At 48.8% G+C, this 271244-nt stretch overlaps 3 protein-coding genes across 10 annotated transcripts; 2 read left to right on the top strand and 1 right to left on the bottom strand.

Annotated features, from left to right (window-relative positions):
* Positions 1–8810: 8810 nt before the first annotated feature.
* On the bottom strand, positions 8811–134667 carry CFAP77 (cilia and flagella associated protein 77). The gene is made up of 6 exons (XM_045770963.2): positions 134479–134667; positions 63699–63798; positions 62933–63161; positions 37369–37474; positions 34328–34429; positions 8811–9623 (listed from the first exon to the last, which is right to left on the bottom strand). The coding sequence occupies exons 1-6, from the start codon at positions 134665–134667 to the stop codon at positions 9501–9503; spliced, it is 849 nt and encodes a 282-aa protein (XP_045626919.1). The 3' UTR covers positions 8811–9500.
* Positions 134668–138262: 3595 nt separating this feature from the next.
* Positions 138263–162003, top strand: TTF1 (transcription termination factor 1). Of its 2 annotated transcripts, XM_045771079.2 has the most exons (11): positions 138263–138322; positions 141609–142639; positions 143947–144173; positions 145444–145629; positions 146769–146847; positions 150112–150242; positions 152300–152534; positions 154485–154574; positions 155698–155763; positions 159006–159091; positions 160003–162003. In XM_045771079.2, exons 2-11 carry the CDS (start codon positions 141627–141629, stop codon positions 160182–160184), a joined length of 2295 nt encoding a protein of 764 aa, XP_045627035.2. In that variant the 5' UTR covers positions 138263–138322; positions 141609–141626; the 3' UTR covers positions 160185–162003. The 2 variants fall into 2 exon arrangements, 1 of the variants encoding a protein (XP_045627035.2); XR_006775133.2 differs by lacking the exons at positions 159006–159091; positions 160003–162003 and having other exon boundaries at positions 152300–152527.
* A 16502-nt stretch (positions 162004–178505) lies between these two features.
* On the top strand, positions 178506–257678 carry SETX (senataxin). 7 transcript variants are annotated; one of them, XM_087869234.1, is made up of 27 exons: positions 178506–178684; positions 178803–178913; positions 180202–180317; positions 185322–185505; positions 186941–187151; positions 189070–189179; positions 197084–197303; positions 198054–198173; positions 200905–201076; positions 201208–201295; positions 201778–205998; positions 224961–225060; positions 228891–229064; positions 231093–231325; positions 232323–232490; positions 233041–233197; positions 236687–236788; positions 236992–237107; positions 238896–238967; positions 240833–240982; positions 242047–242154; positions 245173–245360; positions 246401–246493; positions 248043–248207; positions 252227–252325; positions 252777–252864; positions 256486–257678. In XM_087869234.1, exons 4-27 carry the CDS (start codon positions 185329–185331, stop codon positions 257230–257232), a joined length of 8079 nt encoding a protein of 2692 aa, XP_087725360.1. In that variant the 5' UTR covers positions 178506–178684; positions 178803–178913; positions 180202–180317; positions 185322–185328; the 3' UTR covers positions 257233–257678. The 7 variants fall into 7 exon arrangements, with proteins under 7 accessions (XP_087725360.1, XP_087725361.1, XP_045626897.2 ...); XM_087869235.1 differs by lacking the exon at positions 178506–178684 and having other exon boundaries at positions 178788–178913; XM_045770941.2 differs by lacking the exons at positions 178506–178684; positions 178803–178913 and adding an exon at positions 179197–179353.
* Positions 257679–271244: the final 13566 nt, after the last annotated feature.

Consider the following 271244-nt stretch of genomic DNA (forward strand, 5'->3'; position numbering starts at 1 on the left):
GTGTCCCCGGAGTGATGACGCTGATTGGCTCCGGCCGATTTTGGGGGTGATGTCACGGCTCCGCAAGCCGCTGCCCGATTCCCTTTCAGTTTGATTAAAAGAGACACTGAATTAATTACAGCACAGACCCAACTGTTTACCGGCGATTTCCACACGGTTTGCTTTCATTAGGCTGGTGATGAGGCTCCTAATGAGGGTGATTAGCCGAGGGGGGCACGGGCTAGCAGGGAGGGGTCCGGAGCCGGCTGCCACTGCTGGTGGGTCGGGCTGGGAGGTTTTTAAAGTTTTCCCTAACCTCTTCCACGGTTATTCAAATTATTCGTCCACGGGTCTGTCAGAGATCCTTTCTGCACCTCCCCTGCCCCCCAGCTCCACCGCGTTTTTCTTCCTCCAGCGAGAGAAAGGGACTCAACCCAGCAGCGAAGGAAGTGTGTGTGTCTATGAAGAAGCCCTGACCTGGTGTGGGGAAGAGATGTTAGTTTAAGCGACATTGTTTTGGGGCGTTTTCGTTGGGCTTTAGTTGTTTCCCACGTAGGACATTTGCAGCCCACTCTCTCTGCCCTCTTTGGACCCTGCAGGCCTGGCAGGGCTTTGGGAAAGCCTGGTCGGCCCTGAAACGGGGCCGGAATGATGGCTTCACTGTGGGGCGAGGGTGGAGAATGTGGGAAGATCGTGTCTGGGACATTGAGGACCCGGGAAATCGGTGTGGCCCCAGGGAGGCAGCGCACCGGACAAAGACGGCGGGGACCCCTATCCAGCCGGCAGCCCCTCCTGTGGCGCATGTCCTGGGCACCGGGTGTCTTTGTACCTCCAAACAGGGACGCGAAAGAGCTTCCGTGTGCGAGTATAGACGTCTGCAAAGGGCTTGGCTTCTTACTCCGCGAGGAGCTGGAGCTCGCCCAGGGATGTATTTTCAAGGCAGCGCTGGAAACATGGTCTTTTCATTGTGAATAACACGGCCCCTCACCCTCCTGACTCCCAGAACCACGGTGTTCTAGTTCCGCGCCTTTCAGGGGTTGGCCTCCAGTGTCAGGCCCAGAGCGGCAGACAGATCTGAAGCGTCCCAGGCCGGGATCCTCCTGGCACAGCCCCAGGGATTGCGTCCAGGGTCCGTGGTTAAGGGCGGAGAGAGCCCAGCCGGCGTGCCTGCAGGCGGGCCCCTTGGGCCCGAGGCGCCCTTTGCCAGCTCCACGCCAGGAGCCCAGGCCTTCCCAGGCGGGCCCGCATGCTGCTGTGCCCTTCCCCACGGGCCCCCAGGAAACTACCCGGGCCCCGCGTCAGGCTCAGCGTCCGAGACCACAGTGGAACCGTGAGGCCCCGCATCCCTCCAAACCCGAGATCCAGCCAGTGGAAGGCCCTCGAGGCCCGGCGAGCAGAAACTTTCTTCTTCCTCCAGCAAGGTTGGCGGTGGCTCACGCCTGGCTCCCTGCGCTCTCCCTCTGCGCCCGCCAGCAGATTGGAAGCGGTCTCGCCGCCGGCCGGGCTGGGAGCGAGGACGGGCGGCTCCCCGGGGACTGCGGGCCCCGCTCGGCTGCAAGCTGTCGGGGAGGCGGGAGGGCGGGCGCCGAGGGGCCGCGAGCAGACAGGCCCCCGCCCCGGCTCGGCCGTGGTTGCAGTGGGCGCCTCCCGCGGCGGGGCCGGCTCCGCCGGCGGGTCGTTAAATTTTCGTTGGGTGGATGGGGAGGGAAACATAAATCACAAGGGCGGCAGGCTGCGCTGGCCCTTCCCGGCCAGCCCCCAGCTTGGGCCTGGTTCCTCCTGCTCTGGGCGCCTCTGGAGGCTTTTTCTACTTTCTCCGCTCAGTTGCCCCACCGCTGCGCCTTCCGGCCTGGTGCTGCCTCCCTGGAGAACCCGATCTCCACCCGAGCACCCAAGGTCCCAACTCAGTCAACAAGATCCCCCATCCTGGGCCTCCCAGCAGTCATGGGGCCCCCGGGGCCAGGATCCATGGACACGGCCAGGTCATGAGAAAGTCATTGTCCTGCTCTTGCCCACAGGTGGGTCTTGAGCAGCCCCTTTTCCGGATCCCGGACCTAGCGAAAGCGAAACCTCCACGAGCGCTGAGCCCGGGGTGGGGGGTGGGGCGGATCAGAGCAGCAGCAGGGCGCATGGAGTGTGTGTGTAAGAGTGAACCTTTTACAGTTGAACAGCGTGAACCCCAACTTCCTGCCGCTCTGGCTGGCTTCTCAGCACTCAGCCCTCGTTAGACCCCAAGAATATTTAACAAGTTGTCGGTGTACTATCATTAGTATTAAATGATCCTGGTCTATTCTAATACAGAGCATCCTATGCAATTTATTTCATTTGGAAATTTCTCTGAGATTCAGCGTCTCATTAACTTCGTATTATTCCTGTTTGGGTGTTTCCAGCTTTGCCACCAGGCCTCCTCCTTTCTCTTTTCTCCATTGTCTGGGTGCTTCTTGTATACTCAGCCTGTCCACAGCCTGAGAGATTTGTGTGTGTGCTCACCTGGGCTCCTGTTTAGCCGGGAAGGCGCCAGGAGGAATTGGCATTTGACTAAGCATCCGGGAGTTCCTGGGTGGGTGATCCATCTGACCCTTTGAGAAAGGAGTCTTGTCGGTCCTGGAAGGATATAAGGACTTCGAGGTCTAGCAAAGTTGGGTGTGGACTGTAGCAAGTGACTTAACCTCTGAGAGCTCCGTTTACATAGCAGGAGGCAGACCTCTCTCCCCACCCCAAGGAGGAAGTGGGCCTGGTGGAGGGGCTTGGGGGCCTCAAGGGAAGCAAAGTGAATGAGTGTCAGGCTCCCAGGAGCCAGACCAGGCTCCTGGGACTACTCAGTCTTAACCAAGGGCTGGAGTCCAGCGCCCAGGCTCCCTCTTCTGGACCCCAAACCCTCCTCCCCAGCCTCCCCCTTCCTCTTGGAACTTCTGGCTTCAAATTCCAGTCCATAGGCACCCCCAGCCCTTTGAGGTTGCTTTTTAAAAAAAAAAAACCTTCAGCCTCTCCATGGGTCCAGAGCCCTAGAAGTTCCCAAACCACTCACCCACAGACAAAGAGACACCCACAGAGAAGGAGCTGTCACTCTTCTCCAGGGACAGGAAAGGCCCCATGGACAAGTCTTCAGAAGACCTGGGCTCTGGCCCTGACCTTACTCTGGACAGACCATGTCTCTGGCCTCGACCGCAGCTCTCCTTTTGGTACAAATGTGTTAAACATCAGGGGTTTATAGTGGGGGGCGTGGGTGGCAGGGGCCCATGGATGGTGATGGAGATGGTGATGAAAGAGAACCCACATCCTTCTGCCCCACCTGAGGCTCATGGGTCCCATTCGGCTCAGGAATGGGCCTGGCGGTGTCTGGGCCTCTGGCTGGGCCATGGTGCTTACCAGCTTCCTTCTTCCCAGCTTCACCTCCCTCCCCACTGAATGCCACCAGGCCCCACGCATGCAGGAGAGGCTGTTCCAGCCCTGGTTTTGTTTGCCTGCTAAGCAAGCAGAGCCACACAGGGGGAATGTGCCCAGAGCTTTCTGAGAATGAACCTCGGGTCTTCTCTGCTCACAAAGAATCGTTAACTTGAACGCCATTCAAGGTTCTGAGTAACTGGGACCAGGAGCAGTACAGGATGGCCCGGGTGGGTGGTTGAGGATGTGCACTGCAGAACTGGTTAGACTTGAAGAAGCAGAATCCTGGCTCTGGAGTCCAAGCTGGGACTAGGGGGAGGCCGGTGAGGTGAATCACAAACCTTTTTACTGAAACTATTGCTATTTTGCCCATCAGGGATTTTAAATTTTTTTATTAAAAAAATATTGCATTAAAGTATTGTTTGTCTCGGTTACCGAGTTTGGGGGCAGGCCTGGAAATGTGCCTTATCTGCCTCACCATAGTCCCAGCCCTGCTCTGTGACCTTGGGCAAACACTTCCTGAGCCCTGGCGTGTTCAGCTCTAAGATGAGGATGATGTTGCCCACTTTACGTGGTCTTTGTGAAGACTTTGTGAAGACTCCGGGCTCAGATCCCGGAGAGGAGTGATTATGTAATTCATGGTACAACTACCACGAAGAACAGCCAAAGCTTTTTCTCTGGCCGGATATCTTGTCTCACCAGCCCCCGCTGCAGAGGTCAGCTCCCCCCTTGGCCCAGGGCTTTCCAACTAAAACCTGTTTTTAATATGGAGTGAGCAGGGGACTTGGATGATACAGGCCAGGCCTGGACGCTAATATCTCTCTTCTCTGCAAACAGATGGGTTGGACAAGGATTTGGACACTTTGTGGGCCTCAAGGTCATGCTGTTCTCAACCATTTGTGTTGGTTTAGCTCAAAACCCCATGGAGCTCCAGAAACCAGAAAGAGAGTATATTCTTTATTTTCCTCCCCTCCTTCCCACCCTCTTACCTCCTCCCCTTTTTCCTGCTGAGCAGGCACTCTGGCCCATACACCATGCTCGATGCTGGTGATGCCATTGGGATATGACGGAAAGGACCCGCCTCAGGAATCCATGGAGGACAGTGGTGCCCGTCCATCTAAACTCCCTTTCATAGACAATTTCTCATGTGTGGATTCAAATTCAAAGTGTCCCTGCATTCAGTTCTGGGAACCTGGGTAAAAAGCCAACCTAGTTTTAATTTTTTTTCTTTGAATGATGATTCCAAGCATCAAAGCCTTTCCCAAGTAAAAAGAAATGCAGCAGAAAGACTGTTTGGGTCCAAAAAGCCAAATACAAGAGAAGGTACTTGACTGGAAACAGACCTGTCTGGCTTCCCTGAGGCCCACCTGGGCATCGGAGCCGCTGGTCTGTTTGCTGCCCTGGAGATGCACCTTCTCTGGCCCCTAAATCTGTGATTTCTAAGCCACACTACTCGAGGCCCTGGGATCGGTGAACCAAAAAGCCAAACCGCCCCTTTCTGGATCCCAGGCCGAACCCGGGGGACTGGATTTAGAATCCGGGGACTACCAGCAGGCTTCCCCTTCAGACTTCTAGCAAGCAAGGCCCTGCCAGGCAGAAGCAGAAATCTCCATTGGCTCCCTGCTGCCAACCCTGATAAAAATGCTAAACAACCAGCAGACTCCAGAGTCCAGTCTCTATTCTTCTGGCCTAGAAAACAATCATCTGGTTATGTCAGTGGGGGAGACAGAGAAAGAGAGGCTGAGAGGCAGAGAGGGAGAAGGGAAGAAAGGAGAGGTGAGGTGAGATGAGGAGAGGAGAGGAGGGGAGGGGAGGGGAGAGGAGAGAGGAAAGAATGAATGAGGAGGTGGCTTGGACTCTGGTTTAAAAACCTGGAAGTAGACCCAAGTCAGTGGGGGTTGAGCATGAGCAGAAAGGCAGACCGACCACCCAGTGGTCTGTCCCAGTCCTCGTTGGGCGGCTAAGTCACTCTGCAACCCTCTGTCTTGTCTGGCAGGACTTGATGTTTTCTCAAGCCCCTCCCTGTTCCCCAGTCCTACTTCCAGAGGCCCCGTCTCCCCACTCTCGCACCCCACGCCTGCACTCGCTCCCCCTCCGGCCAAGGGCTCAGCAGCACGGACAGGCCCCCCTCCCACCTCAGAGGGCACTTCAAGGAATTTCAGGCGGACTGGGTGAGGGTCGTGCACATGGGCTTCTTTGTTTGGTGAACTCTCTGATGGGATGTTGCCAGGACACTCATCCAAGACGTAGAATGCCAACCACCAGGGAGATGAACAAAACCAGGGGCATAAGGCCTTCGTACCTCTGGTGACGGCTGTCCTCACATGGCATTTACTGGTGGTTGATTAGGAGGACTTGGGATGCAAAGCTAAGCTCTCCCCGTTTCTGCCCCCCTTGGAGAAGTAGTTTTGACAGCAGGCCCTGGAATGCGTGGGGCTTGCTTATTTTCCAGCTGTGAAGTGTGGAGGGTGGTGGTAGAGGGAGGCTGACCAGCGATTCCCAAGGCCCCTCCTGTCTGGAGCCTTCAGGGACTCTACCCTGGGTCATGAAGTTAGAGCAACCCCAGCTGTGTCAGGGGGACCCCCAGTCAGGGTCGATGCAAGCGGGCACAAGTGTTTGGTCTGATGCAACTGGACACCGAGGAAAGTGGAATCAGACCGGAATCTGACCCGGGGCTTTGTGCGGGCACGAATTATTAATGAGGAGGGAAGAACCAAGCTGGGGGAGGGGGTCCGGGAGGGAAGGGTTTGGAACTTCCGCGGCCCCTGACTTGGACTTGCCAGAGGGTGGCACTGTAGGACAAGGAGCTGAGGGACTCTTGGAGGAGCGCGGCTCAGGCGTGGGCCAAGGGCACCCAGAAGCTGGGATCTTCAGGACAGGACAGAGGGTGCCGCTCCCCGGGCATCTGCCACAGCCCCAGCAGGTCTCACGGCACGCTGGGGCACGACGTGCTTGCGTAAGACAAAGAGATACCCCGTAGCTTTTCCTGTCCGGCTCCGGACCTTCCCCATGGCCCAGGTCCTTGGAAAAGCAGACCTGGAGGGGCCACTGATGGGCCACTCCCTCGTTGTCTCAGCAGAGATTGCCCCACCCTTTGGTGGACAGAGCATAACTTCCGGTCCCTCCGGAAGTCCTGTGTCCTGATGTGCCCCCTTCCACTTTCTGTAGGGGACTTCAGAGCAAAAAAGTGGGTTAAGTTCAAAATATCTTTACTTTCTTGAGGTATCTGGACACAAAGGCTTTTGTTCCTTTATTATTTTTTATTTATTTATTTTTATTTTATTTTATTTATTTATAAAGATTTTATTTATTTGAGAGAGAGAGAGAGAGAATGAGCTGGGGGGAGGGGCAGAGGGAGAGGGAGAAGCAGGGAGCCCGATGCGGGGACCCGGTCCCACTACCCCAGGATTATGACCTGAGCCGGGGGCAGATGCTTAGCTGACTGAGCCACCCACGCGCCCCAGCTTTTGCTCCTTTAAAAGCACACTCTTGTCCCTCAATTGTTCACAGGATTCTGGTTGTCCCTTTTCAGTGTGCTTTATTAATGAGAAGACAATAATTCACATGAATCTATTGCTTCAAAGTGCCAGCCCCTGTGCTAATCACATTCTCAACTGTAATCATGATCTAATTTAGCTTGAGGAGATGTCCTATGCTGTGCCAGGGTCCTGTCTCACAGGTGAGGCACAGAGAGGTTAAGACACTTGCTCAAGGTCACACAGAAATTACTTGATGAGGCTGGGCTTCATGCTTTTTTTTTTTTTTTAGCTTTTATTTACTTATTCGACAGGGAGAGAGACAGCAAGAGAGGGAACACAAGCAGGGGGAGTGTGAGAGGGAGAAGCAGGCTTCCCGCTGAGCAGGGAGCCCAATGTGGGGCTCTATCCCAGGACCCTGGGATCATGACCTGAGCCGAAGGCAGACGCTTAACGACTGAGCCACCCAGGGGCCCCTGGGCTTCATGCTCTTGACCACACAGAATGGTCACCAGCTCAGTGGCCAGGTCCCTTGGGCTCTCCTGTGCTCCCACAACCAGGCTCCCTGCTCCCTGCCGGTCAAAAGGCTTCAGGGTAGCTTTAGCCAAAATCAGTGCGGGTGCTCGTTTCCCTCTGGCTCGTGTGGTGGAAGGAGAATCTCCAGCCCTTGGAGGAGGTTGGGGTCTGTCAAGGCCCTGGCTGGGCTAGGTTCCTGAAGGGTGTTAGCATGTGTGGCATTTGTATGGCGGTGGAAGGCATACGTGTGTGGGGGTGGGTGTGGGGTTGAGAGGGCCGATTGAGAAATCCAACCAAGCTGTAACCACTGGACTTGGGTGTGTCTCCCCACCCAGCACTCGGGCTGTAGGGGGGGAGAGCCGTAGCAGCCGTTGGAGCAGTGGGGTCCTTCCACAGTTATCACTGGTACCTACCATATGCCTGGCCCTTGGGATCTCAGGCCGCCGATCCCATGCAACATCCCTGCTAGAGGAGAGACAGACAGTAAAGCAGGCATCGCTGTTTTGTCGAGAATAAAACAAGTGGATGTGAATTTCACAGGGGGCTATTTCAGGGCCCGCCTTTTGAGTAGGGGCCTTTATTTTTTAGCTAAGATCTGAATGACAAGAAGGGTTGGGCAGGTGACAGTCGGGGGCCCAGGTGTTCCAGGCAGAGGGAAGAGCAAGTGGGAAGCCTAAGGCAGGAGTGAGGGCTGTGGCTATGGACGTACAGCATCCTGAGGTGGGAGATGAAGCCAGGAGGACGGCCTTTGGCTGCCTCACCGAGAGCGCCGTGGGCTGGGTGAGGAGTGTGGCGTTTTCTTTGAGAGCAGCAGAAGCTGCTGGAATACTATGGGGCTGCTCTGTGGAGAACGTGGTTGGGAGGGTAGTGGAGAGAGGGTGAGTTCTCCAGAGGTATGGCACTTGGAGAGGAGGGGACGGGTGGGGGTCTTTTGGAAGCGAGGCTGGCAGGCTTGTCTCTGGATTCCAGGCGAGAGAAGAGGGAAACAGAGTAATGAAGACTTTTGCTTCAGTCGCAGGGTTGATGGCAGTGTCATATACGAGGTGGGAAAAACTGAGGGAGAAACAGATTTGGCGGGAAAAAAATCAAGTGCTCTGTCTTGGCGGTGTTGGTTAGAGAGCACTACCAGATGCTGGAGTGGAGATGGCAGGCGGGCAGTTGGACAAGTGATCTGAAGTCCCGGGGAGGGCTCTGGGTCAAAGATCAGCATTGGAATCTTCAGACCAGAAGTGGGATCTGTAGAAGCTGGGGAATGTGCCTGACTTCATACGGGCACCGCTGGGATGTCAGAGGTCATCTACCTCGAAGGGTGCCCGTATCAGAGCACCGTCTGACCAGCGTGAGGCTGGCTCGCACACCGAGTGTAGGTTTAAATAAAGATACAGCAGGAGGAGGACAAATGGCATTTTTAATTGAAAATAGACCAGTTTATAATTTGTGGGGAGAAGGCAAGAACATAAAGAATGATTGAGGTAAGGAGCGCCCAGGAGTTTGGCTGATACGTTCCTCGGCTTGTGTCCCATCCGCCCCCCTACTCGCCCGCAAGCCTCTCTCCTTTGGGCGGGGTTAGCCTTCCCAAGGTCTGGCTGGGTGGAGAAGCCCGTGTTGGCCTGCCTGCCTGACAGGCCCCGGGCGTGGAGGAGGTGGGGGCAGGCGCTGAGTCCCAAGCATGGGCTCTTCCCATTCATTGCAGGGGTCCCCGAGAGAGTACTGTCCAGGTGAGGCATCAGGCATCCCCTAAGCACAGTTAAACTCATGTTCGGAATATAAAATGAGGGCTTTCTGTAGGAAATACCCAGGTCGCTCTTCACACTCGATGGGCAGAGCCTTGGCATCGACCCTTCGCCTGGAGTCTAACAGCTGCCTAGTGATTTAGGTTTGTCTTCCCACTTGAGGGCTGGAGAACCGAAGGTGGGTGGGCTCCTGCGGGAGGGGGAATCCCTAGCTAGGGGGTCGCTGGGGCTAGGGTAAGTTAGTATTGGCTAACCTAAAAAGGGGGGGACTCTTACCAAAAAGAATCAAGCTAAGACCTGAATCTGAGGTCCTTGCCAAAGCAGAACCCTCATAAAAGTGGCGGAGCGTCTAACACAAGCTGGGGCAAGAAGGGTGAGTCCTTCGGGAATTTTCTACTGTGCCAAGAAGGCTTTAGGGGTGGGTGTAGTTGCCCATCCGCAGGGTCCCCTGGCGCACGGCATGCTCCTCCTGGTGGGCTCTGAATGCTCTCTGGCGATCAGCCTCAGTGGGGAAGGTATCGAGATGGGGACGCACCTACGGATGGGGGAGAGCAGGTCAGTGGGCACACAGCTGCTTCCCATGCTCCCCTTCTCTCCTGGCCCGCCCCCACTTCCATCTTCGAGCCGTAATACAAATCACTGTGAGAGGGAAGAAAGTGAAGAATAAGTGTGGGGAGCATCCTAGCGCCGAGGGGTGACGAGCTGCAGGTGGAAGCCAGCGAGGGCAGGGCTGCTCAGTGCTGGCAGTGTTCCTTCTGTCCAGCTCATTGCTGGGGAAGATGCGTGTGTGATAAATATCACCTAACGATGACCGGAGTCACCGTGCGGTGGGACCCAATAGCCAGCATCACCCTTCACATGCTGGCTGTCCACCATTAAAACCCCCAAACGAGCTGCCCTCTCCAGGGGGGATATCCTGGCCCAGTCAGTGCTCCTCGCTGGGAATGAGCTCCAAGTCCCTCCTGTCAACTGAAGCCGCCCAGGGAGGCAACGGGACCAGAACCAGAGTTCAAGAATGCCACCCTTCCAGAGGAAGCATGAGGGACAGGTCCAATGAGTGTCTCTTTGGTTAAAATGTTATGCAATCAGTATTTCAGTCTGCCCTTCCTTCTCAAGACATGGGGGTGGGCAAAAACCCCTTTTGTCTCGTGGGTCTGTTCCATCACCTCCAAGAGCAAGAAAATCTCCCTGAAATGGCATTTCTCCTATAGGATATCCTATGGGAGGCCCAGGTGGAAAGGTTTTGTACTTGCTTATTTATTTACTCATTCATTCATTCATGCATGCATTCATGCATTCATGCAACGCATATTTATTGAGTAAAACTCTGTGCCAGGCACTGGGGATATGGCAGCAAACAAGAGGGATTTTCTGTCCACTCAGGGAGCTTTTAACCTAGAGGAGAAGCAGACGTCAACAATCATTACGCAGCTGTTTCACTAGAACTGATAAAGGGGGGGGGGTGTGCGGCAAGTGCAGACAGCACGAGCTCAGCCCTCACAGGAGTCAGGGGTGCCCCTCTGGGGAGGAGACGTGAAGGGGAGGCTGGAAGGGTGAGCAGGGCTTTCACAGGCTAAGGGGGCAGCGTGCGTGCTGGCCCCAGAGCCCACCGGAGCTCCCTTTCATGAGGGGAGGAGGTGGCCGAGGTGGAGGGGTGGCAGGGGTTCCCTCTGGGTTTGTAGGAGCAGCTGAAGGCCTGCTATGTCTTCAGGGTGATAAAGCAGGACCCATTCTGGTCAAGAATCCAAGCCAGGGCCGCCCTCTGGTTGCAGGTAACAAAGCCCCAGTGCTTCGAGCAGCGATGTGGAAAGAGGGGAAGGGAAAGACAGACGGGGCGGGGGGGAAGAAGAGGGGTGGGGAGGTTACCATAGTAAAAGGCAGTAGAAGACAAGGAGGAATTTGTAAAGTTCCTCCGTGCTGGGGGGGGGGGGCATACTCTGGCTCCCATCTGGGAACACAGAGGCCTGGGACCTCCCCACCCCTGGGGAAAGTCATGACCCTTCACAGGAGCTCATGGCCCAACTGGTTTCCTGATGGCAGAGAACTGGGTAATGTCTCTACTGAGACCAGGTGCAGAGCTGATGTGACCTCCTGGCTCCTTGAAGCGTGCATCCGTGGGACACTGACAGGCCCCTCCCAGTCCAAGGTCTGGGCCACTGCTTTAGGGTCCGCCAGACCCTTATTGTGGGCTGTCTGGCCTCAGGTCCTGGGAGCATGTGCTCACCATCAGTGTACCTGAGGGCCCAATGGAACCCAAGCTGACTGTGTTCATCATTTTACAGATGAGGAAACTGAGGCCCAGAGCAGAGTCTGTCCAGGGTTGGCTGCACAGGGAATCCATGTCAGAGAAACTCTGTTTTAGCCCCCACTCCCCACTTCTCGGCACTAAATTGTGGATTCTTTCTAGAAAATTCTGCACCCACAGCTCACACTGTGTCTGGATGCCTCCTGCCCCCACAACTCGTTCATGAGGCGAAAGGGTAGGGGCTGCAGAAGCTCATTAGGAACTCGTAGAAGTCAGATGGTGGTGGGTTGATTTAGGTGTTACTGCAGGACATAAACCATGTTCTTCATTCTCAGGCAGGTAGACCCTTTGGAGACTCTGCAGAAAGCCATGGACCCTCTCCTCTGGGGGGAAAAATACCCCAAGTCCTAACATACAAAACGGTGTGCGTCACCACTTAAGACCTGTGGACCCTTTGCAAGGCCCCCAGGGACTGTCTGTGTGTGGCAGCACTTCCGGGAGCCATAGCAGCCCCAGCCTCAGGTTTTAAATTTCTTGGATGTATGTCAATTTCATCTGGGGCTCTTGCAACCCAGGCAGGGCTGGAGCCCAATCCCAAAGCTCCTGAGTCCTCTTAGGGCAGGGCCCTTTCCACAGTCACCTAATGCCTATCTGAGCCCAGGGCTCAACACCTGTGCTCAACTCATTTTGGTCGATCAAACCACAATCTTGTTCTCAGCTGCATGTCCAGTTTCAGGAAAGTCCCCAGTGGCCACACAAAAGTTGTTGGGAAGAGAGAAGACCCAACAGTTTGTGCAGGAATAAAATAGCCAACAAAGAAAAGGCTTCCAACGTGCACCTTTGTGTCCCTTCTGGCAAAGGATGGCTCGATTTTTACACTATGACATGATTTTCCTGACACCCATGCTTCCCAGAAGGCAGCTAGAGACGCTCAGGAAGGCTGGCACTTTGAATCTCCAGAGACCTCGTGGGCACCCTGGCTGATTCAGATGTCCAGCCAGCTGGAACTCCTATGTGTCCGGGGTCTCCTGTAGCATTCAGAGTGGCAAGGCCCCTGGTGGCCAGGCTCTTACCAGCGAAGCGTAGCTCTGCAGCCCATATCTCTGCTATTTCCATGTATCCCCTGGCCTTTGTAGCAGGCTGAATGGTGACCCCCCCCCCCAAAAGATATATCCACATCCTAACCACCGGAACCTGTGGATGTGACCTTATTTGTAAAAAGGGTCTTTTCAGATATCATTAATTTAAGGATCCCAAGATGAGAACATCCTGAATTATTCAAGAAGGTTCTGATTCCAATGACAAGGATGCTTGAGACAGAAGACATAGACACAGAGGAGAAGGCCACATGAAGCCACAGTTCAGGAATGCCAGGAGTCACCAGTAGCTGGAAGAGGCAAAGAAGCATTCTTCCCTAGGGCCTTTGGTGGGAGTGCAGCCCTGCTGAAATCTTGATTCTGGATTTCTGGCCTCTAGAACTGCCAGAGAATGAATTTCTATTGTTTAAACCACCAAGTTTATGATAATTTGTTACGGTCGTCTCAGGAAATGAATACAACCTCCAAGCCGTTCCCTAGGCAGTTAGTATGCAAGAATGGCACATGGTGCTAATGGTATTCAGTGGGTGATGTTGATTTGGTGTTGATGGTGGTGGTATTGATGGTGGGTAGTGTTGATGGTGGGCGGTGTTGATCTGGTGTTGATGGTGGATAGTGTTGATGGTGGGTGCTGTTGATTTGGTGCTGCTGGTGGGTAGTGTTGATGGTGGGTGGTGTTGATTTGGTGTTGATGGTGGGTAGTGTTGATGGTGTATGGTGCTGCTGGTGGGTAGTGTTGATGGTGTATGGTGCTGCTGGTGGGTAGCGTTGATGGTGGTGGTGTTGATTTGGTGTTGCTGGTGGGTAGTGTTGATGGTGGTGGTGTTGATTTGGTGTTGCTGGTGGGTAGTGTTGATGGTGGTGGTGTTGATTTGGTGTTGATGGTGGATAGTGTTGATGGTGGGTGCTGTTGATTTGGTGCTGCTGGTGGGTAGTGTTGATGGTGGGTGGTGTTGATTTGGTGTTGATGGTGGGTAGTGTTGATGGTGTATGGTGCTGCTGGTGGGTAGTGTTGATGGTGTATGGTGCTGCTGGTGGGTAGCGTTGATGGTGGTGGTGTTGATTTGGTGTTGCTGGTGGGTAGTGTTGATGGTGGGTGGTGTTGATTTGGTGTTGATGGTGGATAGTGTTGATGGTGGTGGTGTTGATTTGGTGCTGCTGGTGGGTAGTGTTGATGGTGGGTGGTGTTGATTTGGTGTTGATGGTGGATAGTGTTGATGGTGGTGGTGTTGATTTGGTGCTGCTGGTGGGTAGTGTTGATGGTGGGTGGTGTTGATTTGGTGTTGATGGTGGATAGTGTTGATGGTGGGTGCTGTTGATTTGGTGTTGATGGTGGGTAGTGTTGATGGTGGGTGCTGTTGATTTGGTGTTGGTGGGTAGTGTTGATGGTGTATGGTGCTGCTGGTGGGTAGTGTTGATGGTGGTGGTGTTGATTTGGTGCTGCTGGTGGGTAGTGTTGATGGTGGTGGTGTTGATTTGGTGCTGCTGGTGGGTAGTGTTGATGGTGGGTGGTGTTGATGGTGGGTGCTGTTGATTTGGTGTTGGTGGTGGGTAGTGTTGATGGTGGGTGGTGTTCATTTGGTGTTGATGGTGGGTAGTGTTGATGGTGTATGGTGCTGCTGGTGGGTAGTGTTGATGGTGTATGGTGCTGCTGGTGGGTAGCGTTGATGGTGGTGGTGTTGATTTGGTGTTGCTGGTGGGTAGTGTTGATGGTGGTGGTGTTGATTTGGTGTTGCTGGTGGGTAGCGTTGATGGTGGTGGTGTTGATTTGGTGCTGCTGGTGGGTAGTGTTGATGGTGGGTGGTGTTGATTTGGTGTTGATGGTGGATAGTGTTGATGGTGGTGGTGTTGATTTGGCGCTGCTGGTGGGTAGTGTTGATGGTGGGTGGTGTTGATTTGGTGTTGATGGTGGGTAGTGTTGATGGTGGGTGCTGTTGATTTGGTGTTGGTGGGTAGTGTTGATGGTGTATGGTGCTGCTGGTGGGTAGTGTTGATGGTGGTGGTGTTGATGTGGTGTTGCTGGTGGGTAGTGTTGATGGTGGTGGTGTTGATGTGGTGTTGCTGGTGGGTAGTGTTGATGGTGGTGGTGTTGATGTGGTGTTGCTGGTGGGTAGTGTTGATGGTGGGTGGTGTTGATTTGGTGTTGGTGGGTAGTGTTGATGGTGTATGGTGCTGCTGGTGGGTAGTGTTGATGGTGGGTGGTGTTGATTTGGTGTTGCTGGTGGGTGGTGTTGCTGGTGGGTGGTGCTGGTGGGTGGTAGGTGATACTGATTTGGTGTTGGTGGCAGGAGGCTCAGCACTCACTCTCATCTCCTGAGGAGCTGGCAGAGGGATCCAGCCCGAAGGAGCTGCTCAGCTTAGAGATAATCAGGTGAAAACCAGCACACAGACAAAAGAGAACCCTGGAAGAAATCTTCTTTTTTTGCCGTCCCCTTTTACTTAGAAACTTCAGTGGGAAAGAAATATTCGTTCATCCATTCATCTAAAAAATGTGCATTAAGCACTACTATGGGCCAGGGCTGACACATACCTTTTGTACTTCAGTTCCATCTTCCCTTTGGCTTTCTAAAGGGGCATTCTGGGCACAGGAGGCTCACGGCAGTGACTGACCACTCACATTCTGGTGCCCCCTGTTCCCAGCCACACTGGGGGCAGCAGGAGAGGCAGAAGGCATGCTGCATGAATGATGTCAGTGAATTCCCATTCTAGCTGGAACCTTGTGGGGTTAAGTCATCCAAGACAGGGGAGCTCAAGCCAGTAGCCCTGGAGCCCTGTAAAGCAGGGTATGCACCCAGTGCCTGGCACGGAGCCATGTTTGAACAAAGCTGGAAAGGGGTGCGAATGAACCAGTGAGAGAACGAAGGCAGTGGGCAGGGTTCACCTGGCCTCAGCAGTCAGGGAAGGCTCCTCAGGCCAGGTGGACCTTGAATGTGGCCTGGAGGGGTTGGTATGAGGGAGGTGGCAAGGAAGGTGTAGGGGAAATGGTGTCAGCAGGGGTGGAAGGGGGTGCGAGTATCCTGGGCTTGGTGTGCATGTCCTAGGTGAAAACCAAAGGAGATTTGTGTGACTGGGTCTGACAGGCTCTCCTAAAGCCTAACTCAAGTGAAGCCTTGCCCCCAACGTGGGATGGTCTTTAGAAAGAGAAGGGAAACTGGATCCCTTGAAATCCCCAAATTCCCCAGCGGAAGCCAGGAGTCCATGGAGAGGGGAGGTCCGGCTCTCTGAATGCCCAGTAGCAGGAACCCCTATGAAGAATCTGTCCTGTTCTGCATCACTGGACCCTTCGGCAGTGCCAGGCGCAGCGCACGGATCTCACGCGAGCCCCAGAACATCCACACATTGTCTCCATTTTACAGATGGGGAAATAGAGGCCCAGAAAGGTTGAGTCACTCGTCCCGGGCGCACAGAATAAACCCAGAGCTGTGGGACTGGCCCAGGTCTTCACTGAGAGACTCCACTCTCTCTTCATAAATGCTCACGGAATGAGTCAAGTGAGTCACTGCTGGGACTGTTGTAGCCCCTGCCCCACAGGCACACTCTCCCCCCTAAAATACAACTCAGCAGAGATGAGGATCCTAATTGCAAGTCACGCCTCAAGCCGTGTATGGTCACGACCCCACGGACCCCTGGAGTCGAAGGATGAAGAGCTGTGGAGCAAGGAATTCCTACGGAGATGCTTCTAAATTAAGCCATCTGTGGTCCGCCTCCGCCTGGAGCTAAGACACTGTAACGGCCCTGGCAGGAGACAGCTTGGCTCAATGGAGCTCAGTCGCTGTAGAGTCCATGCAGGTAAATAAGAGGCGGGCATCCCGGCCTGCCAGCAGCCCTGGGAGCGGAGCGGGTGGGGGCAGCTCTACCCCCGTTGGCCAAGGCTCTGGACCTGCTTGAATGGGCCGCATCTAAATAGCTTTGCCCAAATAGGGACCGGACGCCCCCGCCGTGCAGTGCACGTGGGGATACGCCAGTGAGCGGTGAGTGAGACAGGTGGCGGCTGTCACCCATGGGCCCCGCAAGACGGTGGGGGAGGCGGCCGCGGAAAACACTACACATGTTTAGTGGCAATTAATTAGGACTGTGGATGGGGATTTTAACTCCATCTGGGGGGCAGGAAGGCCTTCCTAGAGAGGATAAGGGGGCCGGGCAGGGGACGATGAAGGGAGGATGTCCTAGATGGTGGGGACCTGCCGAAGCCCTGCGGCGGGAGGAATTTGGGCAAATGAGACGAAATGAAAGCGAATCTGTGTAGCTGGGAGAGAAGATGAGGCAGGGAGCAGAGCAGCTGTCAGGTCTCAAAATAGATGAGTGTTCACCGCTGGTTCCAGGATTCCTGACCCCCCCTCAGATGATATTTTTCGACTCTCTGCAGTCGAACTGGAATAAAACATTCCCAGAAACCCAGGGTTGGAAGAGAACCTGGACACCATGGAATCCAAATCTACGGATGCAAATCCAGGCCCCCAGGTGGGAAGCCACACCCGGTTCTGGATTCAGCCGCAGGCAGAGTGTGCCAGCAGCCAGCCCACCACCCCTGCCGTCTGTGGCCCCGCCTGGCCCCGGCGGATCTAGATTCCTGGATTCCACTTCCCACTGAGGGCGAACACATCTGTGCTCTTCCAATCCACTTTCAACGGATCAGCTTTTCATTTGATCCACACCCTCACTTGTATCTTCGCCTCTTCGTTAATTTTGCGCATGACTTCATGATTCCTTCTTTGAGGCCACTCCATCTGTCCTTCTCTTCCTGGCATCTCGAGTCATCTGTGAGCTAATTACCCTTCACTCCTTCTTTCTCTAATATCACCGTTTATATAACAGCATGAGCAACTCCTTTGCCCTCTACATTTTCTTTGATCTCCTCTCAGGTTCGAGTTTTGAGGCTATTTTTGTTCCGTTCTCTTTTCATCTAATTTCTATCAAATTTCTGTTTGGATTCCTTCTTTCGTCTTTTAGTGATTTATAAACGTGCTTTTAAATTTCCAGGCAATTGTATTAGTTACATCTGTGACTGATTTCTAAATTAATTTCTTTGGTGTCGAAGTAATTTGCATGAATCAGACCCTCTGTATTTGCTCAGCTTTTACTTTTTATGCTTCCTTGAAAAGTGTGATCTATTTTCAACAGAAAATCCCTCGGTGGAATGCCGTGGGGCCATTATGGAGCTGGTGCCCACATGACCTGGGTTCGGGGGTGAGATGTGGCTGTTGTCCTTTCGCTTCTGTACCAGTTATTTGAGCATCGATGATACACAAGACTCCGTGTAGACACCAGGAGACTGGGAGAATTTAGAAAGCTCTGCTATCATGGACCCAGAAAACACTGATAAAAATATAATCACACAACTAATTATTCAGTTACAGTTGTGCTGAGTACTAAAAGAAGTACCAGATTTGTTTGTTTGTTTGAAAAAGATTTTTTTTTTAAGTAATCTCTACACCCAACATGGAGCTTGAACCCACGACTCCGAGATCAAGAGTCGCATGCTCCACCGACCGACCGACCGACCAGCCAGGCGCAGAATACCAGATTTGTAAGAGGTTGTAATACAGAGAATCAGACTCATACTTTGGGGCCAGAGAAGGCTTCCTAAGGGGATAACATACAGCCAGAGACTCAAAGAATAAGGCAGAGATGCCGCTGGCGGTTGAGGGTGAACGTGGTCTTGCCATCCCAATGCAATCAAAGAAGAGGAAGAAGAAGAAATGAACGGGCCGTTCACGAAGGGCAGATCGGAAGGCCAACAAACACAGGAAACATGCTCATCCTAACGTATGGAACCAGGGAGTAAAGAAAGAAAATGCCATCTTATGCCCATCACGCTGGTGGCAGTAATGGTAATGAGCCTGACGTGGGAAGTGGGAACTTCAGATACCGCTAGCAAGGGTGGTAATTTGGCATTACCTGGAAAGGCTGGGCATGTGCATACCCTCTGAACCAATGAGTCCGTGTTTAGATATATACCCTAGAGGAAATTTCAAAAATGTCCACTAAGAGATGTATACGAGAATCCTCATGGTAACAGGATAATAGGTATTAGAAATGACGGCACGTCCATCAGTGGGGACTGGATAAACCAAGGTGCTAAGTTCACACCGTGGACGCTGCTTCAGTTAATACGGACACCTGGAGAGGTCCCGTCCAACACAGTGGCCGTGAGCCACATGTGGCTCTTTACATTTGAAGTAACTAAAATTAAGTGAAATAAAAAATGCGGTCCCTTTGGCATACTAAGCACATTCCAAGTGCTCAATGACCCCATGTGGCCAGTGGCCACTGATGGACATTCCCATCGTCACGGAAAGTTCTATGGGACGAGCCTGCTCTAGGTCTGTCTGAATCAACTCGTAGAAATCTCAAAAACAATGTTGCAGGGAAAGAAAGTGGAATTTACAGACTAGAACATAAGGATGATGCCATTTGTATGAAAGATTTAAAACCTACAAAAGAGTCCCCTGTGTTGTTCAAGCGTGTGTCTGAATCTAGTTAAGTAGAGCTGGAAGGAGAGAATGTGCCGGCAAGACCTGCACAGCCCTGCCTTGGGGAGGGTGGGGAGTGGGAACAGGGAGGGAAGCAGAGAGGGCGTTGGTTTTATCTGTAAGGAATTACTGCCTTTTCCTCTTTTTAATGTGACAAAAACAAGGCGGGGTTTCGGAGCTGCATTTTAGAGAAGTAACTTGGGCAAGGGACGGAGGCGTGCGGGGCCTCCCTGCTCCATGCACAACTTAGAAAGAGTTACTCTGTTTTAGAAGATTTATTTGCTGGAGATTTGTGTATGATTCCGTTTGAACCACGAGTCTTGGGGTCAAACGAAGGCTCACAACCAGTGGTTTGTGACTTAGGCTTGTGCCGACTTGCCCTGTGTTGGACGTCTCCTGCTTCACTGGGCACAGTCATCTCAGTGCCGAAGAAAATGTCCGAGACCCAAGGAGTAAAGACGTGGTCGTTTTTGCCTGGTGACACCAGCCTTCCGTGGGTGGACCCGCTGGGTCCACATGCTGGAGAGTGAGCAGCATTTTGCCTTCTCTGTGTCCCTGTGTCCTTCCTGTCTTCTCCCTTCCGCATGAGGCCTCTGCATAGGTGGGACAGGGAGGCAGATGCAGTGTGGGGCTCTTTACAGCGGAAGGGCAGGCCCTGCGGTGCTTCGTCTCCAGAAGCGCGTGGAGGGTGTGTGCCCGCGCCCGCCGGGAGGAACTAGCCCACCGCTGGGCAGGTGCGAAGGTGGAGCAGCTTCCCCACGTGCCTGTTGAGCCCAGGCCCCTGACACGGTCCTATGAAAAGGGGCAGCTGGGCCGCTGACCCTCCAGTCCCCTCTCATTAGCCACACAGTCGTCCCCCAACCGGACACCAAGCCTTCCAGTGCCAAGTCTGGAGGCCAAGAAGGCAAAAGGGAGGCTTTGAGAAAAAAACAGCCAGATTAAAAAAAAAAAATCTGCCAAAGAGCTAAAAAAAAAAAAAAAAGAAAGAAAAAAAACAAATCAGCTATAGATAGCTTACTTTAGTTTTGGGGATTTCTTGTTTGTTTAGTTTTTTGTTTTTTAAGTGACAACCACTCAGGGGACTGGGAGAGAGGTTTTGCTTTAAAAGATTGAGGGGCTGTCTCCTCTAATGAGAGGTACTTGAAAATTATGGATCAGTCCCAGGTCAGTAATTTCTGTCAAGTTCAGGGCAGCCGGAGGTCAGAGGCCCCGGCAGAACACAAATCCGTGCAAGCCATCCTTGGCGAACGAGCTGAGCCCTAAGCTCTGATGTGGAAGGTTCGTAGTTTAAGTCATTAACGAGGGTGACAGTCTCTCCTGAGACACCTGGTCCACTACGTTGTTATTCTGCTACTGGCTCTAATTTCTCTGTGGTCCAAAAATGGATGGAGCGAGGACACAGGGCCTGACCCTCCCTGCTGACACATGCTGCGTTTTCAAAGAACATCCAAGCTCGGGCTTAGGAAACACACTTCCTGCCTCCCTGGGAGGTCTGAGGTGGCACGAAGAGGAATGACCATGTCGGGTGAGCGGCGGTGGGGGCGGGGATCGACTGCTCTCCCAGGGGCTGGAGGATGCCATCCTCCTCGGACAAGGAGGACTCAGGATGGTTAAGACACTGGCCCAACGAGTCCCAGCTACCTCACACACAAAACCAGACCTGGGATCCTCGTCTCGGTCCACTGACTCTTGGGCTCTTTGAGACTTACCGGGGCCGAAGGAAAGACCATCATGCAAGCCTTTGGAAAATGAGAGTCAGGGCTGCTGGGAGGCTCAGTCCATTGAGCGTCTGCCTTTGGCTCAGGTCATGATCCCAGGGTCCTGGGATCGAGTCCTGCATCAGGCTCCTTGCTCAGCGGGGAGCCTGCTTCTCCCTCTCCCTCTGCTTGCTGCTCCCCCTGCTTGTGCTCTCTCTCTCTCTGTCAAATAAATACATAAATAAAATCTTAAAAAAATACAGGAAGGAGCTGTGAACATTCATGCACAAGTTGTCATGAGGACACGTGTTTTCCTTTCTCTTGGTGAGATTCTGGGGAGTGGAATCGCTGGGGCTTATGGGAACTCTATGTTTAGCCTTTTGAGGGAACTGCCATGAGGTTTTCCAACGTGGCCGCACCGTTTTGTGTTCTCATAGCAACGTAGGAGGGTTCTAGTTTCTCCGCATCCTCGCCAACACTTGTTACTGTCTGGTGTTTTGGTCGTAGCCGTCCCAGCTAGTGGAAGGAAGTGGCGTCTCGCCGAGGTCTGATTTGTGTTTCCCTGGTGGCTCCTGCTGTCGGGCTCCCTTCATGGGCGTATCGGCCGTTTGCGGATCTTCTTCGGAGAACATCGATTCAATCCTTGGCCCATTTAAAAATCGATTATTTATCTTTTCATGACTGAGTTGTAAGGGCAATATTTATATTCATAGAGACAAGTCCCTTATCAGAGATATGATTTGCAAATATTTGTTCCTATTCTGTGGGTTGTCTTTCCACTTTCTTAGTATCATTTGAAGCATCAGGGTTTTTCATTTTGATGAAATCCAACCTACCTGTTTTCCTGTAGTGGGTTATATTTTATTTCCTCTTACACACATATCATATGAACGCACCACAAGAAGAAGGACTTCCTTCGCAATTTGCTTACACAGCCCCTCCAAGGCAGGGACGGGGAGCAGGCTCCATTTCCCATTTCATATCAGCTCGAATAGACTGATGGTGGCTGTCCTGTTATAAAATATTCCCAGGCTGCATTGAAGCTCGTGCGAAAGAGTGCAGGGATCAGGTGGCAAGGTCTGCCAGGGGCATGGGGGGGAGAGGGTGCCATGTTTTTACTCTAACAGATGACAAGAAAGTCTCTTCTATTGGAGATGAATAAAGACTCAGAATCCCCAGGAAAAGACATCCATGTGCTCATCTGCCCTTAACTCCGTCTCCTTCTTCAGGTCCCCTTGGGTCACCCTCACCTGGGACGGCCAGGGGGTCCAGGAGTCCCCTGGGGTCACCCTCACCTGGGACGGCCAGGGGGTCTGTGAGCGAGGGGAGGGCACAGTGACAGAAAGGGATGAGGTGGCGAGGCCAGCAGGAGGCTGGCAAAGGAGCCAGCATGGACTCCCTGGAGTCTTGTGAATACAGAGCGGCCCCAGTGCAGCACTGGGCGCGGACATAGAGTGAGGACTGACCAGCGCCGCTGTTGTCCCATGGGGGGGGGGCGGATAATACATGCCACTTTTTTTTGAGTGGTTCTGCTTTTAAAAACCATTAAATCTTTATGTGGAATGCAAAGCAGGGGGAGGAAGCTTGAGGGCAACGGCCTTAAAGGGGCCTGTAAGAGAGGCACAAGTTCCTCCCGACGAAACCTGAAGTACATGGGGTGCCCAGCTGGCTCAGTCAGTAGCGCGTACGGCTCTTGATCATGGGGTCGTGAGTTCAAGCCCCACGTTGGGTGTGGAGTTTGCTTAAATAAACTTTAAAAAAAAATTAAAATAAAACAATAAAGTGTGGCCCGAAGACTGTCCCTAGCAGCAAGTCTGGCTCCCATCCTCCTTTTGCCCAGCACATCCGGGCTGCTGGGGTCAGCCAGTCTCGGGGAGGCTCCACGGAGGCTCCATCCGGGAGGCCTGGAAGCCTTCGCTCGCATCATCTGTCATCTCGGCTCTGCCTCTCGGCGTCTCTTTGAAACAGCTCAGCCCAAGAAGAATGTCACGCTGGAAGCTGTCGTGCGGGAACCAGATGCGGGGCAGGGAGAGAAGGACCCCTTCCTGTTCCCCGTCTCCACCGCGGAGCCCCCACCCAGCGCGTGTACGCACACACACACACGCACACACAGACACACGCACGTGCACACACACGCACACACCCCAGGATGCAAATGATAACCGCAGAGCCATCACTTGTGAAGCTTGACAGAAAATAACGAGAAGCACTAAATCTTTTATAAGGTCACCACTCGCCTTAGCCGAGCAGCTGTCAAACAAGAAAAGAATTTAGCGCCAGAGCCATGAAACTTCCATCGGCTCATTAAGCCCAACAGGGCCCGGCCTGGCGTGGCGGAGGAGACGCGGGCCTTCCGTTTTGTGTCAGTAATTTGCGGCGGAGGAGGCAAGAAGAAACACCAGCGCCAAAGGGGCCTGGGGGGCGGCTGGGGAATCGTTAGCGCGCCAGGAGCGGCCTCGGCTCCTAATTGGAAGCATTGGGCATTATCAACCGAGGATTTGCCTCCGCTCCCTGACAGCTAGTGGGCCCAAAATGATCGCCCACTTGTCAGTGTAAAAGACCATTAAAAACAAGCCATTTTGATTTAATTGGAGGCGGTGCACCGTGGGGCCAGGTGAGGAGGCTCGTCAGCCCCGCTCACCCAGGCTGACGCCTCTCTCCCTCCGAGACGGGGCCGGGGGGAGGCGAGTCTGTGTGCCTTCCAGACTCTTCGCCTTTCAAAAACTGTCTGAGCCAGGCGTGAATGGGAGACAGAACGGGCCTTCACAGCAGCGGTGGGGGCTGTTTTCAATGGGGTTGTCAACAAATGTGGTGACAGGCGGAGCTGCGGGGGGGGGGGGGGCTGTTCTTTTCAGAGCCCAGACGATGGGAGTCTGCTCGGCGCTATTCTTTGGGGAGGTGGCCGTCAGGCGTCCAGCTGCCAATGGGAGATGGGATATTCCGTCGGGGTGCTAAGCCCGCTCTCCCCACTCAGAAACATCTAAGGATAGGATCCGGACGGTCATGGTAGACCGAGCTTCAGTGGACAGCAGGACCCTGTCTTTTATTTTAAGCTCAAGTAAGAGCCAAGGAGGGAGTTGGTGAAGGAGGTGTGTGGCCGAGGCCCTTCGAGGAGCCTGTGAATGGACGCCCCCCAGCCCCTCGGGCTGGCGTCCCAGTCACGCTCCCCCAACGGAGGCCATGGTGCCTTGCCTGGCTGACAATTCCACATCATCTCCGTCAGAAGAGGCCACTTGCTATAAATATTAACGCAGGTGCACAGTGGGCTCTCCCACCAGCGTGGGGGCCTCCAAGCACGTGGAGCAGCTATCTGTGTGTAGCTTTTGAATCCGAGTGTAGACTCCCTGATGCCAGGGACTGTATGTTCTGCATGTAAGTGCTGGTATCGTGAACGCCGTGGGTACTTGATAAATATTAATTGGGGCTCACAGATCTCAGAGAGGTCTACAGATTTGTATATTAATCTCACCCCCGTCCCACAAGCAGTGACCTCATTTGCTGCCTACTGCTCATCCGACGAGACAAGGCTTGCGGGAGCACAAGGTGCTGGAGGGGCGTCTCTGGGAGCGCGAGGGGGAGACACACCAGCCGATCCCCTCCTAAACCTCCGCTGTTCGTTTTGTTGAAGGATCAGGCTGGGAGGAGACACCGGATCCCCAGCGAGCATCAAATTCCAGAGCTCCAAATTTTGCTGCTGGTTTAAGACAATGGGGATTCCTTAATTACTTTCTCTGGAAATTTACCTGACAGTGCTTTCTCAGGTAGTGCAAGGTGGTTATCTGGGCGCTCGGTTCCTTGGTTGACAGAGTCTTTGATTTTGTGCTTGGTTGCAAATGAAGTCCTTTGCTGAGCCGTCTGCACCGTGCCCGGCGGTGCCTTATCGCTTATTCATACCGGCTGTTGAACGACTCCTGTGCCTCCACTGGGAAGCTGGAGACACACTCAGATATTTGGTGTCCATGGCCCATTGGGTTGGGGTGTTCATGGTGAGGTTTGGTGTCTTTCCCCTTTTTCCTTATTGAAATAATGAGCAGGAAGAATTGGGGGGGGCGGGTAACTCTTAAGAAGAAATGGAACCTTTCTGTGGTTGACGGGGCTGACCCTGTCAGTTCATAAATAGGAATGGAGTTAAGTGTCCTCAGCTAGACAGCAGGGATATTATGCCATAATCTGGACACTGTTCTGGGGAAAGAGTGACAGACAGGAGACTTCAAAGTCTTGGGGTTTACTTGACTGCTAGGGGCACTCCGTAGACACTAAACAAATCTTGGCTAGATGGCTAGGGGAATGAATGGATGGATGGACAGATGGACAGATGGACAGATGGATGGATGAACATAAGGACGGATGGATGGATGGACAGATGGGTGGATGGACAGATGGATGGATAGATGAACAGAGTGGTGAATGGGTAGACAGAGAAGATGGATGAATTCACATTGATTCTTGTATTAAGTGATTCAAGTGACACTGACCAGAGTCTCACAAACATATAGGAGACAGTTCAAGCTGACAAATCTTTTTTTTTTTTTTAAGATTTTAGTTATTTATGGGGCGCCTGGGTGGCACAGCAGTTAAGCATCTGACTTCGGCTCAGGGCGTGATCCCGGCGTTATGGGATCGAGCCCCACGTCAGGCTCCTCCGCTATGAGCCTGCTTCTTCCTCTCCCACTCCCCCTGCTTGTGTTCCCTCTCTCGCTGGCTGTCTCTGTCTCTGTCGAATAAATAAATAAAATCTTAAAAAGAAAAGATTTTAGTTATTTATTAGAGAGAGAGTGCAAGCAGGGGAGAAGCAGAGGAGGAGGGAGAAAGGATCTGAAGCAGACTCTGAGCTGAGTGCAAAGCCCGACATGGGGCTCAATCTCATGACCCTGAGATCATGACCTGAGCTGAAACCAAGACTCAGACACCCAACTGACTGAGCCACCCAGGCACCTCAAGTTGACAAATGTTCTGTGACTGTGGATAAAGGTAGAGAACACAACACTGAGTGGCAAAGGTCATGGCACCTGGGCAGTCCACTGTCACTGCCACATAGCGCCCCACCTCTGACATTCAAAGCTCGGTACCCGGAGGAACCATCAGGAATCTAGGCATCAGAGCAGAGACAGTATCTGCAGGGCTGACACTTGGAAGGGGGCAGGTGATTCTGTGAAAGGAGACAGATTTTGGCTGAACTTGAGAAAGAAATGGCTGTGCACGATGTTGTGTCCCCTGAACGTTCCTGCGTTGAAGCCTGGCCCCCAGTGTGATGGCATTTGGGGTGGGGCCTTAGGGAGTGATGAGATTCAGACGAGGTCATGAGGGCGGCCTCCACGGTGGGATTAGTGCCCTTCTAAGAAGAGGCACTGCAGAGCTCGCTTGCTCTCTCTCTGCGCAGTGTGAGGACACAGCGGGGAGGTGCCTCCTGCAAGCCAGGGAGAGTCTCACCAGAACCCCGCCCCGCAGGCACCCTGATCTCAGGCTTGCAGCCATGAGAACTAAGAAATCCACGCCTGCCACGTAAGCCACCTACTCTACGCTGTTCCGTTATGGCAGCCTGAGCAGATTAAGACAGAAGTTCGTAATCCTCGGGGCTGTTGAACAGATGAGAGCCTGCCTCCTGCAGGCATGTTTCCGTTGGAAGGCCCAGCATGCTTCAGAGCACACATATGGGGGTGCACCCACATGGCAGATACACGTTTTAAACATCCCTGTGCAGAGCAGACGACATTGGCCAGGGACTTCCAGGAGCTTCTTGCTGAAAATGCAGACTTGGGGGCGCCCAGGTAGATCAGTCGTTGAGCGTCTGCCTTCGGCTCAGGTCATGATCTCAGGGTCCTGGGATCGAGCCCCGCATGGGGCTCCCTGCTCAGTGGGAGCCTGCTTCTCCCTCTCCCTCTGCTGCTCCCCCTGCTCATGCACTCTCGTGCTTTCTCTCTCTCTGTCAAATCAATCAATCGATCAATCAATCAATCTTAAAAAAAGAAAATGCAGGCTTGGAGGCTACCCCAGACCCACTAGAATGGATCCTGGGTGGCGCTCTGGAATCTGCATATTTTTTAGAGAGAGAGAGACTGTGAGCAGAGTTGGGGGAGGGGCAAAGGGAGAGCGAGTCCTGAGCAGACTCCACACTCAGCACAGAGCCCATCTCGGGGCTCGATCTCACAACCCCAAGATCATGACCTGAGCCAAAATCAAAAGCCGGATGGATGCTCAACGGACTGAGCCCCACCCAGGCGCCCTCAGAATCTGCATTTTAAAGCTCTCCTCTGAGGACCCCAGCCACAGCCCAGTTGGAGTCCTGTGCGTCTGTAGGAGTTGACGCCAAAGCCCCGTCCAATGCAGAGGTTGTGTTGCTCCATGACCATCCCCTGGCCAGGCTCGGGCCAGGCGCTTCACGCACACGACCGCACTTGCCTTCTGTTCCTGTCCCCACTTCACAGGTGCAGGGGCCGAGGCTCAGCCCTCCCACCAGGCGCCGTCTCTGCCTCTCGCCTTTTCCCGCGCCAGGCCTGCGATCAATGGCCTCTTTCCTTTTTGGCCTTGGGGCCAAATTGCAATTTAAAAGATGCTCAGGGGTTTTATCAAGGTCTGAAGGCTTTCAGGGCAGTGGGAAGTTTTGTTTATTGCAAGGGCTGGCCACAACCCTCTGGACACCTATAAAACCCCAGTTCCTGATCGCCCTTCACTCTCCTTCCCGGGTCCTGTGTTTAGCCCCCAACTGACCCCTGACCTCAGTTTCAGGTCCATAGTATTTATCGGCTCCACCAAGGCCTGCGGCCTGGAGCAGCCGGCCAGAGGGCCCGAGCCTCCACACTGCCACTCGTTAGCGGTGGACCTGGGGCACATGACTTTAGGCCTCCCACCACAGTCCCTCCACCTCCGAGACAGCACGGCTCCTCTCGGCCACAGAGGGCTATTGGGAGCATTGGCACAAAATGGGACTGTTCCTCAAAGCACCTGAGAGGAGCTCCGGATGTGTGAGCTCTGAGTGTTGTCATTGTCGCTGCCTCTGGGAGCGCTGCCTCCCAGAAACTTCTCGGACACGCTTCCCTTTGCTTGTCCAGCCGCTGGACGGGGTCACACTGCCTGCATTCTTTTGTGCGATGTAACACAACGTTTCCCAGGACCTCTTTGAGAAGAGGAGGGGAAGAGGCCAGCAAACACCCCCATCTTCTTACTTTCTCCCCGACACATGCTCTCTGTCTCCAGCAGACTCTGCCTCTCTGAGGGACACTGCAGGGGTCCCAGGGGGTCCACTCTGCTGCTTGCTTTCGGCTTTGAGACACAAGGATACCAGCCTCTTGGTTCGTCTTGCCCACAACTTTTGGCAAAGCTCAGTTTACCCGAGCAAATCATTTGACGTTGTTTATTGCTGGACCCTGCTGTTGGCCACGTGCTCGACAGCTCTGGATCCTGTCCTGGTGACAGCATGGGCGCCCGGTGACAGAGGCGGATGCGTGGGGACACGTGGCAGTGAGGCACTTGGAGGTTAGCCCCAAGTCCTGCTCAAGCTGGGAGATTCCCTTTAGATCACCAAGTACTGCTCTCTTGGGGAAGAGCTGGGAGAAGAAACTGGAGACCCCCAAAGTCCCATCGACTCCCCCAAATTCAAGGTGGGATTCTAGGTATCTCTAGAGGTTAGAAATGTATACTTGATGCCAAAACAAGCTGTCTTGTCTATTTTCTGGTTGATTTTCAACACAAAATTTGAGATGTTTTTGCCCCCTGGTGGGGGAGAAGAGCTTTCTGTAGAGAACGGAGAGTTCCCAGGCACCGAAGTGTTAAGGGGACAGTCAGGCTAGGGTCCCCAGTTAGAAGCACCAGCTCCCACCTCTCTGGGCCCCTGGCATCTCCCTCTGTGACCTGGGAACCCAGACTCGTCCCGCCGTTCCAGGAACTTTGCCGCTGTCCCCCCACCTCCCGCCGCCCCTTCCCCCTTGTTCCTGTCCCCAGAGCTTCAGCTCTGGCTCTCGGTGACTTGCCAGTATCGAGCAGCAATGTCACCTCATGAGCAGGTGCCTAAAAATTCTGTCCCTCCAAGGTGCCGGATTATGTAAAACCAATTAAGCCCCCGCTTTGATCTCTCCAGCGAGGCAGTTCTTCTGCATACTGATGGGATTTCTAATGGGGCATCCGTACTTAGGGAAGAAATGTCAGCTGCATCAGGACCTCTGCATCCTCTGAATCACTCTTCCTAGTGCCTTGTTCCAGCGTGTGACACATTCCATCCCGGCGCTCGGTGCCCGACGCAGCAACATGGGATGATTCTTATTCCAACGCGAAAGAGAGACAGGATTCTTAAAATACCTCACTGGTGTGGGGACCTCGGGGAGGGGCAGCGGATCTGGCACCTGTCCTTCCTGTGCCTGGAAGGAGTGACTTTGGGGCTGAACACACCTGTCCGGAGAAGGGCTCCTATTTCACTGGCCCCTTGGAGCCCTTTGGAGAGGTGGCGGCCGCTGGGTGGACAGGCTCCGAGCCCGCTCTGGGGGTTTAACAGAGAGTTAACTTTCCAGCCAGCTATGATTTATAAGGGAGCTTAAAGGTGGGGAAGAAAATCCTTTTCTTAGATTCAGCAGCTTTCACTAATCAGCTGCATTTCTGGGTGTCACTGCTTGGCTGACTGCTGATTTTTTTTCCCGCCGTCTCCGGTTCTATTAGGGAGCCAGGGGCCCAGGAGACCCTGGCAGGGTTAGTATTCCACAAAGAGAGGAGTCTGATCCCAGCATTCAGAGCACAAGAGCTTGTAAATCAAACTGTTAGCTTAATAGCTTGGGCCATTATTCTAAAGCAGTGGGGCTGAAACCAAAAGCCAAATGAAAATATAGTCAATTTGTTCATACTTTAGTGACTGAATGACTATGTAATGTCAGTGGGTATTGGCACTGGGGAAGACAGACAGGTCTGTCAGGGGAGAAGCGCAGTGTTCGGCGTGAGGGGTGACCTCGAGATGCTTGGGCAAACCTCCCTCCAAAATGGGTTTGGGATCTCCAATTATAACACGGACTTGGCCATCGAGAGCCAGACTCAGGGAGCCAGCCGCCATCACTGCTGGGAGAGCGCTGGCCTCTGATCTCTGTGCCTGATGGAAACCCAGAGCAAGAAACCAAGCGTGGCCAGCGGCACCGGAGGGCCTGTGAGTTCAGGAGGGACTGCGCTGAAGGGGGCTTGAGCCCTGGGACAAGTGCCCAAAGAAGGATGTAGTCTCCCTACCCTTCAAACACATTAAAAAAAAAATAGCCTTACTGGTTTTGTAAAAGTCATATACTCACTGTAAAAATTCAAACAACGCAGAAAAGAGCATCAGAGAGAGTCAAACTCAGCCTCACTGCACCCCAGGGGTCACCACTGCTGCCGCCTGGGGACCCCTCCCTCTGGACGTCTGCCCTTGAGCACAGACACCTGTGCACATGTGTGGGCGCCTCGATCCCAACGGCGTCCCACAGCATGGGTTCCTTCCCCAAGTATGGGTTAGGAACGTGCCAATAAGTAGACTGAGGTCATTATTTTCAGTGGCTGTGTACTCTTTCTCAGGACGATCTGTTGTTTGTGCAAAGTCAGTGCGGGATCTCTCAGCTCGGACTGAACACTCCGCAAGGGCACGTCCGGGCTTACCCCGCTGTAGGGGTGCCGCCGTAAATCCTTGGGACCACTCCCCCCCCGATATTTGTCTTTGGGCTGTTACCACTGGCACTCTTTGTAAAGAAGGTTAAACCGTTTGTTTTTCTTGGTTTAATATCAGGCGGCCATAGCGTGTGCGGTTCGGACTGGGTCACTTTTGAGAACCGAAGGTGTCACTGTTCACAATCCCACCTCCCAAGAGGCGAGCCTGGATTCTGGCCCCTGCCTGGAAAGCCCGAGCAGGGTTCTGCGGAGGGCAGGTGAGCAGGTGGGCCAGCCTGCCTCAGGGTCATGTTGATGGGGGTGAGGTTATGCGGCTCGCCCCCAGCCCCCACGTCCGGCTGCCAACTAAGGTTGGGGTCTCCCTACCATTTCAGGCTTCGAGGCCTGGACACCATGGGGTGGAGCTGCTCCAGACTTCCCCGTCTAGCTGTCCACCCCTCTGTCCATCTACCCACAGCAGCATAACACCGGCACGGAGAACAGGGCTTGGCACAAAGATGCTGAACGTGATTGGGGAATGAATGAGGGAAGGAATGAATGATCACCAGGCCCATGCCCGTAGAGTCCAGGCGCCCTGCTGAACGTATACGTGTGTCCTCATCGAATCCTCCTGCTAGCCCAATTTTCAGAAGACGGAGCAGGGACTTGGACCGGTAAAGCCATGTGACAGGTAGGGAGTGACAGGGTCTCCATGTGACCCAGGTCCGGCTGACCCTGAGTCATGCGCACACACAGACATAGCAGGTGGGTTCCCCCTCCCTCCCCGCAGCCCCCGGCACGTTCGTGAAGGGCACGAGCCCCATTGCCACTGGGCACAGAGGGTGTCAGCTCCCCTGGCACTTCACTCCGGGTTTGGGGTCCGCCACCGCCAAGAGCCTCCAGCCCCCTCCCACAGGGCTCCTTGAGCCGTGAACCTGGGATCGTGAGCCTTCGGCTGGAGGAGACCCTTAAGAACAGTGCTACCCTCACTTTCAGATGAGGAAACTGAGGCCCAGAGAGCCTCTGCTGGAGGCACGGCATACATGTCCCAGCCACGCACGAGCTGTGGACTGACCCTCTCTCTGGGCCCCGGCCACCCGTGGCAATGCTGGTGGCACAGAGCAGAATGGGCGCTGGAGTCCCAGGCAGCCCTGAGGCTGACGGCGACGCCCACGGAGGGTGCAGTTCCCGGTGGGCTCAGACCCCGCTGGGCGCCCGCGGGGTGCCGGGTTGGGGCGGGGGTGGGTGGCCCCGGGGCTGGGGGTGACCCCCTTGCGGGCAGGCCACGCGGTGCAGGAAGCCAGCCTGCTCCGCGTTGACCAAGCGCAAGGAGCAGGCCGCCGCGCCCCTCCCTGCTGCTTTTCCTTGTGAGAGGTGTTTAATTATTTCTGACAGGGTTCAGCGTCGACATCTGTTCACGAGCGGGGAGAGTCCATTTAGGTTATCCATCACTGTGACAGGTTCAACTTTTTTGGAAGCGCTTTTCCCTTTCATAATGCGGCTGGGTGGCGAGGGGGGGCCGGTGGCTGGGCACAGACACGAGGCACAGACAAAGACCCTCCTGGGGCTCTGTGCGGGACGCTGTGTCCCCCCCTCGCCGCCACCGCCGCCACACTGGCCCTCCTGAGCCCAGACCCGGTCAGGGCTGCCAGGATGGGGGACGCCAGGATGGTCAGGTGGGAAGGGGCTTTCAGGGGGTCTATGAAAGGCTTTTTAATTCTTCCGCCATTCTGTGCTGTACTGGTCATTCATTTGTTCATTCATTCATCTCCTCCTTCATTCATGCTTCCTGCAGACATTCACTGACCGCTCACTGGGTGCGGGGCTCTGGGGACACTGTGGGGGTCACAACAGGCATGGTCCTTAGGGGCTCCCATTTTGCTGCGGAAGATGGACAACTAATTGCCCAATTAACTAATTAATTGCAATGCGGAGGCATACTGTGGGGGGAGAAACGAACCCTGCTGGGCTGAAGAGGCACCTGCCCCAGAAGTGAGGGAAGGATCCGCAGGGGGCCCAGGCTACCGTGGCCCTGGATTGAATCTGAGACCCTTTCCTACAAGGGCATCAGGTTCCACATCAGTTGAATGGGGACATCCTTTCTACAAAATAACGCATGTCGAGTGCTTGGTGAGCAGTGAGAGCTAACGAACACTTCCAGTTGGTAGGATCCCCGGAACGGGGGCACCAAATGCAACCATAAAGGCATCACTCTGGAGGGCTAGGGTCTCCACTGGGCTGACCACAGTGACTCCAGGGACAAGCCTGGCTCTGAGAGTCCTACAGAGGAACTTCCAGAAACCCATGAACAACTCCAAAAAGACAAAAAGCGCCCTGTGAATCCTGGGGCTGGCATGTTGATTGTTTCTCATTGTTTCTGTGGCACGGTGGGTATAGTGTGTGGGGGCTTGGAACCCATGGTCAGAGGAACCAGGCTTCCAGGCCCCACCAGCCCACTCACTGGGGGAGGACAGCTCGAACTCTGCTTCCCCTCTGTGCCACGGAGCAGTGGGGGTGGGGTGGGGTTCTCGCTCTGAAGATGAATTGCTAATGCACGGGGGTGACTGCGCTCCGTGCCCGGCACCGAATAAAAGGGTGGCATTCACAGGTCGCCTCCTGTTGCTCCGGACCATATTTCAGTGACGGCGATCTAGAATGGGGGAGCTCAGCACAGCTGAGTCCAAGCCCCTCTTCTGAAAATAGAAACTGGTTCGTTCCTGTCCGACTCTGGGCCAGGCACCGTGGGGACACCGGCGTGGGAGACATGCCCTCCCGATACAGGAGAGTCGGGGTGTGGATTGGTCCTTTTCTTGCTCCTCCAGCCCAAGACCTCCTGAGCCCTCCTTTGCCCCCTGCCTCTGTAGCTCCGGGCAGATCATAACTCGAAGCGGAGTGGCGGGGGTGGGGGGTGACGCCGCAGAGCTGAGTGCTGGGGAGGGCATCTTGCGCTCGTGGAGCTCTGGGTGCCCATCCCTCCCCTGGCAGCATCCCAGGGAAAATCAGAGAGAAAACTCAGAGCAAAAAGAGCTAAGGAGGAAAGACAACAGAGGAGGGGGCCAGGAAGGAAGCTGTGGGGAGGGGGGGAGGAACGTGGTTAAAAAGGCAGGAAGTTGGGGGAGACAGAGAAACCAGAGCTGAGCCACGCTGCCAGGCCAGGCTGGAGGAGCTACAAAGTGACGGGGCAGGGACTCCGGCACCTCCTGCTTGGAGCCCGGTCATGTTCGTGTGCGGGGTGATGCGGGCTGACTGGCGGCGGCGAATGGTCACTGACATATGCTGACGGAGGCCACTTGGGCAGGACGCAAGGGGCCGCGTCGGGGGGCAAGCAGGCTTCTCCGCGAAGCGCGGCAGCTTGTTCGATTGCATTAGGCTCAGGAAGGCACTGGCCCCTTCATTGTCCAAATTACAGTTTAACTCAATACCGCGGGTGGGCTGCGCTGGCCAGGAACGTTGCTTTGTCCAGCTGTCTTTGGGGTCAGGTGTGTCCCTGTGGCCCCCTAGAAAAGTGCGCTGGGCATGCCGAGTTGGGCATGCAGGGCTCCCCTCCCACTCAGAAGCTGCTGTCCCCCAATCTCCGGTTCCCCTCCTCTGGACAAGGCCCCCGGCTCTCACATTGCTCTTCCCCTGCTAAAAGGCACTAAAGATGGATCCCACTCCAGGTGCCACAGGGCTACGTGGCCTAATGACAGCAGTTCAGTTCTGACGCTGGAGCACGGCAGGGGCTAGATCACTCTGGGTGCTTGCTATCCCCCTATGGCAGCCCCTAGTAGATATTTGCTCCCCTATCCCCAGGAACACCACCCTGCAAGGAGGCTTAGCGCTGGTGGCGTGGGGCTGTCCTCCCCCTCAAGTCTCCACGGCAGGATGCGGTGCAGCCATGACCCCATCAGTGGTGGACCGACGGCCCAGGTTTGGCACAAGGCTTCCCGTCTGTGGAATGAGGATGGCAGCAGCCTCCACTCCAGTAGGTGCGAAGAATCAGTGAGATAATATAACAATAATATAATATTTGCTGTGATTATGCCAACCGGTGGCTAGAAGCCCACAGCATTTCACCGTCTAGAGGACAGGTAAAGACCGGGCAGAGGGAGCGGCGTCCACCCCAGGTGTGGGAAGGGGCATTTGGAGGCGAGACTGACCTTCTGGAAGTGAGGCATATGCCAGAGGGCATCCGGCTTCCCTGGCGGCTTATACTTTCTCAGCTGACTGCTCCGGGTCTCATACAGCTTCCCCAGGATCACCTGCGGGCCAGAGAGATGCAGAGGTGAGGTGGTCTCCTGGGTCCCAGAGGAGCCTGAGCTATGATGAAGGGAAGCGAGCACAAAGGGTTGGGCTTCCTGGTATGGCAGGTCCACAGGTCACATTCCTCCTGCCTCCAGCCCTTCTCCGAGGCTAACTTCCTGGCACCTGCTCTCTGGGCCACTGCTCAGTGGACCACGGTGTGGGACCACCCCGTGCCACGAGTATGTTGTTCTGTTTCTGGTTTGGCCCCAGGACTCACAGGGTTGCTCTATACAGAGGTAACTTTCCCAGGATCTGATCCGGCTTGAGCTTTGGGGATCCTCGTGGCACACGGTCCCTGCTAAAGTCCTGGAGGGGCCCTATTCGTGTGCTGTGTTTCTCTAAAATTTCTAATAGTCATATGTTTTGTTGTGTACTTTCTCTTTTCTTTCTTTTCTTTTTCATGGAGTATAGTTGACACACAATGTTAGGTTAGTTTCGAGTGGACAACTTAGTGATTCGACAAGTCTGTATGTTTTGCTGTGCTCGCCAAAGTGTGGCTGCCATCTGTCACCATACGACCCTATTACAGCACCATTGACTACATTCCCTGGGTGGTATCTTTTATCCCTGGGACTTACTCATTCCATCACTGGAAGCCTATGTGTCCCGCTCCCCTTCAGTAGGTCCTCCAATGTGTAGAAATTTTAGGACTCTGCAAAATCCGCGTCTGCCCTGGGTTCTGCCACAATAAAACTGACCCGAAAGTAGCTGAAGATGCCACCACCCCACCGAACCCCTTTTATTGGCTTATTTTATCCATCATTTACATTAACTTCATTGTGTCTGTGGATAACTTAGAAGCCCATTGGATCAGCCGTCTTCTCTGCTTTCTAGAAGAGTTCTGCAACTATCCAAGAACCAGAGATGCTATCCAGCCGAGAGTTACCAAGCCTGCCTTCAGAATTGGAGGAAGAGGGTGCAGGCACCCCCATTTCACCTTTCTGAGTGGAAATGGATCTCCCCGCTGGAAATGGGTCTGCAATGCATGACAGACAGGGTTGGTTACTGTAGGATTTGCTGAGTTCAGCACTGAGCGGGGGTGGGGGGGCAAGATGACGACTCACTACACGGAAGCTGTTGGCTGAGAATTTCATTTGAGGGCACCACCATCAAAAACCCAGGACATCCTTAGCTGCTGGAGAGACACGCTTCCCCTTGGATGGTAGCAACTTGACCTTGCAGACCAGCCATCTTATCAACCCCAGACCCTAGCCCCAGTGTTTGTGGGTCTGGGTGTTCCAAGCTGTTAGACAACATACAGCCACAGAGAATCTTGAAACAGGAAGAGAACCCTGCAGTTGGTTCCACAAGTGTTCTCTGAGGGCCTACTATGCGCTAGTCATGGCACGGGGGGCCCTCAGTTAATCTGATCCTTTCTTTCCCCAGTGAGGGAACTGAGGCCCCAACTAAGTTCCCAGCCAGTGCTTGGGGTGGAGCCACTCCCATTAGTGGGGTGCTGTGCTCAACAGGGAGGGGCACTGGCATTGTCTCTAGAGTCAGAAGATATGTCCTCGGGAGCTCCGTTTTCCATGGATTTGTGGCACTCTGAGTTGCCGTGAAATTGCTTCTAATTAAAAAACACGACCGAACTGGAGCTGTAAAGCGGTTTGTAGCGGCAGGGCTCCCTCTGAAACCGGTCGTTACCATAGTGAGTGGACCGTTTCTGAGCCATTAACAAATAAACTAGTCATGGGCTGCTTTTAAAATGTTATTACAACACTCTGCTTTTTAATGAGCTGGTGTCTCCTTCTCTATCAACGCCGAGGACAGCGGGAGGGGCCGTGGCGGCCGGCCACGGGCACGGGGAGACCGGCACCCTCTGTCCCTCACTGCCACTCCTGGCCTGTCCCGAAGGCGCCAGGATCCTTGGTAACACTCTTCCGCTCCCCAGTTTGGTTCTAGAACATCTTTGCCCTGTTGCTGAACTCCAGGCTTTCCCGTAATTCTCAGGGGTGGGACCTCGCCATCCAGAAGACCTGAGACGCTGGGGCTGCACACACACCCGCGTCCAGGCCTGGCTCCGATGCCCTTGTCATCGCTTAATCCCTCTGAGCCTATGTTTGCCCGTATGAAAATGGAACAAGCGAGACGACCTGATGAGATCCCAGCCTCATGGGGTGCTCAGGAGCTGGAATGCGGGAACACGGGTGCGTGCTCAACCCAGCTCCCTGCCCGGAGCATGGCACAGGGGCAGCCCTGGCTGGACTGCTGCACCAACCAGACACGTGAAAATCGTGCTTCTCGTGAAATCTGTGTAGCGCTATGCGCACGTCCGTCTGGACTGACTGCAGCTCAGACCGTTAGCAACTGGCAGCGCGGAGACACGGTTCTGTCGTCAGCTTCAATTTCCCTGTGTGGGCACCACCTCTCCGAGGCTGTCTCCATGCCCAGGAAATAGGAATAATGCCCACCCCGGGGGCTTTGGTCAAACATAAATGAAACAATGTAGGTGATGTGCAGGCCGGGTTTAGCACGGGGCCTCGTCACTACTCGGAAACAAAATGTACCCCGAAGTGTCACGAAGTGTGCTCCGTATGGCAGCCTGCCTTCTTAGCCTTTTCCTTAGCACAGGGCACGGTTCTGTCTCGGCCGCGTCAGGGTAGTTGAAAATCAGATTTCTGGATGTGCGGCGTCGTGTGGAGGTTTGCGGGAAGGAGTCCCCGGGGTGGAGTCGGAGCCCTGGGTTCGGCTCCAGCCTCCGAGGCACACGGGGCCCCGGCCAGAATCTTCCACTCTCGGGGCCTGAGCAGGGGTTCAGTGCGATCATCACCAGACCTTTTAGCGCAGCACCTAGCAGCTTGTGCACAAATGATGGTCTCAAAGCTTTGTAGGGCCAGCCCCTCCCTCGGCTCCCATCCCAAACGGGGAGCCACTCTGGAGTGGGGGATGCATTTACCTTGTGCTTTTTCTCCAGTTTAATGGCTTTCTGGGTGTCCTTCTGCTCCTGCACCCAAAGCTGCTGGTAGCGGTGCTGCAGCAGGTCAAAGAAAGGGGTGGAAGGCCTGCAGGCAGGAAGCGGGAGAGGCTTGAGGTCTTGGAAGGGCAGCCGCATTCTCTCCACCAAGGACGCCCACCTGACCTTCAGGCAGCACGCTAGGAGATGGTGACAAAGACTCTCCCCAAGAGCAGACCTTAGACGGGCTCCTTGGAACCCTCGTTCCAGCTAGACCTTGCCCTTGGGCCTTGTCTTTGGTCCACTGAAGCCAGTCTTCATGAAGCATCTCTAACGTCAATCCCCCATCCCACCCCCCATCGGTATCTGATCACCTTGGCCTGTCTTTACCAAGAATCCCACCAGGTCGGTTCAGCAAGCATCGCCCTGCCCTCTCTGCATCCTTCCCTGACCCCCACCCCCTGCTCCCAGGCTATGAGTCCTCACCCGTGCTGTGTTCATACTGGAGCCCCTGCTGTACTAAGTCTGTCTCCTTGTGCAGTAGCACTGCAGGAAATCATTACTGCCTCTGGTTTCTGCCTCTAGTTCTCCTTGACAAGGGTCTCCAGCCTGGGAGAGCACTTACTCTGTGCGGCGTGTTTTGTATGCTGCACCCCTTTGCAACACTGTCAGGTGCTTACCATCCTTATCCCCGTCCCAAGGCATTGGGGAGCAGCAAATGAGACCTGCCCAGAGTAGCTGAATAGGTGACAGGTGACGAGGGCAAGTTCTTCATAGAAGAACCAGAGCTAATGATTGAAGGAGGAAGTGATGGAGCCGAGGGGAAGGGAATCACTAGGGTGCCGCTCACAGCAAAAGAACAGCTGGAGGCAATAATCGTCAGTGGCTGCTAAGGCCATTCAGCAGAGAGCTGGTGGGAGACTTTACAATGCGTGGGGCAGGTGAAACAAAAGACCCATTTCTTTATTGTGGGAAAATATATACATAGCATACAATTTACCCACACGATCACCATTTCTGAAAGTGACAAGCAGACATATGCGCCCAAAGTGAGACAGTGGGAGGTACGCAGTACCATCCACCAAATACTCTTTGGGAAGAGAAACCAAAGGACCCCGACGGTCATCAGACTTCTAGATATAAGCACTGTCAAATCGAAATACAGCGCGAGTCACCACGTAACGAGAATTTTTCTAGGAACAACTTGAAAAAGGAACAGGTGGAATTAGCTTTACTAATATATCTTATCCATCTCATTACTAATATAGTTTATTGATCTAATCTAGCCAAAATATTGTCACGCCAACATATAATCCTTTTAAGATATTCATGGGGTGTTCGGAAGATTCAGTTTCGAAATTTAAATTTAAATTAGTCAAAATTAAATAAGAAGGTAAATTTAGCTCCTCAGTGGCACCAGCCGCGTTGCAAGGGCTCAGTAGCCACGTGTGGCCAGTGCTGCCGCATCAGACACACAGCTGTTGGCCTGCCCGCCACGCCTCGCAGGAAGCGCAGGGCCTGGGGAGCGTGCCACGCCCCACCCGCGAGGATGTGGAGTGCCGCGTGCGGGACGTTCTGCAGGACAAGGGACTCGAGCACTTCAGCAAACAAAGGCCTGGTGGGAAGGGAGGAGGAGGAGGTGAAGTAGATTATGGTGACCTAAGACATGCACCCGCCAGGTGCCATCCGTGGACCTCACTCCGATTCTGAGTCAAGCAAACCATCAGTGGGAAGGTATGTTTTGGGAAAGTGAACACTAGCTGAGGTTTGGAAGTTATTTAAGTGTTTCTGTTGGGGATGCATATAGAAGGGCTTGTGGATGGAATGATTGGTTGTTTACAATTTGCTTTAAAAAGGAACTTCTGCAAACAATAAAATATGATAAAGTAGAGTGAAAACAGACGGCAGGGCACCTCGGTAATGGCTGGGGCTGTGTGATGGGGGCTGGCCGCGGGCGTGTATCATAGTGTCTGCTATACTTTCGTGCGTGTTCGAAATTTTTCATCCTAAGCAAAAAGAAAAAAGAAGAGGAAACAGCGAACCAGGCTTATTGCTTTCCCCTGTCATGTCTTTCTGACCTTGCTTTTGATGGTCCAGTCCTAGCCCGCTTTTCTGCCTCTCACATCTGATTATTTCCTCACTTCCCTGGGCCAGAGAGTCTCGGATTGTTTGGGTGCATAAGAATCACGTGGGCTCAACCCCCCAGTGGTTCTGAGTTAGGAGTGGGAGGGCGGCCCGAGAAATCACATTTTCAGCAAATAGAGTTCTGATACAGGGGTGTGGCCCTCCAAGTGATGTTTCCATCCTCATCCCTAGATCCTGTCAGTATGACTTTGTTTGGAAAAAGGGCTCTTGCAGAGATAGTCCGTTTAAGGATCTCGAGATGGATTAATAACTCTGCAGATGCTTTTTAGGGTAGGCCCTGAATCCAGTGACAAGTGTCCTCATACGAGAAACAGAGAAGAGAGGCACAGGGGGGAGAGGAGGAGGCCCGAGGGGCGGGGGGACCAAAGATGACAGCACAGTGATGGGGCCATAAGCCAAGCATACCTGGAGGCAGGAAGAGGCGGGCGGGTTTCTCCACTAAAGCCTCCAGAGGGGGCTCGGCCCTGCCTCCATCTTGCAAACTTCTGGCCTCCAGAACCGTGAAAGAATACGTGTCTGTGGCTTTAAGTCACCAAGTGGTAATTGGTGATGGGGTGGGCTCCCAGGGGAGCTAATACACAGGTGGGCAAACACCAGTAGGAACCGCCCTGTGGATGATGTCTAGAGTAGGTCCCGAGACTGGAAATCAGAGTCTTTCACAGCCGAAGGAACCACAGAGCAGCGTTTTGCACCTGGCGTGTGTGCATGGGTCGCCTGGGGATCTCGTTACGGGCACATTCTGGGTCAGTGGGTGTGGAGTGGTCACAGGTGTTGTGGCCCAGGACCCACACTTTGAGGCTTAAGACTTGGCCCCAGGGGTCTTAGCCCCCGAAGTCCCGAGAGTTGTGGACAGTAACTTCTGAGCAGGGGTCTGCGGGAGGAACCACAGCTTTTCTCATTGCACTTCTAGAAATGCAAGCACCCCAGGAAAGGCTCCAGTGTTCCCCGGTGACCTTATCTCACAAACCAGGGAATGCAGAAATGGCAGTATTAAGAAGAGATGAACCTTGAGCGTCTCTGGCTTAGTGTGTTTTTGTTTGTGGTTTTTTAGAGAGAGGGACAGAGGGAGAGAGAGAATTTTAAGTAGGCTCCACATCCAGCACGGAGCCCACCACCAGGCTCGATCTCGTGACCCTGAGATCAAGACCTGAGCCGAAACCAAGGGTCAGATGCTTAACTGACTGAGCCTCCCAGGCGCCCCTCTGGCTTTGTGTTTGATTTGGCCTGCACGGCAGGCTTAACAGACTTCGAAATTGTCATCAACAGTTAAAAGTTGGGAAATTCTACATTACAAACCACTTTTCCAGGCTGTCTTGAAAATATGCAAGTTCTGACCATGTGGCGTGTATGTAGCAACTACTGGCTGGAACCGCGTGTCACCTGTCACCTCGCCGCACCCCTCTCCCTTCCCTGTTGCCCCTTGACCCGACTAGCTCCGCTCCCTGCGGGACCCCTACAGGCTTTGAGACTTTGTGGCCCCAGAGTTGGACGTAGAGTCGGACAGGAACCTAAACAACCACCCTGTGCCCCATCCGTCCTCCTGGTGTGGACTGACTCCCCATCCTCCTGGTGCGGACTGACACCCCAGCAGGCAGACTTCCTGGGCCTGGGCTGAGCGTGGACTCTATTTGAGCTTGGAAATGCCACTTGAGCTCAGAGGTCTCTTTACAGAGCAGCCTGCAGTGCGTCTACAAACAGTGGCTCTTTGTTTTCCGGTTCTCTTACCCCTGTGGTGACTTTTATTGCTTAATTATTACACGCCCCATGCTTCTGAGCAGCCTAATTTATGGCCATGCTTTCTAATGACATGAGATGCGTACCCTCACAGTATCTACCCCAAGAGGCCATTCACAACAGAAGAGCTGTCTTCCCAGCAGTCCCCATTGCATACATCACCAAGAGCCTCACTTCGAGGCCCTTCTGCAGCCTGGGCTGACCGGCTTTGTGTCCTGCTCCGGCCACGGGTTATTACCTGGAGACAGGCAGGGAGGGGCTGGGAGCGGGAGAACAGCTGAGAAGCCTTGGGAGTCACGGCAGCCCCAGCCCGGCTGGCTGAGGGAGATCTGGCAGGTTCTGCCCATTTCTGCTCTGGCTCATTAACTTAGATAAAAGGGGGGGGGCTTGTCGGGACATAAATCGGATCACATCGTCCTTTCCTGTTTTAACCCTAAGCCTAGACTCCAGGCCATGGGCCCCCAAGCCTTTTCCCCCCACCTGGCTCACTCTCAGCTTCTCCTGGTCTCAGCCGTGGGGTCGCCTCCCCAGAGAGCCTGCCTGCCAGGTGCCTGCCACGCACAAGTGCCCCGGGTCATTGGCTTGTCACTGGCCTCGGCCTCTGGATGCCAACACCACCAGGGCAGGAATGATTCGAGTCTGATGTGAGCCGGCACAGCGCCACTCTCGGCAATCACGTGTCGTTGAAAAAGAGGGAAGGCGAGTCAGAGAAAGAAAGGGTATTGTACGTTAGGCTACTTGGAAGATATCATAAAGGCCGTAAGTTGATGGACGTGGCCGCCCAATGGACAAAGGATAGTCTCAACAGGGAGGCGCAGAAATGACTGGACATCGTGGGCAAAAACCCACAAAACAGCTCTCGACCGAAGTCTCATACCTTCCACAAGAGTGAACTCAAAATGGATCATGGATTTCAATATAAATGGAAACCGATTAAACTTTCCGAAGAAAACGCAGGAGAAAATCTTTAGGAGCTCAAGCCAGGCTCCGTGCTGGCTTCTTAGACTTGGCACCAAAAGCATGATCCGTAAGAAAAAACAAAGGTGATAACTCGGACTTCCTCAAAATGAAGAACTTTCGCTCTGTGGAAGGTCCTCTCTAGAAGATGAAAAGACCAGCTACCCAGGCAGGGAAGCGGTCCCAGCAAACCACACAACTGGCCAAGCGCTCCTCCCTAGAATGCGTGGGGATCTCTCAGACTCAACGCGGGAAGCAAACCATTTAGAAAGACATGAAGAGGCGTTTCGTTGGAGGAAGTTCAGATGACCCATAAGGACAGGAGAACATCGGCCACATCCCGGCCATCAGAGACACACCAGTTAAGACCCCGATGACGTTCCACTACACACCTGTTCCCGCAGAAATGAGAGATAGCAGATGCGGGCAAGGAGGCAGAGAAACCGAGCCTCCCCTACGTTGCTGGTGGGAATGGGAACTAGCACAGCCGCTCTGGGAAACAGCGCGGCAAGTTCTTAAAAACCTAAACATACGGGGCCGCCTGGCTGGCTCAGTCTGTAGAGCATGCGACTCTTGATCTTGAGGTCGTGAGTTCGAGCCCCACGCCGGGTGTAGAGATGACTTAAAAATAAAATCTTAAAACAAAAAATCAAAGAACCACTAAACGTACACTTGCCATACGGCCCAGCAGCTATATTCCTGGGCGTTTATTCCAGAGAAACGGGAGCTTACATGTATTCAAAAACCTGTGCACGGATGCTTGTAGCAGCTTTATTTGTTATAGCCCCGAACTGGGCACAACCCGAATACCCTCCAGTGGATAAACGGGTAGGTGACCCGGGGTCCGTGCACATGTGCTGCTCTGCTCAGCAGAGAAAAGGATCAGGCTGTCGGAACACACAACTTGGGTGGATCTCAAGGCCATGGTGCCGAGTGGACATGGACAATTGCAAAAGGTCGCCTTCTCTGTGATCTCATGCACTCACATTGTGGAACTTTCCGGGCATTAGGGAGTGGGGGGCGTCACTGCGGGGTAGGTGAGGGAGATCTTTGAGGTGGTGGGGCAGTTCTGTCTCTCGACTGTGCTACACAGATCTGCACCCCCCCCCCGAGCGCGTGTGGAAGCAATCAGGTCTGTGTGTCGTTCCAACGCCACGGCTTTAGTTTTGACCTTGCAGGTCGCTGTGTAAGATTTTATCCCTGGGGAGAGCTGCGTGAAGAGAACACAGGAGCTCTCTGTACCCTCTCTACAACTTCCTGTGAGTCCAGAGTTCTTTCAGAGCACAGTATTGTTACAGTGCAATCAAGCATGTTAGAGGAAAGGCTGGAACAGGTTCCTTCCTCCTTTATGGGAAAGTATCGTAAAACTCCTGTCGCGCAAAGAGGCAAATGAAGAGTGTGGGGGCCCCGCAATGTCGGGCAGAGTTGAAGACAGGGTTTGTCGGACAGTGTTTTCAAGCCTGAGTTTTCTGTAATTTGTGGTCTGTGGTACGCGTCAGCTTACTTACATTTGTAATCTGTCCACTTTTCTTGGTCTAATGAGGTGTTAAGTTTTGAGCCCAAATTTGTATTCATGATTTTGAATTTTTTTGCTCAAAGAGGGCCCCAAACTTGAATACGTTCCCAGTTGTACAAAACCTGGAGCTGCCCCCGAGTGCAAGTAAGATCTTATTTTAATTGTAAGAGGATAGTATCTATAACTTTCTGCTAATGCATGTGAAAACCCAAACAAAATGGGTGATTGCACTAGGGCAATATAAAAGCTCAAAGTTGATCGAAGCGTAAGACGTTAACAGAGCCTTGAGCACTGGGCCCGGGGATCCGAACACATCAGCTCTCACAACCTCGCCTTAGACAGTATTCCAGGGCCTTCCAGATTGTTCCTAAGAAAGCTTCCCAAATCATTTTTTAAAGCATGTTTTTAAAGATTTTGTCTATTCATTTGAGGGGGAGAGAGAGCGAGAGCACAAGCAGGGGAAAGGCAGGCAGAGGGAGAGGGAGAAGCAGTCTCCCTGCTGAGCAGGGAGCCCGGATGCAGGGCTCGATCCCAGGACCCTGGGATCATGACCTGAGCTGAAAGCAGACGCTTAACCATCTGAGCCACTCAGGCTCCCTGAAAGCTTCCCAAATCAATTATCACCCCAAACTAACTGGGGCCTTGCTGTCAGCCCTCCACCAGCCCCCGAGCCTAGGGGGAGGTGAGTGGGTCACTCAGGGCAGCTCAATCCCTGCCCCTTCCCACTGAGCTTCCAGCCAGGGGGGAGGGAAACTTTTCTCCCAGTGAAGCCAGAGGTTTTGATTCTTACATCCGGCTGGACATCTTAACTAGCGCCCTGGAATGTCTCTTGTGCTGGATGTGAGCAGAAAAACCGAGGTCATCTGAGATTTCACCAGGGAAAGGAGCCAAGGAAGAAGCTGACCCTCAGAGCAGGTTTGAACAGAACATGGGATGTTCTAGAATTCCCCTGTGGCTCCCACTGGTTCACTATGCCGGTCATAGTTACAAAAGTGACAGCATCTTTAGTAGGAAATATTATACAGCTGCCAAAAAGAATGGAGTGGCCATATGTGTAATGGCCCAGAAAGATCTCCGAGACCTCTGTAAAATGTGAAAACACAAGTCCGGGGGAGAAAGAGCCGTACACGTACACCTGCATCCACACAGGTGTGGACAGGTGGAGAAAAGCCTGGAAGGAAGCCTGCCGACGATGGCCCCGGGCTTGGAGGGCAGGCACAGGGCGTGGGGCAAGAGAGCCCATCCCCTCTGGTCTGCTTACTGGTTATAGGACTCTTTTGCAATGAATAAAACAAAAAACAAGACAGGAAGGATGGAAGGAGGGAGGGAGGGAAAGAGGAGGAAAGGAAGGGAGGGAAGGAGGGAGGGAATTCCAAGTCTGAGAGGTCCTGTGATCCAGCTGGGACCACCCAGCCAGTGATGGGGGTAACAGATCCAAGCCCCCCAGTCCCCACCCCTGAGAACATCAGACCAGAGCTCACAGCAGCTCCCCACAAGCAGCCGAGGGTGCCCAGACCTTCAGGGTCAGAGCCCAGCCCTGCCTGGTTGCCGTCAGGGAGTTTTATTAGCATTTTCCCAGGTACTCGGCCCTTCAAGCGAGCATCTTCCAGAGGCATTTCCTTGTTTTCTTCTGCAACTCCTTTTTGCTGCTACCTTAAAACATGTTCAGCTTTTTTTCTTTTGAAACAAGTGTGATTCGTTATAATAATAATAATTTTAAAAAGGGCATTTTTCTCCCACCCCAAAATGAATGATTTTTGCCACGGGCGCAGGAGCCGCTGTGGTCACAATTACAGCTATCCTATCTGCAGCTTACATTTAAGAAGCTGGAGGGGGTGCGCACTTAATTATTTATCCTCACTAAATGAGGTGGGAGAGGTGGGAGTGGGGAAGCCAAAGCCCAGAGAGGTCAAATGGCTGATCCAGGGTCACACAGCACATTCCACCAGCAAAGCCTGGACTCCTACCCTCGGGCTACAGCCACGAGCATGCCAATCGATTTATACCGAGACTGGAGTCTGCCAGGGAGCCAACTGCAGACGGAGGCCAGACCCAGGGGGCCTGGCTGCTCTCAGATAGGACCCCCGACCTTCCCAGACACTTGCTCTCTCACCAGGCTCTGTAACAGCGCCCAGCCCGGGTCCACACAGGAGCCGAGGCTTTTTCAACAATGCACATCTGATCCTATCTTCTCAACACCCACTCTTGCCTTCTCATTGCCCTCGCAGCGTTTTCAAGGGCTCTGTGCGCTCTCCCGGACCACATCCTGCCTCCTCCCAGACCAGTACCCACTGGGATACCCCGTTTCATCTTCCAGTCTCAGCTTAAATGAGACGCCCCCACCACCACCGACTCGCTCCACCATCCCTCCTGAGACCTCCCATAGCTCTGCAGGAGACTTTGCTGTCCCTGCACTTTGCACCCATAAAAGTCTTTTTGACGTTTTTTACAGCAACTAGTTCAGTGCCCACCTGTCCCAGCTCTAAGCTCCGTGGAACAGGGGTCAAGGCTGGATTGTTCTCTGTGCACCTCCCAGCCTGGACAGCCAGCCTGCGTTTAGTAAGTAAGCCCAGTGGCTCCAGATCCCACTCCCTCTCCCTAGAAGGAACCCCCTCCCTGAGGATAGCTTTCCGCCTGCACTGCAATGTCCAAGAGGAGGTCTTTGGAAGAAATTAGCTTTTCCTAGTGATGGGGGCACTTCCATGCTGCAGAAAAGGTGCAGATACAGAAGTCCTGGATCCCAAAACGGGCAGCGATGGTGGTCCTCCCAGAACAGAGGGCCCGGTCAGGACAGGTGGCACAGGGCAGCAGCCCCTCCCTGAGGATGTTTAGTCTAGAGGCCTCTGGCTGGGGGAGGGAGGTGGTGCTCTGAGAGCCCGCCCGGCGGGGGGAATCTGGGACTCTCAGACCCATTCCCTATGAATCTTAAAAACCACTGGAAAGCGATTGGGGCTTGTGAAAACCTGTGCTTCCACATGATATTGGAGGGGTCCCCAGAGCACAGGGATTGGGACGTGAGGGTGGGGGTGGCTCGGAAGCTCTTCAAAGAGCAGAGAGGAGCAGGGGGCTGGCCATGCGCAAGCGTCTAGGGAGGGGGTCCTGGGCCAGGAAGGCAGGAGGCATGGAACCAGGTCCACCCTGGAGCTGGGGAGCTTGGTCCTGGCGGGGGTCCTCCTGGAGGCAGGGAGAGGACTGTCTGCAAAGGGGTTCTGGGGACTTTGGGGGTCATGGAAATGTGCTGTATTTTCATTGAATACCCCGGTATCTAAATTTTTTTAAGTAATCTTTACACCCACTGTGGGGCTCGAACTCACGACCTCGAGATCGGGAGTTAGATGCTGAGCCAGCCAGGTGCCCCTACCCCCAAGGTGTATAAATTGGTCAAAACTCATCAAGTTGTACACGAACCATTTCAGTGCCTAAAAATTACACCCCAATAATGTTTTAAGAGAAAAAACTAAGAAGACAGATTGAGGAGAAAATGGCCAAGGCAGGAGCCCTAAGAGAGGAAAGGGTTGGTGAAGGTACTGGGGAGCTACGGATGGTTTCTGAGCAAGAGGAGAGAGGATGGAGCATGGTGACAGCCACACTTCAAAACTGTTGCTGTGTTGGAGGGGTGAATTAGGCTGGGATGGGGGCGGCGTAGGATTTGAGGACCCAGGCCATTCCAGGGGAGGAAGGGCTACGCATCCTATGAAGGAGCTCAGCGCTGCGTCCACTTTCTCATTTGTCCACTCCCCCATCTGACCCTCCCAGGAGCATGGACAGGCTCCCCCTCAGGGGCTGGGCTCTCTGAAATGCAGGGACATGCTCTCGGCACTCTGCAGCAAAAATAATGACAATCATCACAGCACACACTTCCTGACTACTTCCTCAATCCTGAGGACATCAGCTCCAGAGACAGATTGATTGATTGATTGTTTGATTGATTGATTGATTGATTTGAGAGGGAGGGAGGAGAGGAACAGGGGAGAGGGACAAGCAGATTCCACACTGAGCGCAGAGCCCGATACAGGGCTCAATCTCACAACATTAATATTCTCATTCTAAGACGGGAAATCCGAGGCCAGAGAAGGTCACTGTCTTGCCCAAGACCACACAGCCAGGGAGTGTGGCATTTGCGTGGGGAGTTTGTGGGCGTATCCACCTGCAGCCCTGCCCCCTGCAGGAACTTAATTCAGCAAGGGCCTGGGAGGAGGAATGTCCTCTCTGAGCCTTTTGATGGATCTTTGAGGATGAGCAGAAGGTGGTGGGAGTGGGGAGGTGAAGCAAGGGGACTCCACAGGGAATCCCATCAGGCTGGCACTGTGCCTCCCTGCCCTGCACTGGCCCAATGGGCATCGGAGACTAATAGCCCGTCAGAAACGCCTCTCGTTTTAATGAGCACTTACTATACCAAGCCCGCTGTCGAGCACTCCTGCTGCAGTCCCACTGATTCCTCATGACTCCAAAAGTGATGGGAAACATTCCCGCTTTCACATAGGGAAGCTGAGGCTCAGGGTTTGCTCACGGACACACAGCAGGCAAGTGCCAGAGCTGGGGGACCCCACCCAGGTTCCCCATCCCGGTTCCCCATCTCGGTTCCCCTCCAGGTTCCCCTGGCTCTAATAAGTCTGCCTCCTCACAGTTGGGCTGTGCACTCGGTGACCCCAAAGGGGGCGAGAGATCCAGTGGTCGCTGTCCAGTGGCCTGTCCGGTGGCCTCGCCGCTGGTCCTGCTCTGTGCCCAGGCGGTAAAGCTGTGTTTTCCGTCTGACAGTGCTTCCTCTATGGAGAGAAGGCCAATGGGTCCTGAGCCCGGGCAGCCCCATCCTGGGGAGCCTTGGGCCCTCGCGCACAGTCGCGAGGATTTCCGCGCACCCTTTCCAGTGTGTCTGAGCAGTGCCCTTCAGTGACAAATTGCTTGCCCATAACCTGGCAGGAACCTCTCGGAGAAGTTCCTCACCACCCTGACGTTTTTGCTAACAACAAAACCGTGTCAAAACTAAGTCTAATAAAGCGGAAAATGGGGAATAAAATGAAATGAAATCAGCTCTACTCGGGGTAGGCCTGCAAGAAACTTCAAATTAGTTCAATCCAATCCATCTTCGCTGCTTCGCTATTGATACCCCAGACCAGGGGTTGATCTCGGATGAAGGCACCAGGGACGAGCAAGGGAAATGGAAATTATCATTTGCAAACATTAGGCTGACACTTTGTGCGTGCGGGGGATGAGGGCTGACAGCTCTGATTTGCTGGCACGGCTCCTCTCTGCCAAAGAGCGCTCTGTGGATTAGGGGGCCCCTTTCATGGCAACCCATCTTCATCTTCGCTGCTCATTAAAACTTCGTGGAGCTGGAGAAGTTGGCGGAAGAGAGGAAGCTGCAGGAACCTTCTGAGGGACTTCAGGTACACATTTGTTGAAAGGTGTTTGAGAAGGGAGCCTTGGGTCTGACAAACCGGATTTTAGTACGGCTCTCCGTTCACAGCGGGCTAAAATAATTGGTCATCAGTGACTACTAATTCGGTTTAGTAGCCAGAGGCAATTTTTTTCTTCCTGGAAAATCAATGACAGCACGGAGGTCTGTTCAACGTGATTCCGCTCAAAACTGGTCCTTATTTGGCGCTTGAAGCTTTTCCAGTGGAGACAGCTATTTTGTTAAAATAAAATTAAAATCCATCTCTAATATGCCAGTGGTCTGCTGCTCCCAGGGGGCGGGCAAGGCACTGGCACCAGCCCCCTGCACAGCCCCGGAGGCCGGGAGGAGTAGACAGTTGCCTCCAGGATGGGCCACGGCCAAGGACCGCGGAAGGTCTGGTTTTGGAGGAGGGAGAAGGCTGGAGGGTTGGGCTTCTGTCAGAGGCTCTAAATCAAAACCGAGCCCACGAGGGACAGCCAACAGTGACACCGTCTAAGGAGCCCCAGCTCCGGGCGCATCGGCTGGGGTGCTCCTCCTGCCCCGTGGGGCTTGCGTGCTCAGCACGGAGCAGCGCGCTTCGGGGCTCGGGCATCTTCCCTTCTCCTCCGCACCCGAGGCTTCCTGAACGGGCCCCTGTGTCTGACAGCCAAGTGACTTCAGTGACCGTCTGCTGAGCCCTTGGCTCGTGCCTACAGCAGCCCTGCCGTTTCTTCTAATAAGTGCTCCTGGCTAACTTTGCCTCCACGGTACCAAAGCCGCAGCTAAATCCATTTTTTTTTTACATTAAAATTTTTATTGAGATCGTTGCAGATGTCACAAGCAGTTGTAAGAAACAAAACAGAGAGATTCCCATGTTCCTTTTACCCCAGTTCCCTCAATGGTAACTTCTTACAAAACTAAAGAACAAAACCACCGCTGGGGTATCGGCCCTGAGACGGCCCACCCACCTCATTGAGCTCTCCCCGCATTTACTCGTATTCGTTTATGTATTTATTTCTACGCAATGTCGTCACACGCAGAGGTTCACGGGCCCACCGCACAGTCAAGATACACAACAGTTCCGTCACCCCAGGCCCCTGCGAGGGCACCTGACCACCATGCCCCCTCCCTCCCACGCTGCACCATGTGCCTGGGACGGCTCCGTGTCACCCTCTCAAGCACCCCACGGAGAGAGAGGACCTACGACTACAATCACTCCCCATTTGACTCACGAGCAAACCGGTTGACGAGGAACTAGTGTGAATGATATCGAACGATCGGTGCGGTTCAAGTAGAGGAAGTGGGCTGCTCGGGACCCGGATTTGGGGGACCTGAACCAATGTGGTTGCAAAGAGCAGTCTCCAGGCCGTGCTGGCTCGCACACCAGCTTAGTGTGGTCTGTAGCGTTCAAAGTCTCTCTGCTACCAATATATATATATTTAAATCAGAACTCACGTAAAACTCCAAATGTCTGGCTTTCCTTAGTGAGGCATCAGATCGGCTGTTAGGGCAATGTGGGGCCCCCATTCCCACGGGTCAGTAACTGGCTGGAGCTGCAGCCCTTCGACCAGGCGTGTGCCCGACTGTGACACAGACCCCACCATCCCCTACTGCCCCGCACCGCGCCGGCTTCCCGCTTCTGCCTGCCGGGCCTCTGCGGGCGTGGGAAACTCTACCCCCGCTCTGCGCCCCTGGAATCACGGTAACACGTGGTGACAATACTTGGTGTCTGTCTTTTCAAGAGCTCCAAGGGCTCTTTACCGATGAACTCACACCATGTCTTCTGACGCAGGAGGCCATGGTCTTGACCCCACTTACAGACGGGGAAGTGGAGGCCTGCAGAGAGTGTGAGCTCGAGATCCCTCAGCGTGGGAGCTGGAGAGTGCTGTGCGGAGTCTGGGGTCTTCAGGAGTCACAGCCAGTTTTCCATCCTCTCCCCACCTCTGTTACTGCTCCCTCAGGAAGAGGTGGGAGAAGAGAGGAAACTCGCTCCAAGGAGGGAGGGTTTGATCAGGCCCGAAGGGGAAAAGCAGGACCAACCTGTCCCTTGGCCCAGGAGGCGTGACGCCTAGGCCCTAGGACAGTTAGGGACCCATGGAAATGTTTTGATTTCTTCTAAAATCAGCGCAGCCATTAAATATTTTAGATTATTATAATATATAATATAATATTAAATTTTGTGGCAGTCGGGGCTCATGGAGGCAAGAGTGCCCAGGGGCTCGCAGAGGTCACCCTCTCGCCAGCTGCCTGGAGTGGGAAGACACAGGCCTGGGCCTGCGTCCAAAGCTGCGTTTCAATCCTGTGGGGGCCAGAGGTCCTCAATCTTGAGGACAAACAAGAGTCACCCCGACAGCTTATCCCAGGTCGAGCGGCCTGAGCCCCATCATCAGACTTTCTGACTCACCAGGCCTGGGGCCCAGGCCCCTGCATTTCAGCAAGGCTGCAGCCCCCACCCCCCCGGGGGGCCTGGCCCACGTGGTCCCCGGCACCCTTTGGGGGGTCCAGCTCTGAGCCTTTCCCGTACAGAGGACCTTCCAACCTGGCGGCCCCCAGCACCTCTGTGGGGTGGGCGGCGGGTCAGCTCTGGCCCCCGGGGGCCCCTGCAGCTCCGACACCGCTCCTCACCCCCACCGCCTTGTTCCTAATTGTCCCCCTTGGCCCGAGGGCCTGTCTTTTCTAACTCGCCTGGAGGAAGGGGCGGTAATTGAGGTGCTGCTCTCCCTGGCAGGACTCTTAGAGCTAATTAGAGAAGAGGACCTCTGGGCTTGTGGTTATTTTTTAATTGTTTGTGGATCCAACATAAAAGCTAATGACAGAGGAGGGAGGCTTAGTTAGCAGTGCGCGCCTGACTTCTAAATTTGTCTAAGAGGTCATTTGCAATTTGTTAACATTTTTCACAAGGGTGAAGTCAATTAGCAGTTTCCCCACACAGGCGCCCAGAGGCGGGCGGCGGCAGGATGGACAGCAGAGCCGGACGGGCTTTTCGGAAGCTTCTCTCAACCCTGAGGGCCTGCACCTGAAACTTGGGAGCTCCCCCTGTGCACCTGTAACGCACCCCCCCCACCGCCATTCCGCTCCAGGCAGGCTGGAGCTTGAGCCCCTCTCGGGGGAGAAGGCCCAGCAAAGCCAATGGACACGACTGGGGACACAACGCCTTGTAGACCACTCAGGCGTCCGCTGTGCAGGGGTCCTGGCATCTGGGGACAAAGTGAGTAGCAGATGGGGCCTCCCTGCCCCGTGGGGGTGGCAGAGAGGGCGCCAGCATCTGGCAGAAGCTGAGGAGGGCCCCCTTCAGCCCCACAACTCCGCCCGTGGACTCGACCCTGAGGAATCTCTCACACAGGGAATGAGGAGCCACCTGGATGTCCAGCGATGAGAGACGAATACACCCACCCAGGGGACCAGGGTGACATTTGCAAAGGTGTAGAGTGAAAAAAGCAAGTCGCCATGCAAAGGGATTTATGTGTTCTGAAGCCACACGAACAAATTAATACGCGTTATTTATGGCCTCTAACGGTGTAGCGAAGACGGGAAAACCTGGATGGAAAGGATGTGTATTCCAACCTCAGGCTGGCCTCTGAGAGCAGAGGGAAGGGCGTGGGGCTAGGAAGGGCTGAGAAGGGGCTTCAAGCTGTATTTGTTCTATTTTATTTTTTTAATAAGGGCTCGGGCGCAAATACAGCCAGGGGATAAACTTCGTGAAATCCGAGTGGCAGGTTCATGGACTTAGGAAGCTTCCAAACTTCTCTGGGGTTTTGGAGAGTTTCCTAATAAACACAGAGGAAAGGCGTGGCGGAACGTTTGTTCCTCCGGAAAGCGGGGGTGCGATCATCTTTTGGCTGATCAAAACTTTTGACTGAATGCAAACGCTTCCTTATTTTCCACAAACACAAGACAGGCAACGTGTAACAAGACGCCAGGAGCAGGCATCCCAAAGCAATAATTCAGCTATCAATAAAGCAGTTTCCCCAAAACCCCACGGTGCCTGAAATGTAGGGCCTTCTGACTTTGTGGTAAGACGCCCTGATTATTATAGTGGGGTGAATAGTGGGTGCCCCCCAACAAGGATATGTCCTCCTAACCCCCAGAGCCCACGAATGTGACCTGATTTCAAAAAGCAGGCTTTGCAGGTGTAACTAGTTTGGGGATCTTGAGGTCAGCTCATCCTGGATTATTGGGGTGCGCCCTGAATCCAGTGACATGTGTAATTATTGGAGACAAAGGAGAGAGACCCAGACACACAGAGAAGAGGCCGTGTGAGCACAGAGCTGAGACTGCAGGAGTCAGCCCAGGAGCGCCCGGGGCCACCAGAGGTTGACGGAGGCAGGGGGGTTCTCGCCTAGAACCTTCGGGGAGAAGGGGGGCCCTGTGACAGTTTGAGTTTGGATTTCTGGCTCCACATTAGGAGAGAATTTATTTCTGTTGTGTGAAGGCACTAAGTTCGTGGTGATTTGTGACGGAAGCCCCAGGACAAGCTTAGCGCCCGACAGGTCCAAGCCCAGGGAAGAGCTGCACATCTCCTGTGTCGGCTGCTTCCAGGTTGGGGATGGATCATAAGCAAGCCAGCTCTTCTTTTCCATGCAGTGAGGTAACAAGCATGTATTGAGCACCTACTGCATGCCAGGCCATGCTAGGCACTGGGGACACAGCAGTGAGCAAACCAGGCAGGGCCCAGGATCTCCCTGTGCCGTCTCCCGCCCTCCGCCGTCTCCCGCCCTCCGGCCCCCACCCCAGAAGCAGCGTGCACTGCGTCGCCGTGTTTCATTTTGTGTCCTGCTTCCTCTCGGTGTCCCGAACACCCGGCGTGACGCCCGGCACAGGCGGGCACCAGGTGAGCACGCAGAACAGGACAGAAGTGACAGGTAGGACCTTTGAGGTCAAACCCCACTCTCCGGCCACGCGATCATAGACAAGTGTCTCTGGGCCTCAGTTTCCCCATCTGTAGAAAGAATGTTGCTACTAGAGGGTCATTCTGAAGGTCAGGGAAAAGGCTGTGCACGAGGGCCCATCCCCAAACCTGGCTTCCGGAGCTAACGAAACGGATGCTGGTATTATTATTTATCGAATCTGGTGCGGGCGCCCAGGGGGCGCATGAAAGGCCCCCTGCATCTGGCCTCCAAAGGGAAAGGGACTGAGTTGGCCCCTGAGCGCAACATGTTCAGCAACACGCTTTACACTATGAATTCTTTTGCGTGGGGGTCTTGCATGGCAGCAGGGTAGGGGGCTGTGTTAGGCGCGAAGCCTGGTTCTCCCCACAGGACCAGCTCCTCCGTGCCCCACGTCAGAGGGGCAGAGCCAGCTGCAGCCCAGAAACCCTCCAGCTGTGTCAAGGCCGGGGCTGCGGAGGCCGGGGCGCCAGGCCCACTCCCACGCTTTGCCCACCGACGCAGCAGGTGAGGCCCGGGTCTGGAAAAATCAGAAGCGGGAGAGCGGGAGCTGGGGAGGCCCCGAGGGGGAGCAGCCTGCGGCCTCGTTAGCGCTGACCCTGGCACCGAGCCGCTCCTGATGGATGGGGTTCGGGAGGGCCAGGCCCCAGGGGAGCACGGCCCTATCCATTATGGGCCCATCAGCGCCTCCCTGAGCCCTCCCTGCTCCGAATGCCGGAGCCTCGGGCCGGGAATAAATCTCTGTCTGGGCCACAGGAGAGTGGAGGGGGAAAAAGGCAAAGCATGAAAAATGTCTCGTTCCTGGCTCTGGCAACAAAGCCGCCTTGGAGGAAGGAGTGAGCAGGAGTTTGGGGAGGTGGGAGAGGATGCAGCAGGAGCAGCTGGGCAGGGGTCCCAGAGAGGAAGGGGGAGAGGATGGGCCCCCCCACCTCCTCCCAGCTACTCCCCCTTCCTGGGCCTCTTTTAACAAAAGGCCATCCAGGTCAGGTCCATGGAAGCAGGCTGCCCCTGGGGAGGGGCCCCCTGTCGGATCCAGCGTGGGGTGTCCCAGGACCCGGCCTGGCAGTGAGGTGTAGGTCTGGGGTGCTGCCAACACCTCCGCGAGCATGAGGGTCCTAGAGTAAACTGCCTGGACCTGAACCCCCCAAGCTTCCACGATCACCTGTGAGCTCTTGCTGCAGGGACATAACCTCTCCCTGCCTCCGTTTCCTTGTGGGAGGTGGCGGGCTGCAGGGAGGAGATACTGAGTCACTCTGCGGAAGGCTGGGTCCCCGCTAAGCGCTCGCCAGCACCAGCCGCTGATTGCTGCAGTCTCGTTCGCGGAGGCCGTACCATGGCCAAGGACTCGCCTGGACACAGGCGGCCTTGTGGACGGGGCTCAGGATGAGAAAGGATTTCCTCGCCCAGGCTCTGGCTCTGCCCCCTGGAAACAGGCAGGCTGCAGGTGTGGACAGCGGCTCTGGAAGGAGACGTCGCTCAGATCCTGGCTCTGTCACTGACTGGCCGTGTGGCCCTGGGCAAGTGCCTCTCCGAGCCTCAGTCTTCTCATCTATAAAATGGAGATGATAGTCCCTCCCTGATAGAGTTGTCGGGATTTAACGGAATGATGCACTGGTCCGCTGTTGAGCGAGGGCTCTGCCGCAGGAACCACCAGTCCTGCTCTGCAAACACACACACCGGTCCTCGTTTTGTTCTCTCGAGGCTCTGAGAACAAAGCCGCTCCACTGTCCTTGTTTGGTGTCATGTTCTTCGTACATAGTGGTTTCTCCTCCTTCCTGCTGTCTCTGGGCCTCCCCTAAAAGTATGGTGCCTCATATTTTTTAAGTTGATGCTACAGTGTGACCTGAGCAGCAGAAGAGTAGGAAGGTCACCTCCCTTGTTCTGGACTTGCTACCTCTAGTAATGAGGCCAAGGGACACATTCACTCTTTGAGGCAGCATGGCCACAATATTGATTCATAACATCAACCACAGGGGAGCAGAGCAGAGCCTGTTAAATGACACAGGACTCTGGTTTTATCATGTCCTCTCTGGTCTCAAATGGACTGTGTGTGTTCACTTTCAATAACTCTGTCTCAAAGCCCTCAAAGGCCCTGAACCATATTTCTCAACAAATACTTATTGAGTGCCTACTGTGTACTAGGCTCTGATGATGTGGCAGTGGACAAAACTGACGTTGTCCCTGGCCTCCAGGACCAGCGTGTCCAGGAAAGCAGAGAACTATTCACTGCCACTATCCAGAGCAGGTCGGCCGGGTGTCTCGGCCAGCAGGATGTGCGTGCTGGGCGCGGGGGACCTTGCGAGATCCACATGCTCCCCCTTGTGGTCAGGCCGGTTTCATTCAGCCAGCATTCAGGCCACCAGTAAATCTGGAGTTGGTCTCCCCATTCAGAAACTGTCTTGGATCCCCGGGACAGGCGTCCGGGAAGGGGTTTATTATTATTTTATGGGAGTTTGGGTGGGCGGCTTGGATTTTGGCCGTCAGCTCAGGGAGAAACAAAATAACCCAGAGTGATTGATGGGCCCATTGTAAATTTGTAAAATAAATCAGCTTGGCAGGAAGATTCAAAAAACCTGTCAGGCAGCAAACATTTTTTAACAGCCTGTAAAATTTCCTCCATCCTTCACATTTGTCAATGTCAGGCTGATGCTGCGTCTGATAGCTGGGCGGGCAGCAGCGCAGACAGAGGGTGGGCTGGTAGCATTTCCTACCTTTCTTGTGTTTCTCCTTTCTCCATGGTCTGAATGCGTTCAGCGCCAGGATGGGGGGTGGGTCTGGACTAGACGAATTGGTGGATGAACCAGGTTTTCTGCCGAAGTTGCACATCGCTACCGGCTTCACATTCAGATTCCAAAGTGGCCACTTGTTTGTGGGTTCATTGGACAAGTGTTTACTGAGGACCTCTACAGCAAGGGCACTGTGGTCAGCACCGGGGATGCTGAGGTGCGCAAAGCATGCTGGGAGCATCCAGTGCAGTGACAGTTCTGTGTCTCCCATCAAGGAGTTTGTCTATCGGGAAGTGGGGAGCCACCAAAGGGGAAGGGAAGAGAAAGGGCACATCGGAAGGGAGGCTCATTGTGTTCAGAGTAAGTTTAAAGCTTTAAGAAAAATATAGACAGAATGGTCTTCCACTCTCTCTGTATATGGGTATAATCAGATTCTGTCTCCGTCCCCCTCTAGTGCAGAGGACGCTTGGGTAACATCTCCACCCGTGTCACCTCCATCCTTGTGTTTGCTAGGCAGGTAGGGCAGGGCCACGGTCACCATCACAAGTGTTCAGACCAGACCAATCCCTATCGCAGAGCAGAGCAGCCAGGGGCAAATAACTTCACCTCTCTGACCCTCTGTCTCTTTTTCTATAAGATGGGATGTGAGAGTCCCAACCTGGCACTCACTGAGCTGTTCGGAGTTATTTAAGGAGAGGGTGCCTCGGAGGCGCTCAGGCCTAACGTGTAATTATAACAACAATACATAGCTGTCCTTATGAGTTCAGAGCAGGGGCCTACCACCTTTCATCTGGCCCATGCCGTACACAGACGTGCAGGGGGGGTTGTTTGCTTCTCGGCTGAGTGATGGATCTTCCTGCTAGCATCCTTGCCTTGCGTGTGGCATGAGGCTCCCAGGCAGGATAGTGGCAGAGCCTGGGTGCCCAGAATCTGCCAGGAGCTCCAGCTGCTGCCCCGCACCTGCCGCTCCTCCCCTCCCCGCCTCCCTGACTCATCATAATCGACAATGCTGGACCAATTAGGAGTAGTAACAATTAAGATGTGCGGAGGGCATGTGAACATTTGCAAACACTTATTAAAATGCATCAATAATTAAGTGCTTCTTTAATAGTTACATTTCTGGCCTCCAGACATATCTGTTTATGAACCTTGGGTCGCAGCATGCTTGGAGATCTGTGTTACAGCCCTACACGCGGGTAATGAGAATTTAAAATCCTTCCCTGACTTGAAGTCTGAGATTTGACAGTGAGATGGTAGAGCGGATAATGCACGGGCTCTCTCCAGCCGCCTGATCCTAGAGGTGTGGTCTTCAAGCCGGCCAGCCAGACGGGGTACAAATCCTGCTCTGCCACCTTGCAGCCAGAAGCTGCACCCCCATTCCTGGCCGGAGAAGCGAATACCTGCCTCATAGGATTGATATCAGCATTAGCGATTCCACGCACCAAAGTCCTGCCACGTAAACTCAGTCCAGAGCAGCCTCTTTCAGTGGTGGCCCCTACCTCTTTCGGAGGAGCAAAGGAAGCAGCAGTTAGCGGAGGGACCAGGATGGCCAGTCTACACTGGGGGGCTGCAAACTTAGCGTCCCCCAGGACCAGACAAATAGCAAAAAGGAGAGAAGCCAGGCTGGGTGGGATGGGCTAGATGGAAGAGCATGCATAGATTCTGTCCAAAAGGGGCCCTGCCTCCTGGCCCCAGCCCCTGGTGCCAGGCAGGGGTGCAGACCCCGGTTGTCCGACTTCTGACTTTTTAGGGGAAGCGGGAAATCCAGGTTTTTATATGAAGTCTCCTGATTTTTTAAAATGCGGCACCTCATTCAAACTTTATAATTACTGCATGGGCCGATCATCGCTGTGGGTCGACTCGTCCGTGGCCCCAGCTTGTGACCGCAAGCCCACATGGGCTCTGTTTCCCGATCATTGCTTGGGGCCCCCCTTCTTTTAGCCACACCAGCTCATGAACTGAAATGTACCTTTCCGATGTAGTGACAGTCTGCAAAAAAATCGCTGTGGATCGGAAACCAAATCAGTTAACTGGAAAGGAAATAATTCAATAAGCCCAAATTCAGGTTTGGATCGCATCTGGTACGGAGAGGCTGAGGGGGCGGGCGGGCAGGTGGAGGCGCGCGCCGGCCCCCCACCCGTTATTTTGTGTATCGTAAGATACATGAAGGGCAACAGGATTTGATATCGGGGGGACAGGAGGAATAGCTGTGGTCAGAATTTTATCTCGCGTGGCACTTGGCCCACTCATTAGCATCCCTAGCTTGGCGTGAGTTTTCTGTGTCTTTAGTCTGAGATGGGACTTTATTATTTTTTTTTAACGTATCTGTACTTGTGAGTAAATGGCACTCATTTGTTTCTTTGTCTATTTATTTATCGGACCAAATCGCCCCAACAACTCCTCGGGTAATCGTGTGTAATCAGATTTGGTTTTTTAACATGCTTTTAAAGTAAAGAAATAAATACAATCGAGGCTTGTAAAAGGTGATCATTAGGAAATGAGCCTCGGCCCCATAACTTTAAAGTAATAGCCCCATTATGGAGAGGGGCGCTCCTCTTTGAACTGCTCCTTGCACTTACGTGGTGAGGCGGAGGGGCTCTGCAGGCAGGCTGGGCATCTCGGTAAAAGCTTTTCCAGCAGCCACTTAACCTCCACTTAGGAAGAAATAAAGCGGAATTGATGCTGATTTGGGCCTACTTTGGGGGATATTTTTGCTCCGTAAAAGCCCTTTTGCTTGCAATTTGCTGAGCTGCCCTGTCACATGAGAAAGGGCTGCTGTTGATAAAGATAAAGGTTTATGGCCACGATATTTGCTGCTAACAGCAACCTAATGCAGCATTTTCATTTTTGTGCAATTAATGTTAACGTCTGCTACGAAAATTGTCATTAAATACCATTTTAAAATCCATTCAATTTGCATATGCAAAGCCCATTTACCATCACAGAAGATATAGCCGGCACTTCATCTCGTCCTTCCCCTGGAATTGTAGCCACTCGGTTTTATAGCAATTTAAGATTTTATATTGAAAGCCAGATGATAATGGATGTCCTTCCTGAGCCCAGCTGACTTAAGCTTTTCCGTTGTACGTGGAATAACGCAGCCCCAGGACCAGCAGCTATGGGTGTTCGCACTGCACCTCGGTCCCGAGGAGGCAAGGTATGGAAAGGAGCACTGGACAGGGAGTCTGCCCGCCTGGCTCTAGGTCAGGCTTTTGTCAGGTCACAACTTGCTCGAGAAAGTCTCTTCACCTCCCTGAACTTCTGCTTTCTTGTTTTACTTATTTTATTGTTTTTTAAGGTTTTATTTATTTATTTTAGAGAGAAAGAGGGAGGAGGAGGAGCAAAGGGAGAGAGACAAGTAGACTCCGCACTGAGCACAGAGCCTGACACAGGGCTCGATCTCACAACCCTGAGAGCATGACCTGAGCCGCAATCAAGAATCAGATGCCCAACGGGCTGAGCCACCCAGGCGCCCTGTTCATTTTATTTTTTACCTTTTTTAAAGGAAGTTTTATGGCCAATGTGGGGCTTGAACTCATGACCCCAGGATCAAGAGTCACACGCTCTATCGACTGAGGCAGCCAAGTGCCCCTGCTTTCTTGTTTTAAATAAGGGCTTTGAACTAGGTGATGGCAATGTTTTATGTCTTCCACAATTTTTTCTTAAAGATTCATTCACTGATTTAGAGAGAGAGAGAGTGGTGGTGAGGGGCACAGGGGAGGGAGGCCCGAAGGGGGGGCTCGATCTCACAACCCTGAGATCACCACCTGAGCCGAAACCAAGAGTCGGACACAACCGACTGCACCACCCAGGGCCCCTAAAATTGTGTTTTTAAATATAAGCACATCAGCTTGAGAACCCATATCGGGGAGGTCAATTCATTTCTCCCTGCCTAAGCTGGACAAGTAACCGTGCCGAGCTCCTGCACGGGGTTTTAAAGACAGGGAAGGGAAATTGGCATAGAGATCAAACATAATCCGGGAATCCTGGAATGCCGAGTTACTGCTGTAACACCCTACTTACGGATGAGGAATTGGAAGCCTTGGAGGGGAAACAGCCGGGGGCCATGCTGGGACTAGACCCCCAGGCTGACTCCTAACCAGAGCTGCTCCCAGAAATCATACTGTCCTGGAGACACCGGTGACCAGCCCGGATCTGGCACATAGTGGGACTCTCTGTCCCTCTGCACTCCGGGCAGTCTTGGGAAACCTTGCCTTGCCTTGGAGGGACTGACTGGGGCCATTACTTCAGAGGCGGGCGAAGGATGGTGTGCAGATGATGAGTTAATCCAGTCTAGAAATGACTTTCCAATGTGTCTCCAGTGTCACAGTCCAGGTTTTGAGGGCTGGTGAATAGAAATGCATTTCAGGCGAGACAGATGTCTGCAAGAGGTGGGAGAGCTTACCGCAGAGATGATGCTGATCTGATCTCTGGGAGCAAGTAGGTTTTACTAGGTAGGGTCATGAGAATACGCAGGGAAAAGCATGCAAAAGTACGGTGACTCACGCTGTGGAAAACACTCCAGCGGTTCCTGAAAAAACTTAACCTAGAATCCCATATGACCCAGCAATTCCACTCGTGGGCAGATGTCCCAAAAGAATTGAAAACAGGGGCTCAAACAGATATTTGCACACCCAGGTTCACAGCAGCACCATGCACAAAAGGTGGAAATGGCCCAAATGTCCATCGATGGATAAATGGATCAACAAAGCATAGTGTATACACACAATGGGATATCGTTTTACCTTAAAAAGGAAGCAAATTCGGACACCTGCTATGGACATGGATGAACCTCGAAGACATCATGGTAAATGAAATAAGCCAGATACGAAAGAGCAAATATTGCATGATTCCATTTATATGAGGCATCTACAGTTTCAAAATCATAGAGGCAGAAAGCAGAGTGCTGGCTACCAAGAGCTGAGGGGAGGGAGGAACAGAGAGAGAGCGTTTACTGGGTGGGGACCGAGTTTCAGTCTGGGACGAAGAGGAAGTTCTGGAGACGGATGGTGGCGGTGGTTCACGGCTCGAATGGACTTAATGCCACTGAACCGGACATTTAAAAATAGTACATCTTACCACAATAAAAAATGATTAGAAGAAAAGTTAAAGATAAGGAACCACCCAGAAAATAAATAAATAAAGTATACTAGCGGAGCCTGAGAAAGTCACCTATCCAGGACCCGTGGGATGGGGGTGGGAAAGTGGCTTGATCCACACAGATGGACCAAGATATTGGCTTCTCAGGCGCGGGCATCTGTGGGGTGGGGGGGTCTTGGGGCAGCTGGATGCCTCAGGCCACTTTTTGCTAGCTGTGAGTGCTTCTGTTTATTTCTACGGTGCGAGGCATAAACACCAGTGATTTTTGTGACGTTTGTACTGTGACATAGTTTGGGTTAGGAAGGCTTGCGGTATCCAGCATCCGCTGGTTTTGTCTGCTCTTGTGTTCTGTTCTCCTCCTTCTGGGCTCAGAACCTCGGTTTCTGCATCTTTTCCACCAGCAGCCCCTGGGGCCTGTGGACCCGGATTCCAACCACCCATCCCCTCCCAGAAGGGGCAGGTGATCAGGCCTGGCCAATCAGGGCCTCAGAATCTCCTGGTCTCAGCAATTGGTTCAGAGGCAGACATGTGACCCAGGACTGGCCAATCAGTGTACTTCACAATCCCTACTCACAGGGGTTGGTTCAGGGAGAGGCAAGGCTCTAAAATTGGACCAAAGAATCTTAATCTCAAGTCTCTGTTGAATTTTCTGTGCCCTTCCCGTGGAGAATGGAACTGTTCTTGGTCATTTTGCCACGTGAGGAAGAAGCTTGTCAGAGAATGAAGCCAGGACTGGAGAGACACACCAAATACTGATAACATCCCTCGATTACCTAGATCAAGCTATGCCTGAAGCTGTGTACCCCAGAGCTCTCAATCATATAAGCCAGTAAATTCCACTTAAAAAAACACCAAGGCAGTTTGAGTTGAGATTTGATTACATGCAACCACATTCTGCTTTTATGGAATGCCATGCGTTCCAGAGCTGGGACATGGGTTAACGTGTCTGCTGCTGAACCAATCACTGTGACCAAGGTTTGTGAGACACACTCATTGACCAGGCCTGGAACACTCGCCCCTTCCTGGAGTCAGAAGTCATGCCCCACATTGTTCCCTAACTCAGTCACCTCTGAGCACCCTCCCACCCCATTGTGACGGATGGAGCCTTGAGTGCCAGCCACCTTACCGTGTGGGGGTCCCAAACGTCATATTTGGTGGGAGAGAGGGCAGTTCCTTCTTGACGTGCCGGTCATCCTGGTCACTGATCCGGATGTCGTTGAGCCGACGGTAGAGGAAGTTCTCCCGAGCAGTTACCAGGCCGGCTTTCACTGCCCCACGGTTCATGGTGATGTAATTCCGGGTCAGCTCGTGGGGACAGGTGGGCTGCGGCTTAAACACGTTCCAGTGTCCGATGGCTGGGGCAGGGAGAGACAGCACCATGGTGCGGCAGTCAGTCTGGGAGGAGAAGCAGTTGGTGGCTCCTGACTGAGAAGAAACCGGGGCATGCACACCTTCCCATTAACCCGGAGCCTGCTGCGGGACAGCCCCGCTTGGCCCGCTGGAAAGGGAGGGGTCAGGATTCCCAGAGATTTCAGAGGGCGCCTGAGCATCCTTTGCAGAGCAGGGTTTGCCTGGCCCTTACGTCCTCGGGGCCATCTGAGGGTTGATCCTGAGCCCCTTCTGTGCTCGAAGCTCACACGGAGCAGAGCGCAGTCTTGCCCGGGGACAAGGTTCCACCCTGGCTGGGGCCCGTACTGTTTCCCTGCTACCTTCGACCTGGACTCTGTCTGGACCTCCCCACCTCGACCAAGCCCCAACTGTGGTTTCCACCAGAATCATGCCCTGGGGCAGACCCCATGACTCTGGCTCTTTCCCCGGAGCATGGCCAGCTGCCGAGTGGCCAGCCTGGGTTGAGAGCTCAAGTCCTGGGGCTGCAGAGTCTGCTTGCTCACCTTCGGGGACCCCTCCATCCAGCCCCCGGGTGTAGAGTCCATAATTAAAATCAATCCCAGGCAGACTGCAACTCCTTTCCCGGGGCTTCCCGAGTTCAGCCTGTTTGGGGAAAGACAGAGAGCAGAGGTGAGGAGTGGGATCCCAGACCTAACACTCGAATAAACTCAGCAACGGGGGTCATCAGATGCTCGCTTGGCCCCAGGCCCCGTGGGTGACCTGCAGGGCTACTGGGTGTGGATGACAGAGACCTTCCTGAGAGGGCCACACAGACACACGCTGGAGAAGCCTGCCGGGGGTGCTCATCCTGGGGGACAAGTGAGCAGAGTCAAGTCAGGAGGGCCCCTGGGGTCTTGAAAGAGGAGGCACGTTTGTCCAGTGGAAGGGGGCGGTACAAGTCCCTGCCCCAAGCAGCTGCATTTGGGGTCCAGCCTAAATCAGCCTGGCCGGAGCGGGACATGACTCACCCTTGCAGATATTCTGGAAGGCCTTCTTCAGAGGTTCACCCGGAGGCCCTTTTTGGGGTGGGGTGGGGCCATCTCTCCTACCTGACTCTTCATTCCTACCAAAGATGGCTTATATCGCGGTCACTGTAGCTCATGGGGATGTCGATGCCTTCTAGAATCCTCACCTGCAGGTGGGGCTATGGTGACAAGGCCCATTACCACCTTCCCAGGGGCTGGATGGCTTCCCTCACTCTCTGGGTTTCTGGTGAACTCCTCCTTGCCCCACAGAACGGGGTTGTAGGAACAAAATTGCCCTATCACCGACCACACGATTCCCCATTTTATAGATAGGGAAGCAGACACCTAGACAGACGGTCACAATCCCCACGATCCTCCCTGAGCTCAGAGGTCCTATCCTGTGCAGTGCTTAGAACATCTCCTCTGCTTCTTCGAGCCCTGGTTGGATTCTGACCGAGTCCCACATACAATGTTCAGTCCTTCCTGTGCTTCTCCCATTGGGTCCTCACCACCGCCCTGTGAGGCAGATCCCATCGCCAGCCCCATTTCTCAGATGAGGAAGCTGAGGCACAGACAAGTCAGACAGTTTGCGCAAGGCCACACAGTAGGAAGTGGCCAAGCTGGGATTTGAACCCAAGCCGTGTGTCTCCAGCGCACACTCAGATCCACCAGCTGAACAAACACCCACGAGCCAGCCTGCCTGGATTATAAATTCCCACACAGCCAGAACCATGACTTGTATTGCCTTCCCTTTCCTGGTGGCACATTGCAGGTGCTCAAAAACCTCTTCCTCTGGGAAGCTCTCCCAGATTGCCTTCAGTCCAGACAACTTTCCCTGTTATATGGCATCGGGGGCCCTGAGCTCCACCTACGGGGCACTTTCAAAATGACCCAGTAATACCTCCGTAGCACAGACGGGCTTTGACAATATGACACTCAGGGAAAGAGCCAGTCACCAAGGATGACGTATTGCATGATTTCATTGACGTGAAATGTCTCAAATAGCAAGTCCATAGGGACAGAAAGTAGATTAGTGGTGGCTTACGGGTGGGAGGGAGATGGGAATGGAATGCTTGTGGTGGGGGGGTGATGGCTAAGAGGTGTCCTTAAATTGGTGGTAGTGATGGTTGCCCAAGTGTGTGAATATGCGAAAAGCCACTGGATTGTACACTTTATTTGGGTGAATTGTATGGTACGTGAATTATATCTCAGTAAAGCCATTAGAAATTACAAAGCAGTATAATTAAGTCATTAATTGCATGATGATCAGCTTAATGTCTGTCTCCCCTGGAGAATGTGCTCTCAGTCTTTATTTATTTTAAGGGTAATTTTTTTAGTTTTTTTTTTTTTAAGATAAACCTTATTTTTTTTAAAGCAGTTTTATGTTTACAGCAAAATTGAGCAGGAAGTGCAGAGATTGCCCTCTGCCCTCCTTCTTCTCACCTCTTTTTCCCTGTGCCCAGCACAGAATAGATGCTGGTAAGTAGGGGCGGAAGGAAGGAAGGAAGGAAGGAAGGAAGGAAGGAAGGAAGGAAGGAAGGAAGGAAGGGAGGGAGGGAGAAAGGAAGGGAGGGAGGAAGGAAGGAAGGGAGGAAGGAAGGAAATGCGTCCTTGGAGACCCTATCAGTTCTCTTCTATACATTGTTCTCCCTCTTCTTTCCCATCAAATCCCAGGCCCACCTCCCTTGAGAGGGTTGGAGCTCTGGGTTCCACGCAAATGCACAGAGCCTCTGCTGGATGGTTTGCTTTGAATTCCTTCTGCAAGACTCACTCTGAGCTGCAGACAAAGCTCTGGCTTCTCATTTGTTTATGAAAATGATCTGGCCTCTCCAGTGACTGCAGGAGAAGTTAATTAAAATGTGACTTCTCCAGGAGAGGCCCCCGCCTCCCTCAGGGCAGGTGCAGGTGGGCAGACTTCCAGCTGGCAAAGGAACGACAGACAGACTCAGGAGCTGGCTGTTACATTGGGGCTGGGGGAGGCAGGGTGAGGAAGCAGAGAAGCACGCGGGTGCCTGTCTCTGCACTTTCCACCAAGAGTTGTTAGGGAATCAACAACTGCCCAAACACTTTGAAGCCTTAGGCTGCAAGAATCATCCCAATGGAAGGTCCACCCATTCTTTCACTCCTCAAATATTTATTTTGTACCTACTCTGCACCAAGCCCTGCATTGGGAGTTCTAAGGTGAACAAAGCAGATTCACAGTCTTTGCCCTTATGAAATTTATTGTTTTGCAAAAAGGACAACTGAAAAGTAACAATAGTCAAGTGCACCAAGGGGTTGGATTGGAGGAACACGGGTTGCCTCTAGCTCTAAAAATCGGAGTCCATAGAATAAGCGAAGATTTTTGCGATACATATATCTGGCAAAGGACTCTTATCCATCGTATATAAAGAGCTGCTACAAATCAATAAGGAAAAAAAGGGCAGGTGATCCTATAGAAGGATGAGCAAGAGACTTGAACAGGCACTTCATTAAGAGGATGTCCAAGTGGCCAAGATCCATATTCCAACTTGTTTAATGTCTGAGAAATGCAAAGTAAAAACTCAATGCTATTGGTGAGAACGTGGAGCAAGCAGAACACAGATGCACTTGGCGGGAAGTATAAACAGCTACTGTGGAAAACCATGTAGCCATATCTATTAAAGCTGAATGTACGCCTACCTGGTAACCCAGCCGTTCCCTCCTGGACACCCAACAGAACAAGTGCCCATGTCCAAAAAAGACGTGTCTGAGAACGCTCACAGCACCTCAATTCCTACTGGCCAAGTACCGGAAACAATCCAAATGGCCATTATAGGTGGATCAAAAAGTTGTGACATAATCATTCCATAGAACACTCCCTAGCAGCGGTTCTCAGTTACGGGCAATTTTGGCCTCCCAGAGGACACCTGGCTATGTTGGAGACATTTTGAGTTGTCGCAACTCGGGAAGGAGTTCTACCTTCCACATGGAGGGTGGAGGCCAGGGGTACCGCTAACCATCCTGCACGCACAATACAGCCCTCGCCTCCAACAACGAAGAATTATCTGGCCCCAAATGCCGATAGTGCCAAGGCTGGGAAATCCCACACCACAGCAACAACAAGAACATAGCCACATACAACCGTACGGCGGCCCTCGCGCGAAGTGTGGGATGAAAGAAGCCAGACATGCAAGGGGCCCACAGAGGGAGCTCGGGTGCCCTTGGGGCAGGGGTGGTGGCTGAGAGCAGCACGCAGGGACTTCGGGGGCGCTGGTCCTGCTGCTTCCTGGGCTGATGTAGGTGCCCTGCACGCCGCGCAGTCCTGCCTGCTGGCCTCCTTCAGAACCCATTCATCTGGCCACAGGCTGAAAGAGCAATGTGTTCTCCAGCACCGCCAAGACCCCTCTTCACGCCAGCACTGTGTAAGCACCGGCACGAGACGAACAATTTGTTAGGTCCCAGAGGGCTCTCTGCTACGTGCTTTTTTGTCGGTGGATTCACCTCTGGAATTCCCCGAGTGCTGGTTTTGTCATTTGCTCTAACTTTTCCAAACTGGAGTATCAGCCGGCGGGAATGAGATAGAGCTCCCCAAGAGTTCAGCGGAGAAGGGGTTCAGCCCCCCAGCCCCGCAGCTGGACTTGCTTCCCTCTCGGGCAGGTCGCCCCCCAGCATTTTAGAGGACCACCAAAGGGTCCCTGGGCCCATCTCGAGAACACCCCCGGAGCTGTGCGCAGACCATCTGTCCAGGCTAGTACTGTGGGAGTGCTCCCTGACCTTTTCCCGGGTTCCACCCATCCCCTGAAACTCCCGCGCCTAAAATCTGTCCTTGGCAGCTCAGTCTTTCAGGTCTGGAGGCCGGCTGCCTCGGGGTCCCTGTGTTCACAGGTGGATGCCCAGAGGAACAGCAGACTCACCCAAGACCAGCTCAGCTGACCGATGAGATGAGCTCACGGGCCCACCTTGTGCCAACGCCGCTGACCACAGTGACACCTGTCATCACGGTGACCACGCGCCAGGCTCCTTCACCTCCGTCTCCTCTAATGCTTAAAACCATCCCGCAACGTGGTTGCTACTGTCCCGGCTCGCAGGTGGAGAAACAGAGGCCCAGACAGCTTTAGGGCCTTATTTGCCGCACCGCTAATGAGAGGCCAAAGCAGGAGTTGAACCCACGTCTGACTCCACGTGGTCTCTGCTGCCTCTGAACTACTCACTTGGCGTTTGCATGAACTATCCATCACCTTCCCGTGCACGCCAGGCTCAGCTCTGCAGGCAAGATGTTGCTCACGCGGAGGGGGCCTGCCTGTGACTTCTTCACACAGCCCTCCACACACACACAGTATGTACATCGTAGCCTTACGCCCAGGAGGGCCCCGGGGCAAGTCTGCTGTGTTCATCTATAGCTTGGGATTGCGGGAAGAGCTGCCACTTCAGAAAACAGTAGGCCTGATGTGACCTGCACACAGGACAGGAAGTCATGACCAGGTCAGGGAAAAGTGGGCAGGAAAAGACAGAAAGATGCCGACCTTGGATTGGCATTTCAGAGTCCCCTGACCTGAAGAAGACTCTAGTGGGTCAGCAAGGGAGGGCCGAAGAGCCAAGGGTTCTCTGAGGGGCTTCTCAGAAGCAGGGAGGAGCATTGAGCCTGAGGCGGAAGGGCCTGGCGCTGATCCTGGCCTCCTTTCCCAGCTTGTCCACAGAGGCCTTCTAGAAGCCTGCACAGAGAAGCTGCCTGGCAGAGGGGTCTGCAGGACTCGGGGCTCCTCAGGGGAGCTGTGTGAAGCCAGCTAAGGATCGACAAGCAGGTGCTCAGAGCTCCTGACCCTGAACTTCCAGACGCAGGCAAGGGAGTTGTGACAGACATGAGATCAGCAGCCATTGAGATGCAAGGTAATATGAGGTCTGATGGTATTGATCACCTGCTTTGCCATGGCAACCACACTGTGATATCCATGAAACTGATGAGATTGGCCACAAATCTCAGCTTTGATTGGCCACTCGGGTCCCCAAGCTTCCTGCCCCCACCCCCCAGCCCTGAACAGGATGAGAGACAGCCCAGAGGCAACAGCTCTCAGACTGGAATGTGCAAAGGTCCTGGGGTAGATGGCATGTCCAGGCTGTTGGGCCATGTGAAGGCTGTAAGCACCTTCCCCACACGGGGATCCCTTGGGACCACCACACTCTCTTTGCTGCAGAAGTAAAGAAAAGAATGAGGAAGGGAGTTAACATTTACTGAGCACTTCCTATGTGCCAGGCTCATGTTATGTGCTCTCATTTAGCAAACCTTTTTACTGAGCATTTACTCTGTCCTGAGAGCTTCTAGTGCTTCTCCCTGAACTCCGCCAATCCCATTTTACAGATGGCAAAACTGAAGGTTCACACCTGCCCAAGGCCACCCCAGTAGTAAATGGAGCAGCCAAGGTAAAACTCAGCTCTCTCAGACATGCCGACCCCACAGCCGGCCTCCCAGCAGCTCTCTGAGGGAGGTCACATCATCACCACTGGACAGATGGGGAAGTCGAGGCTCAGGAAGGGAAGGGACCCGTGAACCCCTTTCAGCCTGCCCCTGCAAGCCCCCCTGGCATTTCCCACGTCTGAGGGCAGAATTCCAAGGCGGGTCTTGCAAAATCCGCAAGGTCTTTCAAGAGGCACGCCTCAGCTCTGCACCGCGGGACGGGAGAAACGTAGGAAGCTATTCAAATAAGGCCCAGTAGCCCGGATCCCTCGTGGTGGAGGTGCTCGAGTCGAGAGGTGTTGGGAGGTGGGAGCAGGAGCCGGGCTCTGCATGGGAGCACGCCGCCCTCCTCAGCAGCGTTCAAACTGTGCCTTTTGCTGAGTTTCCTCTGTCACAAAGTGGCTTGGCTGGAATACAGCTCTGGGTGACAGCTGTCCCCATCAGCAGACAGCTTCATTAAACCTCATTAAGATGTCATCCCTTGCTGCCTTATTTCCCGTCTCTCAGCTCTAATTAAAACCAGCTCTCTCCCTGTCCCAGGGGTCCCGGGATTCTCTGGGCTCCTTCTGCACCGCACGCAGCTCCCTCCGCCGCTTGCATGAAGGACCAGGCCCTGGACACGGGCCCCCGATCAGGCCGGGCAGGCAGCCCTCCCCCCTCACTGGCAGAAGCCCCCTCGGAACAGCCAGTCCCCGGCGTGAGGACCACTGGGGCTTTCCAGGGGCAGGTCCAGGGGGCGGTTCCTTCAGGCTGCCACCTTGCTCTGAAGTCACCTGAGGGCCGGAAGGACGGCCCCTAGCCCTGGAGCCTCACCAGACCCGGTTCTCCGCAGAACAACCTCACAACGAGGGAGCTGGCCTTGCAATTCAAGTCTAAGAATTTCCCACCTGATACACTTTCGAAAATTCTTAACCAGCCCCTGGTTTCCAGCCAAGAGGCGAAAAGGGGTGAAATCAGTTGCCTTTATTTCTTGGATGGCCCAAACTGGATCTGACTGTGGGCCAACGAACAGGGGGCATTTCCAAGATGGGTTTTCAGTCTGGGAGCTCGGTACTCAGTCCATCCGGAGAAATCCCCGTAGGGAATCCCTCCCATTCCCTGGCCACCACACAGAATGCCGCTCATTAACCCTCTAGCCCAGCGTCCGAACTAAATGAACGTTTGTCCGACAGTTGAAAAGCCTCCACTCACTTTCCTGCATCCTGTTAAAGTGCAGTTACGTGAAATCCCACAGTTATTGCCTGGTAGTTATTAAATAAATATCTGTATACGGCTATAGCCATGCACGCGTATGCTCACACATACCATCGCGCTCATGGAGGGATAGTTCATTATTATAAAACAACTTAAGATCCTCGAATGAAAAGCACAATATAAATGCAAATTGTGATCCTGATTAGCATAGAGGATATTTATTTATTTCCATAATGAGAACCTCAGATAAACAATCATGTGAAATAAGGTGCATTATGCATCAAAGGACTCCAGCTCCGTCTTAGAAGCCAGACTCTTTGAACCATGTACATTGTGTGTGAGTGGCAGTTGAACACCGAATAATGATACTAAAAAGGCACACATGGGAAGACCGCATCCATATATGATCAAAGGCATATAAAATAATGTCAGGTGAAAAAAAAACACAGCAGGATTCAGAGTTTTACATATACTATGGTTACGACCGTGTAAAAAAAAAGGCTTCATTGAAAAAAATACTGGAAGGAAACACAACGTAACTGATGGTGTGAGGGTGTATAGTTAGAGAAGGGGGCCTTGGGAGAGGGCGCTGAGCGTTTACTTTTATTATCGAAAGAGTCAGAGGCAGAGTTAGAGCGTATGTTTCTCTTTCCTGTGCACCTGCCAAGGGCCACAGTTCAGGGTCTTCTCCTGTGTCAGTACAATTACAAGGGTTATCATAGGGGTGGAGCTGGCTGCCCCAGGTGGAGGAAGGTGTGGAGGAGGGGAGGCCGCGGGCCCAGCGTGAGGATACGGGAAGCCGGCTTGTTAATGTCACACAGAACTGAGTCCCAGTTCTGCCACGTCCCGTGTGACCTTGGGCAAGTCCCTTAATACCCCCTCCCGCCGCCCGCCCTGGGGCCACACTGAGTGCGTAGCGGGATCTGGCCCAGGCTGTGGCTTCGGCTGCTGCTGTGGTTAGAGTTGGTGTTACTGGAGTAGCTCTCCAGCTCAGGCCACGGGGAGTCCCCGTGACACCTGCCGGGCCACCCCGCTCTCACGGCCGGCCGGGGCTGCCCGTGTTTGGCCGCCGGCCTGGTTCCTCCATCTCCCTGGGGCGTCCCGGGCTCCCTTCTCCCTCTGTGCTGCCAGGACTGTTCCTGCAACTGATGTATGGCTCTTGCGTTGAGGCGGTCACGGTGACAGGGCCCCTGCGCTCCCTCCCCTCCCCCGCCGACAGCTTGAAACCAGGTCCTTCATTTGCATTTACATGATCTCGCTGTGCAGCTTACGAGATCGAGAGATTTATTTGCCACTTAGCTTGGTGTTTGATTACACTCGGAGAAGGCGGCGAGCGGCAAAGTGCATGGAGGCGTCGCTGCGAGCCTGGGCCTCTGGGGGCCGGTAACTCAACGGCAGGTTTAGGCGGATGAGGGGGAAATGCGCAGCGTTTGGAAAAAGGCAAACGTGAGAGGCTGGAAGGAGAAAACACCGTGATCTGGTTTTTGTTTTTTTTTTTTTTTTTTAATGAAAGCAATAGAAACTGGCTACGATGTCATCTGAATTACGAACAGTCCCAAGCCACTCTCTGAAGGGGCTCATTGTCCTGGGGAACAAACTCGAACTCGCAGAAACTTTTCCCCCCAGGCAAAACCAGAGGCTCCTAAAAGAGACCTTGTGCCCGGGGAGGAAGGCGGCCAGGGTGACCTCTGCTTACCAGCATGGCTCTCAGACCTGAAAATGGGGACCCACACCAGCTCTGCTGCTTGCACCTGTGTGGTCTGGACCCCCCTCCTCATCTGTAAAATGGGAAACGGCCCCGCCTCTCTGGTCTGCGGCTGAGCTGAGTGAACGAGGTGACCTCAAACCAGAGGGGACACAGGGCGGGAGCGCAATAAACTGGCTGTTTTCTGAAGAAACGAGGAATAAAAGTAAATGCTCCCATGGAGAGAAGTCCCTCGGCGTCACGCCTTGTAGTCAAATGTCACCTATGTGTCTTGTGGGTGGTGCGCTGTGGGGTCTCACTCGAGCTCCCTGGCAGGCCCACAGCTGGGGCAGACTCAAGGAAGGCAAGCTTGCTTTCATAATAGTCTGAACCGGGCGTAGTGAGGGGTGGGGAACTGCCACCGCCAGCCTGTACCCTGTGGCATTCCACATCCAAACAGACATCATTTGGACTGTTCCTGAGACATTACAATGTGGCGATCTTGGGGCCAATCCGCCGGGGTTGCAATTCTAGCTTCTCCACTCTGTGTGACTTCGAGCAAGTCGTTTCACCTCTGAGCTTATAAAATAGGCATAATGAGAGTACCTGGCTCATCGGCTTGCTGGAAGCTTCCATGATGCAGGGCAAGTTCTGAGCAGAGCTTCCTAATGAAAAAGTAGGCGCGCTAGCTAACGGTCTTCACGGGCCTCTCCACTATTTTGAATCCTCAGCAACTCTGTCTGCGTTTGTGTCAACAGAGACCCAGCCATAAGATGTCCATTTGATGGCTCTTCAAAAAGTTAGACGTAGAATTGCCAACGGACCCAGCAATTCCACTCCTAGGTAGATACCCACAGAAACTGAGAGCAGAGGGTCAAGCTAAGATGTGTTCACAGCAGCACTATTCACAGTTGCCAGGAGATGGAAACCAGCCAGATGTCCATCAACCGATGAGCAGTTAATAAAATGTGCTAGACCCGTACAGGAGACTATTAGCCATACAAAGGCACGGAGTCCTCATAGACGCTGTAACGTGCAGAACCTCGAAAGCATGGTGCTAAGGGAAACGAAGCCGGACACAAAAGCCACACAGTGTGTGAGTCCATCCATATGAAATGCCCAGAACCGGCAAATCCACAGAGAAAGAAGGCAGATTAGTGATTGCCCAGGAACGGGGTAAGAGGAGGATGGGAGGGACTGGTTAATGGGTAGGGAATTTCCTTTTGGGGTGATGGACATGTCTTGGGACAGAGGGGTGATTGTGGGTGACACTGTGGGTGCACTAAATACCTCTGACTTGTACACTTACAAATGGTTAATGGTTAACTTTATGTAAATTTATGTAAATTTTGCCTCGATAAAAAGAAAAATTAATAGGTCCACAGGAAGGATATGCCATGCCTCCCACCCGAGCAATTTAGGAAGCTCTTTTCTCTCTTTGGGATGAGAAAGGAAAGAAATGCTAAAGTCCATCTCTCCGCGGCACAGTGCGTTGGAAAACTTCACTCCACCTTAAGGAAGTGAGGCTGCGAGGCCGTGGGTGGGTGGGTGGCATCTGGGCCGGGACCACAGTATTTAAGCCACGTGCTTTGTGGTTTCGTTGCTCTCTCTGGTGGTCTGTATGGAGGAAGCCAGTGAAGGCACGTCTGTTAGAGGCTTTTCAGATCTTCATGAAGTAGTTCTTCCGAAGCTGGCCAAGGCCCCATGGAACTCGATGGATTCCGCTTCCCGTCACGTCCCACATGTGCTTCACGTGGCCTCGCTTTCGGAAGGCTGTCGTGGGCAAGGAGAAGGAGCACTGGACCAGGTGTCCACCGCGGCTCCTGCCTCATCCACACTGGGGGACACTGTAGGAGATCAGTGACTTTCCCGCCGAGTGCCACGAGTCTCCCGTGGCTCAGAGAGGAGCGTGGGGTACCTGAGGTGGACAGTGGGGAGAGGTTCCCTGGAGCAACAGAGCCCTCATCCTGAACCAGCCAGGTGGCCGCTATGAGTTTTATTTATGGGGGTCTCCACATCAGACTTCTTTTAAAGAAGCTCTAAGGCTTTCAGACAAAAACGAGACTCCCTCGGCGAGGCCATCTCGGGGGTCCTCCCCAGGTCCACCTGGTGCAGGCAGATGGGATCTGAAGCCAGACTCTCACTCTTCTCACCATGTGACTGTGTGACCTCTTGGAGTCTCCTTTTCTCATCATTCATGAAACGGGGCTAACCGTCCCCACCTCGAGTGGAAAGACCAGATTTAGACGAGGTACCTGAGATGTGCCCAGGGGCATGTGGCGCGTAGAAAGTATGCACCAGCTGGTACGGGCTCCTCCTTCCCCCTCTCCAGCGTGCCACTGCCTCAATAAAGGGAAGAAACACCTCTGTGCCCACTTTGATGGGGCGTCCAACAAGCCAAGGGGCACATTTCCAGACGGCTGAGGAGTAAGAAACAGACCGGGGGCCGCTCCACCGACAGCGAGCCGTGGGCATGACGGGTAAGTGACATATTCATCTGGTTACTTGGTCACTCCAGCTGCCAAGGGTCGAAGCCAGCGGACCCAGGACCACAGAGAGACCAGACTCGAGAAGGAGCCTCCCTACCAAAAAAAAAAAAAGAGAGAGAGAGAGCAAGAGAAGAAAGAAAAGGAAAAGCAGAGAATGATCTATGTACTTTTCAAAACTTAAAACAGAAATCAAAGGGAAACTGAACTGTTTTAAGTTTTGACAGCTGCAAGGATCATTCTGTTTGGTTACTCTATTTATGTTTTCATTTTCTTTATAGATTCATTGAAAATCGCATCATGTAATAGGGAAGAAAAATGTTCAGTATTTCCCGCCCCCCCCCATACACCCTTGTTCCTTCCCGAGAACAGATGAAAACGCCAGCTCCAGTGACTTCTGTTTTGATGTATATTTCATAATATCTCATTGATTGTAAGTTTTATTTCCATGTCAATAAAAAACTGGTATGTAATAAATGAGAAGGAGTTTAACACAAAATGGCAGCTGACCTGTGAGCAGAGCAGGTAGCGGAAGCGAGGCGGCGGCTCTGGGACGAAGCCTGTTAATAAGGATGGCTATTGATTGCAGCACGGAGCCAAGTGGCTAGAGGACAGGGCCCCCCCGGCTCCCCCCTCGGTGCAGCTGGGGGCTTGTTTCCTCGTTGGCTCTGGGTTGCCGTGCACGGAAGGTGATGCAGGGCCCCAAGCAAGGCCTCGCTCCTGCAGCAGGGGCAGCGGCAGCCACGGGCGGGGTGCAGGGCACCGTGCTGTGTACCTGGGAGCATGCAGAGATGGATAATAATCTGGTTGCAGTGGAAGGAGTGTAGGGAGTGAGTGCAGGGATTTGGGCTGATGCGGGGGGAACGTGACCTCAAGAGGCATTAATGCACAAGCTCCAGTGGGTGCCTCTTGGACAGGGAGGTACCCGAAGGAAATCCTTCACAGGGTGAGGCTGTCCAGAGGCCTATGGGTGAGGGGCCACCATCTAGAAGGGGACGAAGGCCCAGGAACTCCGGGGTGGGGTTGGAGGGGTGTCGGAGAGGGGCTTAGGCTCAGAGTGGGGCGCCTGGCTCTGCTGGCTCTGGTGGGCCGCCGCGGCTGGGGTCTTAAGAACATGAGGGTCTATCTTATCAACGGCTGGCAGATGCTGGTGTCATTTTGAGGGCTGGAGAGCAAATCTGCTTGTTTGGGGTATTCTTAAAACAACCAGGTGTGTAAAACGTCGGTGCCGATGGGCTTTTGAGTGAACGGGTCTCAGCCTGCTGTGAAGAAGTAAACCTCCCAGATCCATCTTGCCGTCACCTCTCCATCATCCACTCCTGGGCCCCCACTACCTCCTGCCTTCGATGTCACTGCCTCGGGAAAGCCCCCGGCCCTGCAGCCCCGGGGAGACGCCTCAGTGACGTGACCTCATGTACTTACCCCTCTGCACCCACCTCAGCCTAACCGAGTGATTGTTTGGGTGGTGGTGTCGGTCACAACTTGCCCAGCTGCCCGTCCATTGCATGAACACGGGGCTGCTCTGTCCCATTCACCGCAGCGTCCCCGGCGCCTGGCACATGCTAGGTCTTCAACACACGCTTCAGGAATGCTCATGTGACTGAGTGCCAGTGAGCACTGCAGGTGACTGGTGTTCTGGAAGCTCATAGAAACAGTGCTCCTCCCAGGCATGGCCTGTCTGGGGCAGGCCTTCTAGAACCTGGTATGGAATCTGTTCCCAGATTCTCCAGGGAGTTGAGCTCTGAGGACAAAAAGGGGAGAAGGCCAGCCCTGCCCTGCTGGGGCCCCACAGGAAGGTCAGGGTTTCTGACTCAGAGGAAACACCAGAGCCAGGGGCACGTTTCCGCCTTGTGACTAGGATGGGCAGGCAGGAACCAGGAGGTGAGGGAGGCTGGGGGCTAAAGGAGAGGGTCAGCCCAGGAGGGCAGCCCTGAGGGGGTTCCCTCTCCCCTTCTCTGGCCTCAGTGACCCCATCTGTGAAGTGAGAGAGCAGACCTAGTTGATGCCTAGGGCTCTGTCCGGCTCTGCCATTCTCTCTCTGGAGCACGTCCGGGTCCATGTCGCCCAGATCCACGTCGTCCAGGTCCACCGTTGGGGAAGGCGCAGCAGCCCGATGGGAGAGCTTCGGAGCCAGCCTGACCGGGGCCCAGTGTCCACCCTCCCGCTTGTTAGCTCGTGGCGTGTGTGAGGAGAGAGAACACAGGGCCCCTCGCACAGTAAGCTCATGGAATGGGGACAAGAGGCATTATTAGAGACCCGATGGCACCTGTCGCACTTCCGCCTGCCGCACGGGCTCTCGCCACCTGCCCTCAACCAGAGTGACCGAAGCAAAGCCAACCGCGCCATCCGGGATGGAACTCCACCCGTGGCTTCTACAGCACACACGGCAGCCACTTTGAGAACCATCCCTAGTTCGCGGGAAGCGCTGTAGGTGCTGAGCTATGCCGAGGGCAGTGAAGCACGTGGCCATGCAGACCCTGGATCAGCCACAGGAGCCCAGGCCGGCAAGGCCTCCCCCGTGCCCCCACCCTCCGCCTCTGCCTCTTCAGCTCCACACCGCGGATGCCCCGGCTCCGTACTGGGGAGGAGGGAATGAGCGATGGGAAAAGAGATCTGAGCTCCCCTGAAGGCGCTCGGTGCACTAGACGGCTGATCGATATTGAGGGAGGATGAGGGGCTGTGTTATAAATGATTTAATGGGTGGCTTCTCACACGCGATAGGGCTGCATAACTCAGGTAAAGATTTCAAATATATGGCGTAATTGCTACACGTGAAATCTGTTTGTACTTAGCTTTTAGTCTTGGAAATTACCAAGCTCTGTGCTGCTCCTACAATTAATCATTAAAGAATTAGGAGGGAGAATACTCATTATTGTAAAAGACTCCAGCGATGGTCTTGATCCAACTTATAAAATAGACAGATTTGCTGCAACTGAATAATTTTCCTCTTCTCTGCACAAAATCAGGAATGCTAGTCATACGCACTGGCTGGAGTGAATGCTTACAAACTCGCACAGACCAGCCTGTAATGACCAAAATAGAAAAAGAACAGCATTTTGTAATGAATGACAAGCTGCTGAGCGGAAATCTAATTTGGTCTAATTAAGCAGCCTTTTGTGAGGATTTGTCTTCAGATGAAAAGAGGGAGCAGAGGAGATCAAATGCAAATGAACTCCGTCATTTGGGTGTTAAAGGGCCAGGCCCAGACCTCTCTTCTTCAGACGATGACTTCTCTCCTTGTCACCCAAGCCCGTGCGCACCCCACCTGCCCCGGAGGAGCCCTACGTGTCTTATCACTTGTCCCTCGTATCTTTTCAAACAGGACACCTCAAGTTGACAGAGCTCTCAGGGAGATGTGGCTCATTCGGGAGCAAATTTTATTTTGCCCAAAGTAATAAAAGCCAATGGGGTTTTGCTGATCAGAGGGATCCACGGCTGTTTTCCGAGGGTGCACTTTCTGAAGTCTGGAGGGTTGGACGCACACCCAGCGCCATCAGCACTGACAGAGCAACTGGGGGGAGGCACCCCTGCATTGGCTGGAGTGCCCCCCCACCCCGGGGTCAGCCACATCCCAGGCTCCATCAGCCGCACAGGCGGACCCTCTTTGGCCCACAGAGGTAACAACGTGCACCTTGCCCCTCGGCCCCATGCCGCGGGTTCAGGGATGAGCAGAGGCCAAAGGCTTGGCTGCCGTTGGGGGGTTCCCAAGACCATCTTTGGCTTCAGGGACTCACTAGAAGGAGGCACAGATCTCAGAAAAGCCACTGTTCTCACGGTCGTGGTCTATGGACGCAGACTGACGTCCGCAGACGGGAGTTGTCTCTCCCCCTGGAGTCGTGTGGATAGCCTTTACTTCTCCCAGCTTTCATGTGTGACAGTTTGCACAGAGCATTGCCAACCCAGAAAGCTTGCCCAAGCGTGTCCCGAGTTTCACTGGGAGCCGGTCACATGGAGGGCTGGTCACTTAGATGGCTGACCTTAGTCTCCAGCCCTCCCGAGCTCAAAGGGACACCGTGTGGCCCGAGGCCCCCACCGTCAGTCACACTGTTAGCTCGGCCCAACTACTCAGCCCAACCCCAGCTAAACCAGACATTCTCATAGGCAGGGCATTCCAAGGGCTGAGAGGTGAGAGGTTTACCTCCCAAAGGAACCGGGTGGGTGTGGACATCCCAAACCTGCTGGGTTAACCCTTTACTGTCCATTGGTGATACCCTCCTCGCCCCACCCCGGGGAGGGGGGAGTGGTGAGACCTGAGAAGCTTGGGCAGATGACAAGAGAAGAACAGAATATGCTTCCTCACTCTGACGCCACAGTCTCCCATCTCTGCTCTCCAATTTGTTTTCAAAGAAACTGCACACGTGTGGGCTTTTTCATGGTTCCAACAGGCGCAAGTTGAATGAGGGAGAGGCAGGAGGCCGGGGCAGGTCCCCCTCAGCAGCCCCTCCCTATGACCACTGGTTCAAATGGAGAATGCCCCCCAGACTGCCCCTGACTCAGTGCTCCTCACTTCCCTGTACCCCCAGATGCCTGCGCTGGCATTCAGGATGCCCGAGGGAGGAAGCCGGGAGGGACCGAAAGGGAACATGGGACAATAGGAGGCACAGAGCGTCCTGCAGGGAGAAACGGGAGAGGGGGAACGGGAACTCCTTCTGGTCGAGTGTTGACTGTTTCTGGCCCCCAGACTCCTATGCTGAAAGCTAATCCCCAGCGTGATGGCTTTTGCAGGTGGGGCCTTTGGGAGGTGATTAGGTCATGATAGGTCGTGAGGGCGGAGTGCCCCTGAATGGGATTAGCGCCCTTCTAAGAAAAGGCCGGAGGGCTAGCTTGGGCCTTCTCCACCGTGTGTGGCCACAAGGAGAAGCCAGCCATCTGTAAACAGGAAGAAGGCCCTGGCCAAGAACCCAGTCGAGCGGGCACCCTGACCTGTGAGAAATGTGTGCTGTTAAGCCCCCTTCCCCCGCGCCCCGCCCCATCTGTGGCAATCTGTGACGGCGCCTGAGCTGGCTAAGACGAGCGCAAACAGCTCCTGGGGGCTGATCCGGTCCACTGTGCAACGCCTTGGTCAGGGCTCAGCGCCTGACACCCACTGACCCCTGATGACCCTCCCTGACCTGAGCTCTCATTTAAAACTGCACCCCAGCCTCTCTTCATCTCCCCCGCTTGGTGCTTCTCCACAGCGCTTATCAACCATGTATTTTACTGATGAACTGTGGTCACCAACTTTCTCTCCTTCGTGACACGGAAGCTCTGTGGGGCGGGGACTGTTCTGTTGCTGAGGCTCACTGCTCTGTCTCCAGTGCCTAGAATCGTTTTGGGCACATAGTAGGTGCTCAAATCTTTGTCGAAGGGTGGATGGACTGATGGGTGGATGGACGGACGGACAGACAGATGGATGAATGGACGGATGGATGGATGGATGAGTGAATTCTCACTGGATCCTATGAAGCAGGTCCGTTCTTATCCCAGTGTCACAGATTAGTGCTCAGCAGTGACATGTGTGCCCAGGGCCACCCAACTAATGGCCAGAGGCAGGGCTGGGAGCCCGGGCGTGCCTGACTCTGGGCTCCCTCTGGCTGGGACCTCTACTGTGTGCCCCCGTCTCTTCACCATCCTGGAGCACAGAGACAACAGTCAGCTTGGTGGGAGCTGCTTGCAAGAGACTGCTCGTGGCTCCAGCTGTCCCAGGGGCCCAGGGGCGGAGGTCAAGGTCACAGCATGGACAAGTCAGGAAGCCCTCCCTCTCTGTGGCCCTGACCCATCTCCTCTCTGTTAGTTTTCTGGGGTTGCTGCAACGAACCGCCACAAACTTGGCGGCCTGAAACCACAGAAGTTTGCTTTCACCCGGTTCTGGGAGCTAGAAGACCGAAATCAAGGTGTCAGCAGGGTGGCTTCCTTCTGGAAGCTCTCGGGCAGAATGCGTCCTGTGCCCCTGTCCTAGCTGCTGGTGGCTGCCGGCCATCCTTGGCGGACCCTGGCTTGCGGTGTCTCCCGCCACCCTCTGTCCCCACGTCACTGGGCCTTTCCCCGTATGTGTCTGTGCTCCCCCCCTTTCCCTTATAAGGACACTAGTCATTGGAACTGGGGCTCACCTGAAATCCAGTAAGGTATCATCTTGAGATCCTTAATTTGATGATATCTACAAAGACCCTATTTCCAAATCCGTTCCCATTCACAGGTACTGGGGCTTAAGTCTAGGCATATCCTCTCGGGGGCCCTAGTCACTCCTTCACACCCTCTAACAACATGACACAGCAACACCATCCAGCCGTCCACACTGACAAGGCGGGGGAGGGGGACATCTATCAATGCACAGCCCCGATCACGCAGATGTCACGGGAACCATCTCGGTGCCAAGCACCATATCAGGACAAGCCAGACGCCGTCTCCCGGGACTGACGTCATGTGGGCACCCCTTATTACAGCTCACGGGGAGACAGGAGCTCGAAGAGGTTCTAGGGACCCAGAAGCTAAAAGAAGCTCACCATCCCCCTCCCGGGAGGGTGTGGGACCACGTTTGGGGGGGGGGATCCAGAGCACATGGTGTGTGAAGTAGGGGTGAGGGGAGAGGTGGATTTTTCTGGCAGTAACATGTGAGGGGCATTCCTGGAAGCATATTGGCCACAGGGACCACGTGGAGGCTAGGACACGCAGAATTCCGTGGCACGTCGGCATCCTAACTATGTCAGGCTGTGGGGTTGCTGAGGAGGGAGCAGGCTTGTCTGCCCACCAGCTTCGGGGCAGACTTCCTGGAATAGGCAGCATTTCAGAGGGACTTGGGATGCTGACCAGCAGGATACGGGTGGCATCTCACAGCGTGTGCCCAGACGGTGGGAAGGCATGCAGGAAACTCGGCGGCAGAAGATGGTCCACTGACCGGGAGGAAGATGAGCCTTGGGGCCAGACTGTGCCAGGCTCCCTTCCGTAGCGGGTGATGGGCGTCCTGCCCAGTTGCGGGTCCGTGGTTGTGGGGTGATCAGCACACAGCAGCCAGGAGAGTCAGACTGGTGGTACAGCAGACACTGGGAGGGAGAGCAGGAGGCAGGGGGTCCCCAGGAGTCCAGCTTGGCACTCCAGGTGGGAGGTGACAAGAGTCTGAATTGAGAGGAGATGTTCAGTCCTGAGCATCTCCAAAGGTGATTCGGTGCAGAGAAAGCCGCGGGCCGATGTCACATGGCTTCTTTATTCTTCCTGCCCCTAACCTATCCCCTTCTCCCTGCCCGACTCCCCTGGATTTCTCCCTTGACCAGGGCATTCAGGACTGGCAAGCGCTAGGGAAGTTCGGAGAGGATGATCTGCTCGGCCCCACGGGGGGCCTCCTCCGCACCCCAGCCTCCACCCCCCCGGCAGCGAGACTAGAACCCACCTGGGTCCTGTGACGTTCCCCACTGCAGACCAGGCTTAGAATCAGAGCCCAGTGGTAAATGTGACCTTGAAGAACAAGAATTATATATTTGCTCTTGTCCAGATTTTTCTATTGCCCATGATGTCCAGACTGGGCTCTCCCAGATACCCAGGGAATCTGTCCTTTCCAGAATGTCAGAAAAGCCTAATTTTAAAGAGTGGAAAACAAACTGCAAAGGGGAGTCTCAGCCTTTGCATGAAAGCTTCAAACGCCACCCGTGCCCCCTCGAGGACTCGAGGCTCAGTTAATGCAGCCGGCATGTAGCAAAACTCTTTTTGTGCTGAATCGTCATCCCCCTTCCAACAATAAAATGGTTAAAAGTTTTCATCTTAAATGATGTGCTTCCTCAATGTAAGACAATCTCAAAAGGACAGAGGATCTTTACTATTCTACACCCCAGAATTCCCCTAAGAAATCAAATATAATCCTCTTTAAGAAGCTTTAAATAATTTTGAGCTTTCTTATTGACTTATTAAAAAGCAGCTTAAAACACGCCTTCAATGCAATCCTTTTACAAGGGTCAGGGATATAAACTTTGAAGAAATATAATTAGTAGATCAGTTGGAAAGGCATAAGCAGTCAGATGCAATTTTGATGATTTCAGAGAAACACCCCCAACCAACCTGCCCTGGGACTGGGGTGCCACCCCCCCCATCCTTTATCCGTGCATGAATCATCATGAATTTCGTAATTCCCGAATGGCTCTCTGGCCAGAGGAATCTGTGGCCACAACCCTACTCACAGCTCCCCTAGCAGCCCATCTGCGAGCTTGCCTCTGGTCCTAATGACTGAACTTCTCAGAAACCCCTTTGTTAGGAGCTTCAAAGGGCTTAGAACATTCCCACGGTGGCCTTTGATCCCTGGCATCCTTGAGTGGTAGGAACCCAGCTCAGCAGTGCACTTTGAACCACCACGTTCTTCCCTTTCCACTGGAGCCCTGCTCCTTCCTGGGATGAATGGAGCCAGAGTCACAGTTCGATAATTTTCATGTCTGAGTGAATGAATGAATGAATGAATGGGCGAGCGGAGGAAAGCCCAAGGCCTTCCTGAGTGTATGACTATCCAACAGAAAGCCACACAGACAGGAACTAGGAAAACCAGACTTTTCCTGGGGAAGGCGTCCATTGGCCCACATGTATTCCCTATGTAAGTAAAAAGAGATGCCCATCTTAAAATTCACGACACAGTTCATTTTTAACTGGGCAAGAGTTTTGTCAAATGCAAACCCTTACCCAAGACAAATCCCAATTCTATAAAAGAGCTTTGACACATGCAGGCACCCCAACCACGACTCCAGGGCAGACGAGGGACTGGGGTTCATCAGAGGAGGAACCGACATCATCCGTGGAAACCTCTACACCTAGACTGCGCCACGTCCTGTCGCAGCTGGGAGCCATGCTCCAGGGCCAGGAAAGCTCCTGGGACATGTGCATGGACCGTCCGGTTTTCACACAGCTGGTTTGGCCTGGAACGGCTCTCTCCGGACACAACACGTCCTCCTGATGTGCACACAGCTAGGAAGATGCGTAGGTCTAGGAGCTGAGGCTGCCTGCCTGGTGAAATCCAAACTCTGTGACTCCCCCCTTAGCAACCTTGAGCACGTGACTGCATTGCTCTTTGCCTCCGTGTCCCCAGTTATAAAATGCGATGGGAGTAGGAACTTCCACTGAGGGCCGTGATGAGAATCGGAGAAGAGAACACGCATCAAGAATCAGAACCTGCAAAGTGGCCGGTGTTGTGGGTTCAAACTGGGAAGACGCTCGCGATCTCACGTGGCTCCGCGATCCGTACCTCGCCCCATGCCTGCACGCGCCAAACCCTGGGGAGAAGGGGAGCCAGTGTTCACAGGCTCGAGTTCACACCGGCCTGCACCGCGAACGCGCTTCCTGTCGCACTTGGTCTACGTGTGCCAGAGAGCCAGTCACACTGCTGCCCTGCTAAGGAGCCTGGCAGGGAACTTCCACAATAACCAGCCCATCTCCTCCCAGAAACCTCCCCGGGAGCCATCACTCGACACATATTTGCAGACAAATATCGACCGCCAGGTGTGTGCCAGGCATTGTGTTTGCGCTGGGGATACTGAAATGCCTCCCAGCACCAACCTTCCTGATTTTAGCACAATGTCAAACATCCCAGAGCAGATGACACGTGGGATTTTGAGAAGCAGCTTTAGTCACCTGTGCGGGAACTGAGGCATGGTCATTGACGTGGAGTGGTCGTGGGGTCTACAGAAAGTGATCAAAAAGAGAAGGTGGCCTCATTTCAGGGGCCCGAGAGCATCGTGGGCAGACGGGACTCTCCAGAATGACACCCACACTTTCTGCTCCAGGGCTCTGTCACCTGCCACAGAGTTCTGGGGAGCCGGGCATGTGGCCATCTCATCCAGATCATTTTCTGGGAGCCCCTCCAGGGTCTCCATCTTGTTCAGCATCATTTCCTGCTGGGTTTTGGGTCACAGGTGCTAGGGTTAAACGCTTCAAAGGCCATGGCTTTCCTAACAAATGATAGGCTTCCTGGAACCCCTGAATCTTGCATGCAAGGCCGACTCATCCATCGGGCACCGGGACGCAGTGACCAGGGCCCGCAGGACTTAGGGGGGCCTGCAAAAATGTTTTAATTTCTTTCCCAGGCAGGAGGGAGAAAATAAACTTATCCATCTATAAGACATAGTTTTTAATTTTTTGAAGGGTTCATGAAGGCAGAAGTGCCCCTGAGCGCCTGGCTGGGGAAACGGCCCCAGTTTCTTTCTCAGGGAGGAACGAGCATCTGGATCTCGGGGCACTGCCCCCCAGGAAGCAGCACACATTCGCGCAGAAAAAACACAATGAAGGGGCAGGAAACTGACTCCGCCTCCTCCCACCCCCACGGCCACCGCGCACGCGCGAGAGTTCAGGCTCTGCGATCCTCCGCACCCGGGTTCTAATCCTGACTCCACTGCGTACCAGCCGTGGGGCGGGGCCTGGAATGAGGGGCATCCTTGCTGAGCCCGGGGCTGTAAAATGTGGATGGCGATACCCCTTACCGCCAAGGGCCGCTGTGATGCCGGGCAGGTGCCCCGCGCGTAACGCACTCGGTATGAGGCTTGGCCCCGCATCGGCGCTCACCCAAGTGTGGCTGTTACTCCTGTGAGTAACGCACACGGAGATGCCTTCGAGAAGAAAGGACGGAGCAACTAGTGGGATCCGAGTAAGGCCTGTAGCTGGAACCAACGCCAAGTTCTTGGCCTCCATGTATCATTGGTTGGGAGGTCAGCACTGGGGGAAGCTGGGGAAGGGCACGAGGGACCCCTCTGTACTGTTCTTGCAACTTCCTATGCGTTGATCATTATTTCGAAATTAAAAGTTAAAAAAAAAAAAGCTGGGGCCAATGAAATGCCCTTCGTAAAAAAGGAATATCCACACCAACAAAGGGTGAATGGACTTCGTGAACAACTCTCATTTTCTGGGGAACTCTGAGGAGCCTGTGTGTCCCCTCACGTCCCCCCCTGGCCCCCGTTCAGCTGCCGTGGTATTTTCCTTCATTATGCCAGCGCCTCAGAAGTAAACCTCTCTAATTTTCTACACCACAGCTATTTATTTAAATGCTAACTCGCATTATGAAGTGATAATCCACACGCGCTGGAGATAATTTATGAAGCATTTAAATTAAGAGGAGCAGCTAATTGGGAGCATGTGTCTTATAAGCCTCGCTAACACCAGAAAACTACAAATTAGGGGGAAAATGGAAGATATTTTTATCTTGCTTTTATCTTCTTTTGGAAGGCACTTGGAGGAAAAATCTCCCTGTGATGCACACACTGGTCCCCCAGCCCCTCTGGAGCCAGTGTCTCTGCCCTGGCTCCCACCCGGCTGCTTACAGACACCCCCGGCCACCCAGGACGCGGGGCGCCCCGCACCAGCCCTGTTCTGGTAGGGGACACTCCTGGGGCTTTCCGTCACAAAGCCTCTCAGCGCCACTACTAAGACGCAGGTGGCAAACATGGGTACTTTTTAGGTATTTATGTCTGTGGGAGAAAGAGAGGCAATTTGGAGGAGGGGAAAATCAAAACAAAATATGATGCATTTTATAATGATTTTGGTTCTTCCATTTTGAAAAGGGCTGCCTCAGTTTCTGCACACGAGCTGAGCGTTAAACCAGAACGTGCAGGTGCCGTGTGTGTGTGCATGTGTGTGCATATGTGCATACGCGTGTTCACAGGTACACATACGTGTTTGTTCACTTCCGTTTCAGAAGACGTAAGTGAGCACCTGCTATGTGAAAGGCATTGGGGAGGACGCCTGGGTGGCTCAGTCGGTTGAGCGTCTTCCTTCAGCTCAGGTCATGATCCCAGGGTCCTGGGATCCAGTCCTGCGTCGGGCTCCCTGCTCAGCGGGGAGCCTGCCTCTCCCTCTGCCCCTCCCCCCAATCATTCTCTCTCTCTCTCCCTCGAATAAATAAAATCTTTATTTTTTTAAAAAAAGGAACTGGGGACAGAGCAGTGAGCGAAAGAGACAGCATGGTGCCCAGTCACGTGACTCTTGCACCCTGCCCAGAATGGCAGGTGTTGCCGGATGAAGCCCATCATTCCCCCTGGGGTAAGTGTGGCAGGTGCGACTGGGGCGCATGGTGGGGACTGTGGCCTGGTCTGGGGCGGTCAGGGTCTTCCCCAAGGGAATGACATTTGAGTTGAGACCAGAGGGTGAGAGGGAACAACTGGGCGATTATGAGCTGGTGGGAGGGACGTGAGGCCCAGTGTCGCTGGGCCCTGGGAGGCACGGCCTGGGGCCTGTGGGGCCGCGGCCCATGGTGGGCTCTCTGATCTGTGGTTCGGAGGCAACAAGGAGCCTTCGAAGGCTTTCAGACTGGAGAGGAAGGGCAAGCTCATCGAATCTGCATTTGCTGTGTGACCCTTCCCCCTGGGCGCTCAGTTCACGGGGCTTTGAAAGGATGCTCCCCACACACACACCTGCTAGGATGGTGACTGGCAAAAAGGAGGAGGAGGAGGGGGAAACAGAAAACAAGAAGTGTTGGTGAGCACGTGCAGAAATCGGACCCTTGTGCACAAAATGGCGGCTCCTCAGAAATTAAACACAGAACCACCCTGTGACCCAGCAGTTCCACTTCCGGGCATTTACCCGGAAGAATGAAAAACAGGGTCTCACGGAGAGATTTGCACACCCGCGTTCATGGTGCTGTTATTCCCAGCAGCAGCCCCGGTGTCCATCAATGGATGAATGCGTAAACGACATGTGGTCAGTCCACACAGTGGCCTGTCGTTCAGCCTGAAAAAGGGAGGAAATCGTGACACCTGCTACAACAGGAATGAGCCTGAGGACATGACGCTACATCACAAAAAGACCAACACTGCGCGATTCCACTTACCCGAAGTCCCTGGAAAAATCGAATTCGCAGAGACAGAAGATGGAATGGTGGCTGCCAGGGGCTGGGGAGGGGGGCGGGGCAGAAGTGGTGGAACGATCTAGAGTTTCAGTCTCGCGGAACGAAAGAATCCCAGAGCTCGATGGGGGTGATGGCTGCACAACAGTGTGAACGTACTTAACGCTACTGAACTTACGCTTAAAAACAGTCGGCACGGTACATTTTACGTTATGTGAATTTTACAGCAATTTTAAAAGAAAAAACAGTTCCCAGCTTCAGGACACCTGGCTGTGACAAATGTCATTGGTTCACTTGGATCAAAGAGTTAGAGCTGGGGGAGGAGCCAGGTGTCTCCCAGCCACGTCCACTGGGCAAGTCCCTGGCTGTGGAGGACAGGGGTCCAACAGCCCTCCAGAAGAGGCTCTGAGAGCCAGCGGCGGGGTGGGGGGGCTGATGTTCTTCTTGAGAGGGAAATGGTTCATCGGGGCCTCTCTTGGCCGGGCGTCCCCATGCCAACCCAGTCTTTCTCTCCCAGGGACCTGATACTCAGGAAATTGCTCCTGCATCAGGAGGGCAACTGAACCCTTGATCTCTGCCACGCCACCTTGCAGAATATTCCAGGCCCCTGCCCACAAGTTCCAGAAACCGTATTCCTGCCAGCACTCGGTTTACAGCTGTGCCTGGCTCCACACGGCAGAGACACGGCCCTGCAGCCTGCAGGTAACCTGAAATTGTGACAATCGGATGTTGTCTAAGGGCATCCTGGGGCAGGTCCTGTTGTGGCCGCAAGACGGACATCCTCAACCCCAGCTGCCCTAGAGAATCGTCCGGGAGTTTTTAAAAAATGCTCATGTCTGGGTCCCCCCCATCATGAATCCTTTGTAGCCCGAGTTATAACCCCTCACTTATGGATTTTACAAGTTCAAATGGTATTGATGTCAGATACCCACAGAGAGAAGCAGACAGGGACGTTGTGAGTTTTCTGGGGAGAGACTTCCTCCTGGCTGGCTCATTCCATATGTCGCTTTGAACTGCCTTTATCTATTTATTTGCCTCTATTGGGTATTTCTATTTTTTATTTTTAGATTTTACCTATTTATTTGAGAGAGCGTGTGAACAAGGTGGGGGGGAGGGGCAGAGGGAGAAGCAGACTCCCCACTGAAAAGGGAGCCTGATGTGGGGCTCGATCCCGGGACCCTGAGATCATGACCTGAGCTGAAGGTAGACGCCTAACCAACTGAGCCACCCAGGCACCCCTCTATTGGGTTTTTACATCACTTCATGCCCTCACCCAGGTTCACCCTGTTTCCTTCTAAAAACTAACAGCTGCTAGGGGATCCCTCCTACATTGTTGGTGGGAATGCAAGTTGGTACAGCCACTCTGGAAAACAGTGTGGAGGTCCCTTAAAAAGTTAACAATTGAGCTACCCTATGATCCAGCCATTGCACTACTGGGTGTTTACCCCAAAGATACAGACGTAGTAAAGAGAAGGGCCATATGCACCCCAATGTTCGTAGCAGCAATGTTCACAATAGCTAAATCGTGAAAGGAGCCGAGATGCCCTGCAACAGATGACTGGATTAAGAAGCTGTGGTCCATATATACGATGGAATATTACTCAGCTATCAGAAAGAACGAGTTCTCAACATTTGCTACAACATGGACGGCACTGGAGGAGATAATGCTTAGTGAAATAAGTCAAGCAGAGAAAGACAACTATCATATGATTTCTCTCATCTATGGAACATAAGAACTAGGATGATCAGTAGGGGAAGAAAGGGATAAAGAAAGGGGGGGTAATCAGAAGGGGGAATGAAACATGAGAGACTATGGACTATAAGAAACAAACTGAGGGCCCCAGAGGGGAGGGGGGTGGGGGAATGGGATAGACCGGTGATGGGTAGTAAGGAGGGCACGTATTGCATGGTGCACTGGGTGTTATACACAACTAATGAATCATCGAGCCTTACATCAGAAACTGGGGATGTACTGTATGGTGACTAACATAATATAATAAAAATCATTATAAAAAAAAAAAACTAACAGCTGCTATGAAGTGCGGGGCACACGGGCCAGACCCAGGGGCACGGTTGGACATAATGGGGGGGCACTTTTTAGGAAACACTATGGGTGGTCTGTTTTAAGTAATTCTTGTTTGTTGTACAAGTCAAACAATCAGATGTGTGCGAAGACAAAGTAAATCATCTCCCCCACCCACCCACCGACCGAGGTCTTCTGTGTTACCGGCTGGGTCCTCTACGCCTTTCTCACTGGAACATATGCACACATATAAGCAGCTACACGATTATAAGCAGCTACACGATTATAGCGGGTCCCCCTGCCTCTGGGGGATCCGCAGCTTGCCTCTCTCCCTTAGGCATAGAGCAAGGGCCTGCCTCCGAGTCTAACTCCGTTCCTTTTTGTGGCTGTATAATATTCCACAGCGTGGATCTGCTCTTCCCTTCCTGCCACCCCCATGGCCAGTGAGACTGTTTGCGTTTTATTTTTGTTTTTGTTCTTTGCTGCTGTAAATAAGGTTTGTACCTATATTCGCACCAAACAGATTTCTGTAGAAGAGATTCCCAGAAGTTGAAGAATTAGCCACAAGAGGATGTGAATTGGCTTTTTAACAGGGTCCCCTGAGACAACGGCCCACAAAGGCACAGCCCGCATGGGGGGTCAGGGGAACTGTCCGACCAGCATCTGCCCATCAGGGAGTCACCTTTCCTTCTCTTGAGCTGTGCTGTTCCGGGCAGCCGCCTCTAGCCCACGTGTGGCCACTCAGCATGTGACCTGGGACTGGACCGAACCCAGATGTGCTGTGAGTGCAGCACGCACAGCAGGTTTCAAAGACCGCATCCAAGAAAAGGGATGTGGTATAGCTCATTAATAACTTTCATGTTGATGACATGTTGAAGCCGTGCTCTCGTAAATAATTGCATTAAATAAGATACTATTCAAATGAAGTTCACCTGTTTCTTTGGACTTATTTAATTGGCTACTAGAAGGTTTTAAAGCACACGTGTGGCTCGTGTAGTTTTTCCATGGGCCGGCTCCAGACCCTCACGCTCCACAGCCCTGCAGCGTCCAGAAAACCGGCTTCATAGACGGCACATCTGTCTTTTCCTGCTTTTGTTTTGTTTTTTCTTTTTCTGAAACCTGGGTAAGCAATTTAAGCTCTCCAAGCCTTGCTTTCCTCATCTGTAAAATGGGGGCCGTTGAGGGGGTTCATGGGACAGCGTCTGCAGAGGCTGAGCCTGGGGTCTGGCTGGGAGCACACAGTCAGCGGTAGCCCTCAGTGTGCTAGCTGTTGATTGGAAAATGAGCACGTTCCCTTCAAGTATGAAGTTATGCAATGCTTGGAGTGGCTTTAGACACCATGTCCTGAGAAACATCTGAAAGCCTTCATTGTTAGTAAGTAAGAAACTAGTCTTCACGTAGAGACGTTCATTGTAAGCGGGCGGTTACTCGGAATTCGGTAAGCCCACCTCTCTCCCTGGTTCCATTCACCTCCTTCACCTGTTTGTCCCCGCCAAGATCAGAGGCTCTCACGATTAGGGATCCCCAGCTCAGGTTCCCTAGGAGCAGCCCCCCAGCCCAGGCTGAGTGTGTGGCCCTTCTGGGCCAAGCCTTCTGAGTATTTTCCCCCTTCCTGTTGGCAGTTCCATTCGAAGATGACAGGGACGCCAGGCGGCCCAGATCTGTCCTCAGGCCTGACTTTGGTTTCCCTCCCGACCTGCGACCTGCGTGGTGGCTTCTGTTTACGCCTGTGGGAGGCACCTGCTTCTGGAAGCCCCTGGGCTGGGTGTGCCGAATGCAAGAAGGCATTGCTTCAGTCCATCAGTTCCCAGGTATGGTGACGTCTCCCTCCCCTTTGTGTCACTAGGCTGTGCCCCTGTTTCTCCTGCATCACTAGGGGTCTTCTGGTGGGGACAGGCTTACTCCTGTAGCGTGAGAAACCTCCAGGGTGTGGTAGACGCCTGGGAAAGCCTACCTTCTTCAGGTTAGTCAAGCAGGTGGCCTGGGGGACACCAGCTTCCTGCCTGAGATGGGGGGTGGGGGGAGGTAGGCTCCATGAAGACCGGCCTGGGTCTTTCTGCCAGCACCAGCGACAGTGCCGGGCACCTAGTGGGCGCTCGGGCGTTCATACGTGTGTCTGTTACTGATGAGCGCGTATTTGGTGTCTTCTAGCCCAGCAGAGGGCTGGGTAGTAGGCTGGGGGGGATGGGGGACGGGGAGCGGTGCTCTCTCGGATGCTGGGCTGGGAGCGCAAGCTGGTCAACTTCCGGGAAAGGCAATTTTTAGTGCCTGTGACATTTAAACATGTGAGGAGTCATCTCTGGCTGAGCAACTCCCCGACTAACATGTAACCGATGGAAATACTCGCACATATTTACAAGCGTTCGTGCCGTGCGATGCTATCATGTCGAGAACGCGGACAGGACAGGGAGGGGCAGCAGATTTTATGGTCCTTGGAGTGAAATGCATCTCCGAGAAGCAGGAAGCGATGGACCGACTGCTACAGAAAGACGTCCCAATCCTGACACAAAGTTAAGTGAAGAAAAACCCGTTTGTGGAAAAACAAAGCAAACAGAAAGGATAGGAACACTTGTATGCCCTTACATTTTTTCCTGGAGTCACACACCAGAAGCGCCCCACAGAGATCCCCCCAGGAAATGGTGCTGGGCTGCTTCTTTCCGCCTCCGGGGACCCCACTCCCTTTCTGCTGCTCGGGGCTGAGGCTCGCGAACAAGGCCACGCACCGAAGCTGTCAGCGCCCGCTGGGAATGGGAGACCGGGCTGGCGGGTGGCAGTTACTAATCGCTACCTCTCTGGGCCTCTTTCTTCTCTCCCAGAAAACGAAGGAGCAGAGATGTTCAAGAAATAGATATTAGACGCCTGCTGCATGCAAGGGACCACAGAGTCTCTCCGGGTTTCCCCGATTTCTCCTCCGTAACATTGGCAGGGAACACTGGAAGGGACCCTTGGGGCTTTTAAAAAATGCTTACTGCTTTCTCAAGGACGCGGGCCCTGGAACAGAGATGGGGGAAAATCACAGGGGCTCTGCCACTCGGGCGAGACTGGGCCACAAAGGCCCGCTCTGGGCCCACGCAGGAAGCCTGCCTCTTTAACAAAGCATTGCCTGCACACACCAGTAATTGCCTTGTTATGGCCATCGGTGTCATCGTTCATCGGCCAGTCCCGGGAAGGGCCCGGGGGAGCAGTTCTACCTTTGCTAAACCAATATCCCCCATGACAAGCCCCTGCTGCCTTCCCGTTGTGGTCCCGGCAGAATAAATCCTCCTTGCTCTTTGCTGAATGATCATGAACACATGATTAAAGCTCTGGATTTATAGCTTGCCTGGGCTTGAGAAACCAAGCTGTTCTCGCGGCGAGGGCCTGCCCCTGTGGCTGCTGGGGACAAGGGAGCAGGGAACTAGAAGTGGTCCCAAGCCAGAGGGAAGGCTGCTGGGGGGGATGCGATGAACGTGTTGGCGGGATTGTGGCAGGAACCCCTGGAATGGACCGTGGGGCCTCTAACTCACCAGGCCACGAGGGAGAGAGACGGCCGGGTGTGCCCCTGAGCCAGGCATCCCCGGCCACACATCTCCCGCAGCGTGTGGGTTTGGTCTGACCCAGAAACAGCTGGCCCCGTGCCCAAGCCCCGGCTCACATGTGCGGTCTGTGAGCACCCTCCCCACATCCATCACTCTGTTCATCCTGAGAGATGCCCATGGTCGGGAGTGGAGATTTCCACAGAGATCAGAGAATGCGTGCTGGGTTGTCACGGCTGCTGTTTTTAAGACCAGCCTTTAGTTGGCGCTTACCACATGCCAGGCACAGGGCTGAGGTCTGTATGTCAAAGAACATTCATATGTATTTTTAATTAATGTTTGCATTGAGGTGAGAATCACATAATAGACAGCTGACCATTTTTAAGTGCACAGTTCCGGGGCGTTTAGTGTATTTGCAGTGGTGTATAGCCCCTGCCTCTATCTAGTGCCAAAATTTTTCATCAGCTCTCAAGAAAAATGGCTACCATTAAGCAGTCACTCCCCATTCTCCCATCTCCCCAGCCCCTGGCACCCACAAACCCACCGTCTGTGTCTATAGATTGACCTACCCTGGACAGCTCCTGTAAATGGAATCGCGCAACGTGTGGCCTTTGTGTCTGGCTTTTTTCACTTAGCATGCTTCTGAGGGTTATCCACACCGTAGCGCGTGTCATTACCTGATTTTTTTTTTTAAGATTTTAAGTAATCACTACACCCTATGTGGGCCTCGAACTCCCAACCCCAAGATCAAGGGTCGTGTGCTCTACCAACAGAGCCCGCCAGGCGGGCTGTACCTCATTTTTTCTGGCTGTATAATATTCCCTTGTCTGGATAGACCACATTTTGTGCTCATTGATGGATGTCTGCACATTTCTGCAGTGGGAGCTATTATCACCTCCACTCTCTGGAGAGGGAAATGGGGGCTTCGGGAGCTCAAGTCACTTACCCAAGGCCCCATAGCTCATAAAGTGGAGGAATGCAGATGTGGCCAGGCAGTGTGACTGCTGAGTTGCCCAGGAGCTAGGAGAAGGGCCAAGGCAAGAGCAATGGCAGGAGACGGGGTGTGGTGACTTCTCCATAGTGCCCTGTCTGGAGGGTGGGTGAGAAGCTCTTCAGTTGACTTTAAGGGGTTGGTCAGGGAGCCCTATTGCTCATGAAGCCCTATGGTGTATGATACCCTGTCCTGAGTGATATTGCAAGACCAAGATAATAAGGATCAGTTTCTTGAAGGTCTTCAACAAGCATGTGTGTGCATGCACACTTGCACACACATACCCACACACACGCACACCAGCCACCCATCCACCCACCCATCCATCCATCCATCTACCCATCCACCCACCCATCCATCCACCCATCCATCCACCCATCCATCCATCCACCCGTCCATCCACCCGTCCATCCACCCGTCCATCCATCCACCCATCCATCCACTCATCCATCCACCCACCCATCCACCCACCCATCCATCCACCCATCCGTCCACCCACCCGTCCATCCACCCGTCCATCCACCCGTCCATCCACCCGTCCATCCATCCACCCATCCATCCACTCATCCATCCACCCACCCATCCACCCACCCATCCGTCCACCCATCCATCCATCCACCCGTCCATCCACCCGTCCATCCACCCGTCCATCCATCCATCCATCCATCCATCCATCCATCCATCCATCCATCCAGGCTGGCTTAGATGCAAGGGGCTAAATTAGGTAATTCCAGGATGGTGAATCAAGCTGTTACCACGGCCACAAGCCACAGTGTGTCCCAGACTCTCTTTTCATGTTACCCCCAAGGGAAGTATTCTTCCATGATCTGGTCCAGTTATCGAATCTGTGAGTGTCTTCACACCTGGTGGAGCTCAGGGGAAAGAGTGTGACCTCAAAAGGGTTTGGTCATTTCATCGTTCTTCCCCATACCTGAATCTCCTTGCACACACCTCTGTGATTTTCCCGGTGCTAGCCGCCAACTCGAGAGAGCAGCTGCTTGATACAATGAAAGACATAACCCAGAGGCTTTTCTGAATTGTCCAGTGTCCGTCTGCATCTGTGCTGCCTAAGGCGACAGCCACTAGCCACAAGTGCTATTTCGAGTTTAAAATAAATCAGAATTTCGCCTTCAGCCACACTAGCCAGGACTCAAGCGCCCAGGATCGCCCTTGTGGGTGGGCAGAGTGGAGACAGAGGGCCCCCGTCACCACAGAAGCTTCTGCCGCACAGCGCTGGTCTACACAGTGCCCGTTTCCCGAGTAGTTGTCTCCCCTTCACACTGTCCTGTGTAGACCTGAACCGTGGAAGGAAATAAACACGTTCTCGTGCTGAGGAACGATCGTTGTTGGGATTCCTACTTTGCCTCCATGGGTGGCATCCAGGAGCCTGCTGTGGAGGGAGGAGGGGGGCATCAGCCGAGCCTTCCCCCACCCCCACCCCGGGCAGGCACACGGAGGTGGGGGAAGACATCAAAGTCCCCGAGCCTGTCTCCGCGGCACCAAGCAGGCCCTCTGTGTGACTCAGGCCGCCGCACGCCCTGCTCCAGGATAACGGGATCTGTCTCTATGTCTGATTTAAGGCCTGGCAGGATTTTCATTGCGGTGTCTGGATCTCATACGCACAGCGAGGCCGCTCTGAGTCAGGAGGAAACCCACACCTCACGCCCAACGCTTCTCTGCTGCTCTGAGCTACAGAGAAAATGGGACCATAAAACATGACAAGGGAGGCCCCGGGCCTTCACAGGGAAGGGATCCGGGCCGTTAGGCTGCTAACTGTGCCGGAGAGAGTTGGGCCCGACGAGCCGGTATGCCGGATTCATGAGGGCGGACGCGCAGGCTGGTTTGAGGACGGGGGGACGGAGCTGTTTTAGGAGCCGGGTTTATCCGAGGTGGAGTCTAAAGGAGAACACGCACCCCTCTTTACGGTCCTCTCCTGCGTCTACGCCTTCCTTCCCGTCCTCTCTCTGCTGCCCCCGAGCGAGCAGGAGTGGTTTGTTTTCGGCTGCCGGAGGAGGCTTGAAATATTACAAAGGTGGCGTGCGGAGCGCTCCCCACGGCCCTGCCCCGATGGCACGCGCGCAGACATAAAAAGCAAATACCATCAGTAACCCGTCGCCAGAACCCAGCAACAAGCCGAGGGTTTGTCTCCCTGCCGGGGCTGTTAGCAGCGATGTATTTCTCCCTGCACTAAGCACCATCTTTCCCAAGGCTGCATTACAATGATTTATAAACCCCATTTCTGGGGAAAACGAATAGATCAAAGCAGGGAGAGAGAAAGGAGACGCAAGCAGCTGGAGGAAGATGTTGAAGCATGAAAGAAAAACGCAAAATGAAGAACGAGGCGGTGACACAATTGAGCCATTCCTCGCTGCACTTTTATCAGAGGAAAATAATAGCAAAATCTCGATTTTAATCCTTTTTTTTTTCCCCTTTATAAGATGCAGCCTCCTGTCAGTCAGCGGGGCCCTGGGGCGGCTGTGGGCCTGCGTGGGAACGGGCTGCCCAGGACCGCACGGGCCGGGGGCTCTGCCAAGGGGGAGCTCGGGCCTTAGCGGCATCCTCGCCCTCCTCAGCTTCAGAGGCCACCGCTCCAGGGGCTCACGGGGCTCCGGGGCACAGAAGGGGGATTGCCCTTGTGGCTTTCACAGCGGGGCCACCCAAGGGTGAGAGACAGTCCATCCTCCAGGTGGATCAGGGGCCTCTCCCGTCATCCCCCAGACTGAATGGATTCTTTCACCTGCTCTTGTCCCACAAAGGCCAGAGGAAGGAGAAAGACTCGAGGCCCAGTGAGCCGAGCGGGGTCACCTCTGGAAGGCTCGATCAGACTTTGTGTCTGTGTTCCCGTCTGTCAGCATGAATGGAGGGACATGGGGCTGGCTGAGGTCGGGGCGTGGATGGGAGTAGGCATACGGAGGACGGAGGGAAGGAAACATCAGGATGGGAGTCAGGCCGTGCTGCCGGGAGAAGGTGCCCTTTAAAATGGGACTTTTTTTTTGTTTTTAAAGATTTTATTTATTTATTAGAGAGAGAGAGAGAACTCAAGCAGGATAGCACAAATGCCGGGGGGGAGGGGAGCAGCAGGCAGAGGGAGAAGCAGGCTCCCACTGAGCAGAGAGCCCAATGCGGGGCTCGATCCCAGGACCCCAGGATCACGATGTGAGCCGAAGGCAGACTCTCAACCGACTGAGCCACCCACACATCCCTGGGTCTTGAGGGAAGGACAGCAACACGCACTGTGGATGGGTCCCCCCTCAGCCACCAGCTCAGAGCAGCCTTCGCTAACCCCTGCCCAGCTCTCTCTCACAAGAAATGCTATTTTTTTAGTTACTCGTTTATTGTCTGTTTCCTCCCATTAGAACAGAAGAGGGGGGCCCGGCTGGCTCTGTCAGCAGAGTGTACGACTCCTGATCTCGAGGTTGTGGGTTCGAGCCCCACGTTGGGGGTAGAGGTTACTTAAAAATAAAATCTTTAAAAAAACCAAAACAACAACAATAAAAAACATAAGCATGAGAGGGGCACCTTATCTACCTGTCTCATCCATGAGTCTAGCATAGTGCCTGATACATAGTAGGTGCTTCATGAAAAGGCCGGGCGTGAATGAGCGAACGCCAGGCACAGCACTCACACTTTGCCGTCCGGTCCCCACAGCAATGCTAGCAGGTGTGTGTGATTACCCCATTCTACAGACTTCCTGCTTTTCCTTGACCATGTGTGCTATGGGGGGCTGAGTGGGGAGAGATTTGGGGGGTTCCTTTTGTTTTTAATGTGAGAACCCCATGCGTAGCAAGTCCTGGGGGGCTCTGCTGCAGTGACGTGGTCAGGAACAAGTCCATCTGCCCCTAATAAGGCCTGAGAACGGTCCAGAAAGAATCTTCAAGGACAGAAGAGGCCACGTGCTCCTGCGTGAGGTATTGCTGAGCTTTGCCGTGGACTAGAGTGATTCCTGCAGGCTAATTTATTGGCTTCTGTTTTAAAGGCCAACCCAATAAAACAAAATCTTTCCAGGGCTGTAACCAGGGGATAATTTGCATGCGGTTACCCTGACATTTTGTGTCCTCACTCCAAGTGGCCCTGGGATGCTCTGAGTATCAAGCCCTTCCAGCTCACGCGGACTTTGAAGGAAGGGCCTTGGCATGTGGCTTGGGTGGGAAGAGCGGGCTCACGTCAGGGTAGCGTGAGGTTAACAGATTGCCCTTGGTACCTTGGTCCCTACGGGCTGGACCACATGACGGCTGGCCCGTCCTCGTCGGCTCAGCGGTGAGGACGGCGCTGGCCTCGGGCTACACTTACGAGTATGTCTACTCTCTTAAAACCCGGCATACCAGTCCCGTAATTAAGAGTGCCTGTTAGTGTTTCTGAAGAGGCTTCACTTCTAGAAAAAGACTCACCGTGCCGTGTAAAAAGGCGTCATATCCGACTACCACTCAGTTGGTGAGAAAAGGGACTCGCGGTCGGCTTCTCCAGAACGTATCTTTCACTGAGCCTCTGTGGAGATGCTGATTTCCCCAGGAACCCCAGTAACAGCCGAACGCTTCTGACGGAAAAAGAGGCTTAATTCCATTTCACACCCACGGTGTAGAAAAACCAAAGATTCACACTAGAAGTTGAAAGAAACTGAACTTACTCGCTCTGGTGGTTTAATATTTTGGAGAGTACTAGGTTCCTGGGATGCCTCGCTACTTACTGTGGTTTCCACCTGATCCGATTCTTAACCAGGCGAGTTACCAACCTCCTGAAAATTGGAGTTTATAATTGAAACGTTGATAAACTCTTTCCCATGAAGAGGCTGCGAGATACTGCAGGAATGACTGGGAAATAGGCAAAGTAATAAGAATGCTTTTTTCTGCATCGCCAAGAAATGCAGTGGCAGAGTTTATTGCTTACAAAACATAGCAGCCTTCCCTCAAATTGGATAGAAAAACATGAACCCCGATAAATTATGATACCCCTAAATCCCAGAGAATGTGCATCAATTATTGGGGGTGCCACCATCGTCCTTCTGGGCAGCCTGCTTATTAGGACCATAATTTATTATTATTATGCTTCGGTGCAAATACACAGGCTGATTAAATTCAAATCTATTAAAACAAACGTCCTCCTTTCTCTGAATCAGTAAGAGACAACATTCCGAAAGGAGCTGTTATAAATTGGGAAAGCAAATGGTTCTTAGATACTCGGAAGTGAGAGACCAAAAGATAGCCTAAGGGGAAAACATCCACCGTGACCAGGCTTTCGGAATCTGGCCCCAGAATCCAGGAATTGCTACAAAAGGGGACCGCAAGAGGGGCGCCTGGGTGGCTCAGTCAGTTAAGCATCTGCCTTTGGCTCCGGTCAAGATCCTAGGGTCCTGGGATCAAGCCCCGTGTCGGGCTCCCTGCTCAGCACGGAGTCTGCTTCTTCCTTTCTCTCTCCATCTGCCCCTGCTCGTGCGATAAGTAAATAAATAAAATCTTTTTTTTTTTTTTAAATGGACAACAAGAAACAGAGTTGAAGACCATCATGGATCTGGCACTCCTGGCCCCGACTAAAGCTCTTTTTGTGAAAATGTTTATTATTTTTTAAGAAATGAATCTTTCCGCTTCAGTTTTAGCCACCATAAGATACCTGTTCTTCAAGAGACATGAATCACATTGGCTTTTAAAAAACAGATGAATGTTAGGTTGGGGAAGGACTGTAGGATTCACTGAGTTACTCCCTTCCTCTAATGGAGAAGGAAGCGGAGTCTCTCTGAGGGCACGCAGGAGAGGGTCCAGCCCCAATGTCACACCAGTGGCTCAGATCCCCCCAGCCTGACAGCCACGATACTTGGCAAAAGAAGAGCCAAGTGGTTCACGTAGACTGAGCACGCATCATGAGCTTCTCCTTCAGCTGGTCCTCTCGTGGTTTCTGGACTGCTCACCAAGCTCTCCCTGGCCTCTTCACACGCACCGTACCCCACGTGACCAGAACTGAGCCCAGGTGCTCTCTGCAGAGGACGGTGGGGCGGGGGGGGACGGGCATTCATAACTTTACTGCCCAAACCAACACCACTTGGCTCACTCCGTTTCCTCTCAGGCTCCCAAAGAGGCAAAGCCGATGTTCTTGTCAAGGCATGAAGTGCTGAACCGTTCTCTTTCCCGTGGTCCCTTCCCTGCAGGCTCCCACCAGGTTGGAGGGGGGGACGTACCGGCACCTGTGGTGAGCAGCGCTGCAGACAGCAGGGGAGCCCTACTGGCCTTGCAGTGTGGGAATGACAGGAATTGACTTCTTTGGGGAAGATTTTATTTTGGAAGAGACGCCGTGTAGGGAACAGAGCAGAGGGGACAGGGGGCAATTGCCGTTAGCCTCTGAAGCAAACAATAATGTCCCAGAACTTAGGGGGAGGGGGAGGGACAGAGGTGAAGGGTCTTCATGAGTGTCATGCAACGGGGAGGGGAGAACTACAGAGAGGGCTCGCGGTGTGGATACTGTGGACACAGCACTAGTTTAAATGACTCCTAGACACACGCACACATACACACGGCCGTGCAAGACATACACATTCACATCTCCACCAAAGTATGCCTCACCAGACGTCACAGGACTTTCGGCCCCTCCTGTGTGAAAGCCACCAGCCCTGAAAGACCGTAAGTTGTGCCACACGCAGTGTCCACATGCACAAGTCCAAAGCCAATTCCCGATCTTTCTGCAAACGCACTCCCATTCTCGAATTTTCTATCTTGGTTAGCAGCACCTCCGCTCACTCAGCTGCCCAAGGCAAAACCTAGCTGTCTATTCTCAGCTTCCTCTCTTCACCCTCCACACTTATTCAGGCACCTCCCGAACAGCTCTCCGTCCGTTCCTTGGTGGCTTCCCCACTGCTGTTGACTCACCTAAGACCCACCCCCCCCTTCGCTCTCACTGGCACGACGGCAGCAACACCCCCCCCCCCCCCCCGCTCTCTGCCCCCGGGGCTTACCCCCTCCAATCCATGATCACACTGCAGCCAAGTGGTCTTGCAAAAACCCAGGTCTATTCATTCCACTTCCCCACTTAAAACCTTTAAAAGCCTCTCATGGCCCGTCGGATCAGAAGCAGGATTTGGGCAGTGTGCCTTTAAGCACCTGGCCTGTGCAGCCAGACAGCCGGAATTCAAATCTCTGCTCTACTGCCTACTAGCTCCGTGAGCCTTCCTGGCTCTGTTACTAAGTCATGCCTCTGTTTCTTCTTGGGAGTGGGGACAGTATGAGGTCCCATCAGCATAGAAGCTTGGTACCTGGTGTGCAGCATTCGGTGGGTGCTGGTTGTGGTCCTTGTGTTTATTAGTCACAGTCCAAGCCCATCTGTGACCCCACCCTGAGGTCGTCTCCTGCTCTGCAAACTTGCTCACTCCTGCGCCGTACCCTTTTCTCCCCAGCAAAACTGATGCCCCTGCTATTCTCACACACGGTATCTTTCTTGCCTCCGTCCTTCTCCATCTGCTGTTTTCTTTACCTGGAATATACTCCCCATCTCATTTGCCTACCAAACTTTAAATCACCCTCCCAAACTCAAGCATCAAAGTTAAAAATATTGGCAATATCACGTGTTGGTGGGAATATGGGGTGAACTGGAGCCCACATACACTATTGGTGAGAATGCAAAATGGTATGGCCACTTTGGAAAACAATATGGTGGAAACTTACGAAGTTGAACACGCACCTATTATGTAACCCAGAAACCCCACTCCTAGGGGTTTACCCAAAAGAAATGAAAACATATGCCCGAAAAAATGTGCATATGGGCGTTCATAGCGTATTTTTTACAGTAGCCCCAAACCGGCAGCCACCCAGTGTCCATCTACAGGTGGATGGATGCACAAAGTGTGGTCCGTCCGTACCATGGAGACGTACTTGGCAATAAGAAGCAACGAGGTACTTACATGTGCCACAACTCACATGAACCTCAGACGTGTTGGGCTGATGAAAGGAGTCAAACGTACAAGACTGTGAGCTATATGGCTCCATTCATACAAAATTCCAGAAGGCAAACCGCAGTGACAGAGAGCCATCTGTGGTTGCCTGGGGCCAGGGCTGGAAAAGGACACCAAGCGCAAAGGGACTCAAGGAAGCTTTTTAGGGCAAGGAATCTGCTCTTTATCTTGACGGTGATAAGTTACGTGATTGTAAACAATTATCAAAATTCGCCAAACTGCATAAAATGGGCGAATTTTTATTGTATGAAAATCATACATTAAAAAACAGTAAAGGGAGAAAAAATCCAAAGCCAACCCCCAGGCCGGCCCCCTCTGTACAGCCTTCTGGGACATCCTCCCCTCCGGCTGCTCCATCCTGGCCATGTCCATGGCTGGACTTTTCCCACCGTCTTGGCAGGAGGCAGACGGGTCTGTCTTCCCATTCACGCAGGGGCAGGGCCCGGGCTCCCTCCTTCATCGCTGTTCCCCTGCCTCCCGATGAGGACCCTCCTTCATGGAGCACTGATCATGTTCCAAGAACTCGGCCACGGGCTGACCCGCATGTCCTGACTGAGCTCCCCCACAACCCCAGGAGGTAGGTATTACTACCCGGTTTTACCAAAAACATGGAGGCTCCAAGAGATTGAATGAAGAACAGCTGCCAACATCAGACAGCTCGAAGTGGGGGGCTGGGCTTCCAAACCAGTCTGTCTGTCTGTCTGCATCACGTCTGTGCCTTAAACACTACATCGTACTGCCCGATGCAGCGCTTGTCGGAGAGAAAGCCTCAAGAAACGATGTGTTGCATTGACTAATTGAATGAGGGAGCCATTCTGTTCCTCCCCTACTCCATCTTCCCGGGGTCATGCAACCAAAGTTTTGTGACGTACATATAATACCCGCACACGCGTGTGTGTGTGTGTGTGTGTGTGTGTGCGCGCGCGCGCTTGATCTAATAAAATCTCAGTTTCTCTCTCTTTTTTTGAATTAAACTAAAAAGCTAAATTAGCCCTCCACCCGGGAGACCCGTGTTACCTTGCAAACGGCTCGCACCTCCAAGTTGCCATCTAATTAAGCCACACTCCCAAACAAAGCACATAACAGTGTCACCACATTAACCATGGCCACCTCCCCTGGCAGCCCCTAACTGCATAGTACAGTGGCTCGCTGGAAAACAAATAATCCTGCTGCTGTGTAAACTGCACTCCTAAGTAGGTCTTTCCCTTCAGCAGATAGCCTTTGAACGTGGGGTGGTTTTATTAAGAAATATTCGAGGACTGGGTACAGAATGCAAGTAGCAGGCTGATTCTTTAATCAGACCGATTCTCCGGCGTGTTCTACTTTCTGGCATTCTAGAAATCCACTCTTGCAACATATATACACTGTGCTGGGCGTTTGAGGTCCCGCGTTTGCTGTCAGCAACGTAGTGCGTTTAAGGGAGTGAGAGTTGGCACACACAGGGAGAGAGCGTGCTGGGTGTAGCCGCGCGGGGGGGTCTGTGGACCGGGGCCACGCCTGCACCTGCTTTGTGGGGCAAGAGAGAGGAGAGGCCACACGCTCTGGGTGGCAGGAGGAAGATCAGTCCAAGCGGAGGGTGGAGACGAAGCGCCTTCGCAGGGTGAACGGCTTTACCCCTCTCTGGGACCTGCTTTCAATTATTTGCTAGGCTCGAAACCAGTTGGAACTAGAATAATACAGCTTTTTTTTTTCCTTCGGAGGGGTCCCCTGAAATAGAAAATGATCAATGAATTTGACCTAGTTCATTCTCTGCACCCTCGAGAAGAGGCAGGTGCTAATTGGCAGATGGAGGTGTGCGGCCTCCAGCGGCATCCCGCGTCAAGTTCGACTCATTAGTCAGTTGATTTCCAGGGGGAAAAACACAAAAATGCAGAATCCGCGGCAGAGTGTGGGTTCTGGAGAGGCAGACTCTGGTGTGAATCCTGGCTCTCCCACGTCCCCGAGTCTGAGACTTTGGGGGACGAGTCACCTCCCCTCCCCAAGCCTCGGTTTTCTCTTCTGTGAAATGGGAGAATGCGTTCCTCTCTCATGAGGCTGCCAGGAGGCTTAACCTGCGTGAGCCGATGTCATCGCCTGCTTTCCAACACAGAGCAGAGCCCTCAGAAAACCACAGTGTGGCCTTCATGGTGCAATTCTGGGTCTAATTGTGACCGAAAAGAAGGAAACAGCCGTGCTCACGCGTCCATCCACGGGTAAAGCCCCCCCCCCCCCAAGGCAAGTGTAGGGGGCTGAGCCGCGGTGACCGTGGGGATGGTCAGAGGCTCAACTCTTCCCGGGTTCTTCTGACCTCGTCTCCTCCTTATCATTCAAGTCTTCAACGCAAGAGGCACCATAGAAAGGAAGGAACTCGGGAATGAACAAAAGAGGGGGAGGGCTTATTAATTCTGAAATCAGGAAAGCCCCTCCCGCCCTCCCCCCAGCGGTGCCGGTGAGGAGGTGACTGCCTCTGATGTGTCTTCTTGTGCTCAGCCCATCTCTGCCATTTCACTGCACAAAGGCAGGACATCGGGAGGAGGAGAGCCAGCATCCAGCCCCACCTCCTCAAATAGCACAGCTGCACCACGGGTGCCTGTCGCCGCGGCCCGTGTGGGAATCACCGACATGCAGATTCTTGGCCCCCTCCTGAGTCAGACTTTTCAGGTGCAGGGGGGCCCGGGGAGCCACACTTTTTAGAGGCATCTTGAGGGGTCGTTAAGTGAAGTGGGAGAAGCAGTGACATGTCTGTCCTAGCTTCCTTAGGGCCCGTGTCTCTACGGCCCAATGATAGTAAGAACCACCCACGCCTGGCAGACTGGAAGGTCCAGGTCCGAGGGCAGCGGCCTTGGGCTCCAGGTCAGAGCCGACTCTTTAATTTCCTAGCTTTTGAGGACGCTCTTCTCAACCTTTTCCCATTATGAACTATCTGGTAGGTCAAGTTCATGTGCACTCACAGCGCCCTGGGAGGAAAACTCCCCCACGATCATTTATAGGACAATTAAATCAGAATGGTCCTTCATAACTGGCCAGACTGTGTAAGAGCCGCTGGTGTCGGCCTCTCCCTGCAGGCTCTAATCAGACGGTGGAGAGCGGTGCCCAAGGCCTCCCCCCTACAGCATCCATTAAAGAGCAGGGCTAGAGAAATGCTCTATTTGCTCTTTAAAAGTCAGTAACCTGCACCCGTGTTCTCAGCAACACTATTCGCAAGGGCCAAAAGCTGGAAGCAATCAAGTGGCCATCCGTCAATGAATGGATAAGCAAAACGCGGTATTGACACACGATGAAGTGAAGGAGGTTCTAACTCAGGCTACAACGTGGATGAACCTGGAGGACATCGTGCTGAGAAAAGCCGTGCAGAAGGACGTTTTCTGTACGATTCCCTAGAGTCGTCAGATTCGTGAAAACGGAAAGGAGAGTGGTGGGTGCCTGCAGCTGGGAAGCAGGGCGTAAGGAGTCCGTGTGTCATGGGAACAGTTTCTGTTTGGGGAAATGAACAAGTTCTGGAGATGGAATAGTGGTGATGTTTGCACAAAGTGAATGTATGTAACACACTTAAAAATGGTTAAGATGGCAAACGTTATGTGCCTCTCCCCACGATTCTTAAAAATTTAAAAGAAGGACCAAAAAACCCCACAATAACCTGCAAAAGTCAGTGTTTTACCAGTGACTTGCAACACATCTCACGAAGGGCCCAAACACTGCAGCATCTTGGGAGACCACGGCCGAGCCCCCGCAGACCAGCCCGCAGGCTCGGGTCACCTTCCTGCCTCGCCTGGGCTGGCCCCCTTGATCTGCCCACAGCGCCTCCCGACACCGCGGCCCCCGGGTGGCGGCCCACGATCTGGGAGGACACGCGGTGGCTTGGCTGTGCTGTGTGTGCTGCTTCGTTCTTCTCTCGGTCCTCTCTCCTGGCACGTAGCCAACCCATAATTAGGCAGATTCTCGAAGGAGAGAGAATACTTCCTGCCCAAATGACAAGTTGTGGATTATGCAGATATCTTTCCAGATGTGGCATTTGTCTCCCTGGCAATGCTGCAGGTGGCTCTCGGTTTACTTGGCTGGAAAGCTCCATCTGAGCGCCTTATCCCCACAAATAACTTCTTCCGTTGATTCTGCTCATGCTCTGGGCTTTCATTTTCAAGCTGATTTCCCTCAGAGCTGCAAGGCCCCTTCTCCATAGGAAGTGGGGAGGGGTATCTTCAGAACCCAGTGAGGGACAGGAGGAGCTCTTCACCCGGGTGGCGGCTCGGCTGTCATCCGAGAGGCCCGGCGTCTGACCAGTGGAGCCGGAGGGCCGCTGTCATCCATCCGGGGCCCAGAGCAGAGCTGAACCTCACAAAAGGTGGTGGCATGAGCTCAGCGGTTGCTTGAATAAAATGGGAAAATGGCCCAGAATGGCCCCTGATTCCATGCAGTGTGGCAGGCACAAAATTCATGCTTCGCAAACCCAAACAAGTGATTTTTCAAGTGCCAGGATCTACCACTCAAGTGTGTGTCCAGAAGCCCTGTGCGTGTAACCTGGAGTCCTGTTTTCAGGGGAACACTCTGATGTGAGCCTTATAGACCAATGTAAGTGACAACTGACAGTTGATAATGTAATAATCCAAAATGAGCACTGTTGCTTCATGAAGCTTATTTTGCATAAAATAAACATAGGCTTATTTTATTTATTTTTTGAAACATTTTTAAAATTTATTTTGAGAGAGCATGAGCAAGAGCATGAGTGGGGGGGGGGAGGAGAGAGGGACAGAGAGAGATTCCCAAGCAGACTCCATGCTGAACACAGAGCCCGATGTGAGACTCAATCTCACGACCCCGAGATCATGACCTGAGCTGAAAGCTTCACCAGCCACCCAGATGTCCCAACACAGGCCTATTTTAAATGGAGAGATTTCTTTTTAAAAAGCATGAATGTCCACCAACAAATGAGTGGATAAGTCGATTGTGCTATCCATACAACGGAACAGTATTCGGCCACAGAAAGGGATGAAGAGCTGAGCTATGCTATGATACGGATGAACCTGGAGAACATGCTAAGTCAAAGAAGCCAGATGCCGAAGGTCACAGATTATAGGATTCCTTTTATGTGAAAGACCCACGATGGGCAGATCCACAGACAGAAAGCGGAGCTGGGGGAGAAGGGAGTAGAGGCTGATCACTTGCCGGGTACGGGGTGTTTCTCTGGGGTGATGAAACGTTCGAAACTGGAGACGTGGTGTTTGTGCAACAATGTCGACACTGGAGATGCGACTGGCCGGCGCGCTTGAAATGGTTACCTATATACCAGGCAGGTTTTACCGCAATGCAAAAACAGAATCCAAGCACGGAGAAACTTACAAGGTGTATGAGACTGAGATGCAGCTGTCATCTTGTCCAGGTGACGACGATTTTGTAATCCAGCTCACCTGTAATTCCTTGTTCCCCGTCCGGCTCCCCCTCCACTGGTTTGCAAGCTCCCGGAGGGAGAGTGGGGGCTGTTTCTGTCTTATTCTCTGTGTTCCTAGTACCTAGGTTGGCTCCCGGCACAGAGTGGAGCCCAAATAAATGCATGCTGAATACGTGAATGACACCAGCAACTGGGCCTCACCTAACCTGGGCGAGGGCTGCTGGGTACTCTGGGCCATCCTTTCTCCACCTGGAAGACACTCGCAGATCACCTGGGACCTTGTTAAAATGGAGGCTCTGGTGAGGTAGGTGTGGGGTGGGAGCTCCGACTCCGCATTTCCAATAAGCACCCGGGGATGCAAATGCTGCTGGGCCACCAGCCACGCTCGGAGGAGCTAAAGCCCCGGCACAGGACCCCCGGCCGTGCCACTGAAGAAAAAGAGCACGTATCTAAGTCAAAAACCCAGGTTGTTTGTCTCCCCAGATCTCGCTGCTCAGTCCGCCTCCCCCCACCGAGGAACCTAAGCGCTTGCCAGCTGCCCGGAGGAGGGTGATTAAAGCAATCGGCAACTTCTCCGCAGCGATTCCAAGGTAGGCTGTCATTTCAAGGAAAATACGTCCACTGCAATTGGGAACACTCGATGTGTTCAATGTTTTCGTAAGTGTCGTGGGGGGAGGGGGAGGGAGCGTCTATGACCCCCAAAAGAAACAAGCTGTTCTTCTGCCTTTGTGTTTCCAAAGCATGTACACTCAGTTTGAATCACAGCTAATAAACAGGTCATCTTGTACTTCCAAAATAAAAACATGCCGTATTTCAGTGGAATAGCAACTGTACATTAAAAAGCTGTCAACTTCACTACAATTTCCCTGAACCTTGCACTGCAGAAAGATACCTTGTCACTCAGAGTAGACTGCAGTTTTGCTGAAATATCTCCTTGTCTGCGTAAATAATGAGTAGACTCGCATGTGAAAATCTGGCCCCCAGCCTCCTTTCTCCCCTACTCCCAGAGAAACATATGCAAATGGCAGCTTTATGGGGTGGCTTCTCCACACTTCACTTTGAAAACAAAGGGGGGCGGTCCCACCAACCCCCATGTTGCGGATTTAGGATGCAGGGGTGAGTAAGAGAGGAGTGGTGGTGATGATTATGGTGGTCTTTGCAAGCTTCAAATCAAGGAGGCTGGACTGTCACTCAACAGCTATTTTGGGAACACATAGGTTGCATCAGAAAGTGCCATATATGGGAGATTTTTGCTGAAGAATGGCCCAGACCCCAGAAGGTGTTTATGTAAAATAGGGCAGCCCACGCAGCCTGCAGGGTTCAAGACCCGGGTTCAAGAATCACTCTACTGCCTGCCATGTGTGGGATCTTGAAGTCCCTTCGCCATTTGGAGCCTCCGGTTCCTTGATTATCAAATGACAACAGTAATGACGCTGGCCTCACAGGGGTGGTAGCAAATGATGAGTGCAACGGTATTTGGTAAACTCTCAAGTGTTATCTAGTTGCTAATCGTCATTGTCAAGAGCTCGTCAATGGTGTCAGCCCAACTGAGGTTCGGATCTTGGCTTCACCACTCACTAGCAGTGTGAGCCTCGGTTTCCTCACCTGTAAAATGGGAATAACAATAGTACCTACTCTTGAGGGCTTACTGTGAGGATTTTATGAGAGAACGCACGTTAAAACTGGTGCCTAGCTCGTAGAAAGGACTCAGTAAATGTGGGTTGTTCTTATTGTCATTGCTGCTGCTGCTAATGGTGATGATGGTGATGGTGATGATGGCAATGATGACGATGATGACGATGTGACAGTGATGGTGATGATGGTGATGATAATGGTGATGATGGTGATGGTGATGATGGCAATGATGACAATGATGACGATGTGACAGTGATGGTGATGATGGTGATGATAATGGTGATGATGGTGATGGTGATGATGGCAATGATGACAATGATGACGATGTGACAGTGATGGTGATGATGGTGATGATAATGGTGATGATGGTGATGGTGATGATGGCAATGATGACAATGATGACGATGTGACAGTGATGGTGATGATGGTGATGATAATGGTGATGATGGTGGTGAGGGTGATGGTGATGATGGTGATAATGAGGATGAGGATATTGATATTTCTGCCCCTGCTGCTGATAGTGAGATTTCCCATTCTTCCCGGGGTGGTGATCATAAGATCACCGGACAAGAAAGAAGCCAGCTCTGGACATGCAGAGTAAGGCCGATTACCCAGAGGAAGAGTTGGAACAGTGGGGGGTTTCTCTGAGGATGAGTTGGGGAGATGGAGGCAGATCAGCCCGAAGTTTGGAGGTGGGTGGGAGGAGGAAGATGCTGCCTGGGGTGGCTTAGCCATGGGGAGCCAAAGCCAGCGATTTAAGCAGGTAAAGGGACAGGGAATGCTGATCCTGCGCGCCCCCACCACAGAAGCCCCTCGTTGGCCAACCAGTTTCCACCTGCATCCTCCAGGTCTTTGGGAGACGTAGGGCTGGGCCCAATGCAAGTGAAATGTCATGTTCAACTTCTTCCTAAGACTCTATTTAAGAAGAGTGACCAAGTGGCGCCTGGGTGGTTCAGCTGGTTAGGTCTCCAGCTCTTGATTTCAGTTCAGATCTTGATCTCGGGCTTGTGGGTTCGAGCCTTGTGTAGGGCTCCACGCTGGGCAGGCAGCCTACTTAAAAAAAAAAAAAGAATAGTGGGGCTCAGGGGTGGCTAAGTCAGTGAAGCGTCTAATTCTGGATTTCTCCTCAGGTCATGATCTCAGGGTTGTGAGATCGAGACCTGTGTCAGGCTTTGCCCTGGGTGTGGAGCCTGCTTGGGATTCTCTCTCTCTCTCTCTGCCTCTCCCTCTGCCCTGCCCTCTCTCTCTCTCTTAAATAAAAATAGTGACTGTATCTTCCCTACCCTGTAAAATAAAGGGGAACTCAGGAGTCCTCTTATCCCAGAGATTCTGCTGTGTGGTGGCAATTACATTCTCCTAAAATACACGCATTTAAGACTCAGCTGAAACCAGTGGTATGCGGAGCCACTTTGTACCAGTCCACCAGAGCTGTTAAATATTTAGGTATTTTGCAAGCCAATTGTTAGAGTCATTATTAAAATTAAATTATATAAACTTACAATTAATTAACTTATATTAAAAAACAAAGGCAACAAATACTCTAAACTCATCACTCCCTAATTATTTTATTATTACCTATGCTCTTGAGATTTATTTACATCTGTTCTATCTCGATGGTAAAAATACTGTATACTTGCTTCCCACACTCAGAGTGATCATTCTACAATGCCAGTGTGATCGTGTCCCTCTTAATGGCTTCCCACTGCCCTCCAACAAAGCCCAGACTCCTACCATGGCATCCAAGACTCCTTCTTCTAGACCCTTCTATTGCCACGTCCTGCCTCAAATATGAGCCTGCACACACCATCTTTCTGTTCCTGGAGTGTACGGTATTGTCTTTCTCCTTCAGGACTTAGGCACCTGCTGCTGTCTACAGTCCAGATGCAAGAAACACACAAACCATCGCAGAGCACCATGATAAACGCGCGAACCCTGTAGAAATGGCTAAGGGAGTGTTCAGAAGGCAAGTTCAGCTCTTGGGGAGACAGTGATCAGAGGCTTCATAACAGGACTTCATCTTTTTATCCATTGGGTTTTTTGAATGAGTATTACATGCACACAGCACAAGGTTCAAAAGATGCGAAATAAAGAGTAAGTCTTCCTCTTGTTCCTGTCTCTCAAGAGTCCCCCTCTCCCCCTGAGAGACAACCTCTATTATAATTTTTTATTATCTTCATAACAGGAATTTTTAAATCGTGATGGGGGAGAACCATCTAGAATGCCAATCCCCTATGTATAATTGTTACCACTTTCATTTTTCAGAGTTCCCTTGCTGGCTCTGTTCGTGGGCAAAGACAGTTTTTGCAAAACTGTAACCAAACCAGAGGTATAATTTTATGTTCTGCTCCCCCCCCCCCTGCTTATCATTATGTCATGAGCATTTTTCCCATTGTTTGAAGTCTTCATAATCATTGCTTTTAATTGCTACCGCACTAAAAGCTGCAACTTTAAATATAGAAGGGTGGAGTGGTCAGTGAACAACGTGTTTAAAAAGTTGTATTCTTTTCTGAATGTTCTTTTTATAAAAGTCACTCTGTATATATCTTCATGCCACATAAAAGAGGTAGGACTAAATTCTTTCTTTGGAGCGAGGGTGGGAAATGCTCACTTAATTGACTGGGGTCAAATGACTAACTCAACTTGATTTGGCTCAATCCCACTATGGTGGGTTAAATGGTGACCCCCAAAAAGACACATCCCCAGAACCTTCGAGTGTGACCTGATCTGGAAAAAGGGTAATTGCTGATGTAATTAAGGATCTTGAGATGAGATCACCCTGGATTATCCATGTGGGCCCTAAATTCAGCAAAAAGTGTCCTTATAAGAAAGAACGGCAGAAGACCAACCCAGGGGAGGCGACATGTGACCCCTGGGGCAGAGAGGGGAGTGATTCAGTCCAAGGGACTCCTGGAGCCCCCAGAAGCCGAAGCAGGCAAGGAAGGATTCTCACAGATTCTCAAGGTGACACCCTGATTTCAGACTCCTGCTCTCCGAACTGGGAGGGAATATACTTCTGTGGTTTCAAGCCGTCCGGTTTTTGATGGTTTGTCATGGCAGCCATGGGAAATGAATGTAGCTACCAAATCCATAACCAGACTCCCTTCTCTTGGTTCCCTCGATTCTCCTGGGGAATGAGCATCTGCTGCTGAGGGACTGTGTCACTGAGCCTCACAGCACAACACCCTGTTGTGCAAACACCCTCTGGTAACAAAACTCAGACTCACCAGCATAAAAATCCCACTGAGCAGATCTACACCAAGTTGGACTCACCCCTTCCTTCCTTCCTTCCTTCCTTCCTTCCTTCCTTCCTTCCTTCTTTCTTTCTTTCTTTTTTCTTTCTTTCTCCCTTCCCTTCCCTTCTTTCCTTTTCCTTCTTTCCTTCCTTCCTTCCTTCCTTCCTTCCTTCCTTCCCTCCCTTCCTTCCTTCCCTCCTTCCCTTCCTTCCTTCCCTCTTCCCTCCCTCCCTTCCCTTCCCTTCCTCCCTTCTTCCCTTCCTTTCCTTCCTTCCTTCCTTCCTTCCTTCCTTCCTTCCTTCCTTCCTTCCTTCCTTCCTTCCCTTCCCTCCCTTCCTTCCCTTCCCTTCCCTTCCCTTCCCTTCCCTTCCCTTCCCTTCCCTTCCCTTCCTTCCCTCCCTTCCCTCCCTTCCTTCCTCTGATCTGGTTGGACAACAGGTGCCAATGAAGTCATTAGCTGAAATCATCAAGAACTTAAGGGGCTAACGTGAAGGTAGGAAGACATTGGGTGTCATCATGGTATTGAAGGTTCAGGTCATGCTGGGCTCCATTAAATAACGTATGAGTTGAATTCTCGCCATCTTGGCAGAGCTGAATGCTGATGGGATCCAGGTTAAGTCTGAGCACAGAGCACTTGTCTCACCAAACACCACTCGGTGTCAGTGACACTTCTTCAACTTGACTGGCCACGGGCTCTGAGGGGCCAAGGCTCTCATAAGCAAACTGGCCTTTTGGATTTGGGGGAAGATACTCTGAAAAGGGTTTCAGATTCCTTTCATTTTTGTTTTGTTCAAAGTGAACACAGGCACACCCCTCTTCCTAGAATATGGTTATTATTGACAACTGGAGATAAAATCTCCCACCCCTAGAGATACGCTTGGTGACAGCTCCTGCCGTGTGGAGCGGTGATGAATAAGAAAGGGTCTTCTAGCAAATTCTTGAAAACATCTCTCTCTCAGAAACCCCAAATGGAAGTTACGGCATTAAGTAAATAAATAAAATAAGTGGGCAATCTCATGGTGACATTTTCATTAGCCCACTCTCTTTCTGTCTCATTAGCCTTCGTGGGGGGGGGGAAGGATTGTTTTAATTAGCGGGGTTGAGAAGTCTTGCTTGGGTTGCTTCCCCTCCTGCTGTTCGCAGGATTACCCTGTCGGCTTATAAATACGATACAAATCATTACAGCCCACAAAACCACCTCAGAAGGGGACAGAAGAAAGGGATCCACCCGAGTCCATGTTAAGTGTCTTTGAACAATGCTCTTTTTCTAAGCATTCAACTATAATTCAAGCGTAATATCGGCCTTTATCAAACAGCTCTATATCCCGGAATCACAGAAAAGCCCTTTCTAGTTTGGGACTGGCCATGTGTTCCCTCCCTTTTTCCCTTTGTGCTCCGGGCTGCCCAGGCAGATCGCGCATCTGATGGTGGGACCACGGCTCCCAAAGCCCCCATCTGGATTTACTTATTAAATGCTCAAATCAAAAGGCAGACCAGAAACAATCTCCCAGATCAGAAACAACTCCCAAGCCCCCAGCAAGTTCCTAGAGGCATTTCCACTGCTCCTAGGCTCTTGGGGTCTTGAAAACACACACATAATTGATATTGTGTTTCAATGAGGCGTGCCTGGATGGCTCAGTCGGTAGAGCACGTGACTCTTGATCTCAGGGTCGTGAGTGCGAGCCCCACGTGGGGTATAGAGATGACTTAAAAAAATGAAATAAAATCTTTAATTGTGTTTTAATGATACAAAGTTCTGTGTGTAGGTATTTTGTTTCTGCACGAGGTTGAACTCCAGGCTCACAGCTTTCACCCACCGGCACACAAAGCTGTGCGTTCCTTTGGCGAACACCCTGTCCTTAAATCTTAAACTTGAAAGGGTCTCAAGTTTGAATTGAAAAATAAATTTAGATGTTCATAGAAATGCCACAGTTACTATTGACTAGGAAACAGTCTCCCAGGTACTCATTAAACCATTTATTTATTCACTCATTCGACAAACATTTATTGAACACCTACTTTATGCCCAGCACTTCAGGCACTGGGGATAAAAAGATGGATGAGGCCTGGTTCCTGCCCACAAGGAACCCACAAGAGCAGACATTATAAAACGTGTGCTAAGAGCAATGACAGAAAGGTGTGCGGGCTATTACAGGGGCGAGGAGGTAGGCACATAAAACATCTCAGAGCAGGGGTAGGGTCAGGAAAGGCTTCCAGGGGAGGGGACTCAGAGCGGAGTTTTAAACAATGAGTGAGGAATGGCCACGTGAGAACAGGAGGAAGGGGGTGCATACGGAGAAGCAGCAGTTCGGGCAGGGGAACTAGTTCATGCCATCCGGGGTGTCCTTGCTCACGGATGCAAGAGGACAGGTAGCATGCATCATGATGACACCTCACAGGGAGTGATGTGTGATGAAAATCTCTAAGTGTTTGAAGCATCGTCCAGGGGCGGGGGGGCTGCTGACACAGAAGTTAACAGCAATCCTCATTGCACTCGCCATGTATCAGGTCCTTACCATTTACTAAGCTTTGCGCTTAGCTCTTTACGCACTTTTATCTCATTAAATCTTTGCAGCAACCCTGTGAGGTAGGTACCTATGATCACCCTTCTTTATAAACAGGGAACTGAGGATTGAGGAGGTAAAGTCAGATCCCTGAGGCTATGTGGATGGAAAGTGGCAGAAGGAGGGTCGGGAGGCAGACCCGTCCAAGTCTAAAGCTCATAGCATAGGCAGGGCTGGCTGCCAGCAACACGGTGCCGCCGACAGTGTTTCTCTCCAGAGCCATCCACCTCTTCACATCCCTCGGATTCTCTGTGCACCTGTTGCTTCAGGATCTCATCCCCTCTGTCCCCGCAAACACACCTTCCTTCCTTCCATCACCTTTCCTCCCTCAGTTAAACCCAGGCTCACCTGTATTATGTCTTGCTCCCTGATTTTCTTTCCAAGAACTACAAATTCTAATAAACAAACCCAGCTAAGGTCTCTGTTACTAGACTCTTTGTTTCTGATCGGAAGGCAGTGGTTTTTTGGGGGCGCCTGGGTGGCTCAATTGTTAAGCCTCTGCCTTCGGTTCAGGGCGTGATCCCAGAGTCCTGGGATCGAGCCCCACATCAGGCTCCTCCGCCGGGAGCCTGCTTCTTTCTCTCCCACTCCCCCTGCTTGTGTTCCCTCTCTCGCTGGCTATCTCTATCTCTGCCAAATAAATCAATAAAATCTTAAAAAAAAAAAAAAGGAAGGCAGTGGTTTTTTGAATTGTTACTCCCTTGTAGGCAATGTGTTATTTTTCTCTGTCTGATTTCAAGATTTTCTCTGGTTCTTAGCAATTTGACTATGTTGTGCATAGATGTGGTTTTGTTATTTTTTTTAAAAAAAATAGTTTAAAAGAAACAAACCTGAGCTTATAATCTGTAAATGTATGTCTTTGTATAAATCTGGGGACGTCGTAGTCATTATTTCTTCAATTACACATATATTAGAACTTTCGATATAGCCTCACAGGTCCCTGAGGATCTGCCTGCTTTTTTCAATCTGTTTTCTCTATTCCTCATTTGGATAATTTCTATCGATGTAGTCAAGTTCACGGACTCTTCTGTTATCTAGACTCTGATGTTCAGCTCATTCAGTGAGCTCGTTCAGATATTTTCACTCCTAAAGTTTCCATTCGGTTCTTGTTGGTTCTTTTTCCTATCTCGTCACATATTATGAGCATATTTTCCTCTACATCTTGAGCAGAGTTATAAATACCACTTTAAAATTCTCGACGATTAATTCCGAATATGAGCAATCTCATTAAATGTCTTTTCACTTGACAGTGAGTCGTGTCTTCCTATTCCTGTGTGTGTTAAGTATTTTGAAATATAGACATTGTGACTCTGCATTAGGTTATATTCCTCCTAGGAGTTTTTTGTTCTGTTTTGTTTTGTTTGCAAGTGGCTAACTTGGTTGAGCTCAAACTAGAATGCTGTCTTGTGTAATGGGCAGCAGCTCAAATCCAAGTTCACTTATTTTCGCCTTTGTTGAACTTTTAAGAGCCTGTCCCACCCATACATGGTTCGAGGACCTTCCAGAGACTTGGGCAGAGTTTATATACCGAATTTGGGCTTCTCTTCTCTGGTTTTCTCTTTTCCTGATTCTTCCTTTGTTTCCCAGTGACTGTGGTTTCCTCAAACTCTATCTTCTGGTTCTTCCACCACAAGTTGGATAGAACCACAGGTTTCTATCCAAATTCTGGACACCGTGTGCAGCACTGACGGTAGCCTGGCATTTCACTAAAAGTCATTTTCCAAATGAGAGAATCATTTCCTGCTTTTCTCTTTTTCTGTGGGTCAGCATCTTCATCCGGCTTCTGTATCCACCTGTGCTTGTCCCCTTTCCAGAGCCTTCGGGTAGCTGGGGTTTTGGGGAGGTTTTGGTTTGTTAAATCTTCTCTGGAGTTTATAGGTGTTCCCTCTGGGAGGGTTGGTCTGACAGGCACTTTACTTCCTCCCCATGACCAGAGGAGGGACAAGTGTGCTGTTGTGTAATATGGCTTCGTACGGTGCCTCCCCTGACACGGTCACTGAATTCCCAGATGCCTCAAATAGGAGGAATTGTGTTGAGATTTTCTAGTACCTTAGCAGTCTGGTAGGAAGAATTAGGACAGAAGGGTTTTTCTTCAGATCACAAGGAAGTGGTTTTCTACTTCATGGGGGAGCTCTAGTCATTGGGAAAAATGGAAACATTCTTTGTTATGTGTAACGTACAGGTACTAAAACTTTTAGTAGACCTAAAACTATAGGTCTAAACTTTTTTTTTTTTAAAGATAAACATAACTATCCTTAGGCTATGATTTGGAATGCTCCTGATAGCACACCATGACATGTAATGCTTACAAAATCTTAGGAAGGATGAATGAGGAGATTGCCTCAAAATGGTGAACTGAGCACATAAGTCTACCTTCCCACCCTCCCAAAATACCATGAAAAAACAGAGTATTTTTCAAAAGGAAAAAGTCCAATATAGTGTAGGAAAACAAGAAAGAGCTCCATCAGTGAACCAGAAGTTTTGAGAAATTTCCAAATGATCCAGATCAGACAGGATCAGACATAGACATACAGAAGAGCAAAATCAGAGGAAATCACCACCAGAACTCCATGTAGGAGAAGAATTCTATGGAACCAGGGAGTTTCCAGGAAAATGCCAAGTCCAGAGCAAACACACAGGAAAGGAGAGTGGCTCTGGGGCAATAGTCAGGGACTGAGATGCTTGCTTTTGGAGCAATCAGGTTGGCTCAGACTCTCTCCTTCCTGCATTACTCCATAAGGCCCCTTAATCGATCTCCCAACGGCCACCCTGGGCACTCCAATCTATGCTCTATAGCCAGAGGGCCATTTCAGTGCCAATCTGACCATATCCCTCTGCAGCCAGTCCTAACCCCTGCTTAAAGGCCTTCACTGACTTCCATTACTCTGCAGGTCAAACTTCTTGAGTGGCCTCTGCTAAGGGCCTGCATGATCCCTGCCTCACACCATTCTCTCCTATCCCTACATCCCAGTCACCCTGGCCTTCTTTCGGTGCCTGGAATCCCCATACTCTCTCTACCACAGGCTCTTTGCACATGCTCTTCTGAGTGGCTGGAATGTCCTTGTCCTACCCCTTCACCCCACCCCAAAACCCATCCCATACACACCCATTCCTCCCCTGGTTAATTCAAATCTCAGCTCAGTCTTCATTTTATCCAAGTAGACTTCCCTGGCCCCCACCCACGTGAAGCCTCCCGGATGCCCCAGAAGCTTCTCCTCCTTGGCTCTCACCACACTTGAAATCTCACACTTATTCATGATGTTTTGATCAATGCTCATCTGCCCAATTAGACTGAAGGCTCCACAGAGTAATGATCATGTCAAATTTTGTTCATCGATCTCTCTCTAATGCCTAGCCCAGTGCCAGGTGTATTGGAAATTCAGTAAACACTAAGGTATTTGTTGACTAAAATAGAAGATAGATGAATGCGTGCATGGATGGATAAATAGCTCTGTGGAAGATAAAAAGGAACATGTTGTAGAATGTGCCCTCCGAGACCATCATATAGATGCTTAGTGACCCAGATTAGTTATGTTTGAGCATTAAATACCAATGAGGCCACAGCACCGTAGAGGGCACAAGAACGTATGTGATTGCTTATCCCATGAGTGGTCCACACCACACAGAGGGGGACCACAGAGCTCTAAATGTTTGCCAATTCCACTGCCCTCATCAGGACAGCAGCCTCAAGTCCAAGGTGAAGGATACCTCTCTACTGAGAGCCCCATTATCGCTACCACAACTCATGGACCAAGGACCAGGACCCAGGCCCAAAGCTGTCACCTGTCAAAGTCCTAACCCCGAGTACCTCAACATGTGACCTGATTTGGCCATAAGGTCATTTCGAAGGTAATTCATGAGGATGAGGTCATAATGGAGTAGAGTGGGCCACCAATGCAATAGGACCAGTGTCCTTATAAAGAGAGGAAATATGGACATGAACACATATGCAGGGAGAATGCCATGTGAATATGGACATGGCCATCCACAAGCTAGAGAGGGAGGCCCGCGGCAGATCCTTCTCTCCCAGCCCTCAGTGGGAGCCAGCCTTGCCAACACCTTCATCTCGGACTTCTAGCTTCAGGGCTGAGAGGCAATAAGCTGATTTTAATGTGCCCACCTTGTGGCCCTTTGTTACAGCAGCCCTAGCCAACTCAAGCAGAGGGCAAAATCCCCAGGCCGGACAGGAGCAGAGCAGTCCTGATGCGGCAGGACAGGGCGGGGTTGGCTGCAGAAAAGCAGGGCATTGGCATTGGGAAGGAAGCAGTGAACAGGCTGGAAGGGGAATCTTACTTCAGAAAAGGAAAACCTCTTACACCCAAATAGGGGAATCGGGGCTGCTTACGCTCTGGGCAAGGCGGTCCTGAGTTGCCCAAACCTGGCCGAGGTGGCCCAGGTGCGGCTTGGAATGTATTCTCCCCAGCCTGGAAATAACTCGACCGTGGGCTTTTCGCCTTGATAAATTCATTACGTTATTAGGCGGCGTCTTCTTTATATTTAGATTAATAACCACGTAATGATCACCTGGGCTGATTTAGATGGTGTCATTCTAAGAAATTACGGTTTCGATCCATCTTCTCTTTCCCCTTTGCCTCGGCCCTCCCCGAATTATTCCCGAGGAAGAAACCAATTAATAGTAGCTTGGCTGTTGTAATGCCGCCCGCCGTACAATGTAGCAATGCCTAATGGAGTTTTAATTTCCCCATGGTGAGTCAATATTTGCTTTAAGAAAGAAAAATGTCACCATAAACCACTGCCCCAAATGAATTTGGTAGCACAGAGGGTGAGAGAGTCTTCTTTTGTAGGTAAATAGTGATGGAAAGTGGATGGGGAAGTGGGAGGGCTTTCACTCCTCACAAATCGGGTTGCTTATGGTCTTTGCTGTTCTTTCCTAGCATGGTGGTTATTAAATATTTTGCTTTGCAAATGCAGAGAACTGTCAGAGACTCACCCACAGTTTAAAGGGCCTGAAAGAAAGTCATTATAATATAGAAGAGGAACAATTTATTCCAGCCTATTAATAACTTGTGGGGAGCAGGGAGGGGAATGTAAGAATCGGCGTCCCTCTTTGAAGACATTACGGGCCTTTCTTATTTCTTCCAACTAGGGCTGCGTGTGGAAACCGAATCCTCCTTTCTAAAAAATGGATTCGACTTTTCAGGATCGTGCGAGGAAATAAAGTTCTGCAATCCTCTCTCTCATAATAAGTCTGTCCAAAAATGATGTTGCTCATTCCGTTGAAAGATAGTTTCATTTCCTACTCAAAATTGGTATGAAAAATTTGCCTTGCCAAATGAACATTGTATACTGAACTTGTCAAATCCTTTCTCCTGACACAAATAAAAGATAACATTGGGTGGCAGCATGTAAAACAGCTCTGACAAGATAGCAGAGGGAGACAAAGAAATATACATATTTTGATTCTGTTTTAGAAGCCGGGTTGGGGGTGGGCGCCAGCACAATGACTGGCCAGCTTGTGAATGCTTCAGGTAACAATCGAACAAGTCACTTTCATGTAGAGTTTCAATGCTATAATGACCCTGTTTCCAATTAGCCAAAACATGACAAAATTTCAACTTTTATAGCGGCAAAAGCTGCCAAGGAGAAGACCGCCTGAGTGACAAGCCTCTTCATTCAAAAGTTTACGGGTGCTCCGTGCGGCTGTAATTACTAGTTCTAACACAGTGGGAAATTATTCCTAGCGTGTTTAAAAATAAATAAGGTAAATGATCACCCTTTCATTAGATCTGTACTCATACCGTATAAGTGACTTTTTTTTTTTCCTATTAAAATTGTTGATTGAAGGCCGTTAGCTGTTTATCAGCTCAAAATTACATTTCTGCTCTCTTAGGGGCTACCGCCGCTAAGAATCACACTCGGCGCCTAGTTAGGAACAAGAAAAGACTCCTAAAACTGCAATTTCAGGGGGGAAAAAACACAAGCAAGAAACCCAGATTGCACCTCCGCGTCCCCAAAGGCATCACGCTTCTTTGTTCTGCTAAGAATAATTAACCTCAGTCTCAGCTCCGGGTCCCTAGATTGATTATCATAGTCATTTAAATACTGTAATCTCATTTTCAGCACCGGGGCGAGGAGGGGGGGAGAGGGGAGCGAGGCTGGAGAGAGAAAGAGAACAAGGCTGGGAGGAAAGAGAAAACAGAATAAATTATCTGACAAAGGGAAGCGGGCCTTTCTGCTCACAGAGCCTATTTCGGATCCTTCCACTTGATTGGAAAAGTTGATGAAGTTTAAATGAAGCAGAATTAGAACCTCAGGCCGCTGAGTATTGACGCGGGCTACGCGAGCGTGTGCAACTCAATAGCCCCCGGTTTCGGTGGAAAACAAGAGACAGACCTAAATGGTATAATCTTCAATCGAATCTAAAATCCACACTGACAAGGCAAGGTAATGAGTTAGGCCAGATCAGGCCTGTTGGTTAAAGAAATTAATCCCTCCCGCCGCCCTAGAGGGCTTTGATGCCTATTGTGTGGGCCCCTGTCCCAGCCTATCTAAATGCTAACTAACTGGGAGGGTGAGGCGGGACTGTGCTTCTCATTGCTGGCGCTAATCTGATAACAATTTGCTGCACTGATTAGGGAGGCGGGGAGGGGACGGGGTGATGGGTGGGAGCGGAGGAGGGGGCACCTTCCCTTTGAAAGGGGGAGGCCGTGCTGGTCAGCCTGGATGCCAGTTGTGCCCCCCCCCCCCCCGCCTGCTAGCAGATAGATGTGCGCGTTTAGAATAACCTCAACTCCAGACTTCTTGCCAAACACGGTGTCCACGTGTCTTTTCTCTTCGTGGCTTGCCTCTTCTTGAAACCATTCGTTCAGCCGAAGGGCCGGCTCCTGGGGCCACATCCCTCCTGCTCTGTCTTCCTCACGTTAAGCTTGCTCCAGACTTGCCCTCCAAACACACCCTAGCTCAGGGTGTCCCATTTCTCACCTCTCCTGCCCTATGTCTAAAATGACTTTCCCTTGTCTCAGCCCCGACAAGTGCTGCTGAGTCCTGAGGCCGCTCCAGGCCAGGGGCCCTCTCCTCTTCCTAACCAACTCTGTTAACAGCCTCCTGCGTCTGGGCCGCCCCCCCCCCCAGCCCCCTGATTTCAGCCTCTTGCAACCACTTCTAGGTGCGTACACATGCTCAACTCGACGACATGCTCCTCGAGAACAGAAAGCACACCCCTGAGTGAAGTTGACCCTTCAGATCTACATAGATTTTTTTTTTAAGATTTTATTTGTTTATTTGAGAGAGAGAGATTGCAAGAGAAGCAGGCTCCCACTGAGCAGGGAGCCCGATGCGGGACTTGATCCCAGGACCCTGAGATCATGATCTGAGCCAAAGGCAGATGCTTCACCCACTGAGCCCCCCAGGTGTCCCTGGATCTATGCAGATTTGATGACGAAGATGAACTGGATTCTTCCTCCACCAGGACAAAGGAGTCTCCAGGGTAACGGGCAGTGTGGTACAACGTGGACAGACCATGACAAGCTGTGGGCTCCCAAGGCCACGATGCCAGCCCCTCTTCCACCACTGACCCTCTGCGTGACCTCGGCCACGCTCCTAAGTCTTTCTGAGCTCCCAAGTTCGATGACCTGGCAGAGCTGAGATCCTGTATGTGGGAGGCTGGCTCTTGGCAGGTACTCAACAAATGGGGGCATCGATGGCCACCAAGCCCTTCTGATCTGTGCAGTGGTTCTGACCACGGAGTGTGGTGGAGTCACAGCCCAGGCTTGAGGCCTGGCCGCCGCCTCCGCGTTGGCTGGATGACTGTGGGCAATGTGCGTGACCTCCTTAAGCCTCAGCATCCCCGTCTGTAAAATGGAAGGCCAGCAATCCTGTCCCTTAGGACTGTTGCAGAGACTTCAAGAAGATGGTACCCGAGAAGGGCCGGCACAGTGGGCTCCGTGGAGGGCAGCTGCTGTCAGCTGGTACCGTGGGGGGGGGGTCACTGCTGGCCCAGTGGGGCTGCAGCTGAGAGCTTCCTGGGAACCCAGGCCTCAGCCTCCTGTTGCTCCCTCCCGCTCCGAGCATCCTGCCAGGAGATTCAGAGACGATCCGCAATCCGCGGAAAGAAGCAAGCAGCTGCGTAAGAAAAGACGAGCTTTCAGAAACGCCAGTCAGACGCTTTCCTCTTAGCAAGGGAGTTTTTGAAAGACTTGCTCAAACCTCGAATGTATGCCCACTGGGCGAGCAGAATCTTCAGTGACAGTTTATAAAGGTTTCGGAGGCAGCGAAGCCCAGCTCTCGCCCCTGAGGGACCCTCGGTAGCAGGTTCCCTCAAAGGGCTTGGTGGAAATTTGGAGCGTGACAGACTGGGGGGGCTTGTTTAATTTGCAGAAAGTAGACAAATTGCAGTCGCTAACCCCAGCCATCCCTGTGCGTTCCCAGCCATCCCTGCGCATCCCACCGTGAGGCCTGGTAGGGGCGGCGTCCAGCAGCTCCGGGCAGTGGAGGGCGCCCCCCCCCTCCGGCTTCCGCCAGTCAAACCACAGCACGCCCAGTGGGGCTCCCCACTCTGCTTGGCCTGCGTCCCCCTGAGCATGGGAGGGACGCGCTGGCACACACCCCTGCTGTTGACTCCCAGCCGTCTGTGCTCTGCCCCGTTTATCCCATTCACTTTGGCCCCAGTGGGTCTCACCCCCACAGACCCGACAGAGGCCCTGCCAGATCTGGCCTCCCTCCCTGCCCAGCCTCCCTTCAGGACGCCTCCCCTGACGCTTCGCTGCCGCCTCCAGAGTTCCAGCCTCCTGCTTGCCGGCAAGGCACACGTATTTTGCCTGGACCGGTCTCCACCGATGGCCCACCCAAACACGACACACGCAACTGTGCCCCGGCACCTCTTAACTGACCGCCTTTACTCAGCTCTGAAGGTCGGGCTACAATGTCATGTCCTCAGGGGAGACCTCCCCTGGCCTCCTGGTTGACCCCCTTTAGCGCCCTCGCCTCCTCCGTGGAGCTTCTCCGTAGGTCAGGGACAGTGGCCTTATTGTCTGTCTTTGGCAGGCCTTGCAAGCTGCCTGCAGACAGAAATGAAGGCTCTGCTGTCCGCCAAGGTACCCTCAAGGCCCAGCTGTGGGCTGGCACCTACCCGCCCCTCCGTAAGCATTTTGCAAATGGTCCAATAAGCTTAAGGTAATTCTCAGAGGGGAAGCCATTCAGGTGTGTAGGACCCAGGCTGAGACTCTCCCAAAGTTTCAGGGTCAACAGAAGACTCAGAGTTCGTCCTTGTGGTCCTGGGGCTGGTGGGCCTGGTGCGGTGCTCACAGAATGAACCAATAACAGGTAACCGGAGCCGAGGACTCTCAGATCTGGTCATCTGTGCGTTCCTCCCCCAGGCCCCTTTCACCACGCCACGCCTCCTCCTAGAAAGCTGCCCCCACCCCGGGCAAAGTTGGATTTACCCTGAAGTTAAGGAAACGTTAGCTTCAGGGTCGCTTCCTTGCACGTGGCCCCATCCAAGGCCTTGGACTTAATTTCCAACATTATTTATCTGTTCTTTAAAGAGGGATCTCAAAAGGGCATCAGCTGCAGGTCCTACAAAACCTGGATCCACCTCTCCCCGGCCCCCCAGCTCCCTACACACACTCACCAACCCTTGTGTGACATTCGGCCCCAGTGCTCAAGCCTGAGACCTTCCCTTCCCCCACCTCCGCCCCCCCCCCCCAGCCCTGAGCCAGGTGCTGCCCTCAGCCCTGAGCCAGGAGCCCATCCAGAGGGTGGCCGTCCCAGCATCAGTCCCACTCAGCTGTTTGTTTTTCTGGCTCTTTCTGCTTACTAGATTATAAGCTCTTGGAGGGCATCGCCTATCTCCAGGTTGGTTTACCCCCCTATCCTGGGTGCCTAGCTCTGAGCCTGGTGGCACTGTAGGTGCTCAGAAATGTCTCTCAATTCAAGCAGTGAGCGAACGAATGTATCTCCTGCTTCTTTCCCCCTAGTGAACACAGGATCCTACAGTTGTTCGTTCTTAATGAAGACACCTTGCCCATTTCAGACTCCCTGCCTTTGCTCAGTCCAGCTGCCTTCTGGGGGCCCCTCCTCTCCCGGCACGCCCCAGCACCCACCCGGGCCCACAGCCCCGGCCCAGGGGCACAAGCTCTGACATATGGCTACTCTCGCCTCCCCTCACCTCCCCTTCACCTTTAGAAACTTCTGTCATTGGTTGTGGTGTGCAAAGTCTGCTCCTCCCCTCACCAGACCATAAACTTCTTGGAAACGAATCCGTGGAAACTTCTTACGTTTCCACTAGTGCCCTGCACACAGTAGGGGCTTACTAAATATTCATTCAGTGATTGATGGGCCCATTAACAGTCTCAGATACACACTAAAAAATAAACAAACAAACAAATAAGCAAGCCAACCTCTCTGTCCTGAAAGACCCCCTGGGGGACAGAGGGGGATATGAATGCAGTTCTACACCATGGGAACATTAAGATGGCACTTGAATGTGGCAAGACAAACTCACCACTGCCCAATAAGGTTGTCCGACAAAGCTCCCAGCAAATTTTCTAATTCCCTCAACCGAAATGTGATAGCCTGAAGACCACCTCTCTCAGGGCGCCTGGCTGGCTCAGTCAGAAGAGCGGGCGACTCTTGATCTCAGTGTTGTTGGTTCGAGCCCCACGTTGGGTGTAGAGATGACTTAACAATAACACTTAAAAAAAAAATCATCACCTCTCTCAGCGTCTCGTTGGGTGGCCCCACGGCTGTGGGGGGCTGTGGCGTCCAAGCTTACTAGGGCTTTTTTCTCTGGTACCGTGGCGTGATGGGCCACCTGCCAAGGTGTGGCCTTTCACTGATGCCGGGCCCTGCAATCCAAGACTTTCTGAATCTCCACTTTTATTCCTCTGGGCCAACCCAAAAGATTTTGATCCAGGCAAAGAAATCAATCCTCTACCCTTCTGAGTTCATTGGTCTCCCAAACATGTATTGTTTGGTTCATATAAAAGATCGAAAGTCCTCCTTTCGGGCTCATGTGTTTTCTACAGTGGTTTTGGCCGGCCGCTGTCCCCGACACCCCGTGTGGTACGCAGGTTGACCGTTCTGCTCATTGACCCCCACGAGTCAGTTTCTTGACGGAACGCTGGTATGTCTTTAAATTATTGGGTGGAAAAATACAGCTGTTTTCTTTATTAAGCACATTTATTCTCTTCCCTGAAATGCCGTACTTCGTGCCACAATGACAGCATGAGGGCGATGCTATGACGGGCTCTGGCCCACCGTGAGCTTGATTTCTGGGGCACCAGATCAGTTCCGTCTAAAATCCTAGATGAGTTTATGCTGACAAAAACCAAACCGAACCCTTGGAAGGTGGGCACCAGGAAAACCAGGCTTGTGTGGAAGTCCCTGGTTACTCAGCGAAGCGGCCCCACGCCAGGTAGTGTATCCGATGAATTATTGAGCCCCACTGCATGGATTGTTGGAAATGCTTTTTATTTATTTTTTTAACTACAATGTGGGTGAGGCTGGAGATAGGCCCCAGGCAAAAGCGACTTTTGGAAGCTGTAATTGAGGGAAAGGGGGAGATTTAAAATTGTCATAAAATGGGGTGCCTGGGTGGCTCAGTCGGTTGAGTATCCAACTCTTGATTACGGCTCAAGTCATGATCTCAGGGTCATGAGATCGAGCCCTGCGTCCACCTCCATGCTGGGCATGGAGCCTGCTTAAGAGTCTCTCTCTCCCTCTCCCTCTGTCCAAACCCTCCCCCCCCCCGCCTGCTCATGCTCTCGCTCCCTCTCTCCAAAAATTAATTAATTAATCAATTAATTTAAAAATTGCCATAAAATGTGTGGGAGGGGAAACAAAGGCAAACGAGAGAGAGAAGCATTAGAACAGTCTCATTTCTACAGTCTTTATATTGGGTTTCAAGAGCCCTCGGACCACGGGGGAGCCAACCGTGAATTCTCCACGTGGTCGTTCTCTGACTCAGGGTTCCTCAGTCTCGGCACCGTTGACATTTGGGACCAGATGGTTCCCTGCTGTGGGGGTTGGAGGCGCGTGAGAGGATGCCGAGCAACATTGCCGACTTTTGCCCACTCGATGCCAGTAGCAACACCAGCCCAGCGGTGATAACCCAGAAGGCCCCCAGATGTGACCAGATGTTCCCTGGGGAGCAGAAGCTCCTCCCTCAGTTGAGAAGCCCTGGGCTGGTTCCGGAAGGTCATCGTGTGTTCTGTAAGATGGCGTCTCATTTAAATCCGTCTTCGTGGCATCCTTGACACCAGCGAGGCAGGTAGCAGCACCCATACTTCACAGATGAGGAAACCAAGGCTCAGACTTCATGCCACTTGCCCAAGGACCCTCCAGAGAGCTAGAAACCAGATTGTCCTCACCCTCAGCCAAGGCGTGCTCACCAGCGCCAGGGCGCACGGTTGCAAGAAACTCGAGATGAGGGAGATGACAGTATTTTTCTTTTATTGAAGTGGAGTTGACATATAATATCATACTGGTTTCGGGCGTACAACATAGCGATTTGACAATTATACACACTACGAAATTCTCACCACGGCAAGTGTGGTTACCATCTGTGGGTAACAATATTTTTCAACAAGAGCGCAAAGGGGGAACAAAGCAGCTCTTGGGCGGATTTGTCTCATTATAAGTTTATTTTATAAGTTTATATTTCCAACATGTACTTTAAAGTCAATGGATGGGAACAAGAACTTTGTTTTGCGGGACACAAATATCTGGGATCAGAATAATGGAAAAGTCACAAAAGTGGGCACTTCTGGGCCCGGCATACCTGTCATCTCAACCCTCACGAGTCCCCCATGGCCAGGTGCCAGCTGCTCTCACCCACTTTACAGACAGGAAACGGAGGCTCAAAGGTAAGGAACGTTCCCAAGAAAGTGGCTGAGACAGAGCTCACCCTTGGATCTGCCTGGATCCAGAGGCTGCCGTCCGCAATGCCGGACTTTCTGTCCAGGAGGTGGCTGCAGTCCCCTATCTGCCTGGTTATGACTACCTCTGTGTGTGTGTGTGTGTGTGTGTGTGTGTGTGTGTGTGTGTGTGATTGTAGGAGAACAAGCTACAGCCTGGAATTGTGCTCACAGCCCTCATTGACTCAGGAGCTTGAAAGGAGAGTCAAGGAGCAATTTCATGGAGAGTTGAATTGTTACCAGTGACAACAAATGCTCTCTTTTTTTTTTTACAAATACAAAAGTCAGACAAGAAGCACGCAACATTTACAATATACAGTAAAACCAACCACAACGCACTGTGATTGAGACTGTGTTGTGCATTCGCTCATTTTTGCCTGACCAGCCAGAAGGTTCTGAAGCAAGAGCAATGGGTCTGAGTTTGAACGGAGCCCAGCTCCCGGGGGCTGTGGCAGAGCTGTGCACGCCGTCCCGCACGCACGGATTTGCCCAGCCTGAGAGCCCAGAATGATCTGTGCTTGGTAACAATCCTCCCTGTCTGTGACACGTTCACCACAGCTCCAGCTCAAACACAGAACTAATAGCCCCCAAACTAGTCGACCCCTTCGCTAGTGAGCTGGTGGCCCCGTGTGAGCATTTCATATAGAACACATTTAACGGAGTTTCCTTTTCATTACACTTTTTAAACAGCTGAAGATGCATTTTCTTAAAACAGGTGTGACCAAGACATTTTATGGGAACCCCAATGCTTCCGGAGACCGCTGCACATCTTGAAAACCGGGATTGGAAATTTTGTCCACAGGATCGGTTGTAAATCAAGAACACCTTGTCTTTCAAAAAAAGGAGAAGCGGCCTGAATTATACAATGAACAACACTTGAGCCTGGAAGATTCTGGAAGGTGCTGGAAGTCACTGCTGACTTGCTCACCATGGATTCAGCACTCTTCCTGGGGGACTGGCCTTCCCATCACTTTGCAGTGTTCTGAGAGCCACATCATCAGAAGGTGGCTGGGTTCACAGCGGAGGAACCCCAATTCCGCGGGCTTCTTTGCATTAACGTTTCAAAGCCAAAGCACCCCTTCTCCAGAGGGACGGAGGAAGGTGGGCTCCTCCATTGAGGCAGCCGCCCCAGGGGATAGTGAAAAGCCAGGAGGGAGCAACTTGGCTTTCTGAAAAGGCTAGAGGCTGAGCAAGATTGGTTCACTGCTTCAGCCCCTGCTCACCGAACAGTGTGACTGGGCACCGGGAACGGGAGGCTTTGATTTAAAAAGAAGAAAAAAGTACAAAGGACTGAGAGAGAGAGAGCAATCCACAGCTTTCCCTGGAGAAATGAACCCTACCTACTGGCCAGCCGAGAGGGGCCGTTAGGATGGGCAGCTCAGTCCTTCATCCGCCTCGTAACGTTTCATTTTCTCCTGTTACATCATAATGGAATGTAAGGATCTGAGCAATGAGAGGCATATTCTCTTCAGCAGATGAAGCCGAGTGTTCACATTGCCAGATTTTACTCAAACATAATAAAAATACGGACCCACGCTGGGATATTTGTACAACTGTGTTTGTCTGCCCGCCTTCTTTGCGTCTGTCTCTATGCATTTACGTTCACCAGCATCAATATTTATTAGAGATGTTAAGCCATTAGTGGGCACGGCGTGGTTGCCTAACGTTGTACAGCATCCAATTTGAACACACTGGCTCTAAATAAATGCTTCCTCATGATGATAATGATCATGATCCCAGCAGCGGCGCCCAGTCTCGAAAAACCAGAACTCCATTTGAGGTGGAAACTTTCGAACACTTAGGATCTAAGGATGGTGAAATCATTTGGCCCCAGAGGGCTGAATTTTTCCTAGTCTGCCCCTGATCAGATTCTAACTCCACCCTTCAAGGTCCAGCTCCAGGTTTGTTTCTTCATTAAGCCCACCGAGTCCTGCTCAGGCCTTCCTCCCCCTAAATCTGGACTCTCTGGCTGGTGCAATGCACCTGAAACGTGCAAGGAGTGACCCAGGCCATTGCTTATCCTACTACGCATGTGTGTGCCTGTGCGTGTGTGTGTGTGTGCTTGCAACAGTAAGAGCTCATTTCCTGAGAGTTTGCTTCAAGGCAGGTGCTGTGCCGAGCAATATGTACACATACACTCCGTCTCCCCAGCTAAACGGTTAACGCTTGTGGCTTGTGGGCAGGGCAAGGGCTGAGATCTGAAGTTGTTTCTATGCACCCCCCCACCCCGGCCTCCCAGGAGAGCTTAGAATGGTGCTGGGCACGTAGAAAACATTCAATAAACACTTCTTGGCTGTCAACAAATTCCGGGAAATTAGCAGAGCCCACATTGGAAGGAATGTTGAGGAAAATGATGTTGGAATCAGATTCATCGGTGAATGTTTCTCGACTGCCTGCTATATAGAAGTAACCAATGTGGGTTGTCGTTAATTGGTTATGTAACGTGGCCAGAAGAGCATGGGGCCGGAAGTCAGGAGACAGGAATCTCACCCCACTTCTGTGACCAGATCAGAGGGCACCTTGGATGAGTCTCTTCCTCTCCCTGGGCCTTAACATCCTCAAAAAAAAAAAAAAATTGGGCTGGATGTCTGTAAGCCTCCTTCCCGCCCCAGATGATATGACTCTACGACTCTATTTCACAAATGCATGCCCTTCTTATTTGTGACATGAATCCCCACAGAAAAACAAAGTCAGTAATAAATTATGAAAAAATCGGGTGCCATGATCATGTGCACTTTCTAAGGGTGATCGGTTCAATAAATTCCACCCCTGTACCTTGCCTGCCTCTCCAGGGCAACAGAAGATTCAAGGCTGTCAGTGGAGCAAACCAGGCAGTCTCTCCCCTGTAATTGTATTGACAGGATATCAGCTGAGTTCCGATGGCAGGCAGGGTGCACCCTGACAGCTTCTGTGAAGGAAACTTGAAGGCTATTGTAGCAGGATCCTGTGTTGAGTCACAGAATTGTGAGGGAATGGGAATCAAGCAGAAAGAAGCTTGGTTCTTTCTCGATTTAATTTTATTCTTCCCGGAGAGTCACATTTGAAGGAAAACTGGCTAACTGCATGTCACTTTATGCAATAGAGTAGAAGCCCTTTCTAACGGAAAATATTTACGTCCCTTTGCGGCCACATAAAACACCCAGCTGATTCAATCAGTCCCACTAATAACCAGTTGGCTTGATTCTAAATGAGGCAAGGAGTTGCTGAGCATTTGTAGTTAAAATACCTGCTTGGATGTCTGAGTTTTTCACTTTTCACTTGGTTACTGTGGCATCTTGCAGACACGTTTTTGAATAACTGATGTGTATACGTCCTGGTAAATTCCATGGGTGTGAAATAGCAGTGCTGGGTTTGTTCAGACGGTGTGTCTGCATTTTAAATTAAACAAATCCTGATCCTCTTCACTGGAGAAAACAATCTGAGCAACCCCCCCCATATGGTGGAATCAATGAGTATTCCTAAGGTGGTATATTTTTCAATATAGATGCAAACTTCAGGTTCACACTTTAGACGAGACCAAAATATCCTTCGTCCTCATTCTCTTAAAGACGCCCTCGGGAGGGGGCACTCCCGCCTCTACCACACACGAGAAGGCACGTGCTCACGTGGGGGTCTGGAAGCGTGGCTTGTGCCCCTGGCGTGCCACAGTGAAGAAATCCACAAGCCAAGCCTCAACAGAATCCCAGCGACATATTAAAAAAAATAGTTTTTTAAAGGCTCCACAATCTTGAATGCTTTCAAATCTTCTTTGCTTTAAAGCCAAAAATCCCAAAGTGTTTTCATCATTTAAATTTCATTTAAAGACAGGAAGCTGTTTGGGGTGGGAAAATAATGCTGGGCTGCTGGGCTGGGAGCCAGTGAATGCAGCTTCTGACGCAGGCTCTGCCATCACCTTGTGCCAAGAGTCCACCACAGATGGCCTCAGTGTACCCGTGTGTAAGGAGGGTCTGGGAAAGGTCACAGTCAAGGCTCCTTCTTGCTCTCCATGTCTCTGCGACTTTGACTTAGGCCAGATTTTGGTAGAAAATCTTGTAGCAGAGGCAACTATTGAAATGTGGACCTAATCTTAACTGCTACAGAAAGAGAGCTTAGAGCCCATCAAGAACCAGAGGGAGGAAAGTAGAGAGGAAAGGCTAGCTGTCCCTGACCCGAGTAGAGCCAGGCACCATCACCCCATCACCGGAGCAAGCCTGGAAGTGGCCCCCTGCTGCTCGGGCTGGGTCACCACCGGCCAGGGCGGTCCTGCTCTTCCTCTCCTGCCTTGAAGACAGAACCCCCAGCTGTGGGCCGGTCATCTGCACATCCTCCAACCCTGAATTCAGTACAGGTTCGGGAATCAGGGATGGAATTCATTCTGGAAGCTGTTCAGCTAGTGCCATCCAGAGGCCAAATATTGTCCTTCGTGATATATATATAGGGTGAGCAAAAGGAAAAGAAAGAGGGGAGGTTTTTACTCATATGTGTGTATTATATATACACTATACATATATGCATGTGTGTATACGTGTGTACATATGAACAAAATGTATGTGTATGTGTAATTCATGCATGTATATACATATGCATATACCTATAGGTATGTATGTATATATATGTGTGTGTGTGTATATAGTTGACCCCTGGACAAGGCAGAGGGTTAGGGGTACAGACTCCCGAGCACTGCAAACTCCACTATAACTTTTTTTTAAGTAAGCTCTATGCCCAGTGTGGGGCTTGAACTCACCACCCCGAGATTGAGTCACATGCTCTACCAACTGAGCCAGCCAGGCGCCCCACCACTATAACTCTTGACTACCCCAAAACTTACCTACTAACAGCTCTGCTGAGCAGAAGCCTTACAGCCAACAGTCGGTTAACATACTGGGTAGGTTATATGTACTATATACTGTATTCTTACAATAAAGTAAGTGAGAGAAAAAATGTTATTAAGAAAATCAAAGAAGATGGACATTAAGGAGGGCACATTATGTAATGAGCACTGGGCATTATAGAACACTGATGAATCACTGACCTCTACCTCTGAAACCAATAATACATTCTATGTTAATTAATTGAATTTAAATTTAAAATTTTTAAAAATATATTAAAACAACAAAAAAAGAAAATGAAAGAGGAGAAAAAACATTTACAGTACTACACGGTATTTTTTTTAATCTGCATATAAATGGGCCCAGATAAGATCAAATCCAAATTCTTCAAAGGTCAACCCTATACAGCTGGGGTGGGCATCTCACACTAATTCACCGAATACGAATAACTCTATAACGCTGTTTATTTCATATGTAAGCAGAAGAGTTGGCCCACTAGTACCTGCCTACCTGAAAGTGATGACCTAACACTAATGCAGCCGCGGATCAGGTGGAGGACTGGATTCTCCCCTTGATCCCAGCATGCTGAGCCCCATCTGTCCCATCTGTCCCATCTGTCTGCTGAGTGGCTCTTCGCACCTAGATATAAATAAAGGACCTTGTTCCACTTGGGGGGGGGGAATGCTAAGAAAAGGAGCACATTAAATGGAAGGGTGCTAGTGTGATAAGCCAGTTTCCCCCCAACCCCGTCCCCGCGGTGGGGGGTGCCAGGAACAAAGTTTGGGGAAAGCAAGAGGAGAGAGTCACTGTTTTCATAGGAGCCAGTGAACTCAGCTAATTCTAGCACGATGTTAAGAAAGCCCAGGTTCCCTGAACCAAAACAAACAAAACCCCCCACAAAACAACAACAAAAACCGCTGGGCTCTAATGCACCGGCGTTCAGATACTTTGTTACTGAATCCATGGTTACCAGCTGCTCCTTCCACTTCTGGCACCCCGGGCAGAGTGCGCATTTTTGAGAGTACACTGCCCCCCAGTGGCACAAGATAAACTTGCTCCCTGCCCAGCTCCCGAGGGCCAAACCTCAACTTGGCTTTTCTTGTGGCCCCGGGAAGGTGCGGCGATGCCACTCCAGCCTTGGGTGATCACCAGTCCCGGACCCTCGGAAGTGAGGGAGGGTGCAACAAAATGGGGGACGGTCTAGTTAAGAAACCGCAGCTCCCTCCCTCGTTCATGCCTGCGAGCCCGCTCGGGCAGAGTTTCCGGCTCTTTCCTCTTAGGGCTGTAATTCTGGGTAAGAGTATGATTGGACGCAAATAACCTTGGGAAGTGATGCTCCCAGGAGAGATGCAGAGCACTCGCTGCATCGTAGCAGCCCGGGCGTGCAGAGAAAGGCGGGAGGCGGCCTGCACCCCGAGAGGGCTGGCAGCTGGCGAATAAGGACGTAGTCTGGGCGCGTGTTCCCTGTCGGTCACCCTGGGGGTTCACCGGCGGGCTCCCGGGTAAACAGCAGCAGCCAACCCTGCGGGCTCACCGCGTGTCCGGCGCTGTGCCAGGGGCCCCTAGTCAACCTTCCCCATCACTCCCTCTGATGAGCGCCATTATCATCCCACTTTGAGGATTAGGAAACTGAGGCGCAGAAAGGCGACGCGACCTGCCCGGGACCGCACAGAGATCCAGGTCTGTCTGGACCAGGGCGGGAGCTTGCCACACTGCGCTAGGTCCGCGGAGGCTCTGGGGCCGGGGCTTGGCGGCAGAATCCCCGGCAGCGCGGATGCCCAGCGAGGGGGCGAGCGCCGAGGGGTGGCGGGCGTGGGGGCGGCTCACCTTGACGATGAGCGGGTTCTGAAACATGGAATCCCGCACGACTCCCAGCCTCTCGTTCTCCATGCCGGGTCGGATGTCGGCCACGGTCAGGGGCCGCCGCGGGGGCGGGCAGATCTGGCTGACCGTGCGGCGCACCGGCTGCTTCTTCCATCGCCGGGGGTCCTGGCGTGAGCTCTGGGCCTCTGGCATCCCAAGGAGGTTGCGGGAGGTCCGCGGGCTGGCTGGAGCCGGCGCGCTTCCCTGCTGGCGAAGGGGGGCGCAGAGCTCCGAGGGGCCCACCGCCAGTTCCGGGCCGCACCACCTGGGGCCCCGGGGTGGGCCCCAGACGCCCGGCCTCCTCCGGAGCGGGGAGCACCCGCCTCGCGCCGCGCCCTCCTTGCAAGGAGCCCGAAAGCCCTACATAAGCCCCTCTGGCTCCTCAGAGCAACTTCTGGGCACCGCCCTGCGGATTGGGAACGGACAGAAAATCAAGACCACCCCTTGAGGGAGAATGGAATTGTCTGTCTCCATGGCGACGGGACGCCAACGGCGCCGGGGCTGCGGGCCCGGTTTTCTTTTTTGAAACTATTGGTGGCCACCAAAGTGGACCTGGTTAGAGTTTTCTTAAATAGATATGAGAAAAACCCAAGAATCGCCACTAGGTTGTGTTAAAAGCAACGGGACTCTAGAAGGCCGTTTACACTTGACTTCTGAGGCAAAGAGACCTCCTTCCACCCAACCCACTCCACTCAGGGCCCCTTATCATTCTCCTACCCTCTACACACACACACACACACACACACACACACACACACACACACACACACACACTGGGCTAGAGCGCTGAAGTTTTCATGATGAAATAGAGATCTGCATATGCTTGATGTTTCTACTAATCGGCTTGGGTGGTCTTGTATCAGTCACCCTCTTGGCTCCTCAGTTTTTCCTCCTGTGAAATGGGTGAGGAGGAGAGTCTAGACTTGAATGAGATCAGTGGTACCCAACTTTGTGCAACAGAATGGAGGGAAATGGAAAAATACAGACCCACTGACTTAGAATATCTGGAAATGGGATCTGGGAATCTGCATTTTTTAAAAAAAAAAAGTCCCTCCCCTTTGGACTTTTTAAAGATTTTTGACAAAGTTCAAAACTACAGAATAGTTGAAAAAAAGAATACAGTGAGAACCCATATGGATTTCATCCAGATTCACCAGGCACAGACACACATCGATCATCTTGAAAACAGCTGTTGACAGCTTCGTATTTGACCCTTAACACCAGCTTATATCTATCCGCCAAGAAGGGACATTCTCATATTACTACAGTGTCATTATCATGTCCATGAATCTTAATATGACGTAATAGCAGCACCTGATGTCTGTATACCAAGTTGGGAATCCGCACATTTTAAAAGCTTCCCAGGAGATTGGCACAGTGCTTTTGGAACCACTGGATGATCTCTAGTCCCTTCTAGTTCCAGCCTTTTGTGGGTTCGTTCACCCCTCATCATCTTCATTAAAAGTGCAAATACCCACAAGGCTCTGGGACTGGAGCAGCTGTTGGGTGGTGATGGCGTGTGATGTGATATGTACTTATGATTTCTCCAGGCTGCTTCACTTCCAGACTTTCAAAGAAATACAGGTTGTGCACTTTTTTTAAAAGATTTTATTTATTTATTGGACAGAGAGAGACACAGCGAGAGAGGGAACACCAGCAGGGGAAGTGGGCCTGGGATCATGACCTGAAGACATGGCCGAAGACAGACGCTTAATGACTGAGCCACCCAGGCACCCCCAGGTTGTGCACTTTTAATCAAATCTGCTTGGCAGCTCACACAGAGGAAGTCAGGTGGTAGGTGTAGGTGATGTGGGAAACAAAGGCAAGAAAATTTAAATTTCCTTATTACCTACAGCCCACCGACGAGTCCTTGAAACAGGCAGAGTGACCTTCCTCTAGGAACTCAGCTGCCTTAACGTTAATTCTTTGTTAAGGGCAAAAAGCAATCTCAGCCCGACCCCCAGGATCCTGTAAGTCTCCTTTAACATATAAAAATTCCTTTGGAGGGGCGCCTGGATGGCTCAGTCTGTTGAGCGTCTGCCTTTGGCTCAGGTCGTGATCCCAGGGTCCTGGGACCCAGTCCTGCATTGGGCTCCTTGCTCAGCGGGGAGCCTGCTTCCCCCTCTGCCTGCTGCTCCCCGTTTGTGCTCGCGCACGGGCGCGCGCTCTCTGACAAATAAATCTTTTTTAAAAATTCCTTTGGAGGGGTGCCTGGGTGGTGCAGTCGTTAAGCGTCTGCCTTCGGCTCAGGGCGTGATCCCAGCGTTCTGGGATCGGGCCCCACATCAGGCTCCTCTGCTAGGAGCCTGCTTCTTCCTCTCCCACTCCCCCTGCTTGTGTTCCCTCTCTCACTGGCTGTCTCTGTCAAATAAATAAATAAAATCTATAAAAAAAATTCCTTTGTAAACTTCCTTTATCTCTACCCTCAAAGATATATGTTTGCACACATCCCCCAAGCATATGATCCACCAATATACATCTGAAGGGTTTCGTGACTAAAGTTTTATTAGACAGTAGTAAATGACCTTTTCCTAACAGCAGCTAGCCCCCTCAAGGTCCTGGAAACTTTGCTTCCGAAGTTCCCTAGAGACTTACACTATCCCTAACCCCCTCCCAACTTGAAAGTATATAATCTGCCACTCCTCATGACCCCAGTGCAGCTCTTTCTGCCCACAGGTCCTGTCCTCTGCTTTAATAAAAACCACTTTTTTTTTTCCACCAAAGACATCTCAAGAATTCTTTCTTGGCGGTGGGCTCGGACCCCCAACCTGTTTCCTACGCCACAGGGAGGGGCAGGATAGTGAAGTAGTGGTGAGAGCACAGGTTTGAATCCTGCCTGGGCCACGTAAGTCCCCTTGGACAAGTTACGTTAAGCCCTAGTTTTCTCATTCAGAGGGTGCGGCTCTCAACACCTAATAAAGATAATCCTACAACACCCACACGGACTTGTTAGAGGATTCTGTGAAAAAACTAGTTGCCAATATGGTTATGTTCACAATTCAACGAGTCTAAAAGTTTGAGAGGTTTATATACCTGCCTCCACTTAAAAACTTCACTTTGAATCATAAGCCAAGTTTCTTCAGGGAGCTGTTGAAATGGGAGGACTGGACGACAAGGCTCTTTCTAGCTTCATGTAAGCTTAGCCCAGCGGCCTCTGTCCACCTCTGTCTTCAACGTCTACCACCCTCCCCTGCATTCACTCCGCTCCGGCGGCCCTGGCCGGCTTCCAGTTCCTGCAGCGACCAAGTGCAGGGCCTTGACCCTTGCTTCCAGCCTGAACGATCTTCCATCTAGATTTCTGCTCGCCGTCTCCGGTTACAACTCGGCTCAAATGTTACTCCTCGAAGAGCCTGCCCTTCCATCTACAGTGGCCCTCGCTGTCCGCCGTCACTCTCCGGCACAGTCCGTTTTTCTTTTTCCTTCTCCTAGCAGGATCACCTGACATGATCTTGGTTGATGTGTTATGTCGCCCTCAGGTCATGGACCTCACCGCCTGGTTCACTCCCGGACTAGAACAGAGCTCCGCAAAAACGTGACTAAATGGAGCGCACGCGCGAGCTAGGAGGCCAGGCGGGGACTTCTGTCCCCTCTCTCAGTTTTGGGATCACTGTCTACCCCACCCTCACTCCCCTCCCAGACGACCCCGGAACGAAACCCAAGGGCTACTACGCCTGCGTCAAGTCGCGGCGGCGGGCGTGTTGCCATGGCAGCGTGACGCCGAGGCGGAGCCGGAAGCGACGCACGGCTACTTCCGTTTCCACCACGGCGGCATTTCCGGATTGGAAAAAAGGTGGCGGCCCTTTGGGCGGTAGGTTGAAAGCGCTTTTCGGCTTTTCGGTTGTTGGGGTTTTTTGATACGCGTGTGGAGTCCAGCGGTGGGTGGTGGTGTTTTCGCCTCGCAGAGGCCGCCTTTGGCCGAGGTCTCCTGGGCGGAGGTGGCGCCGCGGCCGGCCCACGGGAGCCGAGCTTGGGTCTTGGTCAGGAGAGGATCGAGAGTCGGGCACCGGCCGGTGCGGTCTTTCTCGGCCCCGGAGCGCCCGCCGCAGAGCAGGGTGTCTGCCGCACCCCACAAGCGGCGAGAGGCCCGGGACCAGGCTTGGCCACATCCCGGCCGGGCGGGAAGTGGCGTGTTCCCAGTCGGTGGGCACAGGTGTTTGTGCCCGGATGTGTCGAGCACGCGGGAGCCTTTGGGAGTCAGACGGACAAGATGCCAGCCCTTGGGAGGCCGATCGTGTCCCAGCGGCGCGGAGTGCCAGAGAGCAACTGCGTCCCGGGAGCCGGGACCCAGGCAGGCTTTTAGAGAGAGGCCTTCTTGAGGAAGTGACTTTCGGACTTAGACCAGTTAACGCGGAGAAAGGTAACTCGCAGGAAGGAGCATCACCAGCAGAACAAGTTGCTTCTGAAAAAGTCCTTGAGAATGAAAAAGAACGTGTGTGTTCTAGGAACTGAACACAGAGTGTCTGAAACCCAGAGAGAAATGTTAAGTGGAGAGGTAGGCATGGACCGGACTAGATCATGAAGGGCATGGTAGGTCTGTAAGGATTCGGGATTTGATCTTAAGAATGACAAAGAAACCATAAAAAAGTCTTGATGGGGCAGGGTGCCTGGGTGGCTCAGTCAGTTTAGCCTCAGACTCTTGGTTTCAGCTCAGGTCGTGATCTCAGGATCCTGAAATCGAGCCACGGGTTGGGCTCGGTGTTCAGCACGGAGTCTGCTTGAGATTCTCTCTCCCTCTGCCCCTCCCACTCATGCTCGCTCTCTCTGTCTCTAAAACTAAATAAATAAGTCTTAAAGGAAAAAAAGTTTTGGTGGGGAGCAACTATATATTTATTTTTTTTTTAAGATTTATTTATTTATTCAACAGAGATAGAGACAGCCAGCGAGAGAGGGAACACAAGCAGGGGCAGTGGGAGAGTAAGAAGCAGGCTCATAGCGGAGGAGCCTGATGTGGGGCTCGATCCCAGAACGCCGGGATCACGCCCTGAGCCGAAGGCAGACGCTTAACCGCTATGCCACCCAGGCGCCCCAGCAACTATATATTTAAAAGGTTGTGCTGAGTTCCAGAGACCAGAGGGAGAAGCTTAAAAGGTATTGAAAGAAAGAGAAGGAGGGTGGAGACAGGAAGGAAAAAGAATATTTAAAGAAATTATTTGCTTTCTTCATTGTTATTAAGAAGTCCTGAAAGATGGGCCAGCAAAGTGATGCTTGAATTTAGTGGCTTGGAGGTCGTAGACACTCTTCCTGGAGCAGTCTCAGCAGAGTAGGGGGGGGTGGAAGCTACAAAGTAGTGGGTTCAGAAGTGGGTAGAAGGTGAGGAATTGGAGAGAGCACATTCTGTCTTAAGAATTTGTGCTTTGCACCTGCTTGTGTTCCCTCTCTCGCTGGCTGTCTCTATCTCTGTCGAATAAATAAACAAAATCTTTAAAAAAAGAAAAAAGGGGGGGCACCTGGGTGGCACAGCGGTTAAGCATCTGCCTTCGGCTCAGGGTGTGACCCCTGCATTATGGGATCGAGCCCCACATCAGGCTCCTCCACTATGAACCTGCTTCTTCCTCTCCCACTCCCCCTGCTTGTGTTCCCTCTCTCGCTGGCTGTCTCTATCTCTGTAGAATAAATAAATTAAATCTTTTAAAAAAAAAAAAAGAATTTGTGTTTTGCAGGGGAGGAAGGAGAATAGCTAGAGGGGACTTCAGGGTGAGAGGATGGTTGCATCTTTGTTTTTTGTTTTTGTTTTGTTTTTTTTTTTTTAAGTTAGGAGAGGCTAAAGATTGTTGGAGAGTTGCTGCAGAAGGGAGAAGCTGAAGATAAGGGGGAGGGGGAGGGTCCCTAACTTCTCGTGGGTGGTGAAGAAGATTTGAGAATTGTGTGGCTGGAGGGAAGAGTATGAAAGAACACGTGGATTTATGCCCACAAGCCAGATCCCCAGCCCCAGGATCTCCCCTTCAGTGGAGGCACGTAGAGCTTTTGTTGAGGCCTTTCTCCCTGTCACTCAAAGATGCGTGGAAACATCTCTGATGGAATTCCAGAACGTAAGGATTCTTGAGGTGGAAGCACACAGGGCAACAAGACTGACAAACTGCCTTCTTTCTTGGAGTTTACCTTCTTAGCAGAGGCGACGGACATTAAATGGCTAGTTAAATAATTGTTCATTTTTTAAAGTACAATTTGGGCTCAGTGCTACAAAGGGGAAGTACAGTTTGCTATGAAAGTATATCATCTTGGAACGCACCGAGCCCAAGGGGCCAAGGAATGCTTTCTCTTTCTCCTCTTTCTCCTCCTTTGTAAATACTTATACATTTATATCCTCCAGTCTCTTGTTTTTAAACAGATGAAAGCAATCTGTACCCTTTTTCTTCCTCTTGCTTTTTAAGTGAACTATTTCAAGCATTCAGATAAGTGTAAATAAAAATATAACAAACACCCCTGTACTCGTTACCCCAATTAATAAAAGAAATAAAAGATGTACAGAAGAGAAACTGGCTCTATACTTATCCCTGATCCCTGCATTTGCTAATTACAATCCCCATGCCTATAATTTTATGACTGTCTATTCAGAAAAGATACATAAAATTGTGTGTTTTAAACTTAATATGCATTGTATCATAATGTATCACTTTAGTTCGGGAAAGCTTTCCTAAAGAAATGATACTCAAGCCAAGCTCTGAAGGATGAAAGGAGGCAGGAGGGAGAGAGGGTGGAAAGGCAGCAGAAATTTCTAGAAAGAGGGAATTGTATGCTGTAAGACCTTGAGCCAAGGAAAGGATTGTGTCATGTTTGAGGAACCCAGAAAAAGGCATTGTGTGGCTAGAGCACAGAGGTGGACAGGAGAGGTACAAGACGAGCCTGGAGGGGGACAAGGCCCTGATCGTGCTGGGCACTGTTCTCCATTAACTTTTTTACCGTACCTTAAAGGCGGCGGGACCAGACAGCAAATTACAGTGAGCCTCCTGTGCGTTTAGAAACACTAAATTTATAACCATGACTCCAGCCTTGTCATTTGTCACCCAATCTCATTTTTCTGTGATTTTTTTTTTTTTTTTTCTCCTGAGGTTGATGTTTAAAATGCCTTGCCAAAATAAACCGTTGTTGTCAAGTTTCCCCACAGGAACAGAATGGAAGGAGAATCGAGCAGCCTGGAAATTCACACGCCAGTTTTTGACAAGAAAAAGAAAAAGTACTCAGTATATAAGGAAGGACAACTAAGGCACCTCCACGAAAGTGTCAGAGACCCCCCCCCGGCCAGCGAGCAGTCTCACGTAACCAAGAGTAAGAAAAAAAGAAAGGATTGCCAGCGTCTTCTTCCTCCCCCTTTGAAAAAGTCAGAAGTGTGTGATGAGACGGAAAAGGCCACTTCTGTCCCCAAAAAGAATAAAAAGAAAAGACACAGGGCTTCGGGGGTGGATGAGGAAACAGGTGTGGTGTATGTCCTGGTGGATAAAGAAAATATCGAGAACAAACCGAAGAATTTTAGGAGGAATGTCGATGTCGTGTATGTTGATGTGAGCCAGGAACAGACGCCAACAAAAGAGCCTGAAGCAGACGAACCACATTCAGTTCCTAAGTCACATAAACACGAGTCGGGAGAGCTGCGTCATAAAGGCAGGGAGAGGAAGAGTAGAAAACATCGGAGGAGCGTGGGCTCCTGGGGCACCGAGCAAGAGAGCCCGCGTGCAAGCCTCGCCCTGCCCGAGTCGGAAGCACAGGAGCAGAAAACCCAGCTTTCTCTGGGCCCCGGAGACGGAATCACACAGCAACCAGTATCGGCCGATAAAAAAAAGTCTAAGAAAAAAAAGAGGAAAATTGCACATGACCAGGAACTTGAGGCATTGCCGGGGCCTGAGAGTCTCGAGAACGCATACTCTGAAGGACGGCAAGGGGTCGGCGAGGTCGGGACCGCAGAAGGCAGTAGGGAAGCCGGCCGGGTGAAGAAGAAGTCAAAGAAAAGAAAGCGAAGGTCTTCTGTTGAAAGTCCCGTAGGGCCTGAGGGTGACTTTTCTGTGCCCGCTGCGAGCTTTGAGGACACCCAGTCTGATTCACTGGAAGGTAGTGGTGCCCTGATTGAAGAAAGTGCGAAACCCCGGCCGCAGGAGGGGAAAACGCAGGCCTGTTTGGAAGAGGTGCAGAGGTAACGTGGCAGTGCCGTGTCTGTGTGTATGTCTTCCGCGTGAATTCTGCCTGTGGCCTCTTAATCCAGCACACGGGTAGCGTGTCAGAAATCAGAAGGACTGTCAGATGTACAGAACCATGCATACATGTGACCGAGTAACTTGGCAGGAAGCTTCCTTTCTTCATGTATTAAGTAAGGCAGTTAGATCAGATTTTTACTAAGAACTATTCCAGCCCTGAGATTCTATGAATAAGTTTAAAAGGGCATTTTAAGACCCCCAAATTATCTTTCTTCGTCTATATGCATATACCTAGAAGAAAGGATTACATAACTTAGAATTTCTACAGAACAGGAAAAACCGTGAATTCGGGTTCTCCCTAATAAAAAAAAATTTAGACGTCGTTATTTATATAATTATTGTGGAAGTCAACTGTCTGATAAAATAAACACAGCATTCTTTTTTTTTTCTTAATATAGCAGTTTTTAAAACCATTTTATCTCAGTTCCTAGGACTTGGGACAGAGTTTTCTCCCCATTTTTACTCAATGGCTTGCTTTTTTTTTTTTTTTTTTTTTTTTACATATGTTAGGTTGTCCTGGCCTGAAATAGTTTCACCAAGAAGTTCTTTGGGAGAGGATGCCACTTCAGGGGGTATCGATAAGAGGGGCCCACTCACCTGGTCTCATCAGGGGTAATGCTGCTGTGAGGCAGGCATATTGAGGGCTGTGGTTTTGAACGTGTACTGGGCTGTGGGCCCTGTGAAAGCAGCTGACCCTTTGCTCAGACAAATACAATTTTTTTTTTTTCTGATTTCCTGCCTGAGTGGTTAGCTGGTAGGATTGACCACAGTTGGGGGATTCGGACGTCTGGTGGAGAGTTTAGGGATGAATTAATGACAGATGCATAGAAGATTAAGCAAAGGGAAAATGTGGCTATTGTCACGTGCAGCGTGGACCCTGAATGGTGATTTAATTGGTGGCCGCTGTCACAAAATTGAAATCCCGGGGTGGGGTGTGGGTTGGAAGAGGGCTTAGCTCATAGGAAGTCAGTATCTAAAACCAGCCAAGTTGAGAAGTAGTGACACAAGAAGTAACACGTGCTGGAAATCGGGCTGCCGGCCGCCCAAGTCCCTTGTAGACTGTGTCTGCACGTACGCCTATGTTAGGTTACCTCAGGGAGGCCACGCGCTCTTCACAGACCGAATCAGCCCCAGCGTCCCTCCTGGATGAACACCGGCCCTCGTCCAAGTGAGGATCGTTTTAAGAAAAGAATGGGAAAGCCACCGAGGCTTTGGTTAACGTGAGTCAACCCAATTTCCCCCGCAGGTTCGAACCTACAAATGAAGAGGAAAGCCATTTGGAATTGGCCAGAGATCCTGAGACAAAATATTTATCGGAAGACTCCAGAGATTCGGGTGACTCGGATGTGGATTTGGACTCGGCTGTGAGGCAGCTCCAAGAGTTCATCCCGGACATCAGGGAAAGGGCCGCCACCACAATCAAGCGGATGTACCGGGACGACTTGGGGCGCTTTAAGGAATTCAAAGCGCAGGGTGAGCTGGGGGCACTTCAGTATTTATCGAACTTTCCCGTCTCCCTCACGAGCCGCTACCTTAGTTCCGTGAACGCTGCAGATTTCTAGATTCACAGGAAGCGTCATCCCGTAGGCGCTTCCAGCTTCTCCTCCTTCCAGAATTGGTGTCTGAGCCATAAAATTAGCAAAATGTAGGGCCCTGGTTTTGCTCTTCTCCGCCTAGCTTCTGGTAGGGGAGGCATGGAAGGAAAGGAGGAGAGGGAGGCTAAGTGGCCGAGCCCTTGGGGAGGATGCAGAAATAAAGGGAAATGAAAACAGTCGGTATTGTCAACTTGATGAGCCGAAGCTTCTTTCCCCCGAGGTATTAAGTGGAGGCTGAGCCGGTTGTAGTAGCCATGGTTTCACCCGAGACCCAGCATGGTCTCCTTCTTGATTTCCCTATGTTATAAGAACCTCCCAGAAAGCTTATGTAATTGAAAAGTAAACTACACATTTAAGGCTGTGGCTACAGAAGAGCGATATTTACCGAGGGGCTGTGTGCTGCCCAGTACCTCTGGTCCCTGCAAAAAGTCAAATGGGGGAGCCTTAGGGAGTGAAGCATGGCGAAGAGATTAGTTTTAAAAAATAGCCAAATTAAGGAAGAAAAATATAATTTATAGAGCAGTATCTCTAGAATGGTCCCCGTGTATTTTCCGTAGAAGTGTTTATGCGTATATATTTTATAAAAGATATTCTTTAAGTAAGTCTGAGAATAGAAAAACATAGTATGTAAGATCCTCAGTACATAATAAAACTCGGTTGCTCTGAGTTACAAGGCGAACTAGAATGTAAAGCAGCCGCCCCTGCTACCCCCACCCCCCATATGTATGCGTAGAGAATATATGTGAATATTCGAGTTCTTGCCAATTCACACCCCTGCCTTGGGGGGAGGAGCAAGGCAGAAGAGATTAAAGGGGAGGTTTCTTTTAAATGTTTATTTCCATACTGCTTGAATTTTTAATGAACATATATTCCTTCTTAGTATAAAAAACTACTTTCAAAAGTTGATTGATAAATGGGGAAGGTCACTTTGGAGGGGGGTGACCAGGGAAGACATTGGGAGGAAGTGAGGTCCACAGCGGGGGTGGGGGGTGCACAGCAGGGGAGCTAAGGTCAGGGGCACGGCTGGGGCTGGTCCCAGCAGGGGAGAGCTGGCGGGCCACTGTCTTGTCACTGTTGAAGACCAGGTGGCAGGTTTGCTTTTCTTCCTTGTTGACAATGCGTACTTTTTCTCCCCACCCAAATCCTAGGTGTCGCTATTAGATTTGGCAAGTTTTCTGTAAAGGAGAACAAGCAGTTAGAGAAAAACGTGCAAGAATTTCTGTCCCTGACAGGAATCGAGAACGCAGACAAACTGCTGTACACGGACAGATACCCAGAGGAGAAATCCACCATCACCGACTTAAAAAGAAAATATGCATTTCGATTGCACATTGGTAAGTTCAAAGCTGTTTACTCTTTTACCATCCACAGCCTTCCAACCCTAGACGGAGAAGCCACGGTAAGCATTCAGACAGCGCTGGCCCCGTTCAGCGCACGCGGTGGATGCGCGCCCTGCGGCTGCTGGGATTCCTACTGCCAGCCTGTACTTTCGGGGCTTTGGGATGCGTTCTTGTCTTCCATGTGTAGTGCGTGTACAGATTTTATAAGAAGTGCCGTGATCGGCTTCTAGCCTTCCTACTTGGTAATAAGTATCGTTTTGGTTTCTGTTTATTTATTCTTCATCATGTTGTTCTGCGTATGCTGCACAAAGCACGTTGTTTTTGGTTTTTTTTTAAGATTTTATGTGTTTGTTTGTTTGTTTATTAGAGAGGGAGCACAGGGGGAGGGCCAGAGGAAGAGAGAATCTCAAACAGACTCTGTGCTGAGCACAGAGCCCAAAGCCGGGCTCGATCTCACGACCCTGAGATCATGACATGAGCTGAAATCAAGAGTCGGACATTCGACCGACTGCACCACCCAAAACACATTCTTACGTGCACCAGGGTCTTCTAAGTTGTCCAAATACAGCCTTATCTGAGCTTTGTCACCGGAACCCTCCTCCTGCAGCCGTACTCGGAAAGTGAGCATGTCATGAAGCAACACGGGATCGGACTGAAAAAATTCCGTGAATTTAAAGAGGATGGTTCCTTAGGTATTCTCTGGCGTGCACAAGGGGAAACAGGCTAGGGGGCCCCTGTCGAAGGGCTCTTTCATCCTTAGAGTGAGGAAGCACACCCAGCTTGCTCATTTAGAAAGCTCTTCCGGTAATCTGACAGAGAACTGTTTGCGTGTGTCCCCCACCACAGCATCCTTTCCTCTCGATTCAAATTTTGTTAACATTACTTTGCTTTATAAGGGCCTTTCCCTTGAATTTAGTAGACCGGAAGCTGGAGCCTTGACGTATGAAGTGCATCGTTTTCAGAGCTCTCCAGGGAAACTGGGGATCTTGTGCGGGATGTATGAAATCCCAGCCTTGACACAGGGTCCAGGGCGGTGGTGTTCACAGGAGCCAGGCTGGGTTCCCTTTGCAGTTGTGACTCCCTTTCAGGCCATGCCCTGTGGGCCCCTCTGACTGCCTTTTTTCTGACTTTAGGAAAGGGCATCGCCCGGCCCTGGAAACTCGTTTACTATCGAGCAAAGAAGATGTTTGATGTCAACAATTACAAAGGCAGGTAAGAAAAAGTCTTAGCAGCTTGAGACAGAAGTGTCTCTGGTCTTTGCTGATAGTATAAAACAGAGCGTCCATGACAGGTGAGACGTAAAACACCGAGAAGATGTTTTGTGTGGGAAAGTAGACTGTCTCTGTTGTCAGCCGTACGTCTTCAAAGCCCATTTCGGTTTCTGCCTCTTGGGTGAACGTTTGTGATCTTCCCCTTTCTGAATCCTTGGCTTTTCTTTATACTTTCCTTAGCCCTCAGCGTGCTTTGCGTCTCTTACGTTACTCATGAAGTTTTCTTCGCTCTGTGCTGATTTGTGAGCTCCGTATGTACCCAAACGTTCCTTTTCTTTTGTTTTTCTTTTTTTAAGTTTTTATTTATTTGAGAAAGAGACACACAGGTAGTGACAGAGATAGCGAGAGAGCACAAGTGGGGAGGAGAGGGAGAAGCAGACTCCCAGCTGAACAGGGAGCCTGCCATGGGGCTCGATCCTAGGACCCTGACTGAGATCATGTCCCGAGCCGAAGGCAGACGCTTCACCAGCTGAGCCACCTGGGCGCCTGTCAGACGTTCCTTTTCAATGCGATGTTCCCTTCAGCGCTCAGCCCAATTCTTTGGGTTTCCAGTGACTATTTGAAGGTGGGGAAAGCACTAACAGGAGGTCACACAGGAGCGGGTCAGTAGTGACAATGCGGAGTGTCCTGTGGTGATGGTCATTGTCCCTTTTCCCCCAAGCACGATACCCAATTATATTCTGTCCCCAACATTCCAGATTAAAACCAGTGTTGATGGGGTGTCGGCTGTGGGTGAGCCCTCTGCTCCAGACCAACCAGCAGCTCAGCTACTCGACTCACCCTGGGAGGCAGATTGAGTAAATCTGACAGGGCCAGGTGCCTTCCGGTTAGCTGCGTGATCGTAAACCAACACCTATGTGTTCTCTGACCTCCAAGCACTGATAGGACCTTGCTTTCTTAACTTTTGACCAAAAGAAATAAACCCTCCGCAGAGGAAAAGGTTGCCCGCAGACTGATACGCACCCTCCCCTTTGTCCCAAGCCCGGGGTTGGGCATCTGGGCAGACTCGAAGGAAATTCACTAAAGATGACTCATTAAGGGGGGACTGGAAAGAATGCTTTTGGCAAATGAATGGTGGCGGCTGAGATGACATTTTTCTCCCAGAAGCGTGGGAATGAAAGATTGAGAATAAGACAAGTTTGTCGTTCCAATGAGGAAGTTCCTGCATTCTTCTGCACCACGTGATTTGTATGTGGTAACCATTTGCCCTTGGGATATTTTTTCTAACTTAAGGGGTTCTTAACTGAAAAAAACCACAGAAAGCCAAAAATCAAAAGAATTTTGAGGCTCTGGGGGACTTCAGAGTTCAGCACACCTGTTTCCTCGTTTTTATGCGCTCACTTTCTCGCTGATGTCCTCCTTTGTGTAGCTTCCAGGGTACCTCTAAGTTGTTTTAAATCTCAGAAAGTGGGGCGCCTGGTGGCTCAGTCAGTTAAGCTTCTGCCTTCAGCTCAGGTCATGATCCCGGGGTCCTGGGATCGAGTCCCGCGTCAGACTCCTTGCTCGGCGGAGAGCCTGCTTCTCCCTCTGCCTGCTGCTTTCCCTGTTCATGTGTGCACTCGCTTTCTCTGACAAATAAATAAAATATTATAGATAAATACATAATCTCAGAAAGACCCTGATCGCCTTGAGAAGGAAACCGCTAGAAAGCAGGATTCTTAGCAGTGAAGGATTGCAGGCCTCTACTTACCACTCTCTGCATTCGTAGACGACTTTCTGAGCACGCTCGGCTCTTACTGTTGGAAGTGATTCTGGATCACGGTCATCAGCAACGGTTACCACGTTACTGGGGCTTCTCTTGTGTTGAGTTAGTGGTAACAGAAACCACCATACCCCTACCCCGTATTAAGGAATTCTAGGATGCCCTTAGGATTGCTTTCCCTTCACTTGAATACTTGTGTTTGTTTGTTTATTTATTTATTTATTTATTTATTTAAAGATTTTATTTATTTATTTGACAGAGAGAGAGGAGACAGCCAGCGAGAGAGGGAACACAAGCAGGGGGAGTGGGAGAGGAAGAAGCAGGCTCCCAGTGGAGGAGCCTGATATGGGGCTCGATCCCAGGGCTCCGGGATCACGCCCTGAGCCAAAGGCAGACGCCTAATGACTGAGCCACCCAGGTGCCCCGAACACTTGTGTTTAATCTCCAAATCCACTTATAGTGGTTTTTTTGGTCCTTTTCTTTAGTATATTTGTTTTTATGTGGGGTGAACGCACCGTACATTCCTTGAATAATTGCACATTTGTGTGAAGTCATTTGTCACGTATTTCTTCAATGTCGTCTGTCAAGCACTGCGGATACCATGGTGTAGGAAACCAACAGGGCCCCAGCCTTTGTAGGATGTCCCCTCCAGAGCCGGGCTGTCCATCACGGTGGCCACCAGCTTCACGGGGCCGGGGAGCCCTTGAAATACACTTAGTCCAAGCTGAGAGGCACCGTAATAGTGACGAACAGGCAGGAGTTAGAAGGGAAGAATGTAAAATATTAATACTTTCAGATCCTGATTGCCTGTTGAGATGGTTGTATTTTTAATATAGTGGGTTAAGTCAAATATTTTATTAAGTTCATTCAAAGGAAATAAAATTCATTTTCACGTGACCACTACAAGGTTTAGATGACATGTATGGCTCATATTACACTGTTGGACGGTGCTGGTCTAGAGGCAGAGATGGGTTAATGAGGGGACCCCTCGGTGTCCCAACTGCCCGTCTGGGGGCGGGGGTGCAGTGAAAGGGGCAGAGCTTTCTCTGGGGGAGAGCAGCAGGGGACAGGACGCTCGGGTATCGGAGGAGCCTCGCTGACGATGGGCCACCAGCAGGGTTTCCAGGAGCCGTCCAGGCGGGTGGAAGAAGGTCATTTCCACCCCAGCACGGAGGCTCTGAGGGGAAAGAGGCCTAGAAGAAGGCCAGTGGGGCTGAGCTGTAGGGAGCACCGGGCTCTGTAGGCACGTGGAGGAGTTGGGTGTTTTGTGCTTGCAGCACAAAGCCTTTTGGGGTTTGGATGGGGAATAACGTGATTTGCTCTGGCCCTTGGCCTGGGACTGCAGTGACTGATTCATAAGATGACCACAGCTTAGACGCCAGGACAGGAAGTGATGGGAGCACCCTGCCCGGCAGCTTTTCCCAGGACCACGGTGAACTGCAATGAAAGTACAGTTTTTAATCTTGTGTTTAATTGAGAATTGTAACACGTTTTCCCTTTCAGGTATAGCAAAGGAGACACAGAGAAGTTAAAGATATACCATTCCCTGCATGGAAACGACTGGAAAAAGATCGGCGAGATGGTGGCTCGAAGCAGCCTTTCCGTTGCCCTGAAGTTCTCCCAGATCAGCAGTCGTAAGTGGTGGTCTCTGGTGCCCCCTGGGTGAGCGGATGAGCCCCCTGCCCCCCGCTGCAGGCCTCCTTGCCAACCCGTCTTCCGAGAGAGCTGTCACATTTTAAGCCATTCTCTGTACTGATTCATTGCATTTCCTCCTGCGTGTTTCTGAAACCACATGGCCTTCATTCACAAGACCAATTTCGGCCACATCTGAGGTCTTTCGCTTTCAGCGCAGCTCTCAACCAGCCTGACCCATACCCTAGAAAGCAGGTGGGGAGCAGAGCCTGGGTGGAGGAGGTTCCCCCCCACCAGAGGGCAGCAGAGGCTGCGGAGAGCCGGGGTGCAGTTCAATCAGCCCGTTAGGCGGGAACTTTTCTAAAACCTCCTGTGTCTTTTTCTCCTTTTTCCTAAGAAGGAAGATTTTCTTGGGTATATTCTTTGCATTATAGAATCCCCAGTTGCTTCAAGAAGACAGCTCGCAGGCAATGTTACTGTCAGCACAGAGGCGATGTGCTAGGTCACGTGACAGAGCAGCACGTGGGGCAGAGCAGCAGGCGTCCGTGGCCCTGGCGTGACTGGGAGCCAAGCCTTTTGTGCTCCCACATCCAGCCACTGGCGCCTTGCAAGGACTCAGTGTGGCCAGTTCTTCCAGTTTCCAACAAGTAAAGCAAAAGTCTACATTTGGGGGGGGGGGTGTGTGTGTGTGTGTAATCTAGATATTTTTTGTTCCTCTGGAACTCTCTGAGTTTTAAATATTCATCTAAATTGTTGAGAAAAAGTAACGACACCACTCTATGGGCCAAACCAAAGATATTTGTAGGTTCCCGGTTTGAGGCCTCTTCCTTAGCCTGACCGTGACCCTCTAGACGAGGACAGTGACCCCCAGATGGTTTGATGCCCTCTTCGGAGGCCAGCTTGAGGTTCAGGTGCCTTTGTCATCATGGCCAGAGGTCCCATTGCAGCTCAGTGCCACAGTGGGAGTTCCTGGGGAGAGTTACGGCCGCAACGTGAAGTCGTTCAGTTATTTTGTCCCCATTAAATGTTTGAGAACTCCAGTTTCACACAGGAGACATTACTCTCAGAAGCAAGAACAACAACATTTTGAAGTTACAAAACATAACATTGCTTTAAGAAGGGACTTGTCTGGCGTTGGTTCTTCTTTTTTTTTTTTTTTAAGATTTCTTTATTTGAGAGAGAGTGGATGTGCAAGCACGAGCCGGGGCGGGGGGGTGGCGGACAGGGGGAGAGACTATCCAAGCAAACTACCGCTGACTGTGGAGCCTGATGTAGGGCTCGATCTCGAGAGCCATGAGATCAGGACCTGAGCCAAATCCAAGAGTGGATTCTTAACCACCTGAGCCACCCAGGGGCCCCTGGCATTGGTTCTTACGAAGAAGTGGTTCCGTTTTAATTTGCATGTAGCTGTGTTTGATGGTTGTATGTCTGCGTAATCAAGGTGTTGCCCTCTGTCTTCTGGTTTATTTTTTCTTTTTCTCTTTTAAGGGTTTATTTTTTTAGAGAGAAAGAGAGAGAGTGCATGGACAAATGTAGGGGGAGGAGCAGAGGGAGAGGGAGAGAGAGAATCTCAGGCAGATGCCACGCTCAGCGCAGAGTCCGACGTAGGACTGGATTTCTTGATCCTGAGATCATGACCTGAGCCAAAATCATGAGTCAGACGCTTAACCAACTGAGCCACCCAGGCGCCCCTTAAGACTTTATTTTTTAGAGCGGATTTGGGTTCACAATAAAATTGAAAGGGAGGTACAGAGATTTCCCATAGGCACCCTGCCCCCACACGCTCACGGTCTCTGCCATTATCAACATCTCCCCCCCCCCCCGCCCCGCCTCGCCGCAGAGTGGGGCCTTTGTTACAGTCCGTGGCCCTACACTGGCACATCGTCATCTTCTGGGGTCCATAGTTCAGTGAAGTTAGGGCTCACCCTCGGTGGTATATGTGCTGTGGGTCTGGACAAGTGTGTAGTGACGTGTATCCATCATTGTCGTTTTGTTTTTAATATTGTCCTTGAAAACAAACAGGTAAGCAACTCTGAGATCATTCCTTTTGTGTCTATAGCAAGAAATCATGGTGCTTGGAGTAAGACGGAAACCCAGAAACTTATCAAGGCCGTCGAAGAAGTGATTCTAAAGAAAATGTCTCCCCACGAGTTAAAAGAGGTGGATTCTAAACTCCAAGAAAACCCTGAAGGCTGCCTGTCTATTGTTAGGGAAAAACTCTACAAGGGCATATCTTGGGTAGAAGTCGAAGCCAAAGTAGAAACCAGAAATTGGATGCAGTGTAAAAGTAAGTGGTAAGTTTTAAGGTTTCTTCTACACACTTCAACAAGATACTTCCCTCCCCCTCCCCGCACCACGCACACGGCCGGAGTGGGTAGGTGAGTGGGGTCAGTAAGGGGACCTGTGTAAGCACCGTGTGCACAGCCTTCCGTGTCAAGAGTGATCATCTCTGGCCAGACGTTCCAACCACTTCAGTATCGACATCCGATCGCAGGTAGCACCTAAGTGACCCTGATTCATCCTGTGGTTTCCTCCAAAGGAACTTGAACCTCTTTAATACCAAGTATTGATTTGGTTTTTCCACTGACTTTTGGTTTCTTCCCTCTGTCCCTTGCTAAGTCTTTGGTAAAACAAGACAGTTCTCTCTTTGCAGCATAAAACACACCCACACAGAACTCCCGTCGGGGAGAGAGATGACAAGCACAGTGACGTGCACGAGCTTGCCACGAGCCCGGCTTGTCCGAGGGCCCCTCTGTCCCCCCTAACGTGAGGAGGCCGTGCTCACCATAGAACTTGAGACACGCTAGTCACACAGCAGCATTTTCAGGCCTGATCTTGCCTGATGTGGCTTTTCCAAGCCCTGGAGGGTCTCTGCGCTGGGTGCTAGCTGCTGCAGGACCCCTTGGAGCCGTGGTCCTGCAGCGCATGACCCACACCTCGTGCGCAAAGGGAGTGCGGTCATGGTCAGTGTCAAGTAAGAGTGAGCTCTAGGGTGGGTATATTTGGTATTGAAAGCAGACGCCTGAATTGCACCATTTATTGTTGCCGTAGAATTCTGCTGTAGAATTACCGGTTTATTTTCGTAGAAGACGACGCGCAGGGACACACACTCCACGGAACAGATCGTGTTCTGGGGGATGGAGGACCCGGAGTCCTTTCTAGCTCTGCAGTTTAGACTAAACGAAGGGGTGTGTTTCAAGCATCAGTTGGAGGATGATAGATCAGTGTGTAAAAAGGGAGACGCTGCAGGGCGGCCATGCTTCCGGACCAGTAGAATTAGGATAACGTGTAAGAGAGGCTGCTTTTTAACTTGAAGAGAAAAGCAAGAAACTTAAAACCTGAACGTAGATTTCCTTCAATTGAAATGACCGCAGGTGATACACCTTGTTTTTTTAGAGAGATTGATTTATTAGAGCTAGAGCATGCGAGCGAGAGTGTGGGGGGGCGGGGGCAGAGGGAGAGTGGGAGAGAGTCCAAAGCAGACTCCTTCCTGAGCTTGGTCTCACGACCCTGAGATCACGACTTGAGCCGAAACCAGGAGTCGGATGCTTGCCCCACCCGACCGCACCCCACGGGCGCCCCAGAGGCTGCGTCTGGAACGAACACAGTCGGCTGCTGGTACGACCAGCGGCAGCCTCAGCTGTGTGTCGTGGGTCCCCCTCACCCAGAATGTAACAGCGAGCGATCTGTCCATCAGATCGTGACAAACTGCTATTTGAGATGAGTAGCTAAAAAATATTTTTAGCTGGGGTGCTGCTCTCACTAGGAGCTCCGGTCACCCTTCCCTTCAGCCATCAGCTGTGGGCCTCAGAGGAATCATAGCAAGTCTCCCTTGGTGTTCTGACAGCTGGGGACAGTCACAACAGCAGTGTCCCTCTTTTCTAAACAATCAGGAATAGAGTTTACAGTTTTGTTTAGCACCCGCTAAAGGGCTCATTCTCTTCTCCTTTTTGTAACTTCATGTTATGGAAATTTCATAGCACACACAAATTTAGAACTCCTTGTATCCCTCATCCAATTTTAATAGCCATCAACTTTCTATCGCTTTATGTATCATTTCCCACTTAAAAAAAAAAAATCAGCACACTCTCCGTGCTGGTTAATGTCAGCAGAGATGAATCACACAAGTTAGAAACTAGTTCTCAGTAGGAGTGACGTAGGTGAGAAAAGTGCAGGAAATCGCAGTGCACACTGTACCCCTGAAAGTCTTAAAGTACGTTATTTGTTTGTTTCTTTTAACACAGGACGGAAATCCTAACCAAGAGGATGACGAATGGTCGGGATGTGTACCGCGGAGTTAATGCTCTGCAGGCCAAAATCAACCTCATCGAAAGGTAGAGAAATAGCGATGCTGTTGGAATTCTGTCTCTCTCCGGCCCAAGAGTAGCCACGCAGCATCGGAATCTGTGGTGGCGTTGCTAAGGCTGGGATCCGTCTTTCAGCGCTCCCTAGCCGTATGGCCCGGGGGCGTTTCCTACCTCTGTAGGCCTTGGTGTGTGCTCTCAAATGAGGACCTTCATAATAGTACCCGCCACTTGGTGTTACTGGGAGGAGAAATGAAATAACGGAGTGATTTTCGTCTTTGAAAGTTTGTGCGTGGGTAGAAGTGATTTCTGTCCACGGGAAGTGGAGGAAAATAGTTCAGGCTGAGCCCTGCCGCTCTCCAGCACGCCTTCTTTGGCGTCGCTGTTGCCTGCTCTTTGGTGTTGTCTTTGGTTCCTGGTCCACGGAGAGTCCTCCCCCGGCTGAGGGCAGGGGGGCGCGGGCCTGTTTGACAAAGCCTGCGAGGCTTGCGGGCTGGGCTCGTGTCGAATGAGTCACAGCAAAAAGCAGAGGAAACCTGGGATTCTGGCCACCCTGTCGGCTTCGTCTTCCCGCTCGCTGTCCTGAGCCCTGCTTGAAGTTCCGCACGCTGGGCCTGGCTCGTGGTGCCTCCAGCTGTCTTCCCCCAGACGCACAACACACACTAGCAGACGGGGGCGGCCGTCTTGTCCAGCAGGCCTGGGCTCGGTGTTGGCAGCCCCCGTTAGTCATGAAAGCTCGAGCCGGTGACTCGGGCCCTCAGCACCGTTTCCTCTTCTGTAGACCGGAGGTACGCCCCCGACCTCAGTAGGCGTGAGGGTCTAAACACAGCTCTGTCCCACGTACCGAGTGCTGCTGAGCTCACGCACCGTTACTGTGTGTCTGCGTCGCTGTTGACTGTGGGAAAGCACCACGGTTTGGTGGGAGGTGCAAAGGGCCCAGAAGGAGGAGGGATGGCTTTTCTTGTCAGGCCTCACTCAGCTCACTGAATGACCTTGGGCTGACCCGGGGCTGGCATGCCAACCCCGCTGGGCCTGAGGGAGCTGGGACGGGGCTGAACATGCTGGTGCCCCGAGCTTTTCACGTGTCTGAGGGCGAGCAGGCGTCCGTCGTGCTGATCGTGCTTGAAAACTTCGTGTTTATTTTTTCTCGTAGATTGTACGAGGTCAACGTGGAGGACACCAACGAGATAGACTGGGAAGACCTTGCTAGCGCCATAGGGTAAGGCTGTGAATTCAGCGTGAGGCGGATTAAAAGGGAAGATGTGGCCTCACGAGTGACTGAGATGCGACGGGTTCGAGTGTAGACTGTCTTGTGCGTGTGTGTATTTGCAGCGTCCGCGCCGGGTGCTGTGGGCCCGTCGGAGCCTCTGTCCACCCCACCCTCACCGAAGACACGTAGGAAGGGTGAGCGAAGTGCGTGCAGTCTCCTGAGAGCTCCCGGAGCTAACAAGTTGAACGACCAGTAGAGACCCCAGATACTTCTTTCCCCAAATCATATATTCTCCAGTTTGCCCCGTTTGCTCACCATCCACCCTCCCTCTCCCGCTCCCGTTTCCAAGGGAGTAAAGTGGTCTCCCTTAGCCACCTGAGGGGCAGTGGTGGGCAGCGTGCCGTAAACAAGAACGGCATCCTGCAGAGTCACAGTACGTGACCAGATCCAGACGTCAGACGCCGGTACGGCACTCTGCTCTCGAACACAGCTCGTGTTCGGATTTCCCCGCTCATCATGTCCCAGGAATGTGCACTTTTTTTTAAATGATTGTATTTATATATTTGTCAGAGAGAGAGAGAGAGAGAGAGCACAGGTGGGGCAGAGGGAGAGGGAGAAGCAGGCTCCCCACTGAGCAGGGAGCCTGATGCGGAACTCGGTCCCAGGACCCCGGGATCCTGACCTGAGCCGAAGGCAGACGCTTCCCCGACTGAGCCGCCCCGGCGTCTCATCCTTGATAGCATTTCCCCCCGATTTACCATCCAGTCCAGCTCCGCACACTGAACTGTCTCCTCAGTGACATTGTCAGTAAAGCTCTTCTGCCTTTGTCTCTGATGCCGTTGAAAACGTGGGCAGGCCCAGGCCGGTTGTTTGGAGAACGGGCCTCTGTCGGGATTTGCCTGGTGCCTCCCCGCGTTCGGGTCTTGTACTTTAGGCAGGGATGTGACGTGGGTGACGCTGCATCGTGAGGCCCTTGATTCTGATTTTGATCCTTTGGTGGCATGTGTCGCGTTCCCCGCTGCGGGAAGTACCAGTCGTTCTCTTGGGCTTAGGAAGGGGCCGTGGGAGATATTTGGAGAGCACGTAAAGATCCTGTTCCTCTTCAAGCTTCCCTCGGTACTTTCACTGCGGGGTCATTTGCATCTCTCATCTGCGGGGTGAGGCTGAACTTGCCTCCCTCCTTCTGCCTTTGCCGAGAGCCTTTGTTGTACAGCGTCCTTACATTCTGGATCCCTCCCTGCCACCGAAGGCCGAGGCCACGGCTCTCGGTAGGTGAATTTATTGCTCGCAAAGCACAGTCCCTGTAAGCAGAGCAGATCACTGAGGGCTGTGGGGTGCGGGGATTGGGGGGCTGTCAGAAGCAGGGGTGTTACGGGTTGTTTGGCCTTTAGTTTTGGAAGGGTGGACAGTGGGGCAGGGCAGCTGCGGCCTGGCTGACTTTCAGAAGTGTGACGCTGTCCTTGATGCATGAGGAAGGGTTTAAACTAGTTCTGGTGGTTACTTGCACCTCGGGATCATGGACGAAGAACAAAGAGCAATCAGTTTGGTTTTTGTAACTTGGAGAATGGGAAGTTTGTCCTGACCCAGACATGCTCATGGTTCCAGACCCTTCCCTTTTCCAGTTGACCTGAGTGAGAGGTGGGGCACCCACTGCTCAGAATCGTGGGTCCCTGCGAGGTGAGGATGGCAGGCGCTTTGAAAGAGGGGATCTTGCTCTGGACCCACTAACTCCCTTCTCGAGAGGCAGCCATGGCTACGAAGCCCTCCCTTTGTAACAGCATACCACTTTTTGAAAAATTGGATTCTTCCAATAAGTTTTTGTGTATTTTGTGATGTTGCTTCAGATCACAGGTTCTTAAATTAAAATGGGCTTTTAATGGCTTTAAGTAAAATTATATATTTAAGAAGAGGCTGTTTCACTTAAGATTAATAAATCTCATAAAACAGAGATGATGGCATCTAGTCAGATACTGTTTGAAATAATACGTGGTCAAGTTTTAATAATTAAAACAGTGAAAAATGATAAATTTTAAAGTTCAGTCTCTTCGGAGTCTTAAAGCCTCCCTTGTGAATTATTTAGGCAGGATGTAAAGAAAGTGTGTCCGCCTAATGAGTTGTAATGCCTACTTGGTTTGAAAATGTCCAGATCCATTATTGTGACTTCTCCAAGCTTGGGTCTGCGGCGTGCCCCATGGGGCGCACGGCGCTGCGGGGAGAGAGAAGGTGTGGGGGCCTTAGAACTTGGCCTTGGCGGTCGGCCCGACCTGGCGTGGACTCCTGGTACTCATTATTTAGCCATCCTTGGGCAAGTTGTTCCGAACTTGTGTCTGAGCCTCGGTTCCTTCATCTACAAAATGGTTTAATAGGACCGTAACGAGGACCAAGGAGATGGCGCGTGGAGGACACGTAGCCTAGTGCGGGGACACAGCGCGTGCCCAGCTAGTGGTTGCCGTGAGGAAGAACTCAGTAAGAGTAAACGTAGTCACACTGACTGTTTTAACTACTAGGTTAACTATTGAAGCAAAGAAGTCATGATTTTATAGTCTAAGAAAAAGTAGCCAGGAAGTGAATTTCACTTTAAAAAAAAACAATAAGATTTGGTTGTTTCTGTCCTGCTTACTGTGAATTGAAAATGTATTTGAAAGTATGTTTGGTGATTTGAAAATCACGAAAACATCGTAAGCATCTACTTTTTTCAGCTTTGCAAAATAAAAAATCAGAGGCCGTCTGCCTTTGGATTGTGACAAATACGCGTTTATTCCAAGTGTAGTGGTGAAGAGTGTAGGATTTGGGGTTGGACCACCCGGTTGAAGTCTGAGCGCTACCCCTTGTGAGCCATAAGCTCTTGGGCTGCTTCTCTGCGCCTCAGTTTCCCCGTCTCCAGAACGAGACGCGAGTAGTCGTTCTTCGTAGAGCAGCTGTGTGGCTTGTCTGTGGCTGGACGGGAAGCTCTTGGGTGGGGCCAAGTGCAAGGTGAGCGTCAGCCTATGTCAGTTTCATAATTTAGGCAGGACCTGTCTTGTTTTCGCTTGCTTTCTTTTGTGTGTGTTCTTTTTACCCAAATGAACAACACCTTTTTCGTATGTGTCTTATTTTTGTCACACGTTTGTGGACGTGATGGTTTCCTGTTCAGAATTAAGGAAGTCACTGAAGTCTGTAGAGTCCCCTGAATCCGCGTACTTCGTACACAATAGTGACGTGACCGGTTTTTAAACGGAATGTAACTTTTTTTTATCTTTTCCTTTCTAAAGTGATGTTCCTCCGTCTTACGTTCAAACTAAATTTTATAAGCTGAAAGCTACCTGTGTTCCCTTTTGGCAGAAGAAGACTTTCCCAGGTCAGTATTTCTAATGTTTAGATAGTTAAGAACACAGCAGGTGATGCCACATGCTGGGAGTAGGACCCTGGGCACGTGACTCAACTTCTGGGAGTCTCGGCTGCTTCGGTGGTAAAAGGGAGAAAGTGTCCATGCTCGTCCCCACCTGACAGGACTTGCCGAAGCTCTCAACGAGATAATAGATGAGTCGTGGTCAGCAGGGTGTTCGGTGCGTGGCCAGTGCTCGGGAAATAACTGAGTGCTCCTGGATCGCCGTCGTGTGCACACGTGCTGACATGCACACACCACGCCACACGCATGCACGCACACGGTTCCAGAATAAACCTGAGATGCCCGGTTGCTTCTCTACAGCCTTCTGTGGGTGGTTTCGGTGTCCCCAAACTTAGATCGTCAGAGTCCTCTGGGGAACTTGTCAAACACATACATACGGGGCCTCGTCCCATACTTACCGAATCCTAACCTTCAGGCTGCGTCCGAAGGCTAGATTTTCTCTAACAGGCTTACGGGAGAGCCTCAAGCGGCCTGCCCAGCAGCGGCGTTCAGGAACACGGGTTCGGGTGGCGGCTCTGCCCTGGGGTGTGTGAGGACTACTTTGGGCACTCACTCAGCAGGTGGCACTACCTGGCTTTGAATCCTGGCTGCTTTTGTCCCTACAAATTCCGTGACCTTGGCCGTGATTCGTAACGTCTCCCTGCCTCGGTTTCCTCGTTTGAAGAATGGGCTGACAGTAGTGCGTGCCTCCTAGGATTTTGAGGGGACTGGCAGAGTGACTGTAAGAAAACCAGTTAGAACAGGACCACACACACAGTAACGGCACCAGCAGCGGGCCACCCGCATCCGTGCCCTCTACCCTTTGACCTTGCGAAGGAGGCTTGGACAAATAATGTCAAAATCTCGTTTCTTTTCTTTAGAGATTATAGACTACCTTTACGAGACCACCCTGCCTCTGCTTAAGGAAAAGTTAGAGAAGAAGATGGAGAAAACGGGGACCGAAATCCAGAGTCCCGCCGCACCCAGGCAGGTCTTCCTGTTCAGAGACATCTTTTATCGTGACGACGACAGTGAGGGAGAAGACGGGGAGGAGAAGAGTTAGGGGATGGCGCTGTGGCTTGCCCGCCTCTCCCGGTTTGGTCGTATTCCTGTGCCTGGGGCAGGGAAGCTGCTTTCAGTCCTGATGTGTAGTGGAGAAGGGGCCATGGCCACGGGAAGGGGGCGACTGCGATTCTTCGCACCGTGGACCCTCCCAGAGTGAGTGCCACGTTCAGACGCCAGTGTGTCTGCGCGCAAAGAAAGAGCGCGTCAGAGTCGATTTGCTACCACTGGACCACTGAAAATAAGCACAACTAGCGGGTTTTATAGGACAACAGTATCCCAAGTCCATCTCGTCGCGGCAGAGGGTGGAGTCACGTCCCTGAACATTTCACTGTGTGGATTTCACCGCGCACACTCCCCTAAAACGGGAACGCTGACAGTTTTCGTAAGACATGCCTGTGGTTTGCTTTGTTTTCCGTTGTGATTCTGTGTTCCCGGTGTATGTGAGTTCTAGGTCAGCATCAGCAAGGGGGGTGTGGGTCTGCTGGTCTTGCACACGGGCTTCCATTTGCACACACCTGCCTCAGGGTGCGGCTCTCATCTTCCTGAGGGAGTCAGGTGTTCGTATGTATTTTGCATACAGGATGCGTTCTCAGAGCCAGTCACTGAATTCATGTGGTGTTCCAACTGGAAAAAAAAAATCCAAAACAGAACACCCAGCAGTCTCTTCCAGCGCTTCCAGAAAATCTGGCTCCGTTAGCTTCGTGGAAAGATGCCGTGTGGGTCTGAGGCACAGCTCACACCTCACGGAATTTCAAGGATAACTTACATGTCGGGCTATTCTGTCAAGTCAGGAAAGCAAAACCACTCTAGGTGTTTCAAACGGAAGGATTTAATGTAGGGATTTGGGTTACAAAATTGTTAAACAGGGTTGAGGGCGCACATGGGAAGGCTGACTTCCCGAGCCCTGGGTCACAGAGGGGAGGGGCTTGCAGCGCCCTGTGGCTCATGCTGACGTGCCCCCACCCCCCCACTGCTGCCTCCCTCCTGCCTTTCAACCTCTCCCGAGTGCCTCCCTTGGGCCGCCCCTCAGCAGAGCCCTGCTGGCGAGGGGAATGAGCTTTCCAGGCTTCTGGCCACCCCTGAACATGGAAGGTGTGGGTGAGCACCGTCCCATGCAGCCATGTCACCATCTGTGCCAAGACGGAATTCCACCGTCTCCTGAGTGTTTTCTCTGATGTCTCTTATCTCACATCATGATGTGTGTGCTGTCAGCTAATTCATCCACAAAGCTAGATCTTCTTCCAAAGCTGCCATACGTGGAGGACGAATACAGAGACAAGTCTAGAAGGCTGGTCACCAGTATATCCCCAGCACCTGTCCCAGCGTGGCACGTGTAAGAGACACTCAGTAAATATTTTTTATCAGGCATTTTATCTTCAGTCATCTCCTATCTGTCAAGCGTCCCCATGCTGATGGCAATGAAAGCTCCTTTTGGAGGACAATCCGGTGAAATACATCAAAGCCTTAAGAATGTATGTATTTTATGATCCAGCAGTTTCACTTACGGAGATAAAGCAGTTTCACTTTTCAGAAATAAAAGAACTCATGTATAAGAATGGCCCATGTATAACTTGAAAAACAGATAAAAATGTAAATGTTCCTTAATGGAAATCTGTTAAATTATGGCATATTCCTAGAATGGGATATTGTCCAGTAATTAAAAATGATTATGATAGATTGGGTCAGCATAAAAAGAGGTAAACAATATTGTCAACTAAAATATTGCAGAAGAGTATATATTTTCAATTTTGTAAAAGTAAGAAAATAAAGGAAATGTTGTATACGTAGATTCATTAAAACACACGGGAGAATTTAAACCCAGAATGTCGACAGTGTTTCTCTCGGGCGGTGAGATTGTGGATTTACAGGGTAGAATTCTGGATTTGCAAGTGCCAGAAAATGGGACCCACATGGACCTAAAGAATCCAGGAACTCTAGACTGAAAGTCCAGAGGGAGCACTCGTTTTAAGTAAGGACTGACCCAGCTACTCGTCACCGGAGATGGGGTTTCTGGCAGATTCTCTGCTCCCCCTTTGCCATTCTCCACTTCATCCTCAGTCCACACACGGGGGCCCCTCCCATAGTCACATGCTTCGGCAGACCTGCTCCCCTTTCAGAGGAAGGAGAAAAGGTCTCTTCCAATTGCTCTTGCTTAAGGCCTGGGTTTTGCTCCGAGTGCCCAAATTGGAGCCTGTGCCCAGCTCTGAACCATCCCTGGAGCCAGGAAGACAGGCCTGTGTTCGGCCAGTCTGGGCTCACCTCGAGCTGGGATTCCTGGCGTGGCTGAGAGGGTAAATACCCCAGTGGGAAAATCAGGGTCCCCTTAGCAGAGGAGGCGAGGGGGACTCAGGAAGTGACCCAGATGGGTGTTGACAGTGGGCAATTTCTGTGCTGTCTATCGTGCCCAATAAACTTGCATACTTTTTGTAAAAGTTCTATTTTTGTAACTTTTTCTCATCAGTGTCTCCATGCCTCTCCCTGCAAAAAAAAAAAGCACTGTACAAATGTTAGCCTTTGCCAAACAAACACTGTTTCTACATATAAGGGTCCAGGAATATGGAAGGAAAAGAAGGGTAGGGTAGCAGACTGTGTATGTCAAATGCAGGTCCGGAGAAGAGAAGATGGTGCGGGGAAACCGTGAGTTGGCTCACGTCCGAGGAGGACAGGCAAAGAGAAGCGGCAGGCTTGCAAGAGAGGCGGCCTCAGCTCCACGAAGCAGAGGGCCGAGCCGTCAAGCGGACAGCCCCGATTTAGTCTGACGAGAGGGAGAGGTGTGTAGGGTCTGTACCTGGGGGGACGTGGAGGAGCAAGAGCAGACCCAGAGAGAGAAAGCTCAGCTGTCTCACAAGCAACAAGGCGGAGGAACAGATAGGATTGTTCTGGACAGTCTTGCCCGTGCTTGGTTCGAGTTCCCGTCCCAGTTCTGGTCATTCGCACTTTTCAGCAGGCACGCTGTTCCGTGGCTTCACTTCATTCGTGGACCTCATTCCCCAACAAAGAGGTCCAAGAGCGCAGCACAGAGGACGGAGAACATGAGTGTCACCATCAGACCAGGACCTCGATTCTCCCCCAGGCTACTGGCAGTTCCACAAGTGTTGACCACGCGCCCTGAGTCAGGCACTGCTAGGAGCTGAAGTCGCCAGAGGGACCGAGCGGACTTGCAGGCATCGAGAGCTTGCTGAACACCACGGCCGGTTCATCTCCTGAAATGCACGCCAGTCCTTATTCTCTGACCTCCTGGAACAGTGCATGCATCCACCAGCGGGCTCACAGCCTGACCAAGCGGTCACCCTCTGCTCTGCGTCCTCTCCCTTGGTGGCACTTCCCTGTTCAAGACACCAACCCTGGGTGAGCCCTTCCATCTGCCTCCTCCCTGCACCGAAGAGCTGACTATTTCTGGAAGAAGACCACACAGGTGGGCGCCTGGGGGGCTCAGTCGGTGAAGTGTCTGCCGTTGGCTCACGTCATGTTCCCAGGGTCCTGGGATCCAGCCCCATGTTGGGCTCCCTGCTCGGCTGGAAGCCTGCTTCTCCCTCTGCCTCTGCCCTCTCTCTTTCTCTACTAAATAAAATCTTTGGGGGAAAAAAAAAACCCACAACAGCTGGCTGGTTTCACTTTAATGACTGTCAACCTCAAACAGACACTGTCACCAGACGATCTACTTTGATTCTCTGATACATTTGCTGTTCTTCCCCCGCATCAGCCATTATGCCTTCAACCTTCCCACGCCCCTCTTCTGCCCTTTCCATGATCCGCTGAGCAAATTGAAGGCAGCGGATGTCAGCTCCCTCTTCCCCCCACCAACCAGGTGATCCTGCCTCGTCTACACTCGTTCCTCCTGCGGGAAGCCGTGCCCCGCGCCTGGGCCCCGCGGTCTGCCCCTTACACTGTCTCAGAGATTTTGATTGTTTGCTGATCCCTCTCCTAACTTGTCATTCTCTCCTGTTCTGGATCGTCATCCCCATAAACGTGCTCCCAAATCACCCATCTTTAAATATATACATCATATGTACGTATTCGTACAAGTGTGGAGTCAGGGCTTTCCTCTGTGCTCCTCCCACTGCACCCAGCGTCTAAACGTCCACGGTCCTCGGGACTGTTGGGGGCTCTCTCCGCATTCTCAGTGCCTTGGGAGAACCTCCTCATGCTGATGGATTCCAGTTCCGTGGTTACAGGTCTGATTCTCCCCTGAGCTCCAGGCTAAAAAAGGCATCTGCCAGGGGGTGCCTGGCTGGTGCAGTCGGTAGAGCCTGCCCCCTTGATCTTGGGGTTGTGAGTTTGAGCCCCGCGTCGGGGGAAGAGATGACTTAATAAATAAAAGTTTTTTTAAAAAAATGAAGACTGCATCTGCCTACTTGTGATCTCCGTTCGGGTGTCTCACATCTCAAGTCAGACTTGTTAACAATGTTTTAGTCACCCACACACACCTCAAAGTGCGTCACCCGCCCAGGCTTTCTCACTTCTGCCAGTGGTATCACATTCAGCGAGTTCCAATCAGAACCCTAGAAGCCACCACCGTTGCCACCGCCATCCCTCTACACCCAGTCCCTTAGCAAACCCAGTGACTCCGCCTCCAGTCAGTCGTCTGGACTCCGTCCACCTCTGCCACCCTCTGTCCTGGTCTCAGGCGTCATCCTCTCTGAACTACACTCATCTCCCTCCTTCCACTCCTGGCCCTTCTCCAGTCTCCTCCCACGGCTGCAGGACTGGTCACATCACAGCACCCTGTTTCAAACTCGTGACGTGGGTTCCCTGTGGGTTACCCTGCACTGTGGGGAATGGTCAGACTACGTCACAGTGTCTTCAAAGGTGCGGGTCCCAAGGCTAAGATCAAGATGTCCTCAGGGCTGCGCTCTTGTCTGGATGTTCTAGGAGAATCTGCCTCCTGCTCATTTGGCTTCGTTGGAACAATTCAGTTCCTTGTGGTTGCAGAGCTGTTTTCTTGCTGGATGTAAACTCAGGATCATTCCCAACTTCTAGAGGCTCCTGCACTCCTTGGCTTGTGGCCCCCTTCCTCCATCTTCAAAGCCAGCAAAGAGGTCGAACCCTCCTGTAGCCTTCTTTGAGCTACTCTTCTGCCTCAGTCTTTAGCTGTTGAGCTAAGGAGATCGGGCCCCCTGGGTACTCTCTCCGCTGTAAGATTGTCTGATTCGCAGCCTTAATTGTGATCTGCAAAGCTGAAGTCCCTTTTGTCATGTAACACGTCATAGTCACAAGATTCTGGAGATTGGGATACGGCCATCTTGGTGGACCATTATTCTGCCTGCTACAGTCACCATTTATAATAACATAAAAAAGTATCACATTCTTAGGAATGAATGTGCAAGTCCTCTGTGCAAAAGAACTATAAAATATTATTGAGAAAAAATGTTAAAGGCTGTGGAATCTCCTTTAGGTAGGATTTTGAAGCTTTTTGTGCATTGAAACTCTCCCTGGTTTTGGACCAACCCCAAAATAAAGAGCAGCCACATTGTATACACATACAATTGCTCTGCTGTGTTAAACTTCAACGACTTGCTTGAGGAAATTTACTTTGCTTCAAGTGGAGAAATACGTTCTTTTAAAAGCCATATGAATTTCTGGGAACTATCTTGCAATATCACAAATCCATCAGCATCTACGTTGTTTCGATTTGGTACTTAAATCATACTTACGGACTGAAAATTATCTTGAAAGTAAGATGTGACTCCCACAAAAGTATGACTTTATTATATTAAAGACTACTGTATTGATTTACTGAAATGTTATAACTTGGTAAAGGTATTCCCTCCTTTGGAATTGTGCTCCCCGAAGTCTTGATGATTCAGTACTGTGGGCTGGTGATGTTATCTGACGACATCTGGTCATTATCTGAGTTTTGCAGCACTATACACTTTAAGCAGAGGCATGACTGGTCACATCTTTCAGCATTTCACATTCGCCTAACTAAAAAAATTGCCACGTCTCAAAACCACGCTTCTGTCATTGCTGAAGCATATGTCTGGCTAGTTGAATATAATTAACTTTTTGAAATTGTTGTGACCACAAGGGCATCTTTTTAACACAAAGAGCTATGCATCATTTGAAATCACTCAAATAATGGCTTCATAAAAGGCATACATCCCAGGTACTTAATGCTTCCAATATTATGGTGCCCCTGTGAGAGGAGGCGGGAGGAAAAAAAAGAATTAAAAAAAAAGTAATATACAGTAATCATTAAGTGAATTTCACTGCAGCATATTTTTATGGGAAATCCCTTTGGCTGCCAAAGGGCAGCTGGAATCTGGAGACAATTCAGTGAAGATATTTTGTTACATGTTTTGTAGCAGATAATTCTTAACCACTGCATTCAGGGACTAGGGCTACCATAGCGGCATATGGCAGTATGAGCAGCTTAAACGACAGAATCTTATTTTCTCACCGCTCGAAAGGCTACAATTCCAAGATGAAGGTGCCAGCAGTGTTGCTTTCCGGTGAGCCCCTCCTTGGCTGGCAGGTGGCACCTTCTCGCTGTGTCCTTTACGGACTTTCCTGGGTGTGTGTGCTCCTCGTGTCTCTTCCTCTTCTTACAAGGACACCAGTCCTTTTGGTTTTAGGGACTCGCCCTATTGTTACAGGATTGCAGGATTCTTGTCTCACGAAGTCGAAGAAGGAATCCCCTGGACACAAGGGAAGTGAAGTGAAAGTTTAAGTGAAGGTGAGAGCAAAAAGCAACGAAGAGCTGAAGACCTGTCCGGGGCAAGAGTGGTCCTGAATGGGCTCCCTGCGAGGGCTTTTAGGGGCAGTCTTTTCTTGAGAACTGACTGTGAAGCTCGTGGCCTGGACATTCTTGTGCCGTCTTGGTTTGAGCACGGACTCTCGATAACACCCTTCATGACTTACTTTTTTGAAGGTTGGTCATTTTCTGTGATTACACCGTAGCTGCCAAAGAAAAACACTCCCGGCGGCCGAGGCAGGTGTCTGTTTCCTTATCTCTTGGTAGCTCTGGCCTGGGCTTCTGCCTGCCAGGTGTAGTCTCAGAGCCCAGCCAGAGGCCCCCCAGCTCTCCCTGCCTCTACCTTAACCCTTTCCTCACTCATGATGACCTCATTTAAGCTTAATTAGCTCCTTAAATGCTGCCTCCAAACACAGTGACATTGGAGATGAGGCTTCAACGTATGAATTTGGGGAGGGAAGGGGGGGACACAGTTCAGTCCATAACAACTACTAACGAATAGCTGTGATACTTACAGTGCTTTCATGCAGAGCATTTTGCTAAACACACTTTCCTCTTGCCTTTCTTCTACTATGCTTAGTATAAGTGATTAACGTAGCCAGGTTTACTATAAAAAGGACCAGCTCTAGGTACATGATATATGTTAATAAATCATAGAAATAGTACACCAATCTTTTAAAATTAGCATAGTTTCTATCTAAAATCGTGTTTACCTTAAGATTTAGGACTTTAGGGGCACCTGAGTGGCTCAGTCAATTAAGCGTCTGACTCTTGGTATTGGAAGCTCAAAGTCATGACCTCAGGGTCGTAGGATTGAGCCCTACGTCAGGCTCCAGGCTCAGCACAGAGCCTGCTTGGGTTTCTCACTCTCCCTCTCTGTCTGCCCCTCCACCCGCCCATGATCTCCCTCCCCACCCCCGCAATAAAATAAATAAATCTTTAAAAAAAGAAAAAAAAAGATTTAGGACTTTTAAAAAAAGAGTTAAATCCAGTAAAGGTTTTGATTATTTTTTGTAATAGGAGATGGTTTTTACAACTGAAATAATATTTCAGGTAAACAAAACATTGGTAAATACTGATATTTGATTTTTTTTGTTACCTTTTATAATTTCTTTAAATAATATTTTCTTTAAAAAGGTATAATGCCGGGGCACCCGGCTGGCTCAGTTGGTGGAGCGTGTGACTCTTGATCTCGGGGCTGTAAGTTTGAGCCCCACATTGGGTGTAGAGATGACTTAAAAATAAAATGTTTTTTTAAAAAAGGTATAGGGACGGCTGGGTGGCTCAGTCGGTGAAGCGTCTGCCTTTGGCTCAGGTCACGAACCCAGGGTCCTGGGATCGAGCCCCGCATTGGGCTCCTTGCTCAGCAGGGAGCCTGCTTCTCCCTCTGCCTCCTGGTCCTCCTGCTTGTGCTCACACTCTCTCTCTCTGACAAATAAATAAAAAATAAAAATCTTTAAAATAAATAAATAATTTTAAAAAGGTGTAATGCCTTAATATTGAAGATTTCTAAATGAAACAAATGTATGTATATACATGCACATATATATTATTGACAGAAACTTAAAAAGACAAATAAATGGGGAAATACAGTATATTTGATGATGAAAGACTCAATTGTAAAGATGTTAATTCTCCCCACATTGACCTATAGACTCTATCAACAGGATTTGCTATGAAATGAATACGCTAATTCTAAAACTTATACGAAAAAGCAAAAAGTAGCCCATACAATCTTGGAATAAAACCAGGTGGGAATATTTACATGCAAGTTTCAAGAGGTGCTGTAACCTACAATGTAGCACTTGGGCAACGACAGGCCAATGCAACAAACACGGGAAGATACTTTATCTGCAACGGCAACAGCACATCGGAATTGTGGGCAACGATATTTTCATCGCTGACCCCCCCAGTTTAGATGATCAGCGAGTATCTGATGAACGAGTGGACTGATGGACGCAGAGGTGAACGGCCCATGAAGCTGCTATCGCTTCAGCTCCAGGGGCCATCATTTGCAAGGGCACTTTCTCAGGTGCTGAGAGAAGCACTAGTCATGTGTTCAAGAAGGTTAAAAAAATATTTTTCTAAATTTGTGTGTTTAATTTTCCCTCCCCAAACTCAGTAATAAAGTCCCTGAGTGTTGCTTCTGTTAACTTGAGAAGATGTCTTTCATTTGACAGATCAAGAGAGTAAGCGTGTATTTCTCCTCTATGGAGCATTGACTTCCTTCCTTGAAAATGCTGTTCTGTTGAGCGGTTTTCACCTCCCAAGAAAGAAAAATCCAGGAACAGATGGCTTCACTGGTGAATTCTACCAAATGCTTTTTTTTCTTTAAGATTTTCTTTATTTATTTGTCAGAGAGAAAGAAAGCACAAGCACGAGCAGGGGGAGCGGCAGGCAGAGGGAGAAGCGGACAGTCTTACTTCTTTTTTGTCAGTCTAGCTAAATATTTGCCAATTTTGTTAACCTTTCCAAAGAATCAACTTTTGCTTTTGTTAATTTTCTCTCTTGTTTCTCATTTATCTCCACTGTCATCTTTATTTCCTTCCTTTGCTAACCTTGGGTTCTCTTCACTCTTCTCTTTCTAGATTTTTGTAAAGTGATTTGAGATTATTTTTTTTTTAATGAAGGTATCTACCGCTAAAATTTTCCCTCTGAGCACTGGAAACATTGGAAAAATGGAAGTCTAGACTTTCAAATTATTGCACACACATTGAAAAAAAGACAGTTAACATTAGAAGACTTCTGGCAGAAAATATAAGACAAAATATTTATAAATTCTTAGGTCACAAAAGACGCTAACCATTAAAGAGGCAATCGGTAAATTGGACTTCATCAGAAATGAAAACTTACATTCTGCTGATGATACTGTTGAAAATAAAAATGTAAATCACAAGTTAGGAGAAAATCATGGAGGCAAATACTTAGAATGAAGTCCAGTTCTACATGTAAGGAGCTTAGAAGCCACTGCTCCACCCTAAAAAATAAAAAGCTGACCTGACTAAAAAATCCACAACTCTTCTGGGATCTGTAAGAGAGAGGAGGACGTAGGCAACATGATGCCTCAAAGATTAGAGAGACAGACAGAATAACAGCTTCCATGACCCAAGACCACAGGTGGGAACCACCACGGGAGCACGTGCTGAGTAGAAAAGCCTTCACGGTGATTGAGGAATCGCTGGGGGCTCGGTGTGGACAACTGGGAATTACAAACTGCAGGGGCACTGACTCATAGGGGGGCCTGCACGGTTTTATGAAATGGACCTCCAGGAACTTGACCAGGTTTCCATCGTAAATATCAGAGGACAAACCCCCTTGTTCTTCCAGTAGGCAGAGGGGGAAAGGAGCCATTTTGAAACACACTAGAGCACCCTGTTCTCACAAGACCTGCCCTGGGTGGGGGGGGGGGGACTAGCTAACCCGAGCCAAATCCGCCCGGGTATTAGCAGAACCTAAATGACCTGGGGAAGGACAACACCAAATCCATTCAGCTCCAGTTACTTGGGGGAAGGGAAATGCCCAACTCCAGCCCACTCTGGCCATCCTCTCCTAAAGGGAAGAAAATAATGATAAACACTTTTAAAGTTAACAGTCCAGTGGTGGAGGCTCACCTCAAGCCTGAGACCTAATCGTAAGGCTATAGAACACTTCCCCCCACCCCTCACCATCGCCTTACTGAAGGCCCATTTGCAACCCTTGCGTTTGCACGGTGCATTGTGCGCCGCTATCAAGAAAAAATTCAAGGCATACCAAGAGGTAAAAACACAATTTGAAGAGACAGCAAGCATCAGACCTAGACATGGCCAGGACTTTGGACTTAACAGACTGGGAATTTTAAAAAGCTACAATTGGGGCACCTGGGTGGCTCAGTAGGTTAAGCATCTGACTTTGGCTGAGGTCTTGATCTCAGTGTTGCAGGATTTTTTTCTCTGTCGGTACCCATGGTTCTTGGTCACGGCGCTTCGAAGCATGAAGAGGTAGACCAGACGGAGTGGGGGGCAGCAAAGCAAGGTTTACTGAGTGATGGTACAAAGCGCCCAAGGAGGGAGGGGACCCGAAGGGGTTGCCACCGGAGTTTCTAGTCTAGGGGTTTTTATGGGCTTGTTGGTAGGCTGTTTTAATCTGATAACCCTCCCTGCGCCTGTCATCCAATCAGGTTTTTGTCATATGGGAAAGGGGAGAGGGCTCCTCCCAGGGTGGTGTAAAATCCTTTTAATGGTGGTTTCCTCCTAGGGTGGGGGCCCCTTGTCCCTGCCTGCCTGTCTTACAATTAGCCTTCATCAACAGGGTCCTGGGTTTGAGCCCCGTCGAGCTCCGTGTCGGGATCCCCACTTGGCAGGGAGTCTGTCCCTCTCCCTTGCTCCTCCCACCCCCCATTCTCTGTCTCTCAAATAAATAATCTTTAAAAAATAAAAATAACACAACTATGATTAAAATGCTAAGGGCTCTAAAGGATAAAGTAGATAGCATGAGACAGATGGGCAATGTAAGTACAAGAAATGGAAATCCTAAGAAGGAACTAAAAAGAAAGGCTAGCAATAAAGAAACCCTGTAACAGAAATGAAGAATGCCTTTGATGGGCTTAGTAGTAGGCTGGACATGGCTGAGAAATAAATCTGAGCTTGAGGATATAGCAATTTAAAAAAATATATCAAAACTGAAAAGCGAAGAGAACAAAGACTGAAAAACAAGCAGTGTACGAGGACTGTGGGGCAACTACAGAGGTGTAACATATGCAGAATGGGCCTGCCAGACAGGGAAAGAAAAGAACAGAAGAAATATTTGAAGTCATGATGGAGAATTTCCCCCAGATTAAGGTCAGATACCAAATCACAGATCCAGGACGTTCAGAGAACACCAAGAAGATAAATGCCAAAAAACCACAACTGGGCATATTATTTTCGGATCACAGAAAATCAGAGATAAAGAATTCTTGAAAGAAGCCAGAGGAAAGACTTAAGTAGCTATGTTCCACTCAATGGTGAGAAACTCAAGGCTGGGGTGCCTGGGTGGCTCAGTCCCTGAAGCATCTGCCTTTGGCTCAGATCATGATCTCAGGGTCCTGAGATCGAGCCCCCCATCAGGTTCCCTGCTCAGCAGGGAGTCTGTTTCTCCCTCTTTCTGCCCTTCCCCCACTGCCACTCATGCTCTCTCTCTCTCAAATAAATAAAATCTGAAAGAAAAGAAAAGAAAAGAAAAGAAAAGAAAAGAAAAGAAAGAAAGAAAGAAAGAAAGAAAAAAGAAAAGAAAAGAAAGAAAGAAAGAAAGAAAGAAAGAAAGAAAGAAAGAAAGAAAGAAAGAAACTAACTCAAGGCTTTCCCACTCAGATCAGGTACAAGGAAAGGGTGTTCCTTCTTACCATCCTTTTCAACATCATGCTGGAAGTCCTTGTTAATGAATTAAAGCAAGAAAAGGAAATAAAGGTATACAGACTGGGAAGGAAGAAATAAAACCATCTTTGTTTACATGTGACTTTATCATCCATCTAGAAAATCCAAAAGAATTGACCAAAAAACCCCTGGAACTAATAAGAGATTATAACAGGTCTGCAGAATTCAGGTTAATATACAAAAGTCAATTGCTTTCCTTTAAACCAGCAATGAACAAGTGGAATTTGAAAATAAAAACACAATAGCACTTACATTAGCACCCCCCAAAGTGAAATGCTTTGGTATAAATCTAACAAAATATCTACAAGATCTATGTGAGGAAGACCACAACACTCTGATGAAGGACATCAAAGAAGTACATAGATGGAGAGATATTCCATGTTCATAGACAGGAAGACTCAATAGTGTCAAGATGTTTGTTCTTCCCACCTCCATCTATAGACTCAATGCATTCCCAGTCAAACTCCCGGCAAGTTATTTGTGGCTGTTAACAGACTGATTCTAAACTTTGTATGGAGAAGCAGAAGATGCAGAATAACCATCTCAATACTGAAGTAAACGGGGCGCCTGGGCGGCTCAGTCGGTTAAGCGTCTGCCCTCGGCTCAGGTCATGATCCCAGCCTCCTGGCATCAGGCTCCTTGCTCAGTGAGGAGTCTGCTTCTCCCTCTGCCCACGGCTCCCCCCATTTGTGCGCACTCTCTCTTCCTCTGACAAATAAAGAAAATCTTTTTAAAAAATTACTGAAGGAGAACAAAGCAGACTGATGCTACCCAACTTCAAGACTTACTATAAAACTACAGTAATCAAGACAGTATCATACTGGTACAAGGATAGACAAGTAGATCGATGGACCAGAATAGAGAGTCTAGGAATAGATCCCCATAAATGATCTGACCCATCAACTGATCTTTGCCAAAGGAGCAAAAGCAACACAATGGAGCAAAGATAGTCTTTTCAGCAAGTGTTGCTGGACAATTGGTCACCTGCCCCCCGCCCACAAGATGAAGGTAGACAGAGACCTTACACCCTTCACAAAAATTAACTCAAAATGGATTATAGGTCTAAGTGTAAAATGTGAAACTATACAACTGCTAGAAAAGCTCCTAGGAGAAAACCTAGAACAGCTTGGGTACGGTGATGACTTTTCAGATACAACACCAAAGGCATAATCCATGAAACAAAGAATTGATAATCTGGGCTTCATTCAAATTAGGACATCTACTCTGTGAAGGATAATATCAAAAGAGTGAGAAGAGAAGCCACAGACTCCGAAAAACATGTTTGCATAAGAGGCAGCTGATAAAGAACTGTCGTCCAAAATATACACAAACCTCTTAAAACTCAACAAAAAGAAAAAACAAACAGGGGTCCCTGGGTGGCTCAGTTGAGCATTCGACTCGATTTTGGCTCAGGTCGTGATGTCAGGGTGGTGGGATTGAGCCCTGCATCAGACTCTGTGCTCGGCAGGGAGTCTGCTTGAGATTCTCCCTCTCCCTCTCCCTCTGCCCTCCCCTCACTCTCTCTCTCTCTCTCTCTCTTAAACAAACAAATAGATAAAACAACCTGATGAATAAATGGGCTAAAGACTTGAACAGACACTTCACCAAAGAAGATATACAGGTTGCAAATTAATATATGAAAAAATGCTCCATATCGTATGTCATCAAAAGATTGCAAATTAAAACAACGGTGAGATACTATTACACACCTGGTAGACAGGCCAGAATCTGGAACATCGACACCAGCAGATACTGGTGAGGACGTGGAGCATAGGAACTCTCATTTCTTGCTGGTGGGAGTGCAGAAGGGCACCACCACCGCTGGAAGACAGTTTCTGGTTTCTTACAAAACTAAACACACTCCTAGCGTAGGATCCAGTGATTGTGCTTCTGCTATTTATCCAAATGAGCTGAAAACTTACGTCCAAAACCTGCACAGAGCTGTTTATAGCCGCTTTCCTCATAATTGCTTAAACTTGGAAACAACCAAGAGGCCCTTCAGTGGGTTAATCGATAAACTGTGGTACATCCAGAGAATGGAGTATTATCAAAGCTTAAAAAAAAAAAAGAAAAAAGCTGTCAAGACATGAAAAGACATGGAGGAACCCTAAATACATGTTACTAAGTGAATGAAGCCAATCTGAAAGGCTACATACGGTGTGATTCCAATTATATGACATTCCGGAAAAGGAAAAACTATGGAGACAGTAAAAGGATCAGTGGTTGGCAGGGTTGAGACTGGGGAGGGATGAATGGGCAGAGCACAGAGGATTTTTAGGGCGGTGAAAGCCTTCTATGATATAATGATGGATACCTGTCTACACATTTGTCCAAACTGGGTAGAACGTACAATACCAAGAGCGAGCCCTAATGTAAAATACGGACTCTCGGTGATATCGATGTATCCACGTAGGTTCATCCGTTGTAACAAATGTACTGCTCTGGTGAGGGATGCTGACGATGGAGGAGGCTGTGCTTATATGGGGGCAGTGAGTATATTGGAAATCTCTCTACTTTCAATTTTGCTGTAAACTTAAAGCCGCTCTAAAAAATTCAGTCCTCTGAAAAAATGGTCAAAGGAACTGATGCAGACAATTCCCAAAGAAGATGTACTAATTCCCAATAAGCACATGACAAAATATTCTACATCGTTAGTTATAAGGAAAAAACAAATGAGGTACTAATTTTAACCCAGTGGGGTGACTGAAGTTTAAAAGAGTCACAGTGGGAAGTGTTGACAAGATTGTGGAGAAAATGGAAATCTTGCACTTGCTTGTAGGAATGTAAGACGGTAAAATCACTTTGGAAAGGGGATTGTAAGTTCTCGTAAGGCAAAGACACACCCTGTAACATAGCAATTCCACTCCTTGGTTATTCATCCAAGTTAAATGAAAACATGTCCATTGAAAGGCTTGTACAGTAATATTCATAACAGTTTTATTCATCATAGCAGAAAAAACCACCCATTATCCATCAGATGAGTGAAAAAAACTCCAGTATATTCACTTAATGGTATCACACTCAATAAAAATGGATTACTGAGACATGCAGTGACATCTCCGATCCTATTACACTTCATGTTGAGCAAAAGAAGACTGAGGAAAGAGTGCATAATGTATAATTCCACTAAAAAAGAGCTCTAGGGGGCACCTAGAGTTCTAGGTGGCTCAGTCGGTTAGGTGTTCGAATCTTGATTTCAGCTCAGGTCATGATCTCAAGGTTGTGACTTTGAGCCCCTCGCTGAGCATGGAGCCCGCTTAAGATATTATCTCTCCCTTTCCTTCTGCCTCTCTATCAAGAAGAAAAAAAGTTCCAGAACAGTCTAAATGAATCTATGGCGATAGATAAGGTGACAGAAATCAGATCACCAGTTCCATTGGGTGAGTGTGGAGAAGGGGATTTACTGGAGAGTGTGTCTCAAGGGCACTTTCTGGGCTGAAAAAAATGTTTTCTATCATGTTTGGAGATGGTTACATGAAATTATGGAGCTGTGAAAAGTCCTCAAACCATGTACTTAGAATCTCTGTATTTTATTGTGTATAACTTTATATAAACTACATGAAGTTGATAAAAATGAAAGGAATATGAGGCAAAAGTGAAGATGAATGATGTTGAGATCAGTAGAAATTATAACAAAAAATTCAGTAATTCATTAAGAGATCAGTTTCAAATAGAAATAACGAATAAGAGAGTCTTGGGTTGTTGATCCAAATGACGATGAGGGATGAGTCACATGATCAAACTGGAGAAAATACTGACAGTTTTTTAAAGATGTATCTGTTTTAGAGAGAGAGAGAGAGAGAGATCGCTGGTGAGTGGGGGGAGGGGCAGAGGGAGAGAGAGAGAGAGAATCTCAGACTCAGCACAAAGCCCCATATGGGGCTTGATCCCAGGACCCTGAAATCATGACCTGATCTGAAACCAAAAGTCAGATGCCCAACCGACTGGCCCCAAGCACGCCAAAAGTACTAAAAAAACTTTTTAAAAATATTTTATTAATTTATTTGAGAGAGAGAACACATGTAAGAGAGTATTAGCAGTGGGGGAGGGGGTTGTGGAGGGGCAGAGGGAGAGGGAGAAGCAGACTCCCTGTTGAACAGGGAGCCCATCACAGGGCTTGGTGCCAGGACCCTGAGACCATGACCTGAGCTGAAGGCAGACGCTTAACCGACTGAGCCACCCAGGCGCCCCAAAGTACTGAAATTTTGACATAAAATGCTTACATATAAAAGTCACAATGTGTTTCTCAAGATGAGAACATCTATGACAACCTTGTAATAATTGTCATCAATTCTAAATATTTAGGCTCAGTCACTACCTCAGAAACGGTTCTGAAATCTTACAGGTCATATGTGAAGAAAACTTGATAGTAATTTTAATTTGACAATCCTAAAAATTTACATGACATCAGATGGAATCATTAATTTGAAAAACTTTTATAAACTTTATTTTTAAGCTTTTTATTTTATTTAAAGATTTTATTTATTTATTTGAGAGAGAGTGCGTGTGTTTTCGAGTGAACACAGAGTGAGAGGGAGAAGCAGACTCCCCATTGAGCAGAGAGCCAGACTCGGGGCTCAGTCCTAGGACCTCAAGATCATGACCTAAGCCAAAGGCCGAGATCAACTGACTGAACCATCCAGGCTCCCCTATTTTATTTTTTAAAAAGACTTATTATTTGAAAGAGAGACAGGGATCAAGGGGAGAAGCAGAGGGAAAGGAAAAGAGAGAGAGAGAAAACTCCAGCGGACTCCCGGCTTGAGTGCAGAGCCTGACTTGGGGCTCAATCTTACAACCTGAAATCACAACCTGAGCCAAAATCAAGAAGCCGATTCGTAACCAACTTAGCCCCCTAGGTACTCCTAAGATTTTAAGTAATCTCTACACCCAAGCTTTGGCTCAAACTCACTACCTCAGATCAAGCGACGTGCACTCTACCAACTGAGCCAGCTGCGTGCCCCCCAATTTTTATTAACTCAATAAAATTTCATCACCCTTGCTAGAGAAAAGACTGCATTCCCTTTGGGTTCTCTATTAAAAATGATCTTCAACCTTATTGTTGAGCTAATTAAAGTGTGTGAAGCCAAAATACACACTTTTTGTAGAGCTGTGTTTGTAGTTTGTTTTTTGGCGGGGAGGGAATTTTTTTGTATAAGCGGATTTTGTCTACTTAAAAAACGTATACTTTGTGCTAGTCATCCCAAATATTAATTTTATTCCTAGTTTTGTATTCATAAACGGCGACCGTTGGGGGTCCCACAGCAGCAGGGGGGGCTGCCTGCTGAGCCCGGAACCCTAACCCTGAAGTTGTGTAAGCTCTGGGCTCTACAACTCCTGATTACACCCTGCATCAGTGAGTCACAGGACATAATGATGAGTGTAAAAAAACAATTTTCCAGAAAAAACTCATTTAGTGTGATTTCATAAAGTTAAAAAGCATGCAAATATATCAATATATCATTTGCAGATTGAAAGCAGATGTGGTAGAATTTAAAGGCTCACAGAAGGCTCCCAGGCAGGATGTAGTTGTGAATCCGGCACTTTTTGCCTTCGTGAGCACGTTCCTCCTTAAAACTATCAAAAACTGTATTTTATGACTGTTGGTATAAAGACACATATGGTAACTATTAAAAGATTTAACTCAACCTGAACTTTCACTTTTTTCCCTGATTTTCTAAGAAGTTAACACATTTCCGTGTGTCTGGTGGCCAAGTCCCCTGTGGCGCATTCAGGGTGGTAATTCTGTCTCTGCCACGGAGGTGAGGAGCTTGGCGTTTTACGAATACTCTTTCAAGTCTAAAACTTTAGTAAAAGCCGAAGTAACACATTCTGCGAGGGTCTACGTGAAAATGGTGATGTCAGGGAAATAAGAGATCCAGGTTGATTTTTATCATCTTATCCATCTCTTAAATTCCTTTCCGATAGCCGCCCAGAACCTCATTTCAGTCCAGTGTTCCGTAAGCCTATTACTTTAATGAGGACACATACACGACTTATTATAACGCGTACGGCGTGCAACGGTTCTGTAACTTTCTCAAACACTCCGGGGGGAGGGGGGCGCGGCAGAGAAGCATCGAGAAACGAGGCGAGTAACGGTCGTTCCTCGCGCTGCCCCGCGCGGTGCGGGGACAGTTCAGGTGCCGCAACGGACAAGAGCGGGGGGGAGGGGAGGCCGCCAAGCCACGCCCCCTTGCTGGAAGGTTCTTCCCGCCCGCCCACGCCCCCGGCGTCCACTCAGTCTTCGGCGACGGGTCCCCGCGGTGAGGCCGTCGCTGCCCCGCCAGTGCCCGCCGCTCCGCTCCTCGGTAGCGTCGGTTGGCACCGGTCACTGCTCCGCGATTCCGCCTCCTCCACCAAAGCAGAGGCAGGTGGAGACACCTCGCTTTCCAAGTCAGGGGTAGGCGGTAAAAACCGGTAGGCTTTCCAGTGGTGTTCGCTGCTGTCTTTACAATACTTCGTGTATCCGTTTTCTGTAATACCAGGTGTATATAGCCCCCAAATTAGGTGTTGATTACATATTGTTATATTTTAGGTATTTAAAGGCGATCAAAAAAGGAAAAAAAAAATCCTTCCCGATCTGTAACACACCGTGTTGAAGCACCAGAGGCGCTGAAAGGAGAAGAAGAGGGACGCAACGGAAAAGGCAAGGTGATAGGCGCCCAACCCGCCCCGAGATAGGTGCATCAGGGCGCGGCCGTAACCGGAAGCAAGTCCTGGGCGGGGCCGCGCTCAAGGCTCCGCAGCCAATGCCCCGCCCCCCCAACACGGGCGTTCCCGATTGGCCGAACCTGGCATCTCGGAAGTGACGCACACGCCTCGGCCTCCCGGCGGAGCCCGGGAGCGCCTCTTCCCACGCTCCGCCCCTCGGCGCACCAAAACAAGAAAGCGGAGGCCGGGGCGGGGCCTGCGTTGGGCCAACGCCGCGCGCGCGGGGCAGGGGAGGAGCTTTAGAGCGCGGCGCCGCCGGGTTGGGTGGCCGGGTGGGGACGGAGGCGCCCGGGTGAGGGCCCGTACATCCGCCCTCGGCCGACTGTTGAGCCGAGGCATGGAGGTGGGCTAGCGGCCGACGCGAGGCCGACCGGGGTGAGGAGAGCGGCGGGCTCGAGGCCGCGGGCCCGGCGGACGTGAGCGCTCGCGCGCGACCGGTGCGCGCGGGGCCGCGTGGAGTAACCGCCGCGGTGCGTGAGGCCCGGGCGGGTGGGGGAGGGGCGGCGCGAGCGGGGCCGCTTCTCTCAGGAGGGCCGCGGCGCCGGAGGCTGGAGCAGCCCGCGGGCGCCTCTTGCAGCCCGGGGTCCCGGGCGTCGGGACCGCCGCCCCTCCCTTGCCGTCGTCCCCACTGCGGTCTCGTGCGAGCTGCCTTAGGTCTGGCCACTGCGTAGTTTCTTTGGGGATGAGTCGGGGGCTCGCGGGGACAGCCTCCGTCCTCGCGCCCCGGGGTCCTCCTCCGCCTTTCCGAGAGTGCGCTTGTCCCGGATGCGTTCCCCTCCCCACCTGCAGGCGCCGGCGGCCGGCGGAGGGGCTTTGTCCGCCTCCCCGCCTGCCGGGGCTGCGAGGGGCCGAAGACGCGCTCGGCCCGGCGGGAACCAGGCGCGGGGCTGGAAAGGGGAAGAGCCCCCAGTTAGGAGGAAGAGTTACTGGCGGACCGAGAGCTGTTTTCCTGCTCTCGCCGATTTGGGGGGTGTTGGACGAGGTGCCCAGCTGTTCCCTGCGCGGGGACAGTCCCCTGTGGAGCCGGTCCCCCTGCGGGGTTAGAAGCGCACTCGCACCTTCTTCAGACTCGGGTGCCCACGGGCAGGCTGTCTAACCTCCCTGAGCCCGAGTCTTTTGACCGATTGGTACCATCTGCCTCCACTTCATAGGATTGATGAGAATGATGCTCAGATGTCGTAGAAAAACCACTTCATCAGTTTTGTTTTTCTGTCTTATTTCAGAAATGTTCTTTTGGGGCCAGAGTCTGGGTATATGTGAGTGCAAATCCTCACCCATTCACAAATAAGCCTAGGAATCTCGACTGAGAGGATCACTTCTCTCTAGGCCATTAGCCCAGGTAATTATTTTTCAAACAAATGTTTAAGACATTTTTCCATCACTTAATATGTGTCAAGCACTGGAGTAAAATATACAAAACAGATCCTTACCCTAACAGACTCAGAATTGGTGAGGATGGAGCAAGTGAGTGGGAGAGGTGGGAGACCAAAGTGAACAGCTCAAATCGGCGCTGTAAGTGCACTGATAGAAACGTGTACTAAAGTCCCGAGAGGATAGAAGAAAAGTCATCAAAGGCAAGAGATGGGAGAGGATGGGTCAGATGAGCCCCCGGATGTGGTGACACTGCACACAGGTAGCTTGTCAGATCTTTTAATCAGAGTCACTGGGGGAGGTCTTTTAAAAAATGGAATCTGAATTTTATTTATCTGCTGTCTTAAGTTCCTTTGGTGAGTCTGGTGTGCATTTAGGGTTAAGAACCAGGCAGAGGGACGAAGGGCGGGTGTTCAAGGCAGTTGAAGGAGCTTCTATAAAGGCAGGGAATACCAAATACCACGAAGCGTTTTAGGAAGTGAGGGTGCATGGCAGGAAATGCCAAAGCCAGATTAGGGAGGGCCGCCTGTGGTGAGGTCAAAAATCAGAACTTTATCCCCAAACTGTAAGAATTCAGAACTCAGTTTTTCTTTGCCCTTCAGCAGCAGGAGGAAGAATTGGTGGTGGCTGAAACAAGAGCCAGAGACATTTAGGTTTCTGTAATCCACACAGATGGTGAAAATGTATTCTACTTGGGCTGTGGCAGTGTCACTGAGAATAAAGGGCAGATATAATAAGGGAGATAGACTTCATGGAATTCATGAAGATGGGGGCTAAGGGAAGGAGAGTATAGGATAATTACCAGGTAACTGATTTGAAAACTGAAGGAATCGCAATGCCAGCCTACAGGGTAAATAACAGATTTAAGGGAAGGGTTTTATTCTGTTTTTGACTTTGAGGTGCCTGTCAGCTGAGGAGAGGTTGACTTCATGCAGTTGGATACTGAATAGAAATTGTAGGTTAGGGTAGGCTGTTGTGTATTGAGTGGCTCAATTACAGTTAGACATCACATTGAGAGTTCTACATACATTCTCAGTCTTTGGGTGGCTTCATTATGGGTAGTAATGCAAGCAGTGGTTTGAATTAGGTCACCCAGAAAGAGGATGTCAGTGAGGAGTCCTGAGGCACGCCTTTGGAAACTGATATTGAGAGGGAGAACAAAGGAAAAGGTGATAGTGAAGAAGATGAGGTGAAGGAAATGAAAGGAGAATGGTGTGTTGTCTTAGCTAAGGAATGCATGGTCAGCATTGCCGTATGCTTCAGAGGAGGCAAGTAAAGAACTCTGGGATTTCGTAAGACAGAGATTATTAGGGACTTTGGGAAGTCACGCAGTGAAATGTAAGGGTAGAAGCCAGATTGCCTAGCAGTTGAGGAAGTGAATCTAGACCACTTTTTAAAGAAGTTTAGCTGAGAAAGGTAGACGGAAGTGACTGCTATTTGAAGTTTCTGGCCAGCTAATACTGAGAAATGATATCCCCAGGGCAAGTGTTTGGAAAGTCGGTCCATACCTCGGGTGAGGCATCCTATATCACTGACAAATCAGCTCTCTTCCTGATGCTCAGAGTGCAGCTCTTACATCTGTTGTGCAGTTTGAGGGTCCCCTGGACACCACCATCTGTGGCTCAACAGTGGTTCCAGGCAGTTAAAATATGATGAACAAAACTGACTTTCAGAAGAACTGAGTTGTGCAAAAGCTCACAGGATTTTTGGTCATCTACCTGCAATTTTCCCTTAAAAGAAAAATTACATTATATACCTCTAACTGTCAGGCCCGTGATGATTTTAGATTTGGGGACATAACCACCCATTTATAGCCTTTCGAGAGGGATCATGGAAACGCTTTCTGTTGTTGACATGCTCTGTAGCCCTATTTTCTGAGTCCAGGCACTCATCTGTTCTATGACAAGCAAGAAAATTTAGTCCTGCTGTCTGGGGTATGGAAGTAGGCTAGCTTTCTGAGTGAGTGAAATAAAAAGACTTCTTAATTTTCTTAATAGAAAGTTTTGTTAAGTGTTAGTTATTTTAAAGGTACACCAGTTTATTTGTATTGTAGATCCTTAATTTTGTCAAAGTTCTGATTGACTGCACAAATCCTGCTTGACACAACTGACGATGTTGTGAATCTCCAAGGAGTTTCACTTTCTATTCTTAGATCTTAGCTCTTCTAAGTTCACTCCCTGCTTTGAATTAGATCACCGGAAGAAACAGCTTCTGCGGACTTTTAACTTCCTAGTATTATGATTTTGGCCTTTTACGTGTAAGAAACTCTTCTTTGAATAAAATAATTTTATATTCTGCAAACCCATAATATCCGTTACGTTACTTGGTATTCCCTCGTTTGCTGCGCACTTGCAGGGGTGGGCATCAGTACAATGTAATTGAATTAGAATCAGGAAAGAGTAGGATTCTCCAGCCGAACTAGCATACTTTTTTTATTTTTCAAGTGAGGATTTTATTTTTCAAGGGAAGACACATTATTTTTTTTTTTGCTCTGCTTTTCAAGAAGCTCCTAATTTAGGGCTTAGGGAAATTTTCTTATACATGAGTTTTGATTTCTCCTTTTTAACGTCCTTTTCTGTGTGCTTTCTAACTGTCCCTTTTTATACGTCCTTTTCAGCTTTAATGTTGAAAGTCACCCTAAGTTCTTTTCAGAAGCATGGAGAAAGCACACAATTAGTACTTTAATAAATTAATTTTAAAAATTCACAAGACAAATGTATTTGATTTTACTTATGTATTTATATATAATTCTTTAATCAATGATGTAAGAAGAAAATAAGGAATTTTTTAAAAATCAGCTTATTTTAGGAATTGGCATTGTGCCAAAAAAGCCTCAGCCGTGAAATACGATTTCTGTCAAGATGTCATTGACTTTCTGTTAGCAGAGATTTTGCACTCTTGAGTTTTAGGATGATAATGCATTAGAAAATATCACACTGCCAGGTTTTTGTATCCAAATATTCAGTGACTTGGTCATGTTTCTTAACCTTTTATTGTCCTTTCTCCCTCCCTGAAAGGAAACGTTTTAGGTATTTCTTTCCTGTGGATTTCCCATGAATTTTAAACCACCAAAACAACACATTACATATCTCTTTATGCACTTTATGCATATCTGTGCTTTACACATTAAAAAAGGTAGGACTTTTTTGTGTCCCACTAACCAATTTTCATCTCCTTGAGGATGGTATCACCCCTGATGAGAATGCCTGGGTTAGGTCCATCCAGTTTTGAAATGGAGTTAGTTGTTAGCGTACAGTTTATACAGTTAGGTTTGTAACTTGTTTTCCATTAATTAGGATGATGTATTTGTTGGATAGTTATTTTAAGGTCAAATTTCTGAAGATCAGGCTTGTTGGGTATTTTTCTGGCCCAATTCCCAATAAATCATCATTTTCGTATGAAAGAACACTTGCTGCTTCTTGGGTGTGGTTTTCTTCGTTGTTGCCGACTGGCTGATAGCTGTGTAGATAATTGTCACTTTGGATTTGTCTGATGTTTTTCTCATGAGTAGACTGGGGTTATGGGTTTTGGAGAAGCACCCTAGTGTTGAAGTTCCTTCCTCAGGACATTAGGTGAGGGGTTGTCAAATTCCCGTGAGGTGAGCCTTGAAATGGTTAAGTTTGTGTTTGCCAGATGTCTCCACTGTAATGTTACAGTATCTCCCTTTCCATACTCTCTTCTTTGGCTGGCGGTGAGTCAGCAAGTCCAGCCCACACTCAAGGTGGGGTGGGATTAAGCTCCACTTCTTGGAACAGAGAGTAGCTATATGTATTATTTGGAATTCTGTAAGGAAGGTTGGTCTCCCACCTTTGCTTATTCATTCAGTCATTTATAACCCTGTGGACTCAGATGTATCTAGACTTGGTAGTAATCCACAGTTACATTGTTTATTTTGTTGGTCAGATTGTTTCAGCTCTGGCCATCCACAGCTCTTTCAGGTTGGCTCCAATGTCCCCTTGACATGCCCACATCCTTTTGTATTTTGAGTACTTTATGGTATTTCCAGGTTCACCTTGTATTTTTGTTAGGCATAATACACTGTTTACTGATGGTGAGCTTTGTATTTACCTTTATATGCATTTAGTTAGGGGTAAAAATACAGCATTTTATTTTTATTACACCTCATTGGAATTGGAGATCTCTTTGGATTTTGGCTTCCATCCTATTCGCTAATCCACTCAGTTCTGTGCCCTCTGTAGTTCTGATAAACCCGCCTCATTTGTGTATCTTTATTCAAACCTTTGACACATTTGGTTCTTGGGATTTCTTCTTGTTTCCCTGGTACCTTCCTGTTACTTTGCTCTTTTTGAGACTGTTAGGATTTGGAAACCCTTTCACGTGAGTTCGGATGGTAGACGCTCTGATGGTATTATACAAACAAAAAGGTGGAGACAGTCAAAAATCCTAAGTATCAAACTTGGTAGCGATAGGCTATGTACATTTGTAGCTATGACGGCTTACAGTGGGTTGTGGGCAGCAGTTCATACACAATGTGTGCGGAGTTTTGTATCTGTACCTGCTATACCGGAGAAAGTTCTCTTGAGTTTTGTTAAATACTTACGGATTTCTGGAAAAATGACTTCTAGGAACATAAAGGTTCCCTGAACTTTTGGCGTGGCTCCAGTACATCACTAGAACACTCCCCACATCTGTAATTTGAAGGCATTGATAAGTTTTTGTCTCTGTTCCATTAATACTACACAGTTTTGAGCTTTCTCTATAGTACAATTGTGTATTGCATGACGTTTTTACTAACAGTGCCTTCGTTTCACCGTCTTTTTTATGTGTCAGAGATAAAGTTTTTAAGAGTGGGCTCAGATTTGAGTTTAGTTAGTAATTGATAAGCTGGCCGGCAGAACCTTCTCGATGTGGTGGAGGCACGTTTTAAGTTGGAGACGAGGGTCACACAGAAGAGGCTTTGAAGTGTTGTTATTTTTCTGTAGTCTTTAGATGTTGTCTTTTCCGGATGCAGGTGCAGAATGAGCACATGTTGCTGGTGTACGCCAGGTGGCGTTTCCACCGTTGACTTCCTACAGCGCTATGCATCCAAGAGTCACTCCAGTGAATTTCAGACAGCTGATGAAGACCTCTGCTACTGCTTAGAGTGTGTGGCCGAATACCACAAAGCAAGGGATGATCTGCCATTCTTGCATGAGGTAATTTACATTCGATGGACAGTACTTTTCAGAGCTTTTGATAACAAGGAAGAGGAGAAACCCAAACTCTTTTGGAAGCATTCAGGAGACAGGATTGACGGATGGAATTGAGTTGAAACCTTAAGCAGAATTTTAGGATTCCTCACTTTTAGTCATTGTGATATAAAACAATTTTATGAAATGACATTTGGAGTTTGTTTTCAGTTTATGTTTTTTAAGTCTGTATATATATATATTTTTAAAGATTTTATTTATTTATTTGACAGAGATAGCCAGCGAGAGAGGGAACACAAGCAGGGGGAGTGGGAGAGGAAGAAGCAGGCTCATAGCAGAGGAGCCCGATGTGGGGCTCGATCCCATAACGCCGGGATCACGCCCTGAGCCGAAGGCAGACGCTTAACCGCTGTGCCACCCAGGCGCCCCTAAGTCTGTATATTTGACAGTGTTACATTCATGTATCTCAGTGGCTTGGGTTATTTTATTGGTTGATTTTTTTTTCTTTTCATTTCTTAATGGGTAGATGGTATAAATTTTTTTTTTTTAAAGATTTTATTTATTTGAGAGAGAGAGACAGCGAGAGAGGGAACACAAGCAAGGGCAGTGGGAGAGGGAGAAGCAGGCTTCCTACAGAGCAGGGAGCACGATGCGGGGCTCGATCCCAGGACCCTGGGATTATGACCTGAGCTGAAGGCAGGTGCTTAACGGCTGAACCACCCAGGCGCCCCGATGGTATAAACTTCTAAGGGCAGGTGTATTTGTTGTCACAAAATGAAACATAATTTTAAATATGTGGCTTTGAATTTTTGGTTTATTACATGAAAAACACAATCAGACTGTAGAAGTATGTACAGATATATAGAAAGGAGGAGAGGCTGATTAGTTATGAATCTGTTGAGAAAACCTTTGGATTTACAAAGTTTCCTAGTTACAAAGCTAACCAGTGCCTTTATGCTAAAGCTAATGTTTTAAGGTGGGTACCTACGGCTGGACCATGGAAGTGAATACAGAGAAGGCCTGGTCATGCCTTTGACAGAGAAGCTCTAACTTCTCATCCCTGCCCCCTTCTTTGGGGGAGGGGACATGGAGCCCAATGCAGGGCTTAAACTCATGACCCTGAGATCAAGAGCTGGAGGCTTAACCAACTGAGCCTTCCAGGCGCCCCATCATTCCCTTTTTAAGAGTTTGATAAGGGATGTTGAAATATTTATAGCAAATCTCTGCAAGGACAGTGTTTACACATCTCATGTTGTATGTACTATATATCATAAAAGTAGTCTTATTTAGTGACTGTTTTCTTCAAGTCTAATGCGATATCTACTACTACTTTAAGTTTCTGTATTTTTATACTTAGAAAGCTTTCTAAAAAGATCATGACATCCGGTGTTTTGTTGGTAATAAGATATAAAGCATACTACCCATTTTTCTTTTTCTGTAGGTTTTATGGGAATTAGAAACCTTACGTCTCATAAATCACTTTGAAAAATCCATGAAGGCAGAAATTGGAGATGATGATGAATTATATATAGTAGACAACAATGGAGAGGCACAACTGTTTGACTTTACTGGCCAAGACTTTGAAAATAAGCTTCGAGTTCCTCTTCTTGAAATACTGAAATATCCTTACCTGCTTTTACATGAGCGTGTTAGTGAGTATCATGGGCGTTCCACAGGTTTTATGTCTTTTTGAAGAATTGTAAAAGCTTAGTGTTATCTGTATTGGAAATCTGTTGTTAAACATGTAATTAGGATACTTCATACTTTCTCCCAACGTTTTAGTATGGAAGTTTCCAAACATACAGAAGAAGAGTGAGTGAGACGGTGAACACCATATACGCATCATGTACATTCTAAGCTGCTGACATCTTGCTGTGTTTGCTTTATCACACGTTTACTCATCTGTCCTTCAGTTAATTTTCGTTCTTGTATTTTGTCTATAGCAGATTTCTCAGCGTTGGCATATTGACATCGTAGACTGGATACTTCTAGTTGTGGGGGCTGTGCTGTCCGTTGTAGGGTGTTCAGCAGCATCCCTGGCCTCTGTCCGCTAGATGCCAGTAGCACTCCGCTCTTTCCGCTACCCCTGACAACCAGATGTCCCCTGAACGTTGAGGGGGCGGGCGGGTGGGGGAGGAGGCAAAACCGTCCATGGTTGAAAACTTCCGGTCTGTAGTAACTTGCACTAGTTGCCATGGCATGGCATATTATGGCTGCCTGGGTTTGGGTCATTTACGTCTGCATGTCTTAATGTGAATCTCATAAAAGGGAAGACATTTGTATGATCTAACAGAATAGCAATACCTTTTTCCCCCAAATAATAATATCTCTAAGCTGTCTAGTCCATATTCAGATTTTCGCAGTAGTTGCAAATTGAGGATCTTGGTTGGTTTGTTTAAACAAGAATCCAATCAGGAATCCTATCCAATCATATATTGCCTTGGTTCATATTTTGTACTTCTCTTTGAATCCCAAAGAGTCAACTTGTGCACGTACACACTTTTTTTTTTTTTTTTTTGCCATAACCTTGACTTACTGAGACCATGTAGTTACTTTGTAGAATAATGTACAATGCACTTTTCTGGATTTTTTAGATTGCTTCCTTGTGATGTTATTTAACGTTTTTATCCTCTGTATTTTCAGTAAACTGAAAAGTAGATCTAAAGATTTAGTTAGATTCATCAATTCTTTCTAAATAAGTTCTAAATAATTAGGTTTTAAAATTCTAACAAGTCAGTTTTCAAGCATTTATTAATGGATACTCTATCCAAGAAAAGCACATAAATGATCGTTTTTCACCAGCCAAACACACCTATGTAGCCAGCACCTACATCAAGAAACAAACCCTCAATACCCAGGCGCTGCCTTCATGCTTTTCCTGTTGTTATCACTCTTTCCCAAAGCTGTCCTCCATCACTAACAATATTCCTTGAAGTTTGAGAAAGTCGATTCGTTAGGTGGGGTAAATGTAGAAGTCCATTCAGGACACTTCTGAAAGAGTAGGATGGAGATTTCCGTCAAGTAACAGGAATCTGAACAGTGCAAGTATGGATAGACTTGTGGAACAGCGTCGAGTCCGGAAATGAACCAACCATATTTGAAAGCTTGTTCGATGATGGTAGCTTTTCAAACCAGTGGAGAAAGTGGATTATTCAATAAATGAGAGTAAGACAAAATAGCCAATTGTGGGGAAAGCTCACTTTATCACTAGTACCAGATAAAGTCCATGTGGATCAAAATGTAAAATGCTGATGGAACTGGACTTCTAGCCATACTTCTAAGAAGATACCCTATGGATATAATAATGCCCAAATGTAAGAAAAAATGTGTATGCCAGTAAAGTCAGGGTAGTTTATAGGAACACACCGTGATCAATCACACTAGATTAGTCTTTCAGATAGGGAAATATTGTTATGTAATCAGCATTTTTAACGCCTCATTTAAAAAAAAGAAAAAAGAAAAGAGCAACTTTATTTACTTACAGAACAATCAGAAGAGCCAGATTTAGGGACTCTTGATAAGCTGATAAGATTTATGTCTTACATTTACTGTCTTATTTTTTCTATTTAGATGAATTATGTGTTGAAGCACTTTGTCGGATGGAACAAGCTAATTGCTCCTTTCAGGTTTTTGACAAACATCCAGGCATCTATTTGTTTTTGGTCCATCCCAATGAAATGGTGAGTATGAGTGGTAGGCAATGAAAGGATATATTTTTTGCACATATAGATAGCTATAATAGAGGGTTTGGGTGTATATTTTGTTTACAATTTTAAACTGTTATAAATGTATAATCACACCCCTCCAAAGGTAAATGTTTCTGTGGAGCAGCATTGGAGCAGAAACACAAAGTGATAAACGGTGGAAACCTATGGGCCTGGGTGGCCGTAGGTAGTCAGGGATGGTTTGTCAGGAAAACAGGAATCCCAGGTGTACTCCAGGTCAAGGCCTGTGCTCAACATAAAGGTGAGACCCCTGCCTGTGAAGGAAAGTGGACTGATAGTACAGCCAGGTGCCCTCTGGGCCTGGCCTTTTACAGCTGCACAGCAATAGAGGAAGCAGGTCCAGCCAGGCCCCCAGGATCTGAGCCAAGCCCTCACAGGCTTTGTGACTGAATCTGCATTGTCCTTTAAGTGACCAGTTGTCGGGAGTCCTGAGCTGCTGGTGTTAGACTGCTGAATGAAGTCCTTGAGAGAAGAATTCAGATGATGTTGTCAGGAATGTATCAAGTTGATTGAATACTGTGGTAAAGTGTATTATTTAAAAACAACAATAACAACTAAGTTCAAGGAAAGTGAATATATCAGTAATACTTGGATTAGGTGGTATCAACATGACGAGGTTGGCAGGCAAGGAGACGAAAATGCGAGAGTATGGATCTGGTTAAGAGCAGAGCTAGGTAGTGAATTATCTTAAATAATGAACTTATTTAGAAAATGCTTTAAAAGAAATAGAAAAAGTTCATACATATAAACAGGTTTAAAGATACTCTAATATAAGTGGGCTGAATTTGTCAGTTAAAAGACAAAGATGGGATTACAAAAGAAATAAAATCCACATAGCTTCTAAGAGAAACACTTAAAACATAGGGTGCAAAAAGATTGATGTAGAGATGGAAAAACAACTAATAGGCAAATACTGACCTAAACAAAGCGGTGAAGCTATTGTAATATCAAATAAAATAGACATTTGGATAAGGATGGATAAGGTTACTACATAATACAAAGTTCAATTCATCAAGACCGTATAGCATTTTTAAACAAGTAATACGCTGGTTAAAATAGGCTCAAGTAAATGATGCAGTTATTGGTATAAGAACTACAAGAAGGGACAGTAGGCTCCTTATTGTAAAAGATTTTCATGTCCTCGTCGATATTGAGTCAGTAGACCCGTAAAGACCCTAGCAAGGAAGGCAATATGTATATGAGGTAGTTACAAACGTAACCTAATGAATATATATGTGAACTGGGCATCTAACCATTTTTTCAAATATACTTTGAACATGACAAAAGTGATCACATACCGAGCCATGATCAATGTTTGAACACGTTTCAAGGACTACCATGATCTCTGATCATAACACAATTTAGATCGAAGTCAATGAGAAGGTAATTGAGTTTCCACATTTTGAAATTAACTCATGCTAAAAAGAAATCATCAGGACTTAGGAATACCCAGAACTGAGTCATAATGAAGATGCTGCATGAAAAAATTGTAGGATGTAGCAAAAGAGGTGCTTCCAGAGGAATTTATAACTTTAATTATGGAAAAGAAGAAAGCCTCAAAATTAATGAGGTGATTATTCAAAATAGATTATCCTGATTTTAATGTGTCCTTCCAGAAAAAGAATACTCTTAAATTTATTCTGTGAAACAAGTAACAAGACATAAATAACAAAAACATAATAGCATAAAAACATAGATAATAAGACATAATAACAAAAACAAGACACCTAACACATTAAGGGTAAATTATGGTCATTGATATGCAAAAATCTTAAAATATTAGAAAATCTATAAATAGAATTTTACCTTACTAACAAGTTAAAAAACTCATATGTTTGATTGGATGCAGAAAAACCATTTGATAAAATTTGACAGCCATTCATATTAAAAATGCTTAGCAAATTAGGAATGGAAGAGAATTCCATAAGCTGATGAGTTGTATCTATAAAAAACCTAAAAGAAACATTATCCAAATTGACTTTCAATGAAGCATTCCCTTTAAAATCAGAAATAGACAAAGGTGCTCCACTATCACCACTTTTTGTGGAGTATTACGTTGGGATTCTGGTGAATGCAGTAAAAAAATTAGAAGAAATTAGAGGCATTAGAATTTGAAAGGAAGAAGTAAAATGACATAATTTGCAACAGTAACATCATTTAAATGGGAAACCCTGAAGAATCTACAAGTTCTGAGAAATAAGTGTTTAACAAGGTGACTAAAGTATTTACAAAAATCAGTGATATTTCTGTACACAGCTGGCCAAAAACTAATAAAGATAAGTTTCCACTTATTACAGATTCAGAAAGTATTAAATACCCAGGCATAAATATAACAAAGATTTGAAACTTCTACAGGAAAATCATAAACCTTAACACAGGAAGGAGAACCTAAATAAGTAAGGAAAGACCCTGTGTTCATAAATAAGAGTCTTAGTAACAGAAAGATTGGTCAGTTTGCTCCAGATTGATCTGTAGTTTCAGAGTGTTAATAAATTCCAGCAGCGTTCTTAATGTAACACATTACGATGTTTCAGAAACATGTATATGGAAGAGGAAGGATCCGAAGTTGCCAGGACATTTCTGAGGATGTGAGGGAGACTTACTATGAAGCTGTGATAATTAAGACAATGTGTTAGTGGTGTGCAGACACTTTGGCCAGTGGAATAGAATAGAGACTCAAACAGACTCACTCATGTTTAGATCTTTGGTATCTGGTAGAGATAATATGTCAGATCAATGGGGAAAAGAAGGACTGGAAATGGAAATGATACAAAGCTTTCTCTATGGGGAAAAGCATATATTTAGCATATATTTAAGTCATACTTAAAACATGTATTTAAAAACGCGAGATTAAATGTCAAAAATAAAATGGCCAAACTCTTGGCAGAAAATAAGGTATATATCATCGAGATTTTGGGGAAAGGAAATCTTTCTTAAAAAGAAAGCATTGGTTATAAAAGGAAGGCTGATAAACGTGACTCTTTCAAAATTAAGAACTTTTGTTTATCAAAAGACATCTGAAAGTGAAAAGACAAGTTAAAAATTGGGAGAAGCTATAAACAACACTAACAAAACCCCCAAAGAAAAATGGAAGACCTGACCAGGCATTTCCCAGAGGAGGCACTTCTGTGGCTAATAGATACATGAAGGGCGGTTTGACATTGATGACACGGAGGTAGTAAAACCGCAGCGGGTATTTTGGAGTGTGTGCTAGTTTGAGGCTCTAAGGATTAGGATGTGGATCTGCAGAACCTCATTGCTGGTGGAAGTGTAAATTGGGACAGGAGATTACTTTGGCGTTGTCTAAATTTGAACATTCCTATGTCCTATGATCTGGCAGTTTCATTCCTGAGTGTATATGTAAGAGAGATACTCTTGAACATTTGTAACAGGAGGCATATATAAGAAATTCTGGAGCACCATACTCAGAATTCACAAAAACCTGCAAACAACTGGGATGCCTGGAGGTGGGGGAGTCTGTGAATAAACTGTGCAGTATCTTCACATGGGAATATCATGTAGCAAACTAAACAAACTATCAACTTGAAACAAAGTGGATGAATCCTGGTGATGCAACATTAAGTGAAATAAAGTCTCCAAAGATTACATATAGGAGGAAACCCTTTTTATAAAGTTAAAAATAAAATGAATATTTACAGGTAGATACCATAATTATGTTAAAAAAAAATAAGGGGATGAAGAACATGTATTCGAGATGACAGTCACATCAGGTTAGAAGGGGCAGGAAGATGGGGGCATGGGCCCCATATAGTTAGATGCATGCTGCAGTGAAGGGGCCTTTGTTTTTGTGTTAGATGGTGAGTTTATGGATGCGTGTTGCATTAATAATAAAAATTAAAATTTAAAATTGAGCTACGCATGGACCAAAGATGAAAGTGTGTATGAATAAAAGGTTATAGTATAATTCTCAGGTCTTATTCCCTAACACTCATCCAAAAAAGATGTCAGCAAAAGACTTCAATCTCTGTGTCTCTATAAACTGAAAAATGTTCTTCCTCCAAAACACTTAGATACGCCAGATACAATGTAACAGGGTTTATAGGCCTGTCTGAGAAGGCAAGAGTACAGGACAGGGAACTGGAGCCCAGAGTAGAAGGTGGACAGTGGAGACACAGCCGTTCAGAGAGTGTTAGCCCAAGTTAGTAAAACCTAGACGTGTGGGTTTAACAGATGTATATTAAGGCGTTGAAATAGGGAGTTAGAGGGGTCTCTAGCGCAAAGCAGACTTTTGATGGGCCACACCCTCAGCCAGAAAGGTAGTAGAAAATAACTCACGGGTGACTGAAATGTGTCTGTCTCTGAAATCTGGGTGAGGAAGAAAATGCTTCCCTGAAAATCTGTAACCAAAGCCCTCTCTTCATAAGAGAGGTTCCTGTTTGCTTGCTTGATACTTGCAGAAACCATTACAAATCCTTTCCAGAGGGACACATCATCAACTAAGTCCTTGCAGATTCCCACAGATATATCCCAACTGAAGGTGCCAAAACTAAAACAAAACCACTATGTGTGAGTGGAAATAAAAACGAGCAAGCATACCCAAAGAACTCCTTTATTAGAATGATCGATACAGTATATAAAGTGCTTCAATAGAAGAGACTTGAAAACCCACTATCAAAAGATCAGGAATATTTTTTAAAGATTCAATTAAAATATGTAGAAATGAAACATACAATCAAGCACCTTCGATGGATTGAATGGCTAGTTAGGTGTGGCTGAACAGAGAGTTAATGAACTTAGAAGACGAACAGGTGACTTAGCAGACAAGGGGATGGAGGGGGAAAGCTGAGAATGCAGGGTACAGTGGAAGGTCTAATCTCAGTTCGCTCTGTGTCGGGGAAGGGAGGAGTCGGGGAATGACAAAGAGGTGATAGCGGTGCTTTGTTTTTCAAAGTCAATGAAAGACACAGATGAGCGTGCTCACAGATCCTGAGGTGGAGAAATGAAAGAAAAACCCACACCAATGCACACTAGTTAATACTGCAGGACACAAAAGACAGACAGGTCTTACAGGAGCCAGAGAAAAGACGACCTACGAGAGAGCTGCAGTTAGCTTCTCGGTCACAGGAATAAAACCGGAACGATGGAACAGTATCTTCCCCGTGCTGGAGGATGGTAGCTGTCCACCTAGAAACAAGTGCCCAAGAGAGAAGGTGAACTGAAGACCTTCCAGACAGCTGGGGTCCACCATCAGTCTCTGCAAAGTCAGCATCAGCCTTTTCATGTTGTTTGGACAATCCTGAGTGTGACGTGCCATACTGCATTCTTGGATAAAGGCTTTTCACGACCGTGACTATTTAGGTCTCCCGCGTTTCGGGTGCAGTATTGCGTAGTTTCTGGATGTTAGCTCATTAAAACCTTACAGCCCACACATTTCATAGATGAGGAAACCGAGTCAGACTTGTCCACAGTCACAGAGGGTAGTGTGTGGTGACCAGGGTGCGTACATAGGCAGCCGGGTTCCAGAGCCCCTTGGTTGGGTTTTTTAACTGTTTGGAAATACTTTCCCACTTTCAGAAAAATCTCAACAGTAAAAATAGTAGAAAATACCCATATCACCTTAAGCCATATTCACTAATCGTTAGTGCCTCCGTTTACTTTATCATTTACTTTCAAGTGACACAGCTTTTTTTGCTGAACCATTTGAAATTTGGTAGCATCCCCCAGTGTGATTTACCGCTTGTGTATCTCCGAAGAAGAGGCTCTTTGGATAAGGACAGTGTTAGCAGGCTTCGGTGAATTCCACACTGATCTAGTAAGGTCGGTCTTCCAGTTGTACCACGTGCTCCAGCCTTCTTCGTAGCGTTTCCCCTCTGCTCGAGTATCCACTCTCCCATGAAGTTAACGTTGCTGGAGCCTCCCCTCATCTGGGCTGTTGTTTCCTCAGCCTTTGTCTTTTATGACATTTCTGAAGAGTACCGTCATCCCTGCCCCCGCCCCTTTAAAAAAATAGAACGCTCCTCATTTTGGGTTTGTCTAATGTTTCCTTGTTGTTAGAGTCTGGCTGTGCGCTCCCACCTGGGGTACTCCACGAAAGTGATGTGATGTCCTCCTCAGAGCGTCCGGTGCAGACGCACACCATATCATTTGCCCTCCGTGGTTATGTTAATGTTGATCAGCTAGTCAAGGTGTTGTCGGGTTTCTGCACTGTATAATTTTGTTTCTTGATACTGGAGATCACAGAAATGCCCTGCTCCTCACCAAAGTTTTCTCCTAAATTTAGTGTTAACTGATGTGTTTGCCTGAACCAGTGTTTCTAAGATTGCAAAGTGATTTTCCCATCCTAGCACTCAAACATATTTGCCAGTTAGCACTTGACATTGATTGTACTATAACCAAGAGCATTTTGCCTTTCTTCCATTAATTTACCTATATATTACCAATATGGACTCATGCATTCCTTCCATTATCTTTTCCAAAAGTTTAAAAGTCATTACATATGTTGACATAGAGCCAGTCCATTCCTACGTCCATCAGCTCTGTTTTTCAACCATAGAGCTTTTTTTTTTTTTTTTAAGATTTTATTTGACACAGAGAGACAGCCAGCGAGAGAGGGAACACAGGCAGGGGGAGTGGGAGAGGAAGAGGAAGAAGCAGGCTCCCAGCGGAGGAGCCTGATGTGGGGCTCGATCCCAGGACTCTGGGATCACGCCCTGAGCCAAAGGCAGATGCTCAACAACTGAGCCACCCAGGCGCCCCTCAACCATAGAGCTTTTTTGACCATAACCTATAACAAAAAGTGTTTTTCATCGAGTACACATAAACATATACATATGTGATGCACATATTTCCCAAAATAATACCCCTAACATGCAGGATGCACGCTGATATTTCTCTGTTCTATTTTATTTAGTTTTTTAAGGTTGGCCATGATTACTAAATTTAATTCATAGCTTACAAGAAATATTTTTAAAGATTTATTTTAGAGAGAGAAAGAGCGGGGTGGGGGTGGAGGGACAGAGGAAGAGAGAATCTTGAGCAGTCTCCAACACTGAGTGCAGAGTCCGACTCAGGGCTCTTATCTCATGACCCTGAGATCATGACCTAAACCAAAACCAAGAGCTGGATGCTTAACCGACTGTACCACCCAGGCACCCCTAGCCCACGAGAAATTTAAAATAACATTCTTATGCTATATTGACATTTAGAGGTGACTTTTGATTTCTTCTGAGGCTCTACTTCCCCCCCCTCTTTTAACTATTATGGAAAATTACAAACACACAAAAGTAGAATGGTATAATGAACCCCCCTAATCTCTGAGTTTTATGAGTTATCACTACATAGCCAATATTCTGTATCCCTTTGGATTACTTGGAGCAAATCTCAGACATCAGAGCATTTCAGTCATAAAATACATACGTATGTCTCTAAAGGACTTTTTAAAAAAAGTATCATCACATCTAAAGTAATTCCATAGTATATTTCTTTCTTTCTTTTTTTTTTAATGAAAAAAGATTATTTGTTAGAGCACGAGCATGGGGAGCTGCAGAGGGCGATGGAGAAGCAGGCTCCCTGCCAAGCAGGGAGCCCAACATGGGGTGACATGGGGCTTGATCCCAGGACCCTGGGATCATGACCTGAGCTGAAGGCAGACACTTAACTGACTGAGCTACCCAGGCGCCCATATATATTTCTAATCAGTGTTTAAATTAATGGAAATGATTATCTCATAAATGCTTTTTTAGGGTTAGCTTGCTCAAATCAGGATAAAATAAGGTCCAGGCATTGCGTTATTAGTATCTTAGGTCTTTTAAAATCTATAGAGAATCCTATTAATTAGGTTCTTGCTGCATGTAGACAATTATTTGTTGAATGAAGTAGTGAACGTGTTATGCCTTTAGGTTCGGCGTTGGGCTATCCTGACCGCAAGAAATTTGGGAAAAGTGGACAGAGATGATTATTATGACTTGCAGGAGGTTTTGACTTGCCTTTTTAAAGTCATTGAATTGGGGCTTTTGGAAAGTCCAGACATTTATACTTCTTCTGTCCTCGAGAAGGGTAAACTGATTCTTCTGCCCTCACACATGTATGATACCACCAACTACAAAAACTATTGGTTAGGTAAGTATTGTTCCTACACAAATATAACTAGTATTTTTCTATAATTCTTAATGAGTATCCTGCAAAGGAAGTGATTTCTTGGTGATCTGATCAAGGATTTCATAGTTCCAATTCTTATTCTGTCAAATTAAGTTAGCCATTACACATCCTGTTTTTAAACACTTATTTATTCTAGAAACCATCCTTGTAAGAGTTACATGTTCAAGTATGGCAAATTTTTTATTTAAAGCAATACTACGTGTAACAAAATATCAGTATAGCAGTTGATTTTAATGGGGTTTGATATATTTTAAAGAGATTTTCCCATCTGTAAAATATTTCCTGGTTGAAAGAGATAATAGCTTTGGTTTTCAACAAGTTCTACACTGACTCAAAATCGTTCTACCCTACTTTACTGATTCGGAGTCTTATAGTCAGTCATGTGTCATATTTGGCAGTAATGAGTACTCAGAATATGGTGATCTTAAAATTGAAGGCACCTTAGATTTGAGGAAATACGAATTGTGTGGTAGTCATCTTAGAAATTGTTTTCTAACAAGTTTGTACCATTTTACCTTTTTACTTTCAAGTCAGTCTAAAGGTCCTCTTACTTGGGAGTAGTTGTGTGTGACTATCCCAGACTTAAATATTTGAGGAACGGATACTGGTTTGCTTCATTTTACCACCTTGTTACTCTTGTCAACTAAGCCAGAGAAGGCATGAGAGCGGTGTTATTTAATCAAGTCAAGAAAACTGTCAATGATCTTACAGGTATTTGCATGTTGCTGACCATTCTGGAGGAGCAGGCCATGGACTCACTGTTGCTGGGCTCAGACAAACAGAATGACTTTATGCAATCAATACTTCACACCATGGAGAGGCAAGCAGATGGTAATAACCTTTATTTGCTAAATGCTTTTGAATACTGTGATATGCCCTTTTAAAATACTAGTGTCATCGCAAGAATTTGGGTGTATGGTGTGGACAAAAGAAGAGTGAATGTTTGTATGGTTAAATCATGGATTGAGATTTTTAAATTGGAAGGGACCTTTAGAGTTTAATTTCAGCACCTTACCTTCATAAAAGAGGAGACTGAAGCCCAGGGAAGTTAATTTACTGTTTCATGTTGAAATGCCCAGTTAGTGGTAGAATCAAGACTAGCAGATAAATTTTTAATGACATGGTAGTTAAAATTGTGGAGAAAGCTTTCCCTGTCCCAGTGTCTTCCTTTTTCCTGGTTCTTCATTTCACTTTGATTCCTAGGGTTCCACTGTCCAGCATGGTGACTGTTAGCAACATGTGGCTATTTAAACTTAAATTAATTAAAATAAAGAATTCAGTTTTGCAGTCCCACCAGCTATACTTCGAGAGCTTAGGAGCCACATGTACCTGGTAGCTACTGCATTGACCAGTGTAGATGAAGAACGTTTCCATGAGCACAGAAAGTGCTCTTGGACAGTGCTGTTCAGACAGTCTAGAAAACGATGTAAAACGTGTAGTAATGTTTATTATTAGACCCTCACTTTCTTGTGTTCATGGTTGTATCAAGCTGACCAGGGAGGATCTGTATTGAATGTTTCTAATCTTGATGAAGGAGTAAATAAAGATCAAGGATGCCAGATCCTATGAAAATATAATGAATATAATTTTTCCCCACATTGACTTCTCCTTAGGCAACTCCAATGTGGATATAAACTCATTTGTGCAAGATTCTAAAAGAGCGATGTAAACGTTACTCTTTTTTCAGGGGGTAGGCAAGGGGCTCATGTTCACCACAGATGGGAGGCCAGTTGGGAAGAAGGTAGCACGTGGCTGTGCCACCTTATACAGCGTACCATCCTGGTCGACTGTCAGACCAGTGACAGCCTCAGTTCCATCACCCCCCAGGCTGACTCTGACTCTGCCCGGCCACCACAACCCCTCAGGACCATCCAGAGGCATCACTGGAGGGTGTGTGGTTAGTTGAGTACCTGGTAGTTCTCCCCATATCCTTGCTGGTCATTCGGAGGTCTCATTTCTTTGGTGGAAGGCATTCCTGACTCCTCTCGTGAACAGGTTTCATATTGCTTTGTGGTGTTCCTGGAGCCTGGAAGGGGTCGGCTTGCTCCTTGGGGTGTCAGAAGGGGCTTCTCTGTGGCTCCCCTGCACCCCTCTCTGCTGCTGGCTGGGGTGCCCACATCTGCTGAGCTTCTACTAGTGCCTCTGAGCAGCTGTAGTGAGAAGCAGTGTCCTCCCTGCGGCCTCGGGAGCTGGCGCATCTCATGGTGCTCCTCCCATTTGTCCTGGAGCCGCCTCGACCATGGCCGCTGCCATCCCCGGCCCCGGCCCCACCCCACACTCAGCGCCTCTCCCCCTCCCCCCGTTTTACTCTTTTTGTGATTACAAACATTTTCTTGCTACATTATTCTTAAAGTTAATACTAATTCATTTACCAGCATTTACTACATTAATAGTTCATTTCTTTGTGCCTTGCCCATACAATTCTGTCTTCTCTGTTAATCCATTTCCCCTAACCTTCTTCAAAATGGGAGTCTTCTCTTTAAGAAACCTTTCATAATGGTCTTCAACTGATGACTTTGTTCCTTATTTGAGAGCTTACTGGGCATAAGACACTGTGTCAGCTACAGGAAAGGGCAAGAATAGTGTATGAGAAGGTTTACACAAATGCCTGTGATAAAGCAAGTAGAGTTTAAGAGTCCTGAAGGAAATAAAGCAGAAAGTTCTAGGTGACCAGATAACCTATCAGTAACTGAGTGAGTGGGAGCACCTGTGTCAGAAGAGTGCTAGAGAGAGTACGTGACCAGGGCACGTTTGATGTAGTAGGAGCATTCGAGCTGGGCTTGAGGATGGAGGATCTGGTAGGTGGTGCTAACAGTGACAGCATTCTGCTTCTTACTTGGGAAAAAGCCAGCTGTTTTTTGCTGTAGACAGGGTGTGATTATGGGAGTGTGAAAAATAAAGCTGGAAAGAGACAATAGAGTTGGATCTTATAAGTAAGTGCCTGACTGAGGACTTTAAATTGTCTTGGAAGACATTAAGGAGCCATTGAAGGCCTTTGAGTGGGGCAGTATTTTGCCACTGCATATCTGAGAGAGAAGAGGGAAAGGAAAGGACCGGAGGAGAGAGCTTCTCAGTAATGGGAATTCCTGCCATTTGAACAAAAACTAGATAACAAAGCCAAGTTGAGATATGGGTGGATGAAGGGTGTGTGTATCTGCTTAGCCTAATATTAGCTACGGGACTCAGTCCTTTACAGTGCCCGTATGGCACGCCTCATTCACGTCATGCTAAAAACCAGAATTTCTTGTATCATGGGCTTTGTTAGGTAGGAAGGATTGTTTCAGGAATGGCAGACAGGGTGAGGGGGTGAGTTTAAGCTATCTCAATTTGTTCCCCATTAAAAACTTTCTTAGAGGCATATAGTATTGCTTGAAAAAAAAATGCGAAAGTAGCTTTAAAGTTTACCAGGTTTTTAAAACCTATGGTCGGCAGCACTTTATTTTAAATTAGCTGCTTGCTTTCAGTTTTGTTGCTACCCAGATAAAGAATGCTTCGTTCTCAGTATGTTTTAGCATCTTTTTCTGACTGTTTTTAATCCAGCAATTACTCCATTGCATTTCAGACGATAGTGTGGATCCTTTCTGGCCAGCGTTACACTGTTTCATGGTGATTCTGGATCGCCTTGGATCTAAGGTCTGGGGCCAACGTATTGATCCTATTGAGGCATTTCAGACCATTATCAACAATGGGAGCTACAATAAAGAGATCCAGAATATACGGAACAGCTCTGTAAGGTTAGTTCTGTTAATGTGTCAGTATTTTAAAATCTCAGTGACTAAGTCTGTTGTAACTGACTTAGCGATAGGGTTTTTTCCGTTTTGTTTTTCTTCATTTCAGTAATTTCTATTTATTTTTACTCTTTAAGGACCAAGTTAGAACCAGAGTCCTATTTGGATGATATGGTGACTTGCAGCCAGATTGTATACAATTATAATCCCGAAAAGACCAAAAAGGTATAAAACATTTTGAGAATTCAGATGATCCTGTATTGCCTTTATATTGTGTAGGCGATGTTGTACATAATTAGTTGAATTACCGATGTTAGGATACGTAACTGTTCTGAATCCACTGCTGCACGAGGGGTTTCTGGTTGAACAGATGTATCGTACATGGGGAAGTGGACTTTCGCTACCAGGTGCGCACTTGGGAAGATTAAGGGTAGTGAGGAAGGGTGGAAAGGTTACAGGGTGAGGGAGATAAGTGACATGACTGGAATCAAAACCTGCTAATGGAAAGACGATGAGAGTACGTGGGGGTGTACTCATGAACCCTTGACCTCGACACTGAGCTGTGTTTTCCATTTTTGGGGGGTATGTGTGTATATGTGAACCAAAATAGGAATACTAGGAGATAATATTTTCTTGTTTACAGCTATGTGTTAAATCTGTCATGGATTCTGTTTGCTTATCTAACGTCAGTATTTCTTTCATTTTAGGATTCAGGGTGGAGATCAGCCATTTGCCCAGATTATTGTCCTAACATGTATGAAGAGATGGAAACATTAGCCAGTGTGCTTCAGTCAGATATTGGTCAAGACATGCGTGTTCATAACAGCACGTTTCTGTGGTTCATCCCTTTTGTTCAGTCCCTCATGGATCTGAAGGATTTGGGTGTGGCTTACATAGTAGAGGTTATTCATCACCTGCACTCCGAAGTCAAAGATGTCCTCAACCAAACAGATGCCATGTGTGACAAAGTTACCGAATTTTTTCTTCTGATTTTGGTGTCCGTGATTGAGCTGCATAGAAATAAAAAATGTCTGCATTTGCTGTGGGTTAGTTCCCAGCAATGGGTAGAAGCCGTTGTAAAATGTGCCAAGCTTCCTACCACTGCATTTGCACGGGGTTCTGAGAAGTCATCCGGAAATTGCTCCAAAGGAACAGCAATGATATCATCTCTGTCACTGCATTCGATGCCATCGAATTCTGTACAGCTGGCTTGTGTGCAGCTGATTAGAAGTCTCCTTAAAGAAGGTTATCAGCTTGGGCAGCAGACTCTGTGTAAGCGATTCTGGGATAAGCTCAACTTATTTCTGCGTGGAAATTTATCTCTAGGTTGGCAGTTGACTACTCAGGAAACCCATGAGTTACAAACTTGTTTAAAGCAAATTATTAGAAACATAAAAGTCAAAGTACCTCAATGTAGCACTTTTGTGGATTTGAGTCCTGCATGTAAAAGCTCTCCTGCATCTTACAGTAAAGAAGAAAGTGAACAAATAGAGAGGAAGTCTAGTAAAGACCTGCACTGTCTGGAAAACTTGAGCCCAACATTTTCTAAAGAACCAATGAAAGCCGAGGCATACCAAATGCAGGAGAATATATTGATCAAAGCAAGTAACACTGTAGAAGAGGATAATGAGCAAAATTATATGAAAGATTGGAAACTAGAAGATCATTTCTCAGCCGAGTCATGCATGAAGAAGAGTAGTAAAAACCTTTTCACTGAAAGAGCTCAAGATCAAGTTAAAGTAAGTACAGGCAAGCAGAAGTCTGTGAAAGAGCGTTGTACTTCAAGAAATGTACTGCAGAATTGTACTTCCAGGAATGGTCCAGAAAGGGGATGTGACAGAGGAATAATTATGTCAACACGTTTGTTGACCGATTCTAGCACTGATGCTCTGGGGAAGGCATCCACATCAAATGAGGATTTCTCTCTCAAGGATGATGCACTTGGCAAAACGTCAAAATCAAAAACTAAGGCACGTAAAGATGAAATCTGTGCTAAGTTATCACATGTAATAAAGAAGCAACACAGGAAAAGTACTGTGATCAATAATACTGGTGATTTAGAGGAAAACCTGACTGTGTCTAACATTGACAGCTTCTATTCAAGGAAAGATTCAGGAGGTCAAAAAGAGGACGGCTTCATGCACAATCTCTCCTTAGACCCTAACGGCATTCTGGATGATAAAAATGGGGAACAAAAATCTCAAAACAGTTTATTGCTGAAAAAGAAACAACTGAAGAGTGAAGAGTTAGATGTTTTCTCTTCCCATGAAAACAGCTATCAAATACAGGAACGCCACATTGATGATAAAGATTTGGTCTCGTTTACAGAAGTGACCAATACTGCTGTGAAGAAAACTTCTCCCTTCAAAGATCCTGTGACTCTTCTTGAATCAAGAGATAAGGAAATTAGCAAGAATACTAGTCCGATGTCTTCTCACTCGAGAGAACAGGCTCCTGGCCTCAGTCCTCAGTCTGACACCTTAACAGATTCTCAGATAGACAGAGATCTCCACAAGTTATCTTTAATAGCTCAAGCCAGCGTTATTAAGTTCCCGTCAGATTCAACTCAAAAAAGCTCAACCCACCTACAAAGAAGAGTGAAAGATGACAGAAGATGTTTCCCGGCCGACCAGAACAATACTGGGGAAGCCTCCCGGGGCCAGATTATTATTATTTCAGATTCTGATGATGATGATGATGATGAAGGAATTCTGGGTTTTGAGAAACATATTAAACAAGATAAAATAGGCATCAGGAAAGAATGTCCAGAGCAGCATACTTCAACAGCTAGTACGAATGTGGAAAAGAAGCTAATAAAGGAAGAGGAGACAAAGTCCCTTTTGCAGTTTGAAGAATCGGATTCTCAGTTTTTTGAGTTTGAAAGTCCATGTGAAGTGTTTTCAGTTTGGCAAGATCAGGAACCAGAGAAGAATTCAGTTCAAGAGAACGAAAAAAATTCTTGTTCAGCTGACATAGCTGATATCACGAATGACTGGGGTTATGAGACAGATTATGTATCTGAAGAGGTTATTAAGAAGGTAGCAGAGGGCATTGAAAAACACACAGAACCACAGAGTACTATTTCTGTTGGGGAATTTTGTGAAATTGAAGTAAAAAAACGTAAGAGAAAACGACTTGAAAAACCTGTGGCCAAAGATCCTCTAAAGCCTTCACCTTCTGATAGAAATGAGGACCAGCCTGATATTCTTAATGAGAGCGGTCTGAATGAAAATGATCTTAAAAGTATGGACCTGAGGACAGCAAGTCCCAGTTCAAGTGTTCAGAGAGACAAAGACACTACGGTTTCATTAAAGAAGTCTTCTCCAAAGCTTCGTACTTACTCCAAACCCATTAGGAGAGTCCCACTTTCTAAAACTCCTAAGAAGACACATTCAGATACCAAGAAAGGGCAGAATAAAGGTTCAAATTACATAAGTTGTAGGACAACTCCTGCTATAGTTCCACCAAAGAAATTCCGCCAGTGCCCTGAACCAACTTCAACGGTTGAGAAACTTGGCCTGAAGAAGGCTCCTCGGAGGGCATTTGAGTTGTCTCAGCGATCTCTTGAGTATTTAGTTCAGTTACGTGACCATGGCAAAACTGTTGGAGTGGTTGATACTAGAAAAAAGACTAAGTTAATTTCTCCTCAGACTCTGTCTGTCAAAAACAATAAGAAACTGCTGACAAGTCAAGATCTTCAGATGCGAAGGCAGATGAGACCCAAATCACAACAAAATAGACAAGGACTTTTGAATTACGAAAGTAAAGATGCTACAAGAGCAGGGCCGTGTGCAGCACAGAATTCTGACCTACTTGTCCCAGAATCAGATGGTTCAGATTATAGTTATAAAGGAGGAACTGAGGTGGTTGCTAACAACACTGGCAAACAGTTAATAAAATCTGTGTCTTCGGAACCAGAACCCATGAAAACAAAATATGTCTCTCAGGTGACTGATGATACTTGTCTTTTGAACCAGTGTGCTGCTGTTGTGTTAAATGGAAGAATACCAACAAATGAAATCATTGTCTCTGCTTCAGCGGACCCCTTAGGTGGAGGTGACCCAACAGTACATCGTTTAGAGTTGGCAACGTTGAAAGACGGAGAGCCTGAATCCAACAGTGATACAGAAGATGAGAATATATTTCTAACACAGCTCGATCCTGAAGATATGGATTTATGTTCACAGATGGAGAATGGTAATGAGAAACTCATTGAAGTAGTTCATGGCAAAGATACAGCTCAGGTAGAAGATTCTGTAAGTCGGCCTCAGTTGGAATCTTGGAGTAGCACAAAATGTAAGTACAAAGATTGTATTGAAACCCCGAAAAACCAGGGCGAGTACTGCTCAAAACACTGTGAAGCTAAAGCAGCGGATGAAGATGTGTTTCGTAAACCCGGCTTGCCTATTTCTGCGTCTAAGCCTTCAAGACCTTCCACTGCTAAGGTTTTTAGCTCAAGTAGTACTTCACGAATTGCTAGTCTTTCCAAGTCTTTGGAAAGTACCTCTGCACTTTCACCAGCTCTAAAAAATAAGTCAAATGGGGCACAGGCTGTTTTGAAAGTCCCACAGCCAGCCTCTCTGTTGTCTCCAAAGTCAGTGGGTGAAGTGAAGAGTTTGTACAATGTTCTTCGTCCTCAGACTCCAAATAATTCCAACAGGCAAGCTTACAAACTGACGTTTGGTGAAAGCAAATCCTTCTCAACTTCCTCTCCAGTCGACATTCTCTTGTCATCGCAGTCCATCTCTGACACCTTTGTCAAAGAGGTCTTAAAATGGAAATACGAAATGTTTGTGAACTTTGATCAGTGCGGGCCCCCAGCAAGCCTTTGTCAGTCCATATCAAGACCTGTGCCTGTCAGATTTCAAGATTGTGGAGATTATTTTAATGTTTTTTTCCCTTTGATGGTATTGAATACTTTTGAAACAGTAAGTATATTTTAATTGTATACCTGCTGAGACTTTGAAGTTGCTTCTTTTTTTTATTTCAGTAGTGATTAGAGTACAGTTAAAGTAACTGACCTAGTTTCGATTTAGATGTAGCTTTTAGATTGCATGTTGAACGGACATTTGTGCCAGACACTGTTCCAGATGCTGGTGATACGGAGGAAGCACTTTCTTAATCTCTGCCCTTCTGGGGCCCCCAGACACAGTTCAGAGTGCTAACAAACCAAGTCCAGGGGTAGCACAGGAGTACGTGTTTTTTGATACAGAGGTAAGGGAAGACTTCTCAGAGGAGGTGGTCTCCCTTCTGCATTTATTTTTAAAGTAATACAGACCTTTACTGACGTTTTCTTGAGGAGGTGGCATGGGGTGAATCACATTGAATAACACAAAGCAGTAAATCCTAAATTTCTCTTTATGTATATATCTGTCTTCCCAGTTTCTTACTCATCCTAGTAGTTGCTCTCTTCCTTTAACTGCCTTCCGTACCTCAACACATCCCATTCTCGTTCTTCTGTTTTCCTTACTCCCCCTGACTAGGATTGCCAAATAAAATACAAGATTCCTAGTTAAATTTGAACCTCAGAAAAACAGCTAATAATTCTTTTAAGTGTAAGCATCCAACTACATTTTGAAAGATGTTTTTGGTATTCTCAAAGCAGGTTAGGGGTCATAAGTTAGATTTTTACTTTTTCAAAGTACTTACTTTTAAAAAAAAAAAAGAAAGAAAAACCCAAGTATGTAACAACCTGAGTTTCTTTAAAACAAAACCGAGAACACTAAGGTAAATATTTGTGTATTCATTCACCTACAAGATATCTGGGTGGCTGATATGTGTCAGGTTTTATTACAGGCCTGGTGGGTAAAGTGGTGAACGTGGTGGCAGACAAGGCCTTTGCCTTCTGGATGTGATCGTTTCAGATCAGAAGGGCACTATTGTGAATCCTGCACAAAGGGCGTAGGGCGCTTCTGATGGAAAGGTTCGACAGTCTCTGCAAACAGTAGTATTTACCCTGGGACCAGAAGGAATCCACCACAGGAAGCATATTCCAGGCAGGGTGAGGACAGATTACTAAAGTGGGATCAAGCTTAGTGTGTTGAAGGAAAAGAAAATGTATCACACGAAGGGGCAGGTGTGCTACATAAGATCATCAAGTAAATTCTGAATATTTGGTATAAAGCTTGAATCAAAGCATCCTTAAAATGTACTTTTATATCAATTTATGCCCCCAATTTTAGCCGTTGTTTTTAAGATTTACTAGTATTTCAGAAGCATTAGAAACAACTAATTGACAAAGGATCTTCAATATCTCCATAACAGCAAAGTGAAATACTGATTTAGTATTAGGAGAATTATTTTCTTACCATAGAAAAATTCTTAGCTCAGTGAACAGTGTATGTAGTTAAATAAGCTGGGGAAAATAAATTTTATTCATTTTGAAGCTTATTTTTTCTTTAATCTTTATTCTTGTTGGAAAGCACTAATTCACGGAGAAGCCATTCACAGCCCTTAAATTTAGGACAGATATATTTTTTATTTATTTTTCCCTGAATCAAGAGGTAATCCTATATTCCTCTATAAGATTTCTTCCTTTCGGGACATTTTTGTAGCTCTAGCCTTTTCAAAACAGAATAGGCACAAGTTCCATTTATACGTACACAGAGTTTATTTTTTGTTTTATTTTTTATTATTTGAGAGAGAGCACGAGCTGGTGGAGGCGGTGGCCGAGGGAGAGGCAGAAGCTGGCTTCCTGCTGAGCAGGAAGCCTGACATGGGGCTTGATCCCAGGACCCCGAGATCATGACCTGAGCTGAAAGCAGATGCTTAACTGCCTAAGCCACTCAGGCACCCTTTGTATACACAAGGTTTGAAATAGTCAAATACTTTTGTAAAAAATGGCAGGTACCCCTCACCCCCTCAGTAACCATTTTTTATTCTTAATGGATCCTTTTGATATCTACTTCTATATTTCTAAATAACATGTCACTTTTGTGACTTCTTAATTTTTTAGTTTTAGGTATCTTCTTTTGCTATAGGAAGTGCCCTTTCTTCCAGCCCTACATTCTCACACACCTTTCCTGTTCCTTCATTCTCATTACGGAGTTTTATGATTTTTAGGTCAGTGTTTGTTGTTGTTTTGACTTTGTAAAAGGTACCCACAGCTAAGTTATGTAGTACGCTGTAACTGCTTTTCCTTTCCTTCCCAACTCTTGGTTTTCTCTGGATTTATTGTCTCATTTAATTTTCTGTGTACTCATAACTAAATTAGGTTCAGACTCTCTTGGATGTTTAAATCTCTCATAATCAGGTACATGAAGTAATCTCTAAGTTTCATATTCTTGGTATGTGATGGTTATCCCAAAGTACTCACCATTCTTATCCTTGGGCTTGCATTTCCTTCTTCCTGTGTTGGGTCTCTGTCTCTTGTGCCCCTAGTTATCTTTCTTGGTTATTCCATCATTTTAGCAAGGCACAGCCTTCCAGTTTCCTGAGAAAAGGATGTGTGGATGATAAAGTTTTGAAACCTTGCATGTCTTAAAATTTCTTTACTTTTCTCATTTTTTCTACTTTCCATCTCACTTTTCTTTTTCTACTTTATTGGAGGCCTTCTCACCTATTGAATTTTTTTTAAAGCATATTTTTAGTTTCATGGGACTCTTGTTCTCTAAGGATTCCATTTTATAGGATCCTGTTTTTCTTTTCATGGGCATGGCATTTTTTTATTGTCTGAAGTTTGTTAATGATAGTTTTAAAGTTAGTTAAAAAGTTCTCTTTGCATAGTTCCTGTTTCCCCAGTTGCCTTTTGCTTGTTCATTTTAGTGTATACAGACCTTTTACGTTAACTCTTTCATTCAGTTAGCTGATGATTTTGGGTGATCTATTCACAATTAAGAATAGGACACTGAAAAGCAGATAGGGGCATTATTCGTAGTAGCCAAAAAGGGGAAACAACCCAGATATCCATTAGCTGAAGAATGGACAAAATGTATTAATGTCCATATGATGAAATATTATTCAGTTGTAAAAAGGAATAAGCCGTTATCTGCTAGTTTTACATGTTCATTGACGAACCTAGAAAAATTATTATATATAATAATGTAATGTTATTATATAATGTATATTATTTTTATTGTTACTATTATGCTGACGCCTGAAACTAATACTATATGTCAGGTATACTTCAATTAAAAGAAAAATATTTTAGTAAGTGAAAGAAGTCAGGTACAGAAGGCCATATATTGTGGGATTCCATTTATATGAAAGGTCTAGAATAGGTAAATCCATAAAGACAGAAGGTAGATTATTGGTTACCAGGGGATGGGTGGAGGAGGGAAAGGAGACTCCCAATAGGTATAGCGTTTATTTTGAGATGATGCAAGTGTTCTGGAATTAAATAATGGTGATAGCTCCACAAAACAGTGAATATACTAAAAACCACTGAAAGGGTACACTCTAAAATAGCGGATTTTCTATTGTGTGAAATGCATCTCAGCTTGTAAAGACGTTATAAAAAAAGGATGAATTTAAATAGTGACAGGTTAAAAGAGATGCTTAGGAGTGCCTGAAACTCCTGCTTTGCTAAAATGATCCTTTTTATTGCACCGTGGAAGTTAAATGGGATCTGAAGGACACCGTAACATGGTGAAACCCAGCATTAGTCTCATTCTTTATGTGAAGATTGTATGATTTGGTGTAGTTACAAATTTATATTTTGTTGTATATAAGATTAAGAAGAAGCTCTGAGCGAAAGGGTAGGCCAGTTAACCGTCGGTGTTTTGTTGTGAAGTCCCATCCCCACTGTTAGTGTCTTTAATTTTTTTTTTTTTAAAGATTTTGTTTATTTATTTGACAGAGATAGAGACAGCCAGCGAGAGAGGGAACACAAGCAGGGGGAGTGGGAGAGGAAGAAGCAGGCTCGTAGCGGAGGAGCCTGATGTGGGGCTCGATCCCATAACGCCGGGATCACGCCCTGAGCTGAAGGCAGACGCTCAACCGCTGTGCCACTCAGGCGCCCCTAGTTTTTTTTCTCTCTTAAATGAGGTCAGATATTTTGCCTGGAAAGGGTAGGCCTGACGGGGAGCTGACCGTGGGGTAAGGGTGGGGGCTGGAGGGAAGGGTCCCAGTATTCAGTGTATAAACATTTCCTTAATTTCCCTCTTTTGTCAGTACCATATCCCCACCGTGCCTGCTGTCCCCAAGGTAGAAGACTGGTTTTCACCCTCTCCAGGGACAGAATCTCTGCAGTACTTTGTGGGTGGCAGGAGGGGCCGGCTGCCTTCAGCCCTCCTTCCAGATTAGTCAGGGGTCTACATCGGATCGCTTATCCGTTGCGGCTCAGTGGCTTGCACTTGCCTGAGTTCGCTGCCGTTCATCCAGCTGCTTTCTAGCTTCCAGCATTGCGATACACATGTCTTCTGTTCTTTGTCCTAACGAGCTAATCCTGTTTTTAAAAATTTCTTTGGTGCTTTGGTGGGGTTTCAAGAGCAGTGAAAGGGGAAGTGCCTGCATTCAATCTCTCATTTTTATTTGAAATTTTCCTTCTCTCTTTTTTTTAACCATACAGCTTAAACAGCATTGTTTTAGTATTCCTTGTTTATACAGGCCAACGGTTATTAGTGGTGGTATTAAGATGCCTTGATTAATTTTTATTCTTGTGCGCCACAGGTCATGGCATCAACCACAGCCCCGGACCAAGGCTCATTACCCTCATTCTGATGTAATTTGACTTCATAATGTTTGTCAGTAGAATGCTTTAGTGGGTGTAGACTCTGTTTACAAAAATTTGGTTGGTATCTTATTTAGGACATGAAGCATGATGTCTAGTTAATGAGTCTTACTGCAGGTGAAATGTAATGATATTATGTAAATTATCCCTTGGCGTAAAAGACAAATGAGAGCAAATTTAACTTTTAGTAATATGAGTCTTTTATATACTGATGTGTCTGATAGAAGATATATTTGGGGGCGCCTGGGTAGCGCAGTCGTTAAAGCGTCTGCCTTCGGCTCAGGGCGTGATCCCGGCGTTCCGGGATCGAGTCCCACATCGGGCTCCTCCGCTAGGAGCCTGCTTCTTCCTCTCTCACTCGCCTGCTGTGTTCCCTCTCTCGCTGGCTGTCTCTCTGTCACATAAATAAAATCTTAAAAAAAAAAAAAAAAAAAAAAAAGAAGATATATTTGTTTTTTAATCCTTGCATTTAACACATAAAAGTATTCGATAAATTTATGCAGGGTCCCCTTTTTTGGTCCGTTGTGGCGATCGTTCTTTTATCTTAACATTTATATTTGCTCTCCTTGTCTACAGTCCTCTCCTATCACCAGGCTCATTGTAGGTTGTATGGACAGGGAGCAGGTAGGAAGTGAGTGCTCTTTTTGGGTACTAACTTTGATTATCATTACCTAAATCCCCTCTAGGGAAATTGCTTTATTTCTTTAGCTAATCTCAGATTATAATTTGTTCTGCAAAGGAAGCAAAACAGGCTGATAAGTGACGTTGGGAGTCTGTTCTTAAGACCTAGCTGGGAGCCAGAAGTAGAGCATTTTGTGCAGGGTAGGGGGGAGTGTCAGGAACATGATACTTTGAGATGGGAACTAACTGAGCATGTATTAGCAGAGAGATGAGGCTGGTATGGCTGGAGTGAAGGAACTGAGGGGGAAAGGGAAATTTAAGATTGGAGAACTAGTCAAGAGCCAGATGGTGTACAGCCCTGGAAGCTGTGGGTTGGGGTTTCGTCTTCAGTTTAGTGAGAAAGTGTTGGAAGATGTTTAGTTGGTTGGTGTTAGGCTGGGGAGTAGTAATATGCAGTAGATTGCAGTTTTTTACATATCATTCTGGTTGCTCCATGGAGAATAATCTGGAAAGGCAAGCAGAGATGCAGTAGACATGTCAAGGGGCTGTTACAGTAGCCTGGGAGAAGGATGATGGTAGTTTGATTCGGGTGGCAGCTCTGGAAGTAAACAAGTGAACTCATTGCGGGTGAATTTTGGAGATGGTACTCACAGAATGTATTGAGGGAATGGACGTGGGAATTAAGGAGAAGAGAGGATGATTTGGGGCTTTTGGCTTAAGCCTTTGGTGAGGTGGTCATGCTCTTTACTGGGCATCACATGAGTTTGGGCCAATGGCTGTTTCTTCTGGAAGTGACATTACAGAAACCAGAGGGGTGTAGTTAAATGCATCAGATGAATATATATTGTGAGAAAGCCTTGGGGCAGTAGGATTGATTTGCGTCTCGAGTGGGAAGGAAATGACAAGACCAGACTGGAAGAACTGCCACAGATGGGAATTAGAGTGGATTTTTTTAGTTTGCCCTTTTCCCTTTCTCTCGTCGCCCTGGGCTACAACACTGCTCTGATGTTACTGGGTAGTGCAGGGCAGAAAAGTTGCAGCTAGCTCATGCCAGCCCAAAGCAGTAGGTAGCATTGTGGTGGTTCTGTAGCCCAGCCCATGTGAGGCAGTAAGAGTCTTTGAATTCCTTCTTGAGAGTTCTCTCCCTAGGCCTGGGTTATTGTAACCAAGGGAGTCTGAGTTTGAAAAACGTTAAGTACTGGGGTAGATTGGCAGATTATGGTACTACCATGCGCATTCCCTGAGGTATATATACCCCCCCATTACCCCCCACCCCATTCATTAGCAGAGGCACAAAAGCTAGAGTGGTGCTAGGATTTAGCCCCTTGTTCTCCCTGCATACCTTTCCAGCTGATGTGCCTACTATCCACGGGGAGTATGGGGAGTATGAATTCAAGAGGGGCAGATGAGTCCCCTTGGAGTGTAGTCACTGTAAGACAAAAGTAGCAAACTGAAAAATATAGAAAGGTAAAGCAAAAGTAGCAGAGGAGACAAAAAGATTTTAGTCGTAAGCATGTTACATATTTTCAGAGATAAAGGAGAGAATATGAAACATGAAGCAAGAGGGAGAAACCATAACAACACCCAGAAGATGGTGTGGATGAAAGAGAGAATAGTCGAAATCAAGAACTCATTAAGTGGTGTGACTGGTAAACATACACAACCTGGGGAATCAGGACAGGAGAGAAGTGGGAAATAGAAAAGGCACAGGTTGGGTTCAAGTAGTAGTCTATGTGTAATAAGGATCTCAGGGGAAAAAATGAGCTGAGGTGGTAAGACTGAAAATTTCCCAGAAATAGGGAAGGATTTAAGAGTTTGGGCTGAGAGGGTTCTTGGCGTGTCAGAGGAATATAACTAAGCACACGCACCCCTAACAGTTGTCGCAAGACCTGTAGAACGGACTGAAGAGGCGGGTTGCCGTCGTAATGAGACGCACGTGAAAAGAGCCAGAAAAGTGTATGTTGAAAGGATGGAAAAAGATAGTAACAGACGAAAATGAACAAAAGAAAGCAGAATTGCAGTTTTACAGTCAAACAATTGAATGTGAGAATAATTCAGACACACAAAGACAGTAGATACTCGTAAAAGGAATAGTAACCCAAGAACATACAATCGACCATGAGCTCCATGTGTGGATGCAGTAGTATAACCCCCAAACATACAGAGCAGCAATTGACGGAGCCGTTGTGGGTGACGACAGCTCCCCCAGCTAATATTCCGTACTACAAGTTCAGGAAGGTGAGGAAATAGAGCAGTGAATAATTGGAAGAGTCCTAATTCTGATCATTTGCAGATGGTATCACTATCTACATAGAAACCCCAGTAGAATCAATAGCTGGGTACAAGATTGATGTGCAAAAAAATAACATCCCTTACAGCTGTAATAACTAGCTAGAAATATATAAAAGAATATCACTTATAATCAAAACCCAAACTGCAGACATGTTAGGAGTTAGCCTAACAGCGAATGCATGAGGTGTTTATGGCGAACAATTAAGAGTCTTAACGCTATTTTAAAGGCCATTAAGGAAGAGTGAATAAATGAAGAGAGGTGCCATGTTCATGGATGAGACAATTTAACATTGTAAAAATGTGACTTCTTTCTAAATCTATACATTTGATATAGTTTAAAATTCCAGCAGGATTTTTTAAAAAAGATTTTTATTTATTTATTTGAGAGAAAGACCATAAGCTGTGGGAAGGGACAAAGGGAGAGGGAGAAGCAGACTCGCCACTGAGCAGGGAGCCCGACTGGGGACTTGATCCCAGGATCCTGGGATCCTGACCTGAGCCGAAGGCAGACCCTTAACTGACTGAGCCACCCAGTTGTCCCCCAGTGAGATTTTTTTGTGTGGGAGAATAAAATATTTAAATAGTCATTTTGAAAAAGAGCGTAATGGGGAGAGGGGGCACTCACCTTATTCAATATAAAGACATATTTCAAAGCATAGTGATAGATAAGAGGGGCACAGGAATGTGCAGACAACTCACTGAAATGGAACAGAGACCCTTTGGCTCCTGAAACCTAACTCCTCCCTGCATATGTGACAACCTAGGATAAGACTGATAGGCCACCACAAGTCATCAAGGAAAGGATAGATTGTTAGATAGTACTAGGAAAATTGGCCTACTCCAGCAGAAAAAAATTATCCTAGGTTACTATCTTAAAGCACATAATCTTCAATTAACACATACAGTTGAAAGGTAGAATTATGTAAGATAGAATAAACAATATCAGAAAACATGTCAATTTAGGTGACCAAAGTCCTCAAAACCCAAGAAGCATTAACCACAAGACAAAAAATTTGGATTTCACTCTGTCAAAGTTAAGAATTTTTCAGTGAAGGACCCCATATTCGTAGTTAATAGATGAGAAGAAGAGTTAAAATATTCCAAAAGTGACAAGAGACAACTAGAATATACAAAAAGCTCTTGTAAATCAAAAATACAGGGAAATCAATAGAAGATAGACAAAAAATACAATTAGCAGTCCACAGAAGGGAAGACTCAATGGTGACTAACTATAGGAAGTGCCGCTCAAACTCACGAAGAAGAAAAGGACGTTGAAGTAACAGTGGTGAGCCAGAGTTTGTGATCCCTGCGGACTTCTTAGTCTCAGGCCGGGTGTGCTCACCAGCACACTCACATGGCCATCCTTGGGGGTCTGTATGTCTCGGGATGTTATTTATAGGATTGTTTACGGAATTGGAACCAGTCAGGATGAGTGAACTACGACAGTTCCAGCTGCGGTCAGTAGCAGCAGACTCTTCAGTAGTGATTGAGAGAAAGTAAGCAGATTTACACCACAGCTCCTTTGGGTAAACACACAGTGCACTGGATTTTTTTTTTTTTTAGCGATACTAGCACCAGACACAGAGTGTGGGAGGGTGGAACTTGTGGGGGTGGGCATTTGGGGTAAAGGAAAACTCGAACAAGAGAGGCCTTGCATAGACTGTTGATGGGAGTACCTCTTGAACTGGAGGTTTTGAGTAATTCTGTTTACCTGAGATCAAAAGCAAGGAGGCAAAAAGAGAGCAAGGGAGTCATCTTTGAAAGTGGGGTATGCTACCTGGATGAGCGTTTTTTGGTGGGGTGGTTAGGACAGAGCCAGGTATAAAAGACGTGAATAGCCGCCTTGTTTTGAAAAAAAGAAAGGGAGCAGAAAAATATGGGCAGTAGCTGGATGGCGATTTGGAAGTTAAAGAAGGGTTTGTTCGCTAGCAGTGCTCCCCCCCCCGCTTCATTAATAAACTTTATTTTATAAAGCAGTTTCAGGTTCACAGCAAAATTGAGGACAAAGCATAAAGTTCCTGTATGCTCCCCCCTCCCCCCCGTCTCCACATGGTTCGGGTTGGTTTTTTGTTTTCCGAGAGGTAGGTCAAGGTGTATGCCGATGGGAAGGAGCAATGGGCAGGAAGAAATTGATGTAAGAAAATGGATAACTTGAGAAATTTGAGTCTTAAGGAGGACAAGAGGGACTCAGAACAAAAGTCAGTGGGTTTGCCTTTGACTTTGTAACGGAAGGGAAGACAGGACGGGTGAGTATGAATGATAGTCGCTCTGTAGGTTTTGTGTTTGGTTCTGTCTTCTTGTGACCTGTAAGGCAAGAGCAGCATCGGTTATTGGGAACCGCCGTTGCAGAAACTCCTTTTCCGCAGTGAAACAGCTGTTATTTTGATAATATAATTTTTTTAAATTCAGAGAATTAACGGTCATCTCATTCTAATCGAAGAAAATGTATGTAGTGGTAATATTTTTATCAAAATGTAATAGAATATTTGATCTGAAAAATTATCCAATTTTTAGAAACATACAGTTTTGTAGAATAATCCCATTCTCTGTATTTGTTGGAAAAAAAGAAGACTGGTATGTTCTCTGAGGACAGGGCCTGACTGGACATGTCCCCCTCCTCCCAGTGTAAAGAAAAGGAACATGGTGTGCTTTTGTAGTGACAGCGCATTGTGTGATACTGCGGCGTTGCCCCTGGCTGTGATAAGGTGAAGAGCCAGTGAGTGTTAGTTTCTGTTCAGTGTGTTGTACATGTTGCACTCAGGGAGCTTATTTCATAACTATATGCATGATTATTTGTCCTCTGAACCTAGAGGATTTCTTCTAAACTGAATACTGCTTTGATGGACCACAAGCACTCACTTATTTGTATATTTAACTACTATTTCATTTAGTGTGAAAATATTAGTACATGCCATTCATGATGTTTACATTTTCCAAGTCCAAAAAGGTTGTGAAACAGATAAAATTATAACTTCATCAAATGTACAAACCAGTGAATACATAGTATATTGAGTGTATTCATTTGTACTTTTTGAATTTCTCTGTGATCTCTCAGTAAGTTTGGCCTGTAATAGGAGGCCATTATAGCTTGATGATCAGAGATCCTCTTTATTTTTAGCTCCTAAGGTTGCTTTAGAAATTAAAAGTCTGGGGGCGCCTGGGTGGCTCAGTCGTTAAGCGTCTGCCTTCAGCTCAGGGCGTGATTCCGGCGTTGTGCGATCGAGCCCCACATCAGGCTCCTCTGCTATGAGCCTGCTTCTTCCTCTCCCACTCCCCCTGCTTGTGTTCCCTCTCTCGTTGGCTGTCTCTATCTCTGTCAAATAAATAAAATCTTAAAAAAAAAAAGAAATTAAAAGTCTGTCCTTTCCCCAGGATGGGAACTATCTGGGACCTTCTGGGCACTCTCAGGCGGATACCCTGTTCTCTAAGATAAGCAGGGATGAGATTCTGTTGATCTGCCCTTTCCCACTCTTTGTTGTACCTACTAAGATGCATTTTAATAGCTTTATTGAAGTATAATTTATATACTAGGACATTCACCCTTCTAAAGTGTACAAATGAATAATTTTTAGTAAATTTACGGTTTTATAACCATCACCATAATCCAGTTTTTAGACATTGTCAGTAGCACTAAAACTCGTCCTTGAGCCCATTTTCAGTCACTCGCCATTCTGCAGCCAGCCCCAGGCGGACGCGAATCTACCTTCTGACTCTGCAGATTTGCTGTTTCTGGGTATATCCTATAAATAGGATGATAAAGTATGTGGCCTTTTGCATCTGGCTCCTTTTACTTAGCATGGTATTGAGGGTTACTCATGTTCTTCATGGCTTTTTATTGCCAGATAGTATTTCATTGTATGGCTAATGCTGTATTTGTTTTTCCAGTCACAGTCGATGAACATTTGGGTTATCTCCAGGTTTTGGCAGTCGTGAATGAGGTTATGATCATAGAGTGCGTCTTGGAAGGTGTTTCTTCAGACCTGCCGCATTGTGGGGCACTCGGGACATGGAAGTGGGTAGTACAGACTGATTGTAGCTGTGTTGGGCCAGAGTCTGACCTCATTAGCAAATAACACAAATGTGCTCCGCCCCGTGACTGCTGGGGAGTCTGGTTAACCCTCACCAGAAGCAGTTTAACGGTAGTCATCTTTGGTAGCAAGTTTCATCATTGATGAACGTCAATTGTAGTTTTAAATACTTAATAACTAAACTGTTAACATTTAGATAAAGCACTTAATTAAGCCCAAAAAGTAATTTCTGTTAGGTGGGTTGTTTTTGTTTTTGTTTTTTTAATTGAAACCTTAAGTGACTTACAGAAGTAGTTTCCTTTCTAAACTTGGGATTGTCCTCTTTCTTATTTTATTTTATTTTTTTAAGATTTTATTTATTTATTTGACAGAGAGAGAGACAGCCAGCAAGAGAGGGAACACAAGCAGGGGGAGTGGGAGGGGAAGAAGCAGGCTCCTAGCAGAGGAGCCTGATGTGGGGCTCGATCCCAGAACGCTGGGATCACGCCCTGAGCCGAAGGCAGACGCTTAACGACTGCACCACCCAGGCGCCCCTGTTCTCTTTATTTCTTAGCAGATCCTCAAGGGTGCTTCTGAGTTTGAGGCTTTAGGAAAGGATTGGGAGATGGGTGCAGAGAGTTTTAGAAACTGGATGGCTAATGTGACATGTTGGTGAGAATTTGTGACGGACCTAGGTCTTGTGCACTTGTGAAATGGTCTGGTTGGGAGGTAGCGTTCTCTCAGTGCTGTCCAACAGTCCTTTAGGCCAGACTGGAGATGCTCGAAGCTGCACTGTGCAGTGTCATAACCTCAGGTGGCTACTGAGCACTGGAAATGGGGCTAGTGAGGAATGGAATTAACTTTGAGAATTTAAAGTAGCGTTAAAATTAAATAGCCACATGTGGCTAATTGCTACTGAATTGCATAGGGTAGTTCTAGACAATTTCACTGAACTGCCATAAAGTAATTATATTTATTAAACTATTTTGGCGTAGTTAATTGGTTCACAGCAAAACTGAGCAGAAAGGACAGAGTTCTCATATATTCCTATCCCGAAATGTGTGCATGCCCTCCCCTACTATCAACAGTCCATGCCAAACTGATACATTTGTTACAATTGACAAATCTACATTGCTTCATTATCACCCAAAGTCTGTGATTTACATTAGGGTTCACTCTTGGTCTATAGGTTTTGACGAATGTGTGATGTCCTGTGTCTGCCATTATAGTATCATACAGAATAGTTTCCCTGCCCTAAAAATCTGTGCTCTGCATATTCATCTCTCCCTCCTCCAGAATGCCTGACCACTAATCTTTTTAGTGTTCCTATAGTTTTGCCTTTTCCAGAATGCCATGGAGTTGGAATCATCCACTCTTTTGAGATTGGCTTCTTTCACTTACTGTGCATTTTTTAAAAAAGATTTATTAATTTTGAGGGAGAGAGCATGCACACACGTGGGGGGGAGGGGCAGAGGGAGAGGAAGAGAGAGACTCTTTTTTTTTTTTTTTAATGATTTTTTATTATATTATGTTAGTCACCATACAGTACATTCCCGGTTTCCGATGTAAGGCTCGATGATTCATTAGTTGTGTATAACACCCAGTGCACCATGCAATACATGCCCTCCTTACTACCCATCACCGGTCTATCCCATTCCCCCACCCCCCTCCCCTCTGAAGTCCTCAGTTTGTTTCTCATAGTCCATAGTCTCTCATGTTTCATTCCCCCTTCTGATTACCCCCCCTTTCTTTATCCCTTTCTTCCCCTACCGATCATCCTAGTTCTTATGTTCCATAGATGAGAGAAATCATATGATAGTTGTCTTTCTCTGCTTGACTTATTTCACTTAGCATTATCTCCTCCAGTGCCGTCCATGTTGTAGCAAATGTTGAGAACTCGTTCTTTCTGATAGCTGAGTAATATTCCATCGTATATATGGACCACAACTTCTTAATCCAGTCATCTGTTGAAGGGCATCTCGGCTCCTTCCACGATTTAGCTATTGTGGACATTGCTGCTATGAACATTGGGGTGCATATGGCCCTTCTCTTCACTACGTCTGTATCTTTGGGGTAAATACCCAGTAGTGCAATGGCTGGATCATAGGGTAGCTCAATTTTTAACTTTTTAAGGGACCTCCACACTGTTTTCCAGAGTGGCTGTACCAACTTGGAGGAAGAGAGAGACTCTTAAGCAGGCCTGTGCCCGGCATGGAGCCTGACGCGCAGCTCAGTCCCACGACCCTGAGATCATGACCTGAGCTGAAACCAAGAGTCAGGTGCTCAACCGACTGAGCCACCCAAGCGCCCCATCTTTCATTTAATACACATTTAAAGTTTCCTCCAGGTCTTTTCATGGTTTAACAGGTCACTTCTGTTTAGTGCTGAATGATATGCCCTTGTCTAGATGTACTTCAGTTTTATTTATCTACTCACCTACTGAATGGCATCTTGGTCACTTCTAGGGCTTGACCGTTATGAATGAAGCTTCTATAAACATGTGCAGGGTTCACGTGTGTATGACGTTTCAGTCCATTTAGGTAAATATGTGGTGCAACTGTGGCATCATGTGAGAGCATAGTTAGTCCCGGAAGAAACTGTCTTCCAGAGTGCCTAAGGCACACATTTGCGTTCCTACCAGTAACGATCGAGAGTTCCCGTTGCTCCGTGTCCTCTCAGCATTTGGTGGTGTCAGTGTTCTGGATTTTGGCCATTCTAATAGACATTTAGGGGCATCTCGTTTTAATTTTCAGTCCCTAATAACATAGGATTTTGGACATCTTTTCTATTGTTTACTTGGCATTGTTTATCTTCTTTGGTGAGGTGTCTCTTCAGGTCTTTTGCCCATTTTTAGGTGATTTTCTTATTGTTGAGCTCTCTAATTGTTAAGTTTTAAGGGTTCTTTATAAATTTTGGGTAATGGTCCTTTACCAGATGTATCTTTTGCAAATATTTTCTCCCAAGCCTGTGGCTTCTCTTCTCATTCCCTTGACAATGTCTTTCAGAGAACAGAAGGTTCTAATTTTAATGAAGTCCAGCTTATCAATTATTTCCTTCATGGGTCATGCCTTTGGTGTTATTTCTGAAAAGTCATCACCATACCCAAGATTGTCTAGGTTTCCTCCTGTGTTATCTTCTAGCAGTTTTATAGTTTTGCATTTTACATTTAGATCTATGATCTATTTTAAGATAATTTTTTGAAGGGTGTAATATCTGTGTCTACCTTCCTTTTTGTGGATGTCCAGTTGTTCACCATTTGCTGAAAGAGACCATCTTTGCTCCATTGTATTGCTTTTTGCTCCTTTGATCAGTTGACTGGGGTCAGATCATTTATGGAAGTCTATTTCTGGGCTCTCTGTTCTGTTGCATTGATCTGCTTGTTTATTCTTTCATCAGTACCACACATCTTGATTACTCTAGCTTTATGGTAAATCTTGAAATTGTGTCCTCTTTGTTCTTCAGTATTGCGTTAGCTACTCTGGGTCTTTTGCCCCTCCATATAAACTTCAGAATCAGTTTGTTGATAACTTGCTGGGATTTTTATTGGGATTGCATTGAATTTACAGATCAAGTTGAGAAGAATTTTTCACATTTGGACAATATTGACTCTTATCCATGAACATGGAATATCTCTATTTAGTTCTTTTGATATTTTTCTTTGGAGTTTTGTAGTTTTTCTTTTTCTTTCTTTTTTTTTTTTTTAAGATTTTATTTATTTATTTGACAGAGAGAGACAGCCAGAGAGAGGGAACACAAGCAGGGGGAGTGGGAGAGGAAGAAGCAGGCTCCCAGCAGAGCAGGTAGTCCGATGTGGGGCTCGATCCCATAATGCCAGGATCACACCCTGAGCCAAAGGCAGACGCTTAACAACTGCACCACCCAGGTGCCCCTGTAGTTTTTCTCATTAGAGCTCTTAACACGTATTTTGTTAGATTTATATTTAAATATTTCATTTTGGGGAGTGCTAATGTAAATAATTATATATTTCTTATTACTAGTATATATGAAATATTTTTGTATTTTAGCTTATATCCTGCAACCTTGCTAATCTGTTGATGGTATGGATTACATTACTTGATTTTCAAATGTTGAACCAGTCTTATATACCTGGGATTGATCCCACTTGGTTGTTGTATAATCCTTTTTATACATTGTTGAATTCCATTTGCTAGTGTTTGGTGGGGATTTTTACTTTAATGTTGGAGATACTGACCTATAGTTTTCTTTTCCTGTAATATCTGTCTGGTGCTAGTGTTAAGGTAATGTTGGCCTCATAGAATGAGTTAAGAAATAGTCTTCTGCTTCTGTATTCTGGAAGAGATCATAGAGAATTGGTATAATTTCTTCCTCAAGAATTTGGTAGAATTCACCAGTGAATTCAGCTGGCCTGGGTGTTTTCTGTTTCAGAAGTTCAGTTCCTTTTTTTTAATTGATTCAGTTTCTTTAATAGATGTTGGCCTATTCATGTTATCCTTTCTTCTGTGAATTTTGGCAGATTGTTTCTTTCCAGGAATAGGTCCATTTTGCCTAGGTTATCAAATTTGTGGTCATAGGGCTGTTCATAATATTCTTTTGTTACCTTTTTCATGTCTGTGGGATCTGTAATGATGTCTCCTCTTTCATTTCTGATACTGGAAATTTGTGTCGTCTTTTTTTTTCTTAGCCTGGCTAGAGGCTCATCAATTTTATGATCTTTTCAGAGAACCAGCTTTTGGTTTCATTGACTTTTTCTTCTTGATTTCCTGCTTTCTGTTTCATTGATTTCTTCTCTTTTATTATTTCTCTTTTTATGCTTGCTTTAGCTTTTATTTGCTCTTCTTTTCTAGTTTCTTAAGGTGGAAGCTTAGATTACTGATTTTAGATCTTTCTTCTTTTCTAATATATGCATTCAGTGCAGATAAACTTCCCTCTAAGCACTGCGTCTGCTACATCTCACAAATTTTCGTAAGTTGTATTTTTCATTTTCAGTTAGTTCAATATATTTTTATTTTATTATTTTTTAAAAGATATTATTTATTTATTTATTTATTTATTTATTTATTTATTTATTTATTTATTTATTAGAGGGAGAGATCACAACAGGGGGAGCAACAGGCAGAGGGAGAGGGAGAAGCAGGCTTCCCGCTGAGTGGGGAGCATGATGTGGGGCTTGGTCCCAGGACCCTGAGATCATGACGTGAGCCGGAGGCAGCTGCTTAACCAACTGAGCCACCCAGGTGCCCAGTTCAATATATTTTTAAAATTTCTCTTGAGATTTTTTCTTTGACCATGTGTTACTCAGCAATGTGTTGTTTAATCTCCAGATATGTTGGGCTTTTCCACTTATCTCTGTTGTTGATTTCTAGTTTAATTCTGTTATAGTCTGGAACAGACAGTGTATGATTTCTATCCTTTCAAATTTTTTAAGGTGTGGTTTATGGCCCCGGATGTGGTCTGTTTTGCCATGTGAGCTTGAAAAGAATGTGTGATCTGCTACTGTTATGGAGTAGTCTGTAGATGTCACTTCTATCTAGTTGATTGACGGTGCTTTTGAGTTCAGCTGTGTCTTTCCTAGTTTTCTGCCTGTTAGATCTGTCCATTTCTGATAGAAGAGTGTTAAATATTAGATTAATTTATTTTTTTCTTGCAGTTCTATCAGTTTTTGCCTCGCTTATTTTGATTCTCTGTTGTTAGACACATATATATAGTCTTTGTTCTCCTTGCCTTTCAGCTTTGGTAGTTTGTTGCCAGATCCTCAAGCTCAGTTCTTTCCTCAGCCTTGTCCCGTCTACGGATGAACCCACGAGAGGCATCAGCCTTCATTTCTGTCAGTGTTTCTCATCTCTAGCAGAAATTCTTTTTGAGGGGCGCCTGGGTGGCACAGCGGTTAAGCGTCTGCCTTCGGCTCAGCGCGTGATCCCGGCGTTCTGGGTTCGAGCCCCACATCAGGCTCCTCTGCTATGAGCCTGCTTCTTCCTCTCCCACTCCCCCTGCTTGTGTTCCCTCTCTCACTGGCTGTCTCTATCTCTGTTAAATAAATAAAATCTTAAAAAAAAAAAAAGTTCTTTTTGATTCTTAGAATTTACATTATCATCTATCCTTTTTTTTTTTAATAGAGTGAGGGGGAGAGAGAATCTTAAGCAAGCTCCACGGCCAGTGCAGAGCCCAAGGCAGGACTTGATCTTAAACCTGAGAGATCATGACCTGAGCTGAAATCAAGAATTGGACGCTTAACTGACTGAGCCACCCAGGCACCCCAATTATCATCTCTTGCATGCTCTACTTTTTCCATTAAACTCTTAGCATATTAATTATAGTTTGTTTTTTTAATTTCCTGGTCTGGTAATTCCAACATTCCTGCCGTATCTGCCTCCGATTCTGATGCTTATTCAGTCTCTTCAGACTGTTTTTGGCCTTTGAGTATGCCTTATAGTTTTTGTTGTAAGGTGGACATGATGTAGATGAAAGGGACAAGCAGCAGTAAATAGGCCTTTGGTAATCTGGTGGTAAATTGTGGAGGAGGGCGATCGTTCTATAATCCCGTGATAGCCTCTCAGTCTTTTGTGAGGTTTGGCCCCTGGACTGGGAACTGTACATGTGCTTCTCAGTCCCCTCCACCCCCTTAGGTGGGACAGGATGGCTGGAATGGGCTGCAGTTGGTTATTTCTCTTCCCTCAAATAGTTCGACTCTGGTAATAAAAGAGTTTCTCCAAGATCAAGCCTTGTTAAGATCAGAATGTTTGGTATATTTCAGAATGGTTTCTTTTCTCCTCCTCGTGCTGGAAGCATGAATGGATTTTCTCTAGTACTCGCTGCGAGGGCCTTGGAGATTTCTGTTTGAGGACACCTTTTCGTCATTTGAATTTTCTGGGACATAGGTTTTGTAAGCTGAATTTGTAACCTCTCACAAGGAAAGTTTAAAGGGTTCCTTGGAGCCAGAACTCAACAAAGTGTAGGGGTCTCCCTTATGACTGCGTCCCCCTGGAGTTGTCACTCAGAGCTGTCCACACTGAGCCTCAAGCAGCTCCTCACTTCCGGTTCAGGGTTTGCTCTCCTGGCACTGAGCTCGGTGCTCCTGTCCCTTGTGACGATGGGAAGGGTTGTTGACTTTTCAGCTTGCTTGCAACTCCTGAGGATGAAGTGGTGACTTCTCAGTTCCTTATATGCCAAGCTGGAAACCAGAAGTCACAACTTTTCATGTTCTGCCACTTGGAATTTTAGGTTCCGGACTTTACTTGTTGCTTGTTTTGGGAAATTTTGTTGTTTGGAATTGGCTTTCCGGAATGTTTGTTTTCTTAATATGCTTTTTTGCTGTGTCTAGGTGGCACAGGAGTGGATCAGCTCTCCAAACAAAGAGAAATTCTATCAGTTGCATTTACGAAAATTTCCTGCTGATTATAAAAAATACTGGGAGTTTGTGGGTAAGTTCTTTCTTCTGTGATTTGGAATGTATAATAATTGGAGATTTCTTTTTGAGGAAACCTGACAAGGTTTCCTCTGTTTGAGGAAATGACAAGGTCATTTGAATTTTCTGGGACATAGGTTTGCCAAGCTGAATTGTAGCCTCTTACAAGGAATGTTTAAAGTCTTTTTTTTTTAATTTATTTTTATTATAATTTTTATTTTGTTACGTTAGTCACCATACAGTACATCCCCAGTTTTTGATGCAATGTTCCATGATTCATTACTTGCGTATAACACCCAGTGCTCCATGCAATACGTGCCCTCCTGTATTAAGAATGTTTAAAGTCTTAATTAATGAGAATAATTACTGGGACAATTATGAATATAAAGTTCATGGTTTTAGCCATTGTGTAATTAGAATACCACAGGCCAAAGTGGAAGCTGGACATGGAAGAGAGGGTGAGTGAAGGGATCTTGACAAGATTGTTTGGGGGAGGGTGTCCCAAAATAATAGTGTTCATAGATTCTGAGTAAATCTTACTGCTGTGTATCTTCTCATTTCATCATTGGTCTGAAACACATACACACTTATGCATTAGTTATAAATTGACCAAGCATTGAGAATTCTTTAAAAAGTATAAATCCTCTTTTGCCTCCCCCACTCACCCCCAGTCCATCCTACTCCTTAAATTCAATTAAGATAAAAAGCGTGTATGTATATTTTGGGGGAAAGGTACTATATGCTCATTGTAGGACATTGAAATAATATTAGCCAGCAGAAAAATAAATACCACCAATTCCAATCATTCCAAGATAGTCCTATGAAAATAATATATCTTACTGCGAGACTGTCAACTCACCTGTGTGAATTGTGTATATGTGACTGTAGTAGGGTCATTTTACCTATTTTAATGACATCTTTCATTCAGCAAATATTTATGTGACTTTATAGTGCCTAACAGGATGCGATTCTCGATTCTAGGTATAGCTATGAAGAAAACGTAAGATTTCTGCCTTCATGAAACTTACATTTTACTTACTTTTACTTAATATATTGTAAATGTCTTTTCAGAGTTATTAAATAACAATATATTTGATATTTGTAGTTATTTCCATTGTGAGTGGATTCCACAGATCCACTTAACCAGCTGTCTAGACATGTACATTGTTTAATAGTTTTTCACTGTTAGGGAACACTGTGTGTGTAGAGTAGGACGCCCAGCCTGCTCCTGGGGTCATCCACACTTCACCCCATGTGCGTCTCCCCTTGCTGAGTAGGTTGGGCATCCTACTCTTGATGTCGGCTCAGGTTGTGACGTCAGGGTCGTGGGGTCAAGCCCTATGTTGGGCTCCCCGCTCAGCAGGTAGTCACCCACATGTGCACGTGCTTTCTCTCTCTCAAATAAGTAAAATCTTAAAAAGACATGTTTTGCTCTGTTAATATCAGACTAAATAGACTATAAGGCAAAAAACCTTACATACAAAGGGAATTTTTCACAATAAGTTTAGTTCAGCAGGAGGGATGACAATCTCAATGTATACGTACCTAATAAAATATATAAAGAAAAAGCTAAGGGGCGCCTGGGTGGCTCAGTCAGTTAAGCGTCTGCCTTTGGCTCAGGTCATGGGATTGAGCCCTGAGTCAGGCTCCCCTGCTTCTCCCACGCCCTCTACTGTTTCCCCTGCCTGTGCTCACGCGCTCGCTCGCTCTCTCTCTCTGTCAAATAAATAAAATCTTAAAAAAACAACCTGATAACTAGAGTATACTTTTTACACATATACGAGACTTTGAACTATTAAATTACCAAAGGTGAATTTTAAAAAGCATCCCATAAAATGAAACACAATAGAAGTAAATGAACCTGGGGCGCCTGGGTGGCACAGCGGTTAAGCGTCTGCCTTCGGCTCAGGGCGTGATTCTGGCGTTGTGGGATCGAGCCCCACATCAGGCTCCTCCACTGTGAGCCTGCTTCTTCCTCTCCCACTCCCCCTGCTCGTGTTCCCTCTTGCTGGCTGTCTCTATCCTGTCAAATAAATAAAAAAAAAAATCTTAAAAAAAAAAAAAAGTAAATGAACCTAATTATATATTACATGTATTACCTTTTGTTTTGGTTGAATATTTTTACTTTTTTTTCCTCATTTTAAAATTTCTTTTACCTTCTTGTTTGGAAATTATACCTCAATTTATACATCTTTTACTATTTTAGAACAGTTAGGTCAAAACTTAAAACATGCACCCTTGATTTATCAAAATCTATAGTTTTCGTAGCTCTTTGAAGTGTGTCCATAGATAAGGCAAAACCTTTTAAACTGTGTGAGACACAATCTGTAGCCCCCAGGACAGTCCTTTGTTGTTGATTGATTCTACCAGTTTGTGTGTTTCTTCTCTCCTTGTGCTTTATCCTTGGTGCATGTTGGTTATTATCTTTGGAAAGTTATTTATAAAAATAATTTGAGGCCTATCACGGTATTGTCTTCCCCCAGAGAGGATTTTCCTTTGCTTCTGCCAGGCTTCTGGGGGCACCTGCGATGTGGGTAATCTGGTTTAAGGGATTGGGCTTTTCTGAAGCACCCAGGTGTTTGGAAGCTGGGCTGTAGCCCACGTCAAGGTGGGTTTGCTTCTCCTTCATCCTTGGGTGTAGTCCTTAGTCCTCCTCCATAGTCCCAACCCGAAGCATACAGGGCTACCAGCGTCCCCACTCTGTACAGGCCCTGGGCTCCAGTTTTTGTCTTTTTAGTCTAACAAGGCCATCCCAGGTACGGCCTGGACTCTTGGCTGCCACTCCAAGAATGGTTCAGATGTTTCTAGGGCAAATACTGGGTTGACTCCCGTGGATTTCCACATTCTTCTGGGTCTCAACACAGTAATTCTTCACTGTTGTAAGCGTTCTCTGATGCTTTCGCATAGATTTCTTACCTGCCACATTTTATTTTTTGTTCTAAAAAGATTTTATTTATTTATTTTGAGAGAGAGAGAGCGTGTGCATGCATGCCTACAAGCATTGGGAGGGGCAGAGGGAGAGGGGGAAGCAGACTCCCCACTGAGCAGGGGCCCGATGTGGGGCTTGATCCCAGGACCCTGAGATCATGACCTGAGTGGAAGTCAGAAGCTTAACCGACTGAGCCACCCAAGCGTCCCTTACCTGCTGCATTGTAAAGTCTTGTTTGGATTTAGTGGTTCTTTCTCCTTAATCCCGGTGCCTTGTATTTTCGTTCACTGTGTTACTGGACGTGGTGGTTGGTGCTCAGCTTTTTTGTGGTAGTGCTTGCTCTGTTTTCCCAGCCCCAGCCCCAGTAGTTTACAACTAGCCTTTCCCCCTTGTTGGGAATGCCACCAGTAGGCTCAAAATTCTTACATGTTCTTGGATTTGTTTTGGGTTTTTTTTTCCTGGGATTTTAAAAGTGAGGAACAAAAGAGAAAATTTCTTGGTTAAAAACTATTTTAAGGAAAGGAAATTTACTAGGTACTTTTTTTTATTTTTTTATTTTAATTTTTTTTTATTATATTATGTTAGTCACCATACAGCGCATCCCTGGTTTCCGATGTAAAGCTCGATGCTTCATTAGTTGCGCATAACACCCAGTGCACCGTGCAACACGTGCCCTCCTACTAGGTACTTTTGAGTATTACGATTTTATTTTGGCTTTTTAGCCATTGTTAAGAAACATTTTATACTACTATATAATTTGTTTTTGAGAGTGTCGACTGGTGGGCTTAGAATATTATTTTGAAGTATATTACAAAGTCCAGTGCTGTATACTTGCTTGAACTTAGTATAAGGGTTTAAGATCCTTTAAGTTAATCTTATTTAAAGTAAATCAGTGCCACCTTCTTATTGTTTCATAGTTCATCTTGAGGAATGTGAACTAGCTAAACAGTTTCATCCAAAGGAAAATGATTTGGTGTTTTTGGTTCCTGAAAGACAAAATGGAGAGAAGAAAGATACCGAGAGAAATCGCATGCAAGACCTCCGTGAATACCATTGCGGTTATGTTCATAAGTTTCGCCGCACTTCAGTCAGTAAGTAGATGATGAGACTGTAAAGAGAAAACTGTCAGGGAGAAGCTCATCTTTTAATTTCACTCTGAGTTGTGCTTTATTGGCCACATACTTGTTGTACATATTCGAGACGTGTATTTGCCAGGTTGATTACTTGCCATCCAGAGTCCTTTTTTAGATTTTCTAGATTTCATCTGGGAAAGGCCCAATACTTATTGCTCTAGACTTATGATTTAAAAGCTTTCTTTTGTAATGTCCTCTCTTTCTGATACATTCCTTCATCTGTCCTTGTGTTTGTTATTAAATAATTTGCAAACCATCTGTTTTTTTCATATCTTAAATCACAACCTTGGTGTTGTGGCTAAGAATCAATGAGAAGACCAAACATATAAGTCATTGTAAGGCAACTTGAAGGTTTTGCTGTTTCCATTGCTCCCACCCCTTGTGTCGTAGGGACCCTTCTGGGAGTAGCATCGCAGAAGTAATGTCAGCTTGGATGTAACAAGTACCTGCCGTGTGCCAGGCCACGTGCCTTGTCCTTCCTGTGCTCATGTATCGTCTTCCTCAAAGCCTTGCAAAGCAGTGAGATTTATGTATTCCCTGCTCATCAGGAAATTAAGGCTCAGGGATGTGCAGTAACTCCTCCGAGGTCATTCTCAGTATTGAGTGGTGGGCCCAGAATTGAAACCTACATTCATCTGACTGCAGGATTGCCCACATTCTTCATGGTATGCCAAGCGGCCTTTTTTAACATTGCTGCGTTCTTAGTCTCAGTTATGTGACGGGAGCATGAGTTCATTATTCCTTCACCTTTTTGCAGCGAGTGTTAAAAACAAAGCTCCTTAGAGTTCAGCGTCATGCTGCACTGTGACATATTTCGACCATAAGTGTGGTCCAGCCCAGTTCTTCCTGTAGAGTGCGTTTAGGGGAGTAGCAGCAGGGGTACATAGCTTAATCTGTGGTTTTGACTCTTGCGAAGGATGACATGTGCCAAATTTATATTTCTAAGGTATTCTCCTTCCAGCTCCTCGAGCAGCCAACTATCTGACCTCTCCATTTGCAAATCTGTTAGAAAGACCAAAGGACGTGCTTGATTTTCTGCCTGACATCTGCTGTTCCTTCTGTTTTTCCCATCTCAGCAAGTGGGGCCTGCATTTTTTTAGTTGCTCAGGCCCAAAACCCCAGTCATCCTTGATCCTTTCTTTGTTTCACAACCTACAGGTAATTCATCAGCAAATCCTGTTGACTCTTTTCTTTCCAAAGTATCCAGAATCCAAGCCCCACGTCTGCTACTACATCCTGGTCCACACAGCCATCAACTGCAGTGGCCTCCTGGTGGCCTGTTTGCCTCTATGCTTTTCCCCTTGTGGTTTATTCTTCATTCATACTCATGCAGGAGGAGTGAGTCTTTTAATGTGTAAGTTCAAGCATGTCACTTCCCAGTACAAAGCTGCCCTGTGGCTTTCTACCAGACTTGGAATAAGATTCAAAGACAGTATCGTCGTCTGCAGAGCCCTATAAAATGGAACCCCGTTTTCTTCTCTGATTTGCGCAGCACGCGTCTCCATACTTTTCCTTCCAGCCATACTAGGCTTGTCCCTGTTCCTGAAATACTCCGGTCACATCTCTGCTTCATGGTCTTTGCGGTTGTTGATTCTTTGCCAGTAACACCCTCTCCCCAGGTAAGGGCATGGCTTACTCCCTTATTTTAAGTTTCTGCTCCGATACCATCGTATCAGGAACACCTTCCCTGACTTCCCTGTGACGGTAACAGCTCCTTCACATCCCTGTCCCTTCTTCATCCCCTTTCTCTGCTTGCTTCATCGTGCTTATCACCACCTGACAGGTTTATTTGCTTCTCTGCTTCCCTCTTCTAGAAAAGAACTGCCTGGTTCTTAGGAAGCATTCAGTAAGCATTTGAATGAATTACTTCAACAACGTATCATACAAAAAACATAAGTTGTAAATGCATAATTCTGAATAACCTTTTTAGCTGGACAACATTATTCACTGGCAACTGAAATTGCTTTTTCTCCTTCTTGATAATAGTGCGCAATGGGAAATCTGAGTGTTCCCTTTCCATCCAGACTCAAGATAATTTGTCACTCAATTTAAATGAACTCGTGAAATGCGTCGTAATCAGTTCTCTGGTAACTACACAGAGGAAGTTGAAAGCCATGTCTTTGTTGAGTGGACGGAACCAACTGGCAAGAGCTGTTCTGAATCCAAACCCCATGGACTTCTGTACAAAAGATTTACTAACTACAACGTCTGAGAGAATTGTGAGTCATGGTTAAACGAGAACAACAAGTCTGAAAATTTCATGTCAGAATGTGACAGCATCGTGTTGTGTTTGTTTATTCATTACACTTTCCTCTATGTCCGGGAAAAGCCATATCCCTGTGCGCACACGGTGACGGCGTGCGGCGCTTCATTTTCTTTAACATGGCCAAGTCTGTGTTATGTTACTCAGCTTACCTCGGGAAAAAGGCTCAGTGCAATCAAGAATTGAAAATATGCTTAAAGAGGAGCATTAAAATGTTAGATGAGTATCCTACTTAAATGCTTGTTAGGTGATAAAATTCAGAGGTAGGACTAGGTTAATAGAGTTAATTGTGCATTTGAGAGATCGATGGAGAATTGATGGGTAAAGTTGCCATTTTGCATGAGCACGTATGTTCTACTGTAAGAGCTGTGTATATTCGTTCTGGGAGATAATACCGAGGAAGGCGAGAGAAAAGTGATAGTGTTTGGCCTGCTGCTATGTGCGAGGAATTTCCGTGCAGTATCTTATTCACTTCTCGTGCTCTCAGGAGTCCCAGATTTAATGGATGAAAAGGCATAGGCCCAGAGATGTTAGGAGTTCGGAGACCTAGCTTGTGAGTGAAGCTGAGGTTTAAACTTAGATCTGATCCAAAATCTTGGAATGTTAGGAAAGAAAATCTTGGAATTTTTTTTTTTTTTTACTCTCTAAGGAAAGAATAAATAGAAGAAAAGTATAGACCAATTTATTGTGATCCATTTTATAAGAATCACAAATAAAAATGCATTTGTAGTAGTTGTAGATGGGCTGAAGCCTACAGACACTCATAAATAACTTTCTTTATAGTAGTGAGATGGGTTCTTTAGATTAAAGGTCATTTTGGGGTCTTGCCTGATCATCACCAAAGTTTCTGTCTGATAAAGGTTAGAAGAAATTCAAACAGGAGGTTTTCTCTTCTTCCTCTCCGGTGCTACTCCAGGAAGAGCAACTCATTCTCACTAATGTCTTTTGCATAGATCGCCTACTTAAGAGATTTCAATGAAGACCAAAAGAAAGCGATAGAAACTGCATATGCCATGGTCAAACACTCCCCGTCAGTTGCCAAGATCTGTCTGATTCATGGACCACCTGGAACAGGAAAATCAAAAACTATCGTTGGGCTTCTGTACCGCCTGCTGACAGAGGTAGAGTGTGTGAGGGCTTCAGTGCTGTTAGCCGAGCGCGTCGTTTCACGCGAATTAACTGACAGACGTGTAAATAACTACTACAGGTCTTTCTCCCCGCACTTTTGTGTATCTTTGATACTGTGTGGAACTGTATCTGAAAAAGAGGTGGCAGAAGGAGACAAGGGTGTAAGTAGTAAAAAGAGCAGAAAACGCTGTCCTGTGTGACACTAATCCGAAGGGCTAGAATGGTGGTCTTCTGACTTTAATACGGGGCACGTCTAATGCCAAGAAACTGTCTGGAATATATTCCTGGGCTACGTTTTGGTTGGATTGAGTATGGAGTAAAACAAGTGGATAGTGAGGTGAGGCTCAGAGAAGCCATGATAAAATGTTCTGTTAGAGTCGTTTTAACGTCCATGTAAGATGTAGGTGCTGTTACTTATTTTTAAGTATTTATAAGGGGAACTTTCGAATATACATGGAAGTAGAGAAAAACTGGAAACTCTAATAGAGCTCATCCGTATTTTTTGTTTGTCTGTTTGTTTGGCGTGTGTGTGTCAAATTGTAGAACCAGAGGAAGGGGCATTCAGATGAGAACTCCAATGCCAAAATCAAACAAAACCGTGTCCTTGTGTGTGCACCTTCCAACGCGGCTGTTGATGAACTTATGAAAAAAATCATCCTCGAATTTAAAGAAAAATGTAAAGACAAGAAGAATCCTTTGGGTATGATACTTCTATGGGTTTTAATTTGTTTTCAGTTTTGTTCTCAGTGTTTAGTGTGGGCAGCTTTGAATGTCAGCGAGCAAGCCAGTTCTGGTAATAACTTCAAGGCTTGGGGCTGTGGCCCATATGTGCTCATTAAGTCATTTAGCAGATTTTACTGAGCATTTACTCTGTGCCCAGGCCCTTTTGCTAAGTACTGAGGTTTCAGCAGTGAAACTTCCCAAGAGACGGTAATGAGGAAGCGCATCAGTGGGCAGTTAGTCTAAAGCTGGACGTTCTGTGAGAGCAGTAAGATGTGGCTACTCTCAGACACCTGGAGCGGCCCTGGGTTCAGTCGTGGGAGGCTTAGGGAAGGCTCCTGGGGGAGATGATGTCTAAGAGGAAACCTAGAGAGTAGTTAGGAGTTAGCCGTGGGAAGGGGTTGGCGGGCTGTGGGGAACTCCAGCAGAAGTTACCATCAGTAAGAAGGAGCAGAAGTGAGAGAACGTCTGTGCAGTATAGCCGGGATATAATAAGCCCCGCGAAGGTGAGGGTTTGGGCGTTCGTTTGCTGCGCTCTCCCCCGTGAGATTCAGGCAGCGAGGGGACACGGGGACTGTGTTCGTTCCTTGGGGAGCGTGTGAGTTCTGTATTGGGTTTTGATGTCAGGTGTAGCCCATATGATAGGTCAACAGTTTATAAAGACACTGGTCTACTGGGGGTAGACCTTGAAGTGCAGCTGTTGGGTTGAAGGATTCGTGCATCTTCGGTTTTCTAGATCGTGCCAGATTCTCCTCAGAAGTGGGTGTAGCAGGTTACAGCCCAGGAGCAGCTCCCGTGTATACGCGGTGCTGTGGTTCTAACGTGCCTTTCGCTGGCTGGCTGAGGGAAAGGGAGCGCTGTCAGCAAGTGCCGACTGCGCGGCCGGGCCGGGATCAGGACAGGGCTGGCCAGGCATCCGGCTTGGATCTTCAGTTTTGTTGGAGAAAAAAATGATACCTTCTGGCCGTAGGAAAGAACTTTGGTCTTTTATACCGCATTCATTGTCACTTCTTTCCACTACTTACGGCCGCCCTGGACGTCCTTAGAGAAATGCCTGGGACATCTCGCCGCTAAGTATGCTGTTGATTTCTGGGTTTTAGTATTTACCCTCCTCAGGATAAAGAAGTTCCCTTGTCATTAGTTTTATCATGAGGGGCGGTTGAATTTTATTGCATGCATTTTTCTTGTTGCATCCGTTGAAACGATAATGAAACTTTTTTCTTTAATCTGTTAGTGGAGTAAATTACAATGTTTTTCTAACATTAAAGTATCTTTGATTCCTGGAATAAGGTCAACTTGGTCATGTATTATTATTTTTTAACACGTTGCTAGATTGCTAATGTTTAATTTAGGCTTTTAATATTAGTACTCATGAATGAGGTCAGCCTGTGATTTTTCTTTGTCATATCTCTAGTTTTCATAACACTGACTTTAAAAATGGAATTGGGGAGAATTTTTTGTTTATTCTTTAGAATGTTTTATATACAACAGATTATCTATTCCTTAAAGATTAATTTGTTTTTAGTGTTGTTTTGTTTGTTGTCTTTTGTTTATTGACAAATGGGTAAGTTTTAATCTACTGTCCGAATGTCTTAACTGTTATAGGTCTTTTCAGGTTTCTATATTTTAGTGAGTTTGGCTAATTTATATTTTTCAAGAAAAATCAACACTTCTCTTAGGTTTTTAAATATATTGGTGTAAAGTTTCTCGTTGTCTCATTTTAAGACTCTCAAGTGTATATTGATTGGGTCACCTTTGTCATTCTCAGTATTATATAATTTAGTCCCTACATCCACATGTGGCATGGGCCTGTGGTTGGAAAGTCCTGGAAGAGAATTTAGTTTTTCCCAGCTAAGCCCAGGTGCAGTTAGATGCATTTCCTTTTCATCTTCTCACCTCTTCCAGGCCCTTTTCCTTTCCAGTGGGCTTTAAAATCCAAGCCTCCATTATAAAGTTCCTATGTCTTCACTGGAATGCTAGTTTTGCCAATGTAGACATTTCTCAAACTCTGTAGAACTAAAGATTTTGAAATATCTGCATTTTATTGAATATACAGTTAAAAAAAAAATTCTGAGCACCTAGACGGTGCCAGCCCTGACTCATCCTGCTCCCCCCCCCCCCCCCCCGGGGAAGCCTCAGCAGCTTGTGGGCTTTCAGCTCTGGTTTTGAGCTTTCTCTTTGTTTTTGGCCCCTAGGAATTTCTCTTCCATTTCTGTGAGCTCATCCTACAGTTTAAAGGAGGGAGTCTGTTTTAATTTATGGAGCATTTCTAGGTATTTGTAGGGGGTGAGTTTCTAGGTAATTTCGTCCACCTTTCTCGTGGAAACAAAAGTAAAGTTAGCAGTTTTGAAACCTTCAAGTAAACGTTGGCCAGAGAAGATGGCTTCAAATTTAGAAGAATGAGCTGAATTAGGAACAAAAATATGTTGTAGATGACCGCTTAGTAAGTCATTCATTCATTCAACAAACATTGATTGTACTTCCGTGCCAGTGACCACAACAGAACCCTATTCAGTGGAAGGAAATTGACAATAAACAAATAAGTATGTGTTGTGTCAGATTGGGACAAGTGCTGATTGGTGCAATTTAGCCCAATGATTGGGTGAGAGATTTTTAGATTAATATATAAAATATGGTGACCTAAAATAAAGGTATGGTTAATAGCCACTTAAATGACATTTACACTGTTTGCAGTGATCTGCTCCACAATTTCCAGCACCTCATGTCCCCGAGATTCTGGAGTAGGGGTGCGTGATGTGGGGTAGAGTTCCAAAACTTTGTGGTGAATATTCCACAGAAAAGGATTTGATAGTAAAATATGATTCTGTCTTGGAAATTCAAATATGTATTAATATATGAAAGTCTTTACATATCTGATACATCCTGTGGTTAAGAAGTCTATCTTACTTTAACTCCCCTTTCCCAAATGTATTTTACTACAGAATGTTGTAAAGAACATAGTTTGAGAAATGTTGGTATAATTAGATCTCAACTTTGTAATGTCCTGTTTATGCAACCTCTGTAGCTTTTATTAGGTAGAAATGGTAAGTACTCACCCTGTAGGCTGGTCATGAAGAATATCTAATGTGGATGAAGCTCTAGTGTAGTTTCAGGTGTGTAGCTGATTGATAGTTAATGTTGGCTCCCTTCCCTGATTGTTAACATGCTCGCTTAGAAATAGATACTATGGGGGCGCCTGGGTGGCTCAGTCGTTAAGCGTCTGCCTTCGGCCCAGAGGGTGATCCCAGGGTCCTGGGATCGAGCCCCGCATCGGGCTCCCTGCTCTGCTGGGAGCCTGGTTCTTCCTCTCCCACTCCCCCTGCTTGTGTTCGCTCGCTGGCTGTCTCTCTCTCTCTGTCAAAATAAATAAATAAAATCTTAAAAAAAAAAAAGAAAAAAGAAATAGATATTATGTACAGAGATTGGCAGTGTCCTTATTGATCTCTAAGTATGATTTTTTTATCAACAGGAAACTGTGGAGATATAAATTTAGTACGGCTGGGTCCAGAAAAGTCTATTAATAATGAGGTCCTAAAATTCAGTTTGGACAGCCAAGTTAACCACAGAATGAGTAAGTACTAATTAAAGCACAAACACACTAACATTACTTCGGTTCCCTTGTATGTGACAGGTAATGTGTTGGGCATTAAAAGTAATTTGGAGACACTCGAAATAGCCTTGCTTTGAGAATTAGTTTTTCTTCTCATTGTGTATGCATATATGTATATTCATGAGAATTATATCATTTTTTATTTTTATTTATTTTTTTTTAAGAAAAAGACTTACCTTCTCATGTTCAGGAGATGCACAGAAGAAAGGAATTTCTGGATCATCAGCTCGATGAACTTTCCCGCCAGCGTGCTTTATGCCGAGGTGGAAGGGAAATACAGGTATCTAAACATTTCTTGATGAATATTTTTTAATAGCTGATAAGTACAGAAGCTAGTGACGAGTATTTGATACCATTGTTTTATTGTGGACTAGCATAATTTGTGTATAAAGATGTATACAAAAGTGGTATGCCTTATATTAGGGATTAAAAAACTTTCTAAAAAAGAAAGGTAGTAAATAATTTAGACTTTGCAGGCCATATGGTCTCTGTTTCAACTACTCAACTCTGCTGTGGTAGCATAAAAGTAGCGATAGATAATACATACACAAATGGATGTGGCAGTGTTCCAATAAAACTTTATTTATAAGAACAGATGGTGAGCTGAATTTGGCCCACAAACTAGTTTGCTGTTGCCTGCCTTGTATTAAAGCTGTAGTGAATTTATTAGATATCTTTCAGTCGCAAGTTAAACCCAACTTAGACCAAAAGGGAATTCACTGACTCCTATGCTTTGGCACTCTGGGAATGATTAACTTCAGTGTAGCTGGGTCCAGAGGCTCAGATGTCATTTCTCCATCCCTTGATTTTTCTGTGTGTCACACATTCCTCATCTTGGAGAAGACAAGTGCCAGCATCTCTGGGTACCACCACCCCAGCTTAGAAAACTCATGGGAGGGGCACCTGGGTGGCTCAGTCAGGTAAGTATCCAGCTCTTAATTTTGGCTCAAGTCATGATCTCAGGGTCGTGGGATCAAGCCCTGTGTCAGGCTCCATGCTCACTGGGGAGTCTGCTTCTCTCCCTCTCACTCTGCCTCCCCCCTCCCCCGCTGTCCACGCTCTTTCTCTCTCTCTCAGATAAATAAATAAATCTTAAGAAAGAGAGAAAGACGGAGAGAAAACCCATAGGGAGAGAAGGGGCTGCTTTCCCTGCTGTCCATGTGTCAATTCCGTGAAGGGAGTCTGATTAGTCCCTGGGTGTGCAAGCAGGTCTAATCCCTGTTTTTGAAGGAATGTGAGCCGTAGTTTACCAGGCCTGTGTTATATGCCCATCACTATGGCTAGAGGAATGACTGGGATGTGATTAATAACCTGTTTGAACCACCCAGAAATTAATGAAGGAATGAGCCTCAGGGGTTGGACTCCTCCGCAGACGGAAATAGCACACCTGGGACACACTAGACAGAACAGAATCTTGTACAGTGTTACAGATTTATCAGATTAATGCTTAAGTGGAGCTCAGGGTGCCAGACCATAGAGAAATTGAAATAGAGATGCTTATTACGCATAGGTCCTGGAGGAAGTACACGTCCCGCCTCCAGGAGCCACACAGGGAGGTCAAGGCAGAGTGCAGACAGAGAGGCAGGACCTGGGGCGCATGCCTTTCTTAGGGCCTGTGGGTGTGGTGCTTTGGGAGTCCTGAGCTAGGGCCAGATTGGGCAGCTCAAACCAAAAGAGCAGGGCTTGGATAAGCTGCATGGGGGTGCATCGGACACACAGGCGCTCGAGGCAGGGAGTGCTTTTGGTCACGAGGACCGCTGGGCAGTCCTGTCGGTTCTTCCGTTTGCTGGGACTCTGTGGCTGTTCTCCTGCCCGGGACCTGGTGTCCGTGGAGGGTCTCTGCAGGCCTCTCGGCCAGACAGTGTGATGTGAGGCGGCAGTACCGTGAGGTAGCGTGGCCGCAGCGCAGCCCGAGTGTCAGGACTCCTGGTGAGGAGAGAGGGAGCTGGGTGAATAGCGAGTCTCTCTTAGGCACATTATAGTGTCACCTGAAAGGCAAGGCAGTGAGCTGGAAAGCATTTTAAAATGCTCAGTTTAACTTTAATGATTGCATTCTCACCTTTTCCAGAGGCAAGAATTAGATGAAAAAATCGCAAAGGTTTCAAAAGAGAGGCAGGAACTAGCTTCTAAAATTAAAGAGGTAAGTGGTTCACCTGTAGCATTTTCCAGGTTTTTCTCTTTCTCTTTATTGTGAATTATTTCACACAACCAATGGGCTTTTCTTAATTGAATTTAAAAATTTATTATGAAAAACTTTTTTAAATGTTAAAGTAGAGAAAATGATACGATTACGTGTACATTTGGTTTTTTTGCTTTAGCCTAATTCTTACCGTCACTGAGATTTCTAAGAAAGAGGTGATTATAAAGTATCTTTTCCTTTTTTGGGTCTGGGTAAGTACCAAACTCCATTGTTAGGTGCTCTTCACACCCCCACCACTGCAAAGTCAGTTATGATAACTATCATCAGGTGAGTAGTTAGTAAAAGTAGATTTGAAGGTGTTTTCCCTATTAAAATAAAATTCGTGCCCACGCAGGGACACCAAAAAAGAGAAGAAAAAAAAATCACATGTCTGGATTCAAGTAGAATGACAGTGGCCGGGGATTTGGTGAAAGAAAGTACAAACAAATGTTTTGTAATTCTTGACTGAAAGCATTAACTTATCATATTTGTTTTTGATCATAAGAATCCTTCTGTAGTGTGTGTAACTTCTTCCCCAGTGTTCTTTGGATATAAAAATATCAGACAAGGGCGCCTGGCGGGCTCAGTCGGTGGAACATGTGACTCTTAACCTTGGGGTTGTGAGTTTGAGCCCCACATTAGGCATAGAGCTTATGTAAAAATACAGCCTTTAAAAAAAAAGTGAAAAAGATTTAGATCAAAGCTAGGATGAGCCAGATAGATATCCTCATCACCAGACTGCAGCCCTAATAAACCAGTGGGGGTCAGGGAGAGCAGGGCATAGCAACTGGTAACGTTACTCCTATTTTTAAGCTGAGATTTTTCCTCTTGAATGTATTATTAGCCTTCCCGATATAGCTAAATAAATCACAGTTGAACTTAATTCATATTTTCATTAGCTGTTTTCTCATTTAAATACAAAATTATTTGGAAAGATTTTTATTAAAATTGTGAACTGAGCCCAAAATTACTTCCCAAATTTAAGGATGAAGTCTGTGTTGAAGGATGGAGTCTGATTTTGCATGTACTGTGGGTTTCGCTGCTCTTCACCTTGTTCTGTGAGCCACTGAATTAATTGTACGTGGCAGTTTTCCTCAGTACGTGGCCGAGAGGAGAGGTGTGTGACAGTGCGATCGTGTGTGCCACAGTTGCCCACCGTCTCCCTGAAGCTTCCACGCGTGTCTGGGCGTCCACACCTGGGGTCGAACAGATGCACAGGGACGAACCCCTGTTTGATTCTCTGATGAGACCACTGGTTCACTAGCTTGAACACCGAATGGGACGTGGCCTGTCTGGCGCTGTCACGCGGTCCGTGTGGCAGAGATGGACCGAGGTGGTCTGTCTTAGCGTGCAGGTGGAGCGCTCCTCATTGTCACAGGCGCCATCGTTGGCACGAGCCTTTGTAAAAGAAAGAACAGCATGATATACTTAAAAACTAACAGAAAAAGTCTGTGCGAGCTGAGTTCTGACCCTAGTTTAACTCAGATAATTGCTTCACAACTATCTCTACGCATTCTGATACCTGCCCACGTACATCTGCTGTAAGAATTGTAATTTGCTCTGACCAAATCAAGCCTGAACACATTTTTCCTAACGTGCTTAAATCCTGTTCTGAGCTTAGACGACATACAGAGCACAGTGTTCTCTCCGGTAGTTTCGGATTATCTTGAACGTTTCTGCTGTTTTCTAGATTTGAGGTTCCCCGTCGTTCACTAAATATTTTTATCACGTAATAAATGGAGGATGTTTTACAGTAAAAATAGGCCTGCCATAATCAAGAATTTATATACAGCTAAATACTGATTGACTTTTATTTGTTGTCTTAGGTTCAAGGACGCCCACAAAAAACACAGAGCATCATCATCCTAGAGTCCCATGTCATCTGCTGCACGTTGAGCACGAGCGGCGGTTTACTGCTTGAGTCTGCTTTTCGTGGACAAGGGGGCGTCCCCTTCAGTTGTGTCATCGTCGATGAGGTCAGTAGGGGGTCGGCGGTACGAATTGGATGGTGCTGTGAGGGCCGAGGCTTCGGGGAACCGTGCTGCTGCTGAGTTAGGGAGAGCAGAGGCCTTGTGCAGCTGGTTTTTACCTGCTGTCACGTGTGCGTAGACTCTTATGTTGAAATGTGCTACTGACGGCCCCCCACCGTTAAATGGCTTTTCCAGAATTGGGGATATAGTCTTTAAGGATGCCTGATTGTCCCCAGCAGATCCTTCCTAAGGAGTATCTCGCTTCTGCTTGGAATAGCTCTTGTTCCCTTTTGAAGCAGTTTTAATATAACTTTGGACAGCTCTGAGCCACAATATTTTCAGCTAACATCCTTTATTCGTAGTTCATTCATTGAGCAAGCATTTGTTGGGTACCTACTGTTTGCCAGAATGTAGAGCCAGAAGACAAAAGTCTTGGAAAATTAGATAACAGAGGATCAATCCAAGATCCAATCTCACCAAAACGAAAGAACAGAAACCATGGAAATGATGAAATAATTGAAGAAAATGTCATTGAAGAGAAGCTTGAGTCTTGCAGATGATGAGGCCTGCGGGGAACAAGGAAGAAAGGGGGTGGCGGGGAGAAAGGGACACACAGCCGTGCAGTTCCCCTGGGCATGTGCCCAGCCGGAACAGAGAACATAGAACAGGGGCATTACACGCCTTCCAGCTTGTGGCTGGTTCCCAAGTGGTCATGGTACCCGAGTGGTGCTGACTTCACAGTGCACCTGTCGTGGTTCTTTTTAATTGATTGTTAAGAATATTTGTTTCTGTTGTTGCTGTTATCTTTTCTAACCAAAAAAAAAAAAAAAAAAACACCTTACTTTTTTTTTTTCATTTTGTTTTTCTTATTTTTTAAGTTATTTTAATCACCTGGTGCTCATCAGGATAAGTATACTCAAAAATCCTTATTTTTGATATTCAGTGCAGAAGGAGAAAGTGTGATGCTTTTCTGAATGTTAGAACTTTTATGAACTAGATGAAGTGTACGTGGATAAAGAAGCAGCAAAGATGATTAGGGACACTTTCTCATCCTGTACTTTCTTCCCAAGGCCGGGCAGTCTTGTGAGGTTGAGACTCTTACTCCACTCATCCATCGTTGTAACAAGCTCATCCTCGTCGGAGATCCTAAACAGCTCCCTCCCACGGTCATTTCTATGGTAAGTTAGTTTCATGTCCTACTGCTTTAAAGTGGAAGGGCCTTTTCTGTTCTTGTGTTTGGAGGGGGTCTTTCTTGGATCATCATCTCTTATTTGGAAGGAAAAGTAGGGAATGGCTAAGAAAAGAGAACCACCGTTAAAGAGTAAAAGTCTGTGAAAATGTCCCTTTGTTCCTGATTGTGCTTATGTGCACATGTGATCCAAGCAGTGTGCGCTCCCGAGACCAGAAGACGGCAACAACCGTGTTCTGTGTGCGGCCTGCTCTTTCTTGGGAAGAGGCAGTGCGCAGCTGTTGTAAGGGCTGTATCTGATCCATTTTAGTAACATAAACCCCAAAACAATAATAAAAGAAAAATTTTAAAAGAAGTTTCCTAACCTCCTGATTCATATTTAAATGTATGCGAATTTGAGGAAAACATTATAAAGAGTACTTTAAATGTGCTCTCAGAGTACATTTCCAGTTTTAGAATTCTGTGTCCTAGCGTACAAAAAAAAAAAAAAAAAGCCTGTGCCTCTCCTATCCTCTGTCAGGATGAGTGTCAGGAAGAGAAAAGGGGCTATGAACCCCACTTATGGGAAGGACCAGCCAGCACCTCGAATATGGCCCTCTGCCATTATCTCACCCGAGAGGCCTCCTAGAAATGCACACCAGAATCGGGACTTTGGGTAGATGTTTTGGGTAATCTGCATAGGTGTAGACCAATTTAATAATAGTTGTATATTTCACTAATACATAGATTGTTTGTACAGAGTGGTGGATGCATAAATAACCCCAGAGAACAGATCATTTCAAAGCATTTCCGTGCAGTCGTGGAATGAAAGCAAGTGGTTTTTGTTGTCATTACTGTGTTTTAACTTTGGAGTTATCGACAATGCTGGTGCAGCTCTTTGACGTCTGAGCACACGTGCGTGATCACACTAGGGTGTTAGCCCGGAAGCACACCCACCTCTGAGTGAAAATTTGTGTCCGTAGGGAAAAACGGCAGGTGATTCTGTTCATGGAGAGTAATGAAGAACCGAGTCTGTACTGCATTTCTTTCGGATAACACGGGACTTCACAAGTTTACTGACTTCTTGAAGGGATCAGCATGTAGTGAAAAGGGATTGTTGATGGGCCCCAACCTTACTGCTTACTTTGGTGGTTGATATAAGCAGCAAAAATGAGAAAAATGTGTTTGGGCTTTTTGTTATTACTATTACAGAAATAATATGGCCTTACTGCGGAAAATTTGGAAAATAATTACAAAGTTAATTTTCTCAAATGCTTTTCTATCCACCTGTTTCTAAGGAAAATGACTGGGAACAGTTTAGTGAGTATTTTAACAGATTTTGCTGGGCATTTGTGTGTTCGTTTCTTCCCATCAGTATTCATTGAGTGCTGGCCTCATTTAGGGCTGTTTTAGGTGCTGGTGTTAAAACAGTGAAGAAAACAGACAAAAGTCCCCGCCCTTCTGGAGCTTGCGTCTAGGGGGTAACAGTGAATAAGTCACTAGGATACGGGATGTCAGGGGCTCTAAGGTTTGTGTGTGGTGCTTGGATGATTGTAGGGTTTGCTTTAAAGTGGGCAGAAGCCAAATTGTCTTTTTTTTTTTTATGACTAGATCAGGAATATCCTTCCATGTCAGAATATAGAAATCCCATCATTCTGTAGGATAGACTCAATTTTTTTTCTGCAGGCGGGGCTGTTACCTTTTTCTTTTCCCCCAGAGAGATTCAAAATAGGTTTTGGCTAACTCGAGAATAGATCAGCCTCTGGGGATGTAGATAAAATTGTTGAATGTCTACTACTACTATTTTATTTAGTTATAAAACCTATTTAAAACCACATACAGAAATAACCTATGATTTAGGAAGTAATGCCTTTTCTCCCCAGTAGGTTTTTTGAACCTGGCACGCACGTCTGCAGCATCACGTGTGAAGATCCCATCTCCATTGTCTTAGTGCATTCTTCAGTGCACATTTACTTCTAGAGTATTTAAGACGCAATACTTTTTGAATATTTGTATGATGTTGACATTGAAAAGTACATCCCAAGGCACAGCTACAATAATGTTAGAACCGTTCTCTTCATTTTTCTTTTAGGTCACTAATTCTTCAGGTTGTAACTCATTAATGGGTTTATGAAATCAACTTAGTAATTATTGTCACTTGTCTTTCTCCTCCAGTGGAATACAAATTCTGTGGCACTTGATCTAATTCACCTTAGCAGTCTCAGCACCCCAGATTTTAGGTGCTCAGTGTATGTTGGATAGACGGATGGATGGAGGGTGGATAAGGAGATTGGTCTTTAAAAGGCTTGTGTACGGGGCTCCTGGGAGGCTCAGCTGGGTAAGCATCTGCCTTCGGCACAGGTCATGATCCTGGGGTCCTGGGATCGAGCCCTGCATCGGGCTTCTCTGCTCAGCGGGGAGTCTGCTTCTCCCTCTGCCCCTTCCTCTGCTTGTGCGTTCTCTCTCTCTAGCTTGCTCTCTCTCAAATAAATAAATAAAAATTTTTAAAAATAATAAAAGACTCGTGTACAATGACAGCCTATATTTCCATTTGTGAGAGAATACCTTAGGTATAATTGTTAAAATCTGTGTTGCAATTCTTTGTTTGTTATTCTTTTAGGTGACCTCTGTTAGCATCAAAATAGCTTTAGTTGTGGCCATTACAAGATCATGTCGTCGTCTTTTTTTTTTTTTTTTTTTAAGTAAGTAGGCTCCACACCCAACATGGAGCTTGAACTCACAACCTTGAGATCAAGGGTCGCATGCTCTACTGACTGAGCCAGCCAGGTGCCCCAGGTCACATCTTTTTCATAAGCATTATGTGGGTTTTCTAAAGAAACTTTTACGGTCAAGCTAAATGGCTTTTCAAGTCCCGGAGTCGGAAGCCTCTTTCTCCGAATCTGGGGTTGTTGGTCATCTTATGCCACTTAAACCTTCCCGCTTACATAGGAGAGCTCAGTGACTGTTTCTACAGTAGCAGGGAAGGCATAAACAAGTGCTTGGACATGGCTGTTTTCCCCCTTTGCAGAAAGCACAGGAGTACGGCTACGACCAGTCCATGATGGCGCGCTTCTACAAGCTGTTGGAAGACAACGTGGAGCATAATATGATCGGCAGGCTGCCCATTTTACAGCTTACTGTTCAGTACAGGATGCACCCGGACATATGTCTCTTCCCCTCTAATTATGTTTATAACAGAAGCTTGAAAACAAATAGGTGAGTTCCACTCATTACCTATTGGCTTATTTTATTTGTGGGCTTAGCTGCTTAGGAAGAATAGCTATTTTACTGTATTCTTAAGTCTTGTCATAAAAAGCATAAATCCAAGGTTTAATAATTTTTTCTAATTACAAAATCCATGTTGATTTTAGCAAATGCGGATAAAAAAGAAGGGGGAGGATTGCCTTTATTTGTGCTAGAAATAATCACTGGTAACATCTTGGTGTATCTATTTCTAGTCCTTGTACTATGCATATCTTTTTTTCCTTTTTTCCTTTTTAAATTTTTGAAAAAAAGAATCACACCATACTCAGCATAGTACAGATCTTCTTCAACTTACGATGGAGTTATGTCCCAGTAAACATACCGTAAGTCAGAAATGGGTTTAGTACACCTAACCTACGAGACATGGCTTGGCCTGGCCTACTCAAACGTACTCAGAGCACTTATGTTAGCCTATAGTTAGCAAAAATCCTCCAGCACACAGCCCATTTTATAGTAAAGTGTTGGATATCTCGTGCAATTTATCAAAGACTGTACTGATAGTGACAAACAGCGTGGTCGTCAGTGTAGAAGTCGGTTGCCCTTGTGACCGCGGGGCTGACTGGGAGTGGCACCTCGCTGCTGCCCAGCATCTCGTGAGAGCGTTGTACCGCGTGTTGCTAGCCCTGGATAGGATCCACATTCGAAATTCCAAGTACGGTTTCCACTGAAATGTATTGCTTCTGCAGCACAGTAAAGTCAAAAAATTGTGACTTGCACCGTTGTAAGCTGGGGACTGTGTTCTCTGGCTTGCTCTCTTTCACTTACCGTGCCAGGAGTGACGCTTCAGTTGCAGTTATCTTTAATTGCGTAGATCACTCTCCCTAGCCTAGGGAGAAAAACAAATCAAATCTCTTTTTTACCTTTCACTAAAACACATTTTGATAAAATAAGGTATTTCTTATCCCCAGCTCCCTCCCTAACAAAAAAAATTGTAATAAAAATAAAATATTTTCTTATAACTTGTATTCTGAATGGTCGCTGCTTTTTTGTAGACAGACAGAAACCAATCGGTGTTCATCAGACTGGCCATTTCAACCTTACCTGGTGTTTGATGTCGGAGACGGTTCAGAAAGACGGGATAATGAGTATGTTTTCCTCTCTCCAGTCCCCAGGGATGGTCCCGGAGTTATTTTTGTTCATATCGACATGGAAAACATTTTCCATACATCTCTTTGCCTAGTGCCGGGGCACAGTCATTCTTCTGTGGCTAGGCTAGTAGCTTTTCCTTCTTCATCATAAATTACTAATATCTTTCTCTGTACATTTTGGCCTTTTAGTTCTTCTTAACTGTATAATGGGGATCGTAATCCCTGGCATGGTAAGCACTTGAGTAAATGCATGCTAAGATCACAGCTGTGAGTAAGTCAGACATGGCCCCAGTGCATGGCTCTTGTGGTCTGAGAGGAGAGAGAGACACAGCTGGGTAACCGCCAAGGTAATTACGTACTCCAGCTGGGTTAAGCGGTGTGAGGATCAGTATAGATCCATCTGAATTAAGGTGGGAGACAGAGGGTGGACAGTACCTGATGTGCGGGATTGTGACTAAGGGACCGTATTCACGCGGTCTGTGAAGGACGAAGAAAAGGGAGTGGTGACTGCTAAGTAGGAGAAACTTCAAAGGAGTCAGGCCTTCTCGTGAGAAAATGGGGTAACGGCCTGGAGGCTGCGTTTGTTAGCACAGGTCCTAGTGTGGAGTACGGGGAAATACAGATGCCACCTCGCCTCTGTCACCAAGAGTGCCGTAGAACAGGTGGTGTCCTCAGTGTGGATTAGCTATTAGTTGAGCTACCGAGGTGGGGGGGGAGGACGTTGAGTGAAGAAGTTAGGGATATAGAGAAGCAGTTGGCCATAAGCATTGTGGGGGTGAAGGTTGTTGACCTGACTGTTGACCTGAGAGGTGACAAGGAAAGTAAATTAGGCTTCAGGGATAGAAGAAGTAACTGGCTCTCGGGGTTTTCTGTAGAGTAAGCTGCAAGTTAAGATTGCGGGTATTAAAGGCCCTTAAAGCGAGACCATTAAGGTAGCCTGGGTGCAGTGCGTGTTGCTCCCAGCACAGTGACGAAGGGTGCGTGCAGTCTGGGAGCTGGGCGGGGGGTGCAGGAGGCGGCCAGTGTGAAGGCCAGTGAGGAGGCCAGCCTACTCCAGGGTTCTGTCCATGCTGTTCGCCTCTGGGGGCCACGGCACATTTAGTCTGTGTGGACGGCATCCCCTTGGCCGTGGGGTGTGCAGTCTACGCAGCCAGAGGTGGGGAATTAAGGAAGATAAGACGACTAAAGCACTTTTTTCCGTGTGTGGAAGATAGTAAATTCTTAGTGTTAGCTATTTATTACTCATGTCTTCGTTATTATAAATACTTTTGTTCTTTACTGTTGCTGTACCCGATACAACAACTGAAGAGATCGGTGAGTAAACTTCAGTTGACTTCAGAGTCTTTTCTTTCTTACAACTTCCTGTTTCACTGGGTGGTTATAGGTTTTCAAGTATGCGATATTAATGGTCATTATAACAGCTTCTTTGAGCCGCTGATTACTGCCTGCCCTTCAGTGTAGCGGAAAACAAAGTAGGACTGAAGCCAGCAGTTGGACTGCTATTAGTTTTGATGTGTTTTGTTTTGTTTTTTTTCATCTTATTTAGCTCATATGTAAATGTTCAAGAAATAAAACTGGTAATGGAAATAATTAAACTTATTAAAGACAAAAGAAGGGATGTTACTTTCCGGAACATTGGCATAATAACCCATTACAAGGCTCAGAAGACGATGATTCAGAAGGATTTGGACAAAGAATTTGATAGAAAAGGGTGAGGCATCTATATTTTTACAGATATTTCCAGTTTTTCTTTTGAATTAAAAAGAAGAAAGGGGATAAAAGGAAGCCTAATTCTAGGAAATGGTCTTAGGCCGTGGTGCTACAGCAGGAGGAGACTCGAGGCTTCACGGTCATGCTGGGTAGGGAACGCTCACACTCCCGGCCCCGCAGACCAGCCATAGACAGAGTACCTACCTCCTGCTGGTTGGAATGTCCTCACCACCATTGGCAGTGGAACCGACTGAGAAACCCTCCAGGCCTTTTCCTTTAGTTCCATGACTTGTTAATCTGAATTCTCATTCTAGTAAGATTCACAAAGTAACACTTTCACTTAGAATGAAGTATTTAATCCTTTTCATGCCTTTATGTACAGGGTGAAGATCATGTTTTTGTCTTCTTACCTCAACAGTAAAATTAAAGATTATTGGAAATCCATTAATTCTAAAATTTCTTAAACTAGGAACACACAAGCTACCAAAATTGGCTCTAGAAAAAAATAGAAAATTTGAACAGACTTGTAAAAAGTAAACAGATGGAGTTAGTAATCAAACACTTTCCAACAAAGGAAAGCCCAGGACCAGGCTTCACTGGTGAATTCTACCAAACATTAAGATAAGAATAACACCGATCCTTCTCAAACTCTTCCAAAAAATAGAAGAGGAGGGAAGACTTTCTAACTCCTTTTATGAGGCCAATATAACCATACCAGAGCCACGGAGAGACATCACAAGAAGAGAGAAACTGCAGGCCAGTATCCTTTATGAATATGGATGTAAAAATCCTCAAACAAAATAATGGGAACTGAATTCAGCAGCATATTAAAAGGATTATACACCAAGACCATAGTGGGATTATCTCAGGAATGCAAGGTTGGTTCAACATACAAAAATCAATGTGACACACCATTTTAATAGACTAACGGGAGAAAACCCACTTGATCATCTGAGTTGATATAGAAAGAGCATTTGACTAAATCCAGTACCCTTTCATGATAAAAACATTCAACAGACGAGTAATAGAAAGGAACTTCCTCAACGTAATAAAAGGCATCTGTGAAAAACCCACAGCTAACATCATACTTGATGGTGAGACTGAGTGCTGTCCCCCCAGGATCAGGAAGGACACCTGCTCTCATCACTTCTGTGCAGCACTGTATGAGAGGTTCTAAGCAGGATAATGGAGCAAGAAGAGAAATTAAAGGCATCCATATTATAAGAGAAATAAAACTATCCTTTTTCATAGCTGCCAGGACCTTATATATCAAAAACCACATAAACCATTCTAATGAGTTCAGCCAACTTGTAGGATGCAAGATCAGTATACAAAAATTAGTTGTATTTGTAGACAGTAGCAACGAGCGATCTGAAAAGGAAATTTAAAAAATTGTTTTTAATGGCATCAAAAAGAACAAAATACTTAGGAATGAATGTAGTAAAGAAGTGTAGAACTTATACATTAAAAAGTACAAAACGTTGTTGAAGGAAGTTAATGAGAGCCGAGGTAAGTGGAAAGACAGTCTGTGTCCGTGGATCAGAAGACTGTGCTGTTAAGGGGGCCGCGCTCCCCAGAGTGATTTGCAGTGTCTCTGGCAGAATCCAGTGGCCTGTTGTACAGAAATGGACAAGCTTAACCTAAAACTCCCGTGGAAATGCAAGACACTCCAAATAGCTTGAACACTGAATGTTCGAGGGTTTACACTTTGCTATTTCCAAACTTTCTGCAAAGCTGGTTATCAGAACTGGCCCTGTCCTGAGGTTAGACGTATGAACCAGCAGAACAGAATTGGAAGGTCAGAAATAAACTCATTCATTTATGGCCGGTTGCTTTTCAACAAGGGTGCCTAGGCCATTCAGTGGGGAAATAATAGTCTTTTTACAAATGGTGCTGGGCCAACTAGATCTCCACATGCAAGAGAATGGATTTTTTTTTTTTAATAGTGCACAAGGAGGGTGAGGGAGGAGCGGAGGGAGAGGGAGGATAATCTTGAGCAGACTCCACGCCCAGCACAGAGCCAGACACGGGGCTCCATCCCACCACCCTGAGATCATGACCTGAGCCGAAATTAAGAGTCTGACGCTTAACCGGCTGAGCCACCCAGGCACCTGAGAGAATGAATTTTGACTCTTGTCTCACACCATACAGTATGATGAACTCAAAGTGGATTAGAGCACTGAATCTAAGAGATAAAATTCTAAAACTCAAAACAGATGTATGAATCTGTGTGACCTCAAATCATACAATTTTTCAGCATGACACCCAAGCACAAGTAACCAAAGAAAAAATAATAAATTAGGCTTCGTAACAATTAGAAACTTGTGTCAGAATGCACCATGAAAAAAGGGGAGAAGACAGCCCCCAGAATGGGAAAATATATGGATAGTTCCTGACTTACGTGGTTTGACTTAGAATTTTTCAGCTTTATGATGGTGGGAAAGCAGTACACAGTCAGTAGAAGCGATAGGTCAGATTTTGAATCTGGATCTTTCCCAGCTGCTTACACAGCACAGCGCGATCCTCCCTCGTGCTGGGCAGCAGCGGCCGCAGCTCCCGGTCAGTCCCGCGGTCACGAGGGTGAACGACCGTGAGCGCTGACAGCCATTCTGTACCTATTCTAGAGCGGTCGCCAGTAACTCACATGAGCCAGCCGGCGCTTTATAGCCGAGGGCTTCGTGGTAGATGACTCTGCCCAGCCACAGGCTAGTGTAAGTGTCCAGAGCCTGTCTGAGGCAGGCCGGGCTAAGCCGCAGTGTTCAGTAGGTTAAGTGGAGTAAATTACATCTTCAGCTTAGGATATTTTTAACTTATAATGGCTGTAACCCCATCCTACGTCAAGGAAAACCTGTACTTGTAAATCACGTGTCTGATGAGTCTCCTATCTGAACTATATAAAGAACTCCCACAACTCAAAAAGTCTAATTTTCTTAATGGGCAAAGGATTCGAATAGCATTTCTCAAAAGTAGGTCGTAAACAAATGGTCAACAAGCACATGAAAAGATGTTCCACGTCATTTGTCATTAGGGAGATGCGAATCAAAACCACAGTGAGATCCCATTTCACCCATCTAATAAAAAAGCAGACAATAACAAGTTTGGGCAAGGGTGTCGAGAAGTTGGAACCCTTATGCATCAGTGGTGAGAATGTAAGATGGCAGATCACTGTGGAGAACAGTTTGGCAGTTTCTCAAAAAGTGAAGCATAGGAGACACATGGATGGCTCCGTCAGTTAGGTGTCCTCTTGATTTCAGCTCCGGCCGGCCCTGATTTCAGGGTTGTGGGATCAAGCCCTGTATCGGGCTCCATGCTGGGTGTGGAGCCTGCTGGGGATTCTTTCTCTCCCTCTCCCCCATCATTCACACACGCGCTTTCTCTCTCTTTCTCTCCAAAAAAAAAAAAAGAAAAGCATAGAATTTCCATATGACTCAGAAGTTTCACTCCTAGATATATACCTGAAAAAACTGAAGAAACGTTAGCACGAAAGCTCGTGCGTGAATGTTGACAGCAACATAGTTCATAACGGTCAGAAGGGGAAAACAGCCCAGATGTCCATCGATTATAAATGGCTAAATAAACCACGGGGTATCTGTACAGTGAAATACTCAGTCCTCAAGGGAGTGCAGCACCGCTACATGCTACAGCGGGACGAGCCTTGAACATGTCCTAAGTGAAAGAAGCCAAGCGGGAAAGGCCACATACGTTATGATTCCACGTGTATGAAACTTCGAGACGAAGTAGACTCACGGTTGCTAGGCCTGGAGAGAGGGAAGGATCGAGATTAACTGCTAAGAGGCACGAGTGAAGGAATGTGAAAGTACATCGCGGCGGTGGTTGTACAACATAGTGAATATACTGAAAACCACTGAGTACTGTAAAGTGGTGAATTTTCTGTTACGTGAATTGTATATCAACAAAAGATACCAGGAGAAAAGCTGGAAAATACTACTGTGTAAATATACATATTTAATCATTATCTTAAGCTTTTCCAATAAACCTATTTTTTTTTTTTGTCGCTAGGCCAGCCGAAGTAGACACCGTGGATGGGTTCCAGGGCCGGCAGAAGGACTGCGTCATTGTCACATGTGTCAGAGCAAATACCATGCAGGGCTCAATCGGGTGAGTGTCGTCGGCTTTTTCCTTGTCTGTGATCTCGAGCCCGGTGTGTTGGGACGTGTGTCTGATGTGCGCTTCTGCTCTCGTTCTACAGCATTTTACTAATCTCAAGTATATTTAAAGTAAGAACAACTGATTGAGTAGCGTAGTTTTAGGATGTCTCTAAAGCTTAAGAATGACACTGTTAAAATTCCCAGTATCTCCTCCAAGGCAGAATAGGAGATTGACAGACAGATGCGTCACTGTGAAGGAAAGCTCCGGGACTTTCGTTCACCGGTTTTAATGGGAATTGCTGCTTCGCTGGGGACCCTGGGTTGGGAAGAGGGAGAAAACGAGGTACCATTAAAGAAGGAGAAGGAGCCCAAGAAAAGCGGTCTGAAGCAGTGTCTGTGTCTCACCTGCACTTATGCTAAGTCATCCTGCAGAAAGAAGTAACTTTGTTTTTATTGCTTAGATTTCTGGCAAGTTTGCAGAGACTGAACGTCACCATCACACGAGCCAAGTACAGCCTCTTCATCCTCGGACATTTAAGGACCCTCATGGTAGGTGCATTCTCGGGACCAGGGTGCTCCGAAGTTTGCCCGTTGTGACTGATACCGGGTTGAGGTTTTGTTTTTATTTTCCATCAAAATGGAATGGATTGCAGGGTTATAAAATAATGAGCTGCTTCCCCCTGGTTGTCCTGTCCTTCAGCAACTTCTCCCTGGAAGCTTTTATAGATGCAAACCGCTGGCTCTTCCCCAGTCCAAGCCCCAAGTATCCACAGCGTCCGTAATTAAGAAAAAAAAATTACGTCTCCATCATAGGACTGTTGAGATCCGTAAATCCATCCGTTCGCGTAAAGTGCTAGAACAGTTGGCGCTTAGCAGACACTCAGCTACTGCTTAACGCCAGCCAGAGGGAATTTGCAAGAGGAAGCTTGGATCTTCCTTTCTGTTTTGGCACTGGGAGCGTTCTGCTCGCACTGTGTCATTGGGTGGGGGGAGGCCGTGTCAGAGCTCCTGCAGGAGACGGGCAGGTTTACGTCCATGGTAGACGAAGGGTGCGGCCTCCTTCGTGGTGTCACAGCCAGCTAACCGCCGGTGTTTGCTGCTTGCCTTGTGAGGGGTCATAGCTTTGAATTCTTCTCGTTTCCGTATTTTACAAAGTCAGTGGTTATGTTAGGAGTGGAGCTAACGCATTAGATTAGATTTTTTTCACTATTTTCCCCCTTTTTTTCCTGGTTAGTACCACCAGAGGGCATTCAAATACAGTCTTTCTCATTCAGTTTGTCCCTACATTTGTGGTCTTCTGTTGTTTGTGTGCCCCTTGAAGGAATTTTTAAAAGCTGCATACCACCTATTTTTAAGTTGATATCGAAAATTTGTTATGGTAAGTTTGAGTATTGCTTAAGATTTTGTTTTGAATATATTATTAATATTGACATTGTAAAATAAAACTATTAAAAATAAATCTTTACATCACTCTTAAATGAATGCATTGGAACAGGTAGCAGTATGATTCATTCTGCTTTTTGAAATTGAATTTCCACTTGGACTTGCTGGGGATGAAATTCAGGGAGATACATATTTTTATAATTTCTGTTATCTCACTTTATTATGTTTCTCTGCCACAAAAATTTACATATAAATTGAAAGTTTAAAAAAATATTTTTATAAGTATCTGGGGAGACCACATGAAGGGTGCACGAACTTCTCTGTGAATCTCTACTTACTTCGAAAGATTTTTTTAATAGAATTGTTTTTCCTGGTGCCATAAGGATCTCAGTGTTAACAAATGATTTCTTGATTAATCTATTAGAATTATTCTTTTGACACAGTTGAATTTTGGTAGTGTTTTAACCTGAAAGGTAAAAAGTTGTTAGAGCTGTGTGTCTCCTAGTGACGCCCTGATTGAAGCAGCCTTCCTGGGCACCCCTGTTTTTACTGCCTCCCCTCTTTGGCACCTGGGAGTCTGCAGGTACCCTGGCGGCGGCGGCATGCCCCCTGGAGAGACTGGGGATGGATGAGGCGTGACTGTGCTGGACGGAGTGGGGGCAGGGGAGCCTCCGGGGCACACGGGGAGCCCCCAGAACACACGGGGAGCTGGGGTGTCTGCACTGGCGGAAGCCAGTGGCACAGAAAGACACAGAAAGGAGAGAACAGGAAAACTCCCAGTGCATCACTTGGGCTTTCCAATGACGTCTGTGGTCCTTGGGGCTTTTTTCCCTTTTTTTTTTTTTTTTTTTTTTTTTTTTTAATTCTTAGCCCGGTTTCCCTTATGGAAACGGAATCATTGGTGAAGGAGAGGAATAGTCCTTCTCAAAACTGTTTTTGTGATCCTAGGATCAGATCAGATACCAAGTTGAGGTGCCGTAGACTTGGCAAAAATAGCAGCAAGGCCATCTGCTTCACGTCACGTCTGTGTTTCAGCCTCAGGGTGAGCAGTTCTGGAACGTTCCAGAGTGAGGGGGAGGCCCGGGCCCGGTAGTGCTTGTGCGGGCCTGTCTGGCGCACGCCGGCCCTGTGCGCGCACCTTGTGCACGAGCCTTTAGCCCTCACAGAGTCCAGTCCGTCCAGTCCCAGAAGCCACTGCGATAGGAATCATTATTGTGCCTACTGCTGTTAAGCTGCACTTCATTTTCACGTAGAAGTTTGTATTTATTGAAAGAACTCTTTCAGGTCTGTTTCGACGAGACAGACTTTTATCCTGTCGCCCTTGTTCATACATAAGAGAGAAAATACACACAGAATGAACAGGCTGCGATATTCCTGAAAGGACTTCGGTCTCCGAGTCTAGAACTGCAGAGTCACTCCCCAGGACACAGTCACACGTGTCCTTGTTCCTGCCACAGACTGTTCCCCTGTGTGGTCATAAGTGTTGGGGACCCCGCATTTCCTAAGGGTGCCCCGCCACGGTCTCCGGGGTTCTTTTCTAACTCCTGGTCTCCATCCTCCCAGGTGTTAGTGCTGGTACTTTCGTGTCTCGTCAGAAGGTATCTGTGGATAGGTTTTCAGGCAAGAGCTGGGACTCGTTCTTTCTTTAAATGGTTTATTGACTACAAGTCGAGGGGTTGTGGTTGCCTAGCCATGAATTCCTCCCGGATTGGGTACTCGGAAACTGCCACCTGGCCAGGGGGTGCCCCAAATTAAGAAATGGTAAAATGTGAAAACGTGCATTTTAGAATCAGTTAAAGAAAGCATTATGCCCATTTTACAGATGAGGAAACGGGCTCAGAGGTTGACTTGACCAAGGTCATGCAGCAAGTAAACACTGCTGCCCTCACCCAGTTTTACGAACAGGACAGGAGGCCACGTGAGGGCGGCTGTCCTCCTCCTCTTTTGTCAGGCTTTGTGTTTTCTCCTCTCATGCTCACTCTTCTTTCTAAAGAGGCCCACATTCTGACGGTTGTAAAGCAGCAGTTCATTGCTGAGGAAAGTCGAAGGGTCAGAGAGGAGAGACGCGTGCAGGTGGGGTTCCCTTCTCCTTAGGTGTGCTTTCGTAACTGAAGTTCCTCCAGAAGAGAGACAGACGGTGGGAGAAATCTGTGGGTAGTTGTCCCAGGGGATTAAGGCAGTGTAGCCCTTTGTGGTCTGGGAGGCCTTTGGGAATTCAGTGAAGGCTATGGGCCTCTTTCTAAAATAGTCACACGCACCCAAAAGTTAGGGCTCTCTGAAACCAAGCCTTTCTGCTCCAGAACGTTAGCTTTTTGAGAGAGAGACACGACTCTAGATCAGGTGTCCAAGGGAACTTTCTGGGATGGCAGAGCTGTTGTGTGTCTGCACCGTCCAGCACACGAACCACTGGGCACGTGTGGCCCCTGAGCACCGGAAATGTGGCAGGTGCGGCTGTGCCAACGGGACTGTTCGTTTGCTTTAACTGTAACTAATGGAAGTGCAAGTAGCCGCTGGCCGCTGGTCCGGCCGCAGGAGCTCCGCTGTCCACATGGCCCGAGCCACAGGGTGAGATGGTAGACGCTCGTTCTTACAGGCGGCGACCAGTGCTCTCCTCTGATAACGTGGCATTATGAGGCTGTGTTTGAACTCACTTTTCCTTGAATGGATTCTTGAGAATCTGTTCGTGGGGTGTATTTATTGTTATTCAGACCAGAAAGCAGAAACTTAACACTTCCCAAGCACATGGGTGTTTTGGGGGAGTAACTGTCTCTCCTTCTCTGTTTCAAGGAAAATCAGCACTGGAACCACCTGATTCAGGACGCGCAGAAGCGGGGCGCCATCATCAAGACGTGCGACAAAAACTACAGGCACGACGCAGCCAAGATTCTGAAGCTCAAGCCCGTGCTGCAGCGAAGTCTGACTCACCCTCCCGCCGCGGCCCCAGAGGCGTCCAGACCCCAGGGCGGCTTGCCCAGCAACAAGCTCGACAGCGAATTTGCGAAGACATCTTTCACTTCTTCCCTGTATCACACACCCTCTGACTCCAGGGAATCTACTGGGACTGTCACGACGAAGGATCCAGAAAGGCCTCTCATTCAGGACCGGCTTCGGGACCCACGACTGCTCAGGAGGATGGGCCTGGACCCCGAAGCCAAAGGGACGTGCCTGAGGGATCCGCAGCCTTCAAGCCCCCAGCAGCCCGGAGCGACACCTCCCTCGGGAGAGCCGGGCTTCCCTGGGAGCCACCAGGATCCAGCTGGCGCGCAGCAGTCCGCTGCCAGAGGGGCTGCTCCGAACAACCACAGACCTCATGTGCAGTGCGAGCCTCCAGCTGCTGGGACCGATGTCCCCACGAGTAGAAGAAGGTGTGACTGGGAAGGAGGGCTCAGCCACAGAAGAGAGACCCGGGCTTTCAGTGAGGGGGACAAGGAGACGTGGAGCCCCGAGAGCCACCACTCGAAGAGGAACCCTGGCTGGGACAAGAGGGGACTGGAGAAGGAGGACAGCGGTTCCAAGAAAAGAAGGCTTTTATAGTAAAGCCACGTGGCACAGACTGTCAGCCACAGCATCGTTGCAAACTTAAGATGACCAGCTAATGGGACAGTCCAGATAAGATGATTTTTTTTTCCTTAAAGGAGTTTGTGTGCTGTTGGAAAACATGGCAAATGTATCCTAACCTGAGCCTCTTGGTCTCCTTCCATAGTTTTTGTCAGTTGCAAAAGCTTTCGAGGGCCTTTGTGTGTCTGTAATATTGTCCTTGAGTTCGGAGACTCAGAGAGTTGGTCTCCTGTCCTCAGATACGGGGTCTGACTGGGGTGGGTATTGTAGAAGTTGAAGTGTATATTTGTATAGCAAATAACGAAATCGTTTTAAAATTTACTCTAGTAGACCGCTTTTCTTTCCCTGCTTCAAATGTTAGTCATTTTCAACGGAACAAACTTTATAGTTTAAAAAAAAAAAAAAGCGGGAAGAGGACGGCAGGCCCATTCAGACGTCGTTCCGGCCAGACAGACCTGTTCAGCAGCCCGGGTATTCTGGAGGAGGCAGAGTTCATGCCGGTAGGTCAGACAGCTCTAGTCCTATGTAAGAAAACAGGTGGAGTCTCGTGGGGGAAGCTTTGGGAAGCCGAGTCCTGTTAGGTCAAGTTCTGCTGACGTTGCACGCTTTCAGATGGCGCTCCTCGGCACAGGGTAGCACACTGCTCTGATGAGTCCAGCCTCCTGTTTCGGGAAGCACATCGTTTTCTAGCTTAAAGTCCTGTTCCCCTTGAAATAGACGAAACAAAAGAATAATTCTTGACCTACCGTTCAGATGCCCCCAGCATATTGTGAGTGTCCCGTAACTGGTGGGTGACAGGTCCCGTGGGGCCAGAGCAGCGTGGGGACCCCTGGAAGAGCCACTGGCCCCTGTGTGTGAAAGCCAGAGGGTCGCCAGGAGAACCCAGCCAGGTCATTCTCAGGGAGCCTGGGGAGCTGCGTGTTAGACATCTCCCCAGGGGACTTGGGTCACGGACCCAGCAGCGTGGGATCCAGGAGGGCCGGCCAGGTAGGATACTGTAGGCGGGAAAGAAACACCCTTTCAAAAGAGAAGACTGAAGGGAAGTGTAGACATTGGAAGTTGAGACCCAGGAAGAGAGTTGACAGGTTTCCTGTGATCTTTGGAGACTGTGTTAACTGAAAAGACACCACTGTTGTAGGCTCGTCTGGGTAGAGGGGGTTGTGCTGGGGTTCGGGGTGCTGTCGGAGAGGATGTTTGAGTACCTGTGGGGGGGGGGGCTGTCTCGTGGCAAAGTCCAGTTTTGCAAACTTACAGACGTGAGAATATACAGTAGTGACAGTTGGCTCTTGTCAGAACTAGTGGTTTCTAGGGAATGCCCTGCAGCCCGTTGGCTAATTTGGGGAGGGGAACGGACCCCTGACGATTAATGTGCACCGTTTGAAATTTTGCCATCTGCTTTTTAAGCAAAGAGGGCTTTGTGTCAGAAATTCTACTGAAGCCGGTTATTAAAAGCTTTAAATGTTTGATTGCCAAAAGTTTAAGCGTTCTGCTTCTTCATTCCCGCATCGCCCCCACGGGGTCTGGATGTCAGCTGATGTCGAGCGGACACCCCCAGCCCTCAGGGAGCACACACACTGGCCCTGCGGTCGGCCTGCTCCCTGTGTGCGGGTAGAGCACGCGTGCTCGGCTTCGAGGGTGAGAAGGTGCAGGGGGACCCCCACCCTGTTCGGGTCAAGGGCTCTGTCAGCTTCCTGCTCGTGCCCTTGGCAAGAAATGTCACGGTTCCCTTGAGTTGACTTTCCTACTACTCTTCTTGAGCAGATCCTGAGTGGGAGCAGTTGAAAGGGGCTAAACTCTGTAGGCTTATTAAGTAAGGAAGGCGGCCGACAGACACAGCTGGGGTCAGGGGCTTCTCCCCGTGCTGGTGCAGCGCGGGGACTGCGAAGGGGTCCCATTCCCAGGCCGCAGGCTCCGCTGCCACACCCGGACCACGTGCCTCCCGTCGAGGGGGGTGCCTGTTCTCACACGCCGTGTCCATCCACTGGTTCCCCGCGCTCCCCGTCGGAGCCTGCGTCCTGCCAGCCTCTCCCCGCGAACACATCCTACCTGACGCTGCATTTGAAACGGTTTGCTGTTCCCGTTGGTAAGACCATGTTGACAGAAAGCGTTTCATATGTGCAAGTGGGGCCTTCCTCGATGTGGCTGGCCTGGCAGCGTTGGTGATTGGTAGGTAATCTCCTCGAGGAGTGAGGAAGACGCCTGTTTGCTTCGTCCTCGCCACGGCGCTACAAGAAAGTGTCCTGTCTTCTTCAGTATTCGTTATTTCAACATGAATCTGTTTTGTTTAAAAACTTGTTTTGCTTCTCTGTATATAATTTTCCTTGGATTTATGTGCATGGTTTATTGGGTTCTATGTTTTCGTGTATCACCAGGAGCAAATTTGATAAGTACATGTGAATAACCTCCTGTAAATGGATTTTATAACAAAAATGTACTAAACTATTTTCTAAAATCAGTTGCGCGGATGATTCTTTCCTGCCGCTCTGTGCTCTGCCTTCACCGCTGGGACTTGGCAAACGTAGCCCGTGCAGCCTGCCACGTGGTCTGTCGCAGGAAGCACGCCCGGGATCTGCTTTATTCAAGTCGGTTCTCCAGCACTCCCCCGCCCCCCATGCCTCCGGGCTCTCAGGGTGAAATCTCTTCCGTGAGGTCACAAGGTGTGTCGCCACCAGCCCTGGTGGCCCGGCCCATTTGGAGGCTTGGCCTGACAGAAAAGCAGGCTCACCTTCAGGCGGCCGCTGGGAGGGTGGGAGAGGCCGGTGGGGCGCGGGGGTGAGCAGAGCGCCCAGAGGCACGATGGGTGCGGACGTCCAAGTCGGTGTGACTGCCGATGGCCGCAGAAGTGGGCTGCGCTTCCCACGCGCTGTGGGACTTCGCCACGCTCCTGTTGGAGGGCGCTCGCTCGTTCGGATGTGCGCGCAACCCCCCAGGAGGGTGAAATGACCGATGGGGGTAGGGGCCTCCTAAATTTGCCGAAGGACCTGGTGAGAGCCCAGTGCTCTGATGGCCGTGTCGTCTGTGGGATGCATGAGTGCAACATCTGGAGTGACGATTTTAAAGTCACTCCTGCCCAGCTCACCCACGAAGTCACCACCAGCTCCCAGGGTCGCCGTTCATTGTTCGAGGAATGAATAATTCAGGGAGGAAACGAAAATTTAGCTTCAGCTTAAGTAGAATTTACGTGCTGTGCAGCACATGGCAGCGCTTTCTGTACTCGAGGGACCCTCCATCCCCCTTAAAGTACCCGAGTTGTCGTCACCGTGTCCGTATGTACGGAGGCATTTGCCACGTCGAGTGGCATAAGTGGTGTCTGTGGGCAGATGGGGTGTTGGAGCCCCGCGAGGCCGCCCGTGTGGGCCCTGCTCCCCGGCGCTCAAGCTCGGCTCTGCAGGCAGACGTGGCCGCTTCCGTGTTTCGACCACGTTCCTGCAAAAAGAAGTGTCAACGTGTGGTCTTCAGCCCGGGGACGCACTTCGGAGTCACCTGGGGAGCTTGGGAAAATTCCGCTCCTGGGCTCTCCCCGAGGATTTCTGACATAAGGGTCCGGGGCCCAGCGCTTGCTGCCTTCCCCCCCCCCCCTTTTTTTTAAACTCTCAATCTCAGGTGATTCCATGGAGCAGCCCGCCTTGAGGCCTGGCTCCCGGGGCTCAGGAGGAGAGCGGAGCAGCCTTGGGCCCACGGGGTCCCGTCTGCCTCCCTCAGTGCTTGGTCTCCGCCAGGAGCCCCAGACAGGGCAAGGCCCACCATGAAAGGCCATCGGGGCATCTTTGCTGCTGTTCAGGAGGTTCCCAAGGACGCAGGGCCAGGGAAGGAGAACTGGGAACCGCCCGGGAGACTCCTATGCGTTCGAACGGAGGAGACCCAGAGTGAGTCGGCGTGGCCAACGAGGCCCCACACAGGCAGCCGGTCTGGTGCTTGTCCGGCAGGGATGGCCGCGCGGCTGTTGTTTAAGCGAGGGCACGCCGGTACTGGGGCTCCACGCTGAATCGGAGCCAGGCAGGGCACAGTCCGCCGTGCACGTGTGCTCCTGGCCGTGATCTCGAGTTTTCCCACCACGCGCTGATGTCCGAGCCATCGTTGGCGCTGTGGGTTTTCTAATACAGGCTCCGATCGGCGAGATGACCCGCCCGGGGGGCCGGAGCTAAGAAGTAGCAAAGCTTCGGTTCTGGGGACCGGATCCAACCCCTACGGTAGGTGCCAGCAGGACCAAGTGCCGGGCTGGCCCCACGCACACGCACGGGCCTCGGTGTTAACGGGAGGGGGGGGGGCAGGTCTTCCTTAGCTCCGCCCTGGCCACTGGCCACCGGCCACCAGGGGCTTCACTTTCTTTCCCTGAAAGTGGAAATGGGGGTTTGAGTTCTTTGTCTGATTCTTTTCACCAACAAGTTCCAAAGTCAGGCCTGGATCCCTGAGGTTCTGGGAGGAAGAGGCTAAGCGTGTGGCGGATTGCCATGCTAGCGCATTCGGCCGCCGTAGCAAAATCCCAGACACCGGGTGCCTTATAAACGTCCTTTCTCAGCTCCGGAGACTGGGAGTCCAAGTTCACGGCACCAGCAGACACCGTGTCTGGTGATGGCCTCCCCCTCGCTGCGGAAGGTGCGAGGATGCTCTCTCGGGGCCCTGCTGATAAGGGCACAGACGCCACTGAACGCCCCCCCTCGTGGGCTTCCATCCGCATGACCCGGTCACCTGCCAAAGGCGCCCCCCCCTGACACCATCACCTTGGGGGCGGAATGCGGACTTATGAGTGGGGGAGGGGGCCCCAAACACCATTCCTTGGCAGTTTGTAAGTTGTCAGCTTGGGGAGGCAGAATTCCCCGTCAGTTTGCTTTAGGCGGGGCCACAGGAGACCCCGCGTGAGATCTGAGGCCAGAAAGGCCGCAGCAGCCCCTCTGTTCACAGGCTCTGAAGGCCGGGACAGAGGCCCGGGGCACTGTTGTAACTCAACGCCTCCCGTCACTTACCCCTGGCTCGTTGGCGTGGGGCCTGAGACCGTCCCTGCACAGCTTCTCCAGTACCTGGGCCAGGAGACTGTCTGGCTCCAGGACAGAGGCCCCAGCTTCTCCTGGGGGTACCCCGTCTCCAGCATTGCGGGCTCCAGGGCACCTCACAGATTCCAGCTTGCCTTCCCTGTACTGCTTCACCTCCGCCTTCCTTCCCGGACCGCCTGCCGGTGGACTTCAAGCTCCAGTACGAGGCATGAACACGACCGTCTCACTGGGACGGTTCAACCAGTTCACAACTGCGCAAGGCCAAGTCCGGGAGATAACACCTGACGCTGAGTTTGACAGTGGTTCTGCTTAACTGAACTCCCGGTCACGGAATGCTCTGGTCCCTCCCAGCAGCCGAGTTGGTAGTCCTTCCTGCTCGTGGAGGGCTGACTGTGCAAGCAGCTGGGTACTGAGGAAACATGGGACTGCAGGGGGTGTGTGCCCTCTCTCGGGTCATCTGCGCTGGGCGAAGCCAACTGCCTTGCTGTGAGGACACGCAAGAATCTCGGTGGGGAGAGGGCTTCACGGGGAGGAACCTCCTTGTGCCAACAGCCAGCAGCGTCAACATGGGCAGCGAGGGTGCCATCTTGGAAGTGGACCCTCCAGCCCCAGTCAGGCCTTCAGATGGTACGTCCCCGTCGTACCTAGCTCATGCCCTGACTGCCACCTCAAGAAAGTCCCCCAATCAGAACCACTGAGCTAAGCTGCATTGGGATTCCTGACGCACAGAACCTGTGTGACCTAAATGTGGGCCCAAGTCCCCCCGAGTCAAGGCTTTTCTGCCAAAATGAATGCGCTAGAAAGAAAACACACGGCGTTACGCTGTGCCAGGTCAGCAGGCATTGTAGGTTGGGGAGGCCGAGAAGGCTGCGAGCTGACGGGTGGAGTAGAAGTTGGTATTCCAGACAGACCCTGGAAGTCGCAAAGAAGAAAGAGCACGATCAGGTGTGGGAAGCCAGCGGCAGGAGCGGGCAGCGGGGTGCAGGGGACTGGCTACGGCAGGCTGGGCCCTGCAGGTCCCTCTCGCCTGGCGAGCAGCCGAGTCTTACCCTAAGGGAAGTAGGGGGCCCTTGGAGGTTTTTAAGCAACTTAAATGCCTTGCTTGGAGCCCCCATGTCTGGCGCTCTCCTCCCAGGTAACCAACCATGGGGCACAGAGACGCGTCCTGCAGCACGAGCCACCTTACAACTGCCCGGCGTCGTCACCACCGTCGGCGGGGGAGTGGCTCGTGATGGCACCTCCAGGGCACGGTGACAGACCCCTGCTAGAGCTTTCAGTCGTTTTTTTTGACCTGGAAAAGGTTCACAGTATTGTGGTAAGGGGCGGTTATGTTTTTTTTCTGTGTGTGTGTGTGCATACATTCAACACACAGATTTTCTTTAATAGAAAAGAAAACCCTAAAAGGACATTCACCAGTATGTTTAACAAGGGCTAGGTAGCTGGGGTTTGTAAAATAGGTTTCATTTTATAGAGCATTTTAGGTTCACAGCAAGAGAAGAGGATGGTATGGAGATTTTCCCAAGACCCTCCCCACACAGCAGCTCCCCACTGCGGCCAGCCCTCTCCAGAGGCTACGTTTGTGAGTCCATGGTTTACATACGTTAGGGTTCACTCGCCTGCGATCCGTGGGTCCGCACGATCGCATGATGACACCTGTAGGCCATTCCAGCACCATCCAGGATAGTTGCCCCGCCCTAGAAATCCTGTGCCCTGACTATTCCAGGGAGTGAATGCAAGCGTATTCTGCATGGTTTTTTTCCCTTTTTCCATTTGTTGTACAGTGATTGTGAATTGTTTTTGTAATAAAACTAATTACATTTTAAAGGAAACACTAGTTCTTTCGGTCATTCTATCTTACAAACCGCACTGCCCTGGAGCCTGCGAGAAAGGCTGTGTTAGCAAAAACTCCTCGAGCCCGGTGAGCTTTCCTGCGGTGGGCTCCGGGACGTGGAGGCCCTGCGCAGGTGCTCACCGGCTCCGGGGCTCCTGGGCTCCCGCGTGGCCACAACCACCAGGCCTCCTGGCCTTCGCACCCCAGACCCCCAGAGCGGGGGGCGCTGCAGGGGCTCGTGGCATGAATGGCCAGAGGGGCAGCTGAGCGGCAGGGGACACCAGCCGCCCTCCCCACCTAGGATGGCGCCACCTGGGCTCTGCGCCGGGGCAACAGGCGTCCCCGCAGTGCCAGGCGCGCGTGCCGGGAGCGCTTAAGCTGCCCGAATGAAGGAACTCGCCAACGGCAGGGCGGGGCTCTCGGCCTGCTCCCGGCTACCCAGGGCCCGCGGAGGGGACCTGCCTTGGGATCTGCCCCCACCCCCCCACTCCGGCTCCGGGTACAGCGACCTGCGGAAGAAGCTCGCAGGTAGGGCAGCACGTTTTCTTTCAGATGCACCCCCCGCGCCGTAGTGTGCAACGATCAATGCTACTAGTACCGTGGTCTCGGTGCAAAGGTGTGAAAACCGCCCATCTACATAGGTTGCTCTCAAAGCTGGTTTGACCCGGGGCCCCTTATGGACAGGGGCCTCTGCCAGTGTCCCCACAGGTCCTGGGGGGCGGAGGGGGGGAGACAAAATAAAGGCATCTAGTGCTGTTGTTGCTGGCAGTGGGCGCATTGCTTAATCAGGGAAGATGCGCCAATGTGCACGGAAAAAATCCAGTATCTAAACTTCGGGGTGGCTTATTCGAGTGGCACAAAGGTGCGTTGCAACAGGGCTTCCGGCCCCACTCTGACTCTAGCTGGGGACTTTGGGCAACATGCCCCGCTTCTCTGAGCCTCATCGGGAAAATGGAGATGCATTTGTTCGGTATGTTTTAGCCTTTTTATGAAGGCTGTGATACTGTATCTCTCCTCCTGTGATTTGAATTTACCACTCAACATTGTATTTCAGGATTTATCCGTGGTCATGCATGTTTAACTCTAATGTAGTGGTTCTCAGGTTGGGGGGGTTGTTGTAATTTGGGGGTGGGCGCTACTAGCATGTATCGAAAGCCAAGGGTGCTGGGTGACATGGCCCTGTGCACAGACAGACAGCCCCCCGCAACAGAATGATCCAGTCCAAAACGTCGGTAGTGCTGGGGCTGAGGGGCCCTCTCCCACTCAACCACTGTCCCCTCTGGATGCCATCCCAGGGTGGGACTGCACCACAAGCCCCATATCTAGCCTCTGGTGGGGCGCCTCTGGCTTGTTTCCATTTGTCTCTCACTGTTCAGTACTTCGGTGATCACTCGCATACTCGTTCCTTGTGCTGGATTTTCTCTGGGATGCATATACCGAGGAGAGGAATTGCCAGGCAAAAAGCACACGAGACTGAGTCACATGCTGATTTATATTCCCACCAGCAGTGTGTGTGAAATCTCATTGCCCCACGTCCTCACGAACACAAGGTGTTAAAGAGCTTCTTTGCTAATCTGATGGGGCTAAAATTTGTATCTCCCAGATGTTCTCTTGGGCTCTTTGTCTTCTCCCTTGATTTTTATTTTATGTTTTTTGGAAATTCTTAATATATTTTCAACATTAATCCTTTATCTCTTTCATGCATTCCCAGTATCTTAGTCATGGCTTGTGCTTTTTTCCTGGTGTCTTTTATGGTACAGAAGATTTTTATTGTAATGTGGTTGAATTTATCAATCTCCTAAAGGTTTCAAAGCATTACCTTGCCTTTAACCTCTCGAGTTTATTTTCATGTATGGCATGAGGAAGGGATACCATTGTATTCCCCGCTTCTCACAAATGCCGTCAAATTGCCTTCGCACTATTATTAATGAGTTAATTTTAAAATTTTTATTGTCTTCATCCAACTTTTTGTTCTGAAATTTTTAAATGTAAAGGAAAGTTAAAATAGTGCAACGGAGACCTCAAGTACCTGAATTGAAGGAATGAAGACCACAGATTGTGACACTTTACCATGTTACGCTGTCTTTCTTGTTCTGTTCTTCTGTCTGTCTGTCTGTGCTTTGGGTTTTCACGGAACAATTTCAAGGTGTGTTCTGATGATTGTGATACCTCACTTTCAGATACTAGTGAACAGATTTCCAAGCAATAAGGACTTTTTAAAACATAACAACAATACTGTTATCGAAATTTGGTGTAATTATCTAATCTGTGTTCAGATTTCTGCAGTTATCCTAAAATGTCCTTTATGACTGTATTTTTTAAAAAGATTTTAATTCCGGATCCGATCAAGGATCACACATTGCATTTAGTTGGCCTGTCTCTTCAGCCTCCCGGGTGTGAAATGTTCTACCCCTTTTTATATTTTATTTTGTGTCCGTCTGTCATGATATGGACATTTTTGACAAGTCAAGGCCGGGTATCTTATAGGATGCCCCATAATCTAGGTTTGTCAGATTGCTTCCTCGCGATTAGAGTCAGGTCAAGTATTTTTGGCAAGAACGTAGGGGGTGGTGTAGCCTTTCTGCAACATCGTATCGGGGGGCACAAAGTACTCGTTCCCCTAGTCGCTGGTGACGCTGTTTGGTCACTTGGTCAGGGGGGTGCCACCAGCAGCCTTCTTTGTAGTTAACTCATACTTTGGGGGCTGAACCCCTGAAGCCATGAGAGGCCTGTTGCTCGTGAACCTTCCACCCGATGCCCTGAGCGTCCAAGGATGTCCCTGCCCAAATCGGCTGTCACACTGGTGGCTTCGAAGCAGTGATGTTCCAGTGGCCATCTCCTGAATGTATCACCCTAAAATTTTATGAGGGAGACTCCTCATTGCCTGCCCCTCTCCCCCTTTTTTTTTTTTTAAAGATTTTATTTATTTATTCGACAGAGATAGAGACAGCCAGCGAGAGAGGGAACACAAGCAGGGGGAGTGGGAGAGGAAGAAGCAGGCTCATAGCAGAGGAGCCTGATGTGGGGCTCGATCCCACAATGCTGGGACCACGCCCTGAGCCGAAGGCAGATGCTTAACCGCTGTGCCACCCAGGCGCCCCTCTCCCCCTCTTTTTGAATATCTCTGGAGACGCGGGACATCCTTTAAAAAAAAAACCAACAATATGTAAAAATCTGCTACTGTCATTACCCTCATTATACCTCAGTGATCCCCGTGGACGTGTCCTCTTCATCCTCTGAGCACCTCTTTACCTCGTGATACAAAAGGTTCCGGGCTTATCCTAGACTTCCTTCGTCCCCGGTGGAAGCAGGATGAGAGAGCTTCCCCGTCTTTATCTCCTGGGTCCCTTCCTGCCCTTTGTCGGTACCGTCAGCCCTCACAGTCCGCTGTTTGGTGGACCAGACCCTGGGCTCCTGAGCGGGACCCTCCTCTGTGCACCCGACGCCTTGGCCCCGCCCATGGCAGTGATGGGGGGGGACCTCGCTGTGCCCGGGTGTCGGCCTGGTTCCGCGGGCCCCGGTGCCTGGCCGCAGAGGTACTCAAGTTTATGTAGAGGGTGGGAGGAGAGCGGAGGGACACGCCTCGCGGGTCTGTTGGGGTGGGGGGGACAGGGGCCAGGACAGCAGCCACCACTCATGGACACTTGCTGGAGGCCATGCGCTGTTCTAAGCACGGTCTCAACTTGCTGAATCACCCCTCCCCCCCGCCATGGCCCCGAGATGCAGTTTCTGGTGTAACACCCCCATCGCACAGCTGAGAGACCGAGGAACTCGCCCAAGGTCGTCCAGGTGGTGGAGGACAGCTTGGAACCCAGGTGGTGGGACTCCAGGGTCCATGCCCTTCACTGCCACCCCTCTGCTTTGGGAACCCCCTCCCCTTCGGGGGGAGAAATGTGGGTCCTGGGCCAGCTGCAAATGTGCAGCGTGGGGCGGACCCCAGGGCTGCTGGTGCCGGCTCCAGAGCTCAATCCCAGAGCTCCTGGGACTCCACGCCGGCTCCAGCTGCTCCTGGCTGGGTCCCCAGGGCCACCTGCCTCAACAGCAGAACGAGTGTCCTCTGGCGAGAGGTCATCTGGAGCCCTGCTGTTGCATGTACTCCCACCCAGCCTCTGGCCTTGCGCTGCTCTTGCAAGATGGCACGGTCTTCTGTGCCCCCAGGAACACAGCCGCAGGGACCCCGGGGGCCTGGCCAGACCCTGTCCTGTCAGAGGAGCACATGGGCCTGGCAGGGAGTTGCTCCTATAACAAGGAGCTGGAGTCCTGTTGCCCCTGGAGCGCGGGTCCTGGGTGGGGAAGAGGGCAGTAGGTGGAAGCAAAGAATGAAAGGACATGCTTTTGCATTTCTTTTTCATTGCAAAAGACCCCCTTTGATATTCAGGACACACTGCTAAATTTTATAAAGCAGGTTACGAAGAAGAGTATATGTAAGTGTCTATAAGGCCATTATTGTTTTAAAAAATAGAATAAAAGAGAGGGAAAAGGTGGCAGTGTGCATGTCAGTGTGAAAAGCTTGGTTCTACACCAGAGAGACTGGATTTGCATCCTGGACTCTCCTTCCTCCTGGCTGTGTGGCTCTGGGCAGCTTGCCCACCCTCTCTGTGCCGAATAGTCATTGTTTCTTTGTGCCCTTCCTCTGGCTGGGGAGGAGAGACCATCTCCCAGGCTGTGCGTACCTGGTGAGGACCCAGCAGGAGGCTGGCCTGGGGCGAGGGCAGGGCCCCTGGCAGCATCTGGGCCCACAGGACAGCAGCGGGGGGGGGGGGGGGGGGGCCCTCTGGCCACCGTGGGCTGGATCCCGCCCCGGCTTTGTACATTTAACTCCCCTGACACGTGCATTCAAATGATTTCTTCTGCTTAAGTCACCCGGAGCGGGCCTTTGTTTGCTGCACCCAAGCACTCTGTCCAGGACCCTTTTGGAGGCTCGGAGTTGTCAGGTGTAAGGGTCTATACTGCTGAAGCCCACTTCCCAGCTTTCTTGCCAGGATTCTTAAAATAAGGACGTCAGGCCTGACCACGATGCTTACTACTGGGCTTAACAAATGCCCGCCGAATTGTCTGTGTGGGTTGGCTTTATGGAAAAGTGCTAGAAATGTGTATCAGAAAATATTAATGTTATTAGCTCCGAACAGAGGATTGTGGGTGATTTTAATTTTAAAATTATTATTATTTCTCTTCTTTGGATTTGCTAACTTCCCTTCAGTCTGATTTGTGTATTAAAACGGAAAAATAAACAAGTAAAGCTTTCCTTCCCTGAACTCTTTTGGCCCGAGATGTGCTGGGGTCCCTCTGGGCCTGGAGGACGCTGGCCTAGGCAGAAGTGCGGGGCCCAGGGCAGGGGTGCCGGCATGGGGTGACCCCCACTGAGCCCTGCCCCCCCCTCCCGGCCTGCCTGGAGATGCTGAGGGCTGTTCCCCAGGCGCCCATAAATGCCTCATAACCGTGACACATGGCACGGGAGGCCAGAAACGCTAACACAGCAGTCCTGTTTATTTACGGGGGGCAGGTGGGGGCAGGGGGCGAGGCGAGGCTGCCATGGAGGGGCGGGTGGGGAGACATTTCCCGTGACAGCAGAGCTATTCGGATGAAGCCCAGCTCCCCAGGGCTCCCTGCTCTGCCTGTTGTAGAGTCCGCTACAGGGGCCGCATGGGGCGCAGGGACGGAGAGCAAAGCAGCCAGGAGCAGGAGCAGCTGCAGAGTCCCCCCCACCCCCACCCTGGGGAGATGCGCCCCTGCCTGGGACTGCCTGGGCTGCAGTGGCCCTGGGTTACACCCTGGGCTCCAGAGTCAGGCTGACTGGACTCCGCTCCTGCTCCCGGGGTTAGCAAGTGTGATTTCAGGCCGGTTACTTCTCTCTTAGCTTCCCTTGGTGGACCTCCTCTTTCCCTTCTGTGAAATGGGTATGACAGTCCCTTCTGCCTAGGGCAGTGGTTCTCAACCTGGGCTGATTTTGCCCCCAGTCTGCAATGCCTAGAGGCATTGGTTTTCAGCCCGGAGAAGGAGATGCTACTGGCATCTAGAGGCCTGAGGCCAGGGATGCTGCTTTTTTATTTTTTTAAAGATTTTATTTATTTATTTGACAGAGAGAGAGAGAGAGACAGCCAGCGAGAGAGGGAATACAAGCAGGGGGAGTGGGAGAGGAAGAAGAAGGCTCCCAGCGGAAAGCCCGATGCAGGGCTTGATCCCAGGGCCCCGGGATCACGCCCTGAGCTGAAGGCAGATGCTTAACAACTGAGCCACCCAGGCGGCCCAGGGATGCTGCTTTTAAAACATCTTAGGTGCGGAGCACAGCGTCCCGCCGCCCTCCGGAAGTATCCAGCCCTCATGTCAAAGGCACTGAGGTTGGGAAACTTGTCCTAGGGTGAAGATGAGCATTCACTGTGTGCCCGGCACCCAATGATGACAGATGGCTGTTATCCAAGCTGGGGAATGGGGACCTTGGCCTCTTTACCTCTCAGAGGCAGGTGTCAGAACCTGATCTCGGGGACAGGATGCACTGTTTAAGAGAGGCTGGCCTATGACTCTGGGTCCGGCTAACCTTGTTTCTCCTTCTCTCCGCTGCCTGGAAAATGTCAGAGTTTTCCAAATGGCCACGAGCAACTCTCCCTCCATCTTCCAGCCAAGGTCAAGGTCTGAGGGGTGTCCTCAGGGACTGGGGCTGCCGCTCTGATTTACGATGCAGTCCACCCCCATCCCACACTCAGACCGGTCCCAGGGGAGCTGACACAGTGCTGGTCTGGCTGAGAGAGGTCGGGGAGGCCAGAGAGCTGCCCCCAGACGCCCCTTTCTTCCTACCCCCCTGAGGACCCTTCCGGGGACACACCCAGGGTGACACAAAGGGGCGAGTGTGTGTGGGCGTGCACGTGCAGAGCTGTTGGTGGCCAGCCCAGAGCCCCTTTATGGGAGCGCTCCCCCCCAATTGCTGTGTTGGCCTATTCACAACTCACAGCCACCCTCCTTCTGTTACAGGGGGCTGATGCAGCCCCCCAAGGCAGCATGCGGCCACCGACTGCCTGCTCTGAAGCTGCCCCTTGCCTCAGGATGTGGCTTATGCTCCAGAGACCCCGCAGTGGACCAGGCTGAGGGGGGACATGGGTGCTGGGCCTTCCCCATGCCCCACATCCTAATTCCCTCACTACCTCAGCAAACGCACGCCCGAACCCCTGTCT

Source organism: Ursus americanus, chromosome 18 (genome assembly GCF_024610735.1).
Source record: "Ursus americanus isolate L20-20 chromosome 18, mUrsAme1.1.p, whole genome shotgun sequence".
NCBI lineage: Eukaryota > Metazoa > Chordata > Mammalia > Carnivora > Ursidae > Ursus > Ursus americanus.

Excerpts from the sequence above, each read along its gene's own strand:
- CFAP77 (XM_045770963.2), bottom strand. The coding sequence starts at position 134,667 with ATGCCAGAGGCCCAGAGCTCACGCCAGGACCCCCGGCGATGGAAGAAG. Across the intron at positions 34,430-37,368 it reads AACTGGAGAAAAAGCACAAG|GTGATCCTGGGGAAGCTGTA; the intron begins GTAAATGCATCC and ends TCTGGCCCGCAG. Across the intron at positions 9,624-34,327 it reads ATATGCCTCACTTCCAGAAG|GTGCGTCCCCATCTCGATAC; the intron begins GTCAGTCTCGCC and ends CCCCATCCGTAG.
- TTF1 (XM_045771079.2), top strand. The coding sequence starts at position 141,627 with ATGGAAGGAGAATCGAGCAGCCTGGAAATTCACACGCCAGTTTTTGAC. Across the intron at positions 154,575-155,697 it reads AAAATCAACCTCATCGAAAG|ATTGTACGAGGTCAACGTGG; the intron begins GTAGAGAAATAG and ends TTTTTCTCGTAG. Across the intron at positions 159,092-160,002 it reads GCAGAAGAAGACTTTCCCAG|AGATTATAGACTACCTTTAC; the intron begins GTCAGTATTTCT and ends TCTTTTCTTTAG.
- SETX (XM_087869234.1), top strand. The coding sequence starts at position 185,329 with ATGAGCACATGTTGCTGGTGTACGCCAGGTGGCGTTTCCACCGTTGAC. Across the intron at positions 229,065-231,092 it reads GTTTCGCCGCACTTCAGTCA|TGCGCAATGGGAAATCTGAG; the intron begins GTAAGTAGATGA and ends TCTTGATAATAG. Across the intron at positions 242,155-245,172 it reads CTCCCACGGTCATTTCTATG|AAAGCACAGGAGTACGGCTA; the intron begins GTAAGTTAGTTT and ends CCCCCTTTGCAG.